The sequence below is a fragment of the Macaca nemestrina genome, chromosome 2 (genome assembly GCF_043159975.1).
Source record: "Macaca nemestrina isolate mMacNem1 chromosome 2, mMacNem.hap1, whole genome shotgun sequence".
Taxonomy (NCBI): Eukaryota; Metazoa; Chordata; class Mammalia; order Primates; family Cercopithecidae; genus Macaca; species Macaca nemestrina.
Genome location: NC_092126.1, coordinates 111,642,173 through 111,883,592, shown reverse-complemented (window position 1 = coordinate 111,883,592; position 241,420 = coordinate 111,642,173). Strand labels below are relative to the sequence as shown.

The window sequence follows — 241,420 nt, the reverse complement described above, 5'->3', positions numbered from 1 at the left end:
TTGCGTTTGACTCGAGCCAGGCAGCATTCAGGGATGTGGTCTCCGTGACCTCGTTTTCGTTCTCCCGCCAGACCTACTTCCTACAAGCCCCGAGGCTTTCTTGAGGAGAGTGTAATTTGTTGGATGAGGAGTATGAATAGAGCTGTCGTGTGCAGACATCTTCGGGTATAGTGAATGTTTCACATATGTACATTTGAGGTAGGCTTAGGGAGGAGGAAAGTCCAAGGAGGAGTGATGTTTGGAGCTGTTCCTGTGTGGGAGGGGGTGGGAGCTGCCCAGGCTGTTAACATTCATTCCTCTGAGTGCTGGAGTGTTTTTTTTTTGTAAGCCCTGGTTGCATAGAATAGGGCTCAGGAGGTCAAGGAAGTCCCTCTGTAAATGGCACCTGGGCTGTCCTACAGGTTGAGTCAAGTTAGCAGGATAGAGGGGTAGGAGGCCGGCACATAAGACTAACACGAGAATTCTACATTGAAAGGGAAGCCACAGAAAGGCCAGGTCAGTTACCTGTGGCGAAGACAGAGGTAAAGCTTCACAAAGGAGCAGCAATTTGAGGTGGGCTTGCGTGCCTGACACATTTTATTGGGCAGCTGTGGTGTGCAGAACAGCGGCAATAGAGAACTGGCAATGGAGAGTAACAGGAGCAAGACCCTTTCAGCCTTACCTGCTCAGTGCCAAACTTCACCTGTGAGTGTCCCAGGAGTTTGTGAAGGCATTAAATAAAAAGATTAAATGAAAAAGAGAGTGCTATCAGGGCCTTCAGTGTCTAAGGAGTTGAAAAGTTTTTTGGAGTAACTGGTAGTCTCCCTCAGATAGCTGCCCAAATGTTGCATGCTTAATTGCTGCAGGACTCTGGTCCTGGAAAGAGACAGGATTGTTCATTTGTTAAAGGGGGATAGGTTCCACCAAGTAACTTGCTTTCACGAACAGTGTCAATCACTGGTGCTCAGGCTTGTTTTAGCAGCATACGGCTGGGTGCCAGCTGGCAAGGCCCCATAGGGAATGCCTGAAGCCTAGAGAAGGGTGCTCCTGGCTGTGCAACTTTCTGGAGAGGACCAACACAGGCTTCCCCCCGCCCCCCCATCCTGCGTTAATATCTAGTACATTAATCATGAAAGTTTTAAATATTCTAAAACCTAGTTTTGATTTAGCAAAGCCCCATAATGGTTCCAGAGCTCTCTTTGTGCTTCTGAATTTTTTTTAAAAATATAGGGTCTTGTTCTGTCTCCCAGGATGGAGTGCAGTGGTGTGATCTTGGCTCACTGCAGCCTCAAACTCCTGGGCTCAAGTGATCTTCCCACCTCAGCCTCCCAAATAGCTGGGACTACAGAAGTGCACCCCCACACCCAGCTAAGCGTTTTAATACATATTTAGCATACATTATGGTCTCACCCCCAACCCCTTGCCTGGCACTAGCACCGGCACCCCCTCCATCCACCAGCAAGTGGGCTGGGGCTTCCTGCAGCTGCTGCCCTGGACCTGTTTGGTGGGCATGGGGACTTCACCACCAGCAACTTGGAGGATCATATCATTTGCCCTGCCCTGCCTCTTCCACAGTAGAGAAGTTCCTTGACAACAGGAACTGTTCCCTGGTACGTACCCCAGTGCCTGCATATAGCACACGCCTTACATGAACAGATGAACAAGTCTCACCAAAACATTCGGCAATCTGGATGTCACAACATAAAGATGGGTTTTAAAAGCACAAATGCTGGTCAGGCACAGTGGCTCATGCCTGTAATCCCAGCACTTTGGGAGGCTGAAGCAGGCAGATCACTTGAGGTCAGGAGTTTGAGACCAGCCTGGCCAACATGGTGAAACCCCCCTCTACTAATACAAAAAATCAGCCAGGCATGGTGGCAGGTGCCTGTAACCACAGCTACTTGGGAGGCCGAAGCAGGAGAACACCTTGAACCCGGGAGGTGGAGGTTGCATTGAGCAGAGATCATGCCACTGCACTCCACCCCCTCCCCCGCCAAGAAAAAAACGTGCAAATTCTTCCACTAACCTCATGTAAGGTATTGTCAGGCATACAACCACACGAGGAGGACATCCTTTCAAACAAACGAGTTGGTTTAATTTCAGGTGATACAAAGTTTAGGGTAGAACAAAGACCAAAGAGCAGACTCTGGCAAGGTTCTGAGCTGGTTTTACTTTAAATTCACAGTTATGGTAGGAATGACTTAGTGAAAACAACTAAAGAGATGATGAACCACTGTAATTTTTTTTTTTTTTTACAAAAGTTTATTCTTAAATGTACAACAGCTCCAAGACAACACTTAATTCCAGCTTTAGGTGGCAAAAGATGTTATGGCAGGGAATATAGACGTTTAAATAAGGATGAAATAAAGGGTCACCATCTCCTCAGGCACAAGGAACAGCTTACTTTTTGCCAGATTTCTTAATTCCACCTGTGGCTGCAAAAGAAAAATAGTCACAATTAGGGAAAAATATAGTTCTTACGGTAGAAGCCCCATGGACCTGCTGTGGACCTTAGTAAAGCCTGGCTTTTGTACTGGGCATTCGTTTTAACACAAGCATGGATAACAGCTTCACTGATATTGTCTGTTCTAGGTAAAGGTAAAATGAGGATAAGATGGAGTTTACAAGCAGTGGCTGGCTGCGCACTGGTCTAGATCTACACTCCTGTATACTTCACAGATTGGCTTATTTAATCCTCATGCCCTATCAACCCATTTTACAGAAAAAGAAGTTTTTTTTTTTTTTTTTTGAGACAGAGTCTTGCTGTGTCGCCCAGGCTGGAGTGCAGTGGCACGATCTCGGCTCACTGCAACCCCCGCCTCCTGGGTTCAAGCAATTTTCCCGTCTCAGCCTCCCGAGCAGCTGGGACTACAAGCCCCAGCTAATTTTTGTATTTTTAGTAGATGGGGCTTCACCATATTGGTCAGGCTGGTCTCGAACTCCTGACCTCAGGTGATCCGCCTGCCTCGACCTCCCAAAATGCAGGGATTACAAGTGTGAGCCACCGAGCCCAGCCTTTTTTTTGGGACAGAGTCTTGTTTTGTCACCTAGGCTGGACTACAGTGGTGCAATTTTGGCTCACTGCAGCCTCCGCCTCCCGGGTTCAAGCGATTGTTTATGCATCAGCCTCCCGAGTAGCTGGGACTACAGGCACACGCCACCACATCCGGCTAATTTTGGTATTTTTAGTAGAGGTGGGGTTTCACCATGTTGGCCAGGCAGGTCTCGAACTCCTCACCTCAAGTGGTCCACCCACCTCAGCTCCCAAAGTGCTGGGATTACAGGCGTGAGCCACTGTGCCCAGCCAAAAAAGAAGTATTATTGTTAGGTGTTGTTCAAGGTATGTGACAAGCCAGGATTCCAACCTGAGTTGTCTGACTTCAAAGTCCACATTCTTAACTGCCACGTTACACTGCCTTCCATATTATGATCCTGGCACCTGGTATACTCTACTAATTTACAAATCATCATATATGTGGAACCCAGTAGGCGATTTAAGAAACAGTGTAGGATTGGGCCAGGCGCAGTGGCTCACGCCTGTAATCCCAGCACATTAGGAGGCTGAGGTGGGCAGATCACAAGGTCAGGAGATCGAGACCATCCTAGCCAACATGGTGAAACCCTGTCTCTACTAAAAATACAAAAATTAGCCAGGAATGGCGGTGTGCACCTGTAATCCCAGCTACTCAGGAGGCTGAGGCAGGAGAATCACTTGAACCCAGAAGGCGGAGGTTGCAGTGAGCTGAGATCGCGCCACTGCACTCCAGCCTGGGCGACAGAGTGAGACTCCATCTTAAAAAAAAAAAAAAAAAAGAAAAAAGAAACAGTGTAGGGTTATATATGCCTAATACAGGAAAGAAGATCCAAAGGGGCCTGACAAAATAAACCTTAAAAAAAAAATATTAGATGATGCTCAATGACAAACAACTAGCATAGAGTTACACTAAGGACTGATCTTTTCCCTATACACAATCACAGATTAAAAGAGGGTGCAAGATACCTTTTTTTTTTTTTTTTTTTGAGATAGGATCTCACTCTGTCTCCCAGGCTGGAATACAGTGGCGTGATCCCAGCTCACTGCAGCCTGAACTCCTGTGCTCAAATAATCCTCTTACCTTTAACTCCTGTGCTTAAATGAGGCTGCCTCAGCCTTTTAAATAGCTGGGATTACAGGAAATGAGCCACCACCACCACGCTCAGCTAATTTTAAAATTTTTCTGTAGACAGGGTCTCCCTTTGATGCTGTGAACTCCTAGCCTTAAACAATCCTCCTGCTTAGGCCTCCCAAAGCACTAGGATTATGGTCGTCAGCCACTGTGCCTGGCCCCTTACACCATTCTGAAAAGGAATCTCAAGAACTAGAATCTCAGTGCTGGGTAGGTAAAGAATAATGGATCAAACCCACTGGGAGAGAGGTCTTGAGAAGCCCCGGATGACACTCCCACCATCCTTGTCTCCATCATGCCTAGTGTGGCTCACAGTGCTCAAATAGGGCATAAACAACTGTGGAGAAAATAATCACTAGTTGGATGAATGTAAAATAATGCTTAAGATGCACATAAAGTACTAGAACTGCTAGGCCTGAAAAATCTTTTGAAATGTAATGAATTCCTCCTACATAAAAGATGTAAAGGCCGGGCGCGGTGGCTCAAGCCTGTAATCCCAGCACTTTGGGAGGCCGAGACGGGTGGATCACGAGGTCAGGAGATCGAGACCATCCTGGCGAACACGGTGAAACCCCGTCTCTACTAAAAAAAAAAAATACAAAAAACTAGCCGGGCGAGATGGCGGGCGCCTGTAGTCCCAGTTACTTGGGAGGCTGAGGCAGGAGAATGGAGTAAACCCGGGAGGCGGAGCTTGCAGTGAGCTGAGATCCGGCCACTGCACTCCAGCCCGGGCGACAGAGCGAGACTCCGCCTCAAAAAAAAAAAAAAAAAAAGATGTAAAAAGGTGGAGGATTCAGTTAGAAAAGCATATGGAGCAACAGCACACTGAAGAGCCTGGACTTTATCTTTTAGTCTAGGCACACCCAGAAGTAAAAAGACTCAGAAAGCAAAAGTATAGAGATAATATGAGTACCAAAAAAAAAGGGTGGCCGGGCGCTTTGGCTCAGGTTTGTAATCCGAGCACTTTGGGAAGCCCAGGCGGGTGGATCACCTGAGGTCAGGAGTTGAGACCAGCTTGGCCAACATGGTGAAACTCCGTCTCTACAATAAATACGAAAAAAATTAGGCGCGGTGGTTCACGCCTGCAATCCCAGCATTTGGGAGGCCGAGGCGGGTGGATCACGAAGTCAGGAGTTCAAGACCAGCCTGGCCAAGATGGTGAAACCCTCTCTCTACTAAAAGTACAAAAATTAGCCGAACTCCGTCTCAAAAAAAAAAAAAAAAAAAAAAGAAAAGAAAAATTAGCCAGACGTGGTGGCAGCCGCCTGTACGCCCAGCTACTTGGGAGGATGAGGTAGGAGAATCGCTTGAACCAGGAAGGCGGAGGCTGCAGTGAGCCGCGATCGCGCCGCTGCATTCCAACCTGGGAGACAGAGTGAGCCTCTGTCTCAAAAAAACAAAACAAAACAAAAAACACACAGAAAAACTTCGAAGTCACAGAAAAACTTCGAAGTCAAGTAACGTTCAAACACTAAGAAGGCAGTAAAATACGAATTTGGGGCAAGAGATTGCGGAAGACACTGAGAAACTTAACTGTATGAATCTGCGTCTGAGGTAAATACATTTCAATGTTTCCGTTTCTGCATTCCCTAAGGAATGGAAGTCCAGACTGCCTGGGAGGCAGGAGACTTCGTTTCCAGCTCCCGGCCCTTACTGCTGCTGCAAATCCGAGACTGGCTAAGGACCATCCGCTACAGCGGACGTCGGAAAACGAGACCTCGCAGTTCAGTAGGCAGGAAAAAGGCATGTCCGCGCCCTCATCCCAACAGACGCTCATAGCGTTTGGCCAGCTTGAGCTACATTCAGCCCCCACTTACCCAAGGGCCCCTTCCCCGCGGCCTTCGCTTTTAGCTCCTCGAGTTTCTTCTGCTCCTCTTTTTGTTTCTGCTTGAAAGCCTTATCTTCCTGGGGAGAGGCAAAGGGGGTTCAACTCAGGCCTGTTTCCCAGGCCCTCCGCACCCGCCCGTGTCTCCGCGCCCGCCCTCACCTCGTCCATCTCCTTGGCCTGCTTCTTAGGCTGTTTCAGTGGCTTCTTCTTGCCCCCTGTGGGCGACACGAACACGTTCGGCCTGCCCCTGCCGCCCGGTCCCCGCCCCGCCGTCCCCGCAGTCCTCACAGTCCTCACCGTCCCGCAACACTTACCTTCGCGGCCGGACATCGCGCCTAGCGCCCCTTCCCCAGACCCTGCCACCGGAAACGGCGCGTCTTCCCCCACCCTCTGTCGTAGACAGCGGGGCGGCCCCCCTGATTGGCTCCTAGTCAGGAAGTTGAACTCTCGCTACCGGATGCGGCGCTCCAGGGGCGGGGACTAACAGGTCAGAGGTCAACTGAGTGGCAGACGCTAGGTCCGGCCGCGCCAGGTACGAGGAACTAGGGTCGTCCTGCCAGGGTAGAATCCGGAACCGTAAGAGGGGTACTTAATCGGAAGGCCCCCCAGGCCTGTGGCCGTGCGCGGGAAGAGCACTTCAGGTACACAGCAGGGCATGTGCATGTGCAAAGGCCTTGAAGCTCGGCGCGTTCCTGGAACCGAGGAAAGCACAGCTTGGGTGGAGGTAGAGTAGGCTGGGAGATGGCAGAAGTGGGAGGGAGTTATATCACATGGTCCTATAGCTTTGAAAACCCCTGTAAGGAGTTTGTTTTATAATATAGTCAGGGGTGCAGCAGTTTGCGAATTCTGTTTATTCATCTATGAAAATGGTCTAAAAAATTTATTTTGGTCATGGCCATACAACTCTGTGAATATGCTAAAACCACTGAATTGTACACATTGCGTGAATTATATGGTATGCAAGTTGTTGCGTGAATTATATGGTATGCAAGTTATATATCAATAAAGCTTTTTTTTCCCCCCCGAGATGGAGCCTTGCTCTTGTCGCCCAGGCTGGAGTGCAATGGCACGATCTTGGCTCACTTCAACCTCTGCTTCCTGGGTTCAAGCGATTCTCCTGTCTCAGCCTCCCCAGTAGCTGGGATTACAGGTGCCTACCACCATGCCCGGAAAATTTTTGTATTTTTAGTAGAGACGGGGTTTCGCCTCCCCAGTAGCTGGGATTACAGATGCCCGCCACCATGCCTGGAAAATTTGTGGTAGAGACGGGGTTTTGCCATATTGGCCAGGCTGGTCTCGAACTCCTGACCTCATGATCCTCCTGCCTCAGCCTCCCAAAGTGTTAGGATTACAGGCGTGAGCCACCGCGCCTGGCCAAAGCTCTTAATTTTTTAAGTAACGGTGCTGAGTGCTGGGATGCTACAGTGTCCAAAGATTAGGCAGATGAATACATTTTTTGCTGGGTATGTACTATATGTAGGTACCAAGCTGAAATTCTAGTGAGTGAGACAGACTATAACCAAAGCAAATAAATGAGATACATATTGTAGGTCATGTGATAGGTGCATGGAAAAAATAAAGTGTAGACAGTGGGTCAGGAGTGCTAGGGTGGGAGTGGGATCGCCATATCTGATAGGGTGTGTGTAGACCTCCCAAGGGGCTACTAGTTGAGCAGGACTTGAAGAAGGTGAGGGAGCAAGCAGCACTGATAGCAGCTGTCATGAAGGCCCTGAGCTGGGGACAACCTGGTGCGCTCCAGCAACTTCAAGAAGATCCATGTGCTTGGAGTGGAGTGAGGAAAGGGAGACTAGTGGGAGATGAGGTCAGAGGAATGAGAGCCAGTGGGTAGGTTCCCTGTAGGCCATGGAAAAGACAGGCTTTTACCTTGAGAGAAGTGGGGAACCGTTGTAGGGGTTGAGCAGAGAGACATGGTCCCACCTGTGTTTGGAAAGGAACATTGACTCTGCTGACAATAAATTGCAGTGACTGGAATAGAAGCAGGGTGATGTCTGTCAGGAGGCTCTTGGGATAGTCCAGGCTAGAGATGTGATGTAGGTCATTGGGACCATTTGGTAGCAGTGGCAGAGGTGAGAAGAGGAGGGATCCTGGATTTGGAAAGCCAGTGGCATTTGCTGATAGATGGATGTGAGGTGGGAGAGAAATGAGGAATCAGGGGTGATGCGAGGTTGTTGGTCTGAATACTTGAACCTGGTATTGCTGTCATCCATGTTGGAGAAGGCTATGGGAAAAACAGGTTTGGGAGGGGAAGATGAGATCTCCATTAGATTTTCAGGCAGACGGGCCGGGCGTGGTGACTCCTGCCTGTAATCCCAGCACTTTGGGAGGCTGAGGTGGGTGGATCACGAGGTCAGGGATTCGAGACCAGCCTGACCAACATGGTGAAACCCCGTCTCTACTAAAAATATAAAAATTAGCTGGGCATGGTGGGGTGCCTGTAATCCCAGCTACTCAGGAGGCTGAGGCAGGAGAATTGCTTGAACCCGGGAGGTGGAGGTTGCAGTGAGCCGAGATTGCGCCACTGCACTCCAGCCTGGGCGACAGAGAAGACTCTGTCTCAAAAAAAAAAAAAAAAAAAAAAAAAAAGATTTTCAGGCAGAGATACAGGTTGGGAAGTTTGATAAATGAGCCAAGAACCCTGTGGAGAGAGGTATGGGCTGGAGAAGTCAAGAGTATAATTTTTTTTTTTTTAAAACAACTTTATTCATGTATAACTTGCATACCATACAATTCATGCAATGTGTGCAATTCAGTGGTTTTATTATATTCACAGAGTTGTATGGCCTTCACCAAAATAAATTTTTTAGACCATTTTCATAGATGATTTTTAAAACCACAGGACTGGATAAGAGAGGAGTCTGAGTGCTGAGCGCTGGGGTGCTGCATATTCCAGAGGTTAGGCAGATGAGTGGGCACTGGAAACCAAGTGAAACGGCATGTGAAGGAGGAGGGGGTGAAGGCCAGATCAGAGGGAGATGGATGGAATCAGAGAAGAGGAACAGAAACAGTGAATTCAGGCAGTCTGTCAAGGAGTTTGGTTATAAAGGGAACCAGAGAAATGGGGCAGTTGCTGGTGGGGGTGTCAGATCAATTACTGAGCAGTGTCTCAGGAAGAGAGAGGATTTGGGCCCTGGGGCACAGGTTGGTCTTCCCTAGAAGCATGGGTTTTTTTATCCTGAGGATCAAGAGAGGAGGTGGAAATGGGGCAGTTACTGGTGATTGGGAGTTTGTGGAAGTTCTCTTCCAACTTTTTATTATTTTCTTGGTGGAAAATGAAGCAAGCAGACTATCAGGCTGGAAGTGAAGATGAGGAACATGATAGAGGCTTGAGGAAGGGGCAGTTGGTAGGAGACAGCCATCTACATAGATGGGAGAATGGATCTGAAGGGGCAGGATTCTGAACTTGACCCTCAGGGCCCTGCTTCACCTGTCCAGCTTCTCCATCCATTCATCTCTGCTTTTGCTTTCCAGTTGCACTGACTGCCTTTCAGGTTTTGAGCAATCTCAAGCACTTTCCACCTTTTCTCTTTGCCAGGAACATTCTTCCCCTTGGTGGTTGGGGGGCCTGTGAAACATCTAAGTGGTGACATCCTGGGGGCTGAGAAATGGGGCCTGGGGTTGGGGGCTGGTGGGGTGGTGGAGAGCCTGAGGGGAGGGACTGGAGTGGAGAAACAACTTGGGGATTATTGCCACATTCCCTTATGAAGTCTCTGTTGTCACCCAGCTTAGGTTCTAGTGAGAGAATAGGCAACACATAAGGAAATGTGTCCATCAGGAGAAAAATAAAGCAGAGAAGCTAGCTGGGGAGGGAGTGGTCAAGGAAGCCTTACTAAGAGGTGATATTTGGGCAAAGATGAAGATGTCAGGGTGAGCTGAGTGGACTTGTGAAGGAAGAGTCATCCAGCTGGAGGAGGTGGCAGAGCACAGAGCAGCACAGTGGCTGGAGCAGAGTATGGCAGTAGAAGGAAGAGGATAAGGGCTGAGAGGTCTCAGGGCTTCTTGGCCACCGCCAGGTGAAATGGGAGCTTTTAGGGGATTTTGATCAGAGGAATGTAATCTGATTTTTGTGTTACGGAGCCTTGGGCTGCCATATGCAGAACGTGGGGGTGGGGGAGGGGAGGGAAGAAAGCGAAGATTGCACAAGAGACAGTAGAGTAGTTGTCATCTCTGCCAGGAATGGGTGACCTTCCTGGGGTCTAAAAGTGGGCAGCTAGTAGAGGCGGTGCTGGGAAAGGAGGCTGAGAAGGTTGGAGGAAGCCAAGAGGGGCAGTGATGTTGGGAAGAGAGGGTGTTGAAAAGTGGTGCCAGCCATGGTGGACACTGCATGCTTTGTTCGATGAAGGATACACCTGCAGGGGTGTTATAGAGTCCCAGCCTGTGCGTCGTGGGTGCTGGCCTTGAGGCCTGGGAGTCTGACTGGCTGCTGGGGCCTGGATGGTATGCACCCTCATGGCTATGGAACCCAGCCTTATGAAGGGGGCCCAGGGGTTTGGATGTGGCACGAGCTTGGGACCACTGTCACAGTGATGTTCCCTTCTGTGGCTCTCAGCTCAGGCCCACTTTGCCCAGAAGACATGTTTCTACCCTACCAGCTGTGTTTTCAAAGCCCCTGAGCTTCTCCAAAGACAGCTCTTAGCACAGCATGATGGAGAGGAGGCTAGGGTGCTGTGGGGGGCCTCTGTCTCACATCACCTTCCATCAGGAAGCCCCTTTCTATTCTGTATCTGGAGCTCCTTCAGTTTCTTCCTGTCTGCAGCTCTCTTTGCTTTTCTCTCTCTGGCCTGGTCTGTTGGCCACCAGGTGTCGCTCTCACAGCCAGGATCAGCGCTTAGGGACTTTGAGGTGTGGTTTGGCCAGAGGAGGGTGCTGTTGGCTCAGCTTTTTCTGAGAAAACGGGTCACCTGGCCACCTCTTTGTGGTCCTCAGAGTCACTGGCACTCTTGGGCTCAGGTGAGGCCTGATTCTGGATAACAGGAGACTCCCTGCTGTTCAGGTAATGAGAAGCAGGCCCAAATATCAAAGCAAGATGGAAGAGGGAAAGATGAGAGAAACCTAACCCGTTGAGCAATGGCAGGTTGGAGAGGAAAGAGAAAGTTTATGGAAGTCAAGAAGTGTGAGACTGAGAGTTGGTGGCCTGGAAAGTCTGGGGGCGAAGACGGATGGCGTGAACCTAAGAAAAGTCCTCTGTGGCAAAAACAGTTTTGTTTTGTTTTGCCCTTGGAATTGTCTTAGAGGAGAGCTAAGAGTTTTCTGTCTTGGGTCACAAATGGCCTGTGTCCTTAGGCCCTTGCACAGAATTGAAACTCTGCTTCCCTTGTGCTGAGGCAGTCCTTAGAGAGTCTGGGGAGTTGGTTTTGAGGCTGTTTAACAGAAATGATCCCGGATCTTAGTCTTCCTGAATTCCCCTGAGTTCTACAACATTGCAGGGAGTATTTATGCATCTTTGTGGGGCTTTGTCAGCATGTATACAACTCTGGTTTCAAAACTGTCTTTGATATCAGAAACCTGGACATCAGGATTCTCATTCAAGTCACAGCAGAGAGACCTGGGGGATGTAGGGAAGTGGGTAGCAGGGAAGGGCCCGCTTTGTGTGGCATGGTGGCAGGCACTGGAAGGAATGGTATCCTAGAGGCTCTTCCCCAACTGCGTTCCATTGCCCAAGAGCACCCAGGGGAGAGCCTGACCATCCTCTTGCCACAGGGGCCGCAGTCTCTGGGCCCAACAGGGTGGTGCTCAGTTTAGATGATTTTAGTGAGGATTAGTCTGTTCAGAACTGTCCCTAGGCCTCAGAACGGACTTATGTCCAGCCTTTCTCAGCTGTGAGCTGACCTGTCTGGCGTCCCCCTCACAGATCTCCTGATGGCGGGGCGCAGCCCTGGGTTTGCCATGCAGCACATCGTGGGTGTGCCCCGCATACTGGTCCGGAGGGGCCTCCTTGGAAGGGACCTCTTTATGACCAGGACTCTCTGCAGCCCAGGCCCAAGCCAACCCAGAGAGAAAAGACCTGAGGAAGTGGCCCTCGGGCTGCATCACCGCCTCCCAGCACTGGGAAGAGCCCTGGGGCACAGCATTCAGCAACGAGCGACCTCCACAGCCAAGACTTGGTGGGATAGATATGAAGAGTTTGTTGGACTCAATGAGGTTCGAGAGGCCCAGGGAAAGGTGACAGAGGTGAGGAGGGGAGCTGGGGTGGCTGGCCCTGCCCTCTGACTTGGGAAATGTGCCAAACCAGTCACGTGGTGCTGGGTAGCCACATCCAGACTTGTGTTTGGCCTCATTTCTCATGTGGAAACCTGGGCTTGATGCTTCTGGGGTGAAGGTCTCCATGTAACTGTGCCACCTACTTTCTCTAAAAACAGTTACTGTGTACTAATAAGTCCCTGGCCACTAACATCCAGTCTGTGAGGCCAGCAAATACTTCCTTTGTGGACTGTTTGGGGATTGATGGTGAAAGTTACCTGGGGCTTGCTGCAGTACTGTTACTGTGTGTAATTACAACATCTTTTGCGAAGGTAGAGGGCAGTAGGAAATGTCACACTGTGAGTGGAAAGAGCGAGTTGTGGTTGTCAAGTCCTTTGTGGTGGCAGAAAAGCACTCTGTCATCTTTGTTCCCACTCCTGCTTAGGCATGGAGTAGTGTAGCAAGGTGGGAAGAACCTGGGGTTCAGCGGGGGCTTTGAGACAAACAGTGCCATTTCTTTCCTTGGAGATTTTGAGCTTGGCTGAGCTGGTGTTTCCAGGTCTATAAACTGTAGGCTGCAGCAGTGCCTTTCATGGCATTGTTATGAGGCATATATAAGGCAACACACGGGAAACAGCCTACCAACACACAAGCCTACCAACACAGGTTTGATGGACACAAATTGTGTGCATTGTTAGCTGTTTTCAAGTTTTTTCAGGGGCATGTTATTTCTGCTTGAATGGCTGAATCTCGTGATTCTGATGGGTGTGGCCCAAGGCTGCACTTTGAACACCACTGGGTGAGCCAGGATTAGTGTCTAAGGAATTCCATTTCCACCCTTTGCAGCTCACACCCCAGTGACCTCTTCTTAGCCACAGCCTCGCTGGGAATGCAGCTGAGCCTGTGTGGGTGTGGAGAGAAGGTGCAGATGGCCTCCGGTTTTCTCTTTGCAGGCTGAGAAAGTGTTCATGGTGGCCCGAGGGCTTGTCCGAGAGGCTCGGGAGGACTTGGAAGTTCACCAGGCCAAGCTGAAGGAGGTGAGGGACCGCTTGGACCGTGTCTCCAGGGAGGACAGTCAGTACTTGGAACTGGCTACTCTCGAGCACAGGATGCTGCAGGTAGGCACCTCAGGAGGCAATCCTTTCACACCTGGACAGTGACCCTCGCCTGGCAGATCATGGAGGGGCCAGGTGGGAACCCTGACTGGTCCTTAATCAGAGGCCTGGTACAGAGGTGAACCAGAAGCTCCTACGGAGGGACAGAACCCCAAGCTTCCAGAGCCTGTCCATCTACTTTCTTCTGGAGTGCAGGGGCCAACTGTTCAGAGCAGTGTAGCCTGGGACCCAGAATGCTGAGGAAGGAGAACCATGGAGGGGCTGGCCCAGGAAGTGCTGGACACTTCCCTTCGTGTAGACATAAGTACACCTCTGGTCAAACCCAGGACTGCTCAGGTGGGACGATCATGTAACTCACTTTGCTCACTCCCAATTCCTTTGCCCCTCTGACCCAGCCGGGTTCGTGCTACCTTCATTCATTCAGCAGGGGTCTATGGAACATGTACTCTGCCAGGCACAAGGTAGTGAGCCATCTGTTGGTGGCTATAGCTGCAGGGCCACCTTGTCCCCATGTAACCCAGTAACATGGCTTTGCTTCTGCAGGAGGAGAAGAGACTTCGCACAGCCTATCTGCGTGCAGAAGACTCTGAGCGCGAGAAATTCTCCCTCTTCTCTGCAGCTGTGCGGGAAAGTCATGAGAAGGAGCGCACAAGGGCGGAGAGGACCAAGAACTGGTCCCTCATTGGCTCAGTCCTGGGGGCCCTGATTGGTGTGGCTGGCTCCACCTATGTGAACCGTGTCCGGCTACAGGAGCTGAAGGCCTTACTCCTGGAGGCACAGAAGGGGCCTGTGAGTCTCCAGGAGGCCATTCGAGAACAGGCGTCTAGCTACTCCCTCCAGCAGAGGGACCTCCACAATCTCATGGTGGACTTGAGAGGCCTGGTACATGCTGTTGGGCCGGGGCAGAGCTCTGGGTCACAGGCAGGTACTCCCCCTACCAGAGACAGAGATGTAGACGTCCTTTCAGCTGCCTTGAAAGAGCAGCTCAGTCATTCCAGGCAAGTCCATTCATGTCTAGAAGGCTTACGAGAGCAGCTTGATGGACTAGAAAAGACTTGTAGCCAAATGGCTGGGGTGGTTCAGCTTGTAAAGGCTGCAGCACACCCAGGCCTGGCGGAACCAGCAGACGGGGCTATGCCCAGCTCCTTGCTAGAGCAGGGGAGTATGATCTTGGCACTGTCGGACACGGAGCAGAGACTAGAAGCCCAAGTCAACAGGAACACCATCTACAGCACCCTGGTCACCTGTGTGACATTTGTGGCCACACTACCTGTGCTCTACATGCTATTCAGAGCCAGCTAACCCCTGGCCCCTCCTCCAGAGGGTCTGAGGCAATATCTGTAAATGTGGATTTAGTTAGAGACTTGTAGCAATGAAGTGAGCCTTTGGGGGTGTGTATAACCTCAATCTGAAGGAGCAGCATCTGTGTCACTCACCAGCAGGCACACTTCACTTTGCAGACAAGGTTCATTTACATTAATTATCAAAACTTTGTGCTAATGTCCAATTAAAATATCCTGAGTTTTATTATTTAAAACAATCAGACTGAGTTTTTTTCATTGAGAATCAAGATCCAAGACTTGAAGGTTGGGCCTGGAGTTGGGGTAGTCACCCCCTTTAGTTCCTCTCTCATCTCCTGTCTGTCCTCTTTTCTGAACTGTTATGGATGCACTCCTGAGGCCTAGATTTTCATTTTGAATTTCCTGGCCTGCCCTCCACTTACCTGACTGTCCGATGTCAGATGGCCTGGGAGTTCCAGCGAGTGGAACCTAGCCAGCTGCCTACTCATTGGTGACCACGGTTACTTCCCATCTCCTGGATCACTTTCTCTACCATGTGGGGGAGAACTTCCTGGTTCTAGTACTGGAGGAGTGATCAGAGGAAAGCAGGGAAGAAAGACTGGGGGAATGGTTGATAAATGTTGCTGGGGACATAAGTATAGGAATTGATGGCCAATCTGGATCCCTGGTATAGAGAGTGCTTTGGGCAGCACTGGTGTGCCACTGGGGCTGGGTGCACCTCCACACAGCCCGGGGAAATCTTCCACAGGCATAGGCAGAGCTCAGGACACCAGGAGTGTGCATGGAGAGGCAGTGATAGGGAAGAGGGGGTCTCCCACGGGTGGGAGGTGCAGTGGGGGCATGTGTATGATCTCTTTTCAGAGGGGAACAGTGACCCATGACCTCCTGGACTAAATGGCCATGGGTGGCCTTGTGTGCCCTGAGTAAACAGGAGCTTTGGGCTAGTATTCAGTCCTGGTGTTGGAGTATTGGAAGTCAGGCACGTTCCAGAGAACCCACTCCCCTTTGAGAGCGCAGGGTAGCTGTATGCAGGGGCTGCAGGTGGGGGCTTGTTCACTGGTGTCTGTGCAGAGCTGTCAGAGCCTGTGGAGCCAGGAGTGTTTCCCATAAGGCATACTTTCTTCTTGGAGCCTGTGTTCAGTCTTGGGCAGTGAGTATGGCCCAAATGCCCCCCACCTCAGGTTCTCAGCACCTGGTCCCTCAGTCACTCTATCCTTGGCGAGTAATGGCTCCCCAGAATGGCATGGGATGGAAAGACCCTGCGCTTAGAGTGTTCACATTCCTCATAGGGCAGTAGGTATCGTATCTGTGTACAGATGAAGGGGGTTGTGGGGTTTGGAAGACCCAGTTTCCTCTGAGGTGAGATAGGTCCTGAAGGGTGTGTGCTTGGATGAACGGATTTGGGGAGGGAGGGATTCTGTGCATGTGAAGGGGGCTCCTGCAAGCTACATAGGCAGGAAAGCCAAAGTGGGTGAGGGACTGGGGCAGACTGTCCTGGCTGGGGTGGTGATGAGTGTGGGGGAGTTGCGCAGCATGAAGTCAGAGGCCCGGGGTACCAGGTTGGCAGTCTGAGGTGAGAGGCTAAGGGTGAGGGATCCAGGGAGGGATTGCTATGCTGCTGCAGAAAAGGTGCTAAGCACCTGGACTCAGATGCTGGAAGTGGGAGTGGAGGAAAAGGGGTGACCTGACGGGAGACCCTTGATAGCTGGCGGGAGGTGGGAAGAGGGTGTCTGTAGCTCTAGGGCAGTAGCCAGTGTGGATGACCTGAATCTCTTGATTGAGGTTCACCTAGCCTGTGGAGGCCTTGGAGGCTTTCAGATGATGCGTGTGACATTTTTGCCTCCCAGGAAGCTGTGCCAATGGCTTTTAGCCAAAGTCCTCCAAAAGTCCTAATGGGATGGGCCAGATTCTGGCTCCTGAGTTAGCCGTGGGCGTGCCAGGGTGTGAATGGCCCTGCACAGGGGACAAATGGTCCCCAGGAGAGAACCCTTCTGCCAGTGTTTCCTCCCGCAGAAGGCCCAGGTGTTTGCCAGTGAGAGAGCCCAGACTTGCTCAATGCTTCTCAGCTTGGGGTGGGTCCAGGTCTGGGTCCTGGGCTGGGAAGAAAGGAAGGAAGTGAGCCCTTGCTTGTGCGCCTCTGCAGCCCAGGTGCCCTGCCTTCACAGCCCCGCTAGAGGTGGTATCACCCCCACTTGCTGGTGAGCAAATAGGCTGGGGGGGTTGGTGTCAGGTTACATGGCTTAGTTGATGGCGCAAGCCCAGGTCCAAAGCCCATGTTCTCAAACAGCCAGAGGTGGGGCCAGAAGGAGGGACTGGCTGTTGGGGAGTACTGGGAGCAGGGGCGGTGGGCAGGGCCAGGTGCGCAGGGGAGAAACAAGGCGCTTCGGAGTTCAGGTAAAGAAAGTTGGGGAGGCCGGGCGCGGTGGCTCACGCCTGTAATCCCAGCACTTTGGGAGGCCGAGGCGGGCGGATCACGAGGTCAGGAGATCGAGACCATCCTGGCTAACACGGTGAAACCCCGTCTCTACTAAAAATGCAAAAAATTAGCCGGGAGAGGCGGCGGGCGCCTGTAGTCCCAGCTACTCGGGAGGCTGAGGCAGGAGAATGGCGTGAACCCGGGAGGCGGAGCTTGCAGTGAGCCGAGATCGCGCCATTGCACTCCAGCCTGGGCGACTAAGCGAGACTCTGTCTCAAAAAAAAAAAAAAAAAAAAAAAAAAAGAAAGTTGGGGAGGATGACCACCGGAGCCGGGTAAGGAGCTCCGGGCGCGGGGCGAGGCCGGGCGCTGGCAGGAGAACGGGTCGGGCAGGTGAGGGACCCGGGTGCGACCCGGCTCTGGACGGGCGGGAAGAGGCCAGGGCGCTGTTCCACCAGCACCTGCGGGTGCCGAGCGCGACCCTCCGCCTCGGCCCCTAGTAACCGGGAAAGTTCCCAGTTCCGGTTCCAAGGCGGCGCGCAGGTGAGGCCGACGGGGCGGGGCGGCTTTGGCTCCCGGGGTTCACTCCTCACCCCTCTGGGCTACCGGCGTTGCCATGGCGACCGCCGCTGTGCAACCCGCCCCCGCCCTCCCGCGTGCGGGAGGGGTCGGATCCCCAGCCCTCGGCCGACGCTGAGCCCGCGGGGTTGGAATGCGGGGTCCCGGGCGGCTCGGGGCCGCGCGCCCGGCTCTCCGGGCTGCTTCCGGCCTGGCTCGGGCGGCGGGCGGGGGGAGGGCAGCCCGGCAGGCGAGGGGGAAGGAGCGGAGCCGGGCCCGGCCGACGCGGCTTTGTCTCCTTTGTTCCCGGCGGTGGCAGCGTCGCGCGGGAGGGGCGGGCAGCGGGCGCAGTTTTCCGCCCCTCGGTCTCCGGGTAACAGCTGCGGCTCCGCCAGACCCGGGGGGAGGCCGCTGCGCGCGGAGCCCGAGCGCGGAGCGGCCGGCGCCCGCCTAGGCGCGCACATCCCGTGGGGCCTGGCCGGGTGGTGAGTGCGGGGCTCGGGGCCGGGGCGGCGAGGACCGGGGCTCCAGAGGTGGAACGGGTCGGGGCCTCTATCCTGCCGGGCAGGGGCGGCCTGGGTGAGTGGTGGGCGACTTTGGTTTTGAGAGTTGGGACCACACTTCTCCGCGCGAAGGGAAACTCTGGCGGCTCCGCCTGGAACGCGATTGGGAGACTGAGGAGGTGGAGCTGCTCCTCCGCGCCCCCTCCTCGCCGCCGCCACCGGGGACCGGCCGGCCCCTTCCCCGCCCTCCCAGGGCCACTGATGGGGTCCTCGCCTCGGGGTCCGGGGGTTGGGGAGGGTCAAGGACGAGCCGAGTGGGGAGGTCGGGGCTTCCCCTCAGTAGTAACAGCCCTTTCTGGCTGCTCCCGGTGGGACTGACAAAGGCGGACCTCGAGCCTGCTGACCCCCAGAGGGGGGCCCTCCTCTCCACACACAGACATATTCAGTGGGTGATCGATCAGCGCCTGGGGTCATCGCAGGTGCCTGGTAAATGGTGGATCTCCCCACCCCTCCTCAACACACAGAAAACAGGGCGAGCAGCGGGGACTGCTGCACTGTCAATGAATAACTCACCTCTGTAGTGGACCCTGGAAGCTGAGCAGGAGGTTGAAACGGGAAGGCCGGCTTCCCACTAATTGGAAAGCAAGGCAAATGTGGGCTGTCCTATGGCCCCTCTGCAGGTGCGGAATGGCGGGGTTTGTGAGCCCCTTTTGTTGTCGAGGACAGCTCCACGGGGGTCCGGGAGGTGCTTGCTCTGCAGACAAAAGTTGGGCAGTCTTGGGCCCCCTGAAAAGGTTCAGAGTAGGGTGGGCCCAGAAGAGACTCCAGGCAGGCCTGGGCACAGGCAGAATTAGGCTTTGGCTGTGAGCCTGAACAGGGCCTCAGATGTTGGGAGTGGGCAGGAGATCCAGGCTGTGTAAGTTGGGGATGTGAGGTCTGGTTCTAGATCAGCCTTTTCAGTCTGCCCTGGCCTGGTCATTAACAAAAGTGGGGCCAACGTCTTCCCTTTGAGAGACCAAGTGGCTTGGAGGGATTGTGGGCCTTCTATCTCCCCTATTTGTTGGGTTTTCTTGGCTGTGAAATGGGGGTACGTTCACCATGCAGGGAGCATCTGGTCTGTGCTGAAGTCTGTGCAAGTTGCCGGGGCCTCTGAATCGAAAGCATACTCCCTGCCTTCAAGGAGCTTCAAGTCCAGAGTAGGAGGGTGGAACTGGGAGAAAAGTGACCCTGGCTGGCATCACTAATGCCAGGCACATGCTGTATCATGTTTACTGGTCAGAGCAATCCTTCTTCCCATTGTACAGCTAGGAAATCTGAGGCTCGGAGAGCCTGAGGCCGAGCAGCCGTGCCTGTCAGAGTGTTGGCTAGGTGCGTCCATTCTGTCCACTGCATGCAGTGGCCTCCTCAGAAGCCTGGGAGGACAGGGGAGGCTCCCCAGTTAGAAGATGGTTGGTGTAGGAGTTAATGGGATAGCGAGGGAGTGGGCATTCCAGGCAGCGGCAAGAGCCTGTGCGGCAGCTGGAGGAGCGAGGCAGCCTGCAGTTCAGGCTGGCAGGAACGAAGGGCATTTGTGGGGGAGCACTGGCATGGATCGGGTGGGAGAGGTGTGGACTGGAGGGGTAGGCCTTTATCCCTCCTGCTCTGGGGTGCCCCAGAGGCTTTTGGGGGAGGGGTGTACTCCAATTCTACTCAAGTAAAGCCCCAAGAAGTTGGGAGTTGGGAGGCTAGATTGGAGGGGCTGGGAGCTGCTCAGTGGCCTGTGGCAGAGATAAAGTGAAATCCATGTGCCTGAAATGGAAGAGAAAAACGCACTGCTCTTCTTTCTCTCCTCCTTCAGCTACCCATGGTATGTGTGGAGGGGCAAGGGGTGCTAGGTCCTGATTCACAGGGAGACTGATTGCAGAAGCCTGACCACTTTCCCTGGAGTGGGTCAGCGGCCGATCTCCTCGGTGGCCTGGCCAGGAGCTGTTCTGATCCCACCCATTTCTTCCTGTTGTCTCCTCATCCAGTGTTTTTTTTTTTTTTTAATTAATTATTATTATTACTATTTTTTCATCTCCCAATGCTCTGTCATCCATCAATCCAGTTTTGATATCACATATGGGGAGTGGTTTTGTTGCTGCCCCTTGAGGGCTGGAGAACTTTGGCATGCAGTAGGCTCTGAGCAAATATTTGTAAACATGTAGGAGTGAGTATTGGTCTAACTATGGGACCCTGTGCCCAAGGCCCATCCCTGGCATGTGGTGGCAGGAGAATTGAACAGTAGCCCCGTGCAAGAGATGACCTCTGCCCATCCTCAGGTGGACTCTGTCTTCCCATGGGAAGAAACTTTCTTTCCTCATCCCTTGGAAACTAGGTGGGGGGCTCCTGGGCAGCCTGGTCTTGCCACAGTCCTGGGATCCTGGCCGGGTTCAAGACTTTCCCTGCTGCCCCCTTCCCCCCCGCCCCCTTGGGTGGCAAACAGAGGCAGCCTTGTTCCTGCTCCCATAGAGCTGCCCTGTTTTCTGCACACTAAAAATGGAAACCCCCAAGCTATTTCGGGAGCAGTGCCCAGCCAGGCTGTGACCACGGCCCCCCTGCTCCCACCGGGCTGTGGCCACAGTGTCCCAGCTTCCACCAGGCTGCTGGACCCTCCCCTGAGCCTTGTGCCCAGCCCTGTTCACTTTGGGGCAGCCTCAGGAGTACGCTGCTCAGGCCTCAGCTAGGATGAGCCGACCTGGGAGAAGCAAGCGCTTGATATTTTGCGCAGGCAGCTTGGCAGCTGGGTGATGGGAGGGGCTGGGCAACGTGGCCTGGGCACAGGCAAGTAGGGGAAGTGTCTCCCAGTCTGAGATGCATTGTCTGTCCCAGCACTTCACCAACCTTGGTGCTCTTGGCTGGGGACCACTGTTGAAGGTGGTGTTGCCATAGTTTCTTGGTTCAGGGACTCAGGAGCCTCAGCTGGGGCCCAAGAAGGGGTCTGTGTAGAGAGCAGGCACCCAAAGTCTGGGGAGGTCCTGGTGATGGGCCTGGGAACAGCCAGGCATGGCACCTTCCTCCAGGACACACTCCACTTAGCCCACATCTTGGGTCCTGGCACTACTCTGAAGTGCAGGAGAGGAAATAGCAAGAGATGGCCTAGCTTCTACAGCTCTCTATATGTAGGGCTCCAACTAAGTACTCTTGAACGAGGGGAGTGTGCATGAATGTGTGTGTGTGTCTAAATGTGAGTGGTGGTCTGAATGTCTCAGGTGAGTGTGACGTGTGTGTGTTCCTGTGTGTCGATATGGATATGTCTTCATGTGGTGTTTGAACATGGGTGGCTGTGTCTGTGTGTGTCACTGTGCTGTGTGTATAGATGGCATCTGCATCTCTGTGTGTGTGTGTGTGTGTGTGTGTGTGTGTGTGTTGTAGGCGTACACATGCAGGGTGGGTGGTGTGTATGCATCTTGCTGTGCGAGTGCCTGTCTGCTGAAGCGCTGGTAGCCCTTTGGGCTGGGACAGCCCCTGGCCGTGTAGAGGGTGTATACCTGGGTTCCTTTACAAGGTGAAGTTTGAGCAGAGAGAGGGACCTCACAGGGAGAGGGCCATGCTGGGGGCCTGGCTGGACCCTGCCAGCCGTGGGGCTCCTTCCTAGCTGACCTTTCCCAGGCCCCTCGGGTGCCTGGCTCTGCCGCCCTCCCCCTCCTCGTGTGGGCTCCGAGGAGGCGTCCTCTGTGGAATGTGTTTGGTGGCCAGGGGCCAGGCTGGGCCCAGCTCCACCAGCAGGCTGGGCGGTGGGGAGGGGGTGCTTCTGTGCTGCCTCCCCAGTGGGGAGCCCAGGGCTTCCATGTGCCTGCAGCCCAGGCCCCAGCTTCACACTCGGCTTTCCCCTCTTCTAGGTGACTCCCACACGGGTCATGCTGTTGTCTCCTGATCCAGCCAGCCCTGCCAGGTGAGCCTGACCTCACACTAGATATCTAGGAACAGCATGACTCCTACCTATTCTGAGGGCTCTCGGAGGTGGGGTGCAGCCCTTCAGGCCCCACCCCTCCGAGCTGGAGCCTCCTCACATCTCTCAGGCCTCTTGGTTCTGTGGTTATTACCCTTCTGGATTCCTGGCCTGAAAGGCCCTGCCCCCAACTCTTGTCTTGCTCTAACATTCTGCTGGCTCAGGAGACCTCCCTCTCCTTCCTCCTTCTGCCTGGGAAACCCTCCATGTAGAGCCTCTCCTTTCTTGGGGTCTGGGCCCCTCCTTCCCATCACCTGCTCTCCTGCCCCATCCAGACCCTGCTTCCTGGGCATGGCCTCTCCAGCCCCTCACCCTCTGATCTGGGGGGATGGTGAGTGGGGTGCAGGTCTCCTTAGAGAATCGTGCCTGCCAAGAATGGGCAGTGTTGTCTAGGAAGTATCTCCTATTTCTGACCTCGTTCTAGTGTGTGGTCCTGAGGTCATCCTGGACATAGTGCCTGTCTAAGAAGCCTGGTCCTCCTCTGCTCACCCCCTAGGTTAGGAGGGGCATCTTGGCAATGCCACAGTCCTATCCCTTACCAGTGGCCCCAGGGTGCTCTGGCAGCCACATGAGCCCCACTCTCTCGACCTGTCTCCCTGCCAGGTGACCATGCCTGCCCTGGGCCCAGCTCTTCTCCAGGCTCTCTGGGCTGGGTGGGTCCTCACCCTCCAGCCCCTTCCACCAGCTGCTTTCACTCCCAATGGCACGTATCTGCAGCACCTGGCAAGAGACCCCACCTCAGGCACCCTCTACCTGGGGGCCACCAACTTCCTGTTCCAGCTGAGCCCTGGGCTGCAGCTGGAGGCCTCAGTGTCCACCGGCCCTGTGCTAGACAGCAGGGACTGCCTGCCACCTGTGATGCCTGATGAGTGCCCCCAGGCCCAGCCTACCAACAACCCGAACCAGCTGCTCCTGGTGAGCCCAGGGGCCCTGGTGGTGTGCGGGAGTGTGCACCAGGGGGTCTGTGAGCAGCGGCGCCTGGGGCAGCTTGAGCAGCTCCTGCTGCGGCCAGAGCGGCCTGGGGACACCCAGTATGTGGCTGCCAATGATCCTGCGGTCAGCACGGTGGGGCTGGTAGCCCAGGGCTTGGCAGGGGAGCCCCTCCTGTTTGTGGGGCGAGGATACACCAGCAGGGGTGTGGGGGGTGGCATTCCACCCATCACAACCCGGGCCCTGTGGCCGCCGGACCCCCAAGCTGCCTTCTCCTATGAGGAGACAGCCAAGCTGGCAGTGGGCCGCCTCTCTGAGTACAGCCACCACTTCGTGAGTGCCTTTGCACGTGGGGCCAGCGCCTACTTCCTGTTCCTGCGGCGGGACCTGCAGGCTCAGTCTAGAGCCTTTCGTGCCTATGTGTCTCGAGTGTGCCTCCGGGACCAGCACTACTATTCCTATGTGGAGTTGCCTCTGGCCTGCCAAGGTGGCCGCTACGGGCTGATCCAGGCTGCAGCTGTGGCCACGTCCAGGGAGGTGGCGCATGGGGAGGTGCTCTTTGCAGCCTTCTCCTCGGCTGCACCCCCCACTGTGGGCCGACCCCCATTGGTGGCTGCTGGGGCATCTGGAGCCTCTGCCCTCTGTGCCTTCCCCCTGGATGAGGTGGACCGGCTTGCTAATCGCACGCGAGATGCCTGCTACACCCGGGAGGGCCGTGCTGAGGATGGGACCGAGGTGGCCTACATCGAGTATGATGTCAATTCTGACTGTGCACAGCTGCCAGTGGTGAGTTCCAGTGTTGCCCTGCTTTTCCCCCTCTCTGAGGCCACTGGCCAAGTATTTGCAGCCAAGGAGCTGCCCAGAGTGTCCGAGGGCAGCTGGTGGTAGCACGAGGATGATCAGATCAGCAGATATTAAGTGCTTCCTGTGTTTCCTGGGCAGTGGTACCTTACCACAAACCTGGCATGCGGGTGGCAGCAGTGTCTAGATGGGCTTGGACTAGGATGCTGGAGGGGTGGCCCTAGTGTAGGTGGATTGGGAGGATGTTTGGGGGTTCTTGGGTAGGGACAGGGACCTATAATGGAATGAGACCTTTGGCTCTTGAGCAGGAGAGGAAGGTGAGGTCGGGATTGATGAGCTGTAGCCTCAGGATGGATAAAAAAGGGAAGAAACTGCACACAGGGTTGAGTCAGTCAGAGGCAGGAGAGGGCCCCGGTGAGTGGACTTGGAGCAGAAAAGCAGGCTGTGAGAGGTTTTGGAGAAGTGGTCCAGGAGCAAGGTGACCACAGAAACTGGAGGAAGCACTCCAGGCCAGGGATGGGAGAAGGTGGGGCCACAGGCAGCGGTGGGGATCAAAAGAGGGGGAAGGAGCCACTGGAAACTGCCCAAGGACTGGAGCAGAACTGGAGATCAGTCCACTGCGATAGGGCTAAGGATGTACCTGGGGGGATATTGTCCAGGGAAGGGTTGTTAGGGAGGGCCCAGAGAGACTGGGGACAGGGATGGGGTTGTCCCAGGAGGGCCAGCAGAGAAGACACTGTTGTATAGGGAGAGCTACCAGAGCGGCTGCGGGAGGGAATGAGGTTGGCCAGGGAGGATGTGGCCAAGGAGGTTATCCAGGGAGGGCCTTCCTGATGCTTCTTGCTGCCTATAGGACACCCTGGATGCTTATCCCTGTGGCTCAGACCATACGCCCAGCCCCATGGCGAGCCGGGTCCCACTGGAAGCCACACCAATTCTGGAGTGGCCAGGGATTCAGCTAACAGCTGTGGCAGTCACCGTGGAAGATGGACACACCATTGCTTTCCTGGGTGATAGTCAAGGGCAGCTGCACAGGGTGAGCCCACAGGAAGTACTGGCCCCTGTCCCAGAGTCTGGAGGGAACAGGTTGCTGGGGACCCAGCCTGGTTTAAGCTATCCCTGTGACCCGTGGGCCAGGAGAGATGACCTGAGCTGCTCTCCCAGGACTGGGTGGTGTTTACCTGTGATTTTCCTCCATCCCTGCTAGGCTGGTTGGTATGACCTGTGACTGCCCAGGAGGAAATTCTGTCTGTAAATTACTTCGATTGGGTGGAGGAGGGGAGGGCTTTGGGCCTCTGCCCATGGACTTGGATCCCAGACCCTGTGGTCTCTGATCCCAGGTCTACTTGGGCCCAGGGAGCGATGGCCACTCGTACTCCACACAGAGCATCCATCAGGGGTCTGCAGTTAGCAGAGACCTCACCTTTGATGGGAACTTTGAGCACCTGTATGTCATGACCCAGAGCACAGTGAGTGCCAGGCATAAACAAGGGCATGGCTGCTGGGAGGGGCCTCTGGGTGGGGCCAGAGACCCATTTGTGGGTGAGCCACTGGTGTTTGGATTGCTGGCCTCAGGTCCTCTTTGCTGTCACAGCTTCTGAAGGTTCCTGTGGCCTCCTGTGCTCAGCACCTGGACTGTGCATCTTGCCTTGCTCACAGGGACCCATACTGTGGGTGGTGTGTGCTCCTTGGCAGGTCAGATTCCTACCCCATCCCAGTCTCAGCCTCAAGCCCACAATGCTCCTGCATAATTGTCCTTCCAGAATTCCTGAACCTTAGTGCTTGACTCTCAACCCCTGATCCCCAGACACCCTGATTCCCCACCCCCATCCTCTGCACTGGGCATCAGTGCCCTGCCAGGGCAGACACAGGAACCTGTATCATACCCACTCTAGGGCCCTGCCCAGGTCCTCCAGATTGTAGGAGTCCCTACCCTATGAACTCCCAGTGGCCTGTGAGGGTCACAGATAGACACTGGTCATTCTTGCTCAGGTGCAGTCGCAGTTCTGAGTGCTCAAGGGGCCAGGGCCCAGAGCAGTGGCTATGGAGCTTCCAGTCTGAGCTGGGCTGTCTGCGAGTGGCAGCCATGAGTCCTGCCAACATCAGCCGAGAGGAAACGAGGGAGGTGAATGATCAGATAGGGAGGGCCCTGGTGGGGAGGGCTCTGGGCATCAAGGTCTGGGTAGAGATCTTAGATCCTGGTGTCAGACATGTCAGATACCACATGGCCTCACACAAGTCACTTCTTTTAGGAGCTCAGTTTGCCCATGTATTTCTAACTCAGGCCAGAGGGCGTTTGGGGAGGCCTGAGGTCTGTTAACTGCTGGTGCCTATCCACATTGGGTGCCCCATAAATGTGAGCCCTGGTCTGCTGCCCACTAGCCCCAACAGTGTGTCTGTCCTTGGCTCTCTTGGCAGGTTTTCCTATCAGTGCCAGACCTGCCACCCCTGTGGCCAGGGGAGTCATATTCCTGCCACTTTGGGGAACATCAGAGTCCTGCCCTGCTGACTGGTTCTGGTGTGATGTGCCCCTCCCCAGACCCTAATGAGGCCCCAGTGCTGCCAAGAGGAGCCGGTGGGTGAGAGAATGGGCCAGCCTTGGGGGAGGCCAGCCCCTGCTCCAGGGGATGCGGTGGGGTTAAGGTGTGAATCCAGGCAAAGAGCCATGAATGAATGCCTTTCTCTGAGTCCTCCCACTCCCCAACCACCTGAAGCCTCCATTCTGTGCCCTTGGACTGTATTCCCTCACCCCGGGTGGTCTTCCCCATTCAAGGGCTCAGGATATCGGCTCTGGGTCTGAGTGCACCTCCTTGCTGCTTAACCCTGGCCCTCTCCCCTTCTGCAGACCACGTCTCCGTGAGCGTGGAGCTCAGGTTTGGCGCCGTTGTGATCGCCAAAACTTCTCTCTCCTTCTATGACTGTGTGGCGGTCGCTGAACTCCGCCCATCTGCGCAGTGAGTTCCTCGCCCTGTCCCCAGGCCTGGGCTTCCCTGAGGCGACCCCTGCCCCATGGCTGTGCTCTGTGCAGGTGCCAGGCCTGTGTGAGCAGCCGCTGGGGGTGTAACTGGTGTGTCTGGCAGCACCTGTGCACACACAAGGCCTCGTGTGATACCGGGCCCATGGTTGCAAGCCATCAGGTGAGTGTGACCTTGGGCTGGGCCATACGGGGGTGGGTTGGGGGTCCCAGTGTGAGACTTTTTCTTATGGCCTGGGGTCTGTCTGCCTATGTGAGGCTCTGTCCTGAGCACCAGAGCCGCTGTGTGTAACGGACTCCCTGGAGAACAGCCGCCGATACATCCCGCCTGTTTTGGGAGAGGGCGTTTGTAGCTGAGAGGCAGGGGAGGTCTGGCCTTCATGCCCCACCTCGGCACAGACACCCCTGGAGCCTTCCCCCACAGTTTTCTCCTGTGGAGAATTAATGGGCTGTTTTTATTTCTCTTTTCCTTGGTCTCCTTTCCTCTTAACATACACTGTGCCTGCCTGCATCCTGTCCCGCGCCTGCCTGCTGAGTGGCCCTTCCTGTCTTCCTCTGCCTCCCCCTTCAGAGCCCCCTTGTCTCCCCAGCCCATCCTGCAAGAGACGGACCCAGCCCCTCCCCACCCACAGCCCCCAAAGCCCTAGTCACCCCTGCTCCTAATACCCTTCCTGTGGAGCCTGGGGCTCCGTCCACAGCCACAACTTTGGACATCTCACCTGGGGCCAGTCCTTCCCTGCTCAGCCCCTGGGGGCCGTGGGCAGGTTCTGGCCCCATATCTTCCCTCAGCTCCACAGAGTCGCCTCTCCATGAGGAGCCCTCCCCTCCCAACCCCCCAAATGGACCTGGAACCACTGTCCCTGCCCCCACTGACTTCAGACCCACAGCCACACCTGAGGACCTCTTGGCCTCCCCGCTGTCACCCTCAGAGGTAGCAGCAGTGCCCCCTGCAGACCCTGGCCCTGAGGCCCTTCCTCCCACAGTGCCCCTGGACCTGCCCCCTGCCACTGTTCCTGCCACCACTTTCCCAGGGGCCATGGGCTCCGTGAAGCCCGCCCTGGACTGGCTGACGAGAGAAGGCAGCGAGCTGCCCGAGGCGGACGAGTGGACGGGGGGTGACGCACCCGCCTTCTCCACTTCCACCCTCCTCTCAGGTGATGGAGACTCAGCAGAGCTTGAGGGCCCTCCCGCCCCCCTCATCCTCCCGTCCAGCCTCGACTACCAGTATGACACCCCCGGGCTCTGGGAGCTGGTGAGGCCCAGCCCAGGAAGGAGGCCTCAGGGGAGGGGATGTGGGGAAGATGCTACCCCTAGCTTGCCTTGTGATTCTGCACTGGGAGGGGGCGAGGGGCAGGGTGGAGTCTGCAGCCCCACACAGGCCTTGCCTCTGGAATCTGGCAAGGCAGAGGGCTGAGCTGGGCAGGGTGGGCTCCATAGACTGCCTTGCCCTTGGTGCCTGCAGGAAGAGGTGACCTCGGGGGCAAGCTCCTGCCCCTGTGTAGAGAGCGTTCAGGGCTCCACGTTGATGCCGGTCCACGTGGAGCGGGAAATCCGGCTGCTAGGCAGGAACCTTCACCTTTTCCAGGTCAGTGTGTCCTGCCTGCCGCTGTCCTTGCAGCCTCCTTAGCTTTGACAAACTCTGCACAAGCCCTGGGGAGCAGGAAGAGGGCAGAGTCCGAGGGCTCAACTCCAACCCAGAGGCTGTGCTGGGGGATCTGTTGGGCGACCTACAGGACTCCCTGGACCCAGCTCCTGAAACTGCCCAAACAGCTGTGTTCTCTGCCCTCAGGACGGCCCAGGAGAAAATGAGTGTGTGATGGAGCTGGAGGGCCTTGAGGTGGTGGTTGAGGCCCGGGTCGAGTGTGAGCCACCTCCAGATACCCAGTGCCATGTCACCTGCCAGCAGCACCAGGTGCACACCATGAGCGCCTGTCGCCCTGAGGGAGTCTGCACACCCATTTCCGACCTCTGACCATATGCCCCATAGAGTCCTTGCATCCCAGCTCTGACCTGTAACTTGAGGCCCCATGGGGTCCCCATACTCCATTTCTGGCTCTGCCCTCCAACCTGTGGCCCCATGGGGTCCCTCTGACCCTATGCTCCTAACTGGTCATTTTAGTCCTTTCTCTGACTACCCCCTCCCCAGGCCTGACGCTTCCCCCAGTGCTTGACTCTGAACCCACTCCAATTTCTCCAGCTCAGCTATGAGGCTCTGCAGCCAGAGCTCCGTGTGGGGCTGTTTCTGCGTCGGGCCGGCCGTCTGCGTGTGGACAGTGCTGAGGGGCTGCATGGTGAGCCACCTGCGGGCTGCTGGGATGGCGGCGGTAGCAGGGCTCTCCCAGGCCTGCCTCTCACGTGCGTCTCTGCCACCCCCAGTGGTACTGTATGACTGTTCCGTGGGACATGGAGACTGCAGCCGCTGCCAAACCGCCATGCCCCAGTATGGCTGTGTGTGGTGTGAGGGGGAGCGTCCACGTTGTGTGACCCGGGAGGCCTGTGGTGAGGCTGAGGCTGTGGCCACCCAGTGCCCAGCGCCCCTCATCCACTCGGTTTGTTGAAAGGCTGGCCATCCCTTCCTCAGTGCTGCCCTTAGAGGGAGGGTGTGGGGGCCCAAAGGTGGGAGGTTGGGGCTGCCTTTCCAGTTGAGTAGAGGTGAGCAGTCCTTGTCCTGGAACAGGTGGAGCCACTGACTGGGCCTGTAGACGGAGGCACCCGTGTCACCATCAGGGGCTCCAACCTGGGCCAGCATGTGCAGGATGTGCTGGGCATGGTCACGGTGGCTGGAGTGCCCTGTGCTGTGGTTGCCCAGGAGTACGAGGTCTCTAGCAGGTGAGCTGGCTGCACCCAGCTGGAGCGTGGCACAGCCTGGGGCCTCCACGGTTGGCTTTTCTGCTTGGGGCCTCCATCCCCCGCTCATCTGCCCCACTGTCTCCCTGTTCCTTGATTCTGGCCACAATGCCTGAGTGCCAGGGTTGCCACTGAAGACCCTGGGCGCCCACCAGACCTGTAAGTTCCTGGCATGGGCTTCTGGGGAATCCTTCCTGGGCCTGTCACTGCCCAGAGCTGACTGGTGGCTCTGCTTCCTACTCTGCTCACCTGGTCTTCTGAGGGACTGTGGATATATTAATAGCTGTGGCAGCAGGACCCTGAGATCAGACAGATAAACTCAGGGGCTGGCCTTCTCACCAGCTCACTCTTCCCCAGGCATTGTCCTGGGCTGCCAGGCTCCTCAGGAAGGTAGACTTGGAAGGCACACCTCAGAAAGGCACACCTGCCGAGGGCCAGACTCCACTGTCGTCTCTCGGGATCCCTGCTGCCTTCCTGGGGCTCCTGGGTTATGGTAACCTGGCCAGCGGTTGCAGGCCCCAAAGGTACATGTGCAGGACATTCCTAAGGAGATGTCCGCAAGCAGCAGGGCCCAAACCTGGCTGAATATCAGGGTAATCTGCAGACCCTGTCCCAAACCAACACAGAGCAGATCCTTAACTGCCCCTCAGACATCTGGGTTCAGGAGGCCCATGGTGGGGCCCCAGAATCTGTATTTGAAATAAAGAACCACTCTGCTAGAGCATGGAGTGTCCCCTGAATGTGTTATGACTGAGAACTTACAGTGACTATCTAGACTGTTAGTGTTTCAGACCATAAGACTTTGTGATTTATGAAGCAATTGGCATATATTCTGTCTGGAGCCTCCCCTGCGTGACTCACATGTCACTTGTGTCTTCCTAGAGTGTTTGCAACAACTGTGACAATGTCACTGAGTTGAGCCACTGCAGGCTTAACACTCTGGAAGTTAATTTGCCCAAGCTTCTGTTTTCTGGCTAAGAACCAGCATTTTCTTAGACGGTTCACTTTCCCTTCACATGTATTCCTCTGTCTGACTAGAGGCTTTCAGGGACTCTTTTTCCTGAATAAATCAAGTTTCTACCATGCTTTGAGTGGGTACTGTGCATGTGACGTGGCAGAGGACATGGGCGGCTAGCTGTGCCCACTCTTTTGCTCAGCAGCTCACCCCACAACCAGGCTAACAGGGCCCCTTTGTAAAGTTATGCCACAGATAAATTCTTCCTTGTTGGGGGCCTCTGGGGTTGAACTTAAATGATTGAAACCACAAATATTAATTCTCAGATACCAAGGCCTTCTGATGTGTCATAAAGAATTCCCTCCAAAGTGAGAGAGGGTCTCTGTCAATCTTGTGGAGGATGGGAAGGGGAAGACCACCTGATAGTGGGGCAGGGAGAGGGGCTGCCAGGTAAGCTTGAGGGGCCGTCGATGCAGCCTGGCACCCCCTAGCCTGCTGTGTGCCTACAGCCTCGTGTGCATCACCGGGGCCAGTGGGGAGGAGGTGGCCGGCGCCGCAGCGGTGGAGGTGCTGGGAAGAGGACGTGGCGTTTCAGAGCACAACTTTGCCTACCAGGTACCTGACTGCTGAGCCACCCCCAGCTGCCAGCGGGCCACCCCCTCTGGTGACTCCTCTCAACCTATCTGGTTTTGCCTTGGTGGGGCTGCCAGTCCTGGACCATCCTGTTTCTCAGGCTGTCCCCGCCTCCCTGTGTCTGGTCTGATGCTTATCTCTCTCCCTGTCCTCCTTCCCACAGGACCCGAAGGTCCATTCCATCTTCCCAACCCGCGGCCCCAGAGCTGGGGGCACCCATCTCACCCTGAATGGCTCCAAGCTCCTGACTGGGCGGCTGGAGGACATCCGAGTGGTGGTTGGAGACCAGCCTTGTCACTTGTGAGGGGCACTTCCTCATCCTGCAAAAATCCATGTGCTCCAGGGGAAAGATGGAGGGGTCTGGGATCCTGGGGAGAGCAGAAAGGGGAAGAGGGCCAGTCTGCTTCTTCAGAGAGTGGCTGGACCCTCCCTAGCCGGCTGTGGTGGGAGTGCACCTCCAGGGACACCTGGTGGAGACTGTAGTCAGCACTAGAGGGAAGCCAGCTGGGGCCTGAGTGGTCCAAGTTTCCCCTGCCTGCGCCCCTCCATTCATTCCCACCTCCCCTCCCAGGCTGCCGGGGCAGCAGTCAGAACAGCTGCGGTGTGAGACCAGCCCATGCCCCGCACCTGCCACGCTCCCTGTGGCTGTGTGGTTTGGGGCCACGGAGCGGAGGCTTCAACGTGGACAGTTCAAGTACACCTTCGACCCCAACATCACCTCTGCTGGCCCCACCAAGAGCTTCCTCAGGTGTTGGGCCAAGGGTGTGGCTGCATGGCAGGTGGCAGGGAGATCTTTGCAGCTCCACTATGTGGGGGTTTGTAGGGCTTTATGTTGGGGCACTGAGAATCCCATGCTGCTGGTAGGGGCAGGGGGTCATGTGGTTTGGGGCTGGGGCTGAGCTGACCTAGCTGGGACTGGGCTGTGCTTTAGGTCCAGGTAACATAAGCCATCTTACGTTACGTAAGCTCATGGTCTGTTTCAGTGGAGGACGTGAGATATCGGTCCGTGGCCAGAATCTGGACGTGGTACAGACACCAAGAATCCGGGTGACCGTGGTCTCGAGAATGCTGCAGCCCAGCCAGGGGCTTGGACGGAGGCGTCGCGTGGTCCCGGAGACGGCGTGTTCTCTTGGACCCTCCTGCAGTGGCCAGCATGCAGGACACCCTTGGGTACCCCACACTCTCCCCTCGCCCCATACCACACCCTGGGGATAGCTAGAGCAGGTGCCAGAGGAGGCTCTTCCCATTTTTGCTTGGCCCCCCGTCAACCTGCCTGTCTTCCTTCCAGTTTGAGGAACTATGCCATGTCAACTCCTCCCAGCTCATCACATGCCGCACACCTGCCCTCCCAGGCCTGCCCGAGGACCCCTGGGTCCGGGTGGAATTTATCCTTGACAACCTGATCTTTGACTTTGCAACACTGAACCCCACACCTTTCTCCTACGAGGCTGACCCCACCCTGCAGCCACTCAACCCTGAGGACCCCACCATGCCATTCCGGCACAAGCCTGGGAGTGTGTTCTCTGTGGAGGTACAGCTCCTACTTGGACCTGGCAGGGCCCCGAGACCCTTCCCTTGGCTGGACATCTCTACTGTGTGTGGTAGAGAGGCCGAGACAGTAGAGCAAGGGCCGGTGGATGGACATGGCTCCTCATCTTTGCTGTGTCGGGGGCAGAGGGGGCTGGTGGGGGGTGCCTAGCCCAGGATCTGGCATGGGCTTGACTGCTTGGCTGGTGGCCTGGGTCCTGATGCACTCCATGGCAGGCTCTGGAATGACTGCATTTGTATGTTTGGCCTGTGCAGTAGCTGGGTGGCGTGGTCCACATAGGCCATCGGGCTAATCCCCGAGTTGGCAGCCTGGCTCACATAGACATGCACTAGGCATGTGTCTTGGACATACACAGTGGGCAGCTGATGGGCATGCGGGCAGACCACAGGTCGATATGCCATCATCACCCACCTGGTGAGTCATCAGACACAGAGTGGGGGCTCCGGCTTTGTTAGGTAACTGGGCAGGGTTTGGGAGACAGCTTTATGTTCTCCATATTTTTCGTTCTGGAGAAGAAAGATAGGAAAGGGCAGCCAAGGGTGATGAGGAGCAGCTTGGAGGACACCTTGTGACTGGCCTGCACGCAGGGGACGGGTGCTGAGAGGCTGTCAGCCCTGCTGCTGGGAGTGGGTCTCAGGGTCCTTCCCACATTTGGGGAGGACAGGATCTGAGGGAAGGGTCCTGAGTGATTGATCGGTGACCCTCTGTTCCAGGGAGAGAACCTGGACCTTGCAATGTCCAAGGAGGAGGTGGTGGCTATGATAGGGGACGGCCCCTGTGTAGTGAAGACACTGACCCGGCACCACCTGTACTGCGAGCCCCCTGTGGAGCAGCCCCTGCCACAGCACCATGCCCTCCGAGAGGCACTTGACTCTTTGCCTGAGTTCACGGTCAGTGGGCAGGTCCCTGGCCGGGCTGGGCATTGACCTGGGCTGAACCCTTGCTTACAGGCGGCTCCCGACACAGGTGCAGATGGGAAACTTGCGCTTCTCCCTGGGTCACGTGCAGTATGATGGCGAGAGCCCTGGGGCTTTTCCTGTGGCAGCCCAGGTGGGCTTGGGGGTGGGCACCTCTCTTCTGGCTCTGGGTGTCATCATCATTGTCCTCATGTACAGGTGGGTGCAGCCAGATGTGGCTGGGCTGGGGCAGGTCGTGGGATCTGGCTGGACTGGGAAGGGACAGACTGGGCCAGGAGTCAGGAAACATTCTCTGTAAATGGCCAGAGAGTAAATATTTTAGGCTTTGCAGGCCAAGTGGTCTCTGCTCAACAACTCAACTTTGCCACTGTGGCACAAAAGCAGCCAGGGACGACATGAAAACACATGAGTGTGGCTCTGTTCTAACAAATCTTTATTTATAAAAATAGGTTGTGGGATGGATTTGGCCTGGTTGTGGTTGACTGATCTCTAGGCTAAACTGTGCTGGGCTAGACGGGGCACGGGTGTTTGTGACTTGCTTGGGAGGGGAAAGGCTGAATTGTACTGGGCTAGGCTTGAGCTTGGCTGGCATGGCTGGGTTGGACTGTGGTGGATGAGGCCAGGGTGTGCCTCGGGATAGGTCAGGCAGGCCTGGGCCAGTAGGACTCATCCGGCCGTCCCCTTCTGACCCTGGTGCTGAGCAGGAGGAAGAGCAAGCAGGCCCTGAGGGACTATAAGAAGGTTCAGATCCAGCTGGAGAATCTGGAGAGCAGCGTGCGGGACCGCTGCAAGAAGGAATTCACAGGTGTGCCCAGGAGAACGGGCCCTGCCCTCCAGGGCTCTGCCCAAACCCACTCCCATCACATGGGATTGGTGCCCAAACCTGGCTTCTTCTGCTCAACAGACCTCATGACCGAGATGACCGATCTCACCAGTGACCTCCTGGGCAGTGGCATCCCCTTCCTCGACTACAAGGTGTATGCGGAGAGGATCTTCTTCCCCGGGCACCGCGAGTCGCCCTTGCACCGGGACCTGGGTGTGCCTGAGAGCAGACGGCCCACCGTGGAGCAAGGGCTGGGGCAGCTCTCTAACCTGCTCAACAGCAAGCTCTTCCTCACCAAGGTGCCCCCACCTGCATCTTCCTGGCCTGCCCCTGGCCCTGCCCCTTCTCCAGGGCATGGTTTCTGAGCCCGCCCTTCTGTCCCCCAACCCCCTTCTCCCACCCCCTCTCTTTGGCTGCAGTTCATCCACACGCTGGAGAGCCAGCGCACCTTCTCAGCTCGGGACCGTGCCTACGTGGCGTCTCTGCTCACTGTGGCACTGCATGGGAAGCTTGAGTATTTCACTGACATCCTCCGCACTCTGCTCAGTGACCTGGTTGCCCAGTATGTGGCCAAGAACCCCAAGCTGATGCTGCGGAGGTCTGTGTGGCTGTTGGGGCTGGGTGGCCCTGGATAGCTGGAGCTGGGGTGGGGCCTCAGGCTGGGGGGTCTGCAGGATAGAGAGGCCCGCAGCCCCGCCTGCTGACCCTGGCATTCCCCTTTCCCATCATCTCAGGACAGAGACTGTGGTGGAGAAGCTGCTCACCAACTGGATGTCCATCTGTCTGTACACCTTCGTGAGGGTGAGGGGGCAGAGCTGGACAGGGCTCCTGTCTAGGGAGGGTCAGGCCCTCTAAACTGCTAAGCTCTCAGCCACCATGCAGCTCGGACACTTGTGCCAGAGCAGAGACTCCTGCTCAGCCTGTCCTCAGTCCCCTTAAGCCCGTGTCCTGTCCCCTTTCCCAGTGTGCGTCATGTCCCATACACCTCTGCCACCTGCCGGGAGGGCCCTAACTGCCTGTGCTCTCCTAGGACTCTGTAGGGGAGCCTCTGTACATGCTCTTTCGAGGAATTAAGCATCAAGTGGATAAGGGGCCAGTGGACAGTGTGACAGGCAAGGCCAAATACACCTTGAATGACAACCGCCTACTTAGAGAGGATGTGGAGTACCGTCCCCTGGTGAGGGTGTGCAAGTGTGTGGCCTGCAGTCTGAGTGCGGTGAGGGCGAGGGTGGAGAGTGTGTGGGTGTGTGGGCTCTGGACACTAGCTTCTGATGTGGGTACCTGGATGTAGAGCGGGGTGACCTCTGGCTGGTTGCTGGTGAGAGCCCATCAGACTAGTTTAGCAGGATGGCAGTTTAGAGCAGACCTTGATGATAAGGCCTCCAGGTGCCCCAGACTAGGGATGGAACCAGGGTAGCCACAACCAGGGTTTAGGAGGAGCCAGCCCTACCTTGGACCATGGGCTTGAGCTGTGCCAGGGCCTGACCTGTCGGCCTGGCCCTCCTACCAGGGATGCGGCCTTGCCCACCAAGCCAGCCCCACTCTGGCAGGTCTTCTCTCTGGGTTGCTTTCCCCTTAGTTACGCACAAGGGTTCCTGCGGGAAACCCCCATTAAGGCCTGCTGAACCCCTCCCCTGTTGGATGGGTGGGAATATTTGCTCATGCAGGCTTCCCGAAGCTCCTTCAGCCTGGCCCATTCAGCCAGGAACCTGGGGATCTGAGTAATGAGGGACTTGTGCTCACTCCTTTTTTTCTGCCATTTACCCTGTAGTCATTTACAAGTGCTCTGCGCTAGGTGCTGGGGTCACAATGGGGAGGAAGCTGCTGTCCCTGGGGAAGGCAGGCAGGTGAAGAGACGAGAGTTAGGGAATGTGTGGTGCATGGGGGTCAGAGGCAGCAGCCCCTCATGAGTTGTCCCTGCCCTTGATCTGTGTCTTGGTCATCCTGAGTGTACACGAACCCTGACGACTCCTGTGTGTCCTGCATAGACTTTGAATGCACTGTTGGCTGTGGGGCCTGAGGCAGGAGAGGCCCAGGGTGTGCCCGTGAAGGTTCTGGACTGTGACACCATCTCCCAGGCCAAGGAGAAGATGCTGGACCAGCTTTATAAAGGAGTGTCTCTCACCCAGCGGCCAGACCCTCGCACCCTTGATGTTGGTAAGGGCGTGGAGAGCCCCTGGGGACCTGAGCCAGTGTTGGGCCTGGGCTGGCCCCAGACCAGCTCTGCAGGGACAGCTCATCACTCAGGGTGGGGAGGATGCTGGGAGGTGGGCAGAAGCCGGCTTTGGAACATCTTTGTTGGACAGCCTCTCATCTGGGGAGGGGTCCTGCTCTTGGTCTTTGGAGAGGTTGAGGTTGAGTATGACTGCCCCGTGATGGAGGGGCTGGTGTCCCCGTGGAGGAGGAGATGGGCTCTACTGTGGGAAGGGTATCCTCCAGCCCTGCACCCAGTTCTGCCTTGCCCTTGCAGAGTGGCGGTCTGGGGTGGCTGGACACCTCATTCTTTCTGATGAGGATGTCACTTCTGAGGTCCAGGGTCTATGGAGGCGCCTGAACACACTGCAGCATTACAAGGTAGGAGGGGTGGGAGCTGGAGGAGGGCATGGTGAGCTGGGGCTGGTGGAGGGATTACCAGCTGTGCTCAGCAGGTCCCGGATGGAGCAACTGTGGCCCTCGTCCCCTGCCTCACCAAGCATGTGCTCCGGGAAAACCAGGATTATGTCCCTGGAGAGCGTGAGTACTGCCCCCAACACGGCCCTCTGTCCCTGCTGTGCTCAGCCCAGGGTCATGGGGAAGGTCCTCTGGGCCTCAGGGCAGGCTTGTGCCTATTTCCTTTCTGCCCAGGGAAGCTCTCAACCAGGTGCCCCCACCCCTGGGAGAGCTGTCAAGAACCAGGGGGCCTGGGGAGGTGGCACCTGGGGAAGGGTGACAGCTGTGGGCTCTTGGCACAGGGACCCCAATGCTGGAGGATGTAGATGAGGGGGGCATCCGGCCCTGGCACCTGGTGAAACCAAGTGATGAGCCGGAGCCACCCAGGCCTCGGAGGGGCAGCCTTCGGGGCGGGGAGCGTGAGCGTGCCAAGGCCATCCCTGAGATCTACCTGACCCGCCTGCTGTCCATGAAGGTGGGGTGGGGCTTGCCAAGGTGGTGGGGCCTGGGCTGAGGGGGAGCATGGCCACTCGTGGGATTTGGGGGTGCTGTGGGGTTTGTGCAGGTACAGTGCCGGGGGGTGTCTGAGGCTGGGCTGCTGCTGAGGGCCCTTTGCTGACCACACCTCTCTGCTTCCCCCTTCCCACAGGGCACCCTGCAGAAGTTTGTGGACGACCTGTTCCAGGTGATTCTCAGCACCAGCCGCCCCGTGCCACTCGCTGTGAAGTACTTCTTTGACCTGCTGGATGAGCAGGCCCAGCAGCATGGCATCTCCGACCAGGACACCATCCACATCTGGAAGACCAACAGGTAGGGTGGTGCTGGGTGGGCTCTGGGTGTGTGTGGGGGGTCTTCTCTTGTGCCTCCCCAGCACATTCATTGGCCATGCCTGCCCCACCCGCAGCTTGCCTCTGAGGTTCTGGATCAATATAATAAAAAACCCGCAGTTTGTGTTCGACGTGCAAACATCTGATAACATGGATGCGGTGCTCCTTGTCATTGCACAGACCTTCATGGACGCCTGCACCCTGGCCGACCACAAGCTGGGCCGGGTGAGCAAGTCTGGGATGGATGTGGAGGGGGATGGGTGAGGGTGGACAGTGCTGTGTGTGCACTCAGATTCTAGGCTTTTCTGAGAACTTCAAGGAGGACTTCGGGGAGACCTCTGACCTTCCAAGCCAAGGCTTCATCCCAGGGCCGCCTCCGTTTTAAGGGATGAGCAAGAGGTTGGGGCATTGTGTGCCAATTCACAGCTGAAGTTGTGGGCAGCAAGTGCAGCCTGGTGTGGCTGGGGCATAGAGTGCTGGCCAGGCGTGGAAGTAGGCCAGGGCCAGTTGGTCAGGACTCACTCCTGTGGCAGTGGGAACCACAGAAAGTCTGGGAACAGGGAAGTGGTGTGACCAGACCTGAGAGTTTGTGGAACATTGTGGCTGCTGTGCATGGATGAGCTGAGTGAGGGAGTCCCACGAGGGCGCTGTGCTGTCCTTCTGACAAGCAGCGGCTGGGTTCAAGCTGGGCAGGAGGGTGCAGGGCAGGCAGAAGCTGAAGGTTGGATGTGGGGGATGAGGAAGAAGGAGGGGGGGTCACACGTGATCCCTGGGCCTCTGGCTATGGTAAGCTCAGACTTGGAGGAGGTGAGTCTGGTGTTTGTGGGGTTTCCAGGTAGAGACATGGATTGTTCAATCCCAGAGCAGCCCTGGGCTGCTGGGTGGATTTGGTTCCTTAGGGTGCTGGAGGTGTCTGCCTGCCAGTAGGGCAGTAGGGAAGAGAGTCCAGGGGGTGTCACGGTTTGAGGGATGTGTGAGGAGGAGAGCTGGGAAGTACAGGAGACTGAGTCGTCGGAGCTGTCCGGGAGCACAGAGGTTGGGAGTCTGTTGTCACAGCAGTCAAAGCCGGGAGTTCCCTGACATATGAGGTCCCCAAGGTGTCTGCTCAGGCATCCAGTGGGCAGGGCCCTCGTGTAATTCTGCAGGTCCATGAGTGGGGCTCTGCTTAGCCTTTACCCCCAGGTCTCAGTCAGCGAGGGACCTCTTGAGAGATACTTCCCTACACCTCTGGGAAAAATCAAAATTAGCTGAGCACGGTGGCTCACACCTAGAATCCCAGCACTTTGGGAGGCTGCGGTGGGCAGATCGCCTGAGGAGCTCAGGAGTTTGAGACCAGCCTGGGCAACATGGCAAAACCCCGTCTCTACAAAAAATACAAAAATTAGCCAGGAGTGGTGGTGTGCGCCTGTGGTCCCAGCTACGAGGGAGGGTGAGGTGGGAGGATTGCTTGAGCCTGGGAGGTTGAAGCTGCAGTGAGCCATGACTGCGCTGTTTGCTACACTTCAGCCTGGGTAACAGAGCGAGACCATCTGAAAACAAAAAAACAGAAAGTTCTGTTCAAAATTGTAGCACTGTCTTTTGGGAGCCATTTTTGATCCAGATGCTGTCATCATGCCTATAATGAGCTAAGAACCAAAGGGCCACACCAGGACCCGCAGGGCCACCTCCAGGGTAGACCCTATGTGGTGGCTGGGATTTTTACCAGATCTTCCCAGTACCTACCCTTCCCAGCAGAACAGCAGATGGTTCCTGGGTAGCTCAGGAGTAGCCCCAACCAGGAATGCCAAGGGTTCCCCCATGGGGAGTTGTCGAGAAGGTGCGAATCCTGACTCAGGTTGACAAGAGGAGCTGGCCTTGGGTCCCTGCTCACGGTGGGCAGTGCCACCTTGAGATATTTCTCACCTTCCCAGCAGCTGTAAGATGAGGAGAGGTCCTGAGAACAGAAGTATGCTGCCCAGAGCCCATGGCTGCTGGGACTTGAACCCAGTTCAGTGGTAGAGGCTGTGTCTAGGTGTGTTAAAGGGGTGGAAAGTGACTGGACAGACCTGCTTCAAATCCTAGCTCAGCCACTGGGGAGTGAAGTGGTCTGTGGCCGCTTAGGTAATGTTCTGGGTCTCAGTTCACTCACTTTTATTTTTTATTTATTTATTTTTTTAATTATTATTATTTTTTTTTGAGACGGAGTCTCACGCTGTTGCCCAGGCTGGAGTGCAGTGGCGCGATCTCGGCTCACTGCAAGCTCCGCCTCCCGGGTTCCCGCCATTCTCCTGCCTCAGCCTCCTGAGTAGCTGGGACTACAGGCGCCTGCCACCGCGCCCGGCTAATTTTTTGTATTTTTAGTAGAGACGGGGTTTCACTGTGGTCTCGATCTCCTGACCTTGTGATCCGCCCGCCTCGGCCTCCCAAAGTGCTGGGATTACAGGCTTGAGCCACCGCGCCTGGCCAGTTCACTCACTTTTAAAATGATGACCCTGGGAGTGAACAGCAGCTTCGTGCCCTGCATACCGGGCTCTTGCTGGATCTAGATGGAGGCATGTGGAGCCGAGAAATTATTTCTGATGACATCAGAGGCTGGACGTTGGTGGAGGGGAGGGAGCAGTGGAGGCTTCTGCGGAAGGAAGTATGCTAGGGTGACCACCTGAGCTGGTTTTCTGGGACTCAGGGGCTTCCTGGGATGTGAGACTTTCTTTTCAAAACTGAAGCAGTGCTGGGAAACCCAGGACACTTGATCACTCGAACAGGTGATCATCCTTCCTTCCTTCCTCTTTTCTGTCCTCCTGCTATGTCCAGGACTCCCCGATCAACAAACTTCTGTATGCACGGGACATCCCCCGGTACAAGCAGATGGTGGAAAGGTATTGGAGGGTGCGGTGGGTAGAGGTTGGAGGGTGTGTGCAGCTGAGACTTGGGGGGTGGGCTCTGGTGGGGAGCGGGGGAGTGGGCTTGTTTACCCAGCAGCTGCTGTGCCCTGTCTCTCTGGCAGGTACTATGCAGACATCAGACAGGCTGTCCCAGCCAGCGACCAAGAGATGAACTCTGTCCTGGCTGAGCTGTCTTGGGTAAGGCCTCCCTCTGCTTCTTGGGTTGGGCATAGGCCTCCTGCCACAACGGTCCTGTCCACTTCACACTGCCCCTTTGCAAGGAAGCCCTTGGGAACCTCAGTAGCCCTGTGAGCTGGTTGGGGCAGGAAACATAAGTACAGAATGTTCCAACTGCCACTGAAAGACCAGAGCTCCCACCATCTCATCACAGAACAAGCAGGGGTCTTGTCCTGGCAGCTGCCATATACCCTGATTCAGCCAGGCACTTGTAAGGTAGCTGGGATTCAGCCTCAGGCCTGCCTGGGTCTGCCTGTGTGCGTCTTCCCACTGCTGTGCCTCCCTTGGTGGCACAGGTGTCCCCTCCACTTCCCCCATTCCTCAAACAGCCCTAAAATGTAACTCCAGGGAGTTATGAACAATGTTTCTGAAATGTTGATGGTGATGACAGCCACAACCACAACACTAATAGCAGCTGTAATTTTGGGGTGTTGTGTGTGAAGCCCTTCATGGGGTGCTTTGATTGTCTTACTTGATCCTCACAAGAACTCCACAAGTTAAGTGACACTGACTCCATCATCCAGGTGAGGAAGTTGAGGCTCAGAGATGTCCCCATGGAGGGGCCTGAGAGTGACCTCAGGAAATACTTGAGTTAGGCCAGAGCAGAATCATGCTGGGCTGTCAGCCTGCAAGTGACATCAGTGCCACTTGGCTGTGGAGTCACCTGGGTGGCAGAGGGTCTGGGCTAGAACCTTAAGGGATTGAGAGAGGCAGGGCTCCAGTGGAAACCCCAGACCTTGCTGAAGCAGTTAGACCTGAGCTGTCTTCCTACCACGGAGACCCTCTTGGCGCTGCCCTGTTCTGTCACCATCTGGCACGCCTGGCCTGGGGTCCCTGGGCCATGGAGGGGACTCTGCTTCCCACTGTAGTGCCCATCCCATTCCCTACCTCTCAGGTCCCCTTCTCCCCCAACCCTTCCCTGGGGTCCTGGGCCACCTCCTGTGGCTGTCTGTACCCCTCATCTCTCTCACCTTTCATTTGGCCTCTTTCCTAGAACTACTCTGGAGACCTCGGGGCGCGAGTGGCCCTGCATGAACTCTACAAGTACATCAACAAGTACTATGACCAGGTGGGCAGGCCCTGGGCCCCAACTGGGAGGCTGACCCAAGGCATCCCAGGAGACTTAAGGGGCTCTGACCCTGTGACTCATGGTGGGGGCTTTGGTCTTCCCCAGGAACAGCATAGTGGGGGACCGGGCCCCTGGGCGGCTTGGGAAGTGTTCTCCAGGCGGGTTTCCTGGCATTGACTGTACTCTCACTTGTCCCACCACTCCCCATTCCAGCTCCCCAGCAGGATGGCGAGGCACAGTGCTGGTGGTTGTGGGGGCCAAGGGGTCTACCAGGGCCTGGAGGTGGTATGCATTTGCTGAGTTGGCAGCATGTTGGGCATGGCCAACATGCAGGTGCAGGCCTGGCTTGGCTGCATGAGCTGAGAAGAGGAGAGTCCAGGCACATGGGCTGGGGTGTGAGGGTACACTGGAGCTGGTGAATCTTTTTGGACGATCCCTGGGCTGGGCCTGAAGAGCTGAGCACCTGCCAGTCAACCTGCTGGGTGCCTGATGGAATAGTCCACTTAGATGTTTGTGTGGCACCAGTGAAGTGACTGTTGCTGCTCAGAGATGAGGAACCTGCCTCATGGCCCACAGTCTTCCTGGGCATGGTATGGGCCATGGCATGGGGCATGGGGGAGGCAGAGTGTAATGCAGGCATGTCCCCTCGTGGAGACATAGTGGGCAGTGGCTGTTTTCCAAAGTGCTGCTGCCCTCCGGTTCCTACTGGCTCCCTTGGTGGCAGCCCCCAATTTGTGGTTGGTGTTTGATCAGTGTCTGTTTTCTCAGCACATGTGTCTGGTCATTCTTGGGTCTCTGCCCCTTGTCTGGCACTAGGCAGATAGGAACTTGGGAAATGCTGTTGCCGGGCGGGTGGGTGAGCCAGGATGGCTGCATCAGGGCTTCTGAGGGGCTCGGTACTGAGTCAGGTCCTTCATTTCCTACCTTATTCGTCCAGAAACGGTGGCTTTGATGTTATTACCCCTCCTGCTGGCGAGGCCCTGAGGTCACAGAAAGTACGTGAAGTGACTGGCTGGGTTTCTTGGCCTCCTATCCCACTTGTGCCACAGCGTCTTAGGAGGGCTGTTGAATTTTGCAGCAAACACGTTGGCCAAAGAAGTCTCCCCTGATGGCATCGGTCTCTGTTTCAGATCATCACTGCCCTGGAGGAGGATGGCACGGCCCAGAAAATGCAGCTGGGCTATCGGCTCCAGCAGATTGCAGCTGCTGTGGAAAACAAGGTCACAGATCTATAGGGACCCAGGAGCCACGGCCTGCTATTGCTTCAGCCCGGCCTGGGCAGCCCTGGAAGCTCGGGGGGAGAGGCCACCTTCTTAGGTGCCTGTAGTGACTGACAAGCAGTTAGTGGAAGGTGACTCACAGTCTCCTGGTGGCTCTGGCCTCGGCCCTGCTGGACCCACCTCCTAGGCCAGGGGCCTCAAGGCTCATGGGGTAGGACCTAGCCTGCTTCCTGAGTCCAGGGACCCTATGACACCGGTCTGCAGGGAGTTGGGGACTGAGGGCTTCCAGAGAGTGGCCGGAAGAGCCTCCAGGCCCCTGGGGAGACTGTGCTGTTCCTGAACACTGGCCTTGGCTGCACTGGGATTCGGAGAGGAAGGAGGAGAGCCCCATACTTCCTGTCTGCCTCCTCCACCATTCCTGACCTCAGTTGAGCTGCCTCTGGCCTCGTTGCTGCTGCCACATCCTAGGTCTAAGAGTTGAATGCCTCTCCTAGGCCACTGCAGACTGACCCCTCAGCAGGGCTGGCTGTCACAGGGCCACCCTGCCTCACAGGGAGCCATGGTGAGGGCCATCTGCTGCAGGGGGGTCTTGGGGAGAGTGGTGGCTCAGTTGACCCAGCTCTTCATTAAAGGATAACACACTGCACTGAGTCTGATGTGTGAGCCTGGCCCAGCCCCCGGCTACTAGGAGGATGGCAGCTATGCCTGACAGGTACCAGGGGGATGTAGTATCTGCGCCCTGGGGAAGTCTCATGGTCCCCCATCATATCCCAGACTGCAGGGCTGGCTGAGGCTCTCCTTGACTCCTGGGCAGGGCCTGGTGGGGTGAAGGCTTCCATGAAGGAAGTAAGAACCCCATCTGGGGCAGAGCTGGTGACTGAGATAGAGGGGTCTGCAGTCTTTTCAGGGGGGCCTGCTTTATCTGCAGTTTGCTTATTCTCACTTCTCCACTCATGTTTTATTTATCTTGAAAGGGACTAGGAAAGGATGACATAATTACAGGCAACTCTAGGCAGAGGGGGTCTCGAGGGCTCTTTTCCATGGTCCTATTCCTGGACTTAGGGTTTCTGTGTTGCTTTCCAAATCAGGGCATCCTAGGGCCGGCTCCTAAACTGTCTGCCTCCATGAAGTCCGCCTTATATGGTTCTTCCTGATTTGTAGCTGGAGGTGAGCTTGGAGACTGTCTTACCTGCTCTCATGTTGCTAGTTGGGTCTGTAGGGCAGGGGATTGATGCCCCTCTTGACTGAGACCACCCTCGGCCTTAGCAGAAGGCCAGCCCCCCATGGAACAGAAGAGATAGGGTGGCAGCTATGCCTGGCAGATGAGAGGAGGGCCCTTCTGCCTTGAGGCCTTCAGAGGGCTCATCCCTTTGGCCCTCTGCTTACCCTTCATAACCCAGTGACCCTTAGCATTTCCTCTCATTTGGCACAGAGACCCATCCTCCCCTCAGGGTCTTCATTGAGTGTTTGGAGATATAGAGACTGATAGAACTCCAGGAGGACTCCTATTCCCTGCCTCTTTTTGGCCCTAAATAAAGCCATCCACAAAGTCCTTGTCCCTAAGGAGCCATGTTGGTCTTGTCTGTGCCAGGGGTAGTCATAGCTGCTATTCTTTGCAGTGGCTTCATCGTCCCTTCTTTCCCATTTCTGCTGGATGTGGGGAGCACAGTCAGGTCAGCAGCCAGGTGCCATCATTTGGGAGCATGTGAGCTTGGATGTTCTGGCCAGGTTTTTGTAGCCACCCAGAATGGTCCTGACTCTCCCCCATTGGCTGCTCTGGCCAAACTGTGGAATGGGTCTCCATCTTGACCATCTCCAGGAGCAGGGTGAATGGGAAATCCACTTGGGGTGGACTTCAAGCAGGCACAGAGGGAAACAGCCTTGGTCAGCATCACAGACCTCGACAGAGCCGTGCTTCTGTTACAGAGGCCTCTCTGTTCCAGGTTCAGGCCCATGCAGGTTTTAGGGGCAGGTGAAGGCTCCCAGGAGAGGGGGGCCATGTGCCTGCACGCCTGGGTGCATGCCCGCGGGAGGGGTGAGTACTGAACGTGCTCTGAGTCACTCACTGAGTCATGGCTCGGCTGCCACAGAACATTGTTATATAGACATAGAGAAGAAAAACCTGGCACAAGAAGATAGGAAATTCTGTCTTCGCTCCAAACCATGACCAAGAATGGAGATTCCAACACCAGCAAGAATTTGTGATCACTTAACTTGGGTTATGGCCACAATTGCTGCATAGAACATTTGTAATTCAGTTTGATCAATTTTTTCCTAATTTTTTCTTAAGACTGCAACGAAAGTGTGCCCTCATTATTACATTTTTCACAAACCTGTTAGCATATAAAGGGCCTTTGTTTCTCATTACCACCCGGGGCTCCTTAAGGCATTTTATGGAGTGATTTGCTTTATTAAAAAGAGCTTTCACCAACTTAAAAATTGGAATAATTGTCCAAATGGTTACATGACTCAGGAGTTCTATATTTTTACTAATTTTCTGATACTGAAAGAGTCATGTGCTAATTAAGATAACAACTGAATTTATGCTCATGAATGTTGGAATTCTTAGAAGCCACCTGAAACCTTCCCAATGGTCAGGACTCTGGATCCCATTGGCCAGTGCCAACAGGTGGCTCTGGGCTGTGCTGGGGGATACAGGGAACCCAGCTGTGTTCTGCTGAGCACCAATGGCTGCTGATGCATGTGTTTCCTCCACCGGGTTCCCTAAGGATGGCACATTGAACAACAAATACACCCAAACCACCTAGGTCAGCTGACTGGTGATGTTTTATGGATCTCTCTTTAAAAGTGTTCTGTTGGCCAGGCGCAGTGGCTCACGCCTGTATTCCCAACACTTTGGGAGGCCAAGGCAGGTGGATCATCTGAGGTCAGGAGTTCGAGACCAGCCTGCCCAATGTGGCAAAACCCCGTCTCTACTAAAAATACAAAAAATTAGCCGGGTGTGGTGGCGGGCACCTCTAATCCCAGCTACTCTGGAGGCCGAGGCAGGAGAATCGCTTGAACCCGGGAGGCGGAGGTTGCAGTGAGTCGAGGTTGTGCCACTGCACTCCAGCCTGGGCAACAAGAGCGAAACTGCATCTCAAAAAAAAAAAAAAAAAAAAAAAGAGCAAGTGTTCTGTCTTAATTAAGGATGATGGTTTATCCAATTCCAAATGTTTACCAAAAATCTAAGATAAGGATATCACCATGATGTTTGAAAGAGAATTTATGCCCTGGTTGTGATGTTGGGGTTTTATTGATAAGAGTTTCAGTTATCTGGATGATATGTGCACGTGTAAGGAAACAGAATGGTTTGCCAGTTGTCCAGGTGGCCATGAAGAGAACCTCTGCAGGTCTAGGAATGTGAAGCTCAGATTTTGGAAACGGTCCGGTGTCCTGGACCACAGGTGAGTGGCTGAAGCTGGTGGTTTGCTGCCATCTTCTGGCCATAGTGTGGCATTTATCAGAAGCAGCTACCAATGAGGGTGTCTGGAGCACTATAAATTGCAAGCCTGGGCAAGATAGCCAGACCCTATCTTTTAAAAAAATCTTTAAAAATTAGCTGGGCATGGTAGCACACACTTGTCTCAGCTATTTAGGAGGTTGAGGTGGGAGGATTGCTGGACCCCAGGAGTTTGAGGCTGCCGTGAAAGATTATGCCACTCCACTCCAGACTGGGTGAGAGTGAGACTCCGTCTCTTCAAAAAAAAAAAAAAAAAAAAAGAGAGAGAAATCACAACAGTGGAATTCAGTAGTGCTGGAGCGTAGTGAATAATTTTACCTTGTCTTTAACGTGAATTCTGGTTTTAGAGTGAGCTATGTTTTAGGACGTAGTTGAGATAGAAGCTGATAAGGGGGTGGTGAAGCACAGCTATTATTAGTCCTGGGCTAACAGATATCAGTGAGTGACTAGTCAAGAAAATAGCCGGGCACAGTGGCTCATGCCTGTAATCCCAGCACTTTGGGTGGCCGAGGCGGGTGGATCACCTGAGGTCAGGAGTTCGGGACCACCCTGGCCAAGATGGTGAAACCTCATCTCTACTAAAAATGCAAAAATTAAGCTGGGTGTGATGGTGTGCACCTGTAATCCCAGTTACTGGGGAAGCTGAGGCAGGAGAATCACTTGAACCTGGGAGGCAAAGGTTTCAGTGAGCCGAGATCACGTCACCTCACTCCAGCCTGAGCAGCAGAACCAGACTCTGTCTCAAAAAGAAAAAAAAAAAAAAAAGAAAACAGAAACCACTCTACGTGTTTCCAATGGAAGGAATTTAAATATAAGGGATTGATTATGAAAGTGTGTGAAGGACAAAAAGGGTAGTAGTTATCCAGCGGTGAGTGACTATAGAAGCCTCTGTCACCTATAAGCTGGCAAAGGGGACAGCAGTGTTACCCACAGCCCCTGACTGCTGACTCAGTGGCGCCCATGGGAAGCCAGGAGCTGCATGCTCACTGACGCTGCAGGTGCCTGGGAACCTGATATCTTGGCCCCTCCACCCACACTGGTGAGTCGGTGTTGCTGGGGCACCTGCTGCCCTAGTGAATGGGTGTCACCAGAAAGAGGATTCAAGCCTCTCTTGCTCAAGACCTCCTCCACCACCAGACTTGTCTCAAGATCTCAGGCCCAAGAAGCCCCAGGGAGTGGAGTGACAGGAGCCTTGCTCTGGGAGGCAGGAGACCTGGATTCTAATTCCTCCTCCTCTCACTGACTGGGCCTCTGGAGAGAAGGGTGGGGACATTCTGGCATGTGGCAGGAGCCACCCTGTGTCATGGAGTTGGATCCCAAGCTGACACCTGGCAGGATTTAATGAAGAAACATTTGTCAACTGCTGGATCAGTCCAGCTCCCGGCAGGAAACTGACAGCATGTACCAGGAAAGATGCAGCTGGAAGAGAGTTTAATGAGGGGACTACTTACAGAGCTGCGGGCTCTGGGAAGCTGATAAGGGGCGGTGAAGCACAGCTGTTATCAGTCCTGGGCTCCAGGGGTAGGGACAGAGTAGTAATCAGGACCAGTGGGGCTATGGCTAAAAGTGGAAGCTTTGGAGGGAGGATGCTGGGGGAATAATTACCCTGGCCTCTTGCTCCTCCCCACTGTCCAGACTCCTGTCAGCCTGTCCCGTTGGCCAAGCCACCTGAAAGCCAGAGAGGGGAGCCCAAATGGTAGGGCAGCCTCTGGACTGCTGAGTAGTGAAGAAGTGGGCAGAAAACTGCCTCTGACCCGAGGACTTGCTGCCCTGCGAGGCACCTAGCAGGTGCTTTGTCATTCAGCGCCACAAGGTCATGGCCATAGCAGGACTTGGTTTCCAGCCCCCTGGCTTGCAGAATTTTCCACCACACTCCATGCCCTAGTGCTCCTTGGGCGGTGCTGCACTGTCCACCTGAAGGATCTTGGAAACATCAAATTTTGGGCATTCTTCACTTTCTCTTCACTTTCTCTCCAGGTTGGGTGGGATGCTGGGTGTGCAAATAGAGACCCAAGGAAGACTCCACGCTACAGTCTGTGTCTACAGCTTCATCTCAGGGCAGAAGTCAGCAGGGCCAGGCACAGACCCATCCAGAGTTGAGGGGGGGCCAGGGCGCCTGGTTACCCACACCCAATGAAATGTGTGTGGGGCACTCCCAAGCCCCCATGCAGAGACAACCCCTCGCGCCTGTGCCCAGCCTAGGTTGCTGACTGGAGTGGGGGCAGCAGAACTGTGTGTGTGTGTGTGTGTGTGCGCGCGTGCACGTATATTTGATGTATATGTTTGATGTGTGTGTGTGGCATTGGGGACAGGCAGAGGCTGTGCTCACTGAGGAATGATGTTCTGGTGGAACACTCCATGGACTTACAGCTTGAGAAGTGGGTTTTGGCCAGGCCCTGGCACTGACCACCTAGGAACAGTCATCTCTTCCAAGCCTCTGGTTCCTCTTCTGTAAGCTGTGAGTCCCTAACCATCTTTCCAAAGGGAGCATCCTGTGCAAACTGTCACAGGAGGCGGAAGGACCCTGGTCTCCCTCAGAGCCTCTAGAGCCTGTGGGCAAGAGCTGGCCCTCAATGCCGAGGTGCCAGGTCTGACGCTGGTGAAGAGTGACCCAACTGGGCGACTGCCTGAGGCCTCGGAGGAGGACAAGGAGGAAGCAGCAGGGTACATACCTTGCCCTGGCCTCTCCTAGGGTAGAGGACGGTGTGAGCCCACAGAGGCCGTCATCTAGCCTGAGAGGTTTCTTGCCTCTTCCTCCCATGCCCAGGGTTCTCCCTGGGTTCTCCCAGACTGCAGAGCAAGATCCAGGCTCCCCACGATGCCAGAGGCCCTGCCTCTATCCTCTGTCTGACCAGCACCCCTATTGCTAACCCCACACATGAAGGATACTGTTTTGGCATCATCATTTGTGAGGGCCAGGCTGGGGAAGGGTGAAGAGAGCCTCCTTCCCCAGGGAGGCTGAACCCAGGGAGATGGAGTGACATGCCCCAAAAACACAGCAAGCGGGACTAGAACCCATGTCTCCAGATGGAACCCCAGGCTTCCACTGCTCCATGCTGTGCAGGTTCCACCTCCCACCCTGCTGCTGTCGCCGGGGGGCCTCAGTCCATGATTGGACTGGGGGTCCCTGGGTCCCCTGGAGGACTAGCCAAGCACAGGTCCTTCTTTGCTTCTTACTCCCCACCCCAGTCTCCTTGTTCTTCAGTCTTTTGCTTTCTCACTGGCTGCCTTCTCACACCTCCCACGGCTATGCCCATTTCTCCTTTTAACTCTGTCAACTTTTGGATCCTATATGCCTGTAATCCCAGCACTTTGAGAGGCTGTGGTGGGAGAATTTCTTGAGCCCAGGAGTTCAAGACCAGCCTGGGAAGCATGGTGAAACCCTGACTTTACAAAAAGTACAAAAATTAGCCAGGGGTGGTGGTGCATGCCTGTAATCCCAGTTACCTAGTCACTCAGGAGACTGAGGTGGGAGGATCACATGAGCCTGGAAGGTTGAGGCAGCGAGCCAAGATTGCACCACTGCACTCCAGCTTGGGTGACAGAGTGAGACCCTGTCTCAAAAAAAAAAAAAAAAAAAAAAAAAAAAAAAATTATTGAGGGCAGGCGTGGTGGCACCTGCCTGTAATCCCAGCACTTTGGGAGGCTGAGGCAGGAGGATTGCTTGAGCTCAGGAGGTTGAGGCTACAATGAGACATGTTTGTACCACTGTACTCCAGCTTGGGTGACAGAGCTAGACCCTGTCTCAAAAAAAGAAAAAAAGGAGAAGCTACTGAGTTGCCATAAAACCATGTGCTTCTGATTGAGTGTGTGTGTGTGTGTGCTTTTATAAGGGGATAAAGTATTTACTTGTAACCCAGGAAAATATATTAGTTTCCAGATTAACATATTTTGCTGCTTTTCAAATTATGGTTTCTAAATATTTCATTTTTTTCAAGTTTATGCCAAAATAATTTGAGGTATTGCTAATCTTTCAAATGTGAGATTTCCAACAATCACAAAGGAAAGTATTCTCCTGAAAGCAGCATTTTGGTAATCATATTATATGAATTTATTTGAATTATTTTATTTCCCCTTTTTATTGAGATGGAGTTTCACTCTTGTGGCCCAGGCTGGAGTGCAATGGCGCGATCTCGGGTCGCTACAGTCTCCGCCTCCTTGGTTCAAGCAATTCTCCTGCCTCAACCTTCCAAGTAGCTGGGATTACAGGCGCCTGCCACCATGCCCAGCTAATTTTGGTATTTTCAGTAGAGATGGGGTTTCACCATGTTGGCCAGGCTGGCCTTGAACTCCTGACCTCAGGTGATCCACTCTCTTTGGCTTCTCAAAGTTCTGGGATTACAGGCATGAGCCACCACACCTGGCCTCTTACTGAGTTTCGAGAGCTCTTTATATATTTGGGATACAGATCTGTAGGGGTTTGAGGGACCTGGGAGCTGATCAAAGAAAAATATGTGACCATGGGAGGCAGCAAACTTTACTGAGTGGGGCTTGGGTAGGGTCGTGTGAGAGCATGAGACCGTCTAGAGGCTTGAGGTGCAGGAGCCACCATCCAGAAGGGGAGGAGAGCAAGGGAACACTTGGAGAGGAGATGGGAGTGGGGACCTTTGTGTCTAGGTGATGTTGCTCAGCAGCAGGGGCGTGGGAGCAGATGGGAATCTCTGGGTCAGAGAGCTCTGAATGGCTGTAGCAGCCTAGGGTGTTATAACCAGAAGGCACTATCTTACCAAAGGGCAATAGCTGTCAGATGAGGTCTGTGGGGGAGGGATGGCATGGGAGATAGCATGCAAAGCAGGCAGGCTCTAAAGGACTAAAAATCTGCTTGTTTGGGCCATTTAAAAAATAATTACGTAGGTAAAAATTTGAGTTTGTCCCCAGAATCTTGGGCTAATGGGTCTCAGCCTGCATCAGACAGTCCAGGGCCAGGCGTGGTGTCTCATGTCTGTAATCCCAGCACTTTGGGAGGCCGAGGCAGGCGGATCACGAGGTCACGAGATCAAGACCATCCTGCCCAACATGGTGAAACCCCGTCTCTACTAAAAAATACAAAAATTAGCTGGGCTTGGTGGCATACGCCTGTAGTCCCAGCTACTCAGGAGGCTGAGGCAGGAGAATCGCTTGAACCTGGGAGGCGGAGGTTGCAGTGAGCTGAGATTGTGCCACATACTCCAGCCTGGTGACAGAGCAAGACTCCGTCTAAAAAATAAATAAAAAATAAACAGTCCCGGAGTCAATACTTGGAGGCTGTCTTTGGCTCATTTTTAACAATTGATCCCATGATCTGAGATTCTTTCAAAATTGTGGCCAGCACTGTGGCTCACGCCTGTAATCCTAGCACTCTGGAAGGCTGAGACAGGATGGCTTGAGCCCAGGAGTTTGAGGCCAGCCTGGGTGGCATAGTGAGATCTTGTCTTGATCTCTTTAATAATCATAATCATAATCTACATGGTATGTTATTTTGTAATGCCTGGGCTTGGAGTCAGTGAAAGCATCTTTAGGACCCAGAATACTGCAAGGGTACAAACTACAATTTCAAAGCCTATTCACAGCCAGTCTATGTATTTAGTGGGAAGAGCCAGGCAAAGGAGAAGATTTTGATATATCTGTTTAGCAGAATGATATATTCTGGCCCTTGGCTGTATGTCCCTGGGTATCTATAAAGCTTGCTGTAGACATCCACATACAGTGAAATGTGCTTACAAGCACATAGACCCCTCTTTTAGCAGCCAGAAGGTAATGTCGGACTAGGTACAGTCAACACCAGTGAGGGTAAGAACTTCTCAGGTAAGGAAGAGGCACAGCAGCAGAGGAGGGGTTAAAATCATAGGCCATCTGAAACCAGCAGCAGAGGATCCATTTTTCTCCCAAGTGTCACCCAACGTTGCTACCTGGTCCAGGGGCAATTAGAATTTTATCTCCTGGGCATCAGAAGCAGGTCTAGGTTTGTCCCAAGTGCTTTCCATGGAACACATATGTGGGTGGTGATAGGGATGCTTCCATCTCCTGTGAAATTTTTACTGAATAGAACATGTCAGTCAAATCTGTAAACCATTCCCATGTTATCTTGAATGTCATCCATTAAAGTGATGCCATCTGGTAGAGGTGCTCTCATAAAGGGAATGGCCTTGTGTAATTCTCTGGAGTCTAGAGTTAGCTAACCTCCACTCAGCAGTAGTGACTAAGCTCAGGCCATACTGGGAAATGGAAGAGGCGAGATGGTAAAATTCAACACCCCTTCTTTATGCCAGCTACAACCAGCCATTATCCTTCAGTGCCTTGCTGTGCCCTAGTGACCTATTTATCACCCTCACTGGTAGGGGATGGTTAGCTAGTTCCCACTGGATGATGCCTACCAAGTAGTGCTTCCCGTGTCTGAGGAAGAAAGAAAATCAAACCTGGATTACTAAGTCAGAAGTGGGTGGCCATACCCACCTAAAACCAGAGGGATGGCCACTAAAGAGGTGTTAGAATAACACTAGATTATTTCTGTGGCTTCTCTTAACTTTTTCATTCCCAATTAATCTTTTTTTTTTTTTTTTGAGAGGGAGTATTGCTCTGTCACCCAGGCTGGAGTGCAGTGGCGTGATCTCGGCTCACTGTAAGTTACGCCTCCCAGGTTCATGCCATTCTCCTGCCTCAGCCTCCCGAACAGCTGGGGCTACAGGTGCCCGCCACCATGCCTGGCTTTTTTTTTTTTTTTTTTTTTTGTATTTTTAGTAGAGACGGGATTTCACTGTGTTAGCCAGGATGGTCTCGATCTCCTGACCTTGTGATCCGCCTGCCTTGGCCTCCCAAAGTGCTGGGATTACAGGCATGAGCCACTGCGCCGGCTTTTTTTTTTTTTTTTTTTTTTACAGATGCCTAAACCCTCTTTTATTTCACACAGCTATGCAAATTGTGAGGCCAAGGATATGACTGCAAACAATTAAAATTTAATTTACATGAATAAGCTTTCTTCCCCATGAAAATACTATGTGTTGCTTCACACTTGGTCTAACACACACACAAAATCCCCACCCTATCTGACACCGACACACTCAACATCCAATATTAAGTACAGTTTCTATTTTATTTTTCTCCAGAGAATATTCTTCAGTCTTGAAGGACTCAGCTGTTTACGTGGGCTTTGGTGGGGGTCATGGGGCAGCACCCGCAGGTCTAAATCTGGGTGGGGGTTTTCGGTCTTTGTGGCCTTCATGAGATTGATTCCTGACTACTTTGCTGTGAATTGCACAACTCACACAGTATTAATGGCTTCACATACAGCTTGGGAAGCACACAGGCATCGAAGACGCTTGCGTCAGTACTGTCCCTGACTGCTGTGGCCTCCACTATGTTTTGAATGACGAATTTCTTTTTTTTTTTTTTTTTGGGACAGAGTCTTGGCTGGAGTGCAGTGGCGCGATCTCGGCTCACTGCAAGCTCCGCCTCCCGGGTTCACGCCATTCTCCTGCCTCAGCCTCCTGAGTAGCTGCGACTACAGGCGCCCGCCACCGCGCCCGGCTAATTTTTTGTATTTTTAGTAGAGACGGGGTTTCACCGTGGTCTCGATCTCCTGACCTTGTGATCCGCCCACCTCGGCCTCCCAAAGTGCTGGGATTACATGCGTGAGCCACCGCGCCCGGCCCGAATGACGAATTTCTTAATGGCCTTGTCACTGGGCACGCATCAGGCACAGTTCATGCAGCCAATAGGCTGCACGTGGTCATGGCCCTTTTTGGCATGACTGTTGTTCCTTTTCTTCGTCATCTTGGAGGCACAGACTGGAGAGAGCCAATTCATCTACTCAAAAAAAAAAACAAAACAAAAAACTGTGCCCCAAATTATAATAGCCCCTTTATTAAACCTTCCTCAAATTACCTTAATTTATATGTGACATCTTTATCATCCTGGGACCTTGACTGATATAAATCCCAAATGTGAGTTTTTTGTTATGGTTAGGAATTCTCTGAAGATAATTGTTTTTCTATCCTGGTTTCACCCATCTCTGAAGCTGAGGGAGGTAGCTGTTCACCCTTCTCTAATGAATAGATTTTCCTTCAGTTTACCTACAAGGAGTGTTACTTTTCTGAGGGTCCCGGATCTTGTAGATTTCTGATCTCACCACCAATTTGGTGGAGGCCTGTATTTCATCATGTAGCCTTTGGAATTCTATGAAATAAGACATTAACTTCAGCATTTATTGAATTTTCTGGATTTTTTTCATTCTCCAATTTTGGAAGTTTGTATTCTATTCCAGCCATCTAACCATGGATTTTTTTAGTTTTGTTTTGTGTTTGTAGTTTTTTTTTTTTTTTTGAGACAGAGTCTCGCTGTGTTGCCCAGGCTGGAGTGCAGTGACGCGATCTCGGCTTACTGCAAGCTCTGCCTCCTGGGTTCATGCCATTCTCCTGCCTCAGCCTCCTGAGTAGCTGGGACTACAGGTGCCCATCACCATGCCCGGCTAATTTTTTGTATTTTTAGTAGAGATGGGGTTTCACCATGTTAGCCAAGATGGTCTCGGTCTCCTGACCTCATGATCCACCCACCTCGGCCTCCCAAAGTGCTGGGATTATAGGAGTGAGCCACCGCGCCCGGCCTTGTAGTTTTGAACAATGCTGAGGTGCTATACATGCTTTGCTCTGGGCCACCATGTTTCTGGAAAATGAAAGCCCAACAGCAATTCAATTTTACCCACCTTTTAACCTAAGTTATCTGGGAATTGCAGATCCTTGTGGGATCCTACTTATTCCTGTTTCCTTTGGCAAGTGACATTCTTTGTACATGATTCTACACATTTCTCTCCCTCTGTCTTATCTTCTACCTTGGTCTCCACTGCCCATGTATTACCTTATAGAATTTGTTATCTCTTACAATCAAGAAAATGGTTTAACTAGATCTCTTCAGCCATGTCATATGACCACTTCCATTGTTCTTTAATTTTCATTTTCTTCTAAGGGTCTCACTCTGTTGCCCAGGCTGGAGTGCAATGGCACAATCACAGCTCATTGCAGCCTCAAACTCCTGGGCTCAAAGGATCCTCCCACCTCAGCCTCCCAAGTAGCAGGGACTACAGCCATGTGCCACCACTTCAGGCCACAACATCTAAATTTCACTAAAATAATCATTCTGGGCTTGCAAACGAATTCTCTTTACTACATTGCAGAAGATGATGCAAGGTCAATTTTGTTAGTTTCCATATTACGTGTTCAAAGAATACATCACCAGCATGCTGTATTCACTTACTGTCACTGTAAGTACTATGCTTGCATTATCACACATCACACTGGAGATGCAGCTGTCAATGGAAAAATAAGATCATCAGTGAACAAAAGAAAAAGTAGGTATATCCATTGTTAATACTGAATTGGAACTTGACTAAGATATCAATATTCTTTCCAGGGAAAGTTACACTGATTATTATTTGCAGGAATAGCAATCTCAACCTGCTCTCAAATATTATTGCCAGAATTGTCAGTATCTGATTTGACAGATTATCTGGTTTAATGATGATTGGAGAGGTTTTTTTTTTGTTTTTTTTTTTTTTGATACAGGGCCTCGCTGTGCTGCCCAGGCTGCAGTGCAGTGGCACCATGTCAGTTCACTGCAACCTCCATCTCCTGGGTTCAAATGATCCTTCCAACTCAGTCTCCCAAGTACTTGTGACTACAGGCACACGCCACCATGCCCAGCTAATTTTTAAAAATATTATCTTGTAGGCCAGGCATGGTGGCTCATGCCTGTAATCCCAGCACTTTGGGAGGCCGAGGTGGGTGGATCACGAGGTCAGGAGATCAAGACCATTCTGGTTAACACGGTGAAACCCCGTCTCTACTTAAACTACAAAAAATTAGCCAGCGTGGTGGTGCATGCCTGTAGTCCCAGCTACTTGGGAGGCTAAGGCAGGAGAATTGCTTGAACCCGGGAGGTGGAGGTTGTGGTGAGCCGAGATCACGCTACTGCACTCCGGCCTGGGCGACACAGTGAGATTCCATCTCAAAAAAAAATGTATATAATATATATATTTTATATTATATATATAAAATTATATATATATTAGATGTATATGTATATATATTTTTTCTTGTAGAGATGGGGTCTCAGCATGTTGCCCAGGCTGGTCTCAAACTCCTGCACCCAAGCGATCTGCCTGCCTTAGCCTTCCAAAGTGCTGGGATTATAGGCATGAGCCATTGTGCCCAGCCCTAGATTTTTATTTTAAAATAGAATTCTGTTCCCTTTTGAGTATACCTGTTCTACTCCAATAGAATATCATAAGAGATGCCATGCTTCCCTCCCCACTGTGTGATGAGGGAATGGTGGGAGCATAGCTCTGTTGTCGATTCTTATTCTGCATTAATGAAGTGACAGTTTTACCCCTCTCCACCAGGAGCCCAGAAACTGTAGGGTTAGTACCCTGTTGACCACTCCTGCCTTGCACTAACTCAAGTAAAGGTGACACTTCTCCCCCTCCCCACCAGGCCCTGAAGACACAGAGATGGAATCCTGTCGACTATCTCCCCGAGTGCACTGACGTGAGTAGAAATGGTACCCCAGACCAGGTGTGGTGGCTGACTTCTGTAATCCCAGCACTTTGGGAGGCCAAAGTGGGTGGATTACCTCAGGTCAGGAGTTCTAGACCAGCCTGACCAACATGGCGAAACCCCATCTCTACTAAAAATACAAAAATTAGCTGAGCACAGTGGTGCATGCCTGTAGTCCCAGCTACTTGGGAGGCTGAGGCAGAAGAATTGCTTGAAACCAGGAGGTGGAGGTTGCAGTGAGCCGAGATCATGCCACTGGCACTCTAGCCTGGGCAAAAGAGTGAGACTTCGTCTCAAAAAAAAAAAAAAAAAAAAAATGGTACCCCTTCCTCTGCCCACAAAGCACTGCAGAGATAATAGCTGAAAACATCCCCAAATTCATAGACCTATAGATTCAAAAAGTTAATCAAACCCAAACAGGTTAAACCCAAAGAATTTCATACCAGACATATCCTAATCAAATTTCTGAGAATTAAAAACAAAGGAAATAACCTGTACTCAACCAGAGCAAAATGACACATTATCTAGAGAGATACAAAGATTTGAATGACAATGAATTTCTCATCAGACATCATGGAAGCCAGAAGGAAGAGGCAAAACATTTTTCAAATGCTAAAAGAAGTTAATACGCCAATTAAAACAGAGTATCCCTGGTCAGCAGCAGAATGTTATAAACAAACAACAAATAAAGCATACAGAGTGTAGAAGGACCCCAAATAGCCAAAGCCATCTTGAGCAAACCTCATTACCACATTTGCTGGAGGCATCACATTACCAGATTTTAAAATACATCACAAAACTATAGTAATCAAAACATCCTGGTTGTGGTGTTTTTGTTTTTTTTTTGTTTGTTTGTTTGTTTTTTGAGACTGAGTCTTGCTCTGTCACCCAGGCAGGAGTGCAGTGGCATGATCTCGGCTCACTGCAAGCTCTGCCTCCTGGGTTCACACCATTCTCCCACCTCAGCCTCCCAAGTAGCTGGGACTACAGGTGCCCGCCACCACGCCCAGCTAATTTTTTTTTGTATTTTTAGTAGAGACAGGGTTTCACCATGTTAGCCAGGATGGTCTTGATCTTCTGACCTCGTGATCTGCCCACCTCGGCCTCCCAAAGTGCTGGGATTACAGGCGTGAGCCACCACGCCTGGCCGGTTCTTGTGTTTTCATCCCCAGAGACAAACTGTAAACAAACAAAAATCCAGCGTGGTACTGACATACATACAGATACATTGTCCAGTGGAATGGGATAGAAGGCCAGAAATAAACCCTCACATTTAAGGTCAATTGATTTTTGTTTTAAACAAAAGTACCAAGAACAGTCAATGGAGAAAGGACAGTCTCTTCAATACATGGTATTGGCAATGAAAAAGGAAAACTACAGACTAATATCCCTGATGAACACAGACGTGAAAATCCTCTAGAAAACAGTAGCAAACTGAATCCAACAGCAAATCAAAAAGCTAATTCACCATGATCAAGTGACGTCTTCATTCCCGGGAGCAAGGTTGGTTCAACACATGCAAGTCAATAAACATGATTCCCCACATAAACAGAATTAAAAACAAAAAACCATATGATCATCTCGATAGACACAGAAAAAGCTTTCAATAAAATGCAGTATCCCTTTGTGACAAAAACCCTCAAGAAACTAGGCATTGAAGGAGCATACCTTGAAATAAGAGCCATCAATGACAAATCCACAGGCAATGTCATAATGAATGGGCAAAAACTGGAAATATTCCCTTTGAGAACTGGAACAAGACAAGGATGCCTACTCTCACCACTCCTAGTAAACATAGTAGTGACTAGTAGTGATAGTAGTGATAGCTCTAGCTAGGAAGCCCTAGCTAGAGCAGTCAGCCAAGAGAAAGAAAGAAAGGGCATCCAAATAGAAAAAGAGGAAGTAAAACTATCTCTTTGTGGACAATATGACAATATGATTGATTTTGTGTGTGTGTCTGTGTGTGTGTGTCTGTGTGTATAGATATATATAATATGTATTTTTTTAAATCTCCCCAGAGAGGGTCTTGTTGTGTCACTCGGTCTGGAGTGCAGTGGCACAATCATGGCCCATTGCAGCCTCAACCTCTGGGCTCAAGTGATCTTCACACCTCAGCTTCTTGTGTAGCTGGGACCACCAGTGCACACCACCATGCCTGGCTAATTTTTTTTTTTTGTAGAGACAGGGTCTCTGTATGTTGCCAAGGCTTGTCTTGAACTCCGGGGCTCAAGTGATCATCTTGCCTCAGCCTCCCAAAGTGCTGGGAATACATGCATGAGATGCATGAGCCACTATGCTCCATGACAATATGATTCTATACAAAGAAAACCCTAAAGACTCTGCCAAAATGCTCTGGGAACTGAAACCAACTTCAATAAGTTTTCAAGATACAAAAATCAATGTACAAAAATCAGTAGTATTTCCATATACTGATACTGTTTAAGCTGAGAGCCAAATCAAGAATGAAACCTCATTTACAACAGCACCCCACAAAATAAATTACCTAGGAATACATCTACCCAAGGAGGTAAAAGATCTCTGTAAGGAGAACTACGAAACACTACTAGAAGCAATCATAGGCCAGATGTGGTGGCTCACGCCTGTAATCCCAGCACTTTGGGAGGCTGAGGCGGGCAGATCACTTGAGGTCAGGAGTTTGAGACCAGCCTGGCCAACATGGCCAAACCCTATCTCTACTAAAAATACAAGAATTGGCCAGGTGTGGTGGCACGTGCCTCTGGTCCCAGCTACTTGGGAGGCTGACGCAGCGGAATCTCTTGAACCCGGGAGGTGGAGGTTGTAATGAGCCGAGACTGCACCACTGCACTCCAGCCTGGGCAACAGAATAAGACTCTGTCTCAAAAAAAAAAAAAAAAAAAGTAAATCCTAGGTGACATAAAAAAAAAATGCAAAAACATTTCATGCTCATGGAGAAGAAGCAGCAGTATCATTAAAATGGCCACAATCAACAGATTCAGTGTTATTCCTATCAAACTACCAATGTCATTTTTCACAGAACTAGAAAAAAACTATTCTAAAATTTATATGGTATCAGTTGAATAGCCAAAGCAATCTGGAGGAAAAAGAAGAAAGCCAGAGACATCAGTTTTCTGACTTCAAACTATACTATAATGCTATAATAACCAAATTAACATGGTATTGGCACAAAAACAGAATAAAGATTCAAGGAACAGAATAGAGAACCCAGAAATGAAGCCATACACCCACAGCCAACTGATCATCAACAAAAGTTGACAAAAAAACAATGGAGTAAAGACTCTCTATTCAATAAATGGTGCTGGGATAACTGACTAGCCAAATGTAGAAGAGTGAAACTGGACCCCTACCTTTCACCATACACAAAAATTAATTCAAGATGGATTAAAGGTTTAGATGTAAGACCCCAAACTATAGGAGTCCTAGAAGAAAACCTAAGGAAACACTATTCTAGACAACAGTGTTGGCTTCGGGAAAGAATTTATGACTCAGTCCTCAAAAGCAATTGCAATGAAAACAAAAATTGATAAGTGGGACCTAATTAAACAAAAGAGCTTCTGCACAGGCTGTACACGGTGGCTCACACCTGTAATCGCAACACTTCGGGAGGCTGAGGCAGACAGATCACTTGAGGTCAGGAGCTTGAGACCAGCCTGGCCAACATGGTGAAACCCTGTCTCTACTAAAAATACAATTAGTTAGGTGTGGTGGCGCATACCTGTAATCCCAGCTACTCAGGAGCTGAGGCAGGAGAATCACTTGAACCCAGGAGACGGAGGTTGCAGTGAGCCCAGAGCCCAGATTGTGCCACTGCACTCCAGCCTACGTGACAGAATGAGACTCCATCTAAAAAACAAAACAAAACAAAAAAGGTTTTGCACAGTAAAAGAAACTATCAACAGAGTAAACAGATAACCTATAGAATGGTAGAAAATATTCACAAATCGAGCATCTGACAAAGGTCTAATATTCAGAACCTCTAAGGAACTTAAACAAGTCAAGTAAAAAACAAACCCATTAAAAAATGGGCAAACATGGACAGCTCAATGCAGCCTTGAACTCCTAGGCTCAAGCAATCCCCCAACCTTGGCCTCTCAGAGTGGTGGGATTACAGGCGTGAGCCACCATGCCTGATGATCTCACTTATACATGGAATCTAAATAAGTTAGACTCGGCCGGGCGTGGTGGCTCAAGCCTGTAATCCCAGCACTTTGGGAGGCCGAGACGGGCGGATCACAAGGTCAGGAGGTCGAGACCATCCTGGCTAAACCGGTGAAACCCCGTCTCTACTAAAAAGTACAAAAAACCAGCCGGGCGAGGTGGCCGGCGCCTGTAGTCCCAGCTACTCGGCAGGCTGAGGCAGGAGAATGGCGTAAACCCGGGAGGCGGAGCTTGTAGTGAGCTGAGATCCGGCCACTGCACTCCAGCCTGGGCGACAGAGCGAGACTCCGTCTCAAAAAAAAAAAAAAAAAAAAAAAAAGTTAGACTCATAGATGTAAAAGATAAAATGGTGTTTACCAGAGGCTAGGCAGGGTCAGAGCAGAGGGTTAGACAGGGAACAGGGAGGTGTTGGTCAAAGGGTACAAAGTTTCAGTTCGTCAAGAGGAATAAATTCTGGTGAGCATGGTGGCTATAGTTAATAATAACATATTGTATGTTTCAGAATAGCTCAAAGAAATTTTAAATGTTTTCACCACAAATAAATGATAAATATTTGAAGGGATGGATAATTAGCCCAATTTGATCATTTCAGTGTATACATGCGAGAAAACATCATATTGTACCCCATAAATATATACAAGTATTCTTTGTCCATTAAACTTTTGTATTTAAACTTAAAGGACAGATTAGCATAATGGATAAAAAGTGTGACCCAACCAGATTCTATCTACAAGAAACTCACTTCAAATATAATGATATAAGTAGGTTGGAAGTAAAAGAATGAAAAACAATATAACATGCAAATATTAACCAAAATAAAGCAGGAGTAGTTAAATTAGTATTCGATAAAGTAGACTTCAGGGCAAAGAAGATTATCAGGGACAAGGAGAGACATTACACAAAAACAAAAGGGCCAATTAACCTAGAAGATATATTAATCCAAAATGTGTATGCAGCAAGTTACAGAACTGCAAAATACATGAAAACTAATAGAACAAAGAGGAAAAATAATCCATAATAGGAAATTCAACAGTCTCTCAATTGATAGAATCACTATACTGAAAATCAGAAAGGATAGAAAAGAACTAAAGAAGATCAACCAAGGTGATCTAATTGTCATTTATAAAACATTGTGCCCAACAGGAGAAGAATACACATTCTTTTCAAGCTCACATGGAAACATGGAACATTCACCAAGATAGAGCATATCCTGGGTCACAAAACAAATTTTAACAAATATAAAAGAATGAAGAAAATATGGAGGATGCTCTCTGGCCATAACAGCTTTAAATTAGAAAATCATGATCAAAAAGATCACAATAAAATCTCCAATCTTAGAAATTAAACATATTTTAGAATAGTCCATGACTCAAAGAGGAAAAGGGAAATAAATATATGGAACTCAATGAAAATAAAAATAAAAATATGAGGATTGCAGCTAAAACAGTGTTTAGTGGAGAATTTAGAACACCAAATGCTTATATTTCAAAAAGAGGTCAGAAATCAATGATCTAAGCATCCACCTTAAGAAACTAGAAAAGGTCAGGCACAGTGACTTATGCCTGAAATTCCAGAACTTTGGGAGGCTGAGATAGGCAGATTGCTTGAGCCCAGGAATTCAAGAGCAGCCTGGGCAAACTGGCAAAACCCCATCTCCACCCAAAAAAAAAAAAAAAAAAAAAAAAAAAATTAATTAATTAAAAAATAGCCTAGTATGTAGGTGCACCCCTGTAATCCAAGCTACTCTGGGAGGTTGAGGTGGGAGGATCACTTGAGCCCAGAAGGCAGAGGTTGCAGTGAGCTGACATAACACCCCATTGCACTCCAGCCTAACAGGTTCAGGTCGTGTCTAAAAACAAACAAACTAGAAAAAATAGAAAAATAAAAGTAACCAGAAGCAAGAAAATAAAATTTAAGAGCTGACATAGACAAATCCAGAACAGCAAAATAGAGGTTAAAAAAATAAAATAAAAAGAGACCAAAAGCTGTTTCTTTGAAAAAATAATTAAAATTAATAAGCCTCTAATAAGGTTGACCAAAAAACAAAACCAAAACAAAAAACACAGAAATGGCACAAATTACCAATATTATAAATTAAGGAGTTCATATTACAAATTTTTTTTTTTTTTTTTTTTTTTGAGATGGTGTCTCGCTGTGGCCCAGGCTGGAGTGCAATGGCCGGATCTCAGCTCACTACAAGCTCCGCCTCCCGGGTTCACGCCATTCTCCTGACTCAGCCTCCCGAGTAGCTGGGACTACAGGTGCCCACCACCTCGCCCGGCTAGTTTTTTGTATTTTTTTTTTAGTAGAGACGGGGTTTCACCATGTTAGCCAGGATGGTCTCTATCTCCTGACCTCGTGATCTGCCCGTCTCGGCCTCCCAAAGTGCTGGGATTACAGGCTTGAGCCACCGCGCCCGGCCTCATATTACAAATTTTACAGGCATTAAGAGGATTAAAAGAAACAAATCTACACACATTTCACAAGTTAGATAAAATGACTGATTGCTGGAAATTCAAACTATAAAAACTCACCCATCATAAAATAGATAATCTGAGTTGTACTATAACTATTAAGGAATGTATAGTTAAAAGCTTTTCAAAAAAGTCATCTCCAGGCCCAGATTATTCTACTGAAGTTTACTAAACATTTAAGGGAGAAATAACACCCTGAGGCAGGAGAATCACTTGAACCCAGGAGGTGGAGGTTACAGTGAGCCAAGATCGTGCCATCACACTCCAGCCTGGGGGACAAGAGCAAGACTTCATTTCAAAAAGAAACAAAAAGGAAAAAAAAACTACAAACCAATATCCTTCAGAAACACAGAAGCCAACAATCATTAAACTCAATTCAGCAATATGTAAAAAGAGTAATAAAAAATGAGTAAGTGGGGTTTAGTCTAGGAATGCAAGGCTGATTTAATGTTCAGAAATTCCATATATCCAATAAAATAAATGAAGAAAATCCACTTACAACAGCACCCAAAATTGAAATACTTGAGTAAATTGAACCAAGGAGGTAAAAGATGTGTATACTGAAAACTATAAAACACTGATAAAAGAAACAGAAGACATAAATAAATGGAAAGCTATCCCATGTTCATAGATTGGAAGAATTAATATTGTTAAAATGTCCATATTCCCCAAGATGATCTACAGATTCAATGCAATTCCTATCAAAATTTCAATGACCTTTTCCACAGAAATAGAAAAAGCAATCCTAAAATGAATATGGAACCACAGAAGACCCCAAATACTCAAAGCAATCTTGAGAAGGAATAAAGCTGGAGGCATCATATTATCTGATTTCAAAACATATTATAAAGCTACAGTTATCAAAACAGCATATTGGCATAAAATCAGGCACATTGACCACCAGCTCAGAATAAATGATCCCAGAAATAAACCTGCACATTTATAGTCAATTGTTTTTCAACAAAGGTGCCAGGAACACATGATGGAGAAAGGACAAGCTCTTCAATAAATGGCATTGGGAAAACTGGATATTCACATGAAAAGAAAATAAGTTCGGGCTTTTTCTCACATCACATACAAAACTCAAAATAGATTAAAGACTTAAATATAAAACCTGAACTACAAGAAGAAAGTTCTGGGGAAAAGCTCTGTGACATTGATCTGGGCAATGATTTTTCGGATATGACCCCAAATGCACAGACAACAAAAGCAAAAATAGGTAAATGGGATTGCATCAACCTAAAAAGTTTCTGCACAGGAAATAAAACAGATCAAAAAGACAACCTATGGAATGGGAGAAAATATTTGCAAATTATACATATAAGGGTTAATATCCAAAATATATAAGAACTCGACTGGGCGCAGTGGCTCAAGCCTGTAATCCCAGCACTTTGGGAGGCCGAGACGGGCGGATCACGAGGTCAGGAGGTCGAGAGCATCCTGGCTAACACGGTGAAAACCCGTCTCTACTAAAAAAAATACAAAAAACTAGCCGGGCGAGGTGGCGGGCGCCTGTAGTCCCAGCTACTCGGGAGGCTGAGGCAGGAGAATGGCGTAAACCTGGGAGGCGGAGCTTGCAGTGAGCTGAGATCCGGCCACTGCACTCCAGCCTGGGCGACAGAGTGAGACTCCGTCTCAAAAAAAAAACCAAAAAACCAAAAAACCAAAAAAACAAAAAAACAAAATATATAAGAACTCAATAGCAAGAAAACCACCATATTAAAATGGGCAAAGGTTCTTCATTGCCAACAAAATGGCCAACAAATATGTGAAAAAATGCTCAACATTATGAATTATCAGGGAAATGCAAATTAAAAATGCAATGAGATACCACCTCATTAGAGGTGTTAGAATGGTTATGGTCAAAAAGACGAAAGATAAACAAGTGTTGGTGAGGATATGAAGAAAAGGGAACCCATGTATGTTGTAGGTGGGAATGTAAATTAGTACAGCCTTATGGAAAACAACATGAAAGTTCCTCGAAACACTAAAAATAGGATTATCATATGATACAGCAATCCCACTTCTGGGTATACATCAAAAGGAATTGAAATCGGTATGTTGAAGAAACGTTTGTACTCTCATTACTCCCATGTTCACTTCAGCACTATTCACAATAACCAAGATATGGAATCAACCTAAGTGTACATCAATGGATGAATGGATAAAGAAAATGTGGTATATGTATACATACATATATATATACACACACACACACACACACAATGGAACACCATTTAGCCTTAGAAAAGGGAATCTTGTCATGTGCAACAGCATGGATGAATCTGGAGTTCATTATGTTCAGTGAACTAAGCCAAGCACAGAAAGACAAATACTGCATCATCTCACTTATGTGTGACAACTTAAAAAAAAAAATCGAACTCACAGAAGCAGAGAGTGGAATGGTGGTTAACAGAGGCTGGGAGAGAGGGGGAATGAGGAGATGTTGGTCAAAGGGCCCAGCGTTTCCGTTAGGCAGGAGGAATAAGTTTCAGAGATCTGTGGCATGGTGACTGTAGTTCATAATAGTGTATCATATTGACAAATTTGCTGAGAGTAGATTTTAAGTATTTTTTTTTTACCACAAAAATACTGTATGAAGTGATTGATATATTAGCTTGATATAATCATTCTATAATATATACATCTATGAAATCACATTGTACCCATAAATATGTAATTGTTATTTGTTAATTAAAAACTAATAAGATACTCTGTCCTGACCACTAACAAAAAAAGAAAATCAATATAATTCACCTTACTAAGAATCTAAAAAAGAAAAATTATATGCTCATATCAATTTATGCAGAAAATGCCTTTGAGAAAATTCAACATCTATTCATGATAGTAAAAACCTCTCAGCCATCTAGGACTAGAAGAGAATGTTTTCAACCCAGTAAGGGGCATCTACAAAAACATACAGTGAATATAATAATAATAATGGTGAAAGACCAAACACTTTTCATCCAATGCAAGGATGTTGGCTCTCCACTCTAGTGCCACACAGGAGGTTATAGCCAGTGCAAAAAGGGAAGAACAACAAGGCATACATTTGAAAAGAAAGAAAGAAAGCTGTTTGACAAATGACATGATTGTCTACATAGAGAAAGCACAAAGTCTCTACCAATCTATGAATAAAAGCTTTTAGAATAAATGAGTTTAGCAAGGTTGTGGGATACAAAATCAGTATACAAAAGTCAGTCATATTTCTATATACTAGTAATGAAAAATGGAAATTGAAATAAGACAGTACTCTTTATAATAGCATCAAAACAATGAAATATTTAGGTATAAGTTTTACAAATATGTGCAAAATCTTTGTCCTAAAAACTACAAAAACACTGATAAAATAAATTAAAGATGGCCTAAAACAGTAAGAGACATTCAGGTTCAAGTATTGAAAGAGCCAAAATAGTAAAGATGCCAATTCCCCCTAATTAATCTCTAGATCTACAAATTCCAATATAAATCTCAGCAGAATTTTTGTTAAAATTTACAAACCAATTCTAAAATTCACTTGGAAAACAAGGGAACCAGAATAGTCTGAATAATTCTGCAAAAGAACAAATTAGTGGACTCATATTATCTGATTGCGAAGTCTCTATAAAGTTACATTTTCAACATAGTGTGTTATTTGATAAGATACATATATAGATGATTGGAACAAAAGAGAAAGTCTCAAAATTAACCCATGTAAATATGGTTGATTTTGGACAAAGGTACACAGGCAATTCAATGGAGAAAAAAGAGTTTTTTCAACAAATGGTGCTGAATCATTAAACATTCATATGCAAAAAAAATACACCTTGATCTTTATCTTTCCCTTATAAGGTTTAACTCAAAATACATCAGAGACCTAAATGTAAAACCCCAAACTGTAAAACTTTTAGAGGAAATCTTAGAACATCTCTGTGATCTTGGGTTAGGCAAAGATTTCGTAGGTACAATGCCCCAAGCCCAGTCATTTTAGAAGAAAAATTGTACTTCACAGTTAACACTTGCTCTTTGAAAGACACCGTGAAGAGAGTAGAAAGACGAAGCAGAGTGGGAGAAAGTATTTGCAAACCCTTATCTGATAAAAGACGTGTATTCCAAATATATAAAGGACTATCAACACTCAATATTAAGAAACTCAATATTAACAACCCAATTAAAAAATGGTCAAAAGATTTGAAAAAATGTGTCAAAGAAGATATGTGGATGGCAAATAAATTGCTCAATGTCACTGGGAAAATGCACAATAAATATCACAATGAGGTATCACTATACATCCATTCAAATGTAAGACAGAAAACAAATCCCGGGAAAGTATTTCAAGTTATTGAAAGGAAATAAGTATTTATGATTGGTGTAGGCTAAAATTTATTAGATACAGAGAGCAAAAACCATGAAAGTCTGCTAAGCACGATCACAGATATTCAAAGTATTTTTGCCTCAAAACACTGGAAAATAATTATCTGAACGTAGACATTTTCCTATTCTTGTAAAAAAGTTAATAACAGCAGCATGATACTTCCTAGTGTGGACATACGACGGTAATTTAAACAATGTCTTATGTTTGGGCACTTAGGGAGTTTCCAGCTCTTGACTATCACAACTGCTGTAACAAACAGCCAATGTACTTGAATGATTGGAGGTATAGCTTCACAGTAAATTCTTTTTAGTGGTGTTGGCAGTGCAAAGGATATATGTATTTTCTTAGATGTCGCCAAAAAAGCACTATAAGCAGTATAATGACTAGCAATAATCTGGAAGAAATGTCTGCAAAGACTTAGGAGTCAAGACTTCTACGTGTATTACGTAAAATCTCAAGAAAAACAATTTAAAGGCAAGCAAACCAGGGGAAAAATCAACAAAATGGAGGGAAAGGCAGCTCACTGAAGCAGCCACCAAGTGGCTAATGAACTCACAAAAGGCACAACTTAGCAAGAAAACACAGGGTATTGAGGACATAATCTATCCACTGCTCGTGGGAATATAGATTGAGAGCCACTTTGGGAAGACTTTTAACATCTATTGCAAGTGCCGTGACTTCAAGAACTAGTGATTCTCTTTTCAGGCATGAGTTTATTGATATCTATCCTCAAAGAATCTTAAAAAAAAAAAAATCCCTGTTCTCCCTTCATTCATCTTGATGTAGAAATTAGAAGTTTTTGGCCGGGTACGGTGGCTCACGCCGTAATCCCAGCACTTTGGGAGGTCGAGGCAGGCGGATCACGAGGTAGGAGATCGAGATGTCAGGAGATCGAGATCATCCTGGCCAACATGGTGAAATCCCTTCTCTACTAAAAATACAAAAATTAGCCAGGTGTGGTGGCACCATGCCTTTAATCCCAGCTAGTTGGGAGGCTGAGGCAGGAGAATTGCTAGAACCCGGGAGTCGGAGGTTGCAGTGAGCTGAGATCACGCCACTGCACTCCAGCCTGGTGACAAAGGGAGATTCCGTCTCAAAAAAAAAAAAAAAAAAAGTGTTCAGGGAATGTTTAGGTCACAAAACAGAGCTTACTCATCTGTTGTGGGATCATGCCATATGTTTTCCAGGCGATAGCAGCTCCTGAGGTATGGATGGCGGCCTCCTTCTTCCCACATGTACACGTGCACAGAGTTCTTGGACCTGGTGAGCACATAGCGAGGATCCTTCCAAGGATAGCCAGAGTGAGTGGCCAAGGAGTCAAAGTCAGATCAAAAAGCAGTGGAGCAGAATCATACATACCACCCAGAAGTTGTCGATGGCTGCCTGGTGGTCCTCAAATCGTTGCAGCAGGAAGCCAGTGATGCTGAAGAGTAACAAGTATGGCCCATTGGTAAAGACACTCGTATATCCATCATTGGCTCCCATCCAAACAGGGGACTCCAGATGAGCTGCCAACTGGAAACTTGCAATCTTATGTACTGTTTTCATGTAAAACACACATATATACACACACATAAGGAAGTAAATATCAGATCATTGAATAAGAACAATATCCTCACACTGAATAAAAAAGCATAGTCCCCACTTCCACAGACTTCATTCCAGGGAGGAAAATGAAGGGTAGTCCAGTGGCCTGACAAATACATATCACTGACTGTGGTTAACAGGTGCTAGGACACACGAACAGAAGTTTGTGGAAAATAAACAATCCCCTGGGCATTGAGGCAAAACCTGTAATGGGAAGGAACATTGGAATGCAGGCCCTAAAACATGATGGAAATCTATATGTGTTCACCCAAGAGGGCAGGGTCGGGGTAGAGATCAGCATGGGTATTAGAGCCAAACTGGGGAGGGTTCACCCCCAGCTAAAGAAATCCCCTACTCCTGGCCGGGCGCGGTGGCTCACACCTGTAATCCCAGCACTTTGGGAGGTTGAGGCAGGCTGATCATGAGGTCAGGAGATAGAGACCATCCTGGCTAACATGGTGAAACCCTGTCTCTACTAAAAACACAAAAAATTAGCCGGGTGTGCTGGCGGGCGCCTGTAGTCCCAGCTACTTGGGAGGCTGAGGCAGGAGAATGGTGTGAACCCAGGAGGTGGAGCTTGCAGTGAGCTGAGATTGCGCCACTGCACTCCAGCCTGGGCGACAGAGCGAGACTCCATTTCAAAAAAAAAAAAAAAAAGAAAAAAAAGAAATCTCCTGCTCCCTTTTTACAGACTGACCCATTTATTATAGCTAAACATGAATGACTGTGTAATGAGGAAGAGAAACAAGCATTTCTAATGTGGCATAGCCTACCTTGGATGACTGTTTGGCCTCCAGTCCTCTTGGTTGTTAGATCAAAGGTGACAAATTCTGTCTTTTTTTCAGGGTTACTTTGGGACATCAGTGTCAGCCTGTTTTTCACCTTTGGGGTCCAGCAGGCACTGACACATAATTTATGTGGGAGAGAGGTAGATAGAGGAGCACTGCCTTCTGATGGTCTCAGTAAGGACTCTGTGAGGAATACCTAAAGAGAGTATCGCGTGCGCGATCAGGGGAAGGGAACTTATAGCCTCTCAGTACAGGAGTGACTCCAGAAGAGCCTTCTTAGAAATTCTCATCTTGTGGCTAAAGCTTTGTTCAACATCTCAGGAGTGATGAGGGGTCACTGCTTACCACTCCAGCCTACAAGGAACTCACTGTCTTCCTATCCTTCCTGTCCCATTCACAGAACAGTGTCCCCGAAGCATGCCAAGGGGTTACAAAACCATCTCACCATGTTGAACCCTTGGTCAAGTTGAGGTTGGCTAAGCAGATTTTCCCTTCTTGGGGAACAAGTCAAGGACTGTGTGGCTTTTACTACCTGCCTTCTGAACTCCTCCCTTTTTGGTGCCCAGTCCACTAGTGCCCCCCTACAAAAGGCCTGCTCAAAGGCCAAAGCCTTCCTCAGAGTGATATTCAGAGGCTGTTGCATATTCAATTACTTTTGGACTTCTCTATACTTTCCAGCCAACATAGATAAAAGTAAAGAAGGCAAAAGAGAACAAGGTCAAAGATATTTTTGTAAAAAACAAATTTTTTTTTCTTTTAAGAGGTAGGGTCTCGCCATGTTGCCCAGGTGGGAGTGCAGTGGCTATTCACAGGAGCAATCCCACTACTGATCAGCATGAGAGTTTAGACCTGTTCTGTTTCTGACCTGGGCCAGTTGACCCCTCCTTAGGCAACCTGGTGGTCCCCTGCTTCCAGGAGGTAAACGTATTGATGCCAGACTTAGTGTGGACACCCTATCAGCATAGTACTCTATGGCCTGGAACTCCTGGGCTCAAGCGATCCTCCCGCTTCAGCCTTCTGAGTAGGTGGGACTATAGGTGCACGCCACCATGCCCAGCAATCCCTATTTCTTGACACCTGTCTCACCCTCCTCCATTTCTTTGGCAAATTCGGGCTTCATGAATGAGTTTTCGTTAACATTTGCCACATCAACTGGATGTTGTTGCTTCAAAGAACATTGTTTCCTGATCATCACAATGGATTCCCCTTGTGATATGGTCTGAGAGAGGGAGCAGTGTGCCTGGTCCTCACTGAGCTCTGCAGTTTCTCTGCATGCTTCCTAACTTGACATTCCCATCCTGAAGTTCAAATACACAGAACAGCACCTACCTGTGGCAAGGTACGACGATATGTCCCACATGCAAATATCCATTTCTTGTCAGGAGAGCAGTGTAGAAATACAATACCATATTGAGATGCAGTAACTTTAGAAACATCCCTTAACCCAGGCAGTGTAAATGTGTAGATGTTACCTGCAGCATCACCAACCTGAAACCAAAACATCCCCACCACATCAATAGGAAGATATGTGAAATCCTAAAGTACAGAGGAGGCAGCACTGTCAGCTGCAAGATATGCCACCGTTTATTCAATCACATAATGGAGATCAAAACCTCTGACCAGTCTAGGTTGAGACACTGTTGGGATAATCCCATGGAATAAAACTTTCCAAGCCCCAAAGCATTCTTCTCAAGGACAGTTATTCATTAGCACATCAACACTATGCTTTTTCTCAATGTCACCCAAAGCCATCTCTCTCCCTCGACTATCCCCAACCAAGTTCATGGACTGGACAATAACACACACTGGAAAGAGGCACATATAAAGTAATTCAGAAAGTTTTTGGCTTTTTGTTTTTAGAAGAATGGCTAAAAACCATTCTCTTTACTTGAGGCAAGTCAAGGGCCAAGATAGCATGGAGGTTTGTATAACATTCATTGATATATTGTGATTGACTCACAGGGTATGTGGAAGGGATGACTACAAGAGAAATAGGCTGGGTGTGGTGGCTTATACCTGTAATCCCAGCACTTGGGAGGCTGAGGTAGGCAGATCATGAGGTCAGGAGTTCAAGACCAGCCTGGTCAGCATGGTGAAACCCTGTTTCTACTAAAAATACAAAAAATTAGCCAGGCATGGTGGCGTGTGCCTGTAGTCCCAGCTACTCAGGAGGCTGAGGCAGGAGAATTGCTTGAACCCAGCAGGCAGAGGTTGCAGTGAGCAAAGATCACACCACCGCACTCGAGCCTGGGCAACAGAGTGAGACTCCATCTCAAAAAAAAAAAAAAAAAAAAAAATAGGGATAGGACAGTAATGTGACACGGATGCCTGACAAAACAGCAGGCATTTGATTTTTTGGTCCCCTCTAAATTCAGGGCTCACTTACCGTCAGGAATGGGCCATCCTTTGTGAGATAGGCTTCCATGCCATAACAGGACTCCGGCATGCGGAGAATGGCCAGAGCATCCCTGTCCTGACAGTTCCACACTTTGATAGTTTTTTTCTGATCCATAGTGATGGCAAGATGCATCTGAGGAAGGGTTACCAGATTTAAGAAATAGAACTCCTGGACTGGGCTTGACCAGATCATGGTGCCCTAGAGAACAAGAGTAATACAATCTATGTTGAAGGAACTCTTACATCTACTGTGCTTTCATTCTGTCCATGTTTATTTGGAAGTCTCTTCCAAATCAGATCTTCTTGCTTCTGGCAAAAGATATGAAAATTCTCCACATCTCAATATTTTGGAGGAGTGAACACAAAAACAGGAACTACACACTATGCTCAGAGACAAGAACTTGGTACATAACAGGTGCAAAGAATGATCAGACTTCCTGAGTTCAAATCACTTCTGCCTCCTACTAACAGTACAGCTTCAGCAAGTTGCTTTCTATCATGCCTTCTAATGAGGCTGTCATTACGTTTCACAACTCATGAAACATACTTAGAATTTTGCCTAGGACACAGTAGGAACCCAGAACGCATTAACTATCATTAAAATTGTTATTCATTCATCAACCTTGTACATTACATATAAGATAGAATAGTTCTTTCTAGATGATTCTTTAGCCTTTAAAAAAATTGTGAAGTATATCATACAAGAAAAGAGCATGAAGTTTAATAAATTATCACAAGTGAATGCTAATGTACCACTTCTAAGCCCTCCCAAAATCCCCTTTGCATGTGCTCTATTTCACAACTCCCCCATGGCTCCCCACACTCAAATGTAATCACTATTTTGATTCCTCACACTACAACAAGTTGCCTATGCAGTAATATCTATGGCCACATAACCAAGCATCCCAAAATTTAGTGGCTTGAAACAGGCTTTTGCTAACTCAGTTTCTTTTGATCAGAAATTCAGGGGCAGCTTGACTGGGTAGTTCTGGCTGTAGGTCTCTTGAGGGTGAAGTCAAGTTTCACTTCCAAGATGGCTTCTCATATAGCTGTGTAAGTTGATGTTGGCTACTGGCAGGGGTCCTCAGTCCCTCACCACACAGATCTTCTCTGGAGGGCTGCTTGAGAGCTCTCATAACACTGTGACTGGATTTCTAAGAGCTAATGACCCATGAGTGAAGAATTGTCTTCTGTGACATAGCTTCAGAAATTATACATCATAATTTCCACAATATTCTATTGGTTCCACAGGTCAGCCCTATTCACTGCGGCAGTGGACTACACAAGATTGATCGTGATTATTGTTGGGCAAAGATATTTGGGCCATCTCAAGAGACTGGCAGCCGTAGCCTGCCCCATAGCCTCCAGTGATTCACTTTCCCCTACATGAAAATATATCCACCATCTCCCAATGCTCTCAAATGTCTCATACCATGATAGTATCATTGCAGAATCTAGGATCTCATTGTTTCTAGGTCCAGGTATAGATGAAGCTCTGTAGATTCAGTTTATCTTGATGTGAAAATCTTTAAACTAAATATACAAGTTATCTGTCCCTCACCATCCCCAAAGTACAAGTGTGGGGTAAGCACAGGATAACAGTCGCTGTCATTCAGAAAAGGTGAAAACGGAAAAATAGGAATCACTGCTACAAGAAATTTTGAAATCCAATAGAAAACATGCTGGCAATTTGTTGATTAGGACGCAAGGCCCAAGAAAGATTTTTGATGACTCTTGGTTCTACTCTCTAGGTTCTTGATTCTGTCTGAGTCATCCTTTACTTTCTATATATGGTGGCCCAATTTTTCAGCTAAATTGTTTTGGTAGTCTGCTTCCTGCCAAAGTTCTGAAATCCAAAAAGCCTCTTTTCCTTTTGTGTGTTTTGGCCCCTTTAAATCCAAGCTGGCAGTGTTTCTGCCAATGTAATTCTCTTTAACAAAAACTTTGTCGGTCTAAGAACCTCACTGCAGTTTATACAATTAGACAAAAGCCACACTCAATTTTGAGATAAATCCTTTGTGCGCCTTGGAGATCATCTGAGCTAGAGACTACTTTCTGAAAAAACCAATATAACAAATGCCAATTATTGACAAAGAGGCAATAGAATAGGTAATAAACATGCACAAAGCCCAAACATTATTTCACAAATGCACTCCATGTTATTGATAGAAAATAAGACCTTACACAAATTTATAGATAGAAACACAAATTAAAAAGTAAATTCTCAGCCAAGCGCAGTGGCTCACGCTTGTAATCAAAGCACTTTGGGAGGCCGAGGTAGGCGGATCACGAGGTCAGGAGATTGAGACCATCCTGGCTAACACGGTGAAACCCCATCTCTACAAAAATACAAAAAAATTAGCTGGGCGTGGTGATGGGCACGTGTAGTCCCAGCTACTTGGGAGGCTGAGGCAGGAGAATGGCGTGAACCTGGGAGGCGGAGCTTGCAGTGAGCCGAGATTGCACCATTGCACTCCAGCCTGGGCAACAGAGTGAGACTCCATCTCAAAAAACAAACAACAAACAAACAAAAACAACAACAACAAAAGTGTATTCTATGTGTGTCTATGGTCCAAATGAAAAGGTCACAAATTACATGATAGAAAACCTGATTTGACACTTTGTTTTTGTTACCACTTCCGAGTATTTTCCTCTCAGCACTTCCGTTTCACATACAGAACAGGATGGATGCAATGCAGTACTTTTGCTACATATTGGCCAGACTCACCTCTTGCACATCCCAGGCGCAAAGCTCTTGCTTGGGAGATACACCACAAATGATTGATTTCTCCTGTTCATCCATTGTCAGGCTATTTCCTGAGAGATAAGCCAACTCCATGTCATATGCTAGAAGGAAACACAGAAGACTTGGTCACCAGATAGTTAAGGGATGATCCAAACCAAAAGAAGATAATTTAAAATATTTCTGTACCCTCTTAGGAAGGTTTGGGTAACAATATGGAGAAGATAGAAATTGGGCTCCAGAGTCATCCAAACACAGGTTCCCATGGCAGACTGGCCATTTGGGAGATGTTGGCCAGCTTGCTTTTCCTTTTAATCCTCAGTTTCCAAAGATATAAAAGGCATATTAAAATATCTCCATCAGAGAACTTTTCTGAATTTTAAAAGCGTTATCAAGTCCAGGCACAGTGGTTCACGCCTGTAATCAGAGCATTTTGGGAAGCTGAGGTGGGCGGATCACTTGAGGCCAGGAGTTCGAGACTGGTCTGGCCAACATGTTGAAACCCTGTCTCTACTAAAAATACAAAAATTAGCATGGTGGCAGGTGCCTGTAACCCCAGCTACTTGGGAGGCTGAGGCATGAGAATTGCCTGAACCCAGGAGGTGGAGGTTGCAGTAAGCCAAGATCACGCCACTGCACTCCAGCCTGGGTGACAAAATGAGACTCTGTCTTAAAAAAAAAAAAAAAAAAAAAAGTTATCAGGATTAGGTCAGGTACAATGGCTCATGCCTGGGAGGCCAAGGTTGGAGGATCGCTTGAGCTCAGGAGTTCAAGACCTGCCTGGGTAACAAAGTAAGACCTAATCTGTACCAAAAAATTAAAAAATTATGGCTGGGCACGGTGGCTTATGCCTGGAATCCCAGCAATTTGGGAGGCCAAGGCAGGTGGATCACTTGAGGTCAGGAGTTCAAGACCAGCCTGGCTAATATGGTGAAAACCTATCTGTACTAAAAATACAAAAATTAGCTAGGCATAGTGGTAAATGCCTGTAATCCCAGCTAGGAGGCTAAGGCAGGAGAATCACTCGAACCCAGGAGACAGAGGCTGCAGTGAGCTGAGATCGTGTCATTGCCCTCCAGCCTAGATGACAGAGCAAGACTCAACCTCAAAAAAAAAAAAAAAAAAAGTTAGCTGGTTGTGGTGGGGCACCCCTGTAGTCCCAGTTACACAGGAGGCTGAGGCAGGAGGATCTCTTGAGCCCAGGAGGTTGAGGCTTTATCTCTATAAAAAATTTTTAAAATTAGCCTGGGTGACAGGGCCAGACCCTGTCTCTAAATAAATGCATACGTAGGCTCTACTGCTACAGCCTCAACCTCCTGGGCTCAAGAGATCCTCCTGTTTTTTAAAGTTTCCCATTAATTTTTTATTTTGATCCTGGGAGGGATGAGAAGCCTTAGGAAAAAGGGAGTAACAGGACCTGATTTTATGTTGTGAAAAAAATCACTCTAGTTTGTTCATTCAGCACAGATGGCGGGGACAAGAGGAAGCAGGGAGACATCGCATGGTATCACGGCAAACCAGTCTGGTTCAATTTTAATTCCTTTTCCCTTCACTGAATGAGAACACACAACTGCACACAGCAAAAATCAAATAGAGTGGACCTCTGAAAACAAGTTTCTCATGTTCCTCTAGGGCACCTGTCCCCATACCAATGTTCTTCGTGACTTTGTAGATAAAGTTATGCGGCTGTGCCAATGCCAACCGAAGCTCCTTGCTTCTTTGATGCAGGAAAAATTTCTTCCATGTGTGTGTGCCCAGGTGTTGATTGGTGAAGTTGCTGCAGTCCCATCTCTGCAGAGATAGCGACCTGGAAACAGAGTCACAGTCCCATCAGGCTGTTCTCAGTCAGTTCACCTCCTCAGAGCTCTGGTTATATCACAACCCCCTACTCACACTAACTTTCTGTGTATATCTCACAACACAGCCACACACAGGCCTCGGTACACAGCACGGGTGCGCAGTCAGATGATCTCCTCTCCCCTTCCCTCCTTACCCTTTCCCTTTCCTTACCTCCACAGGAAATCGCTCTCTGCAATCCTATTCCAATGCTATGGGAGAAAGGAAGAGACAAGCAGGCAATCAGGTACATCAGAGAGCAGGGGCAATCCTCTGCTATTATTTGTTCTGGGAGCTGGGCCGGCACAGGTTAATCAGCTGGGATTCCAGTTGTCAAAGCACTCCCCAGTGCGGGGAGATAAGGAAATGGTAACAACAGAGACCTGTCACTGCTCATACAAGCGCTGGGTATTCCCATGAGTTCACAGGAAGACGTTCTGATTTCCTAGGGCTTGAAATGGGAGCCTCAAGGACTGTTTAGTCAGCACAACTCTTGGATGTCAGCTTGTCCTTTCCGTTTAACAGAATATGAGGCCTTCAGAGTGAAGGATGCTAACCCCCAAAGCCTCAATGTAGCCCTCTGCTATTCTGCAAAGTGGTGCTCAAACTGGTCGAGAGAAGCAGCTGGCATGGGGGCAGTGGGAGGTGGAAGGCCTTTACCTTGTTCACCTGGGAAGCCTGCAGCAAGCCAAACAGGTCCAGGAAAGAGAAGATTTGCTTCAAAGCTAAGTCAGGCAATTGGATCTCCATTTCACACAGCCTGAACCCACATCCACTTTCCTTTCTCCTCTCTGGGCTGCTCTGAATTTAAAGGCTTTGCTAAAGTCTGCAGCACTTGTAAAGATTTTCACCCCTGCCCATCTGTGTGCAGTAGAAACAAGCTGCAGGTGTGCAGACTCCCGGGCTGACCTCCACCCCGGCCTCTCCCCTGGGGCCTCATCCACACAGCTGGTGGCATCCCTACCTAAACCCACGTGTTAGTGCTTACAGGAGCACTAACTGTTCATTGTTTACAGGAGCTCAGCAACACCTGTGCACTGTGAGCTGGAGGTGCAGAACCTGGGGCAGCCCCAGCTGCAGATGAAGTTGTCAGGACCCTCTAGGAAATGTCATCGAATGCACTCACTTTGATCAGATCCCAGTGTCTCTATGACTCTATTTAAGTTCCAAACTCCTGGAATTGGAGTCAGCTTGCCCCGTGTCTGTGCCTATCATAGGATCTTGAATCTGGTGAGTGGGGCTCATCTCTCAGCGCCAGCACGGCCTCTGGGTTTCTACCTTCTCACATTTAACTTTGCAGTGGAGGAGAAAGAACGTGCCAAGGCAGCTTCTCCACAGAGGTCCGCGCAAAGGGAGCAGGCCTTGCCGGGGATGGCTCTCCCAGCCGGTGGCTTTCCCTGGGATGTGACGCTTTCCCACAGTTACAGATCTCCCAAGAACCTGACAACTCATTCTGGGATTGTCTAAAGACCGTGTCATAGCCTGAGTGTTTGTGTCCTCTCAAAATTCCTATGTTGAAATTCTAACCCTCAGTGTGATTGGAGGTGGGGGGCCTTTGGGAGGTAAGTGGGTCACAGGCAGTGAGTCCTTATGATGGGACCAGTGCCCTAATAAAAGGGACCCCAGAACACTCTCTAGCCCTGTTTATGTCATATGAGGACATGAGAAGGTGTCAGCTGCAACCTGGAAGAAGGCCCACACCAGAACCTGACCATGCCAACAGGTGAATCTTGGACTTCTCACCTCCAAAATTTTGAGAAATAAATTTGTTGTTTGTAAGCCACCCAGTCTATGGTACTTCGCTGCAGGATAAGACGGGGGTCCCTCTGTGAGGCTCAGCGGCCAATCCTTCTTAAAACTGCTGCCTCCAGGCAGACACACGGGAGTGGTTGTTGGGAGGCCCATTTATGACACAGTAGTAAGAGAGAGGAAAATTACAAATTGATATGGTGGGGAATTAAAAAGGAAAAGCAAAGATCAAGAAGCACCTAAAGGGGCATGGGGAAAGGCGAGACAAGGGATGTGTGGAGAGAAGTGAGAGAAATACAAGGGGAAAAGATTTGTATTTCATTAAAAGGAAATAATGCAGAGAGCCAGGGCCGTGGAAGGACACAGGAGGAGAGAAAGCTTGGAACAGACTCGACTGTAGAGGAACAGAATTAATGCAAAGATATAGAGGTCTGAGAAATAAAACACTTTAAAATATGACAAGGGAAGAGAAGAAACAGTAAAATAAAGGATATTTTAAAAGTATTAAAACACAAATATTATAAAACATACAGATAGGAAATATAAGTTTAAGTGAACTGTGAGACAAGACAGAGGAGGAATAAAATGGAAAAGAAGACAGATGAGAAAGAAGGCAAATGTAAGGAAACTGAAGCAAATTGCCGAATGGTGAATGAATGAATTTGAAATAGAGGAACGGGGGCCAGGTGTGGTGGCTCACGCCTGTAATCCCAGCACTTTGGGAGGCCGAGGCGGGTGGATCACCAGGTCAGGAGCTTGGCCAACATAGTGAAACCCTGTCTCTACTAAAAATACAAAAAATTAGCTGAGCATGGTGGCAGGCGCCTGTAATCCCAGCTACTTGGGAGGCTGAGGCAGGAGAATTGCTTGAAGCTGGGAGGTGGAGGTTGCAGTGAGCTGAGATCGTGCCACTGCACTCCAGCCTAGGCGACAGTGCGAGACACCATCTCAAAAAAAAAAAAAAAAAAAAAAGAGAAACGGGAAGGTGTGTTGGGGGGTGGTGGGGTGGGGTGCTACCAGAAAAGGGCAGAGAAAGACACATTGCAACAATAAAGACAAATCTAAATGTCACAGGAATTAAGAGATGTAAAATTTTAGAGAAGTGAAATGGTAACTCCGTAATAGTCTAAGCACAAGATAAGATGTAGGTGAGAGAATGGCCCGGACATTGTCTGGGAGAATGTAGATTAAAGCAGGCAGCTGGGGAAACCTGAGAAGAAGGATTGATAAGGAGTCGGGCAGCCTGAGAGTAGGACAGAGAGGGAGGGACGGCACAGCACAGGAAGTAAAGGGGGCATAGCAGGGGAGAAGTAACAGCAAACCTTTCATGGTGCCTTCTGCAGGCGAGGCACCTGTCTAAACAATTTACATGGGCTCATCTGTTTAATCCTCACAACGACTAGACGAGGTAAGTCCTATTACTGGCCACCTTGCAAGGTGCTCCGTGTTCTCTTAGATTCTGAATTTGTCTGGCATCCATTCGTCACAGGGCCAGTTGTATTCTCTCTATATTTTTAATTTTCTGTATTCTTGATGCTCTGGCATTTGTGATCTTGCTAAATGGGGAGAGACTCCCCATCCCAACCCTAGCCAGATAGCAAAGGGGAGTGCCTTTTAAGCAAACGAACCAAGCTAGAGCCCACACCCCCAATCATCTCCTTTACCAAAGTCTCACACAGCAAGTTAATATTCCTCCTGCCCTAAATCAACCCAGGGCCAGGTACCAGACAACTAGGGACAGCCCCTATGCCTCAAAGCCAGCCAGAACCATTTAAACTAGCCCATTCTAAAAGGCTCACCCTATTCTGCCCTCTGCCTTTCTTACAGAAAACACAATAAAGGCTCAAGCCTATGCTGCCCCGCCCCTTCTGCCTCCTGACTGCCCTTGGTGCTCTCCATGTGGCCCTGCATGGGGAACCAGGCCTCTTGTTTATAGGGATCCGTGAGTATAAACTTCTTCCTTCGTGACAATCATTGCTGTGTCTGCACGCTTTGCCACACCTGATTAAAACCAATCCCAGGCACCAGTTTTAGAACACATAGGTGGGGGCCAACACATACAGAAGTTAGGTGACTTGCCCACAGTGACACCCCTGGGAAGTGGCACCGGGTTTGAACCCCAGCAGTCAGCCCCAGAGCCAGCGCTCTTAGCTGTTATGTTCTAATGGCTCAAAGAGAAGAGGGAATTGGGAAAACTTGGAATGATTAGGAGAAGAATGAAAGTGGATATATTTTTAGCCTTGAGTTTAAAATGCTAAACAACTGAACAAAACATGGTCCAGTAGTCCCAGCCACTCAGGAGGCTGAAGCATGAGAACTGCTTGAGCCCAGGAGGTGGAGGCTGCTGTGAGCCATGATCACGCCACTGCACTCCAGCCTGGCAACAGAATTAGACCCTGTCTCAAAAAAAGAAAAAAAAAAAAAAAAAAGATACAAAATGTGTTCAAAGAAATGAAGTAAAGAGAATGCTGACTAAACAGGAAAGAACACAGAAGATACATTTTTTAAAGATGGTGACAAAGGGAAACACCAAAGAGAGGAAACATGAGAGAGATTTTTAAGAGAAATAAGGAAGGACCACATAAGTCAGCCGGTTGTCCCTGGCTCAGCCTGGGGAACTCAACTGTCCCCAGTGCAAGCAGGGCGTGACTGACTTCTGTCTGGCTCCAGAGGTATGGGGCTCAGGTGGGCAATCTCAACCCACATTGGGGCACAATTATTGCGTCACATCCACTGGCCCTGATACATTCCCTGATGGGAGTCACTGGAGAGAGTGCAAAAGGGTAACAAATTATGCTTCCACTACAAAATAGCTTTGGGACAAATTTATGGTTCCATTTATACAGAGAAGCAAAATGATAGACTTGGTACCCTGACTCTTCCAGAGGCACGTTTTGTGTTCATGGGAACCTCAAGGATGTAAGAAGCCAGGGATGGGGACTGAGCGCTGTAAGCTGTATAGTGACTCTGCAGAGCCTATCAGTTAATTTGTAAATGTGAGACATCGAACTTTGTGAAATATGAGGAAACTTTTAAAAATCATGATTGGGAACCCATGTGAAATTTAAAATGTAAAATTTACAGTTAAATGCTATCAAGTAGATCCTAAATTGGTATTTTAAATTTGCTCACAATTATTTAAGTAAATATTCATGCACATGGATAATGATGGAGGAGAATATATTAAAATGAATATATTCCTGCTATGGGTTCATGATTCTGTTTATCTAAAACTTCCTTTTAATATTTTATTTTTGAACTGGAAAGGATAACAGACAAATCTTGATACAAATAAACATATATAATTCTGTCTCCAGAATGCTAGGCTAAGGGGATTTTTTCTTTCCTTCTGTGGTTGCTGGGCCTAATGTAAAGAAATAGAGGCAACTTTGATTAAGATTCATGCAACTGATAACTTGTTATAATGGAAATAAAAATCATAATTTTAAAAGGTTGTGCAAATGGTCTCATAGGAGACTAACATGTTTACAGGGATGACACTGGCTTCCAGTTCAAGGGAGTCCATGGGTAAGCCACCCACAGTCCCTGAGAGAAGGAAGCACAGCCATTCATGTGAAAGAACAATTTTTCCCGATTCTCAATTCTTAAAGCAGGTTTTTTTTTTGTATGTGAAATATTAAAAATCACTCCTACCATGGCTACCACTGTAGCTTTACTGAGAGTGGGGCTTAAAACACACCCCAGCCTCTCCCAAAACTGAGCTCACTTCCTCCAAGCGGGGCAAGGAAGGTTTCCTTTCAAATGTGGGTGTTGTAGTTGAGGTGCATGATTCAGGTGTGAGTTTTGTTCACTGCCACTTACACAGGTTTGCTCAGTCATGGTGAGGAGGCCCTGCTCTAAGGGGTCCCTGCAGGGGGAAGGAGCTAGGCTTGCCCATCAGAGGACGGTGGGAGTTCAGCCCAGCTGTGCCTCTCTCTGGGTGGGAGTCTCTGAGAAGATCACGTAATTTCAATGTATCTTGGCTCTTTATCTGAAGAATGGAACTCAAGTGGGTTTGCTGAAAGGAGTAACTTTAAAAAGAAATGTCTAGCATGGTTCTGGCCTTATGGTAGACGCTAAAGTCTGTGAAATCCATATCTCTGAGCCAGGTGGAATTTGGGGAACACTTTCCCAGAAAGTCTGGTCACCAGTCCTTCAGGTCCACCAATGTACTCCCTATAATAACTCTGAGGGGGCGGTGACACAGGGCAGTTATCACCTGGCCAAAGGCACACAGCTGTTGGTGGCAGTGTCAGGAATCCCACCAGGCTATTTCACTCCAGAGCCATGCTCCTAACCACTAGGCAATCCTGCCTCTGCAATCCCCTCAGTTACCAAGAAACAATGGTTTTCCCAGGAAGCAGGGGCATGTGTGCAGCCCTCCCAGTGCCTGTGCCACTGGGAACCCAGCCAGGCCTCCTGGCCTTTTGCTGCTGTGGGTGGGGCCTATCATGGTCACTTGGCCCTGAGCTCTATCACTGAAGAAGAGATGGCTGAGCTAAAGAGAGCAGCACAGCACCCGCAGAACCGATGGTGGGACCGTTCTGTGGACCCCACTCTGTTACCACTCAGCTCAGATATCTGTGTTTATAATTCCACGTCCTCAGGGAAACATTGCTTTCCATTGGTTTGAATGGGAAAAAGCTTAGGAAATTTTTCATCTCAAATGTCTACAGTTAATTTTTTTTAACTTTTTAATTTTAAGATAATTATATAGTCATAGGAAGTTATAAAAATAGTACTGGCTGGGCGTGGTGGCTCACACCTGTAATTCCAGCACTTTGGGAGGCCGAGGCGGGTAGATCACAAGGTCAGGAGTTCAAGACCAGCCTGGCCAAGATAGTGAAACCCGGTCTCTACTAAAAAAAATACAAAAATTAGCCGGGCGTGGTGGCAGGCGCCTGTAATCCCAGCTACTCAGGAGGCTGAGGCAGGGAATCGTTTGAACCCAGGAGGTGGAGGTTGCAGTGAGTTGAGATTGCACCACTGTGCTCCAGCCTGGGCAGCACAGTAAGACTCTGTCTCAAAAAAAATAGTACTGAGAAGCCCCATATAGCCATTACCCAATTTACCTCAATGGTTACATCATACGTAACGATAGCATATGATTGGTGCACTGTGTCTGTATAGTTCTATGCCAGTTCATCAGACACATGAATATCTGTAACAACCATCATAATCAAGACACAAAACTATTCCATTACCACATCCAACACACAGCTGTTCATTGTCACATGAACTCCCTTCTCCCTACCACCCCTAACCCCTGGTCACCACTCATCTGTGCTCTATAATTTTGTCATTTGGAGAATGCTATATAAATGGAACTCTATGGTATTTGACTGGATTTTGTTTCACTGAGTGTAATGTCCTTGAGGTCCATCCTAACTGTAGTGTGTATCAATAGTTAGTTCATTTTTATTTTTATTGCTGTGTAGTATTCCATGGTATGCCTGTACTACAGTGGATTTAACTATTCACCTATTGAAGGACATTTTCGTTGTCTCCACTTTTTGGTTATTGCAAATAAAGTTGCTCTGAATAGTTGTATACATGTTTGTGTGTGGACACAGCTTTCCTTTTTCTCGGATAGACATCAAGGAGTTCAGTAAGTTCTATGACAAGTTATGTTTAATTTGTGAAGAAATCGACAAACTATTTTCCAGATTGATTTTACCATTTTACATTCCCACCAACATAGTTTCTCCACATCTTTGGTACTTAGTACTGTCAGCATTTGGTATTGTCATTAAAATTTCAAAACATACAATTTACCATTTCAGCCATTTCTAAGCATACAGGTCCGTGGCATTATTTTCACTCTTTTGTGCAACCGTCACCACTACCCATTCTTCAGAACGTTTTCATCATCCCAACTGAAACGTGTACCCATTAAACAATAATTCCCTGTAACCCCTTCCCCCCAGGCCCTGTTAACCACTACTGTTTTTTTAATTTAGCAGTCCAATAGGAGTGCAGTGATATCTCACCACGGTCTGGATTTATACTTTTATAATGATTAAGGATGATGAATGTCTTTTCTTCCCCTTCTCCCTGCCCCTCCTCCTCTTCTTTTTGCTTATGCCAATTTTTAGAGAACCATTTGTTGAGAAAGCTCCCTTTCCTTTGTTGAATTGTTCTTATACCTTTCTAAGGATGCAGCTGGCATATTTGTGGGAGTTTATTTCTGGATTTTGTATTTTCTTCCAGGTGATCCACCTGCCTTGGGCTCCCAAAGTGCTAGGATTACAGGCGTGAGCCTCCGCACCTGGCCATAAATTTTAGAATAAACTTGTCTACGTTAACAAAAAGAATCCTGGATTTTTGATAAAAATTGCATTAAATCTATACAGTGTAGCAGTTTGAGGGAGAATTGACATCTTTATGATGTTGAGTTTCTAATGAATTAACATGGTCTGTCCATTATATAGGTCTTTGATTTCTTTCATCAGCATATGTTCACTTCAGCATGCTGGTTCTGTCATGTTTTGTTAGACCCATTCCTAAATATTTCAATTTTGGAAGCAGTTGTAATAGTCTGTGTTTTTAATTTCAATTTCCATGTGTTCATTGTTAGTATATAGAAATATGATTTATTTTAATATATTGATCTTGCATCCCATGACCTTACTGATCTTACTTATTAGTTCTGGGAGTTAATTTTGAATATTCCTTGAAATTTTCTACATAGAACATTTTTATCATGTCACTGGCAAATGACAATTTTATTTTTTCTTTTCTGATCTATATGACTTCCATTTTCTTTTCTTGCCTTATCATGCTGGGTAAGACTTCTAGTACTGTGATGAGACACAGTGGTAAGAGCCAACATCTTTATTTTCTTCCTGATTTTAGGGAGATCTTGGCTGTAGGTTTTTTACAGATATTGAATAAATTCTTCTATACCTAGTTTGCTCAGGGTTTTCTTTTTTTCTTGTTTATCATAAATGGGTGTTGGATTTTCTCAAATGCTTTCTCTGTATCAATTGATATAATCATGTCACTTTCTTTAACCTGCTAATATAGTGGGTTACATCAATTTTTTTCAAATATTGAACAAGGTTTGCATTCCTGGTATTCCACTTGATCATGATGTGTCATTATTTTAACACTTTGTTAGATTCAATTTGCTATTAACTTGTTGAGTGTTTTTGTGTCTAAATTCATGAAAGATATTAGTCTGTAGTTTTCTTTCTTTTTTGTACTGTTTGGTTTTGGTATTAGGGTAATACTGGTTTATTAGTCTCTTTGCACACTGCTTTAAAGAAATACTCGAGACTAGGTAATTTATAAAGAATACAGATTTTTTTTTTTTTTTGGGACGGAGTCTCACTCTGTCCCCCAGGCTGGAGGGCAGTGGTGCGATCTTGGCTCACTGCAAGCTCCACCTCCCGGGTTCACTCCATTCTCCTACCTCAGCCTCCTGAGTAGCTGGGACTACAGGGGCCCGCCACCATGCCCGGCTAATTTTTTGTATTTTTAGTAGAGACGGGGTTTCACCAGCCAGGCTGGTCTCAATCTCCTGACCTCTTTATCTGCCAGTCTCGGCCTCCCAAAGTGCTGGGATTACAGGCTTGAGCCACCGCACGCAGCCTCAAGAATATAGGTTTAATTGGCTCACATTTCTGCAGGCTGTGCAGGAAGCATGATGTTTCATCTGCTCGGCTTCTGGGAAGACCTCAGGAAACTTACGATCACGGTGGAAGGCGAAGTGGGAGTAGGCCTGTCACATGGCCAAAGTAGGAGTGAGAGAGAGGGGAGAGGTGCTACACACTTTTAAACAACCAGATCTCATGAAAACTCCCTCACTGTCACAAGGACAGACCAAGTGAATGGTACTAAACCTTTCATTCGTGAGAAATTTGCCTCCATGATCAAATCACCTCCCACCAGGCCCCACCTCCAATTTTGGAGATTACAATGGGACATGAGATTTGGGCAGAGAAACAGGTCAAACCATATCAACTGGCCTTATAAAATGAGTTGGGAGATGTTGTCTCCCATTTTCTGGAAAAGATAGTGTATAATTGGTGTTAATTATTCTTTAAATGCTTGGTAGAATTCTACAGTGATACTATTTGGACCTGAAGATTTCTTTTTTAGAATTTTAAAGTTATAAATTCAGTATCTTTAATAGTAATAAGGCTACTCAGATTATCTATTTCATATTGAGGAAATGGTAGTAAGTTTGTGATTGTCAATAAGTCTTTCCATTTAATCTGAGTTATCAAATTTGTGTGTGAAGAGTTGATCATAATATTCCTTTATTATTATTTTGATGTCTACAAGGTCTATGGTTGGTATTCTGCTTTATTATTGATATTGAGTTTGTGTCTTGTCTCTTTTTTCTTTGTCAGTCTTGGTAGGGATGGTCAATTTTATTTATCTTATTTAAAAAGCAGCTTTTTATTTCATTTATATTTCATTTTTCTGTTTTTAATTTTTGTCATTTTTGTATTTTCTTAAGACTAGAACTTAGATTATTGACTTGAGACTTACCCTCTTTTCTGAAGTAAAATATTTGCTATTTATTTTCCTCTCAGCATTGATTAGGCTGCATCCCACAAATTTTGATATGTTGGATTTTCTTCTTCTTCTCCTTCCTCTTCTCCTCTTTCTCCTCTTTCTCCTCCTCCTCCTCCTTCTTCTTCTTCTTCCTTCTTCTCCTTCTTCTTCTTCTCCTTCTCCTTCTCCTTCTTCTTCCTTCTTCCTTCTTCCTTCTTCTTTCTTCTTTTTGACATGGAGTCTGGCTCTATAACCCAGGCTGGAGTGTGGTGGCACAATCTCGATTCACTGCAACCTCTGCCTCCTGGGTTCAAGCAATTCTTGTACCTCAGCCTCCCAAGAAGCCAGGATTACAGGTGTGAGCCATGACGCCTGGCTAATTTTTGTATTTTTAGTAGAGACAGGATTTTGCCATGTTGGCCAGGCTGGTCTCAAGCTCCTGGCCTCAAGCAATCTGCCCACCTTGGCCTCCCAAAGTGCTGGGATTATAGGCATGAACCACTGTGCCTGGCCTAAATTTAGTTTTAAAAATTTCTCTTGAGACTTCTTTTTGGCTCATGAGATATTTAAAAGTATGTTGTTTAGTTTTTATGTAGTTCTTAGTTTTTATGTAGTTTATGTAGTTTGTAGATTTTATTGGTATCTTTTTGTTATTGATTTCTAGTTTGACTTCATTGTGGTCAGAGTACATACTCTTGATAATTTCAATGCTTTTTTTTTTTTCCAAGATAGGGTCTCAGTCTGTTACCCAGGCTGGAGTACAGTGGTGTAATCGCAACTCACTGCTGCCTTGACCATGGGGCTCAGGTGATCCTCCCACCTCAGCCTCCTGAGTAGCTGGGACTATAGGTGCGTGCCACAATGCCCAGCCATTTTTCATATTTTATTTATTTATTTTTTTGTAGAGATGGGGTTTTGCTATGTTGCCCAGGCTAGTTTCAAACTCCTGAGCTCAAGGGATTCACCCACCTTAGCCTCCTAAAGTGCTGGGATTACAGGGATGAGCCACCATGCCCAGTCTATAATTTCAATTCTTTTTAATTTGTTGAAGTTTGTTATGCGGCCCAGGATATGGTCCATCTTGGTAAATGTTCCATGGGAGCTTGAAAAGAATGTATATTCTACTGTTGTTGGACAGAGTGTTCTATAACTGTTGATTAGATTATGTTGGTTGATAATGTTGTTGAACTCTTCTGTATACTTGTTGATATTCTGTCTAGTTATTCTGTCAATTGTTGAGAAAGCAGTGTTGAAATTTCAACTATAATTGTAGATTTGTCTATTTTTCCTTGCAGCTCTATCCATTTTTGCTTCATGTATTTTCCAGCCCTGATATTTGGTATATATACATTTCGAATTATGTCTTGGTTAATGACCCTTTTACTATTAGGTAATGTTTCTCTTTGTCCCTGGTAATTTTCTTGCTCTGAAATCTAATTTACCTGATGTCAATATAACTACTACTGTTTTCTTTTGATTATTGCTTGCACAGTATATTGTTTTCCATCCTTTTACTTCCAATCTACCTGTACAATTATATTTGAGGTGAGTTTCATGTATACAGTACATAGCTGGGTCATTTTAAAAATACAATGTGCCAGGTCTTTCAATTGATGTATTTGTACCATTTACATTTAGTGGAATTATTGATATTTTAGGTCTTAACACTGTCATTTTATTTATTTTTAAGTTTTCTATGTGTTCTTTTTCATTTCTTTGCCCTCTTTTCCTTGCCTTCCTGTGGGTTGCATGAATATTTTTTAGAATTCTACTTTGATTTTTTTAATAATGTTTGTGAGTGTATTTCTTTACATAGATTTTTAAAATGATAGTACTATGTATTACATTATATGTATATAACTTATCACAATCTACTGAGGCCCACATTTTATAAGTTTGAGTGATGTTTAGAGACCATATATCCCTTTAAGTCTATTTATTCTCTTCTGTTTATAATATAATTGTCTTAAATATTTCCTGTGTATCTATCTAGAACAATATCAATGTTATAATTTTTGCTTCATCTGTTCAAAGAGAAGAAAAATATATTTACCCATAATTTTACTCTTTCTGTTATTATTTCTTCCTTCCTGATGTTCCAAGATTCCACATGAAGTAGGATCATGCTGTATTTTTCTTTGTGCCTGGCTTATTTCCTTTACATACTGTTCTCTAGGTGCATCCATGTTGTTGCAAATGACAGGATTTCCTTCTTTTTAAAGGCTGAACAGCATTCCCTTTTCTTTATCCATTCAGCTGCTGATGGACCCTGTGGTTGTTTCCATATCTTGGCTATTGTGAATAATACTGCCGTGAATATAGGAGAGCAGATACCCCTTGGACATAACTGATTTCAGTTCCTTTGGATATATACTCAGAAATGAGACTGCTGAATCTATGGTAGTCTTGTTTTCAATTTATTGAGGAACTTCTATACTGTTTTCCGTAATGGCTGTACCAATTTACATTCCCACCAGCAGTGTACAAGAGTTCATTTTTCTCCATATCCTCATTAATACTTTCTATTTTTTGTCTTTTTGATAATCAAATAGCCATCCTCACAGGTGTACGGTTATATCTCACTGTGGGTTTAATTTGCATTTCCTTAATGGTTATTGATTTTGAGCATTTTTTCCATATACCTCATGGCCATTTGTATGTCTTCTTTGGAAAAATATCTATTCAGGTCTTTTGTTGATATTTAAATCAGGTTATTTTTTTCTCACTAGCGAGCTGTTTGAGTAGTACCTTATATATTTTTTATATTAACCATTTAGATGTGTCATTTGCAAATATTTTCTCCTATTCCATAGGTTGTCTCTTCACTCTATTGATTGATTTCTTTGCTCTGCAGAAACTTTTAGTTTGATGCAATCCCATTTGTCTATTTTTGCTTTTGTTGCGTGTGCTTTTGGGGTCATATCAAAAAAAAAATCATTGCTCAGGCCGGGCGCGGTGGCTCACGCTTGTAATCTCAGCACTTTGGGAGGCCAAGGCGGGCGGATCGTGAGGTCATGAGATCAAGACCATCCTGGCTAACACAGTGAAACCCCGTCTCTACTGCAAATACAAAAAATTAGCCGGGCGTGGCGGTGGGCGCCTGTAGTCCCAGCTACTCGGGAGGCTGAGGCAGGAGAATGGCGTGAACCCAGGAGGCAGAGCTTGCAGTGAGCCGAGATCGCGCCACTGCACTCCAGCCTGTGAGACAGAGCGAGACTCCGCCTCAAAAAAAAAAAAAAAAATAAAATAAAAAAAAAATCATTGCCCAGACTAATGTCATGGAGGTTCCTCCAATTCTCTTCTCTTATAGTTTTCCAGTTTGAAGTCTTAAATTTAAATCTTTAATCCATTTTGAGTTGATTTTTGTATATTGTATGAGATGATGGTATGATTTTGTTCTTCTGTCTGTACATATCCAGTTTTCCAACACTCCACTCAACCTCATATGACACACACACGCCAGGGTTGGGGATGCAGTTAGTTGTTACTGCTCCCCACTGACAATGTGGAGCAGAGGACATGTTTGTTACTGTTTGGCAGTGATCAAAATTCTGCTTTCCATTAGGTGTCTTCTGATAGCACCCCAATAGGGATGAGGAGAGGTGTGTCACTACCACCAGGTAGGGGTGAAAATCCAGAACCCCCATGTGGTTTCCAGTAATACCATGGGGAAGATCTCATTACTGCTGGGCAGGGATAAAAAGTTCTGGTTCTTCACTCAACCTTCTGTGACATCCTTTTTGGAAGAGCACCTTGTTTCACCTTGGTGAAGGTGGAAGTCTAGGTTCCCCATTAAATTTTTGCTGGCATGGAGAGGGGTGAGGCCACAGCTTTTTTTCCATAGTGTTTGGCTGCAGTAGAGCTGTTATTGTGTAAATGTTTACTGTCTTGGTAGAGATGGTAGCAGTGGTCCATCTAGAGTAGCTACTGCCAAGACACTGGCTGAAGCAGGGAGGTGGACTGGGGCCTCTAATTCCACATAGGAGGCAGGAGCTCTGCCCTCCCGCCCCCCACCCCGCCATGCTCTACAGGGCTTCCAGCTCCATGGAGCAGGCAGTAGCCCTGTCCTTCCAGGCACAGCTGCAGCAGCCCAAACCGCACTGCAGACCTAGGCCTCCCACTCCACAGAGCAGGCAGGAGCCCCCTCCTCCCGAGTGGGGCTGCAGCTATCTAAGTCATGGCTGCTGCTGCCCAACTCATGGCTGTTGATCAAGCCTCCCTGTGTCTTGCAGATCTGGAAGCAGGCAGGAGGCCTGCTCTCCTGGGTGCAGCTGTAGCTGTTCAAACCCTGGCTGTAGACTCAGGCATTCTTACACTCTTAGGGGCCCAGGAAGGCCCCCCTACCCTCACAGGCTCACAAGTGCCTGCTCCTACTGCCTGGTCTCTTCCCGCTCCCAGCACCAGCTCTGATCTTGGAGCAAAGTCAAGGCCAAGCCCGGGTGCCATGAATAGTAGCAAGAGGCAGACAGGTTCCTGGGTGGAAGGGGGCAGGTTCCCAGGTAGGGCCTGAAGGGTGGGGGCTGAGCTGCCAGTCCCACCGACCAGAGTGGGAAACTGTGGTGCCTTGTCTGGGCCTGCCCATGGCCACCCATGGACCAACTGGCATGCACTTCTTCCCCTCTGAGGCCCATACAAGCCCTGGGGAGATGACAGGATGACCAGCTGCAGAGAGGAGCTACCCTCTTTGCTGAGAATTTCAGAGACCTGCAGAGGCATCAGGACTACCAGCTACAGAGAGGAGCGACCCACTTCAGTGCCTCCTCTCAGCTAGGAGCTGGGCGGGCATCAGGATGACTAGCTGCAGATTGGAGCTACCCTCTCCAGGACCTCCTCTCTGCTGAAAGCTACAGATGACAGGACGACTTGCCAGCAGAGAGGAGCCACCCATACCAGGGCCTCCTCTCTGCAGAGAGCTGAACACTCGATGGGACAACCTGTCTGCAGAGAGGAGGTACCCACTGTGGGTCTCCTCTGAGCTGTTCTAACACTCAATAAAACTCCTCTTTGTCTTGCTCACCCTCCACTTTCTGCATACCTCATTCTTCCTGGATGCAGGACAAGAACCCAGGCAAAGGCATCACCAGATACAGAAGTTTCCAGCCAGAAAAGCAACACCCCAAAGATCCTGTAACACCGGGCTGCCCCTTTCTTAGTTACTTGGCTGAAGGAGGCTTTTCCAGGAGCTTTTTTTCTGCATGCCTCTTGGTGTTTTGGGGTTGCCAGCTTCTCCAGCACACAATCCAGAAGATATGAGGCAAAAAGAAAATCCAGAGAACTCACAGCTGTGTTGTTCCTCAGGTCCTGAGGTCACTAGCTGGCCTGACTTCTTCTTCCCACCTTTCAGAGTTGTCTTATATTTGTTTTATAAACAATGTTCAGAGTTAGTGCAGGAGTATAGGGCTGAGTGTCTCTTCTCTGTCTGGTCCCTACGGTTAATTTTAATTGTTGATGTTTAGAGAGGTGAACATTAAATTCTATGAGTGCTGTATACATTGAGATTTACACATTCACTTTCTATGCTCCTGAGAAACAAAAGCAGAAGCAAGTCCCCTGTTCTCTCAAACCTTCAATTTCCTCAGTCTCTCCTGTGCCTCCAAACTGCATCCCTCTGGTCACAAATTCAGCTCTGTAATTTATCATCTATTCAGCAAATACTTAGTGTGTACCTACTCTTTGTATTTCCTTATATAAGCCCTGGGGCTCACCAGAGAAAGAATTCAGGCTTTACTTTTCCTGTTCTGTCTGACTAGCTCAGAAGATTCCAAGGAAGCAAAAGAGCACAGGTAATGCTAGGTTGGCAAGCTCGAGGGAGGCGAGGCAGTTTCTCTGCCAATCCCTGTTGAGTTCCCAGCCTCTTGCAGTTTCCTCTGACCAGTCCACAGACCTGGCCCAGTGACTGGCACATAGTAGGTATTTAGTTAATATTTGTTGAATGTGTAACTGATTGAGTAGATGAATGAATATCTATATGAGAGAGAAAAGTTTGGAAAGATGAAGAAGAAATAAAAGGACAAACAGAGACTATGAAAGATAAAAATAATGGCAGAGACAGAAACTTGGAAGCAAGACAAAGCGATCCAGGAGCCTGACCCAGGCTCCTCTGCTCACTGTTCTCAGTTGTAGGGATCTAGGCAGAGTGGGAAGAAAATTCTGTTCCACCAAAGTGCAGTTGGTTGGTTTTGAAGCCACCAGATAATCCTGAGCATCTCTGCCCCAAGATGCTTGGAGGAGACCTATCCATCCTGAGTGTCAGGAAGAAGGACCACACAAGTACTTGCCTGGGCCTGGCTGAGGGTCCCACCCCTGTTCATTGTACCACACGGTGGCACTTATGAACTACCACTCTTAGTATTCAGGGAAGGCTGAAGAAGGGGACGATGACAGTACAATGGAAATTTGTATGAGTGGGCAGCCACCTACAACTCATGCCAGCCTGTAGGGCTGTCTGTGGGTATCAGGAAGGCTTGGAGACCCAGGGCTAACAAGGAGCCCTGCCTCTACCCAGTCATGTCCTGGGGAGGCCACACAACCTGAGAGTCTCCTCCTTATCCATGTGAGGCATCTGGGGCTGTTTCATGCCAGAAGGGGTCTTAGCACGTCCACAGCCAGCACACTCAGGCCATGAGTGTCACTACTTCCCTCCTCCCGTCTCTCCACACCCCATCCCAGGGACCATGACTTGGTCCTTGTACTCTGCCATAATGAGCCCTGAGCACCCCATGGTCTTCCTCCACCCTGCTCTCTGCCTGGGCATGGGATGAAAGTGTTCTCCCATAATGAATTTCAATTTACAGGATGGGCATGGATCTGCCAAGGCCACACAGGAGCCAGAGGAGACAATGTAAAGGGCAGGCCCAATGGGCAGAAATGAGAGCATCTGGAAATGTGGAATGGGAGAGAAGTCTGGCCAGGAGGTCTTGAAAGCTGCACTGCCAAGTGGAGTCATGAGGGTCCTGAGCAGTAAATAAAATCATGTGGCCAGAGGGTTTGGGAGGGCCCTCAAATGATCCTGTGGGACATAGAGTTGCTGTGGACCAAGGCAAGAGCATTGGGAATAGAGCGTGAGGTTGGGACCAAGAGTCTCAGCAGAGAGGGAAAGGGATTTATAGGTTCCAGTGCTTTCATGCAGGACATGGGGGCCACAGAGAGGTCCATGGAAAGAGGTGTCTAGGCTGGGCAGATAGAAGGCAAGGTGATGAGACATTCTTGAAGACCAGGAACCCAGCAGAAAACATGAGTCTGTGGGGAGAGGAGGACATCGCTTTGCATGCATTGAATTTAGAAGCTGCCTGAAGGGCTGTGAAAATGGAACTTCATGTGCTCATTGAATAACCATGTGTTTGGCGCCCTCAGGTGCACTCAGAAGGTACATGGCTAGAACAGGTCTTCACAGATTCAGAGCCATTGTCTTGGGTGAGGTGACAGGCACATGGGAAGGAGATAGTTCGTATGGCATCTGCCATGCACACTGGGGCACTCGATACAAACCCAGGTGGTAAGGGAAGCACCAGAGCCATGGCAGTCTGACAGCAGAACTGCAGGCCAGGCACAGTGGCTCATGCCTGTAATTCCAGCACTTTGGGAGGCTGAGGCGGGTGGATCATGAGGTCAGGAGTTCGAGACCAGCCTGGCCAATATGGTGAAATCCCATCTCTACTAAAAATACACAAAGTAGCTGGGTGTGGTGGCACACGCCTGTAGTCCCAGCTACTTGGGAGGCTGAGGCAGGAGAATCGTTTGGACCCAGGAGGTAGAGGTTGCAGGGAGCTGAGGTTGTGCTACTGTACTCCAGCCTGAGCAACAGAGCGAGACTCTGTCTCAAAAAAAAAAAAAAAAAAAAAAACCAAAAAAAACAGTAGGCCGGGCGCAGTAGCTCAAGACTGTAATCCCAGCACTTTGGGAGGCCGAGACAGGCGGATCACGAGGTCAGGAGATTGAGACCATCCTGGCTAACACGGTGAAACCCCGTCTCTACTAAAAAAAATACAAAAAAGTAGCCGGGCGAGGTGGCGGGCACCTGTAGTCCCAGCTACTCGGGAGGCTGAGGCAGGAGAATGGCGTGAACCCGGGAGGCGGAGCTTGGAGTGAGCTGAGATCCGGCCACTGCACTCCAGCCTGGGTGACAGAGCGAAACTCCGTCTCAAAAAAAAAAAAAGTGGAGCTGTGGGCCCATGGCGGGGCCAGAGCTTTCCCTGGACCTACACAAAGAAAGAGAACTCATCGCTCATGGCTTGTTCCTTTCTTTACCCACCAGATGTCCAGGAACTTTACCATACTTTGGACACTTCCTACCTTACTGCCATTGTTCCAAGTACTAAATCCTCAAAGTTACCAATGAAGACATTTCTATTCTGTTTCCCTCCTAAAAGAAGAAAACTCTAAGGCCCAGAGAACTGCGACACACTGAATATTCAACTTCCAGTCTTGCTGGCACATGTTGAACAGGCCCTGTAGTTCCTTTGTGGTATAATTCCTCTCCTCCCTGAATATGGCCAGTATTTCTCTGGTGGAGAATATTGTGAATTAACCTAGTTAACCCTACAGTTGTGTAATGACACCATAATTGAGGTATAGAACACTTCCATTTCCCACCTCTCCTCCCAAATTCCCCTGTACTCCTCTGTGGTGGCTTTTGATAAATTGAAGTTATTTTACAAAATCCAATATATCAATTTTGTTCTTTAATGGACTGTGTTTCCTTTTTCAGATACATTTGCCCACCACAAAGTCACTTATTACTTGAATCTTTATTCTTTTCACATTTCATATGTAAACCTGTGATTACTGTGAATGACTTTTTCCGTAGGGATAGCCAATGGACATGGCACTATGTGTTGAAAAGATCATTCTTCTTTTTTTTTTCTTTTCTCATCCTCTGACTCTCAAGACTGTTCTTTATTATATTTCTCTGACCTCTTTGCTTAAAATCAAGTGATTGTATATATGTTGATCTGTTTCTGGATTCTCCATTATGCTCCACTGATCTATGTAAGTGATTAATTTATTCACTTCTTTATCAAGACTGGGGTAAAATTATGTTAATCAGACAAGGCACTGAGATGACAGGAGACCAATTTGCAGCATTTTAAGATGGCATTTTTTTTTTTTTTTTTTGAGACAGGGTCTCGCTATGTCACCCAGACTGGATTGCCGTAGTGCAATCTCGGCTCACTGCAACCTCTGCCTCCTGGGTTCAAGCGATTCTCCTGCCTCAGCCTCCTGAGTAGCTGGGATTACAGGTGCCTGCCACCATGCCCAGCTAATTTTTGTAATTTTAGTAGAGATGAGGTTTCACCATATTGGTCGGGCTGGTCTTGAACTCCTGACGTCAAGGGATCCACCTGCCTTGGCCTCCCAAAGTGCTGAGAGCTGAGATTACAGGCGTGAACCACCATGCCCAGCCAAGATTGCGCTACATTTAAGATCTACTTCTGGATCGCCTTGATGTTACCTCAGGTGTGCACCTTGAGGTCACCCAGCCCAAAGCGTCGTGTATTTACTAAGGGGGCCCTTGACTTGGTTGGGCCTTGAAATTCAGTGTTTTCCTTTTTAGCCAGGAGAGACTGGGACATATGTTAGGGGCTTTCTGCCTACCTTCTTATTCCCCTACTCAATGCAGTCCAAGAATCTGACAAATGCCTGAAATGGAAGGAAAAACCAAACCAGGTGTTAGGGTCTCATCCTTCTACCTCCTTTCCCTGGGATATTGGCCACCCACATCCTGACTGCTTGCCGTCGTGCATTCTAATTTTGCCACTTTGTTTTGTTCACCTCTTGGTCTCTTAGCAGCAACTCCGCCTAGACCTCCTTGTGCCTGGGTTTTCAGGCTCCTTCGTGCTATTAACAGCCAAACGCCCATAGGCAAAAATCAGATAACGAATTCTGGCTCACCACACCAGTTCACTTCCTTTTGCCATCTGCCCACTCAAATCCATGTTGCCTAGGCAGCTCTCTGAAGGTTTCATACAGATTAATTTTTAAAAATCTTATTTCCTTCTTAATCTGTTTTTCATGGGAGCACGAGTTTTCCACAAACCACTCCAACAGCCAGAAAAGGAAGTCTGGATCCCTGGTTTCAATGAGGTCTATGTACTGATGACTCCCATTATCTGTATACCCTTCCCTCTCTCACACTACATGTGAGTTAAAAACTGTACAACTAGTTGTCTTCTTAGCATCTGTACTTTTGTGTTTAAAAGGCAGCTGAGAGTTTGCATGTTTGAAACAGAATTATCTCCGCTTCAATAAACATACATTCTCCCTGTGTTCCCACTCACAGTAAAGGCCGCTAACATTTATTCCCTTGTTCAGGCCAGAAATCTCAGTGTTTTTTTGGATTTCTCTTTGCTAATGAAGCTAACTGCCCTCATCGTCTCTGTAGTCCTTCATCACCCCCTTCACGGCTCAGCTCAAACACCATCGCCACATAAAGTTCTTCCTAAAATAACACTTCTCATCCAGCTTGGTCCTTCATGCTACTTTATTTGTCATTACCCTCAACAGCCCCTGTAATTAGATTGTAAATAAATTATTAAGTAAATTTATTTATTTATTTGCTTATTGTCTGTTTCCTTCTGCGGAATATAATTTCTTTGATGAAAGGAATCTGCCTCTCTGATTCACTTCTGAATAAACATAGTCCAGGCTTGTTCTGGTGCATGTGATTTAATTATAACCTGATGAATGATGGGATGGATGAATAAATTCTAAGCTGATGAGAATTACGAGTACTCTAAACATGGTCACTAGCAACCATGGTTAACACAGAAGAACTCTTGCTTGATGCAAGGGCAAACACAAATTTAAAATGAGGCTTACTTCTGGTTGAAAAAAAGGGAAGAAATTTCCCTCCCTTCCCTTTTCTTGGAGTATTTACTTTAGAAAATTTGTCACTGTAAGTTCTTTTTCTGTCTCAAAATGCATGTAGGCTGAGTACGGTGGCTCACACCTATAATCCCAGCACTTTGGGAGACTGAGGCAGGCGGATCGCTTGAGCCCAGGAGTTTGAGACCAGCCTGGGCAACAGGGAGACTCTGTCTCTACAAAAAATGCAAAAATTAGCTGGGTGTGGTGGTGCACACCTGTAGTCCCAGCTACTCAGGTGGCTGAGGCAGAAGGATCCATTGAGCTTGGGAGGTCAAGGATGCAGTAAGTCATGCTCGTGCCACTGCACTCCAGCCTAGGTGACACAGTGAGACCCTGCCTCAAAAAAAAAAAAAAAAAACAAAAAACAGAAACAAAACAAAACAAAACAACAACAACAACAGCTTTTAAGAAGCTAAATAAGCTTCTTGCCAACTTTATGACCCAGGGATGTCTTTCTCAAAGACCTAGGAGCCATAGGGGCACTGTCTCCCTTGATGTTTACATTTCATTGAAACATAAGAGCGCCCCTATCTCCCAGTTTCCATCGGGGTAGGAGTCTAACTCCACTGGGTGCCTTGCTCTCAGTTGCAAAACTACTTCCTGTCATAAAGATCAAAGTTTATTTTACTTTTGTATGAAACCATTACTAACACAGATGGATACCCCAATTACCAGGTGAATTTAGGCTGAACTATGTGCAATAAATGGTGCTATCAAGTTATCTTACTTGAAGACTAATTAAGGACTAATTTACTGTTTATTTTTGAGAACATGTATGTAACAGATCGTATCTGCTTGGCTATATGAAAGGGTGAGGTTTCTTTCTGTCTCTGCATTCTCTTAGTGGATCGCCTGTGATGCACATTACATTCTAGTTGAGTGCTTATTAAAACTATTTTATTTCTCAGCCGGGTGTTGGGGCTCACGGTGGTAATTCCAGCACTTTGGGAGGCTGAGGTAGGAGGCTTGCTTGAGGCCAAGAGTTTGAAACCAGCCTGGCCAACGTGGCAAAACCCTCTCTGTACTAAAGAACACAAAACAGCCGGGTCTGGTGGTGCGTGCCTGTAATCCCAGCTACTTGGGAGTCTGAGGCACGAGAATTGCCTGAATCCAGGAGGTGAATGTTGCAGTGAGCCAAGATCGTGCCATTGTACTCCAACCTGGGTGACAGAGTGAGACCCTGTCTCACAAAATTAAATTAAAAATAAAAATGGGCCGGGCGCGGTGGCTCAAGCCTGTAATCCCAGCACTTTGGGAGGCCGAGGCGGGCGGATCACAAGGTCAGGAGATGGAGACCACAGTGAAACCCCGTCTCTACTAAAAATACAAAAAATTAGCCGGGCGCGGTGGCGGGTGCCTGTAGTCCCAGCTACTCAGGAGGCTGAGGCAGGAGAATGGCGGGAACCCGGGAGGCGGAGCTTGCAGTGAGCCGAGATCGCGCCACTGCACTCCAGCCTGGGCAACAGCGTGAGACTCCGTCTCAAAAAAAAAAATAAATAAAAAAAAAAAAAAATAAAAAAATAAATAAATAAATAAATAAAAATGAAACTATTTTATTTCTTTTACCTTTGTGAAGAGGTTTTCTGAGTTGGGAGAATATTTTGTTTTTAATTATATATTTCCACAACACTGGCAAAGATAGAAAAAAAAATATTTGTCTTGAGATTACATAAATTTCAGACGTATTCTAAACATGCTCATTTGTCCCCAAAGCAATATTCCAAAGGGCTAGATAAACATGAGTCATATCCAACATAAATGAAGATGAAGTCACAATCAAAGATCTAGCTACATGAGCTGGAAGAGGGTTAGTTGTGTTTTATATTTTCCCACCCTTTTATGAGGAAAAATATAGTAGAATTACAGAATTAGTTTTCTCAATAGAAAGAAACACAATATAAAAAAATACATAATATGTATTGCTGGACAATCCCAAACTGCCACCTGCCTTTTTCTGAACAGAGTTAGGTTTTTCAGGTACATGTTTGATAGACCCATGGAGTTACAGATGAGGCCCCCAAGGGGCTTTCTCAAGTGACAATTGACACTGAATATCTTGATAAAGAGAATAGATTTTTCTTGTTCTGGGGGAAGATATGCAAATTAGGAGAGGGCTTAATTATAGACGATTGATACAAATTTGAATGCTCATGGGTAGTTGTTTCTAGGGAGAGAAAGAGAAAAATCTAGACTTGGAGTAGTTGCAAAAATGGGTACAATTTCCCATGCCTCCTGGTGTGTGTGGTCCTTTACAATGAGACTTTGTAGCTCCTCCCAAGATGAGTCCTACTTCTCTACCTCTTGAATCAGGTCTGGCTTTGTGACTTCCTTTGCCCAATACAGAGCCCCCAAAATGTCACTGTGTCATCTCAGAGCCTATGCTTCAAGAGGACAGGCATGATTCCCCCTCTCTGTCTGGGAACCATGCCCATGCCAAGCAATCCTCGGCTAGCCTGTTGGATGGCAGAGATGCACAGCCTCATTACTCCTGTCATAGAGTGGACCATCATCATCCTCCAGCCACGTAAGTGATGCCACTCAAGACAAGCAGCACCTGAGTGACCTGCTGCTTGGCTGCAGATGTGTGCATGAGCCCAGCTGAGATGCAGCTAAGTCAGAAACGGATTAGAAGAACAGCCTGACTGAGCCAGGCCCACAAAAGAATGAGCTAAAAAAATGGTTTATTTAAAGCAGCAAAGTTTTAGGGGTGGTTTGTATGTAGCAATATAACTAATAAAACAATGCATAGTCAAATACTTTTGACATCAGGATGCCTCTTGAATAAACTTCATATTCAAATTTATTTTCTAGCTGTCTTCATGATTTTGAAAGAGCTGTATTTCTTTTTTTTTCTTTTTTTTTGCTGGAAGAGCTGTATTTCAAAAACCCATTCTGTTTACATGGAAAATTTAAACATTGCCGAAGATTTGCAGATACGTAATTTAAGAAAAGAGAAAATGTATTCTGCTGACTAGATCATGACGATAAATATAAACCTGCAAAATAACAGAAAAAAATCACATCACAGCTCAGGCACAATCATTCCAGTCTAATATGAAGAAATCTGATGTTTCCCTTGCTCTCTTCTACACATGGGGATCACAAGGACCTTACTGAATCTCTGCCAAAGTCATATCCCAAGAGCCATTATTTAGGTTGAAGGTTGATATTTTTCATATCAATGAAGGTTATTCCAGTTTCTGGAACAGTAAGCACCACAATTTTTCAGTGAAATAAATTGCCTGAATCCAGAGATAACACGTGAAGTTTATCTGCCACTGGCACAGGAGTCTGATGTGGCTCCACCATCCTGTGTGGCCTCAGAGCCCACTATATGCAGGTGGGATGAAAAACAGTGGAGACACAACCATGCCTTAACCACCCCGGCCTAGCAGTCACCCACAGGACTTGGTGTCTGGCAAGTGTGGCAGCCCATGGGTAGTGAGTCCTCAAAAGACCCCATCCAGATGCAAAGAGGATTGACACCTCTACGTGAAGGACAAACACATGTTTTTTGCCACATTCCACCAAATAGCATGTATTCATCTAAGTTTAATTTCACTATTTTTCTCGTGGAAAATTCTTCCCATTCATTGTAAATTGGTATTTAAATTTTTCTTTGTAAGTACCCTGATTATATAAAAATATCAGCCTTTGAAAAAGTGTATTTCAGGCCGGGTGCGGTGTCTCACGCCTGTAATCCCAGCATTTTGGGAGGCCGAGGTGGGCGGATCACTTGAGGTCAGGAGTTCGAGACCAGCCTGACCACCATGGTGAAGCCCCGTCTCAACTAAAAATACAAAAATTAGCCGGGCATGGTGGCGGGCACCTGTAATCCCAGCTACTCGGGAGGCTGAGGCAGGAGAATCGCTTGAACCCAGGAGGCAGAGGTTGCAGTGAGCCACAATGGTGCCACTGTACTCCAGCCTGGGTGACAGAGTGAGATTCCGTCTCAAAAAAAAAAAAAAAAGTCTTTCTTCTTCATGACTATTTTCTGTCATTTAGGAAAATCCATAATTTCTCCCCACAATTAGGTGTCTCAGTGGCTCTCAATTTGGTTAGCCACATCCTCCTAGTGAGAGTAAATCAGCAACTCTCAGACCACATGAGTGTAGGATGTCCATGGCTGATATTTATAATCTTGAAATCTTAAAGACCCCTGTTAAATGTCTTCTAATGAGAAAATGTCTTTTCCTGAAATGAATAAGGATTTAGAGAAAATATGATTCTCTGAACTTGCTCTGCACTTTGAACATGTTTATAAGCAATTTGGCAAGTTTCTCAGGTCCTCAATGAAGAGGAATAGAGTGGTTCCACTGATTGTCCTGGGGATGGAAGCTCTGATTCATTCACTAGATTGCACTGAGATGTATGTCAGACACTGCTGGTGCTCCCTTGGCCCACCTGAGTTCATCTGCAGCCGTAGGGCAGGATAGCTTCCTGTGTGCTATCATCTTCATAATATCTCACATCTGGGCATCTCTTCTCTGCCTGAGGCTTTCTCTGGTATCGCGTGAGCTTACTTGTTCGAACACAGGCAGGTACCAAGGCTGTGGGGGTAAAAGTCAAACACTGGGGCATGGGAGCTGATGGACAAATGTTGCAGCTTTACATACTCAACCGGGAGGATTCCAAGTTTGTTTCACAGCATTTCTCAGCGATTCCCCAAGTGGGAGTGAGCAGAAACCTCACCTTGGATGGCTTTTCTACCTTCCTTGTCTCATTTCCCCACTTCCATACTTTTATTTTTCAGGACCATCTTCCAAGTAAAGGCTGGCTTTGCAAACTGGGGGGCCTTGATCCAGAAGGATTTGTGGCAAAAGGCAAATAGGTCTTCTTGTTCCTAGGGATGAGATTGGATGGGCAGCCAGTGATGATACTGCTCAGCTTCTATGACCAGAAATGACAAAGATCAGGCGTACAGAAGATTCATGTCAGCCACCAAGCAGAAAATGATGACCCTTCCCACAATTTTGATATCCAAACGAGTTCTTACACATAGGGCCCATTGTTTGAATGGGGACCTGGGTGTCATTGAGAATGCAAGCAACAGAACCTCTGCAAATACAGAAAACTTGTATCTGCCTAGTCTTTGCAGTGGGACTTCTGGCCATGGACCCAAGTAATAAACACTAGGGAAGGGAATATGCCTAGATTTATTGAGGACTGTTGGATATAGATAATGAGCTCACCCTGATACTAGGATGATAAAAATGTTAAACTGGGGCATGTGGGCACCAGAGGATACATGGCCTAAGTCTATCTTTTTTTTTTTTTTTTTTTGAGACAGGGTCTTGCTCTGTCGCCCAGGCTGGAGTGCAGTGGTGTGATCTCGGCTCACTGCAACCTCCGCCTCCCGGGTTCAAGCCATTCTCCTGCTTCAGCCTCCCAGGTAGCTGGGACTATAGGCATGTGCCACCACACCTGGCTAATTTTTTTGTATCTTTAGTAGAGATGGGTTTCACCATGCTGGCCAGGCTGGCCTTGAGCTCCTGACCTCAAGTGATCCGCCTGCCTCAGCCTCCCAAAGTGCTGGGATTACAGGTATGAGCCACCACGCCCAGCCCCAAGTCCATCTTCTGTTGGATCCAGTGGTTCTGCAAACTTACCCTATTGTCAGCTCCCTGGTCTATAATTATAAAATTACGATGGCAGCTGGCAGAGCACACATACTGGTTTTATGACCCATAAAGTAAAATTCATTACAGTAAGTAGAAGTAAGTGATTATTCCCAAAACTACCTTGACTGATCAAAATATTGTAAAGCAGAGTCATACTTCACTCAGGTAGAATTGCAGCCATGAAGATAAAGGGGATATAGGACCCATCATAGCCCAAGAATGGCTACTGCAAAAACAAGATGGATCAGGGCAGATGAGAGTCAACTACCCTAACCCTGTGGTTGTTTCATAAGCAGCTGCGGTGCATATTGTGTTAACCTTACAGGACTAGATCAACAGGCTCTGGCAGGTGTGGCATGTGCCTATTTATCTGGAGAATGTGTTCTTTGTCATCTTTATCAGCAAAGATGATCAAAAACGATTTTCATTTACCTAGATAAGAAAGCAGTTCATGTTTCTCTCTTTCCACAGATGATGGCAACTTTTCTGTACTATGTCACAATGTATCTGAAGTGATCCTGATCATTTTGACATTTTACTATACTGAGAACATCATGCTAATTGAATCTCATGGATAGGAAGTAGAAGGTTCTCTGGGTGACATGGTATGACATATGTGTATCAGAGGATATGATAAATGCTAAAAATCCTTCCTCTTTTCACTTTTAAAAGATTTAATAGAGTTTCTCACATAACAATGTTTGCCTCCACTTCCTAGACTTCTCCAAAACCACAGTTTAAATGAGGCTGCTATAACATCAATCCCTCAAAAACTTCCTTCATGCTTAATTCAGGAGTTACTCCTATAGTGTTACATTAAAGTCTCTCTTAATAGTTTTGGACAAAATCAGCATTTCCTCTTTGTTGAGATGGCATTGGTGGGAGAAAAAAAATGGTCTTTATGTATTTCTATCTCCTTGGCAGTTCCACTCATTTTAAAATATATATCTAATTTTGTTAGTAAGAATCTTCACTGGGAACTTCCACTCTTTCTTGTGTTTCTATTTCACTATTTCTATCATAAATGTCTGAGTATTTAATATTTGTGAGGAAGTATGTGGAATCACACATTCAGGGAAATTTATCCCTCAAAGGAACCATAAGTCTATCTGGAAAGTAGAATTCAATTCTCTACACTCATTTATTGCATCTGAGGATATCTGCTTCCCATCACTCTGGAAATTGCTGGAAAGTTTCTCTTCTAATTACTTTTGACAGTCTCTTTGGGTATTTTCATTAACCACTAGTAGTTGTTTACAACAATTAATACCTTGGATGAAATGTTTTTAGAGAATTAGCATGATGTCCCTTTAGCCACTGTCATTACTGCTGCAGATGACATAATAATCACAGCTCTGGAAAGAAATGAGGTCAGAGGTTCCCAAAGTTCTAACCCAGAGTTTAGCTGCTCCTGACCACACAGAGAGAGACTGTCATCCCTGAGCCACAGTCCTAGCAGCAGAGGTCAGTTAGATGAGTATTCATATATTTCAGGCAAGAGGAAATGTTGGAAGAGATGCCAACTTGGCTCTCCAGTGAAGACAAAGAGTTCTTTCCTGGAATTGCAGTTCTGATCAAGGCGCTTCCTCTTGATCAGCCTTAGCTATATCGCTTCCTAAGTCTTCCAGCCAAAGTGCTGTCTGAATTTATCTACCTATTCTTGCTGATAAAAGAACTTTTATCATCTTAATCTGCAAAATAAACATTATAGCACACACATCTCAAGATATTTTAATACTGTCATACACGGCATAACGTTTCAGTCCACAATGAACCACATATATGACAGTGGTCCCATAATATTATAATGGAGCTGAAAACTCCTTTTGCTAAGTGACATCTTAATGATGCTGACCCCATATAGGCCTAAGCTAATGTGCTTATGTCTCAGTTTGTTTTTGTTTTTGTTTTTGTTTTTGTTTTGAGACAGAGTTTAACTCTGTTGCCCAGGCTGGAGTGCAGTGGTGCGATCTCAGTTCTCCGCAGCCTCCACCTCATGGGTTCAAACAATTCTCCTGCCTCAGCCTCCAGAGTAGCTGGGATTACAGGTACTCCTGCACCATGCCTGGCTGATTTTTGTATTTTTAGTAGAGATGGGGTTTCACCATGTTGGTCAGGCTGGTCTCAAATTCCTAACCTCAGGTGATCCGCCCACCTTGGCTTCCCAAAGTGCTGGGATTACAGGCGTGGGCCACTGTGTCTGGTCTGGTGTCTTAGATTTTAACAAAAGTTTAAAAAGTGAAAAAAAAGAAAAAGAAAAAAAAGAAAAAAGCTTATATATAAGGATATCAAGAATATATTTTTGTACAGTCATATAATGTGTTTGTGTTTTAAGCTTTCTGTTATTACAAGGTAGACTTTTTTAAAAGTTTATAAAGTAAAAAGTTAAAGTAAGTTAAGGTTACTTTATCATTGAAGAAAAAAACTTTTAAATTAGTGTAGCCTCAGTGTTCAGTGTTAAATTTACAAGAGTGTGCAGTAATGTCCTCAGCCTTCACATTCACCCACCACTCACTCACTGACTCACCCAGAGCAACTTCCAGTCCTGCAAGCTCTATTCATGATAAGTGCCCTATACAAGTGGTACCATTTTTGTCTTTTATACCATATTTATGGTATACCTTTTTTATGTTTAGATATGTTTAGGGTACAGAAATGCTTACCACATGTCACAATTGCCTACAGTACTCAGTACAGTAACATGCTATACAGGTTTGTAGTCTAAGAGCCATACACTATACCATAGTAGGCTGTACCATTTCGGGTTGTGTAAGTACACTCTATGATGTTCACACAACGATGAAATCGCCTAATGACGCATTTCTCAGAATGTATCCCCATCATTAAGCGATGCATGACTATAGTTAGATGAGATCATCAAAGCAATTATCACATGAATTATATTTAATACATGTTCATCTACCACCTTCCCTCTGGGCTCTGGCTGGATGAGCCTGATATATTTTTTTCATTGAGAAAATGATTCACTTGAATGCTCATGAACAGGCTTACAGTCCCATTTGTATCGTCTTCAGTTAAGCATTAGTGGGCCTGAGAAAGCGTCCGTCAGTGTGGAGTCTGAGCCTATCACTGTATGTTGAATATCATGAAATCACTGGCTTAAAAGAAGAAAGCAGCGGCTTAAGAGAAGTTCTTAAGAGAAGAAAGCAAACTAAACACTTGCCAGTAACATTGGAGTTACTGGATTTATTTTCATATAGAATATAAAGCTGAGACATTTCCCCTCATACTTGACTTTTATGATCACCTTTATCCCATCACACATCCAAAATGTGACCTTGTCATCTTCTCTAAGCTCTAAGAGACTCTAAAACATTGCAACATGAAAAGTGCCATGTTAGTAGTAATGCCAAAGTGGCAGTGCTGCGTTGCTTGTGCAAAAAAAATTGTCAAAGTTTGGAGAGTGAGAGTGTACATGGATTTTAGGGAGACTGTCTCCTCAATTTTTAATCAAGTCCAGAGGCCAATGGATGATAATAAATCCATCCAAGCTTCTTCTGAGCTGTATTTATACTGCATTGTGCTTTTCCTCTTAAGCAATCTACTCTTTTTAATAATCTCAGCTCATATCTGTGTTCAAAGACCTACTGTTTTAGAGAAGTACATGTTTTATATAACATGTATGCATTGTATATAATTGACATATGTATATATGATACATATTATATATATATATATATATATATATATATATATATATATATATATATATCATTTTTTGAAGCACCTAAGCATTCCAAATCAATCCCTTTGGAAATTAAGCTTATATAGTGAGTCGTTATCTTTCAGTTAATGATTATTGCCTATTTTGTTAGTCTTCAGCTTTTCTGTTTCAGATTCCTGCCCACTTTTATTGTTTGTTTACTTTCCTTAACTCCTTTTCTCTTATTTATTTGAGTGCTGTTATCCTGGCTTCTATCTTTATCATAGACCCTTCTGTAGATTTTAAAAATACTTTTTAAATACTATTTTCATTTGTCATTTTTCATTATTTAGTCTTTAATGTTAGTCAAGCATTGATTCACTGACGGAAAAAATCCTTCAATAGAAACATATAATCAAACATCACTCTTACCTTTATAAAAAAATAAAACTTCAAGGCCTGGCACGGTGGCTCATGCCTGTAATCCCAGGACTTTGAGAGGCCAAGGGGGGCAGATCACAAGGTCAGGAGTTTGAGACCAGCCTGACCAACTGGTGAAACCCTGTCTCTACTAAAAATACAAAAATTAGCTGGGCGTGGTGGCAGGTACCTGTAGACCCAGCTACTCGGGAGGCTGAGGCAGAAGAATTGCTTGCACCTGGGAGGCGGAGGTTACAGTGAGCTGAGATGGTGCCATTGCACTCCAGCCTGGGCAACAGAGCGAGACTCCATCTCAAAAAAATAAGTAAATAAACAAAAACAAAACAAAAAACAAAACAAAACTTCATATTTCATCTCTACTATTACTATTCTGTGGCACTCTAACTCCATTTGCTCACTTCTTTTCTCTCTCTCTCTTCCCTTCTTTCCCCAACTGCTCATCTGCTTATGTTTCTCTCTTTCTTTCTTTTCTTTCTTTCTCTCTCTCTCTCTCTCTCTTTCTCTCTCTTTCTTTCGTCTTACTCTGTCACCCAGGCTGGAGTGCAGTGGTGCATCTCGGCTCACTGAAACCTCTGCCTCCCTGGTTCAAGAGATTCTCCTGCCCCAGCCTTTGGAGTAGCTAGGATTACAGACACGTGCCACCATGCCTGGCTAATTTTTGTATTTTTAGTAGAGACGGGGTTTCACCATGTTGGTCAGGTTGGTCTCAAACTCCTGACCTCAGGAGATCCACCCTCCTCAGCCTCCCAAAGTGCTGAGATTACAGGCATGAGCCACCGCGCCCAGCACGCTTGTCTTTAAATATCTTAAAAATATACTGGCTTTCTATAATATGGCAAAATCTAGGTTGCTTGATTCCATGCCTTTGTGTTCTATGTCTCAAACTTAAATGATTTTCTAATTCGGACTCTCTTGTCATATTAAATATTCCATTATATGTGTACTTTGAAACTGGGATAATTTTCTTTTCATAAATGCACACATTTAGCATTTTATATCTTACCACTTTCTGAGAACTTGGAATGGAATATTCTGCAGTATGGGTTAGATTTGGAAAGGGCTCAGATATTCTCAACCTTTCTGTCCCTAACTACTTAGATTTCATTTAGGATAATCTTCTAAGAATACCCATTTGCTGTTTAACACTGACTCTAATTAAAGTTGATTTTTAAAGTGTTTTATTTTATTTTATTTGGAGATGGAGTCTTGCTCTGTCACTCATGCTAGAGTGCAGTGGCACCATCTTGGCTCACTGCAAACTCTGCCTCCTGTGCTCAAGCAGTTCTCCTGCCTCAGCCTCCTGCGTAGTGGGATTACAGGCCCACGCCACCATGCCCGGCTAATTTTCATATTTTTAGTAGAAACAGGGTTTCACCATGTTGGCCAGACTGGTCTTGAACTCCTGACCTCAAGTGATCCGCCCACCTTGGCCTCCCAAAGTGCTGGGATTACAGGCGTGAGCCACCACACCCAGCCAAAGTGTTTTAGAATTCTAAATGTTCCTGTGCCATCTTCCATAAAATGTTATTTCACATACAAATACTACGAACAATATTAAAATTTTTCTATTTATGTGTGACCATGTAGTCCTCTACCAACGTCCTATTTCTTTTGAGAGAGTCTCATACTGTTGCCCAGGCTGGAGTGTAGTGGCACCATCTTGGCTCACTACAACCTCCATCTCCTGGGTTCAAGCAATTCTCCTGCGTCAGCCTCCCAAGTAGCTGAGATTACAGGCGTGTGCCACCATGCCCAGCTAATTTTTGTAATTTTAGTAGAGATGGGGTTTCACCATATTAGCCAAGCTGATATTGAACTCCTGGCCTCAAGTGATGTCCCCGACTTGGCCTCCCAAAGTGCTGGGATTATAAGCATAAGCCACTGTGCCCGGCCTAACGTCCGATTTCTAAGAGATGAATTCAGAGTTTTCCCTGGAGAGTCTAAGTATTAGCACAGAGATGATTCTTAACCACATCTGTTTAGGTGAGATTCTGAAGCGTGGCCCGCACTATCTTAAGTCCTAACCTGGAGGTGCCTACCATGCCAAATGAAGATAAATTAAGATTTTTCTACGATTCATTGAAAGCTGTCCACCTGTAAGGGAAAATTAGTCTTTTTTTTTTTTTTTGAGACAGAGTCTCGCTCTGTCGCCCAGGCTGGAGTGCAGTGGCCGGATCTCAGCTCACTGCAAGCTCCGCCTCCCGGGTTTACGCCATTCTCCTGCCTCAGCCTCCTGAGTAGCTGGGACTACAGGCGCCCGCCACCTCACCCGGCTAGTTTTTTTTGTATTTTTTAGTAGAGAGGGGGTTTCACCGTGTTAGCCAGGATGGTCTCCATCTCCTGACCTCGTGATCCGCCTGTCTCGGCCTCCCAAAGGAAAATTAGTCTTAATATTTTCTTTCCAGTGCCCCATCAGTAGAGCCTCACTTTGTTTTTATGTGTCAAATGACTGGTTTGGATTAGATTTCAGCAACCTTCAGGGTCTGACATTCTCGATTCTCAGTGATTAGTATTTGGGGAATTTAAAGTGATTGTTTAAAATATTAAATTTTAGTAATAATTTCATGCATCATGTTAAATATTGTTAAAATATATGTATGCATACAAAATATATGTGCTTTGCATGCATATATTTTGTATACATACATATATTTTAATAAAATTTAACATGAATATATATATATATTTTTTTTGAGACAAGGTCATTCTCTGACACCCAGGCTGGAGTGCAGTGGTGTGAGCTCAGCTTACTGCAGCCTCAAACTTGTGGGCTCAAGCAATCCTCCAACCTCAGCCTCCCTGAGTAGCTGGGACTACAAGCACACGCCACCACACCTGGCTAATTTTTTAATTTTTTTGTAGAGACAGGGGTATTATTATGTTGCCGAGGCTGGTCTTGAACTCCTGGCCTCAAGTGATCTTCCTGTCTTGGCCTCCCAAAGCCCTGGGATTACAAGCACGAGCCACTGTGCCTGGCTTAAAAAATATTTAAATATATATGATACATATAAACATTTACGATACCGTGCCCATTCCAGAGTAGGCACTGAATAAATGTTTTCTTCAACTCTCTATATACTGCCTTTGTTATTATAATTATTATTATTATTTGTAATTTAATAAGCTAAGTAAGCTCTTGACTATATCATTCATTTGGAAAACCAGTCAGGCAGCACTGACTAAATTGCCTGTAAACTGAGGCAAGCATTGTCTTTCTGGGCTTCTACCTGCTTGCCTGTTTCATTGGATATCCAGATAAAAGGGAAACTGTGCTAAGAACTTTTCTTAAAAGGACCTTACCTGGTTTTGAGGAATCCACAAGCATTCAACAAAGCACAAGTAAAATATGTGCTGAGTTGGGTAAGGATGCACACAAATTTGAACATGTTTCAGAAGGGTAAGAATTAGGGCATGAATCCTCTACCATTGCCACAGTTCACCTATAGGTCACCAAACTTTTGGTGTCCTAATTTCAAACCTCAAGAGAAGATGCCCAGTAACAACAGAGTTTACTCCTTTCCAGAGCTTACCATTCATCTAAAGGTGGAAATAATCACTCGATGAATAAATGCATTCCAGATAACATTTTTGATGGAGATCATGAAATGGAGATCTATAAAGCAAGACAAGGGAATCAAATAATGGAATAAAATATGTATTAAGTCAGGGAGAGTTTCACTGAAGAGGTTAACTCAGCAGAGAACACTTCTTACTTCCTCATGTGATGATCTGTCCTGGAGAATGGTCCATGTGTGGTTAGGAACATGTATTCTGCAGTTGTTGAATGGAATATTCTATAAATGTCTGTTAGGTCCATTTGGTCTATGGTGTAGTTTCAGCCCAGTGTTTCTTTGTTGACTTTCTGTCTGGATATTTCAACTGTTGTGGTTGAGGAAGTGGGCTGGCTATCTGCCATGGGCAAGAAGACTAGGTGAGTGCCTGTGACAGATGCTCTCTGGTGGTTCAGGGCCACCTCCAGACCAGCTGTCAATCCTGGAGTGGGTGCTTGGGGCCCAATGGCTACAGGGGCCTCCCTGCAGTGTAGGTCAGCCAGTGTCCCTGGGCGATAGGGTGCCTTGTGGGTTTGGGCTCAGGATCCCAGTCATTCCTTTGGACCTACACTCCAGGCATCCAGGGTTTTGGTGCTGTAGGTACCCATGTGAATTTAGTGGAATTATGGCAGGACCTCAGGGATGGAGGGGTTTTGCGGCTACTGGTCCCCAGGTAGGCCTCACTACAGATATGGGTCCTGTTTCAAGATGGCCCCATGCTAGCCGTTAAGGTCATGAGGATTGAGGATGTCAAGGGGGTTCCTGCTTTGGGATAATGTAGCCAGGCAGACTCCTGGCAACTGTTCACATTGAACTCTGCTCCGTGAGGACAGGGGCAGTTGGGGGATGCTCCTGTAGCAATGACTTCTGGCATCTGTGGTGGTGTTGGGGACAGCCAAGGGTCTTCAGCTTACCTTTTTCCTGGAAGAAGTCCTCCCGGGCTCTCATCCAATCCTGGCAGGGGAGACGGTGTGCAGAGGCAGATGCCTCACTCCCCACCCTATGGCACTATCCTGGGCTCCTGTGCTCTGCGAGAGTTTTGCTCTTCTCCTCGTGCTCTCCCTTGCACTTCTCAGCCACTCTAGACAAAATATAGTTGGTTATTTATCGTTTTGCTTCCTTTTTTGGGGCGGGAAGTAGGGGAGGAACAAGAGCCAGGCAACTCTAGTGTAAGCCATCTTGCTGACCTCACTCGCCTATCACAATGTTATTTCTGGTATAAAATTTGGAAGAACTTCCAAGACTTAAGTGACACTGCTATATAAAACTCTTTCAATTCCCATCTACTTACTTATTGTAAACATGATTTTTCAGTGTCTGGAAAACAAAGAATAAATGTAGAACTGATGTTGAATCCTGAGTCATTCTAGCAACAAGTAATATTCAAGGGTAGAAATTTAAACTAACTGAAAGGCATTAGCAAGCATCAACCATGTATTAGTCTGTTCTGGCACTGCTTTAAAGAAATACGTGCGGCCAGGCACGATGACTCACGCCTGTAATCCCAGCTTTTGGGAGGCCAAGTGGGTGGATCCCTTGAGGTCAGGAGTTCAAGACCAGCTTGGCCAACATGGTGAAATGCTGTCTCTACTAAAAATACAAAAATTTGCTGGGTGTTGTGGTGCATGCCTGTAATCCCAGCTACTTGGGAGGCCGAGGCACGAGAATCACTTGAACCCAGGAGGTAGCAGTGGCACTGAGCCAAGATTACGCCACTACACTCCAGCTTGGGTGACATGGTGAGACTCTGTCTCAAGAAAATAGAAAGAAAGAAAGTAAGGAAGAAAGAAAGGAAGGGAGGGAGGAAGGGAGGGAGGGAGGGAGGGAGGGAGGGAGGGAGGGAGGGAGGAAGGAAGGAAGGAAGGAAGGAAGGAAGGAAGGAAGGAAGGAAGGAAGGAGGCCGAACGCGGTGGCTCAAGCCTGTAATCCCAGCACTTTGGGAGGCCAAGACGGGCGGATCACAAGGTCAGGAGATCGAGACCATTCTGGCTAACACGGTGAAACCCCGTCTCTACTAAAAAATACAAAAAACTAGCTGGGCGAGGTGGCAGGCGCCTGTAGTCCCAGCTACTCGGGAGGCTGAGGCAGGAGAATGGCGTAAACCTGGGAGACGGAGCTTGCAGTGAGCTGAGATCCAGCCACTGCACTCCAGCCTGGGTGACAGAGCAAGACTCCGTCTCAAAAAAAAAAGAAAGAAAGAAAGAAAGAAAGAAAAAGAAAGAAAGAAAGAAAGAAAGAAAGAAAGAAAGAAAGAAAGAAAGAAAGAAAGAAAGAAAGAAAGAAAGAAAGAAAGAAAGAAAGAAAGAAAGACGTGAAACTAGGTAATTTGTAAAGAGCAGAGGTTTAATTGGCTCATGGTTCCACAGGCTGTATAGACTTCTACGTTTGGGGAGGCCTCAGGAAACTTACAATCATGGCAGAAGGCAAAGCAGGAAGGAGGCATCTTACATGGCCAGAGCAGGAGGAAGAGAGAGAATGGGGAGGTGCAACACACCTTTAAACAACCAGTTATTGCAAGAACTTGCTATCAGGAGAACAGCATCAAGGGAGATGGTGTTAAACTATGAGAAACCACCACCATGATCTAATCACCTCCCACCAGGCCCCACCTCCAACACTGGGGATTACAATGTGACATGAGATTTGGTGGGGACACAGATCCAAACCAAATTAATCCATCACATTAAGAAATGTATAATTAGGCTGGGTACAGTTGCTCATGCCTGTAATCCCAGCACTTTGGGAGGCTAAGGCAGGTGGATCACGAGGTCAGGAGTTCAAGACCAACCTGGTCAACATGGTGAAACCCTGTCTCTACTAAAAATACAAAAATTAGCTGGGCACGGTGGCATGCGCCTGTAATCCAGCCACTCAGGAGGCTGAGGCAGGAGAATCACTTGAATCCGGGAGGTGGAGGTTGCAATAAGCCAAGATTGCACCACTGCACTCCAGCCTTGGGGACAGAGTGAGACTCCATCTCAAAAAAAAAGAAATGTACCTCTATATTAAACAACTATCGAATTTCATAGTATACCTATGTTTTGATCAACATGTACTACTAACTGTGATAATAACTCAGTTTAAGAGAAACAGATTAAAACTTTATATCCTATCATCCCAGGAAATTTGAAAAATCCATTTATTTGCATATTTCTGCTGATGAAAAGTAGAAAAGCATGATCAGTAATGCACCATCAAGCATAACATTGAAATAAAAGTTATGTGGAGAAAGCAGAATGAAACGTTCATTCAAGGAGAAAAAGAAATGATGTAAATTTCTAACTGAGTTCATCTATGTGGTTTTCAGATATACAATGTGAAATCAAATTGCCATAGAATGTAAATTCCATGGGATATATCTAAAATAATGATTTTTTAAAAAAATAGTAATATTTAAACTAGGCCAGTAATTGAGTTATTTGTAACTATTTAAACTTTTTTTTTTAAAGACAGTTTTACAGGCTTTGGGTCCCCTCCCTTTGTATAGGAGCTCTGTTTTCACTCTATTAAATCTTGCAACTGCACACTCTTCTGGGCTGTGTTTGTTCCAGCTCGAACTGAGCTTTCACTCACTGTCCACCACTGCTGAAAGCCACCATCGTAGACCCGCCATTGACTTCCACCCCTCCAGATTGGGCAGGGTGTCCGCTATGCTTCTGATCCAGCAAGGCGCCCATTGCCGCTCCCAGTCAGGCTAGAGGCTTGCCATTGTTCCTGCGCAGCTAAGTGCCTGGGTTCATCCTAATCGAACTGAACACTAGTTGCTGGGTTCCAGGGTTCTCTTCTGTGACCCACGGCTTCTAGTAGAGCTATAACACTCACCACATAGCCCAAGGTTCCATTCCTTGGGATCCATGAGGCCAAGAACCCCAGGTCAGAGAACAAAAGGCTTGTCGCCATCTTGGGAGTGGCCAGCCACCATCTTGGGAGCTCTAAGAACAAAGACCTGCCTGGTAACATCTGGTGGCCTGTATGGGGATTCTCCAAAGTGGTTAGTAATATTGGACCACTTTTGCTTGCTATCCTGTCCCATCCTTCCTTAGAATCAGAGGAAATACCGGGCATCTGTCAGCCATTTAAAAACGATTAGCATAGCCACCGGACTTAAGACTCAACTGTGAGGCTTTCAGGGAAAAGGCTTTCTGACAACCCCCAACCCTTCTGGGTTGGGAGCATTGGTCTGCCTGGAACCAGCTTCTGCTTTCACAATTTCCTGGGGGATACCAAGGGCCGACTAGAGGCAGAAAGCTGTCACCCTGAACTCCCGGCATTGGCCAGTCAAGATCATGGTGCAGCCAGAAGTCTCTACTCAACAGTCGCCCATGTGTGTGCCCCTACTTTTCCTTCTGACCCATACCTCCTGGGTCCTGACCATGACTTTCTTGAAAGTGTAGCCTCCAAAATTCTCCTTACCTCTGAATCTACTTCCTCCAATCCCTGCCTCCTAGGTACTAATGCTTGACTTTCATTTCCTCTCCCAAGTATTAGAGCAAGTTGTATCTCCAAAGGGATCTAAGGAAGCTCTATGCTGCGGCCTTAGGTACCTAGGCTATGAACCCAGGGAGTCTTGCCCCTGGTGTCCCTCCCAATTTAGGCATACAGCTATTGACATGGGCAGTTATGTGGGACCCGTTCCCCACCACCCTTGCCAGGGCCTCAAGTTTGTAAATGGCTAGGAGGATTGCTCTCCCATTGTGTAAGATGCTCTCCTCCCCTAGTTTCTACCCAGCTTAATCCTCACTGCAATACAATCTCCAAGCCTTGGCTCCTTGGCCAGGACCTTAGAACTGATAACCCAGTATTTTAACAACTGGAACTGGGTCTACAACAACAAAATAGATCAGGATGAAAACGAATTGAGTAAATTAAAGGGAGGCACATGTTCCTACAGTAGCAAATGGGGGCAATGAGCAAACATCCTTCTGCTGTGTTTCCAAAATCCACCTAAAAAAAGAAAGAAAGAGAGAGGAAGAGACAGAAAGTCAAAGAGAGGGAGAAAGAAAAACGGGAAAGAGAGAGGTAGTAAAGAAAAAACAGTGTACCCTATTCATTTAAAAGCCAAGGTAAATTTAAACCTATAATTGATAATTAAAGATCTTCTCCATGACCCTATAGCACTCCAATACTACTTTGTTGTCAGTGTAAACAAGGGCAGAGCCCAAAAACACTGAGACCACTAACAACCCGTAGCCTTCCTATCAAAAATCCTTAACCGAGTAACCTGCAGATGGCCCAAATGCATTCAATCTGTAGCAGCAACTGCTTTGCTAACAGAAGAAAGTAGAAAAAAAACCTTTAGAGGAAATCTCATTGTGAACACACTTCACCAGTTCAGAACAATCCTAAGTTTAAAAAAAAAAAAAAAAAAGTAGCTTACTAACCCAAAAATCTTGAAGTATGGGGCTACTCTGTTAGAAAAAGGTGATTTAACACTAACCACTGATAATTCCCTTAACCCAGCAGATTTCCTAACAGGGGATTTAAATCTTAATCACCATATAAATGTCCAACCAGACCTAGGAGGAACTCCCTTCAGGACAGGACGATAGATGGTTCCTCCCAGGTGATTGAGGAAAAAACCACAGTGGGTATTCAGTAATTGATAAGGAGACTCTTGTGGAAGCAGAGTTAGAATTACCTAATAATTGCTCTGCTCAAACATGCGAGCTGTTCGCACTCAGCCAAGCCTTAAAGTACTTACAAAACCAGCAAGCCCATCTTTTCCTCCTCGCTCTCTTTCTCATAGGAAAAAGGCACATAGGATAAACAGGATCCATCTCTCATGTTTCATACCCAAAAGGACTTAATCCGGGGCAACAAAAAGCTTAAGATCGATAATTAAGGCATATTCCTACAAAGGAAAAGAAAGACAAAGGCCCTAGTGGGCAAAAACTCTATCTCAATCCTGACTCAAAATGTTACCTACACCCTCTCTGAAACAAATTTGCATAAGAACTGTTGTTTATGAAAATGCATCTTGGCAAGGCGCAGTGGTTCACACTGTAATCCCAACACTTTGGGAGGCCGAGGCGGGTGGATCACGAGGTCAGGAGATCAAGACCATCCCGGCTAACGTGGTGAAACTCCGTCTCTACTAAAAATACAAAAAATTAGCTAGTCATGGTGGCGGGTGCCTGTAGTTCCAGCTACTCGGGAGGCTGAGGCAGGAGAATGGTGTGAACCCAGGAGGCAGAGCTTGCAGTGAGTCAAGATCGCGCTACTGCACCCCAGCCTAGGCAACAGAGCAAGACTCCATCTCAACAACAACAACAAAAAAATGCATCTTGATGGGGCAACTGGGTTATGAAATACTCAGAAACCCAGCCGAGCTCTAGAACTCACCCCTGAGTGCAAACGAAATGTTGGGCAGCTTGGTAAAGGACCACTAGAATCCAGCAGCCCGGACCCCTTTCTTTGTGGTCCAGAAAGGCAGGAAAACAGGTGCAGGGCTGCTACATTGGTGAGTGTAACTAATCCAGTAAGCAGAGGTCCGTGGGTGGTTACTCACCCTGGAAAGGAATAAGCATTAGGATCATAGACGATGCTCTAGGACTAATGCTCATCGGAAAATGACCAGGGGTGCTGGCATCCCTATGTTCTTTTTAAACATTCCCCGCCAGGCAAAAACGCCCATAAGATGTATTCTGGAGAATTAGGACCAATTTAACCCTCAGACACTAAGAAAGAAACGACTTATATTCTTCTGCAGTACCCCTGGCCACAATATCCTTTTCAAGAGGGAGAAACCTGCCCTCCAAGGGAAGTATAAATTTTCTTTTTTTGAGTCGGAGTCTTGCTCTGTCGCCCAGGCTGGAGTGCAGTGGTGCGATCTCGGTTCACTGCACGTTCCGCCTCCCAGGTTCGCCATTCTCCTGCCTCAGCCTCCCGAGTAGCTGGGACTACAGGCGCCCGCCACCACGCCTGGCTAATTTTTTGTATTTTTAGTAGAGATGAGGTTTCACCGTGTTAGCCAAGATGGTCTCGATCTCCTGACCTCACGATCCGCCCACCTCGGCCTCCCAAAGCTCTGAGATTACAGGCGTGAGCCCCCGCGCCTGGCCTATAACATCATCTTACAGCTAGACCTCTTTTGTAGAAAATAGGGCAAATGGAATGAAGTGCCATATGTGCAAACTTTCTTTTCATTAAGAGACAACTTGTGATTATGTTAAAAGTGTAATTTATGCCCTACGGGAAGCCCTCAGAGTCTACCTCCCTGCCCCAGCGTTCCCCCAGCTCCTTCTCCAACTAATAAGGACCCCCCTCCAACCCAAACAGTCCAAAAGGAGATAGAGAAAGGGGTAAACAATGAACCAAAGAGTGCCAGTATTCCCCGATTATGCCCCCTCCAAGTGGTGCGAGGAGGAGAATTTGGCCCAGCCAGAGTGCATGTACCTTTTTCCCTCTTGGACTTGAAGCAAATTAAAATAGACCTAAGTAAATTCTCAGATAACCCTGATGGCTATATTGATGTTTTACAAGGGTTAGGATAATCCTTTGATCTGACATGGAGAGATATAATGTTACTGCTAAAACAGACACTAACCCCAAATGAGAGAAGTGCCGCCATAACTGCAGCCTGAGAGTTTGGCTATCTCTGGTATCTCAGTCAGGTCAGTTATAGGATGACAACAGAGGAAAAAGAACAATTTCCCAAGGGGCAGCAGGCAGTTCCCAGTGTAGACCCTCATTAGGATGCAGAATCAGAACGTGGAGATTGGTGCCGCAGACATTAACTAACTTGCGTGCTAGAAAAACTAGGAAGAACCTATAAATTATTCAATGATGTCCACTATAACACAGGGAAAGGAAGAAAATTCTACTGCCTTTCTGGAGAGACTAAGGGAGGCATTGAGGAAGCATACCTCCCTGTCACCTGACTCTATTGAAGGTCAACTAATCTTAAAGGATAAGTTTATCACTCAGTCAGCTACAGATGTTAGAAAAAAACTTCAAAAGTCCACCTTAGGCCTGGAGCAAAACTTAGAACCCTAATGAACTTGGCAACTTAGGTTTTTTTTAAAATAGAGATCAGGAGGAGCAGACAGAATGGGACAAACGGGATAAAAAGAAGGCCACCGCTTTATTCATGGCCCTCAGGCAAGCGGACTTTGGAGGCTCTGGAAAAGGGAAAGACTGGGCAAATCGAATGCCTAATAGGGCTTGCTTCCAGTGTGGTCTACAACGACACTTTAAAAAGATTGTCCAAATAGAAATAAGCCGCCCCCTCATCCATGCCCCTTATGTCAAGGGAATCACTGGAAGGCCCACTGCCCCAGGAGACGAAGGTCCTCTGAGTCAGAAGCCACTAACCAGATGATCCAAGAGCAGGACTGAGGGTGCCCAGGGTAAGCGCCAGCCCATGCCATCACCCTCACAGAGCCCCAGGTATGCTTGACCATTGAGGGCCAGGAGGTTAACTGTCTCCTGGACACTGGCACGGCCTTCTCAGTCTTACTCTCCTGTCCCAGATAACTGTCCTCCAGATCTGTCACTATCCGAGGGGTCCTAGGACAGGCAGTCACTAGACACTTCTCCCAGCCACTAAGTGGTGACTAGGGAACTTTACTCTTTTCACATGCCTTTCTAATTATGCCTGAAAGCCCCACTTCCTTGTTAGGGAGAGACATTCCAGCAAAAGCAGGGGCCATTATACACTAGAATTAGGAGAAGGAAAAAGGGTAAATACAGACTCTAAGTACGCTTACCTAGTCCTCCATGCCCACGCAGCAATATGGAGAGAAAGGGAATTCCCAACTTCCGAGGGAACACCTATCAAACATCAGGAAGCCATTAGGAGATTATTATTGGCTGTACAGAAATCTAAAGAGGTGGCAGTCTTACACTGCCGGGGTCATCAGAAAGGAAAGGAAAGGGAAATAGAAGGGAACTGCCAAGCAGATATTGAAGCCAAAAGAGCCACAAGGCAGGACCTTCCACTAGAAATGCTTATAGAAGGACCCCTAGTATAGGGCAATACCTTCCATGCCGCTGTAATACTAGTAGCTCCCCTTACCAAGAGCTTCTGTGGAGAATGCGGCTTCCCAGAAATATTGAAGCCTCATTGTATAGGAGTTTTTCTAAAGGAAACCCCACTTTCATCCCCACACTCATATGCCCCTGCACTTCAGGCCATACATTTCAATCCCTGTATCTTTAACCTCCTTGTTAAGTTTGTCTCTTCCAGAACCAAAGCTGTAAAACTACAAATGGGCCGCGCACGGTGGCTCAAGCCTGTAATCCCAGCACTTTGGGAGGCCGAGACGGGCGGATCACGAGGTCAGGAGATCGAGACCATCCTGGCTAACATGGTGAAACCCCGTCTCTACTAAAAATACAAAAAAAAAAAAAAACTAGCCGGGCGAGGTGGCGGGCGCCTGTAGTCCCAGCTACTCGGGAGGCTGAGGCAGGAGAATGGCGTAAACCCAGGAGGCGGAGCTTGCAGTAAGCTGAGATCCGGCCACTGCACTCCAGCCTGGGTGACAGAGCGAGACTCCGTCTCAAAAAAAAAAAAAAAAAAAAAAAAAACTACAAATGGTTCTTCAAATAGAGCCCCAGATGCAGTCCATGACTAAGACCTACTGCGTACCCCTGGACCAGCCTGCTAGCCTATGCTCTGATGTTGATGACAGAAGCCACCCCTCCAGAGGAAATCTCAACTGCACGACCCCTGCTACACCCGAATTCAGCAGGAAGCAGTTAGAGCAGTTGTCAGCCAACCTCCCAAACAGCACTTGGGTTTTCCTGTTGAGAGGGGGAGCTGAGAGACAGGACTAGCTGGAATTGCTAGGTTGGCAAAGAATTCCTAAGCCTAGCTGGGGAAGGTGACTGCACCCACCTTTAAACACAGGGCTTGTAACTCAGCTCAAGCCCGACCAATCAGGTAGTAAAGAGGGCTCACTAAAATATAAATTAGGCTAAAGGCAGGAGGTAAAGAAATAGTCTAATCATATATCACCTGAGAACACAGGGGGAGGGACAATGATCGGGATATAAACCCAGGCATTCCAGCAGGGAGTGGCAACCCCCTTTGGGTCCCCTCCCTTTGTATGGGAGCTCTGTTTCCACTCTATTAAATCTTGCAACTGCACAACAACAACAACAAAAAAGACAGTTTTGCTCTGTCACCCAGGCTAGAGTGCAGTGATGCGATCTCAGCTTACTGCAACCTCCGCCTCTTAGGTTCAAGCCATTCTCGTGCCTCAGCCTGATGAGTAGCTGGGATTACAGGCACATGCAACCATGCCCAGTTTTTTATTTTTTGCATTTTTAGTAGAGACAGGGTCTCACCATGTTGGCCAAGCTGGTCTCGAACTCCTGGCCTCAAGTGATCCGCCTGCCTCAGCCTCCCAAAGTGCTGAGATTACAAGCTTGAGCCACGGTACTCAGCCTATTAAAATTTCTGATGAAAAATTTTACATGTCACTTAAAAAAAAAAAAAATATATAGGCCGGGCGCGGTGGCTCAAGCCTGTAATCCCAGCACTTTGGGAGGCCGAGACGGGCGGATCACGAGGCCAGGATATCGAGAGACGATCCCGGCTAACACGGTGAAACCCCGTCTCTACTAAAAAATACAAAAAAACTAGCCGGGCGAGGTGGCGGGCGCCTGTAGTCCCAGCTACTCGGGAGGCTGAGGCAGGAGAACGGCGTAAACCCGGGAGGCGGAGCTTGCAGTGAGCTGAGATCCGGCCACTGCACTCCAGCCTGGGTGACAGAGCAAGACTCCGTCTCAAAAAAAAAAAAAAATATATATATATATATATATATATGTGTGTGTGTATATATATATATATATATATATATATATGTAAAAGCAGGCACCAAATTTAGAGGGATTAAAAGCAAAAATTTTGAAGACCACCATGGTAGACACTGTGGTTGATCAGAGCAGTGCTGAGAAAATACACTTGACCTCCCAGAACTATGTGGCATGTCCCCAGTTAAGGCCATTCATTTAGGACTTAGACCTAAGGAATTTATGATACCCAATAGCTTCTGAACTTCCACTTTAAAAAATGTTAGCGTTTTGAGAAATTTTTATTCAAATGGTCAAACAGGCTATCATTTAAGGGAATGAGCACTCTATCTCCAGATTTCTCAACTCTGCTAAATAAGAATGAACTTGGAGGATTCCATATAAGGTAATTTTCTACTTTAAAACCCTGTGAGTCAGGCCAGATTAGTGGCTCACACCTGTAATCTCACTGCTTTGGGAGGCCAAGCAAGACGGTCACTTGAGGCTAGGAGTTCAAGGCTGCAGTGAGCTGTGATCATGCCACTGTACTTCAGCCTGGGCAACAGAGCAAGACCTTGTCTCTAAAGAAATAAAAATAAATAGAACTTCTATGAGACAATACAGAAATAATCAAAAGTAGATGTTTCAATAAAGTGAATACTTTTGACTTGATAAAATAACTGCACATGCAGATGTGGTAATTTATAGTATTGTGTCAATATCTGAAGCCATCTTGAATGTAATAATTATAATGCAGGAATTCAAAAATTGTGTATGACATCTATCTAAAATGGTGGGTTCAGCTTTGGCAAGAACAGCTAGATTTTGGCGTAGTACTGGACAGTACATACCACCCTCAGAAATTTGAAATATGAACTCACAAGATTTAGGCATTATAGAATTTAGAGTTGAAAGAAATAGATTTGAATCATATCTATACTTCCTAATTTCAAAGCTCACTCTCTTCTACTGCCAGGCATTGGAACCTTGAAAAGACAAATAAGCTTTGCCTCTCTTCCTTGTTCATTATGAACAAACTATCAACAAAAACCATCCTGTTCAGCCAGTTTCTCAGAGCAACCGTGGGAGTCACAGCAGGTAAAGTGGACTTCTAAATTTGCAAACTTTAAAGGGTTGTATTATTTATTACTTGTTTTTTTCTCAGGGGAGGTCTTGGGTAGAAATTACCCAGATATAGAATGAAAAATGTTTGCCTGGAAAATGTGTAGGATGAAGAGAATAGAAGCTACACCAAAGTAACAACACTAGGGAAGATTACAAGTATAGGAGTGAGGTTTTGGTGTTTTGTCCCTTCCTGTTTCTTACTGTCTGTTGACTTACACATGTTGTTGAGTGACTGCCCTTCAGAGATGGGGTCCTACTATGTTGCCCAGGCCGGTCTCGAACTCCTGGGCTCAAGTGATCCTCCTGCCTTGGCCTCCCAAAATGCTGGGATTTCAGGCATGAGCCACCATGCCCAGCTACTTTTTTTTTTTTTGAGATGGAGTCTCGCTGTCACCCAGGCTGGAGTGCAGTGGCGCAATCTCAGCTCACTGCAAACTCTGCCTTGTGGGTTCACACCATTCTTCTGCCTCAGCCTCCTGAGTAGCTGGGACTACAGTCACCCGCCACCACACCCAGCTAACTTTTTGTATTTTTAGTAGAGACAGGGTTTCACCGTGTTAGCCAGGATGGTCTCGATCTCCTGACCTCGTGATCCACCCACCTCAACCTCCCAAAGGTCTGGGATTACAGGCATGAGTCACCACGCCTGGCACACCCGGCTACTTTTAAATATTTTATTGAAAAACTCTAGGTGTTTATTCTTTCCCTTGCAAGTATTCTTTACTAACTCTTTTTCTGGCATCTTCTAAAATTCTTTTTTTAACTTTTTTTCCCCAAATGTCCAATGATTTTAGGGAAATGAATTAAACAATTGAGTTGCATCAGACACAATTCATTCCAAATGACCTGAGGAAAGGACAAAGTATTTAGACTTCATTTCCTGGTCAGTGAGGGATCTCTGTGAGAACTTGTACTTCGCATAGATGTTTGTCCTACATAAAAAGTTGCATATTTCCACAGTTCCTCTGTCACCATGAAGGGGACCTGCTCAGATGCCATCCTTATTCTAGCTACCTCCATGTGGATGGCCTTTGCAATTGGTGAGTTATGTGTCCTTGCTCTGCCCACATTTTCTGCAGTAAATCTAGAATCATGAGAAAATTAGAGATGGAAGTGGAAGTGCTGTTCAGTTTTATTTAATCCTAATTTATCATGTTACAAAAGTAGACATTAAAACCCAGAGAAAGGATTCACACAATGTTGTTAGTATCAAAGCTAGGAGTCGAATCCAAACCATCGAAGTCCAGGAACATTGAACTTTCCAAAATGCCAGGTTACTACCTAAGGTATTTAAACCTCAGAAATGTACATTTCTAGAGTTTGTATATTTACATATCTCAAATCAAAAAAAGAACCTCATTAGGCTATGTGGAAATAGACTCAGATATTATTCTGGTTAATGGTGGGTTTTAGCAAAAGTTGTGCTTATAGTTAAGTGTAGGGAATCTCTGAAGGCCTCAACATGTCATTTTTCTATTCGGTTTCTGCAACTCTTTCCTACTTGTCTTCAATCTCTTACTTTCCATTGGTACTGTGTCTCACTTAAAACATTTTTTTCAAGCCTCTCACATCTTAGGAGAGTTCTGTAACAGGCTGAAAACTGTTTTTCATAACTCTCATATCTTACATAAAAAAACAAATAGGCCTGGTCCCTCTCCTCCCCTTCCCTCTCCAATTTAATCATCTGTTGACAAATTTAGGTATATTTCTACACTTCCTCACCTTTCATTCAATCCTCACCCCCACTGCTACTGAACGTATCAGTCATTGGCATCGGCCTCCCTGCAAGCCTGCTGTGTTCCCTTCTGGCTGAGTCTCATCCTCTGTTGGGAACACATCATAACTCAACCAAGGTGGACCACTCCATCTTTCTTGCAAATCACCCTTTCCTTGTTCTCGTAGTTGTATGGCCTCATATTGTTTCCTCAAACCTATTTCTCCACTGTATGCCCATAACCTGTGACTAAGTTCCATTGATAGAACACTTCATATATCATGTAAATTTGTGCATTTTCCACATTTCCACAACAGTGACTTCCTCAGTGAAGGTTCTCATCATTTCATGAAAATGTTTTTATATTCTCCTTAACCATTCCCTTTGCCTCTAACTTGACTTACTCTCACCCATGTACCACTGCTACAATAGTTGTCATTTTTAGTGCAAATCTTATCTTACTTCTGCTGTAATGAACACAAAAGCCTTTGTGATGTGGCCCTTAACTACTATGCTGGGTTTCCCAGCACCCATTTATTTACACATCCAATAAATACATACTGTGCATTGACCTTATGCCAGTAACTGGGCTAGACACTGGTTATGTGGCAGGAATGGTACCTGAACACACCAGTGGTGGAAGGTGTATAGATATCATGGTTCATTCCAAATACGAACGCACTTTTTTTTTTTTTTTTGAGACAGAGTCTTGCTTTTACCCAGGCTGGAGTGCAGTGGTGTGATCTCGGCTCACTGCAACCTCCACCTCCTGGGTTCAAGCAAGTCTCCCACCTCAGCCCCCAAAGTGGCTGGAACTATAGGCATGTGCCACCATGCCTGGCTAAACTTTTTGTATTTTTAGTAGAGATGGGGTTTGACCATGTTGGCCAGGGTGGTCTCGAACATCTGACCTCAAGTGATCCATCGGCTTGTCCTCCTAAAGTGCTGAGATTAAGGCATGAGTCACCTCACCCAGCCACACTTTTTTTTTTTTTTTTGAGATGTAGTCTCCCTTAGCCGCCCGGGCTGGAGTTCAGTGGCGCCATTTTGGCTCACTGCAACCACTGTCTCCCAGGTTCAAGTGATTCTCCCATCTCAGCCTTCTGAGTAGCTGGGATTACAGGCACCCACCATCATGCCTGGCTAATTTTTGTATTTTAGTAGACAGGGTTTCACCATGTTGGTCAGGCTGGTCTTGAACTCCTGACCTAAGGTGATCCACCTGCCTTGGCCTCCTAAAGTGCTGGGATTACAGGCATGAGCCACTACACCCAACCCGGCCACACATTTTTTTTTTTTTTTTTTTTTTGAGACAGAGTCTTGCTCTGTCGCCCAGGCTGGGGTGCAGTGGCCGGATCTCAGCTCACTGCAAGCTCCGCCTCCCGGGTTTAGACCATTCTCCTGCCTCAGCCTCCCGAGTAGCTGGGACTACAGGTGCCCACCACCTCGCCCGGCTAGTTTTTTGTATTTTTTAGTAGAGACGGGGTTTCACCGTGTTAGCCAGGATGGTCTCGATCTCCTGACCTCGTGATCCGCCCGTCTCGGCCTCCCAAAGTGCTGGGATTACAGGCTTGAGCCACCGCGCCCGGCCCTGGCCACACATTTTGATAAGTGTCTCAAAAGGTAGGAACAGTGAGAATGTGTAGAACTTAAGCCACTGCCTATCTTTCCCCTCCCCTTCCCAGCGCAATGTGATGGAAGATCTACTCTGGACAGATACGGCCAAGATGAGTTTTTCTTCTCTCCCTAAGCTTACAGGGGACAATGGTATATCTCCCTGGGAAGGACACGTCATCAACATTTTTCATTCCCCCATACCTCTGTGTTGCTGAGGCTAAATTCCAGGAGAATGAGTCCAAGAGGCAGAGTCCTGTCTTTTCCCACCCATCTGCTACTTGTGAGACTGAGGCTCTATCCCAGGTGAGGCAGACTGAGAGTAGTGGGGCCATGATTGCCCTCACCCTAGCTTAGTGTATTAGTCCATTTTCACACTGCTATAAAGATACTACCTGAGACTGGGTAACTTATAAACAAAAGAGGTTTAATTGACTCACAGTTCAGTATGGTTGGGGAGGGCTCAGGAAACTTACAATCATGCTGGAAGGCAAAGGGGAAGCAAGGCACATCTTACTATGGTGAGGCAGGAGACTTAGAGAGTGAGAGAGCAAGGAAGTGCCATACTTTAAAACTCTCAGCTCTCGTGAGAACTCACTCACTATCACAAAAACAGCATGGGGGGAACCACCCCTGTGATTCAAACACCTCCCACTAGGCCCCTCCCTTAACAGGTGACACAGGTGGGGATTACAATTTGAGATGAGATTTGGCTGGGGACACACACAAATCATATCACTTAGCTTGTAGGTGGGAGGTTCCATGCTGGAAGAAACAAACTGAGAAGATTCGAGGCTATCACAAGAACAGCATTCTTACCATTATTACACAGTGTTCTGCTTGTAAAGCAGGTTATTGCTCTGAAATAAGCAGGCTACTGTCCAGAGCAATGACACAGATATTTTGCCCAGGGAGAAAGGCAGGTCATAAGAATAGAGATCTCCAGAGATTTCTGAAAATCAACCAACCAAATAAAGAAAAACACTTTCTGACCATATTTGTGTGGTGAAGTTTAAGCCTAAGGACACTGTTTTGGTCCATTTTGTCCTGCTATAACAGAATACCTAAGACTGAGTAATTGATAAAGAACAGAGGTTTATTTCTTACAGTTCTGGAACGTGAAAAGCCCAAAGTTGAGGAGCCCACATCTTGCAAGTCCTTCTTGATGTGTCATGCATGACAGAAGGTGGAGGGGCAAGAGAACACGCACATGTGTGCACACACACAAGAGGAATGAATTCATCTGTTTATCAGGAACCATTCTTGCAATAACATCATTAATCCATTCATGAGGGCAGAGCCCTCATGACCTAATTGCTTCCCAAAGACTTCATCTCTCAACACTGTTGTGTTGGGGATTATGTTTCTAATACGTGAACTTTGGGAGACACATTCAAACCATAGCAGGCACTCTCAAAAACAAGAGAGATTTTGATGGGCAGCAATTAAGAGAAGGCAGGTGGCTCCATGAAAACAATAAGCTAAGCCATAGATCAACTAGTCTACCAGAAAGAATCAGGAAAAAGACTGCTAAAAAGAGCCCCCCCTGGGGGTAGAGGGGTCAGGGCAAACCTCAGAGGCTGGTCTCAGAACGATCGTGTAGAGGGATCCAAATTTAATTGGATCAGACTGTGGAAGAATTTATGCCTCAGAGAATTGTTGAAAGCAATAGAGCAATCATGTAGCAATTAGCAGAATGTAACATCTGGTGTGATACCAATAGAGGCAACATCTTAACAGAGAAATCAGAGAAAGAGATAGTCAAACTTAGCCCTGCTAAAACCACTGTCACCCCAAGATGACTGGGCACATGGCCAAAGCTGTATCCTCTGAAGAGTGACATCAGGCCGGGCACAGTGGCTCACACCTGTAATCTCAACATTTTGGGAGGCTGAGGCAGGCAGATCACCTGAGGTCAGGAGTTTGTGACCAGCCTGGTCAACATGGTAAAACCCTGTCTCTACTAAAAATGCAAAAATTAGCCAGGCAAGGTGGCTCATGCCTGCAATCCAAGCTACTTGGGAGGATGAGGCAGGAGAATCGGTTGAACCTGGGAGGCAGCAGTTGCAGTGAGCCAAGATCACACCACTGCACTCCAGCCTGGGCAACAGAGTGAGACTCTGTCTCAAAAATAAAGAAAGAAAGAAAAGAAAAGAAAAGAAAAGGGTGACATCAGAGGCTTCACACTGCAGGGGAAATAGATTTCACTAAAACATTCCAGCAACGTCATTAAACAAATTACAAGCAAACAACAACAAATCCTGATAATGGAGAGAAGTCAGTATCCAGAGTTGCTATAATACACTATCTGAATATCTAGTTTTCATAAAAAATTATGAGACAAGAAAAAAAAAAGCATGAAATCCATACAAAGGAGGAAAAAGGCAAGCAACAGAGACTACCTGTGAGAGGGTCCAGACAAAACCATCAAAGGAACTAATATAAATATTTACAAAAACTGAAGGAACTCATGCTTCCAGAAGTGAAGGAAGATAAAATGATGATGTCTTATCAATAAGGAGAGACAAATTCAATTTTTAAAAAGAATGGAAACTCTGGGGTTGAAAACTATAATAAATAAAAACATTCACTTGAAAGCACAACAGTAGATTGTTCTTCTAGCAGAAGAAAGAATCAGTAAACTTGAAGACAAAACAACTGAGATTATGGTATCTTAAGAACAGAGAGAAAAAAATACTGAAAAAAAGAGCAGTCTCTTAGAAATGCGGGACACCATTAAGAATATGAACATACACATAATGAAAGAAGCAGAGGAGAAAAAGAGAAAAAGAAGAGAATGAAAATACTTGAAGAGATAATGGCTGAAAAATTCCAAATTCTGATGAAAAACCTTAATCTGTGCATCCAAGAAGTTCAATGAACTTCTGGTAGGACAAACACAAAAACATTCATATGTAGACACATCATTATCAAACTACCTAAAGACAAAGACCAAGAGAAAATCTTGAAAGCAGCAAAAGAAGCAAAACTTCTTTGCAAGTGATTTTTCAGTAGGATTAACAACTGATTTCACATTAGGAACCATAAGCCGGGCGCAGTGGCTCACACCTATAATCCCAGCACTTTGGGAGGCTGGGTTGGGCGGATCACCTCAGGTTGGGAGTTTGAGACCAGCCTGACCAACATGGAGAAATGCCATCTCTACTAAAAATACACAATTAGCCGGGCATGGTGGTGCATGCCTGTAATCCCAAGTATTCGGGAGGCTGAGGCAGGAGAATCGCTTGAACCCAGGAGGCGGAGGTTGCAGTGAGCCGATATTATGCCATTGTACTCCAGCCTGGGCAACAAGAGCAAAACTCTGTCTCAAAAAAAAAAAAAAAAAAAAAAAAAAATGAAGGTCAGAAGGCAGTGGTATAACATATTCAAAGTGCTAAAAGGAAGAAAGCTATCATCCAAGAATCTTATATGCAGCAAAGTGACATTTCCAAAAAAAAAAAAAAGGTGGAATTAAGACATTCCCAGATAAACAAGAACTGAGAGAACTTTTTTCTAGCAGAATTACCTTACTAAAAATACCAAAGGAGGTTCTTCAGGCTGAAAGCAAGAGGCAGACAAAAATTCAAATCTACATAAACAACACACAGCAAGGTAAAGATAAGTAATTATAAAAGGATAAATGCACATTTCTTCTCCTTTCTTATTTTAACTGAGTTTAAAATCATTGTATAATTAGTAGGGCATGATGGAGGGTGCCTGTAATCCTAGCTACTTGGAAGGCTGAGGCATGAGAATCACTTCAACGCGGGAGGTGGAGGTTGCAGTGAGCCGAGATCATGCCATTGCACTCTAGCCTGGGTGATAGAGCAAGACGCAGTCTCAAAAAAAAAAAAAAAAAAATTATTGTATAAAATCATATATGTGGGCCAGCATGGTGTCTCGTGTCTATAATCCTAATACTTTGGGAAGCCAAGATGGGAGGATTGTTTGAGCCCAGGAGTTTGAGGCCAGCTTGGGCAACATAGTAAGATACCATCTTTTAAAAGATAAATTACTAAAAACTTTTAGACCATATGTATGCAATTATATCTGCCTACAGCATATAGAAATGTAATGTATTTGACAATAAAAGCACAAAAGAGATGAGTGGGAACAAAGCAGGATTGATGCAAAGAAATGACACCAGATGGTAACTTAAATCTATAGGAACAAATGAAGAGAACAAAAAATGGCGAATAAGAAGGTTAATATAAGAAAGGATGGGTCAGGCATGGTGGCTCATGCCTGTAATCCCAGCACTCTGGGAGGCCAAGGCGGGTGGATCACGAGGTCAGGAGTTTGAGACCATCCTGGCCAGCATCGTGAAACCCCATCTTTAATAAAAATACAAAAAATTAGCAGAGCGTGGCAGCATGTGCCTGTAGTCCTAGGTACTCAGAAGGCTGAGGCAGGAGAATCGCTTGAACCTGGCAGGTGGAGGTTGCAGTGAGCCAAGGTTGTGCCACTGTACTCCAGTCTGGGCAACAGAGTGAGACGGCATCTAAAAAAAAAAAAAAAAAAAAAAGGAAGGATGTCCGAGCCTGGCGGCTCACACCTGTAATCCCAGCACTTTGGGAGGCCAAGGTGGGCAGATCACCTGAGGTCGGGAGTTTGAGACCAACCTGACCAACATGGAGAAACCCCATCTCTACTGAAAATACAAAATTAGGCATGGTGGTGCAGACCTGTAGTCCCAGCTACTGGGGAGGCTGAGGCAGGAGACTCTCTTGAACTAGGAAGGTGGAAGTTGCAGTGAACCAAGAATGTGTCAGTGCACTCCAGCCTGGGCAACAGAGTGAACAGCTGTCTCAAAAAAACAAAAATTACAACATTACATTAAAAAATACTTACTTATGCAACATAAACCAGTGAAGGAGGACTTGAGAAAAAAGGAGACATATACAAAACAAAAAGTAAAATGGCAGGTATAAGTCAATTCAACTATACCAATAAAAATGTTAAATGTGAATGAATTACACAATCCAATCGAAAGGCAGAAACTGTCAGACTGAACAGAAAAAAAACCAACATCCAACTATATGCTTTCTATGGAGATACTCCTTAGATTCAAAAACACGAATAAGCTGAAAGTAAAATGATGAGAAAAATACATCATGCAAACTGCAACCATAAACAGCTGGAATGGTTATACTAATATCAGACAAAATAGACTTCAAAACAAAAATGTTACTACAAATGAAGAGAGACATTCTATGATAAAGGGTCAGTCTATCAGGAAGATAAAACAATTATGAACATATATGTACCTAAAAATAAAGCCCCAAATATATGAAGCAAACTAAGAATTGAAGGGAGAAATTGATAATACAACAATAATAGTTGGAGACATCACCTCACACTTTTAATAATGGCTAAAACATAGGCCAGGTGTGGTGGCTTACGCCTGTAATCCCAACACTTTGGGAGGCCGAGGCAGACAGATCACCTGAGGTCAGGAGTTCGAGACCAGCCTGACCAACATGGAGAAATCCTGTCTCTAATAAAAATACAAAAATCAGCCAGGCATGGTGGCACATGCCTGTAATGCTAGCTACTTGAGAGGCTGAGGCAAGAGAATCACTTGAACCCAGGAGGCAGAGGTTGTGGTGAGCTGAGATTGCACCATTGCACTCCAGCCTGGGCAACAAGAGTGAAACTCCATCTCAAAAAATAAAAAATAAAAATAATAATGGCTAAAATAGCTAGACAGAAGACCAATAAGGAAATAGAAGACTAGAACAACACTATTAAACAACTAGATCTAACAGACATCTACAGACTACACCATCTGACAACATCAGAATACACATACTGCTCAGGTGCACATGCAATGTTCTCCAGTATAGGCTATATCCTAGATCATAAAACAAGCCTCAATAAATCTAAAAGGATTGAAATCCTTTTAGTAAAGTAAAGTAAAGTACTTTTTCTACTATATAGAAATATTTCTTTGAATGTATTTCTGTATGTTCTCTATATAGAAATGTAATATATTTGACAATAACAGCACAAAGGAGGTGAGTAGAAGCAACATTGCTCTCACCACTACTATTTAACATTGTACTGGAGGTTCTAGACAGGGTAATTAGGCAAGATAAAATGAATAAAAGTTATCCAGATAGGATTGGAAGAAGTAAAATGATCTCTATTTGTAGATGACATAATTCTGTGAATAGAAAGTCCTAAGGAATACTCTAAAAACTGTTAGGGTTAATAGCAAGTTTGCAGAATACAGGAGCAATATACAAAAATCATTTGTATTTCTACACACTACTAATGAACATCCTGAAAATGAAATTAAGAAACCAATTTCACTTACAGTAGCATCAAAAATAATAAAATACCTAAGGATAATTTACCAAAGGAGGTGAAAGACTTGTACCTGAAAACTATAAAACATTGATGAAAGAAATTCAAGAAGACCTAAACCAACATAAAAATATCCCATCTTCATGGATTGGAAGACTTAACATTGTTAAGATGTCAATACTCTAGAAATCAATCTACAGATTCCATGCAAATCCTATCACAGTCCCAGCTGGCTTTTTCACAGAAATGGAAAAGCTGATCCTAAAATTCATATGGAAAAGCAAAAGACTAACAATAGACAAAACAATCTTGAAAAAAAAACAAAGTTGAAGTACTCACACTTTTCAATTTCAAAGCTTACTACAAAGTTACAGACATCAAGACAGTTTGGTACTAGCATGAGAATAGAAATACAGGTCAATGTTTGAGTCATACGTTTTATGAAAAAGAAAAAGAAATACAGATCAATAAAATATAAGAATCCAGGGGGAAAACACCTTACATTTGGAGTGAATTGATTTTAACAAGGTCTTAAGACAATTCAGTGGACAATAATCTTTTTTTTTTTTTTTTTTTTTTTTTTTGAGACGGAGTCTCGCTCTGTCGCCCGGGCTGGAGTGCAGTGGCCGGATCTCAGCTCACTGCAAGCTCCGCCTCCCGAGTTTACGCCATTCTCCTGCCTCAGCCTCCCGAGTAGCTGGGACTACAGGCGCCCGCCACCTCGCCCGGCTAGTTTTTTTTTTTTTTTTTTTTTGTATTTTTTGGTAGAGACGGGGTTTCACCGTGTTAGCCAGGATGGTCTCGATCTCCTGACCTCGTGATCCGCCCGTCTCGGCCTCCCAAAGTGCTGGGATTACAGGCTTGAGCCACCGCGCCCGGCCTATAATCTTTTTAAACAAATGCTGCTAGGACAACTGGATATCTATATACAAAAGAATAAATTTGGACCTTTTCCTCACACCATGGACACAAATTATAATGCCCTAACATGGATCACAGAACTAAATGTAAGAGCTAAAATTATAAAACTATTAGAAGAAAACAATATGAGTGAATTTTGTGACCTTGAATTAGGCAAAGCCTTCTTAATGATGGCACCAAAGGCAGAAAGGAACAACAAAAACAAAAAGATCAATTGGACTTTAAAAAACTTTTGTGATTCAAACAATACCAATAAAGATACCAATATGGCCAGGAGTGGTGGCTCACGCCTGTAATCCCAGCACTTCAGGAGGCTGAGGCAGGCAGATCACCTGAGGTACTGAAAATACAAAAATTAGCTAGGCGTGGTAGTGCACACCTGTAATCCCAGCTACTCAGGTGGCTGAGGCACGAAAATTGCTTGAACCTGGGAGGTGGAGGTTGCAGTAAGCAGAGATCACGCCACTGCACTCCAACCTGTGTGACAGAACGAGACTCTGTTTCAAAAAACAAAACCAAACCAACCAAACAAACAAAAACAACAGAGATACCACTTCACACCTACTAGGATGGCTATAAGCAAAAAGAGAGATAGTAACAAGTGCTAGCAAGGATGTGAAGAAATTGAAGCCATCGTGCATTGCTGGTGGGAATGTAAAATGCAGCTGCTTTGGAAAATAGCCTGGCAACTCCTTAAAAGGTTTAAATATGACTGGCAATTCCACACTTTGTATATACTCAAGGGAAGTAAAAACACATGCCCACACCAAAATGTGTGCATAAATATTCATAGCAGCTTTATTCATAACAGCAAAAAAGTGAAAGCAACTCAAATGTCCATTAACTGATTAATGGATAAATGTGGAATATACATAAATTGAATATTATTTAGCTATAAAAAGGAATGAAGTACTGAAACAAGCTACAATATAGTTAAAACATTAAAACACAGACACAAAAAACCACATACTTCCTTGCATGACTCCACTTACATGAAATGTCCAGAGAAGCAAATCTATAGAAACTGAAAGTAGAGGCTGGGCTTGGTAGCTCACATCTGTAACCCCAGAACTTTGAGAGGCTGAGGTGGGCAGATCACCTGAGGTCAGGAGTTCGAGACCAGCCTGGCCAACACAGTGAAACCCCATCTCTACTAAAAATACAAAAATTAGCCAGGTGTGGTGGCATGCACCTGTAATCCCAGCTACTTTGAAGGCTGAGACAGAATAATCACTTAAACCCAGGAGGCGGAGGTTGCAGTGAGCCGAGATCGTGCCACTGCATTCCAGCTTAGGTGACAGAGTGAGATTCTGTCCAAAAAAAAAAAAAAGAAAGTGGATTATTGTTCTTCAGGGGCGAGGGTGGGGCAGGAGGGGAAATTGTTGGGAGAGGGGCATGATAAACCACTGCTAATGGTTACAGGTTTTATTTTTGGGGTGATGGTGGCATAACTGTCAATATACTAAGAACCGTCAAACTGTACACTTTTGGTGAATCATTTAAAAAGAAAAAAAAATTCTCTATATGATGGTAAACACCAGTAAATTCGGCTGGGCACGGTGGCTCACATTTGTAATCCCAGCACTTTAGGAGGCTGAGTGGGAGAATTGCTTAAGCCCAGCAGTTCAAGACCAGCCTGTACAACATAGTGAGACCTCAGCTCCACCAAAAAAAATAAAGAAAATGAGTCGGGCATGGTGGTGCATGCCTGTAGTCCCAGTCACTTGGGAGGCTAAGGTAGGGGGATTACTTGAGTCCAGGTAGTTAAGGCTTCAGTGAGCTGATATCCTGTCAATGCACTCCAGCCTGGGTGACAGAGCAAGACTCTGTCTCAAAACATTTTTCTTTTTTAGACGAAGTCTTGCTGTTTCACCCAGGCTGGAGTGTAATGGCGCAATCTTGGCTCACTGCAACCTCCACCTCCTGGGTTCAAGCCATTCTCCTGCCTCAGCATCCCAAGTAGCTGGGACTACAGGCATGCACCACCACGCCTGGCTAATTTTTGTCTTTTTAGTAGAGACAGGGTTTCACCATGTTGGCCAGGCTGATCAAAACATTTTTTTTTAATCTGGTAAAGTTCTATGATATGTGAATTATACTCCAGAAAGCTTATATATATGAGAGTTGATAACATATCATACATATTATATACTATTATATCATATGATTATAATATATACTTATATAAAATTTTATATACTATGTAATTGCAAAGATTGCTTTGGATTGAATATGTAAACCTTAATGAAACGCAGCATCTTTTAGGGCATCTCAATATAATGAATTCATGGTAATTTGTAACTTAGAGCATGTTTACTAAAAATAACTGACAAGGATTATAGAAGTTGTTACTTATGAAATGGAAGGGCTAGAATTAAACTCTCCATTTTACAAGAAGGTAAAGGCAGGTTTTCCTGATTCTTCACTCCTTTAGAGGGCAGCTTGCATCAAAGAGGATCCCAGTCTCTTCTAATGGGGTTTGATGCTTCCTGTGTGCCAACTAGGGTTCCCCTCGTCTTACCTTTTTCCCTGACGGCAGAAGACAGAGAAGCAACTTTTCTGTACGTGCTTTTGTCTTCCAGACTTCCCCCTTCCTATGGCCTCTGAAAGCGGTCAGCTAGGAGAAACAAAAGTGAGTACTGCTTCCTTGGTTCCCAAGAACAGGAATGGGGAGAGAGCCAGTTTCCCCAAAAGCCCCAGCTCTTTCTTCTGGGAGGTGGGCAGTGGAAGGGGCATGCATGGGAATAACAGAACAATAAAAGCTGAGTCACCAAGTATGTGTAGCACATTTTATGTGTTCCTGAGCCCTCTTCTCAAGGGTTCTCCCCATCAGTTTACATAACTCACCTGTGGGGTAGAAAGCAAGTATTTTGCACCAATAAATGGATGAGGATGTCGTGGCACAAATTCAGGTAGGTCCTATGCTGCAGTGGACACTCCTTCCACTGTGATATGCCAGGCATACCCCCTGCCTCCCTCATACCAAGGCCCTATGTGGTATTTTCTACATCTCCTTCCTTCGGTGCCTTCAACCTGCTGTGACAAGTTTGAGCCCCTGCCATCTGAGACACCACATATGGTAATGTTCATCAGATTTTTTTTTTTTTTTTTTCCTGAGACGGAGTCTCACTCTGTTGCCCAGGCTGGAGTGCAGTGGCACGATCTCAGCTCACTGCAACCTCCACTTCTCAGGTTCAAGCGATTCTTCTGCCTCAGCCTCCCGAGTAGCTTGGACTACAGGTGCCTGCCACCATGCCCGGCTAATTTTTGTATTTTTAGTAGAGATGGGGTTTCACCATGTTGGCCAGGCTGGTCTCAAACTCCTGACCTCATGGTCTGCCCACCTTGGCCTCCCAAAGTGCTGGGATTACAGGCATGAGCCACCATGCCTGGCCATTCATTAGAAATTTTAACCTGGAAAGACATTTCCCTAATTTTGTTCTCTGTAACCTAACAACCATATTTTGTGGTTGGTTCAAAAATATGATTGTTATGTTACAGAGGGCAGGTATTTTTATCTTTTTTTTTTTTTTTTTTTGAGACGGAGTCTTGCTCTGTCACCCAGGCTGGAGTGCAGTGGCCAGATCTCAGCTCACTGCAAGCTCCGCTTCCTGGGTTTACGCCATTCTCCTGCCTCAGCCTCCCAAGTAGCTGGGACTACAGGCGCCCGCCACCGCGCCCGGCTAGTTTTTTTTGTATTTTTTAGTAGAGACGGGGTTTCACCATGTTAGCCAGGATGGTCTCGATCTCCTGACCTCATGATCCGCCCTTCTCGGCCTCCCAAAGTGCCAGGATTACAGGCTTGAGCCACCGCGCCAGGCCGGTATTTTTTTCTTAATAAAGAATTTATGGGAGACTGGAGAGTACACAGATTTTATATTATTTTACAATTATATACATATTGTGGGTGGTAACTGTTGGGGTCTAACACTGAGGCTTCTGAATTCTGTTCTCTGAACTCCTGGTCTGGTGCTCATATTCCATCCACCTCCCAAGCTACACATCGTAATGGCCAAAGGACCTGGATGAAAGTGTCTGAAGCAGCTGTGTGTGTCTCACCTTCAGGTTGAATGCCTCAAGAATATAAATAACTGCTGGTTTTTGTCCTACATCAAGCCCAGTGAACCTATTTGTGGCAGTGACAAGGTTACCTACAGTAGTGAGTGCCATCTCTGCTCCAAAATTCTGTAAGTCCTAATTTTGTTCTCCCTTTCTTTCAAATCAAGAGGCTAAGGGTGGTCAAAAGAGGGTGATGACCTCAGCCCACTTCCTACATCATCCAATGAGATCTTCTCTCCAGACATTCCTCCAGTATTTGTTCCTCCCTTTCTTCCATCCCTCTCTGTGACCTCAAAAGGTACATGTGATCCTATTCAGACAATGCAGAAACAGAAATCCACAAGGTGAGGGCACTGTGTGTGACCTGTTCAAGCCTCAGGTGGAGGCACTCAGAAACAAGCAGCCACAGCATTTAGATCATGTGACCTTACATGAAGGTCATCCTCATGCCCCCTCAGGCCAAAGAACAGAAACAAAGAACAAAAAGAAGAGAAAGAGGAAGCTGGGTGAAGAATCTTCCCAGCTAAGAGTTTATTGGTCCTAAAATGGATATTATTTTCCAAAACAACTTTCTTTAGCTTTCAACTTAGTATGTGGTTTTGCCTCTGCACCTATCACATGTTAGAAGCTTTGAGTAACACACAAGTGAAATGCCCAATTGTTGAGCCCAAGGGGAATAGCAAGGAGGAGGGGTTTGCATTAAGGAAACTCCTATAGAGATAGGAGGAGGATTCTCTGACATCTGCTTTCTCCTTTAAGGAGAAAAGCTACACCCTTGTCTAACTACGGCTTACAGGTTGAGTGCAGTATCTTAAGAGAGAAAAGTAAAAACACAAGAGTAGATCACAGTTAGTTCTCTCTCTCCTTCCTCTTCTTAGCTTCTCCTCCAGAGAAGGAATAAGAATCTTCTTGATCAGGATGAGAGATATTTGGCTGGGCAGGATCGGACTTTCTTGTATTCTTGGCTGAATAAACACTAAAGCTTACGCTAGAACCCATAAAAGAGTTGTAAGGTAAACAACTTTGGTGTCAGCCTCAATCACTGGCACAGACACCAACACCTGACCATCAGAAAGCATCAGCTGGGGAATGCGCAGCATCACAGGGTCAAACGATGCTGGAACCAGGAGACATCTGAGAGATGGCCTCCAAAGAGCTCCCTTTCAGTGTATCTTAGAAATTATTCTGGGCCGGGCGCGGTGGCTCACGCCTGTAATCCCAGCACTTTGGGAGGCCGAGACGGGCGGATCACAAGGTCAGGAGATCGAGACCATCCTGGCTAACACGGTGAAACCCCGTCTCTACTAAAAAATACAAAAAACTAGCCGGGCGAGGTGGCGGACGCCTGTAGTCCCAGCTACTCGGGAGGCTGAGGCAGGAGAATGGCGTGAACCCGGGAGGTGGAGCTTGCAGTGAGCTGAGATCCGGCCACTGCACTCCAGCTTGGGTGACAGAGCGAGACTCCATCTCAAAAAAAAAAAAAAAAAAAGAAAGAAATTATTCTGGCTGGCTGCGGTGGCTCATGCCTGTAATCCCAGCACTTTGGGAGGCCGAGGTGGGAGGATCACCTGAGGTCAGGAGTTCGAGACCAGCCTGGCCAACATGACGAAACCCGGTCTCTACTAAAAATACAAAAATTAACCAAGTGTGGTGGTGCATGCCTGTAATCCCAGCTACTCAGGAGGATGAGGCAGAAGAATCCCTTGAACCCAGGAGGCGGAGGTTGCAGTGAGCTGAGATTGCACCACTGCACTCCAGCCTGGGAGATAAAGCAAGTCTCTGTCTAAAAAAAAAAAGAAAAGAAAAGAAAGAAATTATTCTCTTAGCAGTTGCACTGGAGATTACAAGTTAAATTTTAATTTATACCAATCTAATTTGGATCAATACCAACTTAATTACAAAAATCTTTAAAAATATTTTTGCCTAGAGGGGTGGCTCAAGCCTGTAATCCCAACACTTTGGGAAGCCAAGGCAAAAGAATTGCTTGAGCCTAGGGATTTGAGACATGAGCAACATAACGAGATCCTGTCTCTACAAAAAAATTAAAAACTTAGCCAGGCATGGTGGCACATGCCTATAGTCCTAGCTACTTGGAAGTCTGAGGCAGGATGATTGCTTGAGCCCAGGAGTTCAAGGCTGCAGTGAGCCATGCTCATGCCACTGCACTCTAGCCTGGGCAACGGAGCAAAATTCTTTCGAGACAGGCAGATCACGAGGTCAGGAGATTGAGACCATCCTGGCTAACATGGTGAAACCCCCTCTCTACTAAAAATACAAAAAATTAGGCGGGCATGGTGGCGGGCACCTGTAGTCCCAGCTATTCAGGAGGCTGAGGCAGGAGAACGGCATGAACCCGGGAGGTGGAGCTTGCAGTGAGCCGCGATCACACCACTGCACTCCAGCCTGGGTGACAGAGCAAGACTCTGTCTCAAATAAATAAATAAATAAATGCTTTTTTTTCTTTTTTCTTTTTTTTTTTTTGAGACTTAGTTTCACTCTTGTTGCCCATGTTGGAGTGCAATGCCATGGTCTCAACTCACTGCAACCTCTGCCTCCTGGGTTCAAGTGATTCTCCTGCCTCAGCTTCTCAAGTAGGTGGGATTACAGGCACACAGCAACAAGCCCAGCTAATTTTTGTGTTTTGTAGAGATGGGGTTTCACCATGTTGGCCAGGCTGGTCTCAAACTCCTGACCTCAGGTGATCTGCCCACCTCGGCCTCCTGAAGAGCTGGGATTACAGGTGTTCCAACACCAGTCTTCTCCCTCCAGGTGCTACCAGGCTGCTGGTTTTCACCATGATTGTGGGTGGTTGTTTTTCATTACTACCATGGAACTGGGGATGCTGCAAATGGGTTCAGAGCAAGATAAAATGCCACGAAGCTCACTATTCTTACTGAGATGCAGCAATTTTTCTTGAATAGATGTTCCTTGGATTGCTGCATGGTTTGATTTGTTTTTTAATTCCCAGAATTCTTGAAAACTTGATTCTGACCTTTTTTGTCAGTGTTCTTGTTGCTTTTGTGGAGGAGAGAATTTTTAAAGGTTCTTCTCCATTTTCACTGTCCATGCCAAAGGGCTCACTTTTGAATGAAGACACCGAGACCTGAGGGGAGCAACTTATCAAAGTTCTTATAACTATAAATGGGTGCAAATGCATATTTTTAAAGATTGAGGTAAAATTCATATGACATAAAATGAACCATTTTAAAGTGAACAAATTGGTAGCATTTAGTACATTTACAATGTTATAAAACTGCCACTTTTATTACTTTCAAAACATTTTTGTCACTCTAGAATAAAACCTCATGTCCATTAAGCAATTAACTTCGCATTCCCTCCTCCCCACAGTCCCTGGCAACTAGCAATAGACTTTCTGTTTTTACGGATTTACTATTCTGTGTATTTCACATAACTGGAATTATACAACATATGATCTTTGTGTCTGGCTTCTTTCACTTACATAATCATTTTGAGGTTCATCCACATTGTGGCATATGTCTTCATTTGTTTTTGTATTACTGAATAGTTTTCCATTATGTGTATATACCACAATTTTTTTTTAATTTATTCATTGATGGAAATTTGGGTTGTTTCCACATTTAACTATTGTGAATAGTGCTGTTACAGACATTTGTGTACAAGTATTTATTTGAGTACCTGTTTTCAGGCTTCTGGTTATACACCTAGGGGTGGAATTTGCTGAGTCATATGGTAATCGTGTGTTTAACTTTTTGAGGAACCATCAAACTTTTCCATAGGGGCTAACCATTTTACATTCTTCCGGAAATATGAGAGTTCCAATTTCTTCACATCCTTGCTACTACTTTTTAAAAATATTATGATGTCCATCCTTGTGGGTATGAAATGGTATCTCATCAGGTTTTCATTTACATTTCTCTAATGACTAATGAGGTTGGACATCTTTTCATGTACTTTTTGGCTATCCATATATCTTTTTTGAAGAAACATCTACTCAAGTCCTTTGCCCATTTTAAAAAATTGTGTTGTCTTTTTATTTTTCAGTTGTTAAGAATTCTTTATATATTCTGAATACTAAATACTATGATTTTCAAATATTCCCCCCATTCTATAGGTTGCCTTTTACTTTCATGATAATGTTCTTTGATGCACAAAGTTTTTAATTTTTATGAAGTCAATTTGTCTATTTTTTCTTTTGTTGCTCCTGCATTTGATATTACACCCAAGAAACCACTGTAAAATACAAAGGCATAAAGATTTTCTTATAATTTTTCTTCTAAGAGTTTAGTAGTTTTAGCCCATTGATCCATTTTTGAATTAAATTTTATAAATGGTGTGACATAGAGGTCTAACTTTTTTTTTTTTTTTTCTTTTTGAGACAGGGTCTCGCTCTGTCATCCAGGCTGGAGTGCAAGTGGCACAATCTCAGCTCACTGCAACCTCCGCCTCCTGGGTTCAAGCAATTCTCCTGCCTCAGCATCCCCAGTGGCTGGGATTACAGGTGCCCACCACCAACCCTGGGTAATTTTTGTATTTTTAATAGAGATGGGGTTTCACCATGTTGGTCAGGCTGGTCTCAATTCCTGACGTCAGGTGATCTGCCCGACTTGGCCTCCCAAAGTGCTGGGATTACAGGCGTGAGCCACCATGCCCTTCCTGTCTAATGTTATTATTTTGCATGTGGTTATCCAGTTGTCCCAGCTTTATTTGTTGAAGAAACTATCCTTTCCCCCCATTGAATGGCCTTGGCACCCTTGTTGAAAATCAACTGGCCATAGATATATGAGTTTATTTTTGGATCCTTGATTCTTTTCTTTTGTTCTGTGTTTATAGCCTAATACCAGTACCAGTACCACTGATTATTGTATATTTATTTATTTATTTATTTTTGGAGACAGGGTCTTACTGTGTCTCCCAAGTTGGAGAGCAGTGGTATGATCATGGCTCGCTGCAGTCTTGAGCTCCTGGGCCCACACAATCCTCCTGCCTCAGCCTCCCAAGTAGCTGAGACTGCAAGATTATTGTAGTGTTGTAGTAAGTTTTTGAAACTGGACATTCGGAGTTTTCCAATTTTGTTTCTTTTTCAAGATGATTTTGGCTACTCAGGGCCCTTTGCAATTCTGTATGAATTTCAAGATTGACTTTTCCTTTTCCACAAAATATAAACGCCACTGGAATTTTGATAGGGATTGCATTAAATCTGTAGATTGCTTTGGGAAGTATTGTCATCTTAAATTAATTCTTCCAATCAGTGAGAATGGGACATCATTCATTTATTTAGGCCTTCTTTATTTATTTTCAGCAGTTTCCGTTTTGTGGTTTTCAGTGTACAAGTCTTTCACCTCCAGGATTATTACTAAGTATTTTCTTTTTGGATGCTGTTGTAAACTGAATTGTTTTCTTAATTTTATTTTCAAATTGTTCATTGCTGATTTATAGTTATAGAAATACAACTGATTTTTGTGTGTTAATCTTGTGCTCTGCAACTTGCTGAATTTGTTAGCTTTAGTCATTTTTTATATTAGTTCTTTGGGATTTTCTACATATAGAATCATATCATCTTTGAATAGAGATCATTTTACTTCTTCCTTTCCAATTTGGATGCCTTTTATTTCTTTTTCTTGCCTAATTGCTCTGCCTAGAATTTCCAGTCCAATATTGAATCTCAGTGGTGAAAGCAGGTATTCATGTCTTGTTCCTGATCTTAGACAGGTCTTTCAGTCTTTCACCATTGAGTATGATGTTAGCTATGGGTTTTTCATAAGTGTTCTTTATCATGTTGAAGAAGTTCTCTTCTATTCCTAGTTTTCTGGGTGTTTTATTATGAAATGATGTTGGATTTTGTTGAATATTATGTGTGTATATTCTGAATCAATTGATATTATCATGGGATATTTTTCTGTCATTCTATTAATGTGATATTATTAAATTGGCTGATTTTTTTTTTTTTGAACCACTCTAAATTCTTGGGACAAAGCCCATTCTGTCATGGTATATAATCCTTTTGATATGTGGTTGGATTCAATTTGTTGGTATTTTTCTGAGAATCTTTGCATCTATTTTCATAAAGGATATTGGTCTATAGTTTTCTTTTATGTGATGTCTTTGCCTGTCTTTGATAACATGGTAATGCTGGCCTCTATGAGGAGGTAATGCTCCCAGTGTTCCCTCCTCTTTTATTATTTGGAAGAGTTTAAGAAAGATTGGTATTAAATCTTTTAAAAATATTTGGTAGGCCAGGCGCAGTGGCTCATGCCTGTAATCCCTGCATTCTGGGAGGCCGAAGCGGGTGGATCACCTGAGGTCAGGAGTTCCAGACCAGCCTGGCCAACATGATGAAACCCAGTCTCTACTAAAAACACAAAAAATTAGCTGGGCCTGGTAGCACATGCCTGTAATCCCAGCTACTTGGGAGGCTGAGGCAGGAGAATAGCTTGAACCCAGGAGGCGGAGGTTGTAGTGAGCCGAGATCACGCCACTGCACTCCATCCTGGGCAACAAGAGCAAAATTACTTCTCAAAAAAAACAAAAACAAAAAAAACCAAAAAACAAAAACCGGTAGAATTCAGTAGTAAAGCCATCTGGTCTTTGTCGGGACATTTATTACTGATTCAGTATCTTTACTTGTCATAGGTTGGTTGAGATTTTTTTATTTCTTATTGAGTAAGTTTGATAATTTGTGTGTTTCTAGGAATTTGTTCATTTCATTCAGAATATCTAATCTGTTGACATACAATTGTTCATAGTATTCTCTTATAATCCTTTGTGTTTCTGTAAGGTCGGTGGCGAAGTTTCAGCTTTCATCAAATGCATGTTTTAACTTTAAGACACATTCTTTTTCTAATCCTCTGTATTTCTATTTGAATTTTCAAAGGCTATTTTGAACTTCTGTATTTTATTGTACGCTGAGTATGTTTTACATATTCAATCTCTTTGACAAATAATAATTCATATAGTAGAATTTTTTAATATTTGTTAAGAATTCATTATTAGCAGAATGTTTATTTCCCAAACTTAGCCAAAGATTATCAAGTAAAATGTAGTCACAATTTATGATATACCATACAGCAAAAGTAATTTCAAAATATAATTTCTTTCAGATTTGAAGGGCTTAACATAACTAAATTGTATGATGGACAATGTGTAAGTAAAGACACTTTTATTTTTTATTTTCAGAAGTAAACTAGATAAGAGCTCACTGTTTTAGAGGGTTTTAAATGTTTTGTTATGAAAAGTTTCAAACATACATAAGAGACAATAATAGATCCCATAAGCCTATCATGTGTATTCAATAAATTATAATGTTTTGCCACATTTCCTCCCTCTATTCTTTTATTTCTCTTTTTTCTTTGATGAAGTATATTAACACAGGTCTCAGACATCATGTCATTCACTCCTACATACTTCAGAGTTCCTCTCTAATAAGTTTGGGCATTTCCTTACATACTCAAAATGTCGTATTACAACTAATTATTTCATTGTCATCTTCTAATACATACTTCATATTTGAATCTCCCCACCCAAAAATAATACCTTCTGGAGGAAGAAATGTAATTTAGCCTGATAATTCAGCTGTAAGGAACATCTATTTCACCCTTGCTCTTCCCTCTCATGTCCAATATCTAGGATATTAATGAAAGACACTAATTGAAATGTGAACAGTTATTCTGAGAGTGAATGGGCCAGGACTTGTCTGAGCCCCAGGTCTAGAGATTCTGTCCCTGACTTCAGGGTTATATTCCAAAGCAAGAACTCAGCCAAAGACATAGAGATCATTATTGCATTATGAGGCATGACAACAAGACTGGGAGAAATCAATGTAGAAGAGAAAATAAAGAGGGTGGGAGGTAAAGCAGGTAAAACAGGACAATTATATAATTTAGTAATAATTTTACAACAAGGTCTTCTGACACCATCTCCATGACAAACTCACAGGGCTCATCTGATTTACAGATGAGCACACATACTACTCACCTAGTGATGGTCCATTACCTGAATGTTCTCCAGTTCCACTAAAAAGAAATCACAAGAACTTTTAGACACTTTCATGATTTGGGGTAACTATGAAAAGATCTCACATGATTTCTACTTCTGTCAGATTCTTGCTGAGCTGGGCTCACTCATTTAAAATCCTGCTAAATCCCTCCTTTTATACCCAGACCATACCTCAGTCTATGACTCTTGTCAAATAACTCTCTGGTCTTATATCCATTTTAAACTTTTAATATCAAAGAGGTGGTTTTAAACTTAAGGATATCTATAGAATGGTGTTCAAAGTGTTCTAAGAATCACTTATGCGCCAAAATAAAGACTAGTATTTAATAGGGGAGAAGAGTTTTAGTGACATGTAGAAAGAGCGATTGGTGGCCGGGCACGGTGGCTCAAGCCTGTATTCCCAGCACTTTGAGAGGCCGAGATGGGCGGATCACAAGGTCAGGAGATCGAGACCATCCTGGCTAACACGGTGAAACCCCGTCTCTACTAAAAAATACAAAAAACTAGCCAGGCGAGGTGGCGGGCGCCTGTAGTCCCAGCTACTCCGGAGGCTGAGGCAGGAGAATGGCATAAACCCGGGAGGTGGAGCTTGCAGTGAGCTGAGATCCGGCCACTGCACTCCAGCCTGGGCAACAGAGTGAGACTCCGTTTCAAAAAAAAAAAAAAAAAAAAAAGAAAGAGCGATTGGTAAGGAAGATATCAAGATATCACATCAGTATAAAATGATAGAATTTTCCCTAAATCAGAATGATCTAGAAAAGAATTGTGTGGCATCCACATACAGTGAGCTTCCTTTCATCACATTTGGACTAGAAAATCCTAAATCTTCTAGGGGAGATCCCTATATCATGTTGGGACCTCAACCGTCTATTTAAGACAAAGATGCATTTTATTCATTTATTTCAAATGCAAACATTAATTGTGCCATGGATGAAAAGTTAACTATAGGAGACCACCTGAAAATTTTACTGCAGAGCACAATTCTCTCTCTCTACCAAGGCTCTGATGAAATTGTTCATATAATTAATATTGCTTTTACAAAGTAATTCAGAAAGCTCGGATGCCAAGGATTTGCAGAGATTAAGAATGCAGACTGAAGTCAGAACTCATTGCACAAACTAAGTGATCTAGAGCTAGTACCACTGACAGCTTCAGTTATTCTTATGTATAGGTAGTGAACCCAGTTACCCCAAGTACAGAATGTGATGTCTGGGGAAGAGCATTGAAGAAAAAGTCACAAGTTTTTCAGTTAATACCTCTATGACTCAGCTAGAACTCTCTGGGTTATCATGAAACTCAAATGAGATGTACACTTGAATGAACTCAAATGAGATGTAGGCTTAATAAAGATATGTACTCATATATATGAATATATAATTGCATTAAGAGCCAACCATAATGATGAACTACAATGAGCTATTGGCACCTTCCCCTAAATCAGTCCTTAGAGGATCAATTGGAGTTTGAGGAAACTAATAATTCCAGAAGAGGTGGGGAGTAGGGGGATGGAGAGGGAGAGAAAGAGTAGGAAGAGAAAGCAGAAAAGAAGATATGAAAATGGAGGAAGGAGATGGAGGAAGAGGAAGTGGAAAAAAGAAGGAAGAGAGGAAAAGAAGGAAGGAAGGAAAATGAAGGAAGGAAGGAAGGAAAATAGAAGGAAGGAAGGAAGGACGGAAGGAAGGAAGGAAGGGGAAAGAGAAGGGAAAGGAAAGGAAAAAGAGGGGAAGGGGAAGGGAAACCTGAGACACTCTTTGGGAGATGCAAAGCTGTCTTGAACTGACCCATGCTTGGTGGAGGAGGATGGCCCCCTTGAGGGAGGGTGACCAGAGGTATCAATACAATGGAGGCCTGGAGGATAGGGTGCTGCCTATCCAGCACCTGCAGGATTGGGTGCTACCCTTGCCTTGGTTCATGCAGCCTGGGAGTGTTTTTTTGTTTTTGTTTTTGTTTTTGTTTTTGTTTGAGATGGAGTCTTGCTCATCGCCCAGGCTGGAGTGCAGTGGCGCGATCTCGGCTCACTGCAAGCTCCGCCTCCCGGGTTCACGCCATTCTCCTGTCTCAGCCTCCCGAGTAGCTGGGACTACAGGCGCCCGGGAGTGTTAATTATTGACCCTTCACTATAGAAAATGGCAGCAACAACCCTGAGAGCAGGGCCATTTCTGAGGAATAATGTCATGGCAGTGTCAAAGCCTCGCTGGGGCAAAGAACTGATGAAAAGAGGTGGGGACTGGCCAGTTATCCTTGGCATTTACCCCTCCTTTCTCCTCCTCCAAACCACCAAGGCTGGTAGGTTACATACTAGAGAGACTGCCTTCTAAATGATACGGAGATATGGAAAGCAAAGAGATATGAAGAATAAGCTACTTGTGCCAAAATCTATGTAAGGAGTCCCAGAAGATAATGAAAATAAAAACAGAATAAATATTTGAATAAATAATAGTAAATATTCTAGAAATAAAACTATGAAGGACCTCAGTTTGAAAGGGCTCAGTAGAGTGGCCAAGTGGAAAGATGCCTTCACATGGATGCATTATAATAAAATTATAAATATCAAAGATAAAGAGAAATTATAAAAACTTCTAGAGAAAAGATTCCCTCTAAAGAAAAAAAAACAGACTGGCATCAGATTTCACACAACACTGGATGCAAGCAGACAAGGAAGGCCGGGCATGGTGACTCACTCCTGTAATCCCAGCACTTTGGGAGGCTGAGGAGGGCAGATCGCCTGAGGTCAGGAATTCGAGATCATCCTAGCCAACAGTGTGAACCCATCTCTACTAAAAATACAAAAATTAGCCAGGCGTGGTGGCAGGCACTTGTCATCCCAGTTACTCGGGAGGCTGAGGCAGGAGGATCACTTGAACCCAGGAGGCAGAAGTTGCAGTGAGCCGAGATCGCACCACTGTGCTCCAGCCTTGGCAACAGAGCAAGGCTCCATCATAAAAAAAAAAAAAAATCAAGAAACAGGCCAGGTGCGGTGGCTCTTGCCTGTAATCCCAGCACTTTGGGAGGCCGAGGTGGGCAGATCATGAGGTCAGGAGTTCGAGACCAGCCTGACCAATATGGTGAAACCCCGTCTCTACTAAAAATACAAAAATTAGCCAGGTGTGGTGGCACACTCCTGTAATCCCAGCTACAGGGGAGGCTGAGGCAAGAGAATCGTTTGAACTCGGGAGGCAGAGGCTGCAGTGAACTGAGATCTTACCACTGCACTCCAGCCTGAGCGACAGAGCAAGGCTCCATCTCAAAACAAAAAAACAAACAAAAAACAAGACAAGGAATATGTGTGTACATGTAATGTGTGTATATAATCCTTAGAAGTTAAAAGGGAAAAAATATATATCTTAATCTGTTTTGTGCTGCTATAACAGAACACCTCAAACTGGGTAATTTATAAACAATAGAAACTTATTGCTTGTGGTGCTGGAGGCTGGGAAGTCCACTATCAAGATGCCAGCATCTTGTGAGGGACTTCCTGCTGTGTTGTCCCATGGCAAAAGGCGGAAGGGTCAGAAAGCATGTACTCGTGCACACATGCACATGTGTGTGTGAGAGAGAGAGTAGAAGGGATCCAAACTCATCATTTTATCAGAAACCTGCTCCCACAATAACTAACCCATTCCTGTGATAAGGGCATCAATCCATTCATGAGGGCAGAGCCCTCAAGACATAATAAGTAATTAAAGGTTCCACCTCTCAACACTGTTGCATTGGGGATTATTTTTCCAAGACATGAACTTTGGGGGACACGTTCAAACCATAGCAATATATATCACAGAATGTTATATCCAGCCAAGTTTTCCTTCTTTCTTTCTCGCCTTCCTTCTTTCTTTCCTTCCTTCTGTTTCTCTTTCTTTTCTTCTCCCTTCCTTTCATTTTTCTTCACTTTCCTTTCCTTTATTTTTTCCGTTCCTCTTGCCTTGCCTTGCCTTTACCTTCACCCTTGTCTTTTTGTCTTTGCCTTGTCCTGCCCCAGGCTTTGCCCCTTGCCCTGGCCTTGCCCCTGGTTCTGTCTCTCACATCTAGCCTTGCCCAGCCACATGCCTTGTCCCTTGCCCTGCCTCATACCTCTTGCCCTGCCCCATGACTTGCCCCTTGCCCTGTCCCCTGCCCTGCCCCTTGCCCTGCCCCCTTGACCTGCCCCATAACCTGGCCCTTGCCCTGCCCCTGGCCTTGCCCCATACCCTGCCTTATGTCTTTCCTTGCCCTGTCCCATGCCTTGGCACTTGCCCCTCATTCCTTGCCTTACCACTTGTCCCACCCCTCACCTTGCTTTTCCCTGCTCCTTGCCTTTCTTTGTCCCTTTCCCCTTCCCCATTTCCCCTTCCTCCTTTCCCCTTGCCCCTTTCCTTACTCCTTGCCTTGCCTTGCCTCACTCTGTCATGCAGGCTGAAGTGCAGCGGTGCAATCACAGCCCATGTAGGCTCAACCTCCTGTGCTCAACCGATCCTCCCACGTACCTGGGACTACGAGCACACAACACTGCACTGGGCTAATTTTTGAATTTTTTGTAGAGATGGCATCTCACTATTTTTCCCAGGTAGGTCTCGAACTCCTGGACTCAAGCAGTCTTCCCATCTAGGCCTCCCACAGTGCTGGGATTACAGGCATGAGCCACCATACCCAACCCCAAATTATCTTTCAAATGTTCAAACATAGGCCGGGCGCGGTGGCTCAAGCCTGTAATCCCAGCACTTTGGGAGGCCGAGACGGGCGGATCACGAGGTCAGGAGATCGAGACCATCCTGGCTGACACAGTGAAACCCCATCTCTACTAAAAAATACAAAAAAACTAGCCGGGCGAGGTGGCGGGCGCCTGTAGTCCCAGCTACTCGGGAGGCTGAGGCAGGAGAATGGCGTGAACCCGGGAGGCGGAGCTTGCAGTGAGCTGAGATCCGGCCACTGCACTCCAGCCTGGGCGGCAGAGCGAGACTCTGTCTCAAAAAAAAAAAAAAAAAAAAAAAAAAAAAAAAAAAAAATGTTCAAACATAATAAAAAGTTATATTCTTAAGAATATAATTAATGGCTGGGTGTGGTGGCTCACGCCTGTAATTCCAGCACTTTGGGAGGCCAAGGTCTGTAGACAACCTGAGGTCAGGGGTTCAAGACCAGCCTGATCAACATGACAAAACCTCATCTATAATAAAAAATACAAAAATTAGCCAGACATGGTGGTGCACACCTGTAGTCCCAGCTACTCAGGAGGCAGAGGCAGGAGGATCGCTTGAATCAAGGAGGCAGAGGTTGCAGTGAGCCAAGATCGTGCCACCACACTCCAGCCTGAGCAACAGAGTGAGACTCCATCTCAAAAAAAAAGAGGCCAGGTGTAATCCCAGCACTTTGGGAGGCTGAGGCGGGTGGATCATGAGATCAGGAGATTGAGACCATCCTAGCTAACACGGTGAAACCCCATCTCTACTAAAAATACAAAACCTTAGCCAGGTGTGGTGGCACGCACCTGTAGTCCCAGCTACTTGGGAGGCTGAGGCAGGAGAATGGCATGAACCCGGGAGGCGGAGCTTGCAGTGAGCCAAGATCACACCACTGCACTCCAGCCTGGGTGACAGAGTGAGACTCCATCTCAAAAAAAAAAAAAAAAAAAAAGAAAGAAAAGAAAATTTTAAATGGGAGTGAGCAAGAGAGAGATGAAAGAGGAAAATACTAAATGAAAAAAATCCTAATATAACAGTAATTACAGTAAATATGAATAGGTTATACTCAGTGAATCAAAAGACAGATATTCTCAGACTGGATAACTGGATAAAGAAAAAGAAGATCCAACAAAATGTTGCCTACAAAGACATACTTGATTTTTAGAGGACACAGAAAAACAGAAAATAAATATATGCACCCAAGCATGAGAATCAGTTATAAGCTAAAAGAAAGCTGAAGCTACAAACCTATCTGACAAAACAGAAATTTGAGATTCCTTCCCTTTGAGTTTAGACACAAGTCATGAACACTTGTTTAACACAATACCAGAGAGCCTGAGCTACTATATATATATATAGTATATATATATATATATATATATGTAAAATATTTGCAAAGTGTAGAAGAGATTGCTAACTATCCACCCTAATATAATATGCAGGGTGCACCAGCAGACTCGGGGCCCAGGGAAGAGCTGACTTTGCGGTTCAGGTCTGAAGGTTATCTTCTGGTAGAATTACTTGTTGTTCGGGGTGGGAGGTTGGGTGGGAGTAGCTCTTTTTGTTCTATTAATGCCTTAAACTGATTGGATGGGGCCTACCCACATTATGAAGGGCAATCTGCTTTACCCAAAGTCCACTAATTTAAATGTTAATCTCATCCAAAAACACCCTCACCAAAATATCTAGAACAATGTTCGACCAAGTATCTGGGCACTGTGACCCAGCCAAGGTGACAAATAAAAGTAACCATCACAAAGCCTATCACTAAATCCCTTCTTGGAAGATGGCTGCACTCCAAGGCAAAGCACCTCCCCAGAGACTGCTACATGAGCATTGTTATTTTCCTTGAGTCTTTCCGTTTTTGTGTCTGTTTGCTAAATGACACTTTGACAAGAACAATGATATGATAATCATCAATTCTGGCGTGGGCTGAATCACAAATATTAACACTATTAAGGGGGTTCTGGGCCAGGCGGTAGCTCACGCATGTAATCCCAGCACTTTAGGAGGCCAAGGCAGGTGGATCACCTGAAGTCAGGGGTTCGAGAGCACCCTGACCAATATGATGAAACCTGTCTCTACTAAAAATGCAAAAATTAGCCAGGCATGGTGGCGCATGCCTGTAATCTCAGCTACTCAGGAGGCTCGGGCAAGAGAATCGCCTAAACCCGGGAGGCAGAGGTTGCAGTAAGCCGAGATCACACCATTGCACTCCAGCCTGGGCAACAAGAGTGAAACTATCTCAAAAAACAAAACAAAACGGTGGGGGCGTTCTGAAATTCTGCTGGATGTATGAGCAAACTCAAAGGAGAAAACTTTAAAACTTGACCAAAGGATATTTAAGATCATATGAATAAATGGAGAGACAGTCTATGCTCCAGATTATAACTTAAGTATTATGACTATGTTAGTTTTCTCTATTCTAAAATTTCATTTCATTCCCAATCAATAACCAGTTGAATTTAAGATCGCTGATAAATGAAAAACACTATGGATAAGTGAGTAAACAGCTCACAGAACTAGAGGAGCTATTGCAATAAGCTAGAAAATAGAATATACATGCAAATAAGCAACAAGAAAACCGACAGCCGCAAAGGCTATGGTTTTATTATAGAAGAATAAAGACAAAAGGCTAATTATATAAAGGATATTCAAAAGCTTATAAATAATCAGGGGCAAATTCAAATTGAAATATAATGAGATGCCTATTTGCCTATCATACTAGAAAAAATCAGAAGGCTGGGTACGTCCAGTGTTGGTTGGACCTGGAGATATCTGTACTCTCATGATCTATGGTGACAGTGAAGACGGTTACAGACACTTTGGGAAGCAATCTGCCATTTTTAGGCAAAGTAAGAAATTAAATATATTCATATCTCATGGTCCAGCATTTCCAACCCTAGGAAATCACAAAAAGATTCCCTCATCGCTTCGTGAAATGACATGTATGTCTATTGCAGGGTTATTCAATGTGGCAGGTGGCAGGTATGGGGACAGCCTGAGTGAGACTAGTCAAGAAATCAATAGGTAAACTGTGGAAGGTAGTCCTTACAGATTTCAATGCAGCTTTCAGAAGAAATGAGATGTGCCATTAGCAGTATGGATAGATCTTAAAATACCACACTGAGAGGAAAAGCAAGGGACGGAATAATACAAGTAACATGACAGCATTATATAAACTAAAAATAAACACTATATATATTTGGCACAAACATAAAAAGACACACACTGAACTCATTGAAATCATTGGCTCTGGTGTGAGGAGAAAGGGAATGAATGAATTAGTGAATGAATGAATGAATGAATAGTGGCTCCTCCCTACAGCCCTTCAGCAAAGCAGCATAGAAACTGTTTTTGATAGGATCTCACACACATACAAAAAAGAGATCTGTAACAGGAAGACTAGTGATATCACTGATTGCCAGCCATGTGCCCTGCACCGCATCATATGCTTTGCCTGTATCTCCACTCCTGTGTTCCTCACAGCCCTGCCATGAGGAAAGCATTGCTATTAGCTACATTTCATATTCAAAGGAGCAGAGGTCTAGAGAGTCCATGTGACTTGCCCAAACCCACAGAGCTAGGAACTGGCAGGGCTGGGCCTTGAATCCAGTGGGTCAACCTCTAGATTCTGTTCTTTAACACCATCTTCTATGCCTCCCATATCCCCCAACAGGCCTCTGCCAGGATCCTGCTTCATGTCAACTCCACTGCCTCTACCCGCTTGGGAGTTTCCAGAGGCTCTCCTGGGGTCCAAAGGCTCACCCAGACATCCCCATCCTTTGCCTTCCTCTTTTCTACCCACTTCCACTCTGCTTTTTTCTTCTCCAGTGAAATTAGAATGTCTCTAACCTGCCTTAACTCAGAGAATAATTGTTTAGCATTTCCCCTGCTGGACTATGGTTGTGGCTACCAATGTGGTGGCTTTTCTCTTAACTTCCTCAAATTTGATTTCTCTAAGCAGATACTTCTCTTGCAGGAAAACTCTTGAACGTACCACAAAGAATTAGAAACCTACTGAATCTCCACATGGCCAAGTGAAACACAATGGTTGCCTCTTCAAATACATCCCCTTTAATTACTAATGGTTGGATCAAACTCGTTGATTTCTGTCTTCAATAAATGGTTCTCAGCAGAAAACCTGGCTGGCAAACATTTCTCTTGGTTAATAAGAATCTTTAAAAAATATCAGATATTCTATTTTCTCATCCCAAATCTACATGACTCATGCCATGGGTTCCCTCTGTTCTTACACAGATTGTGAGCAAATGACCACAGAAATCTAAAATCTTAGTAAGAAGAGCAAGTTTTGTGGTGTTTTTAACTTGCCTTATACCCATTCTCCCTACCCCAACTCTGCTGTAGGCTTAAATTAAACCAACCCTGATATCATGGTGGAAACCAGCTCCTAAAAGACACGAAAGGGGGAAGAACAGGTTTGGAGGTCCCCAAAATTCCAGAAAATGATCATTATTTGATTTGCCTGGCAGTTCCCTAGAGACCTCCTCTAGCAGGCTTGCCTTTGACTTTTTGTTTTGTTTTGTTTTAACCTGAGAGTTCTGTCACCGAGAACTTTTTCCCTGAGGCATCTGTCAAAAACAGCCTCAATTTTTAAAATTTGCAAAAACCTTAAGCAGTGATAACATTTGGGACAAACAAATAACCTAAAATTAAAAAAAAAATCTTATAAGAAAAAGCTGAGAATAGAATGTCCACGGAGCTTTTGAAAAGCTCTGGCATATTTCTGGGAATCTAGAAGACCATGGGCATGAGCAGGTCTGTAATATGTCTAGGAGAATCTTTAGAAGGCCCTATATGCTCACCTTGGCTGACTTTAATGCTCTGAATAGCAAGAAATGAAGTCTAAAGCAGAGTTGTAATCTGCCTGCCTGACCACTGAAGGCATGGCTCAATACATACGGAACACCTCAGCAAAGGCAGAAAGACTTATTGATTCCAAGTATTTAAAAACACTATGTCCAATCATTAGATGACCACTAAACTAATGGAACAGAGTCTTCAATGGTTACATACTACCAAGAATACATACTTTAAAAAATTAGTTGATAAAAATCACTAAACAAATTAATAGCAACAACAAACCCAGGGGAAGGAGAGAATCTGATTTCCAAAGTTGCCACATTATGTTATTTAAAACATCCAGTTTTCAACGAAATATTATGACACAAACAAAGAAACAAGAAAGACTGGCCCATACACAAGAAAAAAAATCAGTCAATAGAAATTGTTGCCAAGAAAGCTCCAATGTTGGACTTACTAGACGAAGACTTTAAATCAGCCCAGACAGGTGACTCATGGCTATAATTCCAACACTTTGGGGGCCTGAGGTGAAAGGATCACTTCAGGCCAGGAGTTCAAGACCAGCCTGGACAACATAGCAAGACCCTATCTCTACAAAAAATAAAAAATTACCAGGCATGCTGGCATGTGCCTGTAGTCCTAGCTACTCAGGAAGCTGAGGTGGGAGGATTGCTTGAGCCCAGGAGGTTTAGGCTATAGTGAGCTATGATTGTGCCACTGCATTCTAGCCTGGGTGACAGCAAGGCCTTATTAAAAACAATACACATACATACATGTATACATATTTTTTCAAAGAGATAAACTATGTCTAAAGAAATAAAGTATAAGAATGATGTGTGAACAAGTAGAGAACATCATAAAGAAATTATTTTTTAAAAATATAACTTTCCTGAGGTGATAAGTACAATAGCTAAAATGACAAATTCACTAGAGAGGCTTCATAGCAAAGTTGAACAGGCCCAGAAGAAAGAACAAGTGAATTTGAAGAAAGATTGACATTATCCAGTGTGAGGAGCAGAAAGAAAAAGGAACAGAGCCCTGGAAGCCTGTGGGATATAATCAAACAAGACAACATGAAGATAATAGTAGTCCAGGAAGGAGAATGGAAGAAAGAAAAGGGCAGAAAGATATTTGAAGAAATAATGGCTGAAAATATCTCAAATTTTTCAAAGAATGTTAACATGCACATCCAAGCAACTCAGCAAACTCCAAGTAGGACGACCTCAAAGAAATCCACACCTATACACATCATAATCTCCGTCAAAAGCCAAAGACCAAGAGAGAATTTTGAAATAGCAAAAGAGAAGTAAATCATTAAGTACAAATGATCCTCAGTAAGATTAACATCTAGTTTCTCATCAGAAACCATGGAGGCCAGAAAGCAGTAAGATAATATATTCAAAGTGCTAACAGAAAAAAATATCAGCCAAGAATTCTATATCCATAAAGAAAATCCTTCAGAAATGAAAGAGAGCGGTGGCTCACACCTGTAATCCCAGCACTCAGGGAGGCTGAGGCAGGTGGATCATATGAGATCAGAATTTCAAGACCAGCCTGGCCAACATAGTGAAACCCTCTCTACTAAAAACACAAAATTAGCTGGGTACAGTGTTGCATGCCTGTAATCCCAGCTGCTTGGGAGGCTGAGGCAGGAGAATTGCTTGAACCTAGAAGGCAGAGGTTGCAGTGAGCCAGGATTGCACCATTGCACTCCAGCATGGGCAACAAGAGCAAAACTCCATCTCAAAAAAAAAAAAAAAAGAAAGAAAAGAAAAGAAAGGAAAAAAAAAGAAAGAAAAGAAAAGAAAAAAAAGAAATGAAGGAGAAAGTAAGATAGACCAACAACACTAATAAAAACTGAAATAATTTGTGTCCAGCAGATCCACCCTACAGGAAATACTAAAGGGAATACTTTAGGCTGAAATGAAAGGACACTTAAATCAACATGGGGAAATAGAACTGGTAGAGGTAACTACACAGGTAAAGACAGTATAAATATATGGTTTTGTTTGTAAATCTTTTATACCCTATATGACTTAAAAGACAACTGCATAAAGCAAGAGCTAATAATAAATAATAACAGCCAGGCGCAGTGGCTCACGCCTGTAATCCCAAAACTTTGGGAGGACAAGGCGGGCAATCCATCACCTGAGGTTGGGAGTTCAAAACCAGTCTGGCCAGCACGGTGAAACTCCGTCTCTACTAAAAATACAAAAATTAGCTGGGCGTGGTGGCAGGCGCCTGTAATTCCAGCTACTCGGGAAGCTGAGGCAGGAGAATCGCTTGAACCCAGGAGGCGGAGGCTGCAGTGAGCCGAGATCGCACCATTGCACTCCAGCCTGGGCAACCGAGCGAGACTCCGCCTCAAAAAAAATAATAACGCGGTGGCTCACGCCTTTAATCCCAGCACTTTGGGAGACGGAGACGAACGGATCACGAGGTCAGGAGATTGAGACCATCCTGGCTAACACGGTGAAACCCCGTCTCTACTAAAACACACAAAAAAATTAGCCAGGGGTGGTGGCGGGCGCCTGTAGTCCCAGCTACTCAGGAGGCTGAAGCAGGAGAATGGTGTGAACCCGGGAGGCAGAGCTTGCAGTGAGGAGAGATCGGCCACTGCACTCCAGCCTGGGCGACAGAGCGAGACTCCATCTCAAAAATAATAACAACAACAATATTATATGCTTGATGATGTGCCACAGGTTTCTGAGGCTCTGTTCCTCTTTTTCCAACTTGTTGAGATGGAGGCTTATTGAATTTCCAGTCCTTCTTCTTTTCTAATATATGTATTTTAGGCTACAAATTTCCATCTAAGCAAGGCTTTAGCAGTATCAATTTTTTTAAAAATTATATCTAAGTACAGTATACATACAGAATTCACATAAGCGTAGCATCAAATGAGGCACCTGGTCAGTACTGTTTCTCAGTGTTTAGTAAATGTTTTTTTTATTACTACTGTGAATTGTCCTTTGTCTCTTATGCCATAGCATCCTGGCAATGGGGAGGGGTTTGAGGGTGGGATGGTAAAGGGATTCTGGGATTCCATTTTACTGGAGCATTTTTTTCCCCTTACTTCTCATAAGGTGACTGTTGGGGAGAGATCTGTGTCACTTATTGCAGTTTGTTACATGCTGGAATGCTGCAGATTTTGGAATGCCATCTATATCAGTTGTCTGGAATCTGGCTTCACATAGGGTTCTTGTCTTCTGTTCAGCTGGATTGCTACTGGTTTGCTGGGACTTCTGGAGTCCTGATGATCATTCTGCAAAGGAAGACTCAGGGATGGCGATATTGGCTGTGGCCCTCATCTGCTGGGCCATAGTGGTTATTGTGTTATTTTGCTGTGTCCTAGAACAGGGGCTTTACTGAACCACCCATGTCCTCTGTCTGAGAGCTTTGCGACTTACAAGGACTGTTCTCTTCCTTCAGGGGCTGGGATGACTTGCTGATTTAAGCCCCTTTGTTGAGATACAGAGGCGTAGTCATAATGACTGGGATTTTTGTTGCTCATCTTCGAGGAAGATTTGTTTAGGCTTGCTGTTATCCACCGTATCTTGTATTTATAGTAGTTTGCTGGCTAACTCACTGGGTCCTTTGGCCTACTGCAGTTTCAGTTGCTACAACTCCCTCTGTCTGTGACTCAGGGTAGGGAGAAGTACTGGGTTGCCATTTTTGGAGTCAGGGTTGGGGGCCTGGGTTTGAGAATCAGAGGTCATGGGTTGAGGTTTAGGGATTAGAGGTTGGGATTAGGAGGTTAGAAGATAAGCATCAAGGCCTCAGGATCTAGAGACCAGGTCTAGGATTAAAGGGTTATAAATTTAGGGACTAGGGCTTGGGTTAGGATTGGAACTGAGTATCAGAGGAGTTAAGGTTAGAGTAGGGGGTGGTGGTCAGGGGTCAAAACAAAAAGAGAAGAAATGCAAGGCTCTCTGGAGAGACTGGAAAAACTTTCCTCAGAAGTTCCCAAAGGTGACTGGGTATCAGGAAACTAATGGGAAGTGACTTCTTATTGCTGCAGAGAGAGAAGCCATGAGGAGTTGGGGACAAACCTTCCAAGAGGGCAATACCTTGTGTAGGCAGACACTGAAGTCACTTAAATGTGCAAGTTAAGTCTTTAAATTGATGACAGTTATCGTTTATTTTCACTCTTCTCATTCTCAGTGATTTCCCTCAAAAAAACTCCAAGAAACCAAAACACATTTTTTTTTACCACCTTTATTAAGCCTGTCACCAAGTTTCTCCTCACACCTGCCACAGGTGACCCCCGATCCATTCTCCCTGTCCCCATCCTCTCCATACATCCAAGTACACACCAGGAACACCCCCAGTTCTAATCTCCTCACCCTGGGCTGCTTCAATAGACTCAAGTAACGCAACCACCAACCTGCTGCCCAGATTCCTAATTACACGTGAAAGGCCGTTATGACTTGCTTCCCTCAGGCCCTATGCACACCTGGGCTCCAGCCAAGGATTCTCCTTCATCAACCCCCATATTAGCTACGATCCTTCGTGCCAATGTATCGCTCCCAGCTCAAAAGACTTTGAAGGGCTGCCTGTGCCCCTGCGATCCAGCGCTGAAGTTCTCTGCCCTCCGCGTACTTCTGACAAATACTGGGCATCAACCATGTTCCAGGAACTACCCTAGGCATAGAAAATAACAAGGTGGGCAAGGTTCCCGTCGGTGTCCCTCTTGGCCGGCAGCGCCCCCGCCGGCCCGCCACCCTGAACGGGCCCGTACGGTCCTCTGGCTTCCGCCACTCTGCGTAGCACTGAGTCGGCATCCGGCCCGGCACTCCCTCCCGCCGAGGGCGCCCATGCCGGCTTCCGAGGGGCGGTTCCCACAAGCCAGTTCCACCGCCCAGGACGGCTTCATCCTCTACTCGCATCATGGCAAGTGCACCCGCCTAGGAAACCCGCTACCCGCTAGGGTTCCTCACACCTCGCTTCACCCCGCGGCTTAACCGGACGAGGACCCCGAGCAGGGCTGCCCAACAAGCGCCTGAAGGACCCCGGGAGGGCCGCAGGCTATCCCAGGCGCTTGTTGGGCAGCCACTGCCTGCCGGGTCCTCCGTCCGGAGACAAGACCGCGGGAGTCGAACTCCGCGCACTGGGGCTCCGAGGAACCTAGACTGGCGCGTAGCCCCGGGTACGAGGGCTGCGCGGTTGTAGGCCTAGAGAAGTAGGGGGCTGGGTCGAGAGTTGAAGCCGTGAGCCCGGGGGGCTGGAGGGCGGGGCCACAGGGGTAGCGGCGCAGATCCGGGCCGCGCGTGGGTGGACTAGGACTGGGCCGCCGCCCTCCAGGAAGCCGAGTGGTGGCCCGCTCGCGTGCTGGGGGGCAATGTACCGATAGCTTTACTTTTTTTTGGAGACGGAGTCTGGCTCTGTCGCCAGGCTGGAGTGCAATGGCGCGATCTTGGCTCACTGCAGCCTCCGCCTCCAGAGTTCAAGCAATACTCCTGCTTCAGCCTCCCTAGTAGCTGTGAGTATAGGTGCGCGCCGTCACGCGTGGCTAGTGTGTGTGTGTGTGTGTGTGTATTTTTAGTAGAGACGGGGTTTCACCATGTTGGCCAGGATGGTCTTGATCTCCTGACCTCGTGATCCGCTCGCCTCGGTCTTTCAAAGTGCTGGGATTACAGGCGTGAGACACCAAGCCCTGCCTAAAATTTTTAATTCTCTGATGGAGTCACCTTTAAGTCGAACAGGATTCTCGACGTGTCATTTTGTTGTAAACCAAGAGTGAAGACCGCCACAACTTAGCTGCATTAATAAAGGAACCATGTTCTCCCTACAGGCCGCGTGTTCTTGCTACGAGAACCCCTAGCAGCCTGGCCTTGGAATAGCTGGATCAGATGCATTCATTGGTTCTTTCAGATACTTTTAAGACCCAGCTGTGTGCTAGGTACTTCTTACACCTTCTGGTGAGGAAGATGGAACTGAAGGGAATTTGCAAGGAGCTGTGAGAAAGTACAACGGGAAGTGAGCTAAGATCATTAAGGTGAGCAGGAGGCAACCAGAGAAAGCACATTCAGGACTGTGAAAACTCACACAAAGGCTGTCAAGCCAGAAGGTCTTTCGAAACTGAAAGGCCCATGAGGTTGGAGCTAGAGAAACTTACGGAGTGTGGGGTTCCAGATGAGGCTAGAGAGGTACGTGTGGAACCACAAGATCATGCAGAGCCTGGGAGGCTGTGATAAGGATTTTGGTTTTTATTCTAAGAGCAGGGTGCCCTTTAAAGGGTTAAGGAGGGGAACCATATGATTAGATTTGCATGTTTGGTTCACTTTGGCTGCTGTGTGGAGATTGTAGAGGTTGGCAGGACAGAAACTGGGAGACCAAAGAGGAGGCTGTCAAGATGTCCAGAGAGGAATGATGATGTCTTAGAGTTATGGTGATAGTAGTTGAGGGTTGGAGAATGGTATGGGTTTTGAGATATATTAGGTAGGGAAAATTGCCCGAAGTTAGTGATTGTGTGGATATGAAGAGTGAGGGAGGGGATGTCTCTGTAGACAACTGCTGAAAATGACATGTTACCACCTGTGGCATTAGGGAGAGTGGGTTGGCTGATCTTGTGCTGGTTAGATTGGGCGTGGCTTTATGGTTTGAGTGGAAAATCAGGTTGAAAGCTGTAGAAAGGACATGAATAGAAGAGACCATGACATAATTGCTTGAGCCAAATTCTAATACCACCTTTAACATGATTGACAGGCTTTAGGATAAAATAAATGAGAATGTTGTTTAGACTTTGTCCCTGCCTGTGTTCATGGAAGACTTCTCTGTCTTTGTTGACAAATGAGAGATTTTATACACACACACACACACACACACACACACACACACACACATATATAGTAGAGTCAGGGTCTTGCTTTATTGCCCAGGTCAAACTCCTGGCCTCAAGTACTGATATTACAAGTGTGAGCACTACACATGGCCAAATGAGAGATAATATTGAGATAAGATTTTGAGACAAAGTCTTTACTCCTGCAGAGGTGATCAGTTTCTCACATATAACTCGGATTTCACAGTTGGAAAAGACCTCAAAATTCCCGTTAGTCCAGTTTATAAAATGCTTTTATGTCCATTATATCATTTCTACAATGTTGAGCTCTTACACCATGCTAGACGCTAGGAATACAAAGATGAATAGAAATAAGACTATATAGGTTTATTTAGTAAATAAAATTGATCAAGCACCTTTGTGCCAGGCACTGTTTCAAATGCAAAATGGTTATGACTTGTTCCTGACATTGGAGTTGCATGTTGACAGGTCTTGCCACTGAGGACAGCTGAGTGTATTAACAGGTTTGATTTGGGCACAGGAGATCCTGATCTCTCCATAATATTAGAATAGAGATGGTGTTTATCCAGCAGACTTTTTGGTATCCTGGCAGCACCTCAGTTCCTGTCCATCAATATTCCAATTCTAGATTTGATAGGAGAGCACTATGGGATGGAACATTTTAAGAGATTATACCCTTGTGGATAGGCTGTTGAGGAGTATAAGTTGCAAATCCTCTGTAAAATACAAAAGGAAGTTAGGAAGGGATATTGGCAGAGACAGGTAGTATTTAAACTTGAGTTTCTTTTGAATGGGTAATTCCTTCGTAGGCTTACAGTTGCACCAGATTGTATACTCCACGGGGAAACTTGAATGCTCCCTCTACCACTCCCCTCCCTTGATCCCATGACCCCAAATGGGCAATTAAATAAAATAATGTATATGGCCTTAAGATGAAACTGTCAGGTTCTTTATGAGTGTCAGGAGTGAGAGCACTCGTTGGCTTGCAAGGCTACATGGCTTCAATGTAGGGAAGGCTGGGAGTGCAGTCCTGAAGGGTTCCTAATACAGCTTTCTAATGGCAGGAGTGAGATGGCCTCAATCTTGCGAAGCCCTCAGGCTCTCCAGCTCACTCTAGCCCTGATCAAGCCTGATGCAGTCGCCCATCCGCTGATTCTGGAGGTAAGAATGAATCCTAAGCCTCTACCACATGCCCTGGGAATTGCCACTGCTTCAGGTGCCATCAGGCCACTTATGGTGACTGACAACACAGACTTGTGCTGGATGCTGTGGAGGCAAAGCTAGAAGCCGTGAACTCTGACCTGCGGAGGCTAAGTATCTATTGGAGACTTGAGGCAGATCTAAAATATAAGAAAGGACCCAAAGCAATAATAGAACCAAATCTCAAGACAATGTATATGTGTTCATTTCTATTGCTACATAACACATGACTCCAGACTTGAGAGCTTAAAACAACACTCATTTGTTACTTCACAGTTCAATAGTTTAGAGGTCCATAGACTTGGCTGAGTTGTTTGCTTAACGTCTCAAAAGGCCAAAGTCAAGGTATTGGCTGACCAGGCCCTTATCTGGAGGGTCTGGGGGAAGAATTCACTTCCAAACTCATTCAGGTTGTTGGCAGAGTTGATTTCTTATGATGGAAGGACTGAGGCTGCCATTTCTCTGTTGGCCTTCAGGCAGGAACTCCTTTCAGTTTCTAGAGACCACTCACATCCCTCATCACATGGCCCACTCTATCTTCAAGACAGCTACAGTGCATCGAATCCTTCGCATGCTTTGAATCTGACTTCCTCAGCCTCTAGCCAGAGAAAATGCCTGGCATTGAGAAGCCTTCACAATTCTAATCCCACAGGGCTCACGTGATTAGGCCCACCTGGATAATCTCCCTTTTGATTACAGCAGAATCAACTGATGAGTAACAATTATACCTCTAAAATCCCTATTGTTATGTAATGTAACATAATCATATTGCATCATATTCACAGTCCTGGAGATTCAGGTGGGAAATCTTGGTGGGGCTTGGGGTCATTTTCACATTCTGCATACCACAGTTTAATAAATACTAACAGAGTAGCACTGCTAAGTAACCCCACTATGGTGCAGAGGAAGATCCAAGCAGTCAGGAATGAGAGCCTGGAAGTGGCAGGACTCAACTGGGCCTCATAGGAATGGTAAATTTTGGTTAGTGCCAGGAGAAGGACAGGTGTTGCACAGAAGGGAGATGCTGAGAAAAGAATGCATGTGATGGGTCTGAGGGCCGCAGGCAGCCTGGATTGGTGAGACTAGAGAATTGGTACAGAGCAAGGAAAGTATAACCTTGAGCACTGGGCTAAAGTGGTTGCACTTCATTCCTTGAATAACAGGAACTACTTAACACCTGACCAGAGTGTGACATGTAAATTACAGAGTTTCTCATCTATCAAGTGTGATGGTTTGGTGGGAGTGAGAGAAACTCAAGGCAGGACCACTAATAAGACTTTTATGGTGGTCTAAGTGGGGGGTCCTGTGGTCTTGAGCTCAAGGGGTTACACGTATAGAAGAGCAGAGACACTGCATCCTATCCCCTTTCACCCAAGGTGCACACTGTAGCTGTGTGACTGAAGGTCTTGACCTCACCCCACCTCATCTTCTCACCCTCCAATGGGACAAACCCTCAAGTCCTGAGCAACAAGTGGTCCTCATGGTTTCTTTTGGTCAGTTTCAGTCTCTTGATTGATTTTTATTTTGGGGGTGGTCTTTATTCAGGCTGTTCATCAGCAGATTCTAAGCAACAAGTTCCTGATTGTACGAATGAGAGAACTACTGTGGAGGAAGGAAGACTGCCAGAGGTTTTACCGAGAGCACGAAGGTAGGATCAGTAGTCCTCTGAACGGAAGGTGCCTCAATCCAAAGAGGCCCGTAAGAGAGATTTTACCTGGAACACAATGGCAGGCTCTCTGACCTACCAACCGTGTACAGTTGCAGCCAGTTTTCTAAAATCTTGGTTTAAAACACACACTTTTCATGATTATCCATCTTTTTTTCCCAAGGAGGGTTCTACCTTGTAGTCCCAACCAGAAACTTAGTTTTATGTCCTGATGTCAGTAGTTAACATATAGTGAATGAATGTTCACCGTCAGACATCGTCCTCATGCTCATTTTTTCATTCAGTTTTCCCAACAACTCTAAAAAGTAGGTGTTCTTGCATTCCTCGTACACAGATTAGGAAGCCAAGTTTTGGAGGTTAATGATTTACCCAAAACTACGCAGGTTGTAAGTGGCAGACCTTAGATTCAGACCCAGGTTTGTCAGACTCCAAGGTGCTTGTTCTTTTCTCTAAAACAATTTTTATTCTAGGTAAGGAGGTAGAAGTACAGAAAGTTGCCTTGGGCACCAGGATGAAGGTATCTTGATGAAGGTCCTCTCTCTTTGCAGGGCGTTTTTTCTATCAGCGGCTGGTGGAATTCATGGCCAGGTACTTCTAATTTGGTTCCAGCATCTTTATCCACTGAGGTGAATCTCCCCTGCCCTTAAATGGATTTGTTCATTTCACTGCCATTCTTTAAAGTTGTAATCAGGCCAGGCACAGTGGCTCATGCCTGTAATCCCAGCACTTTGGGAGGCCAAGGCGGGTAGATCACTTGAAGTCAGGAGTTTGAGACCAGCCTGGCCAACATGGTGAAACCCCGTCTCTACTAAAAGTACAAAAACTTAGCCCAGCATGGTGGCAGGCGCCTGTAATCTCAGCTACTCAGGAGGCTGAGGCAGGAGAATCGCTTGAACCCGGGAGGCGGAGGTTGAAGTGAACCAAGATCGTGGTACTGCACTCCAGCCTGGGCAACAAGAGTGAAACTTTGTCTCAAAAAAAAAAACAAAAAAGACAAAAAAATTAGCCAGGCATGGTGGTGGGTGCCTGTAATCCCAGCTACTCGGGAGGCTGCGACAGGACAATCACTTGAATTCGGGAAGTAGAGGTTGCAGTGAGCCAAGATTGCCCCATCATACTCCAGCCTGGGCAACAGAGTGAGATTCCATCTCAAAAAATAAAGTTGTAATCAATGTCAAGTCTGAAGAAACATAGGTCTGGGCTGTCACTGAGCCAATGCTGACCTGTTAGGCGCCTGTCCTGTGGTGGTTTAGGAAAGTCGCGTTGAATGCTCCATAACCACCCTGCTGATCTCTTCAGGCTCTATGTACACCAGCAGGGGCTCTGTATCTCCTATTTGAAGCAGCATTGGTACTCAGCTGGAAAGGCAGGAAAACTCTTATAGAGTGTGTGTTTATTCAGGCCCTGCTCACAGCACACCCTCTTAGTCTAGATGGCCAGATTCCTCACATTTGCTTGTTTTGTTCACAGCGGGCCAATCCGAGCCTACATCCTTGCCCACAAGGATGCCATCCAGCTCTGGAGGACGCTCATGGGACCCACCAGAGTGTTCCGAGCACGCCATGTGGCCCCAGATTCCATTCGTGGGAGTTTCGGCCTCACCGACACCCGCAACACCACCCACGGTTCGGGTGAGTCCCCTGTCCGTAGCCATAGGATATTTTGGGGTTAGCAGGCAGGCTGTGTGATAGAGTTGACAGCCAGGTCCCTCCAATGAGCTTTCTTCCATTTGTGTTTCTGGTCTTTGTAGCCATGTTGGCAGATGTGGCCTGTGGACTTTCTTTACATGCCCCAGGACTGAAGGGGCAGGCAGAGTAGAGGCTCAGGATTCTCAACCTGATTATGACTGCCTCTTGCTTCTACCATGTGAGGACCCCTTCTCTGTCATCTCCCCTTACAGACTCTGTGGTTTCAGCCAGCAGAGAGATTGCAGCCTTCTTCCCTGACTTCAGTGAACAGCGCTGGTATGAGGAGGAAGAGCCCCAGTTGCGCTGTGGCCCTGTGCGCTATAGCCCAGAGGGAGGTGTCCACTATGTAGCTGGAACAGGAGACCTAGGACCAGCCTGATGCAGGTCTGTGAAGACAGTGCCCAGACTTTTCTCCTAGACGTCTAGTCTAAAACATTCTTCTAGGACCAGGGAAGCCTGGGCTCATACTGCCATTTCTGCTGGGCACCACCACCTGCCTGAGAGCCTAGCTCACTGCAGCACATCCTCCAGAATCTAGCTTTCTATCTACCTCTTCTCTGGAATGTTCATGGTGGTTCAGAAGAATGATGACTCCTCTTTGCTGAGAACTGTTCATCCTTTCTCAAGAAGCAGCTTGCCAGGCCAGGTGCGGTAGCTCATGCCTGTAATCCCAGCACTTTGGGAGGCTGAGGCAGGCAGATCATGAGGTCAGGAGTTCGAGACCAGCCTGACCAACATGGTGAAACCCCATCTCTACTAAAAATACAAAAATTAGCTGGGCGTGGTGGCTCATGCCTGTAATCCCAGCTACTCAGAGGCTGAGGCAGGAGAATTGCTTGAACCCAGGAGGCAGAGGGTGCAGTGAGCCGAGATTGTGTCATTGCACTCCAGCCTGGGCGACAGAGCAAGACTGTCTCAAAAAAAAAAAAAAAAAAAAAAAAAAAAAAAAAAAAAAGCTTGTCTAATTGACTTGCCTAAAAAATGCAGTGACTCCAAACAACATTTGGCCTGTCTTCCTCAATAAAAGTCAGTGTTCTAAAAAAAAAAAAAAAAGTCAGTGTTCTCCTGAATCCTTTATGCTGCCACATTTAGGGAACCTTTTCAGGCTTCATCATTCTGACTTCTCAGCAGCATTCAGTATTGCTTCATTCTTCAGAAACACTCTCTTCTCTTGGATTTTCTGATCCCACACTGTTGGTTTTCTCCTCCGTGTTTTTCTTCATCTCCTTTATCAGCTTATGCAAACATTTATTTTCATAAATTCTCTATTCAAGACATGCTGAAAAATGCAAAGATGGTTAAGACATGATTGGGTTCTCAAGTTGCTAATTATGAATTTCGGTAGTCAGCCAACATGTGGCAGAGATGGAGAAGTGCCCTAACAGGTATAAACTCCTGTGGGAGAACAGAGGAAAGAAGGTTTCCTTTGGCTGGGTGAGGAGGTGAAGGAGATAGGATGGAAAGGCTTTTATAAAAGATGTAGCTGGCTTTGGAACTAAGCCTCAGGGTCAAATAGGGTACCTGGGGCACTAGACAGTCTGTTTATTTTCAGGAATATATGGGTGAGTTTGGTATGTGTGTGACCTAAGAAACCTGTGATACTTCTTATGACTTTTCTTTCTCAGTACATGTGTATTTTTCTTTTTGGTGGCCTTGAAACCTTTGAGTTGAAAATTCCCTTCACCATCTACCACTTTCACTAATGGTAGACCAGGAAATTTGGACCCACTGAACATAGAGAACAGCTAGAAAAGCTGTGCAAAATATAAACAGCATCTGTCTAAAACATCAGCTGGCAATATAGAACCAAAATTCCGGACAAGAAGGAAACTCAGAGAAGTGAGCCTGGGACTTAGAGCCACTCTTCCCATAAGGGCACCTGCTGATTCTGGAAGAGGCAGCTGAGAGGCTAAGAAGCTGAGCAGAACTTTCAAGAACTTCTTGTGTTAGGGAGCCGGCTTCATGAATGCTGGCAGAAAACACAAGATTACTTGGGCAGAGACTACTGCTCAGGGCACAGCAGGCAGTGTGTTAGCCTTGGTCCCACTTGCCCTCCAAGTCCCACAGGGCAACACTGGCAGGCCCAGGCAAGTGTTACACACAGCAGGTTTGCATCACTGCTAAGGAACCACAATCTTGGGGAGATACTGTCTCTGTCTTCTAAGGCCATTTGCTATACAAAAATCCTTGAAACAGCTGGGCACAGTGGCTCACGCCTATAATCCTAGCACTTTGGGAGGCCGAGGTGGGCAGATCACCTGAGGTTGGGAGCTCAAGAACAACCTGACCAACATGGAGAAACCCTGTCTCTACTAAAAATACAAAAATTAGCTAAGCATGTTGGCGCATGCCTATAATCCCAGTTACTCGGGAGGCTGAGGCAGGAGAATCGTTTGAATCCGGGAGGCGGAGGTTGCGGTGAGCCAAGATCACGCCATTGCACTCCAGCCTGGGCAACAAGAGTGAAACTCCATCTCAAAAAAAAAAAAAAAATCCTTGAAATAGTCTGGAACAAAATCTGTCAACATCTCAGCCCACAAGACACCCAGAAGCACGAGAGACATGGAATTATCTCCCAATATAGTTGTCTCATAAAAACCTGGCTCCCATAAATATGGAAAGGGAGAAAACTAGAATAAACCGTGTGGTGTCAAATTGGAGATATCAGTGTGAACTCGTTTTTCAATCTATAGAGATAGATGTAAATGTTTCTGTATGTATGTAGGTACGTATAGTCCCTTGCACTGACATGAGAGCAATGACACTCCAACAGTAATGACCACACCCAGCACCCAGGTCCACCAAAAAACAAAAGTCTATGGACGGAATTATATCCCCCTAAAATTCATATGTTGAAGTCCTAACCCCCAATGTGATGACATTTGGAAATGGGACATTTGGGAGATAGTTAAGTTTAGATGGCCAGATGCAGTGGCTCACGCCTGTAATCCCAGCACTTTGAGAGGCTGAGGCAGGCGAATCATGAGGTCAGGAGATTGAGACCATCCTGGCTAACACAGTGAAACCCCATCTCTACTAAAAATACAAAAAATTAGCCCAGCGTGGTGGCAGGCGCCTGTAGTTCCAGCTACTTGGGAGGCTGAGGCAGGAGAATGGTGTGAACCCAGGAGGCGGAGTTTGCAGTGAGCCGAGATTGCGCCACTGCACTCCAGCCTGGGTGACGGAGTGAGACTCTGTCTCAAAAAATAAATAAAAATAAAAACAAAAAAACAAAAAACCATTCCCTGTAGCAAACCAATTGCAGCCTGGGCAACATAGTGAGACCCTGTCTCTATAAAAAGTAAAAATAGGCTGGGCGCGGTGGCTCATGCCTGTAATTTCAACACTTTGGGAGGCTGAGGTGGGAGGATCACTGAAGTCCAGGAGTTTGAGACCCCTGGGCAATATGGTGAGACCCCTGTGTCTACAAAAATAAAAATAAAAAAATTAGCTGGGTGTGGTGGTGCATGCTTGTGTCCCAGCTATTTGGGAGGCAAAGTGGGAGGATTGCTTGAGCCTGAGAAGTCGAGGCTTCACTGCAGTTTGAGCCACTGCACTCCAGCCTGGGTGACAGAGTGAGACCCTGTCTTAAAAAAATAAACGAGAGTATGACATGAGCATGGGAGAGCAAAAGAAAACAAGGAAGTCTGACCAGGAAGCGAATGCTTAGTCTCTGATATCACAGGCTTAAATAAAATGATAAAGACCTAAAAAGAAAAGAAATATCCCAGCATGCTGAAGGAAAGAAAAGTTCCCCAATACCCTTCCTGCTTATTTTTCCAATATATTACACAGCTGGGTCTACTTTACCACATCCTGTTTGATTCCAGTGTTACCAACTTTTCCATTAGAGCCAAACTAGACATACTGCAGTCAGTGATGAACTGTCTATATGCCAGGTGTATCCCTTGTATAACTCATTGTGTAATGGCTGAAACTGAGAAAATGGGGCAGAAATATCAAGTGGCTTAAAGGATCACCAAGGATCCGAAATTTGAACGATTACCAAATACCATGCACAGGAGGGAATCTATGCAGATGACTGCTTAGCACAGAGAGTAACTCGGCATAAATGCTGTAGCCACAAACCTGGGACCTTGAAAGAAGAACCCTAAGATTCCTGGAGTTCCTATCACGTACATTTCTAACCACAGAGAGAACATGGGAACTGATGTCAGATGATTGTGGAGCCCCTCAGTTCTAATTCTTGCCCAAGTTCCTCTGCCTTTCTTCCACCAGCTTTCTCTTGTTGCCAGTTCATTAAACATGCAATAGAATGTTATTCTGTTCCACTCATTTGCCCTATTATAAGCTGAGTATGGTTAAACACACTCAATTTTTCATGCTGTTTTGAAATTGATATTTTATTGCATTTAAAAAATTTAAATGATGGTCAAAGAGTACAAAATCTCCAACGGGAAGAATACATTTTATAATTTCTTTGAGTTTTGTTGCACAGTGTGGTGAATATAGTTAGTAGAGTATTACACATTTCAAAATTGCTTACAGTAAATTTCAAATGTTTTCACTACAAAATGCTAAGTATTTGAAGTGATAGATATGTTAACTAGCTTGATTTAATTATTCCACATTGTAGCCACAGATTATGACATCATTTTGTAACCCATAAATTTATACAATTATAAATTGTCATTTACAGTAAGAAGTAATTTGTTGCATCTTTTTAGAAAAATAAAATAATTTTTTACATCTGTGTAGTTCAGGTAAAAAATAATAATATTTAAATTTTTAATAAAATTTAAAATAAAAATGGTGGCACATGCCTGTAGTCATAGCTACTTGGGAGGCTGAAGTAGGAGGATCACTTGAGCCTGGAAGGTGGAGGCTGCAGTGAGCTGTGATTGTGCCAGTGCCCTCCAGCCTGGGTGACAGCGAGATCCTGTCTCAAAAAAAAAAAAAAAAAAAAAAAAAAAATCCATTGTATTTGTTTCTGGTTTACCCTTCTTACATTTCTTTTTGAAAAAATGTATGTGTTTCCCCTTCCTCCTCACACAAAATATAACATCCTTCATAATACTCTTTTGCACTTTGTTTTTTCTTTAACCCTAAAATATCATCTAGAAGTCACTTCATATAATCTCATAACGGTCTTCTTTATTCTGTGTTTTACAGCTGTGTAATACTCCATGTGTGGGCATACCATAATCTGTTCAATAACAGGCATTTAAATGGTCTCCAAAATTTTGCTATTACAATTAATGTCACATTGAACAATTGTGAACATGTGTTGGTTTTACCCCCATCTTTACCTGTGCACACTAGTTACCTATTGCTACAGTATTGCTGTGTAACCACTCCAAAATTTAGACTTAATAATCTTTTCTCACAGGTTTTCAGATGAAGACTGTAGGTGTGGGGCATCTGTGAGCTCAGGCGGGAACAGTAAGGGAGGAGCAGCTAGGAGGAAAGAGGGAGGGAAACACTGAGTCCTGCACCTACGTCTGAAATCATTCTCAGATGTGTGTGGTGTGCTGCTCTCCACATCCGCTGCTCTCCACATCCACTGCTCCATCCTGGCCCAAGCGACCTTCATCTCTTGCTGGTTCTCAAGCTTCCCAACTTGTCTCTTCCACTTATCCATCCCCTCTCTCAATCTACCTCTCCACATGCATTAAAAAAGTATTATTTTTTAGGCCAGGTGTGGTGGCTCACACGTGTAATCCCAGCACTTTGGGAGGCCGAGGTTGGCAGCCTGACCAGCATGGTGAAACCCTGTCTCTACTAAAAATACAAAATTATCCGGGCATGGTGGTGCATGCCTACAATCCCAGCTACTCAGGATGCTGAGGCAAAAGAATCGCTTGAACCCAGGAGGCGGAGGTTGCAGTGAGCTGAGATCACGCCATTGCACTCCAGCCTGGGCAACAAGAGCAAAACTCCGTCTCAAAAAAAAAAAAATTATTTTTTAATGTCTATCTCTTCAGGTCATCCCCATTTAAAACTCTCCACTGCACACTGAATAAAGACCAGAACTTCCCCACAGCCTTCAGTGTCCTCTCACCACTCACCTACTCCTAGTGCTGAGGCTTGATGGACATTCTCTACCTGCTAAGGTCATTACCCATGAGGTCCCTCCACTTCCTGCCTGGCTCATTTCCTGTTTCTCCTTCAGGTCCCAACTTAAATGTACTTTCCATAGGAAGGCCTTCCTACATCCTGCAGTCCAGCTAGGTTCTCCCAGTTCTGTACTCTGTCATGCAGTGTATCATGCTCTTCCTAACATGTACCACCATTGTAATTAAGTCAAAATTCCTATCTTTTTTTTTTTTTAAAGACTAGTCAAGTGCAGTAGTGAGAAGGGGGAAAGAGTAGAACAAGGCGTTCAACCTGTAACTGACTGTGAACAATTGAGATAATTCACTACCTTCAGACCAGCCTCATAGCTTATTTGTCTAAAATCTGGCCTTCTGCCTGGAGAACAAATTTCATTAATGCAAAGGCTGTTTTCTTCATGCCTGTATCCCTGTCACCCCAGCACAGTACCAGGCATACTGGTCCTTTATTAATGGTAATGAATAGTATCCATACTCTAATATTTGACATTATTAGAATTCCTCCATCTCTAAATTCTGTTTTTTGTTTTTTTTTTTTTTTTTTTTTGAGACAGGGTCTCACTCTGTCACCTAGGCTGGAATGCAGTGGTGTGATCTTGGCTCACTGCCACCTCTGCCTCCTGGACTCAGGTGATCCTCCCACCTGAGCCTCCCAGGTAGCTGGGATTACAGGCATGCTCCATCATGCTGGACGAATTTTTGTATTTTTTGTAGACATGGGGTTTTGCCATGTTGCCCAGGCTAGTCTTGAACTCCTGGGCTCAAGCGATTCACCAGTCTCGGCCTCTCAAAGTGCTAGGATTACAGGCATGAGCCACCACACTCTTACTTTTAAGCTAAAAAAGAAAATCTTAAATCACTAAATCTTACCCCTTCTACATCCCTCTCTCATGTCTCCCATGTCTTCCTAGACCATCCATTCCTCCACTTTCCTAGATATATTCATGTATTCTCCCTTCTCTTCAAACCTCCAACACTTCCTCCCCGTTCCTCACTCTCCAGCTGTTGACCTTACTTCCTATTTCAGGAGGGTAACAAAAACAGCCAGAAGAGAAACTTTCCAGACTCCTAAGACCACATTGAGCCACCTATCTGCATCTGTGCTTATGTACTCTGCTTCCTTCTTGTTAGGATGAACAACGGGCAAACCTTCCCAGTTCCTATTTAAAGCTACCCCAATCTGTGCAGAAGATCCTGTCTCCTCCCACCTACTCAAGGCATTACTCTGGCAATTATTTCCTCTCTTTCTTGGATCATCAAGAGACAGATCTTACAAACATGCTGTATTTTCTCTTATTTATTTTTATTTTTATTTTTTTATTGAGATGGAGTCTCACTCTGTCCTCCAGGCTGGAGTGGAGTGGTACAATCTCAGCTCACTGCAACCTCTGCCTCCTGGGCCCAAGAGATCCTCCTGCCTCAGCCTCCTGAGTACCTGGGACTGCAGGTGCATGCCACCAAGCCTGGCTAATTCTTTTATTTTTTGTAGAGCCAGGTTTTCATCACGTTCCCCAGGCTGGTCTCGAATTCCTGAGCTCAAGTGATCCACCTGCCTCAGCCTCCCAAAGTGCTGGGATTACATGTGTGAGCCACTGCGCCTGGCCCACAGTCTACATTTGAGGCTCATGTTCAAGGTTGAGTTACAGGGCCCAAAGTCCACTTCCAAAGTCCAGGCTCAGGCACAGAAGTCCAAGGTCTAATTTTAGGTCCACTTCTAGATCTTAAATCATCCCAAGGCCCAGATTAAATCCATGTCTGAAGTCCAATGTTAATATCCAGTACCAGGTCAAGTTTCAGCTCTAAGATCCAGATCTAAGTTCTAAGTCCAAGGTTATGCATAATTCATTCTGAGTTATAGGACTGAGGACCAGGAATTAGGTTCAACTCTAAGGTCTGATGGTCACGTCTAAGGTCCAAATCCATGACTGAAGCTTAGGTCCAAAGAATACAGGTCCAGGAGCAAAGGAAAATTTCATTACCAAAACTTGCAAGTGAGGTCCAAATCTTATCCCTAGGTCGAGGTCCAAGTCAAAGGTCCAAATCCAGGTACAATTTCCATGTTTAAGGTGAGATCCATGGCCCAGTAAAAAGCAAGGTCTGAGATCCAGGTCCAAGATCCAGGTAGAGATTGAATTTCCAGTTATAAAGTCAAATACAAGAAATAAAGATCACCTCCAGATTTAAATTTCAGATCCAAGGTCCAAGATACAGTTCCAAGGACTCAGTGTTGGTCCATGTGCAAGGACCAAGTCCATGTTCCAAATCAAATCAAGGCCTGCATCTAGGTCTAACATCTAAGACCAGGTCCAGATCCAGATCCAAAGATGAGGTCCACAGCCATGGACAAATTCTAGTCCAAGGTCCAAGTCCAAAGTCCAAGTCAGCTTACAAGATTCAGATCATGGTCCTAAGTCCAAGATACAGATGGAGGAATGAGTCCCATGTCCAAGACCCAAGAATGATTCAGATCCATTTCATGACCAAGGTTCAGGTCTAAGGTGAGTTCCAAAATGCAGAACAAATCCAAGTAAGAGGTTTAGTTCCAAGGTGCAGGTTCAATGTTCATATCCACATACAAGGTCCAACATCAAAGCCAAAGATCCAGGTTCATGTTCATGTCCAGGTGCAGGAGCCCTGATCTTAGACTTCCCAGTCTAAGAAATTTCTGCTGGGTACAGTGGCATATGCCTGGAGTCCCAGCTGTCAGGAGGCTGAGACAAGATGATTGCTTGAGCCCTGGAGTTTGAGGCCAGCCTGAGTAACATAGCAAGAACCTGTCTCTGTAAATTACCCAGTCTCGGGTATTTTGTTACAGCAGCACCCCCGTAGAGGAGTATTTTGTTACTCTTACCCTCCACCCCAGGGAACGTAGACCACAGCCACAGCACCATAGCCAAAGTACACCATTGCTGTTTTATAAGACTGACTGTAATATTAGACTAGCAGAAAGGGAAACTTTGAGTCATCAAATCCCCTAATAAAATAGGTTCTTTAGGCTGGGTGCCATGGCTCACACCTATAATCCCAGTGCTTTGGGAGGCTGAAGCAAAAGGATGCTCAAGGCCAGCAGTTTGAGATCAACCTGGGCAACATAGTGAGACCCTGTCTCTATCAAAAAAAAAAAAAAAAAATTAACCAGGTGTAGTGGTGTATACCTGTAGTCCTAGCTACTCAGAAGGCTGAAGTAGGAGGATTGTTTGAGCCCAGGAGTTTTAGGCTATAGTGAGCTATGCTCATGCCCCTGCACTCCAGCCTGCATAACAGAGTGAAACCCTATTTCTAAAAAATGACAATAGGTCCTTGACAGCTCAGATGGAAAGCCCAGCTCAATAGTGTGCACAGCTACAATATGGGATTAGAGGCTCAAGATTGCCTGAGTCTCTCAGAGTGAGAAGCCTGGGACTAAGGAGAATTTCCAAAGGGGCAGAGGGCAGGGTAAGGCAGGGAGGGTGTGTGGCTCAATAGAGTTGGGGCTGGAGGCTTGAGTCAAACCAAGAATGATTAAAATTGAGAAATTCCAACAGTTCCCCCACCCCCAAAAGTAGAGGCCAGAATTCTCATGCAATTGAGTCAGAGAATTCTGGCATTGGGAGTGAGAAGGGTAAGATATAATCTCTCTGAAAAGCATTTCAGTCATTTATAAACCTCTGTGATTCAAAGTTTTCTCATTATAAATGGGGATGTCAGTCTCTTCCTAAAGCTTTACACTTCTTATTTTAGGTCCTGGGAGAGCAGATAGCTCCTCCCATCCCTCTTTGAGCATTTTACAGAAGCAGGTAGTTTGGGTTAGTTTGTCTTCTGGTTAGCCATTGAAGATTTGTAACTCATGGGCCTGGGAACTGTGGGCCAAGACCGGAATTTTAGGTTTCCTGTAGGTTTGCCTGTCCCTACAAAGGTAATACAGATGCTCCTTGGTTTAACAATGAGGTTACATCCGGATAAACCCATCTTAAATTGAAAATATTGTAAGACAAAAATGCATTTAATACATCTAACCTACTGGACATCATAGCTTAGCCTCACCTACCTAAATGTGCTTAGAACACTTACATTAGGCCAGGCGTGGTGGCTCGTGCCTATAATCCCAGCACTCTGGGAAGTTGAGGTGGGGGGATCACTTGAGGCCAGGAGTTTAAGACCAGCCTGGGCAACATGGTGAGACCCTGTCTCTACCAAAAATAAAATAAAATAAAAAATATTAGCTGGCTGTGGTGGCACGTTCCTGTAGTCTCAGCTACTTGGGAGGCTGAGGTGGGAGGATTGCTTCAGCCCTGGAGGATAAGGTTGTAGTGAACCAAGATTGCACCATCGCACTCCAGCCTGAGTGATAGAGTAAGACACTGCCACAAAAGCAAACAAAACACTTACATTAGTTTATGGTTGGGCAAAATTATCAGTCAGCACAGTGAACTGTAGTGTCCGTTGTTTACCCTGGTGATGTGTGGCTGCCTGGGAACTATGGCTCACTGCCACTGCCCAGCATCATGAGAGTATCATATTGCATGTTGCTAGCCTGGGAAAAGATCAAAATTCAAAATTCTAAGTACAGTTTCTACTGAGTGCATAAAGCTGAAAAATGGAAGTCAAACCATTGTAAGTGGGGGACTTTCTGTGCTATGGATGACTGGGTGGTAACCGGGTCTCTGGCAGTGCAACCACAGTTGAGTGGCTTTTTTCTCTCTCCCAAAATAACATCTCTTCCCAGACACTAGACATGTTTTTCCTACATAGTCTCAATCTGGGACGTTTGTATCTTATCCATGGCTCTAACCCCCAACTCTTTCCCATCTTTGGATGCTCCAGGTGGGGTTTCCCTACAAATTTCCAATATAAAGAAACCTCACCCACAAATTTTAGATGATCCTGTAAGTGAAAAATTGCAAGAAAATGGAGAACTTGGATTTAAGGAAACAAGGACAATGAGTATATACTGTTTCCTTAAGTTTGATTGTGACTTAAGGAGAAATATATCAAGTTTAGGGAAATTTGGCAGCTTATGGACATTTTGAAGGACTGGTAAAACATAAATTGATGTATAGGCTCTAGTTCTTTGCCAAAAGAGAGGAACAGAGGATACAGGAGAGTAAGAAGACAACTGAGATTATGAGTTCCCACAGAATATACATTTGAAAGGGAACCCTCCCAACACAAATTATAATTCAGGTGAGAGCTCTTCCTCTGGTTTAGTGGTCCCAGGAGTCACAGGCTTACACTTGTCTCTTTAATAGCTCTTGTGTCTATGTGATATGGTTTGGCTGTGTCCCCACCCAAATCTCATCTTGAATTGTAGCTCCCATAATTCCTACATGTTGTGGGAGGGACCTGGTGGGAGGTTATTGAATCTGGAGTTGGGTCTTTCCTGTGCTATTCTTGTGATAGTGAGTAAGTCTCATGAGACCTGATGGTTTTATAAACGGAAGCTCCCCTACACAAGCTGTCTTGCCTGCCACCATGTAAGACATGACTTTGCTCCTCATTTGCCTTCAGCCATGACTGTGAGGCCTCCCCAGCCATGTGAACTGTGAGTCAGTTCAACTTCTTTTCTTTATAAATTGCCCAGTCTCGGGTATGCTTTCCTAGCAGCATGAGAACAGACTAATACACTATGCTTCAGGGCCTCCCAAAAGCAGAGCATGAGATGGCAACTTGTGTACAGGTAGTTTATTTTAGGAAGGGAAATCAGAAAACAGGCATCGGGACACTAAAAGAATAAAAGAAAGGAGAAGGGAGAAGGGAAGGCCATCCCAAGCATAGGGTATTGAGCTGGTTACCACTGTGGACACTGGGCTTCAATCTAGTTGGTGATCCTCTATCTGCCACCAAAGCCTAGGAGGCTGGTTGTTTGCCCATTGGTTTCCATCATCCGTTGTCAGTGATTTGCCAGGGAGACCTAACCCATTTGCAGTCCCAGACTTGCCTACTGCCAGAAAGGCTGAGGGGCTCTTGCAGGCTTCCCACACTGCATCAGCAGAGAAGCTCCTTCAAGGAGCAAGAGAGAAACGGTGAGGAGGTCTTTGATTTCACCTGAGTGCAGCTATGCTCAGGGTAGGAATGTGAGCCAAAAGGACGTGAGATGGGGCCTAAAAGTTGTCCAGTGCCATCCTCCCCTGCCTGTGTTTGAGTCTGCCCGTGTGCCAGCTCTGCATGTAGCTCAGCATATCACAGAGCCAGGCAAGAACCCAGTGAGCCACGAGCTCTACTTAAGACTCAATGTAAGTGGATTAGTGGTAAAGATAACATTTCCCATCATTACAACTGGGCCTGAAGCCATAATTGATTCTTATTACCTCCCTCCTTTACCAATCATATTATAGTTCCTGCCCCCAGAGCCAGCCTTTACAGGTCAAAGATGCTTACCTCCTAGGAAAACGCAGACTTTCACTTCCAAGAGGTCAGATGCCTTAGCTGACTTACCCTGATAGAGAGCTGTGATTGCTGCAAGTGCCCACTGATGGTTATGCCTGGGTATGGAAGCATTCACAGAACCTCCTGGGTTCAAATAAACTTGAGTAGCAACATCACCAATGCATGATAATCAGGGTCAATGACCTATGTAAGTATAATGGCTCCTCCCTTTTCCTGCCAGCCTACCATCATGGGAAAGCCAGAACGGCCAAGTTAGTAACAGCATTAGTTTAGCAGACACTTCCTGTGCTCTTTGGTAGAAACAGCTCCCCACTCTGTCCCCAGTAACAAGGAATTCTAAGCTGGAAGGATCCAATGTTCTAGGGATAAGAAGTACAAATGTTCACCAGGTACTGTTTCTGCAGTGCCTTATCATAGAGGTTTCCAGCTTGGAAAATGTCAATAGGCCACGTTGGAATCTCACATAAGAGGTCCCTGGAGATGGGTCTGGGGTAGCAGACACCTAAATCTTGCTTGTATCAGAATTCGACTTTTTTTTTGAGACGGAGTCCCACTCTGTCGCCAAGGCTGGAGTGCAATGGTGTGATCTCTGCTCACTGCAACCTCTGCCTCCCGGGTTCAAATGATTCTTCTGCCTCAGCCTCCTGAGTAGCTGGGATTACAGGTGCCAGCCACCTCGCCTGGCTAATTTTTGTATTTTTAGTAGAGATGGAGTTTCACTATGTTGGGTCAGGCTGGTCTCAAACTCCTGATCTTAGGTGATCCACCCACCTCGGCCTCCCAAAGTGCTGGGATTACAGGTGTGAGCCACTACGCCCGGCCAGAATTAGTCAGATTTTAGGAGACCAGAGGAATTTGAAGGACCAGGCTGCCTGGGGGCAAGGAATTGAACAGAACAACCCCTCAGACCCAAACTCCAGATGTTTCCAGAATCCCAGGCTAAACCCAAGTACCATTACTAATTAGCTGTGTGAACATGGCCAAGTTATCTACATTTGTTTTTATTTGCTCATCTATAAGACAGGCATGCTATTGTTACCAACATCATATATTTGGTAGTCTCTCTTCTTTGCTTGGGAACAGATCAGATGGTAGAGATGGGGTTTCACTGTGTTGGCCAGGCTGGTCTCGAACTCCTGACCTCAAGTGATCTGCCAGCCTCAGCCTCCCAAAGTGCTGGGATTACAGATGTGAGCCACTGTGCCTGGCCCAGATATACCAGATTTTTTAAATCTTCAATATAGATTCAGCTTGAGAACAAGAGGTAATGTAGAAATCCATAAAAGCTTGGATATTTCAAAAGACAGATACCTCTTCCCAGTATCTATTAGAACATTTCACAGATTTTCTCATTTGTCAGTCTCCCACCACACAAAATTCTCCCCCATGGAATTGGAATCTCCAAGTTTAAACCTTCATCTAACCATCTCCCCACACATTCATCATTCCACAATCTCTCCTTTGGGCTTCTTCTTCTTCTTTTTTTTTTTTTTTTTTTTGAGACGGAGTCTCGCTCTATCGCCCAGGCTGGAGTGCAGTGGCCGGATCTCAGCTCACTGCAAGCTCCGCCTCCCGGGTTTACGCCATTCTCCCGCCTCAGCCTCCCGAGTAGCTGGGACTACAGGCGCCCGCCACCTCGCCCGGCTAGTTTTTTGTATTTTTTTAGTAGAGACGGGGTTTCACTGTGTTAGCCAGGATGGTCTCGATCTCCTGACCTCGTGATCCGCCCATCTCGGCCTCCCAAAGTGCTGGGATTACAGGCGTGAGCCACCGCGCCCGGCCCTTTTTTTTTTTTTTGAAACTGAGTCTCACGCTATCACCCAGGCACAATCTCGGCTCACTGCAAGCTCCGCCTCCCGGGTTCAGGCCATTCTCTTCCTCAGCCTCCCGAGTAGCTAGGACTACAGGCGCCCGCCACCACGCCCGGCTAATTTTTTGTATTTTTAGTAGAGATGGGGTTTCACTGTGTTAGCCAGGATGGTCTCAATCTCCTGACCTTGTGGTCCGCCCGCCTTGGCCTCCCAAAGTGCTGGGATTACAGGCATGAGCCACTGTACCTGGCCGGGCTTACTCTTCTTAATCAAACACGGTCCTGGGGAATCAGGGCCCTTGAATCACCCAAGTCAGGGTGAACAGTGAGATTCATTTCCCCCAATGGCAAGCAGCCCCAGATTCCTAATCTGAGCCCAGCGTTATCTCAGTTCTCCAGGAGTTATGCAGGATTCACAAGTCCTGAGTTCTAAGGTTCTGAGAGCCCATGATCCCTTGAAGACTCATTATAAATACCCAAGTCTCACTCCACCCTTGCCGGTTCCTTTCTTGGAGAGGTTTACCATGGAACCCAGCACTCCTGAATCACAGGAGTCAGTTGTGGAGATCTTGATTCTCACCTCACTCCGAGGCCTAAAAAGAGGAATTCCTAAGGCCAAGACATGAAGGGACCCTTCTAGATGGGAAAGGAGGGTTAACAAGGCAGGGGAGAGAAGGGAGTGATGTTGGAAAGGAACAGCTGCAGAAAACCAAGACCCCTGGGATTGCACTGAGCAAGCACTCCCACAGAGGCTTATGGGAAAGTGGCCTCTAAATGCAGACCATTAAGATGCTAAAATTGGCAAAGTGAGGTGGAGCCATTCCTCAGAGAGGGAGGAGGTAGGGGATCAGTGACAGCTGGAACCGACCTTGGGAAGTCCTATCCTCATTCCCCAAATGTTGGGCAAGCAGCAGAGGTGGCAAGTAGCCCCTCCAGAGCCCTCTGTGGCTCCTCCCAAAGCACTCTTCCCCATCATCCTACCCTGCAGGCACCACTGCAATAAAATTTGGGAAACAAACGGAGAATTCAGTGCTGAAGAATAAGTCCGCAGGGAGGGATAAAGAGTAGTCCCTAGGTGTGTGCTGAGGGAGAAGTTGCACTGAGGGACAAAGCTCAAGGAAATGGGTTGAAGGATTTGGAGGACCAAATACAACAACCAAAAAATGGGCAGAGCCAGGGAACCTTAGGGTGGGGTTGAAGGATGAAGTTGGCAGTGAGACAGGCTGCCTTGATCTCAGTTTGACTTACTGAGCCTTGAGGTCATTTGAATGAGGCCTCCTATTAAGCGAGGAGAGGAGACCACCCCTCATATTGTCTTATGCCCAACTTCTGCCTCCAAAAAAAGAAAAATTAAAAAATAAAAGGCAGAAATGAAATCCACAAGCAGACAGCCTGGCGCCACACCTGGGCCTGGTCGTTAAAGATCGACCCCTGACTTAATTGGTTATGTTATCTATAGATTACAGACATTGTATAGAAAAGCGCTGTGAAAATCCCTATCCTGTTCTGTTCTGATCTAATCACTGGTGCATGCAGCCCCCAGTCACATACCCACTGCTTGCTCAATCGATCATGACCCTCTCACGAGCACCCCCTTAGAGTTGTGAGCCCTTAAAAGGGACAGGAATTGCTCATTTGGGGAGCTCAGCTCTTGAGACAGGAGTCTTGCCGATGCCCCTGACCAAATAAACTCCTTCCTTCTTTAACTCGGTGTCTGAGGAGTTTTGTCTGCGGCTCATCCTGCTACACTATCATCCTTCAGAAATGAGCTGTCAGCCCCTACACCAGAGACTCAGCTACTCCTTTCCCCACCCCCTCCTTCCCCTGCAAACCTTTATTGCGAAGATCTCACAACATCTCGAGCTTGTTACTGCAGAGATGAGGCCATTACAGCCCTGGTTTCCTCCTCTTTTCAAAGAGACAAAGGAAGGGGTGATTCTTGACTAGAAGGCACCCAAAGCCATTGGCCCTGGCCTGGACAGAGGTCCCCTCTGCATCTTGTTGGATATAAAATGCTCTAGGGATAAATGCTCGATGCCACGAAGTAAAACCAGCACTCAGGTAAATTTTCTCAGCAAGGCAATTTACTTCTGCAAAAGGGTGCCACGTGTGTCAATCAAGATCACGAGCACACAGAACAAGGGAAACCAAGGGAGTTTTTGTCTTTAACACAGTCCCTATCTCTGTGTCACTCCCCCATGGGCTGTGGCCGGACTGGTCTGAGCTGACCCAATTGGCTACTTGTACATATTTTCCTAAATATAAAAGGGGAGGGGGACGTGAGGTACAGAGGTGGAGCGTGTGAGACGTGCAGTTTCAGGGAAATAAAGGATACAGGTAACCAAGGGAACAGATGTGAGTTATTGAATAGAGTTGATGGGAAGGCGGGTAGGCTGTTTACAGTAACTAAGGGCAAGGAAGAACAAGAAAGTTGAGTTTGAGAACAAGGATAAGGAAGTTAACAGGCTAAACCCTTTGAAGAGAAAATCAGAAAGATTTATTGCATCTTACAATTCCTCCCTTTTAATTTTCTTACAGTCCTTTCTCCTCAAACTTTTTAAACATGTCTTGGCTTTGCCATTTGATTTGATCTAAAAGGAAAAGCTTACTTGAATAAGGTAGAGGAGAACCAATGGAGGCTTTAGTAAGTGCTGTTTGTACAGTTCTTTGTATTAGCCCACGGATGCATGGTATGACACAAAACCCAATGAGAATGAGGACACCTACTACAACTGCAAGGGAAATAAGAATTGAGACCATGATTCCTTTCCATTTACCAAACCACTTTCCTAGTCATCCTCAAATGGGGTCATTGACTCCAGAATTTTTAGCTAATTCATTGGATAAAGCGGTAAGTCTCTGCAAGGCCTTTGTTATGCTCCCATCGGGGGCAGTGCTGTTTGGGATGAAGGTACAACATTGGGTTTTAATCATAACACAGACTCTACCTTTTTCAGCTAATAACATGTCTAGAGCTATTCTGTTTTCCCAAGCCATTTGGCTAGTAGGCCCTAATTGGTCAGCTATTCCTTTGATAGCATCCCTGGTGTAATTAATAAACCACTGCTGGTTATAATAGATGTAATTTATCCAAGCTAAATTTTTATTAATAGTTACCCATGGAAATATGGATTCAAATCCTGCAGCTATTTGGTCTCGGGCTTTGAACCTGTCAGGCACTCCCTGTGGGACTCCAATGACATCTATGTAAACTTGAGAGTCAAAAGACCTTCTCTTATTTTTCGGTGTTGTGGTTTTTCTTTCTCTGGATGATGAAATGACAGGGTGAAAGGGATAGCCAATTGGACAAGAGCATAAGTACTGCTCCAGTTACTTGGCAGTGTCCAGTAAGGGTCCACCACAATACCACCATACATCCACTGGAGGATGACTAAGGCCAGACTGATGGGTAAGCTCTTGGAAGGGCTTAAGCTCACTGCATCCCGTTAAGCTTCCAAGGAATGCCAAATTCTCCCCCTGTTGTGAAAGACACAAAGTGAAACTGACATTGGGAGACGGAAGCTGGATGGTCCTCAGGGGCTGACCCACAGGGTGTTGGACTTTGGGATATAGCAGAGAGAGCGCTTGGCATGATTTGTTGCCCCAGGCTGTGGAATCCTGGAAAAAAAAAAAAGTACCACACAGCCCATGCCTGGTCGATCGAAGTGGACCTAGTGGAAAGGGGACAATCTGGGTCTCTGGTCTGCAGTGCGCACAAGCATAACAATTGCTTTTGTTTAACATGCGGACAGAATATTGAATGCATTCCAACCAGGCATTTACATCTTGATATCCTGTTTCAGTTGTTAGGCTTTGTCTTAAATCTTTTACTTCTACAAAATTTACTTTGGCATTGTTTTTAGGTAGAGTAGAAGTTTCGGATAAAGAAGAAGAAGGGGGTCAACAAAGCGTATTTTAAAGAAGCCTATGTGGTCATATCCATTGGCCTCCACTCCTAATCCATACAAGCGTTCTAAAGGGGGCACAGGATTGGTGGAGGTAGGGGCATTAATAGAGATTGTTACTGAGTTACAGTGGTCAAGTTGACAACTAGAGGGGGTGATTCCTTTGGTAAGGCGGAGGTAAGATTTTAGGTCGGTACAGATTTCTGGGGAGGTCCCGCCATATTCTCTGGTAGTTAGGATGACATCTGCCCACTGAGAACATATCTCCCAACTTGGGGTGTCTTGGTACCCCCGCCATGAGCAAGGCACGGGGTCAATGGCTTCTCTGAAGGGGCAGAGGTTTTTTTTTTTTTTTTTGAGATGGAGTCTCGCTCTGTTGCCCAGGCTGCAGTGCAGTGGCGTGATCTTGGCTCACTGCAAGCTCCGCCTCCCAGGTTCACGCCATTCTCCTGCCTCAGCCTCCCAAGTAGCTGGCTACAGGCTAAAAAATTAGCCACCACCATGCCTGGCTAATTTTTCGTATTTTTAGTAGAGACGGGGTTTCACCGTGTTAGCCAGGATGGTCTCGATCTCGTGACCTCGTGATCCACTCGCCTCAGCCTCCCAAAGTGCTGGGATTACAGGCGTGAGCCACCGCACCCAGCTGGGGCAGAGGTATTTTTCTAAAGTAGAGACATATCTTTCCCAGTATTCATCCTTTTGACAAGGCATGACAAGGCAAGCATCAAAGGTAATGATTTGGGGTGAGTCTGACCTAGTTACATTGATAACAAGGTCAGCAAGAGAATGAGGAAAGAAGAAAGGGGAATAGAATAGATAAGAGTGTTAAACTTTTCTTAACCTTAGGTTTGAGGGGGTTTTTTTCCCTTGGATAATGGGATAATTCCACGACTTCAGGAATGGCGGTGCTTTCTTGACTCAGGTGCGATCGGTCCATCTTTTCTTGCTGTTTGGACTGCAGTTTCAGTGGTTAGAGGCACTAGGCCAGCTCCTCAGGCTGGTGTCGAGGTACTGGAAACTCTAGGGGTGGCGCCTGTACTGGAAAATTGTGAGTTCTGAGAGAAGAGAAAGTGGAAGTATAAACCAAGTATGTAGGAATGTTGGATTGCTTTGAGAGGTAGTTTGGATTCTTAGTAGGGTAATAGGAAGTCAGAAGACATTTGATTTATGGCAACCAAGTCTCTAGAATTGTTTGGCTAAGGGTATAAATTCCTATACACATATAAACTTTGACTGTGCTATACACAGCTTGGGGTCTTTAATGGGTCCTGTAATGTAGGTGGAGATAAGACTTCCTTCATAAGAGGTTTGAATAACATTTCTCTGAGTTCCCTTTAGCGCCTACAGGAGAAACGCTCCTGCAGCATTATCTGATTTGCTAGGTTATTTTCTGGCTTACCTGATTTGCTAGGTTATTTTCTGGCTTACCTGATTTGCTAGGTTATTTTCTTGACTCTTGAAAGACAGGCTTTTTGGTGCCTGGGGACATGGACAATAGCTGTTTTTTTCTTTTCTGGTAACTGAAGGTTACTTAACACTTTGGTGATTAACGCCTCATAAACAAGGCTTTAACTTTTACTATTAATTCCGTCTGAAATTTTCTAAATGTATGAGCCACCGTAAAAGCATATTTAGAATTAGTATAGATGGATCCTTCTGGGTCCTGCAGGGACTTTAAAGCTTGACTAAGTGCAGACAGCTTATAAATTTGAATAGACAAATTATTAAACACTTTGATTTTCTCTCGAACTTTTATTAATCACTGAACACTTGTTGCATTCTTTTTCCCTTAATCACTTTTGAAGGAGGTTTCTCTTGTTTGGCCAGACGTGTGTATGGTAATCAGTTAAATCTAAACATGCGTGCTTTCTTTTTAGATTTGCATCTCTCATTAAGAAACTTGCTAGGTTACACGAATTATCAGTAATGTTAAACCATCCTTTTTAACAGGATAGCTTCACACTTATTTATACACATGTAATTCTTTTCTGGTAGCATATTTTAATATAAGTGACTTTAAGAGGCCGGACGCGGTGGCTCACGCCTGTAATCCCAGCACTTTGGGAGGCCGAGGCGGGTGGATCACAAGGTCAGGAAATCGAGACCATCCTGGCTAACGTGGTGAAACCCCGTCTCTACTAAAAAATACAAAAAAATTAGCCAGGTGTGGTGGCGGGTGCCTGTAGTCCCAGCTACTTGGGAGGCTGAGGCAGAAGAATGGCGTGAACCTGGGAGGCAGAGCATGCAGTGAGCCGAGATCACACCACTGCACTCCAGCCTGGGCGACAGAGCAAGACTCCATCTCAAAAAAAAAAAAAAAAAGTGACTTTAAAGAACCAAAATTCTTTTCTAGTGGATATTTTTACTTTTAACACTGACCTGACCACAATAAATGCTAGTGGATATATCTGCTGAAAGATTATTTACTACTTGCTTAGGAGACTTAGCTGCAGGGATACCTAGCTGCTTGGAGCTGCACCTTAGGCCCCGTATTACTTGACCTTGGCAAAAGTAAGGCAGGTGTCCCATACTGTAATCTGCTCGGGGCATAGGCTGGGGCCTGGCCCATATGTCTTGCAGAGCCGCTGTCAATATGGTGCTGGGAACTTGGACCAGCCAGGGGGCAGGAGCATGGGCTTTGCCTGCCACTGGGGCGTACTATGGGTGGGGCGATGCCGACAAGTTGCAGTGGATCCTTGATGTTACTAGCTCAGCAAAAGCTACCTGGCGAATTAGGAGCTTGGAGTTCTTTTTGGGAGGGGGACTTAGGCTGGGCCTGAGGGGAAGGATTGGGTGTATTAGGAGGGGGACTAGGGGTATTAGGTGGAGGATGGTCTAGGGGATACCATGTGCTGTTCTCTTTGCCAGGATCCCCCCTTCTCTCACTGGTTCTACAGTAGGGGCAGGTGCATAAGGGAAAAGGGAGGACAGGTCTTCACTTCCAACAAAGAGCATAGTCCAGTTCTTCTTGAGAAACTGGGCTTTTATTACTTACATGTTTAATTAAAAGTTGATATAGTATACCCTTAGTCAATCCAAACTTTGGCCAGAAGATTGAGGGACTGAGGATAGGTCTTTGAGACCAAATAGAACAGCAATTATTTTATCATGTTCCTTTGTCTTATGTTTAGTTCTCTTGTTATCTTTCCAACCTTTTAGCATGAGACCTAAGGGGCTATCAGGTGGTATATCTTTGAGACCTAGGGGACTATCAGGCAGTGTATCTTTGTTGCTAACTTTATATTTTTTGCTTGTATTATTTACCATACTGGGTCCGGGCTAGGCTCTATCTCTCATATTAGGAATCTCTTGCCTAGCGGGGGCTTGCTGTGGCTCAACCCCTCATATTAGGGGTCTCTTGCCTGTCCTTCACTGAAAGCTTTGCTAATTCACCTATCCTTTAGCTCCACCTGCTGGAGGTTCCTTGCACCCTTCTTTCACTGTCCACTCTGGCCGAACATTCCCTTGAGGGAATGTTCCAGGTCACTCTTAGCATTGATGGCGGGTCAGTATAAACCCCAGACAGGACCCCCAAAGGGCCACCCTAAGCCATATGAGATGACCATGGAACCGCAGATTGGACTCATTCCGCACAGCAGTAGTGCTTGTTACCATTCATGCACTTTCAACCTCCAGAATGCCCTGACACCCGCAAAACCACTAGAGAAATATTTTGTCACCCCTGCGATGTTTTCTACCTTGGTCTGTGCAGTCTACCTGGTCACCGCTGTATTGCAAGTCTTTCTTCCCCGCGTTGTTGAGAGTCCGTCCAGGTTTATTCGTCACAACAGGTGGGTCTCAATCTCCCGTCCCTGAGGCCACCAACAGGGCAGTGGGTTGTGTCTCCCCTGGGTAGGTTGACTGAAGACCCCTTCCCAAAGGAGAATGGGGATCCTGGACGAGCCCCTAGAATTGCTGGATATAAAATGCCCCAGGAATAAATGCTGGGTGCCATGAAGTAAAACCAGCACTCAGGCAAAAGTTTAATTCTCTAAGCAAGGTAATTTACTTCTACAGAAGGGTGCCACCTGTGTCAATTAAGATCACATGAGCACACAGAAAAAGAGAGACCAGGATTTTTTTTATCCTTAACATAGTCCCTATCTCTGTGTCACTCCCCCCATGGGCTGTGGTTGGACTGCACAATCTGAGCTGACCCAATTGGCCACTTGTACATATTTTCCTAAATATAGAAGGGGAGGGGGACATGAGGTACAGAGGTGTAGTGTGTAGTTTCAGAGGAACAATGGGTACAGGTAACCAAGGGAACAGATGTGAGTTATTGACTAGAGCTGATGGGAAGGGGGTAGGCTGTTTACGGTAACTAGAGGCAAGGAAGAACAAGAAAGTTGAGTTTGAGAACAAGGATAAGGAAGTTAACGGGCTAAACCCTTTGAAGAGAAATTCAGACTTATTGCATCTTACAATCTCTTCCTGTGACTGCCTGGACCTGACAGTCCTCTTGCCGGACCAGACCTGTGCGGTGTCTCCACAGTGCCCACATGGATTTTAATAGAAAATGAACACTTTTTTCTCCCCCTCATATTTAAAGTAGTTGTTTGATCATTAATTTTTCCACTTTTGTTTTTCTATGGGAGAAGTAACTTCGAGGTCTTGTGGAATGATGGTGTCCCACCCTTCCCCTGCACAGCAACCCCTACACACACACATACGCACACTTTCTGTGGCTTTTAGCTCAGGCCATGGACACTTCCTATGGCTTTTAGCTCAGGCCATGGGAAATGGGCAGCATTAGGGTGGTAGACCAGGCAGTGGGGAGATCCTACATTCCAGGTACCCCCAGCCCTTCCCCTAACCAGGCTAACCTTGGGGATTCCCTGGAGATCAACCACTTCCAGTGAGAGTGAGTGGACAAAAGCCTCTGGATCAGCCATTCCTTCTCTCTCTCCAAGTCCTTCTTCCTCTCCAGCATCAAAACCAAGCCTAAGTATTTTGAGGTTACACAAACATCTCTCCCCTTCTTTTCTGTGGCAGTCTCTTAGCAAATAAAGGCACTGGGGCCTGAGTGGACAGCTCTCCAAGGTACACTCATTGACATAGGGTGTCAGGTAGGGCCAGCCCCAGGCCAAGGGAGTAAGGTAAACTGTCAGAACCTGGGCCATATGGGCCCTGGGAGTGTGAGGAGAGACAAATGGCTAAAGGCCCTAGCACTATTCCTGGATGTAATTTAGCCACCCAAGCATGGCTAAAACACTGGGTACTGAGATTGGATGATTTAAGAGGAGCTGTGTTTAAAAACTTTTTTTTTTTTTTTGAGACGGAGTCTCACTCTGTCACCCAGGCTGGAGTGCAGTGGCGCGATTTCGGCTCACTGCAAGCTCCGCCTCCCGGGTTCACGCCATTCTCCCGCCTCAGCCTCCGAGTAGCTGGGACTACAGGCGCCCGCCACCACACCCGGCTAGTTTTTTGTATTTTTAGTAGAGACAGGGTTTCACCGTGTTAGCCAGGATGGTCTCGATCTCCTGACCTCGTGATCCACCCGTCTCGGCCTCCCAAAGTGCTGGGATTACAGGCTTGAGCCACCGCGCCCGGCCTTAAAAACTCTTAAATCTGGTATTGGAAGGTCAATGATGTGGCATTGCTAGATCCCTGTCATTGAAGGCCAAGGTGGTGTGGCTATGATATTTAAGTCCTGAGTCTGAAGAACTTTTAGAGTATGGTTAAAGAATCTTGGATTTGGGCCTGGAGGGTTAGGAAGGGGACCTGGTTAAGGAGTCCCTCAGATTGTAGAGTTGGAAACTGAACTCTGAGTAAAATCTAAAGGTGGGGTAGGAGAGGACACAGCAAAGGCTAGAGATGTATAAAAAAATAAAGCAGGAGAGTGTCATAGAAGCCAATGGAAGAACACAGTTGCAGGAGGAAGTAGTCAGATGCAAAGACCATTCCTCTAAGGGGACTGTCACTTGACAGCTCTGCCCTCAGAAGTTAGATCTCTGCCATCTTCACATCTGTAGGAATATAAGTGGTCAGAAGACTCTCCCTAAAGCCCTTAGAACGAGAGTGGGGTGGGTGTACAGTGGATAGATTTGACTCCCAGTATCTCTTAAGGGGCCACTTCCAGCCAACACTTTACTCTCACTCCATGAAGAAGGCTTCTCCCGAGTGTGTCCTCTGACATGTGACAAGGAATGATGTCCACGTACAGCTCTGTCCACATTACCTTACAAACAAGGCTTCTCCCTGAGCATTTCTGCTGGTGCGGCTGATGGCTGACTTGCGAAAATCACATCCTCACTCCTTGCACCTCTAAAGTTTTTCCCCAAATGTGTCTTCTGGTGTATGTTGAGCTGTGACTTCCTCCTAAAGCCTCGCCCACACTCCGTGCAAGCATAAGGCTTCTCCCCCGAGTGTATCCTCTGATGTAAGCTGAGAGTGGACTTGTGGCTAAAGTTTCGCCCACACTCCATGCACGCGTAAGGCTTCTCTCCTGTGTGTGTCCTCCAGTGTCTGCTGAGGAGTATCTTCCGGCCAAATCCCCGCCCACATTCCCCACACACATAAGGCTTCTCCCCTGAATGTGTCTGCTCGTGTGCGAGGAGAGTTGATTTATCACGAAAGCCTCGCCCACACTGGCTGCACACATAAGGTTTCTCCCCGGAGTGTGTACTCCGGTGGTAGTGGAGGGTTGACTGAGCGATAAAGCCTCACCCACACTCTCCGCAGACATAAGGCTTTTCTCTTGTGTGTGTCCTCTGGTGTCTGATGAGCTGTGATTTTGTGATAAAGCCGCGCCCACACTCCGCGCACGCATAAGGCTTCTCCCCAGAGTGTATCCTCTGATGTACACTAAGAGCGGACTTGAGGCTAAAGTTTCGCCCACACTCAAAGCACGTGTAAGGCTTCTCTCCCGTGTGTGTCCTCCAGTGTCCACTGAGGAATATCCTCCGGCTAAATCCCCGCCCACATTCCCCACACACATAAGGCTTCTCTCCTGAGTGTGTTCTCCGATGTGATTTGAGCGTCGACTTCTGGCTAAATCCATGCCCACACTCCTCACACACATGAGGTTTCACCTCTGAATGTGTCCACTGGTGTAGGAGGAGAGTCGATTTAGCACGAAAGCCTCGCCCACACTCTCTGCAAACAAAAGGCTTCTCATCTGAATGTATCCTCTGGTGTGTGTTGAGACATGATCTCCTTACAAAGCCTCGGCCACAGTCCCTGCACACGTAAGGCTTATCCCCTGTGTGAATTCTCTGGTGCTTAATGAGTTCTGACTTTTCACGAAAGCCTCGCCCACACACTGTGCACATAAATGACTTCTCCCTTGTGTGTGTCCTCTGATGTCTGATGAGGTATGGCTTGCAGCTAAAGCCTCGCCCACACTGGCTGCACACATAAGGTTTCTCCCCAGAGTGTGTACTCAGGTGGTTGCGGAGGACTGACTCAACTATAAAGCCTCGCCCACACTCTCCGCAGACATAAGGCTTTTCTCCTGTGTGTGTCCTCTGGTGTATGATGAGCTGTGACTTCCTGCTAAAGCCGCGCCCACACTCCCTGCACACCTGTGACTGCCTTTTGTCTGAAGATTTTTCTGCTGTGACTGCCTTCTGTCTGAACAGGTTTGACTTCTGGTTAAAAGCTAGTGCACACTCTCCAAACCTGACTGCTCCAAACCCTGGGGTTTCTGCCCTCTTGGAAATTCTGTCTACTTCCTCAGAGCTTGCATTCTGGGCTGGACTGAGCTGTATCTCTAATATTCTGTTGCCTCCCTGAGAGCTTATTGGTGGTCTCTGGAACAGGCTAGAGAAACCCACTAAAGTCCCCCTCTCATTTGTACTCCAAAACAAGGGTCTGACGCCTCCTTCCACTCGTTGATCTTCTGCTTCAGCCCCCCTGTGATTTTTATCAGAAGGACATTGTGGCTGTGGCTGATCCCCTGGGCAGGGGTTTCCTGGGTGGAGTTGATTTCCTGCATGGAAACCTGGAATGGGATGATTGTGTAGCTCATCTTGGCTGAGGAATTGCTGACTGCCAAAAGCCAGAGGGCAAGAAGGGCAGGTGTGGACTTCTGGCTTTGATTCTGCTGAAGACAGAAAGTTTCCAGTCAGAAAAGTCACAGGAAGGGCTGACTGGGCTCCTGTTTTATGGTAAGACCTGGCCCATTAATCATTCTAAATGATTAAAGTCTTTCTCCCCAAGATGTGCTATGCAGGACCTGTATTTCCATTCAACTTCTTCAAACTTTTGATTTGGAAATCATTTCAAATAGACAGAAAAGCTGCAAGAATATGAATAATACAAAGGGCCAGGTACAGTGGATCATGCCTGTTAATCCCAGCACTTTGGGAGGACAAGGTGGGCGGATTGCCTGAGCTCAGGACTTGAAGACTAGCCTGGGCAACACGGTGAACGCCGTCACAAAAAAAGTTCCTGATGTTTCCCATGATTAGATTCAGATTATACATTGCACTCCATTTTTACCTATTACATGTTTTACTTTAATCCAAAAAAACCCACAGCCGAATCTATTCTATATATTATCCCAACAGAAAATCTTCCAAGTAGGCATCTGAGACATCCTCAGCTCTGTAAATATCTACAGTTATACTAAAATTATCTTCTACCATAATCACATAATGCCACAAGCATTTGTTTCCACTGAGAGAGAACAGTCTTTGTGACCTATATGGGAATGCTCTTTATGACTTTTCCTTTGAGAAGGATGGATTGAGATAGGAGTCACTTAGTCTCGATGTCCGCCAATGTAGAATGCAGTACAGAATAGTAGTTGAAGAATGTGCATAGGAAGCCTTCATTTGAGTTTCCCCACTTATCAGTAGATATTTATTAGAGGAAGATTACATGCCAGGTTCTACAGAAGTAAGGATTCATCAGTGGAGAAGACAGGCACAACTGACTTAAAGGAGGCTGGCTCTTGGTCCTCCAATCCAAGACCTGCTCTTCCCTGTTTTCCACAAGTCAGCAAATACAGCAATGTTACCATTGAGCTGTACTTTCCTAAGAAATATCAAAATTAAATTGCAACTGTTTCTAACCAGCTGAAAATAACAACCATGAACCTTTTGTAATCCAGGCCAGACCCTTTATCAGCCTAACTGAAGACCCTTGCCTAACTAATAAATAGGATTTTTTTTTTTTTGAGACAGAGTCTCACTCTGTCGCCAGGCTCGAGTGCAGTGGCACGATCTCGGCTCACTGCAACCTCTACCTCCCGGGTTCAAGTGATTCTCTCGCCTCAGCCTCCCAAGTAGCTGGGACTACAGGCGCCCATCACTCCACCCAGCTAATTTCTGTATTTTTAGTAGAGACGGGGTTTCACCATGTTGGGCAAGATGGTCTCAATCTCTTGACCTTGTGATCCACCCACCTCGCGGCCTCCCAAAGTGCTGGGATTATAGGTGTGAGTCACCGCCTGGCCTTTTTTTTTTTTTTTTTTGGAGACAGTTTCACTCTTGTCGCCCAGCCTGGAGTGTAATGGTGGGATCTCCGCTCACTGCAACTTCCACCTCCTGGGTTCGAGCAATTCTCCTGCCTCAGCCTCCTGAGTGGTTGGGATTACAGGCGCGCGCCACCATAAACGGCTAATTTTTGTATTTTTAGTAGAGACGCGGTTTCACCATGTTGGCCAGGCTGGTTTCGAACTCCTGATCTCAGGTGATCCCACCCTCCTCAGCCTCCCAAAGTGCTGGGATTACAAGTGTGAGCCACTGCGCTGGCCAGGAGAATTGTTTTAACCAAACATGTATAGACCCATGGATTCATTCCATCCTATGCAGAGTCCTGGTCTTTCATATTTAATTAGCACAAATGCCATAAAACTGCCTTCCTACTATTTAGTAGTCCTCTCTGTGAACTATTCAGTAAGGTTTCTTTACTATTCATTCCCTTGCCTGACAATTAAATAAACTCCAAATTTTTATTTATTTATTCACTTGTATAAAGTTCCGATGGTCTTTATTACCTGAATTTGGATTGTAAGCTCTATTACCATTATTATTATCCTTAATAATAATAGACCCCATAATAAACATCACTTACTATGGGCCCAGCATTGTGTTTTGTGCTATGCAGGGCTTTACATAAAGACCAAATTTAATCCTGGTATTATCATTTCATAGATCGGGAAATTGAAGTTTAGAAGGATTAGTAACTTTGTGTCCACAGTCATAAAGTAAGAAAGGACAAGACAGGGTTCAGGATGCCAAAATATGTGTTCCTAAATACTCTCAATACACCACGAATCACTCTGAGCTGTTTAAAGGCCTATGTTCTATAAATAATGAGATCCTTGCTTCTTTGACTAGGCCTTTGAAGAAAAGAAGCCAGTGAGAATTAAGCCCCCTGACATAGATGCAATACCTCTTGGGAAAGCTAACCAACTTTGGCCTTTGAACTACATCTAGGGGCCAGGAGTGTTCCAGGCTTTGACTACTCTAGGCTTGCAAAGCTGCCATCCAGACATCCTGATGATCAGATTCCCAGACACCCAGACCAACTGCTCCAACTCTCTCAGGACAGGAAGAGGGATGAGGACTACCTAAGCTACACTGCTCCAGAGGAGTCACTGAAACCAGGACCCCTCTCCATCCAGAAGAAATGAAGCCCTGGAGCCACAGAGTGCTGCCCTAGAATCAGGAATCGAAGAATGTGGTGGTGGGAGCGGGTGACTAAAGCCAAATGGGGCAGGGCACCGTGGCTCATGCTTGTAATCCTAACACTTAGGGAGGCCGAGGCGGGTGGATCACTTGAAGTCAGGAGTTCAAGACCAGCCTGGCAAACATGGTGAAATCTCATCTCTATTCAAGATACAAAAATTAGCCGGACATGATGGCAGGCGCCTGTAATCCCAGCTACTCGGGAGGTTGAGGCAGGAGAATCACTTGAACGCAGGAGGCGGAGGTCGCTGTGAGCCAGGATCGCACCATCGTACTCCAGCCTGGGTGACAGAACAAGACTCTGTCTCAGACAAATAAATAATAAAGCCAACTGGACCCCCATCCATCCAAAAGAAATTAAGCCCTGGAGCCACAGAGTTCTGTCCTAGAAGAAGGAACAGAAGAATGGAATGGGAGTGGGTGACTAAAGCCAATTCTTCCTCTTATTTTATTTTATTTTATTTTTTTGAGACAGAGTCTCTGTTGCCCAGGCTGCAGTGCAATGGTGTGATCCTGGCTCACTGCAACCTCCGCTTCCCAGGTTCAAGCAATTCTCTTGCCTCAGCCTCCCAAGTAGCTGGGACTACAGGGGTGTGCCACTGTGCCCAGCTAACTTTTGTATTTTTAATAGTGACGGGGTTTCACCATGTTGCCCAGGCTGGTCTCGAACTCCTGAGCTTTGAACTCAGCCTCCCAAAGAGCAAGGATTACAGGTGTGAGCCACCGCGCCTGGCCTTTTTATTTTTATTTATTTATTTATTTATTTATTTTTGGGATGGAGTCTCGCTCTGTCACCCAGGCTGGAGTGCAGTGGCGTGATCTCGACTCACTGCAACCTCCGCCTCCCGGATTCAAGCGATTCTCCTGCCTCAGCCTCCTGAATAGCTGGGATTACAGGCACATGCCACCTCGCCCAGCTAATAGTTTTAGTAGAGACAGGGTTTCACCATGTTGGTCATGCTGGTCTCGAACTCCTGACCTCATGATCCGCCCGCCTCGGCCTCCCAATGTGCTGGGATTAGAAGCGTGAGCCACTGCACCTGGCCTCTTCCTTCTTTTTTCTACATTTCTAATAAACAAGACCCTTCAACTTAAAAAAAAGGAAGTCCATAATGTTCAGAGTAAAAGCCAAGCTGCTCAGAGGGCCCACTGGGTTCCACCTACTGCTTCTTTGACTCAAGCCTATTCTCCAGCCTTCATTTGTTCCATCTGAGCCACACTATCCTCCCATCCAGATGACTTACACTGTCTGGTTTCTATGTCTACAGCACCCTTCTCCCATACATATCACTGGTATAGTCTAAGAATGCAGAACTAGACCCGGGGTTTAATAGTCAATACATACTTTTGAGTAAATGAGTGACAGGAGCCAAGTTAATTAAAAAAGGACTAGAGGGTTAGGCAGAAGATGTTCTCAATACTGTCAGAACAAAAGCCTCCTTTTTATAACTTATGTTTCGTAACACCTCACTTACTGTCCTGAAATAAAATTCATATTTAATTAAATGTACTCATATGCAGAATGTTTTGTGTTTTTTTTCTCTCCAAGATGGAGTCTTGCTCTGTCGCCCAGGCTGAAGTGCAGTGGTGCAATCTTGGCTCACTGCAACCTCCGCCTCCCAGGTTCAAGTGATTCTCCTGCCTCAGCCTCCTGCATAGCTGGGATTACAGGTGCACATCACCATGCCTGGCTGATTTTTTTTTTTTTTTCTATTTTTAGTAGAGGTGGGGTTACACCGTGTTGGCCTAGACTGTTCTCAAACTCCTGACCTCGTGATCCGCCGGCCTCAGCCTCCCAAAGTGCTGGGATTACAGGCATGAGCCACCACGCCTGGCCGCAGAATGTTTTAATAATTTAATAATGTTTAATAATGTTTTAATAATGTTTAATAATGTAAAACATTACAAAGAAAGGAACTGGGCGTGGCAGCTCACACCTGTAATCCCAACACTTTGGGAGGCTGAGGCAGGCAGATCATCTGAGGTCAGTAGTTTGAGACCAGCCTGACCAACATGGTGAAATCCTGTCTCCACTAAAAATACAAAAATTAGCCGGGCATGGCGGCACATGCCTGTAATCCCAGCTACTCAGGAGGCTGAGGCAGGACAATTGCATGAACTGGGGAGGCAGAGGTTGCCATGAGCCGAGATTGCACCACTGCACTCCAGCCTGGGGGACAAGAGCAAAGTTCAGTCTCAAAAAAAAAAGAAAAAAAGAAAAAAAGAAAGTAATTTACAATAAAAATATTCATTTCAATATGTAATCTCTTGACAGGGCTACATTATGAGACATACCAGAGCAATCAGGTGCTTATAGGACAAGACAAGTGCTTATACTGTAGACAAGACAGCTACAAATGCAGACACACGTGGATGTGCCTTATTGATGACTATGTGTGTTCTAGTAGTGACAGACCTAAGTGTGCTATGCAAGCGGTTACTCAAACACCACAACCAGCACTGCCATGAGTGATGTGATTTTTTTTTCATATTGGTGAACACCTCTTGGTAAAGCTCAAAAACTATTTTCTCTTGATTTACAATCTACCATGCAAAAATTACTTTATGATACTATTTAACATAGATTTATATTCTAGATTCAGAACATTACAAACAGATCCGTGGGCTACAGGGGAAAAAAAAAAGGAGACAGAGAAGGAGCTGATATAAATTAAGAGAATTTTTTAGAAGATGGAATGTGTGGATCTCATCTGAATCCCGATTCAATTTTGCAAAAAAACTTGAGATGATCTAGGTGTTGGATGATACTGAAGCATTCCTGGTAACTTCTGAGTTCTGATCATGACACTGTGGTTATATAAGAAAATATTAGGCCGGGCACAGTGGCTCATGCCTGTAATCCCAGCACTTTGGGAGGCTGAGGCAGGTGGATCATCTGAGGTCAGGAGTTCGAGACCAGCCTGGCTAACATGGTGAAACCCCGTTTCTACTAAAAATACAAAAAAATTAGCGGGGTGTGGTGGTGCGTGCCTGTAATCCCAGCTACTCGGGAGGCTGAGGCAGGAGAATTGCTTGAACCCGGAAGGTGGAGGTTGCAGTGAGCCAAGATCGCGCCACTGCATTCCAGCTTGGGCGACAAGAGTGAAACTCCATCTCAAAAAAAATAAATAAATAAAATAAAATATCCTTATTTATTGGAGTTGCACTGTGATATAACATGAGTGGTATGTCATGATATTTGAGATTTGCTTTAAATAATTCAGCAATAAGAGAAAAAGTGATGTAGAGAGAAAGGGAAAGATGGATCAAGAACAAAAACAGTTTAACACCTGAAATGGATCCAATGAGATCCAAAGTTTCAGGGTCAAGATTAATTTGAATCAGATTATTTTAAGACAATTTTAACATATTCTTCAGAATCAACAAAATGTATGAGCATAAAGATAGAGTAACAAGACCAGATGAAATGAGACCAGATCAGATTGGCCAATTGAAAGCTAACTTAAATGGATGAATCTGCACTGAAATAGAAATAAGCAAAACTAGGATTGAAATGAGGCCAATTCAAATGAGATTAAAGCAGTGCAAAATAGGTCTAAACAGATGCAAAGAGAATAAATCAGAACTATTTAATTCATAGCTATGCCAGATGAAGACAAACCTTGAGAAAGCTGCTGAGAGAAATGTGAGGAACTTTGAAAATCTGACTCTCATCAATAACTCAAGAATATCCAGAATGATTTTGTTATTTGCTAACCTAGTAATCAGTTTTAGTTTTCAAATAAGTGAATAAAAACATGATGTATGATATCCAGTAATCTTTAAAACATCAAACTGACAGACTTATACCTTAAACCTCAAACATTTCCAACTTCTAGGTCATAGAAGGCATCTCTTACTATTCTCCTCCTCGTTCTCTGTACTCCAAACACCTTGGCCTCTTTGCTTTTCCTCCAAAGGACTAGATATGCTCCTGCCTCCAGAGCCGTGGCACTGCTTTCCTCTTGTCTGGAGCAGTTTCCCACCTGACCCACATACCCAACCTCCTTACCTCCTTCAAGCCTTTGTTCAAATGTACTTCCTCAGAGAGGCCTACCCTGATCACGCAATTTAAAAGTTCAGCCAGTTGCCTCCACACCCAGGCACTTCAGATCTCCCTTAATCTGCTCTACTTATATTTATATATATCTTATACATTTTTTAACTATGTAGCACTTATTATCCTTTGACATATATAATTTACCTATATATGCTGCTTATTGTACATTGTCAGTCTACCTATACTAGAATGTAAGCTCCATGAGAGAAGAAATGCTTTATTATTCTATTCATCGATATGTTCTAAGAGATTAAAACATTGGCTGGCACACTGAATATGGTCAGTAAATACTTAAATGGAAAAATGAAGGAAGAGAACATATCCTCACCCAACGAGACCAGATTCCTGAGATTTTCCAGCATCACTTCTTTGAATAGGTTCCTCTGCTCAAGGTTCAGTCTCTTCCACTCTGCCTCAGTGAAAAGCACAGCCACATCCTCGAAAGTCACTGGTCCCTAAATCAACCAATAAATTCATATTCATCAAGTCACAATTAAGATTCACAGGGAGAATGGAACTGGTGGTCTTGGAGAATCTAGCTACATAAGAAATGGATCTAGGCCAGGCACGGTGGCTCACACCTACAATCCCAGCACTTTGGGAGGCCAAGGTGGGAGGTTACCTTGAGGTCAGGAGTTCAAGACCAGCCTGGCTAATATGTTAAAACACTGTCTCCAGTAAAAATACAAAAATTAGCTGGGCGTGGTGGCACACACCTGTAGTCCCAGTTACTCGGGAGGCTGAGGCAGGAGAATCGCTTGAACCCTAGAGGCAGAGGTTGCAGTAAACCAAGATCACTCCACTGCACTCCAGTGTGGGTGACAGAGGGAGACTCTGCCTCAAAAAAAAAAAAAAAAAAAAAAAAAAAGAGAGAAAGAAATGGATTTGCTACTTGGGAGGCTGAGGTGGGAGGATTGCTTGAGCCCAGGAGTTCAAGACTAGCTTGGGCAACACAGTGAGACCCTGTCTCTATGAAAAATAAACAAAAATTAGCCAGGTATGGGGGTGTACACCTGTAGTTCCAGCTATTCAGGAGGCTGAGGTAGGAGGATTGCCTGATCCTAGCAGGTCGGGGCTACAGTGAGCTGAGATTGCACCATTGCACTCTGGCCTGGGTGACCAGAGCGAGACCGTCTCAAAAAAACCTACACCATATGCTTTTTCATCTTCAAGTCTCTTCTCTTCAAAATGAGTATTCAGTGGTGTTTTCTCTTTAGTTATACTTGAAAGTTGGCATTGCCCTCAGATACCAAGGGAGCCACCAATCAACTTACTTCTACTGAATTCAAGCATTATTTGCTCAGTGACCAACTGCTTCAGCCTGTGGGTATTTCATGACACTCCTAACTTGCCCTAGATTTTTTTTTTTTTTTTTTTTGAGACAAGTCTTACTCTGTCGTCCAGGCTGGAGTGCAGTGGCGTGATCTTGGCTCACTGCAGCCCCTGCCTCCCGGGTTCAAGTGATTCTCCTGCCTCAGCCTCCCAAGTAGCTAGGACTACAAGTGCATATCACCACGCCTGGCTAATATTTTGGGGGTTTTTTTTGTTTTTTTTGTTTTTTTTTTTAGTAGAGATGGGGTTTCACCATGTTGGCCAGGCTAGTCTCTAATTCCTGACCTCAAGTGATCTGCCTGCCTTGGACATGCTTTAGATTTTTAACTTTACTCTGCAGACTTCGGGGAACAGTTGCACATTATTCCCAGCTGCTTCTGATCGTCCTGAGCATCTCTTCTCTGACTCAGCTTCTTCCTCCTATTCTCAGGTATTCATCAGTCTTCTTGTCCACCTTCCAGTGGTCCTTGGCACTTCAGGAGTTGGGAATATATATTCCAGGTTCTAAAGCGAAACTAACTAAGCTTCTATGAAATCAAAGATGACAGTAGGGGCTGGGGAAAGCACACTGCAAGGCTACCAAGCCAGAGCTTCTTAGCATCCTCCCCTGAGAGCTGGACTATAAAAGAGATTTAATAAAACCCAGCACAGAAGAGCAGAAGCAGTAGAGAATAATAATGACGCTGAGGCCGGGCGCGGTGGCTCAAGCCTGTAATCCCAGCACTTTGGGAGGCCGAGACGGGTGGATCACGAGGTCAGGAGATCGAGACCATCCTGGCTAACACGGTGAAACCCCCGTCTCTACTAAAAAATACAAAAAAACTAGCCGGACGAGGTGGCGGGCGCCTGTAGTCCCAGCTACTTGGGAGGCTGAGGCAGGAGAATGGCGTGACCCGGGAGGCAGAGCTTGCAGTGAGCTGAGATCCGGCCACTGCATTCCAGCCTGGGCGACAGAGCAAGACTCCGTCTCAAAAAAAAAATAAAAATAAAAATAAAAAATAATGACGCTGAGCTAAGAGTAGGAAACTAGGTGTAGATACTGAAATCCTTGAGTGTGTGAGAAGTTTTGGGAGGGATGTCACATCTATAGCCAGCAGCCCAGGCAGTCAGGCTGCATGGCATAGTGTAGGAGGGAGGACAGAAAGTCTAGACAGCAGGCCAGGACCCAGGATTAGGCAGCCAAGGCCTGAGCGGGCAGTGGTGTGGGCTGCTGTCCCTTACATGCTTTCCATGACCTGCTGCTTCAGGCATATCCTGGTTCTCATATTCTCAGTGATCTTTCCACTTGTCTTTTTATATCCCGGGTCTCATAATTTCTCTTGTTCAAGCCTTGTGTCTCTCATGTTCCAACATCCTCTCCATTTCTCTCTTGACTCCTCTTCCCCCTCTAGTTCTTCCACTGAAGCATAAAACAGGCTCAGCTACAATGGAAGCTAGGCTTTTTGCACAGTGGATGTAGTAGGAGCCCAATCTATGGAGCCCGACCACATAAGTCCAAATCCCAACTTTGCCACTTATACAATACATGACCTTTGGAAACTTACATAACCTCTCTGTGTCTTAGTTTCCACATCTATAAAATGGGCTTGATAATGACACCTACTATCTTAATAAAGATAAAGCACTGACATCAATGCCTGACATGCAGTAAACACTTGCTATTACTATTTGCTATAATTAAGCAATGGAATGTTTTATATTTAAATGAAAACTGGTTTTTAAAATAAGTAAATAATTTTTGGTTCTCAAAAAATAATCAAACATTCTGTCCAGTACAAGGCAAGAAGAGGAAGTAAAAAGCATAGAGACTGGTAAGGAAGAAATAAAATTACCCCATTTGCCAAGGACATGGTTTTCTATGCAGGAAATGCAAAGGAATCTATAAAAATGATCATATAACTAGTAAGTGAGTCCAGGAGGATTGAAAGATACAAGATGAACACATAAACATCCATCATATTCCTATAGATTAGCAACAACCATGTGAAACTGAAATTAAAAACATAATACCATTTACAATCACTCCCCCCAAAAAGAGGTGCCTAACATAAACCCAACAAAACAAGTATAACATCTGTACACTGAAAACTACAAAATGCCAATGGAAAAAAAAAATCAAAGAAGATCTAGCTAAATGGGGAGACAAAGCATGTTCATGAGTTGGAAGGCTCAACAAAGACGTCAATCTTCCCCAAAATGATCTATAGATTTAACACAATTCCTATCAAAATCCCAAACAGATTTTTTTGTAGATTTATAGACAACTTATCCTATTATATATATAAGGTAAAGAAACTAGAAGAACAAAGTAAGAGGGATCACTCTACCTCATATTAAACTTACTACTATTTGGTCACTGCAATACTTGAGACAGGGTATTGATGGAAGAATAGACACACAGATCAATAGAAGAGAACCGAGAACCAAGAACCCAAAAAGAGATCAACACAAATGCCCCAAATTGCTAAAAGTAATTCAATGAAGAATAGATTTTGCAACAAACGGTGCTGGGCCAACTGGACATTCACAGACAAAAAAATTAACCTGAACCTAAAACCTCACACCGTATACAAAAAAAAAAAAAAAAAAAAAATCAAAAAGAATCACTAATTTAAATATAAAAATATAAAAATGTTAGAAAAAAATACAGGAGAAGATCTGTATTGGGACCTAGTGCTTGGTAAAGAGTTCTTAGACATGACACCAAAACCACAATCCATAAAAGAAAAACACAATAAAACAGACTTCACCGAAATTAAAACTTTTTTCAGTGGCTCACGTCTGTAATCCTAGCACTTCACTTTGGGAGGCTGAGGCAGGCGGATCTCCTGAGGTCAGGAGTTTGAGACCAGCCTGGCCAACATGGTGAAACCCCATCTCTACTGGAACATAGAAGCAGACGGAACATTTCCTAACCCATCCTATGAATCCAGCATTACCCTAATAGCAAATCTAGATAAAGACATTAGAAATTAAAACTATAGATCAACAGATCTCACAGAGACACAATACCCCCCTCCCAAAATATAAGAAAATCAAATCCAGAAAAGTATAAGAATTACACACCACACTTGGGTTTATTATAGTTCTGCAAAGCTGGTTCAACATTTGAAAATCAATCATTGTAGAGGTCAGGGTTGGTTTTTCAAGACGGCTGCCTTCGAGGCTCTGGGGTCCGGCTGTGGGCAGCTTCCCCATGGGCTCCTAGCAGGCCCAGCAGCGACCAGCTGGTCTCAGCTTCCAGCTCGCCGGTTCAGGGCAGTGGTGGAGATCCAAGAAGGAAAGACAACTATAATTGAAGGCCGTATCACAGCGACTCCCAAGGAGAGTCCAAATCCTCCAAACCCCTCTGGTCAGTGCCCCATTTGCCATTGGAACCTGAACCACAAGTAAAACTATGACAATGTTTTGCTGCTTAGCCAGTTCATCCAGCCTCATGGAGGCACGCTGCCCTAAAAGATGACAGGCCTATGCCGGGAAGAGCACTGCAAGATGGAGGAGTGTGTGAAGATGGCCTACCAAGCAGGTCTGTTACCAAATCATAGGCCTCAGCTTCCTGAAGGAGTTGTTCCAAAGAGCAAACCCCAACTCAACCAGTATCTGATGCGCTGGGCTCCCCACTCTCTCAGGCCCATCTACATAAAAGGCCTCCCCTGGAACAGGGTGCTCATGGCCTTGGGGTCCCCCCTCCTGAGGGACAATGTCTGCTACTCAAGAACACCTTGGAAGCTGTATCACTGACAGACAGCAGAGCTTCTAGAGTTCCTCCTGCACTATGGAGTAGGAGGCCCACTCACAAGCCCTCGGTTACAACTATAGTCCTGCCCCAACCGCCCCATGACGGCCTGGCCCCTCTGACATGTATGGACAGGTGACAGTGGGACGAACTTCAGTACCCTTGGCCTCCCCAGTAGCAATGCTGGGAGCTAGAGGCAGGCAGGGCAGTTGGGTCCCTCGGCAGCTGCTGTGGGGCTTGGGCCATACTCAGTGCTGGGAACAGAAGATTTTGCCCAATGGAATGTCATAAACTAGGCTCGTGGGCTTAAAGAAAAGAAAAGAAAATCAATCATTGTAATCCACCATGTTAATAGGCTAAAGAAACAAAATCAGATGATCATATCATTTGATGCAGAAAACACACTTGACAAAACCCAACATCTAGTGACTATAAAAATTCTCAGTTGCCAGGCGTGGCGGCTCATGCCTGTAATCCCAACAGTTTGGGAGTTTAAAGCAGGATTGCTTGAGCTCAGGAGTTTGAGATCAGCCTGGGCAACATGGCAAGACCCCGTCTCTGGCCAGCCATGGTGACTCTTGCCTGTAATCCCAGCACTTTGGGGCACTAAGGCAGGCAGATCACCTGAGGTTACAAGTTCGAGACCAGCCTGGCCAACATGGCAAAACCCTGTCTCTACTAAAAATAAACAAACTAGCCAGGCATGGTGGTGAGCACCTGTAATACCAGCTACTCGGGAGGCTGAGGCAGGAGAATCACCTGAACCTGGGAAGCGGAGGTTGCAGTGAGCCAAGATCATGCCACTGCACTCCAACCTGGAGACAGAGCAAGACTTTGTCTCAACAACAACAAAAAAAGGTAAAAAACTCTCAGCTAGGCATGGTGGCTCAGTACTTTGGGAGGCTAAGGTAAGCAGATCACTTGAGGTCAGGAGCTTGAAACCAGCCTGGCCAACATGGTGAAACCCCGTCTCCACTAAAAATACAAAAATTAGCTGGGCGTGGTGGTGCACACCTGTAATCCCAGCTACTTGGGAGGCTGAGGCATGAGAATTGCTTGAACCCAAGAGGCAGAAGTTGCAGTGCAACGAGATGGCACTTCTGCACTCCAGTCTGGCAGATAGAGTGAGACTGTCTCAAAAAAATAAAAAACAAAAATAAAAAGTAATAGCTCTCAGCAAACTAGAAATATAGCAGAACTTCCTCAATTGACAAAGAACATCTACAAAAAACCTACAACAAACATCCTGCTTTATAGCGAGAGACTAGATGGTTTTCCTAGATAACTGGAAACAAAGCAAGGATGCCTTCTCTCACCACTCCTGTTCAACATTGTACTGAAAGTCCTAGCTACTGCAATGAGACAAGAAAAAGAACATGTACACATATTTGAAAAGAAGTAAAGCTGTCTTTGTTCACAGATGACATGACTGTCTACATAGGAAATCCCAGAGAATCTACAAAAATAAGTAAATAAATAAATAAAAATCTTGGAACTAATAAACAAGCATAGAAAGGCTGCAGGATATAAGATCATCTGCTTTCCTATATGTCAACTGCTTTCCTATATACCAGGAATGAACAATTAGAATTTTAAATTTTACACACACACATACACACAGAGTATCAAAAAATTAAAGCAATTGGGGTTCAAGCAATTCTCCTGAGATTACAGGCATCAGCCACCGCGCCTGGCTTGTTTTGTTTTGTTTTGTTTTGAGACGGAGTCTTGCTCTGTCGCCCAGGCTGGAGTGCAGTGGCCAGATCTCAGCTCACTGCAAGCTCCGACTCCCGGGTTTATGCCATTCTCCTGCCTCAGCCTCCCGAGTAGCTGGGACTACAGGCGCCCGCCACCTCACCCGGCTAGTTTTTTGTATTTTTTAGTAGAGACAGGGTTTCACCGTGATAGCCAAGATGGTCTCGATCTCCTGACCTCGTGATCCGCCCGTCTCAGCCTCCCAAAGTGCTGGGATTACAGGCTTGAGCCACCGCGCCTGGCCTTGTTTTGTTTTTTAAGAGATAAGGTCTCACTCTGTCGCCCAGGCTGGAGTACAGTGGCATAATCATAGCTCAATGCAGTCTTAAACTCCTGAGCTCAAGTGATCCTCCCACGGCAGCCTCCCAAGTAGCTAGGACTACAGGTACATGCCACCAATCCCAGTGAATCTCTTTTTTAATTTTTTAGAGATGGGTTCTTGCTGTGTTGCCCAGACTAGTCTTGAACTGCTGGGCTCAAGTGATACTGTCACTTGAGGAAAACGTCAAACGAATCCCAAGTAAGGGACATTCTACAAAATATCTGACTAGTACTTCCTTGGAGACATGACAACTAAGTGTAATATGATAACCTGGATGGGATCTTGGAACAGAAAACGGTCATTAAAGAAATCCGAATAAAGTATGGACTTTAGTTAATAACCACCACTATTATTGATTCATTAATACTAACGGTGACAGCCGGGCATGGTGGCCACACCTGCAGTCCAAACACTTTGGGAAGCCAAGGATTACTTGAGGTCAGGAGTTTGGGACCAGCCTGGCCAACATGGCGAAAGCCCATCTACTGAAAATACAAAAAACAGCCATGTGTGGTGGTGCACGCCTGTAATCCCAGCTACTCAGGAGGCTGAGGCAAGAGAATCACTTGAACCGAGGAAGCAGAGGCTGTAGTGAGCTGAGATTGCACAACTGCACTCCAGCCTGGGAAACAGAGGGATCTTCTGTCTCAAAAAAAAAAAAAAAAGAAAAAAGAAAAAGCCCAGATTATTAAGATAAAGATCTACATAAATGAGGAAAAAATTGTCTAAATAAATGGAGAGACACTGTGCTGATGGACCAGAACACTCAATAATGTTAAGATGTTATTTTCCCCCAAACTAATATGAAAATTCAAAGCAATTCAATCAAAATCTCATTGTAGAAACTGATACAATTTCAATTTCAAATTGATAGATTTCAATATTTATATAAAAATGCAAAAGACTTAGAATATGCAAAGCAACCTCAAAAAAATAATAAAATTAGCCAGGTGCGGTGGCTCATGCCTGTAATCCCAGCACTTTAGGAGGCAGAGGCGGGCAGATCAGGAGGTCAGGAGATTGAGACCATCCTGGCTAACACGGTGAAACCCCGTCTCTACTAAAAATACAAAAAATTAGCCATGCATGGCGGTACACGCCTGTAGTCCTAGCTACTAAAGAGTCTGAGGCAGGAGAATCACTTGAACCTGGGAGGTAGAGGTTGCAATAAGCCAAGATCATGCCACTGCACTCCAGCCGGGGAGACAGAGGTGAGACTCTGTCTCAAAATAATAATAATAATAAAATTAAGGACTTATATATAAAAAATTAAGGACTTATACTACCTGATTTTTAAGACTTACCATAAAGCTACATTAGTGAGGAGCACAATACAAATGTGAGAAGAGTTCAAAGGAGCAGAACAGAGCACCCAGAAAACAGACCCACAACTGATTTTTCTTTTTTTTTGAGACAGGGTCTCACTCCATCACCCAGGCTGGAGTGCAGCGGTGCGAATATGGTTCACTGCAGCCTCAACCTGCCAGGCTCAAGTGATCCTCCCACCTCAGCCTCCCACATAGCTGGGACTACAGGCAAACAACTCCAGCTAATTTTTTGTACTTTTTGTAAAGATGAGGTTTCGCCATGTTGCCCAGGCTGGTCTCGAACTCCTGGGCTCAAGCGATCCACCTGTCTTGACCTCCCAGAGTGCTAGGATTACAGGTATGAGCCACTGTGCCTTGCCCTACAATTGATTTTTAACAAAAGTATCAAAGGAATTCAATGAAAGAAGGAAAGTCTTTTCAAAAACAGTGTTGGAAGAACGGAATGCCCAAATTTAAAAACAAAGAACACCAATCCCTATCTCATACCATTCCAAAAAAACCTAAAAATCACCTCAACTTAAAAGTTCATTTTTTTTTTTAAGGTTTTTTTTTTTTTTTTTTTTGAAACGAAGTCTCGCTCTGTCACCCAGGCTGGAGTGCAGTGGCGCTATCTCGGCTCACTGCAAGCTCCGCCTCCCGGGTTTACGCCATTCTCCTGCCTCAGCCTCCCGAGTAGCTGGGACTACAGGCGCCCGCCACCTCGCCCGGCTAATTTTTTTGTATTTTTAGTAGAGACGGGGTTTCATTGTGTTAGCCAGGATGGTCTCGATCTCCTGACCTCGTGATCCACCCGTCTCGGCCTCCCAAAGTGCTGGGATTACAGGCTTGAGCCACCGCGCCCGGCCTAAAGTTTCTTTTTTTTTGAGATGGAGTTTCACTCTGTTGCCCAGGCTGGAGTACGTTGGTGCAATCTTGGCTCACTGAAACCTCTGCCTCCCAGGTTCAAGTGATTCTCCTGCCTCAGTCTCCCAAGCAGCTGGGATTACAGGCGCGCATCACCACGCCCAGCTAATTTTTTTTTTCTTTTTTTGAGACGGAGTCTTACTCCGTCGCCCAGGCTGGAGTGCAGTGGCGTGACCTCAGCTCACTGCAACCTCCACCTCCCAGGTTCAAGTGATTCTCCTATCTCAGCCTCCCAAGTAGCTGGAACCATAGGCGCGTGCCACCACGCCCAGCTAATTTTTAGTAGAGTCGGGATTTCACCACGCTGGCCAGGCAGGCCTCGAACTCCTGACCTCAGGTGATCCGCCCCTCTCGGCCTCCCAAAGTTCCAGGATTACTTGCATCAGCCATGGCGCCCGGCTGAATTTTTGTATTTTTAGTAGAGATGGAATTTCACCATGTTGGCCAGGCTGGTCTCAAACTCCTGACCTCAAGCAATCCACCCACCTCGGCCTCCCAAAGCTAGGATTGTGGGCATGAGCCACCGCCCCCAGCCAAAATTATACAGTTTCTAGAAAAAAATCTTCACAACTTGGAGATAAGCGAAGATTTCTTTGACAGCATACAGACAGCAAAAAACATAAAACAGAAAAGTTGACCAAATTTCATATTTAAAAAACCATTTTATAGTTTTAACAAACTTCATCAAAATTTTAAAACTCCTGCTCATCAAAAGACATTAAGAAAACGAATAGGTAGGCTCTAGGCTAGAACAAAATATTCATGAAACAAATACATGACAAAAGACGAGCCAGGCACCGTGGCTCACGCCTGTAATCCCAGCATTTCAGGAGGCCGAGGCAGGCGGATCACCTGAGGTCAGGAGTTCGAGATGAAACCACGTCTCTACTAAAAATACAAAAATTAGCCAGGCATGGTGTCGCATGCCTGTAATCCCAGCTTCTCAGGAGGCTAAAGCAGGAAAATCGCTTGAACCCAGGAGACAGAGATTGCAGTGAGCCAAGATCGCATCACTGTACTCCAGCACGGGCAACAGAGGGAGATTCTATCTCAAAAGAAAAAGAAAACAAGTCGTTCTCAAAGAAGTAGAGAGTAGGCCAAGTGCAATGGCTCACACCTGTAATCCCAGCACTTTGAGAGTCCAAGGTGGGAGGACTGCTTGAATCCAGGAGTTCGAGACCAGCCTGGGCAACATAGTGAGACCTCGTCTCTATTTAATTTAAAAAAAAAAAAAGAAAGAAAGAAAGTAAAGAGTAAAATAGTAGTTACCAGAGGATGGAGAGGGGAAGGGAGAGGAAAGCAGGAGAGAGATTGGTCAATAGGTGCAGAACTACATCATACAGAAGGAATAAGTTCTGGTGTTCTATTGCAAAATAGGAAGCTTAACGTTAACAATAATAAATTGTATTTTTTTTGTTTTTTTGAGATGGAGTCTTGCTCTGTTGCCTGGACTGGAGTGCAGTGGCTCGATCTCGGCTCACTGCAACCTCCACCTCCCAAACTCAAGTAATTCTCCTGCCTCAGCCTTCTGAGTAACTGGGATTACAGGTGCCCACTACCACACCCAGCTAATTTTTGTATTTTTAGTAGAGACGGGTTTTCCCCATGTTGGCCAGGCTGGTCTCGAACTACTGACGTCAGGTGATCCGCCCATCTCCGCCTCCCAAAGCGCTGGCATTACAGGTGTGAGCCACCATGCCCAGCCAGAACTGTATATTTCAAAATAGCTAGAAAAGAGGTTTTTGGCCGGGCGCGGTGGCTCAAGCCTGTAATCCCAGCACTTTGGGAGGCCAAGACAGGTGGATCACGAGGTCAGGAGATCGAGACCATCCTGGCTAACACGGTGAAACCCCGTCTCTACTGAAAAAATACAAAAAACTAGCCGGGCGCGGTGGTGGACGCCTGTAGTCCCAGCTACTCCGGAGGCTGAGGCAGGAGAATGGCGTGAACCCGGGAGGGGGAGCTTGCAGTGAGCTGAGATCTGGCCACTGCACTCCAGCCTGGGCGACAGAGCGAGACTCCGTCTCAAACAAAAAAAAAAAAAAAAAAAAGAAAAGAGGTTTTTGAATGTTCTCATCACAAAGAAATGATAAATGTTTAAGGTGATAGATATGCTAATTACCCCAATTTGATCATTACACAATGTATACATGTGTGAAAACATCACATTGTACCCCATTAAAAGGTACAAACATTATATGTCAATCACAAATTGTTTTAAATGTGTCAAAACTTTGAATAGACACATAAAAAAGGAAGCTATGTGAATGGCTAACAAATAGCTGTAGAGTGCTGAACTCAACAAATGGCAAATTCAAAATCTGTGCATTTCGCTGTATGTAAATTTGACCTCAGAAAAAAATCAGAAACAATATTGAATTCTACTTAATGATATGCATGCTGAAGTATTTAGAGGTGAAATGTATTGAGATCTGCAACTTTCTCTGAAGTGCATGAAAACATAAGATGGGCCGGGCACAGTGGCTCATGCCTATAATCCTAGCACTTTGGGAGGCCGAGGCGGGCAGATCACCTGAGGTCAGGACTTCGAGACCAGCCTGGCTAACACGGTGAAACCCCGTTTCTACTAAAAATACAGAAATTAGCCGGGTGTGGTGCCGCGTGCCTGTAATCCCAGCTACTCTGGATCCTGAGGCAGGAGAATCGCTTGAACTCAGGAGGTAGAGGTTGCAGTGAGCCGAGATTGCGCCATTGCACTCCAGCCTGGGCGACAAGAGCGAAACTCCGCCTCAAAAAAAAAAAAAAAAAAAAGGTTGGGGCAGAGGAGGGAATACAGGAAAATAAAGGCAGTTGCTTCCCTGATAATGAAGTAATTTGCTCCCAAGTCACCCTCATCTGTATCAATCAAGCTTGGCCCTTATGGCCTGGAAGCTGCCCCAGAGACCAGCACAAAACCTCCTGAGAAGAATGGTGTGGCTGCTATGTCTCCTATACTCTATCCCTTCATGAAGCTATGTGAATTTAATGCAGGGTTAAAGGACATTGCATACCATGAATTTGATTATCAATCCAAAACTAAGGCCATTCTTCATGGCTGTGCATTGTTTTAACAGCTACAGCCTAACACCTAGTCTTTCCCTGTACTATTTTACAGTTTTAGCTGTCTTCATAATAATTATTACCAGTGTCATTAATTTCCTGTCTCTATGCATCATTTCCCAAAGAATCTTGGATCTTTGAGAATAAGGACAGTGAATTTAACACTCTATTTGGCTAGCTCCCACAATCTCATATAGTCCTCTGCCCAGAAACCAATAAATTAAATTTCTGGTACAGAAAAGACCATAAGGGTTGGGGGACAGGGATACGCAACATCAGAAGAAGGGGGTGAACATTCTATGGGGCTCTTCATCTAAAAACATAACCCCATTTCCTAGAGTTGGAAAATGTGTTCTTTTATCACTGGGTAGTTTTCTAGGACAAAAAAAAACAGTCAAGAAGGCATCACAGAAAATTAATGGTTTGAGATCAGAGAAATCTGGATTTAATTCCTGACTCTACCATTTGGCCATTCGCATGTCCCCGTGCATAAATCATGTAATCCCTCTAAGCCAGATGATCTCATCTTTCAAATGGGGACATCACCACCCATCTCCTACAGCTGTTAATGATTTAAACATAAGACTGAAATATTTATGGATTAAATGGTATGATGCCTTGGATTTTCTTTAATCCAGTAGGAATGGAGATGAAATAAAATTGGCCATGAGTTGATCATTGCTGAAGTGGGATGAGGATACAGAAGAGTTCATTAACTCTTTTTCCACTTTTGCATCTTTGTTTTCTATAATAAAATGTGAAAAAGAGGTCCAATGTACAAGATAAGACTATTAGATACTATTAAAGTGTTATAATTATTTGTGCAAATGTTGACATAGGGAACTTTTAATAGTGCATTTTAGGATCTTAATAACCCAAGGTTTTTATAAAAAGTTACCATTACATTTTAGAATACTCTGAATTAATATTAAACTTGGTCATGTTTTTGTATAAGTTAAAAAAACAGAAAGATTAAACACAAAAACCATTATAATATGCCTAGAACAATGGCTAACACAAGGCATAAACCACTTAATCACTTCCTCCCTTCCCAAGAAAGAGAGATGAGCCCATTCTCTGAGAAATGAGCCAGCATTTCAGAAAAGAGAAAGGTGGGTCCAACTCACCAGATATCTAGGCTTCCCTTCCCAAGGCCAGGCAGAATCCTTGGCAGGCAGAGCTGGGGAAAGAAAGAAGCAGTTTTAAGAAGCCAGCCCTACCAGGCCCATCATGAGGATCCCCAAGAGCCCTCTGAGCCTTGGCTGTGGTCACCTGAGCCTTCTCAGCGGACCCAGACCCCGAGCTCCTTGCACCTACTGCCTTATGCTTGAGTCAACTTCTCTATGCTCTGCACCACTTCCCTATTACATCTTTACAGAAACACTAATCTTAATCAAATGTAGTAAGGTAAACTCGAAGCATTCATCATTTTTCTACCCTAAAAATTAGCAAAACTGTTGAGACAAGGCATCATTTCCCCCATGTGTTATGTGACTCCAGGTAGACATTTTTTTTTCTTTAATTTATGAAAATGGACCGAGCACAGTGGCACGCACCTATAATCCCAGAACTCTGGGAGGCCGAGGTAGGCAGACCACTTGAGGTCAGGAGTTTGAGACCAATCTAACCAACATGGCAAAGAAACCCCATCTCCATTAAAAATACAAAAATTAGCCAGGCATGGTAGTGCACATCTATAATCCCAGTTACTCAGGAAGCTGTGGCAGGAGAATCACTTGAACCCAGGGGACGAAGGTTGCAGTGAGCAGAGATCACACCACCGTACTCCAGCCTGGGCAACAGCAAAACTCCATCTCAAAAATAGTTTATGAAAGAGAAGTCTGTGATTTAATAAAAATGTATTTTTAAAAAATGTGTCAGGCCGGTTTCAGTGGCTCACATCTTTAATCCCAACACTTTGGGAGTCTGAGGTGGGAGGATCACTTGAATCCAGGGCTTCAAGACCAGCCTGGGCGACAATGAGACCCACACCTCTAATAATAAAAATAATCATTGTGGAATTTATTGATTGATTGAGACAGGGTCTCACTGTTGCCCAGGCTAGAATGCAGTGGCGCAATCTCTGCTCACTACAACCTCCACCTCCTGGGCTCAAAGGATCCTCCCACCTCAACTTCCCTGGGATTACAGGCATGCACCACCACACCTGGCTACTTTTTGTATTTTTTGTAGAGACGGGGTTTCACCATGTTGGCCAGGCTGGTCTCAAACTCCTGACCTCAGGTGATCCACCCACCTTAGCCTCCCAAATGCTGGGATTACAGGCATGAGCCACCGCGCCCAGCCTTCCCTGCCATATCTTTGCTGAGGGGAAAGAAGAATGTTTTCCTGATCCTTGAATGTCACTGATTCTGAAAGTTCAGAAAAGGAACTGCGATGTGGTATTTCTAACCTGTGACCTGTGCCTTTGTAGAAGGGACAGAGTCTGGGGAAGGGAGTGCCTCTCGGGGAGGAGGGTCTTAGCAGCAGACCGAAGCTTTCTCCTTGACACTCTTTATTCCAGTGTGAAAGACAGGAACATACTGATAAGGCATACGTGTTTACAAGATATATAGAAGCTGGCCAGGCTCTGCATGGTGCCTCATGCCTGTAATTCGAGCACTTCGGGAGGCCAAGGCAGGCGGTAAGTAGTTCGAGACCAGCCTGGCCAACATGGTGAAACCCCATCTTTACTAAAAACGCAAAAATTAGCCAGGTGTGGTGGCGCATGCCTGTAATCCCAGCTACTTAGGAGGCTGAGGCAGGAGGATCACTTGAACCCACGAGGAGGAGGTTGCAGTGGGCTGAGATCGTGCCACTGCACTCCAGCCTGGGCAACGAGAGTGAAAAACTCCGTCTCAAAGGAAAAAAAAAAGCAGCTTATAATTTGTCTCATCTATTTTTGAGCTCCCCAGAGAGTAATAGTGCAGTTACTATGGGGAATTAGGCTAAGGGTAGCCTTGTCCTTGGGTTTGCAAGAAAAAAAAGCCCTAAATGTGATAATGACATCACCCCTGCTGAAATCATCACCCCTGGAAAAACACTCTAAATAGACCCCAACAACAACTCTGGCTTTTGTACTAAGCTGATGAGAATGTGTCAAGTGATTTAATAAAGACATATATACAATTTCTCCTCTTGCATGCCCTAGAAAACCATCATCCTGGCCCCATAATATGTGCCTAAACTATGTATCTATCCAGAACTGCACATCTTTGTGTAAATGGAGCAGCATTTTAAAATTTTAAAAGTACATAAAATTATAATCTTGTTTGATAACTGTCTTGGGTAATTTTCCAAGTTACTGTTTTCCTCACTAAAGTCAGGAGGGAAAAAAAAGCAATCTTACTATTTCAAGTTCTAAAGTTTTAGAAGTAGAAAAACTGAGTACCATGATTTGGCCACTCCCAGTGGCTACATCTGAGCAAAGCACAAGGCAAGGAGGCAAATCCTTAGAGTTTTCAGCAAAAAAGACCATCTAAGCCTTGCCCTTCCAGAGGGACAGATGGTTCTGATCCCCCTGAGCAGGCGGGAAAAAACTGAGGGACACAGAATAACCTCATACAGCTGAACTAAGGGATCCTACCTCGAGTCCCGGCTCTGCCCTTACTCCTTAGGTGCCTCTCCCCAGCATAAGACCACTCACAGGCAAATCATTCAGGGAGGCAAAGAAGTCCTCCAAGAAGGGAACAGGTGTTGAATGACAGGCACACTCCAGGACCTCAGGAGCAGGTGCATCCGCCCATGTTGGACACATCTGCAAAGCACTTAGGGAAGTCAAAGAACCTTTCTAGCTCTGTGACCACAAATCACCTTCTTTGCCACTCACAAGAGGGAAAAGTTATTCTCCTTCTAAAGTTCAACTTAGTGTTACTGTCTTTACTTTCTTTTTTTTTTTTTTTTTTTTTTGAGACGGACTTCTGCTCTTGGTGCCCAGGCGTACAGTGGCACGCACGATCTCAGCTCACTGCAACCTCCACCTCCACCTCCACCTCCTGGGTTGAATTCTCCTGCCTCAGCCTTCTGAGTTGCTGGGACTACAAGCGCACACCACCAAGCCCGGTTAATTTTTGTATTTTTAGTAGAGACAGAGTTTCACCATGTTGGCCAGGCTGGTCTCGAACCCCTGACCTCAGATGATCCACCCGCCTCAGCCTCCCAAACTGCTGTGATTACAAACGTGAGTCACTGCAATCCGGCCCACCATCTTTACTTTCTTTAGTTTTGCTATCCAATTGAACTGGTCTTGGCACAGTAGGCAGAGACAAAGCCCACCACCCTCAAAGAGTGGATGGAAAGAGGCATAAGGGCTCCCACACAGGACAAACAGCTACATGCTGGACGATGGCTTGGCGAACTACACACAGGCCAAATCCAGCCTGTCACCTGTTGTTATACCACCCAAGGGCTAAGAATAGTCTTTACTTAAGAAAAAAAAAATTTTTAACATAAAGATGATGTCTCACTATGTTGCCCAGGCTGGTCTCAAAATCTGGGCTCAAGTGATCCTAGCCTCAACTTCCCAAAGTGCTGGAATTACAGGTGTAAGCCACCACGCTGGGCCAGTTTTTATATTTTTAAATGGCTGGAAAAAAAAAAATCAAAAAGAATATTTCATAATGAAAAGTATACATGAAATTCAATGTTCTTTTTTTTTTTTTTTTTTTTTAGACAGAGCCTCATTCTGCTACCCAAGCTGGAGTGCAGTGACACGATCTTGGCTCACTGAAACCTCTGCCTCCAAGGTTCAAGCAATTCTTGCGCCTCAGCCTCAGAGTAGCTGGGATTACAGATGTATGGCACCACGCCCAGCTAATTGTTTTTTTTTAAGTAGAGATGGGGTGTTGCCATGTTGACCAGGCTGGTCTTGAACTCCTGGGCTCAAGGGATCCATCCGCCTTGGCATCCCAAAGTGCTGGGATTACAGGCGTGAGCCACTGCACTCAGCCAAAGTTCAAATTTCAAGGTCCATAGAGAAAGTTTTATTGGAACACAGCAATGCTCATTCGTTTACCTATAGTCTTTGCTTTCACACACCAGCAGACCACTAGCTGTGTGGCCTACAAAGCCTGAAATATTTACCACCTGGCCTTTAAAAGAAAATATTTTGGCTCAAGCCTGTAATCCCAGCACTTTGGGAGGCCGAGGCGGGTGGATCACGAGGTCAGGAGATCGAGACTATCCTGGCTAACATGGTGAAACCCCGTCTCTACTAAAAATACAAAAAACTAGCCAGGCGAGGTGGCGGGCGCCTGTAGTCCCAGCTACTTGGGAGGCTGAGGCAGGAGAATGGCGTAAACCTGGGAGGCGGAGCTTGCAGTGAGCCGAGATCGCGCCACTGCACTCCAGCCTGGGTGACAGAGCGAGACTCCGTCTCAAAAAAAAAAAAAAAAAGAAAAAAAAAAGAAAATATTTGCGAGACCAGGTGCAGTGGCTCACGCCTGTAATCCTAGCACTTTGGGAGACCGAGGCGGGAGGATCCCTTGAGCCCAGGAGTTGGGAGACCAGCCTTGGCAACATAGGGAGACACTGTTTATTAAAAAAAACCAAACACAAAAAGTTTGCCCAGCCCTGTTCTAGACTGCTCCTGTTGGAAGTCATTTGGGGCTAGGCACAGTAGCTCACACCAGTAATCCCAACACTTTGGAAGACCGAGGCGGGTGGATTATCCGGGGTTAGGAGTTCGAGATCAGCCTGGCCAACATGGTGAAACCCAGTTTCTACTAAAAATACAAAAAAATAGCTGGGCGTGGTGGCATGTGCCTGTAATTCCAGCCATTTGGGAGGTTGAGGCAGAAGAATCGCTGGAACCTGGGGGAGAAAGGTTGCAGTGCGCAGAGATCGCCTACTGCACTCCAGCCTGGGCTACAAAGCGAGACTCTGTCTACAAAAAAAAAAAAAAAAAAAAAGTGTTTTGGGCCAGGTAGGGGGGCTAACACCTGTAATCCCAACACTGTGTGAGGCCAACGCAGATGGATTGCTTGAGGCCAGGAGTTCGAGACCAGCCTGACAAACATGGCGAAATCCCCTCTCTACTAAAAATACAACAACAGCCGGGGTGGTGAGGCGCCCCCTGTAATTCCAGCTACTCCGGAAGCTGAGGCACGAGAATCACTTGAGCCTGGGAAGCGGAGGCTGCAGTGAGCCGAGATCCCGCCACTGCATTAGGGACGGATTCAAAAAATATAAAAATGCAATATACACCGGGCGCGGTGGCTCACGCCTGTAATCCCAGCACTTTGGGAGGGCGAGGCGGGCGGATCACGAGGCCAGGAGTTCAAAACCAGCCTGGCCAACATGGTGAAACCCTGTCTCTACTAAAAATACAAAAATTAGCCAGGCGTGGTGGAGGGCGCCTGTGATCCCAGCTACTCGGGAGGCTGAGGCAGAGAATTGCTTGAACCCAGGAGACGGAGGCTGCAGTGAACAGAGATCGCGCCACTGCACTCCAGCCTGGGCGACAGAACGAGACTCCGTCTCAAAATAAATGATATAGTAATATAAAATGCTGTTCTTCAGTTGCACTCTGCACATCTCTTTTTTTTTTTTTTTTTTTTTGAGACGGAGTCTGGCTCCGTCGCCCAGGCTGGAGTGCAGTGGCGCGATCTCGGCTCACTGCAAGCGCCGCCTCCCGGGTTTACGCCATTCTCCTGCCTCAGCCTCCCGAGTAGCTGGGACTACAGGCGCCCGCTACCTCGCCCGGCTAGTTTTTCGTATTTTTTAGTAGAGACGGGGTTTCACCGTGTTAGCCAGGATGGTCTCGATCTCCTGACCTCGTGATCCGCCCGTCTCGGCCTCCCAAAGTGCTGGGATTACAGGCTTGAGCCACCGCGCCCAGCCGACTCTGCACATCTTAAATGCTCAACAACCATAAATGGCCAATGACTGCCGGAGTGCAAAAGTGCAGGAGGCCCGGCGAAGAGTCGTGGAGTGAGCACCGTGGAGACTGTACGGGACACCTAGGGAGGAACCTGGCCCTCCAGGGGAGTAAGAGCCGCTGTAGGGGTAGTCAGCGCCTCACACAGCTCGCACCCCGCGTGCAACTCTCGCGGATACGGCCGACGCCTGCGCGGCGCCTGCGGCTGGAGCACGGGGTGGGGGAGGCGGTCTCGCTGTCCGGACTCACCTTCAGTAGCCGAGCCCAGAAGCTGTTCCCGCGGGGCCCACATCTGCGCGCGCACGCACGGACCAAACGAAGTAGCACCACCGTGTCTGAAACGGATTCGAACGCGCACCGCGGGCCACTGGCGGCGCCAGAAGAAGCACAACTGGAGGAAGTGCGTCACCGCGCGGCGCGCAGCCTGCCGGGAAGCGTAGTTCTCGGGGCGGAATGCGACTTGTGCAGGGCGAGAGAAAATGCTGAGGCGCACTTTGACCCTCTAGGTCCCTCTCGGGCGCAGTATTTGAGGTTGTGTTTACCACAGGTACCCATAAGCAAAATATAGTGTTGTTTTCCATGGTTGTAAACATTATGTAAATACACTTACAACGTAAGAACGCCTGCTACTAGCTCTTTTGCACACTTCTATAATGACACGTGTTGACCTGTTCATTGTGTGTTCACTGCTGTGTGGTGTCTAATGTAGAAATAGACCAGGACGGGCCGGGCGCGGTGGCTCAAGCCTGTAATCCCAGCACTTTGGGAGGCCAAGGCGGGCGGATCAAGAGGTCAGGAGATCGAGACCATCCTGGCTAACATGGTGAAACCCTGTCTATACTAAAAAAGATACAAAAAATTAGCCGGGCGTGGTGGCGGGCGCCTGTAGTCCCAGCTACTTGGGAGGCTGAGGCAGGAGAATAGCGTGAACCCGGGAGGCGGAGCTCGCAGTGAGCAGAGACCGTGTGCCACTGCACTCCAGCCTGGGCGACAGAGCAAGACTCCGTCTCAAAAAAAAAAAAAAAGAAAGAAAGAAAGAAATAGACCAGGACTCCAATTGGACAGACTTATGCGTATCCATGGAGACCTTCTCTAGGACAGTGGTTCCCAAACGTTTTGTTGTTGAAATCCTTTTAGACTCTTAAAAATTACTGAAGACCCCAAAGAGCTTTTGAAACAGCCTTTGCAACATTATAACTAAGGAAATTCGGATGTTATAGGAGTTATTAAGAAATTATTTTAGGCAGATAGAGAAGAAAAGGGGGCCTTGGTAAGTTTTTGTTTCTTTTTTTTCTTTTCTTTTTTTTTTTTGAGACGGAGTCTCGCTGTGTCTCCCAGACTGGAGTGCAGTGGCACGATCTCGGCTCACTGCAAGCTCCACCTCCCAGGTTCACGCCATTCTCCTGCCTCAGCCTCCCGAGTAGCTGGGACTACAGGCGCCCGCCACCACGCCCGGCTAATTTTTTGTATTTCTAGTAGAGATGGGGTTTCACCGTGTTAGCCAGGATGGTCTCGATTTCCTGACCTCCTGATCCACCCGCCTCGGCCTCCCAAAGTGCTGGGATTACAGGCGTGAGCCACCGCGCCCGGCTTTTGTTTCTTTTAAAGCAGCTCCAGAAAGGTTTCTTGTCTAGCAGGAAAACCTGGGATCCTAGAGCCGGATGGCAAGCTTTGCTATGCAAACTCAGGCCATTAGAAACTGGGTGCACCCAAACCTGGCGATTCCCGCCCTCCTCTTCTTTGCCCTGACAGATGCCTGGCAACATGGCCACCCCCCACATATTCCCACGTGAGTAGAACTTCAAGGCGCTCTACATTTGCATATTAAAAAGCTAGGGTGGGAGGGCCAGGTTTTTGGCTGCCACGTAAATGACACATCTGATCAAACTAATCCCCTGAGCCCTATGGAAACCAGACACCACCTCCTCCAGCATCCCAAGATAAGCAGCCACTTTTCCGCACACGGTGCTTTTCTCTTTGTTCCAATCTCCGCTCCCTCTGTCTCTACAGAGGAGCTGTTTTCCTCTTCCTTCGTTCTTTCTTGCCTATTAAACTTTTCGCTCCTTGAAACCACTCCACGTGTGTCTGTGTTGTTAATCCTATCAGAGACCAAGGACCCTGGTGTTCCTCTAGTCATCAGAGCCTTATCAATGACAGTAGAAGATATCAGACCTAACCCACCTCATCTTCCTTTCAACCTCTAACCTGTCTTTGTCCACTCCTGGGCATAGGCTGAACTAGCCTTGGAAGGAAATTCAGTTTATAGTTTAAATAATAGCCCTTCCCAAGGGCTAAACTGTTCTTGTAAAATGAATGAAAGGCCACCAGCCACCCAATTAGGATGAGAGGGGCTGGAATTCTAAATATTACCAGCCATTATTCCAGAGGCCCTAAGAAGCACAACTTCCCCAATTTTTATTTTTAGGGGAAGGGAGACGGAGTCTCACTCTCGCCCAGGCTAGAGTGCAGTGGCGCGATCTCGGCTCACTGCAACCTCCCTCTCCTGGGTTCAGGCTAAGGGAGAAGACCACCCCTCATATTGTCTTATGCCCAATTTCTGCCTCCAAAGAAAGAAGAAGTAAAAACTAAAAAGCAGAAATGAAATCCACAGGCAGACAGCCAGGTGCCACACCCTGGGCCTGGCAGTTAAAGATCGACCCCTGACCTAATTGGTTCTGTTATCTATAGATTACAGACATTGTATAGAAATGCACTGCGAAAATTCCTATCTTGTTTTGTTCCAATCTAATTACTGGTGCACGCAGCCCCCAGTCACGTACCCCCTGCTTGCACAATCAATCACGACCCTCTCACATGCACCCCCTTAGAGTTGTGAGCCCTTAAAATGGACAGGAATTGCTCACTCAGGGAGCTCGGCTCTTGAGACAGAAGTCTTGCCGATGCCCCCGGCCGAATAAACCCCTTCCTTCTTTAACTCGGTGTCTGAGGAGTTTTCTCTGCTGCTCATCCTGCTACAAAGCGATTCTCCTGCCTCAGCCTCCTGAGGAGCTGGGATTACAGGCACGCACCACCATACCCAGCTAATATTTTTGGATTTGTTTTTTGTTTGTTTGTTTGCTTTTTTGAGACGGCATTTCACTCTTATTGCCCAGGCTGGAGTGCAATGGCGCTATCTCGGCTCACTGCAACCTCCTCCTCCTGAGTTCAAGCAATTCTCCTGCCTCAGCCTCCCAAGTAGCCGGGATTACAGGCATGCGCCACCATACCCGGCTAATTTTGTATTTTTAGGAGGGACGGGGTTTCTCCATGTTGGTCGGGCTGGTCTTGAACTCCTGACCTCAGGTGATCCTCCCACCTTGGCCTCCCAAAGTAGTAGGATTCCAGGTGTGAGCCACCACCACGCCCAGCCCCCAATTACTCTTGAAGATAATATCACTATTGTGAACCTAAGATTGGCCTTTTGAGATGTCTTTTCAGATTTTTGCATTTCTGACAACTGAATGACCCCATCTGGACCTGCCAACCAGTTCTGCGGCCACCACCTAGGAACTGACTCATCGTAAGAGAACAGCTTCAACTCCTTATGATTTCATCCACGAGCCAACCAATCAGCACCCCCTATTCACTACCCGCCCCCAACTTCCCACCAAATTATCCTTAAAAATTTTGATCTCTGAGTTTTGGGGGAGACTGATTTGAGTAATAATAAAACTCTGGTCTTCCGCATAGCCAGCTCTGCTTGAATTACTCTTTCTCTATTGCAATTTCCCTGTCTTTGATAAATTGGCTCTGTCTAGGCAGCAGGGAAGGTGGACCCATTGGGTGGTTATACTTTTGTTTGTGTGAGCTAAATTCATCACTATTTACCAAACTAGATATTTCAATGCAGAAATTTCATATATGTATATATTCATTTTAAAAACTAATAAACCCATTACTTGTTAACATAAATATTTTTATGAAAATGTTTTCCTTTAAAAAATTTAGTAACAAAAGAGGCATTATTTTACATTTTTGCAAAATTCTTTAATACTCAATAGAAGAAGCTGGCAGGGTGCAGTGGCTCACGCCTGTAATCTCAGCACTTTGGGAGGCTAAGGCAGGTGGATCATCTGAGGTCAGGAGTTTGAGACCAGCCTGGCCAACATGGTGAAACCTCATCTCTACTAAAAGCACAGAAAAATTAGCCAGGCATGGTGGTGTGTGCCTGTAATCCCAGCCACTCAGAAGGCTGAGGCAGCAGAATCGCTTGAACCTGGGAGGCGGAGGTTGCAGTGAGCAAGATTGTGCCATTGCATTTCAACCCGGGCAACAGGAGCTAAAACTCCATCAAAATAAATAAATAAATACATAAGCTGAATTTTCCATCTGCTTCTGCATCCAATCTGTTGTAATAGCTGTTAAGCTGTTGTCATAGCAGGAGAACGAAGCAAACTCCTGACAGATTTGATGGGTTAAGTTACAGTGAACCTTTCTTCAATTTTAACATTTTATTACTCATATAGACAGCAAAAGGAAAAGTGCCAAAGGCGTGAACTCCTTGTGGTCTTTATACTAAGTGACACCAAAACAAAAGGGACCAGATGACTGCGTCACAAATGATAGGACAGTCTGTTGCTGAGGAGCCAATTCTAGACTGCAATTGAGCAACTTTATAGCCTACAGCTGTACCCTGGGGAGCCAGAGCAGAAAGCCACATACCTAATCAAAACCCTCATACGGAGGCTGGGCACGCTGGCTCACGCCTGTAATCCCAGCACTTTGGGAGGCCAAGGCGGGTGGATCACCTGAGGTCAGGAGTTCGAGACCAGCCTGGCCAACATGGTGAAACTTTTTCTCTGCAAAAATATAAAAATTAGGCCGGGCGCGGTGGCTCAAGCCTGTAATCCCAGCACTTTGGGAGGCCGAGACGGGCGGATCACGAGGTCAGGAGATCGAGACCATCCTGGCTAACATAGTGAAACCCCGTCTCTATTAAGAAAGACAAAAAACTAGCCGGGCGAGGTGGCGGGCGCCTGTAGTCCCAGCTACTCGGGAGGCTGAGGCCGGAGAATGGCGTAAACCCGGGAGGCGGAGCTTGCAGTGAGCTGAGATCCGGCCACTGCACTCCAGCCTGGGTGACAGAGCGAGACTCCGTCTCAAAAAAATAAAAAAATAAATAAAAATAAAAATAAAAATAAAAATTAGCCGGGCGTGGTGGCGGGTGCCTGTAATCCCAGCTATTCGAGAGGGGCTGAGGCAGGAGAATCGCTTGAACCCAGGAGAAGGAGGTTGCAGTGAGCCAAGATTGAGCCACTGCACTCCAACCTGGGTGACAAGAGCAAACTTATGTCTCAAAAAAAAAAAAATCTTTATTGGTCATCAAATATTAATCCTGACCCAGCAAGAGCTTGATGACTGCACATACCCTCACCTCAAAAGGCCAGCAAGAAGTCAGGCAATGCAACTTTTTATCACCACTATGGAGAGTTTTGCGTTTTGTTTTGTTTTGTTTTGTTTTGTTTTGTTTTTTTGAGACAGAGTCTCACTCTGTCACCCAGGCTGGAGTGCAGTGGTGCGATCTTGGCTCACTGCAACCTCTGTCTCCTGGATTCAAGCGATTCTCCTGCCTTCGCCTCCCGAGTAACTGGGACTACAGGCACCCACCACTGCACCCAGCTGATTTTTGTATTTTTAGTAGAGATGGGGTTTTGCCATGTTGGTCAGGCTGGTCTCAAACTCCTGACTTCAGGTGTTCCACCCACGTTGGCCTCCCGAAGGGCTGGGATTACAGGTGTTAGCCACAGCTCCCGGCCTCCAGGGTACTTTTTACTGTAAAGGTAGCACCATTGTTGATTAGATGTGTTCAGGGAATCTAAATATATAACATAGTCCATCTAAGAGTCCTCAAATAGTCTGGCCCATGACTACTGTGCAGACAGGGATAGCACCCCTGGTTATGCACCCTGGAGTTCCCTTTGTCACCCAACTGTGTAGCTGGCAGTCAGGCACACTTGCCAGACTTCCTTGGCCTCCCGTGCTGGAATCACTAGGTCTAATTTGGGGGTGCAGTCCTGAGTTGCAGATGGATTACCATGCCTTGTGTGCTGGTATGTCCACGTGGTCATGGTCCTTACTTGGCCAGCACAGGTCTGATTAACTTGTAGATTCCATTGATGTTCATCTTTGAATGGTCGTTTTTCATGGGCAGCCACAGGAGTCATGAACGGGGCTGTGGGTCCAGTGCAGTCTGCTGCCATAATGTTCATCCCTACAAAGACTTCAGTCTTTGAGACTAAATCATCAAGTTGCCCCACTGCCAGGCACTAGACCACATTGCCAGTCCATCGGCTACTGCCCACTAGTCAGTGAAAATGTTAACAAGATGAATTGTAGGAGATATTTTCCAGAGCAAACACCACAACCCAGAGCTCTGCTTTCTCTCTCACTCTTTCTCCCCTTTTCCATTGCAGTTGAAAACAGATTTCCAGCCAGGCGCGGGATCTCACACTTGTAATCCCAGTACTTTGGGAGGTCGAGGCGGGTGGATCACCTGACATCAGGAGTTCAAGACCAGCCTGACCAACATGGTGAAATCCCGTCTCTACTAAAAATACAAAATTAGCCAGGTGTGGTGGTTCATGCCTGTAATCCCAGCTACTCGGGAGGCTGAGGCAGGGGAATTGCTTGAACTCGGGAGGCAGAGGTTGCTGTGAGCCGAGATCATGCCATTGCACTCCAGCCTAGGCAAGAAGAGCGAAACATCGTCTCAAAAAAAAAAAAAAAAAAAAAACCAGATTTCCTTGAGGCTGAACAGCTGCAATGGCCCAGTGCACCCCATCAGCCTTAAACAGAGCGGATGTGTCCCTGAATCAGGCCCAGGCATTTTCAGAAACAGTGGTATACCAAAGCCCCCAAGAAGCTCTGGCACAGACCCCCACATTTGAGACAGCCATATCTAGAAGGTGACTAGCCACTTTTTCCTGCACGTGTTAAACTCTTAAGGGAGGATACCACCCCTCATATTGTCTTATGCCCAATTTCTGCCTCCAAAGAAAAAAGAAGTAAAAACTAAAAGGCAGAAATGAAATCCAAAGGCAGACAGCCTGGCGCCACGCCCTGGGCCTGATAGTTAAAAATCAACCCCTGACCTAACTGCTTGTGTTATCTATAGATTTAGACATTGTATGGAAAAGCATCATGAAAATCCCTGTCCTGTTCTGTTACATTCTGATTACTGGTGCATGCAGCACCCCCCCACCCCCCCACCCCCCCACCCCCCCACCCCCCCACCCCCCACCCCCCCACCTCCCCACCTCCCCCCCTCCCCCATCACCCCGTCATGTACCCGCTGCTGCTCAATCGATCACGACCCTCTCATGTGGACCCCCTTAGAGTTGTGAGCCCTTAAAAGGGACAGGAATTGCTCACTCTGGGAGCTCGGTTTTTTAAGACATATGTCTGCCCAACGCTCTGGCCGAATAAAGCCCTTTCCTTCCTCAACTCAGTGTGAGGTTTTGTCTGACGCTCTTCCTGCCACACTCTTAGTTTATTTCCTTTCTGGGAAAAATCCGTTTTGTTGGTGTTTTCATTTTTGACCCTCTCATGGATGTCAAGGCATAATAACACCTGCTGCTGCTTTGTTAATTTCTCAGTGTCCACTAACAGCCAATAACCAGCCAATAATTTCCTCTCAAAAAGGATATACCTGGTAGTGGCATCAGACAAATGCTTTCTCCAGGTCCACAAGGGGACCATTGCTTAGCGGCTACATCTTTTTGCCACAGGCTCCAGTCTGCATACTTACCAGTCACCTCACCCACACTCTTAATGTTAAGGCTCTTTGGGACTAATTGGCTGAGTGGGAGGGCAGTCCACACAGGGTGTTGGGTTTCCTTTAGCACTTCTGCCTCCCCCGGCTTTTTCGTGGGTAGTGTCCCCCCACCCTCCCAGCCTTGTATTCTATGCTGCTTTACTGCCATCATGTGGCCTGGTGGGCTCCCAGTTGTGTACTTGTCCCACTGCCACTGTCCTAACTATGGCCTTTCCCCATTGGGAGCATCCCTTAAAGTCGGGATAAATATCATTCATACTGAAAGCATCTATTTTCACAATACATTCGGCAGGATCAGTTACTTGGGTCTGTGAAATGTCCATCAAATAAAACATAACAGATTAATTTCAAGGGCCACAGTGGGGCCAGAGTCAGCTGAATGGACTGAAACACTTTAAAACCTGAATAAAGAAAAAACCTGGTAACAAAAGTATAGCCGTTAGCCTGGAGGGGGTGGGGGTCAAAGATCTCTGCAGATGCAGGTGGGGCCAGAGTCCTGTGTAGTGTGGCCTGTTTTTCACTAGAAGATAAATGGGCCTGCTTTCAACAGGAGTTACAAGTTTGGCACGCAGCAGCAGTGTTAGTACTGGGAACATAGAGCTCTTACTTTGTAAGAGGCAGCAATTGTTCTTGTCTGACTGCTGGAGAGATTAGCTTTGTGAATCCACCCATGTTGTTTCAAGAAACTTTAATTGGCAAGCAGTCCTCTGAGTTTTGTTGGGGTTTACCAGTCACGCATGCTGACTGCTGTTAACACAGAAAGTAGACATTTCTGGCTTGCCAATTAACAGAACATCATTTACACAGTGAAAGCATTGGACACCAAAGCAATTTTCTCTAACATTTTATGAGCATTTAAGGTTCAAAGATGTAATACACTGTTAATACCAATTATACATTCTCACACACAATGAATCCACCCAAACCACATAGTTACCTTGACTTTTTTTCTCTGCACTGCAAGTTTTGTCCAAACTCTATCAAGTGCCTTTTTTTTTTTTTTTTTTTTTTTTGAGACGGAGTCTCGCGCTGTCACCCAGGCTGGAGTGCAGTGGCCGGATCTCAGCTCACTGCAAGCTCCGCCTCCCGGGTTCACGCCATTCTCCTGCCTCCGCCTCCCGAGTAGCTGGGACTACAGGCGTCCGCCACCTCGGCCGGCTAGTTTTTTGTATTTTTTAGTAGAGACGGGGTTTCACCGTGTTAACCAGGATGGTCTCGATCTCCTGACCTCGTGATCCGCCCGTCTCGGCCTCTCAAAGTGCTGGGATTACAGGCTTGAGCCACCGCGCCCGGCTTTTTTTTTTTTTTTTTTTTTTTTTTTTGCAAAAACACAGTTTTACATAAGCACTCCAGCTGCCAGGAGACCACCTATCTCCTCAGCTGGGAGTTTAGGGAATGCAGGGCAATGCAGAGGAGGCAGGCCCCCAGGGAAGTTTTTATTCCTTAAAGCAGCTGAGACCTGGAGTGAAAACAATAGAGAGATCAGAGAATATGCATGCACCAGTAGGCATAGTTTTGCACTTACTATTGGTTTTAAGTGTTTGTGATGGTCAGGTGGTTTTATTTTTATTTTAATTATTTATTTATTTATTTTTGAGATGGTATCTCGTTCTGTCACCCAGCCTGGAGTGGAATGGCACGATCTCTGCTCACTGCAACCTCCACCTCCCGGGTTCAAACGATTCTCCTGCCTCAGTCTTTCGAGTAGCTGGGACTAAAGACACGTGACACCATGCCCAGCTAATTTTTGTATTTTTAGCAGAGATGGGGTTCCACCATGTGGGCCAGGCTGGTCTCGAACTCCTGACCTCAAATGATCCGCCCCCCCCTTGGCCTCCCAAAGTGCTAGGATTACAGGCATAAGCCATCGTGCCCGGCCATTTTTGTCTAATTAATTAATTAATTAATTTTTTTTTTTTTTGAGACAGAGTCTTGCTCTGTCTCCCAGGCTGGAGGGCAGTGGCACAATCTCGGCTTACTGCAACCTCTGCCTCCCAGGTTCAAGCAATTCTTCTGCCTCAGCCTCCCGAATAGGTGGGATCACAGGCATGTACCACCATGCCAGGCTTATTTTTGTATTTTTAGTAGAGACGGGGTTTCGCCATGTTGGCAAGGCTGGTTTCGAACTCCTGATCTCAGGTAATCCACCCACCTCGGCCTCCTAAAGTACTGGGATTATAAGCATGAGCCACCATGCCCGGCTGGTTAAGTGGTTTTAGAGTATACAACTAAACCCTAAAGGGCCGAGGCAGAAAGCCACATATCTCACCAGAACCCTCCCAGGAGATACAGGGAGGCAAGTTGGAAGTGGCCTAGGGGAGCACCTCCTCATAAGCTTCTAGGCTCTCATGTCCCAGGAAGGACCACAGGGAATTCTGCCAAGATTCAGATTAACTGTGGTTCAAGCTGGACATGGTGGTTTACGCCTATAATCCCAGCTCTTTGAGAGGCTGAGGTGGGTGGATCACCTGAGGTCAGGGTTCAAGACCAGCCTGGCTTACATAGTGAAACCCTGTCTGTACTAAAGAAAAATCAGCTGGGCGTGGTGGCAGGTGCCTGTAATCCCAGCTACTTGGGAGGCTGAGGCAGGAGAATCACTTGAACCTAGGAGGCGGAGGTTGCAGTGAGCCGAGACCACGCCACAGCACTCCAACCTGGGCAACAGAGCAAAACTCCATCTCAAAAAGAAAAAACAAACAAACAAAAACTGTGGTTCAAAACTTGCCTGCATGGCCTATGTGGACATGTGCAAGGTCACCAGGATGTTGTGTTGAAGTTGTTCCCCAAAGATATCAGATACCACATAGTCTCCAAAACTCCACTTATAAGCTATTTAGAGAGAAAAAAATATACCTTACCTCACAGACCCACTGAAAGTCTCACGTTGCCCCCCAGGGATTCCCCAGACAACACCTGGAGAAAAGCTGCTCTATGCTGTAGACCAAGGGGCAGAATGGCTTGTTCACAGGTGTACATATATTCATATTTATTAGGTACTTCCAAATGGCTCCCCAGGACGGCTCCACCCTCCACAACTTTATCAATGCTCAGGAGTGTCAAGACTTTTCAATGTGTCTTAATTTTTTAAAAAAATTTTTTAGAGATGGGAGTCTCACTATGTTACCCAGGCTGTTCTAAAACTCCTGAGCTCAAGTGATCCTCCTGCCTCAGCCTCCCAAGTAGCTGGGACTACAAATACATATCACCGTGCTTGACATGTGTCTTGATTTTATAATCAGAAAATAAAACAGTATTCAAAAAATATGTCAGGGTTGGGAAATAATTATTTCAATAAAAAGTGCTGGGTCAATTAGATAGCCATATGAAAAAAGAAAAAAAGAAACTCGATCCCTACCTCTCATCATCAACAGAGGTGATCTCACCGACATAATATGAAGAGAGAGAAGCCAGGCAAAAAGAATATGTATCATATCATTCCACTTATTTAAAGCTCAAAATCAAGGCCGGGCACGGTAGTGCAGGCCTGTAATCACAGCACTTTGGGAGGCCAGTGGTTCACCTGAGGTCAGAAGTTCAAGACCAGCCTGACCAACATGGAGAAACCCCGTCTCTACTAAAAATACAAAATTAGGCCGGGAAAGGGTGGCTCACACCTATAATCCCAGCACTTTGGGAGTTCAAGGCAGGTAGATCATGAGGTTGGGAGATCGAGACCATCCTGGCTTATACGAAGAAACCCTGTCTCTACTAAAAATGCAAAAAATTAGCCAGGTGTGATGGCACGCACCTGTAGTCCCAGCTACTCAGGAGACTGAGGCAGAAGAATCGCTTGAACCCGGGAGGCTGAGGTTGCAGTAAGCCCAGACCGTACCACTGTACTCCAGCCTGGGCAACAGAGCGAGACTTTGTCTCAAAAAAATAAAAATAAAAAAAATTAGCCAGTGTAGTGGCACATGCCTGTAATCCTAGCTACTCAGGAGGCTAAGGCAGGAGAATCACTTGAACCCAGGAGGTGGAGGTTGCGGTGGGCCAAGATTGTGCCAGTGCACTCCAGCATGGGCAACAAGAGTGAAACTCCATCTTAAAAAAAAAATAAAAAAAAAATAAAAAATAAAATAAATAAAGTTCAAAATCAGGCAAAATGTCTGCATGCTAAAAATCAAGATACTGGGCCAAGCATGGTAGCTCATGCCTGTAATCCCAGCACTTTGGAAGGCCAAGGTGGGCAGATCATGAGGTCAGGAGTTCAAGGCCAGCCTGGCCAATATGGTGAAACTTGGTCTCTACTAAAAATACAAAAATTAGCTGGGCGTGGTGGCAGGTGCCTGTAGTCCCAGCTACTCAGGAGGCTGAGGCAGAAGAATTGTTTGAACCTGAGAGGCAGAGGTTGCAGTGAGCCGAGATCATTCCACTGCACTCCAGCCTGGGTGACAGAGCAAAGACTCTGTTTCAAAAGAAAAAAAAAAAAAATCTGGATATTGGGCCGGTGGAGTGGCTCATGCCTGTAATCCCAGCACTTTGGGAGGAGGAGGCGAGAGGATTACTTGAGGTCAGGAATTTGAGACCAGCACGGCCAACACGGCAAAACCCTGCCTTTACTAAAAACACAAAAATCAGTCAGGCACGGTGGTGCGCGCCTGTAATCCCAGCTACTCAGGAGGCTGAGGCAGGAGAACTGCTTGAACCCGGGAGGCGGAGGTTGCAGTGAGCTGAGATTGCGCCACTGCACTCCAGCCTAGGTGACAGTGTGAGAATCTCCCTAAAAAAAAAAAAAGGGCCGGGCGCGGTGGCTCACGCCTATAATCCCAGCACTTTGGGAGGCTGAGGCGGGCAGATCACGAGGTCAGGAGATCAAGACCATCCTGGCTAACACAGTGAAACCCCGTCTCTACTAAAAATACAAAAACGTTAGCCAGGCGTGGCGGCGGGCACCTGTAGCCCCAGCTACTCGGGAGGCTGAGGCAGGAGAATGGCGTGAACCCGGGAGGCGGAGCTTGCAGTGAGCCGAGATCACGCCACGGCACTCCAGCCTGGGCGACAGAGCGAGACCCCGTCTCAAAAAAAAAAAAAAAAAAAAAAAAAAAATCAGGATATTGGTAATTTCTGGGAGGACAGAATGGGTAATAATTGTGAGTGGCGTGAGTTGGACCTCTGGGGTACTTGTAATTTATGTTTTTTGATCCCAGCGCTGATTCCACACAGGGGTGTTCAGTTTGTGAAAATGCATCCGTCTGTACCTTTATGAGATGTGCACTTTTTCCGTTTGAATGTTATACTACACAAAAGGGGGTGGGAAGGCAGAAAATTATAAGCCCCCTCAAAAAATCAAATGTGTTGTTTTATGTTAAAGCATCATATATACTCAAAAAATAAAGCTATAGTCTCATATATAGAGAGAGAGGAAAAGAAATATGTGTGTGTGTTTTGAAGTATTCAGACTATATTTTACTAACTAGATCTTTATTTATCCAATAAATAATTACTGAGAAAAGCATGGTGCCAAAAAGCTAGCTTCACAAAGCCTGTAGTCTTATTTTTCTTTTCTTTTCTTTCTTTTTTTTTTTTTTTTTTTTTTTGAGGTGGAGTCTCGCTCTGCCACCCAGGCTGGAGTGCAGTGGTGCCATCTGGTCTCACTGCAACCTTCGCCTCCCGGATTCAAGCGATTCTCCTGCCTCAGCCTCCGGAGTAGCTGAGATTACAGGCATCTGCCACCAGGCCTGGCTAATTTTTGTATTTTAGTAGAGACGGGGTTTCACCATGTTGGTCAAGCTGGCCTAGAGCTCCTGACCTCAGATGATCCGCCCACCTTGGCCTCCCAAAGTGCTGGGATTACAAGTGTGAGCCATTGTGCCTGGCCTTTTAATCTTATTTTTCTTAAAGATGATAAATGAATGATTAACAGCTTTTTTCTGTTCATTCATTAAAACATCTGAGTGCCAATAATATGCCAAACACTGTGCTAGGTAAAGGCATGGAAAACTGAATTTCACTGCATCAATTTCTAAGACAAGAAACTACCCAGCCATGGAATGCACTGACTCACAATAGCAGGCAGTGAGTTTCCTGCCACTGGGGGTGTTTCAGCAGAGAGGGAGAAGAGAAGACCAGCTCTTTGGCACAACAAAGAATCCATCCTTGCGTTGACATGATGCAAAAAGACAAAGAATCTCTAGATTTCTATTATGTGCCCAGCACTTCACACGTGCCATCTATCATCTATCCCCATAGTCATCCTGGAGGAATGAACTGTTATGTTTTCCATTTTACAGGTGAAAATATTGAGACTGAAAGGTCAGATGATGTTCCCAAGGTCAGAGAGCTAGGGTGTGCATGTGGGTATTTGCTTTAGGTGGGTTTTTTGTTTGTTTGTTTGTTTTGTTTTGTTTTTTGAGATGGAGTTTTGCTCTTGTTGCCCAGGCTAGAGTGCAATGGCATGATCTCAGCTCACCACAACCTCTGCCTCCCGGGTTCAAGTGATTCTCCTGCCTTAGCCTTCCGAGTAGCTGGAATTACAGGCATGCACCACCACGCCCAGCTAATTTTGTATTTTTAGTAGAGACGGGGTTTCTCCATGTTGGTCAGGCTGGTCTTGAAATTTCGACCTCAGGTGATCTGCCCACCTTGGCCTCCCAAAGTGCTGGGATTACAAGGCGTGAGCCACCGCCCCTGGCTGGTCTTTGGTTTTTATGAGCCCACTCACCTTTGTTTGTTTAGATAGGGTTTCACCCTGTCACCCAGGCTGGAGAGCAGTGGCGCAATCTCAGCTCACTGCAACCTCTGCCTTCCAAGTTCAAGAAATCCTCCCACCTCAGCCTCCCGAGTAGCTGGGACTACAGGCATGCATCACCACGCCTAGCTAATTTTTGTATTTTTAGTAGAGACAGGCTTTGCCATGTTGCCCAGGCTGGTCTCAAACTCTTGAGCTCAAGTAATCCACCCGCCTGGCTTCCCAAAGTCCTGGGATTACAGGTATGAGACATCATGCCCGACCATATTCTTGTTTCCAACAATCCCTAAACACAAGCCCACAAGTTAAATCTGCTACCTACCTGACGAAACTGTGATGTGTCCCAATGCCAGAGGAAATGCCCGGAGTTATGGGCTTTCCTGAGTTAAGTCTTTTAGGAAGCAGTGGAATTTTATGGGAATTGTACCTGCAGGCAGACCGCACCCAGTTGGCCAGCCACCCATGGGACTGGACCATGCTTCTCTGCATGTTAACAACACGCTTGGCCCCTCTCCCGAATGTCACCTCCCCATGAGCAGGAACAGCTCCACAGCATTCCCCCACCACCACACACAGAGTAGAGCTCCTTAATTCCCCACTGGGGGTTCCACTGAGAATGGGGATGCTCTCTTGGACCTCTTGGCCCTGCTGCCTTACCCTGTGTCCTCCTGGATGGAACACTGCCCTTGCCACCTCTGTATCACATTCACACACACTCACACTTACACGCGGCCTCCCTGAGTTAAGGGCTCGGTAGTGGTGAGAGAGAGGAGGCAAGACAAGTGAGATTGCAGCCTGAGGAAATTGCTCTCATAGTTTATTTCTCAGAGCCCAGAAGCCTGAGCTAGAGTAGGGCACACACTAGGACGCTGTCCTGGGTACAAGATTCCCCAAAAAATCCTTGATTTTCTGGCCAACTTTTTTAAGCCCTCCGCCAATCTTCTCTTTAACTTTCCGGAAGAAATTGCCCAGCCGGGCAAATCTCCTATTATCCTGGTGTTGTATACAGGAAGAAACAGGTTCCTTGTCAGGGGTGTACCCAGGGTCAATCCAAGACACCTCCCCACCTAGATGCCCCTCTTCGTGGGCCCCTGCAGGAACTTTGGGGCCCCAGTTCAACCTCTGACTGTGATCTTTGAAGCATGTGATTGAATCCCTACACCAAGTAAAAAGATGAGAAAACTGAGTCCCGGGGATCGTGAGAGGCTCTGCAGGGTCACACAGCTCAGCCCAGAAACACTGAGATGGGAACACAGGGCTGAGAGCTGAGTACTCTAAGACAGTGGCTCTCAAACTTTACAGGAGCCGGAATCTCCTGGAAAGCTTATCAAAATATGAATTACTGGGCCCTACCCAGCGTCTGTCTGAGTAGATCTGAGTGGGGCCTGAGAATTTGCATGTCTAACGAGTCCCCAGGAAGGGCTACACTTGGAGAGCTACACCTTAGGATTCCAGAGCTGGCCCCAGAGATGGAGCTCAGGTTGGGGGAAGAGCCCTGGGTAGGAGGGGCTTTCTCTGCCCTGGGTTGGGGAGGTAGTTAGTTGACCCATAGGATGGTCCACACTCTATGCTCCCATCAGCCCCTGCAACCCAGAACAGCCCACTCACCTTATCACAACTGATGTCAAAGGAGTCCCTGGCCTGGTTTAGGATCACTGTCCCCACACACCGCTTCACCAGCTGGAAAGGAGAAGCTCAAGGTGAAACTTGAAACCATTTGCCACAACCTCCCAGCCCCATCCCAGTGGGAAATATTCCCCAGGTGCCCCTTGTTCACCTCCTTGGGAGGCACCCACCAACACCCCCAGCCCCAAGCCTCACCCCATCCTCCTTGAAGTCACAATCCTCCGGTGACTTCTGTGTTGTCCTGGGGCACACTGTCTCCTTCACTGTGAAGCTCACAGGCTTTGGGGTGTCTGGGTCCCCATCCTAGTCAGAGGAGGAAATGGGGAGGCCCATACTTGTATTTTCTGATTTGTGTCCATGACCTTCCCACCAAGAGGACAGGCTTTCAACAGTACCCGATGTGCGATGGGCCCTGGGCACTGGGCGCGGCACTGGGGTACTGAGGGGAGGAAGACTGAGCCATTCCTACCCTCCTAGGTGAACAGTGAGTAGGAGCAGACCTCAGATGAGCTCTAACAAGGAGCCCCTCCCACTCTGGGGTGGGGGCAAGGGAAGTCGGGGGGTTTCCTGGGGTACAAGACATACCCACTGGAACCTAAAGTCTGGACAGAGTTCTTCCCTGTGTGGGGTAACGTGGTACAGCAGAGACTTAAAGCAGAGGAGGTCACTGCCCAGAGCCAATGACCCCACTCTAGTGCCTGGAGCTCACAGAAGCCTCTACACCTGCATGGGGTTGGGGTGAGGGTATCTCTGCCACCACAGGAATTCTAAGACAGGAAGCTCTCATGCTGGGAGGAGATACAAGCTCTAGAAGGTTCCCTGGAAAAGACAGGACCACACTTAAAGGGGGAGATGCCCTTTTGGCAGGCAGTGCAGCAGGAGCAGAAGGAACAACAGGTGGCCAAGCCTAGCCAGAGCAGAACAGAACCTCGCCAGAAGCTCACCATCGTGGGCCTCGGGTCCAGGTCCAGGAGGCGGTAGAGGTTGGCATCCGAGGACCGCTGGTTGATGCCATCTATAGCACGAAGCACAGCTTCCTGGTAGCTGAGGACCTGGGCAACGATGGCCAGAGGCATCACTAGGCCCAGCAGCAGCAGCACCAGTGACCACCGCCCCAGGGAGGGGCTATGCCTTTGGGTCTTCATGGTCCCCATGTCTGCCTCCCTCTAGCCCACAGGAGCCTCCTTTATGCTCAACCTGAGCCTGATGCAAAGGCCCAACCAGGAACCTTCCTGACCCACCCATCCCTGGCTGCCTGCCAGGGTGTGGGCTGGGGTTTGCTTCAGCCCCTGGCTATTGCTTCACAGGACTTGCTGGGCAGTGAGTGAGGCCTGCCTCGTGTGCAAGATGAGGAAGTGGTTTCTCCATCTCTCTGACAACCTCCCAGACCCAACAGGAGATTGTCATAGCCATAGCCAGGGTTGCTCAAGAGCATTAAGTCCCTCAAGAGAGGAAGAGAGCCAGGTGCCTATTCTACATCCTTCTACTCCTCAGGAGTCAGGGTGATGGATTTAGTTGTTTACTGCTAAATCTCCAGCTCTAGGCATTGCCTGGCATCCAGTAGGCATCGATTAAGAATTGATTAATGAGGCAGGGCACGGTGGCTCACACCTATAATCCCAGCACTTTAGGAGGCCAAGGTGGGCAGATCACCTGAGATAAGGAGTTCAAGACAAGCCTCACCAACATGGTGAAACCCTATCTCTACTAAAAATACAAAAATTAGCCACGCATGGTGGCTCACACCTGTAGTCCCAGCTACAGGCTGAAGCATGAGAATCGCTTGAACCCGTTGAACCCGGGAAGCAGAAGTTGCAGTTAGCTAAGATCATGCCACTGCATTCCAGCCGGGGTAACAGAGTGAGACTCAGTATGAAAAAATCAAAAAGCAAAAAAAGAACTGGTGAATGAAGACAGTAGCACCCCCAACCTAGAGACTCACCCTTGCAAGGGACAAGTTGCCCTTTCTATTCAAGGCCATACTACCTGCTCTCTGGACCCAGCTGTCAGCCAGACAGAGGCTCTGCTCCATCTATCCCCTTCTGCATCCTTCTTCACTATTTTTCTCAGTCTCAAAATGTTCCCAAGCCCCTCCAGACATGGCCTTTCACCCTGGCTTCTCTCAAGCCAAGTCTTAGGAAAGGTTGTCTACACTTCTTGACCCCATCTTTTCACTCTTCTTCATACTGGAGGCCACTGCAGAATGGCCAACCCACCCCGGGTCCACTGGCCACCCTCAAGCCTGGTGTTTGTCTGCACAGACAGTAGTGAGCCTTCCTTCCTGCTGCCTCAGTTTCCCCAATGCCACTCTCCTGCTGTCCCTCCTGCCTCCCTGGTGGCTCCTTCTTGGTCTCCCCCAAGGACTGTCTTCTTAATATTGAGAGCGTGTGGGGTCACCTCCTGGGCTGCTTCTCTTCCCTGGCCTTGGGTTTCCCTGGGGACACCCTCTCCCAGAACACCAGTTATAATAGGTAGACACCACCCTATCTGTGTCTCTGAGTTCAAGACTCCCATGAACATCCTAGTTGTCCCCACTGGGCCCCCTTGACTGCTCTTCTGCTGAGTGTCTGCTGCCTAAGCCCTGAAGCACCCTCGGCTCCTTCTTTCTGAAAGCACTCCCCTCCGGCCTCCCCCTCCACCCCTGCCTGGCTCCTGCCACCATCTCTCCCATGCAGTGCTGCCCCAGCCTCCAGACTCCACCTTCTCTAGGTTTCAGGCTCTCCTCAGACCATAGTCCACCCTCCACACCATTGTCCAGGGGTTCCTTTAAACCACCGATTTGGCCATTTCAACCCTCTACCTTCAGGAGCCCACATACCCCCTAGTCTGGCATCAGGGCCTGTGGCCTTTTTGTTCCCACTGTCCTCACCCCATCCCTGCACACCCCAAGTGCCAGACTGTCACATAGGCCTCCATCACATAGGCTCATCTGAGCCTCCTACTCTTTCTCCCAGGTCTGCCCCCATCCTTCTGTTGGGCCTGCCCTTTCACCTCATGAAGCTTTCCCTGACCTCCAACCAGGCACAGCAATCTCCTCTTTGCCCCTACAGCTTCCAGGAAGTCTCTCCTGATGCGACCTCAAATGACTCCCTGTTTGGTGCTCTGGCTGAGACACCAAGCTGGGATGCCTGGCTGGTGTTGGGAGAGGGAGAGAGCACAGCCGGGAGAGATAAAGGGCCAAAGTGATAGAGGGGTCCAGCGTCCACGTGGCAAATTCCAGTCCCAGCTCCTCTGTGGACTGGCCATGTGGCCCTGAGGCCTGGGGTACCTCTTGACCTCAGTTGGCCTGTGGGACACTTGGGGGCTTGGACAGCAGGGCTCCTAGAAGGTAGAAGCTTGGATGAAGGCCACTGGTTGCACACCTGGCCTTGAGAGAAGGAAGAAGTGGACTTCTGTGCAACCTGCTTTCACAGCTCAAGTGTTGCCCCAGTGGCCTCTTGGTCAAGCAGAGCTTGCACATCAGGCCCTTTATGGCTGTTGGGAAAGGGCCATCCAGGGATATCAGGCCTCTCAGGACTCTCCTGCTTCCTCCCCGCTTCTGACTGGCTTTAGGATCCCCAAGAAGCCAAACTGGGGGAGAAGCAGATGACAATGTTAGTCCTTAGGTTAGGGCATGAGACCTGCACACTCCTGTGTTCCTCTAGGTCAGATCTGGCATATTCAGAGCCCCTTTCCAACTGCCTCAAGAGGACATTCCACCTCGGCCAGTGCTGGGCACGCCCTCACATGAAATCAGCCAGAGCCCAAGCAGCTTGCATAGGCCCTCTGATACGACTGCAGAAGTCTGGACTCAGGGGCACCTGCTTTCCCTCTCGGGGCCATCGCACAAGGTTCCAGGAGTGAGTCCTGCCCTTGGCACATGCAGGTCGGTGTCTACTACCTGAGGTAGGGAGGCTGACTTTAGACCTTTAGAACCCATGGCTGCTGCCCCTTCCTCCTAGGGAGGGAGAAAGGAGGCTCTCACCAACTCGCCTTTTTCATAATGGCTCACCCCATTAATAGAGTGATCAGAAGATTCTAGGCAAGGCGGAATGAGAAAGAAAAAGTGAGGCTTGGCCGGGCGTGGTGGCTCACGCCACCAGGGAGGCAGGAGGGACAGCAGGAGAGTGGCATTGGGGAAACTGAGGCAGCAGGAAGGAAGGCTCACCACTGTCTGTGCAGACAAACACCAGGCTTGAGGGTGGCCAGTGGACCCGGGGTGGGTTGGCCATTCTGCAGTGGCCTCCAGTATGAAGAAGAGTGAAAAGATGGGGTCAAGAAGTGTAGACAACCTTTCCTAAGACTTGGCTTGAGAGAAGCCAGGGTGAAAGGCCATGTCTGGAGGGGCTTGGGAACATTTTGAGACCCAAGGTAATCCTAGCACTTTGGAAGGCCGAGATGGGTGGATCACGAGGTCAGCAGATTGAGACCATGTTGGCTAACACGGTGAAACCCCGTCTCTAGCTGGGCGGGGTAGCATGCGCCTATAATCCCAGCTCCTCGGGAGGCTGAGCCAGGAGAATCACTTGAACCCGGGAAGTGGAGGTTGCAGTGAGCCAGGATTGCACCACTACACTCCAGCCTGTGTGACAGAGCGAGACTCTGTCTCAAAAAAAAAAAAAAAAAAGTAAAAAGTGAGGCTTTTCCACATCAAGACTTGAGAGCTAGATAAATGTCCCTTCACAAAGGCCTGGGCAGCCCCTGTCCCTCTGTCTCTCTGTCTCTGTCTCTGTCTCTCTCTTTCTCTCTCTCTCTTTCCTCTCTCTCTTTGAATCTCCCACCCCCACTTCTCTAAGTGGCCCCCTCCTCTCCTGCAGACCCAGGAGGCTCCAACTCCTACACAATGTGATCAGGGAACCTGGTGCACTGAGGCTGCTAAAGGCTCTGGGAGACCTTCCACAGATGAGCAGATGCTGGAGCTACCCTATCCCACTCCACAATCCCTCCCCCATTGACGAACAAGACCCTGCTTAGCCCCCACTCTGCGTTTCTTCTCTGGCTCCGTGTCTGCAACCCTGGTTGTCCTGGTGGAAGCATCTACCCCTCAGGCCTGCTTGCCCCTGAGACAACTTTCACCAGTATGGCCAACTTGTCTGAAAAGTAGAGAACCATGCAGGCAGTTTGTTCATCCCGTTGGGGAGCACTGGGGAGGGAGTCCTGGGATGGGAATCCCAGGAACCATATCCGTCCCCAGCCTCTGTCTTTGTGGGCAAGCCACTGTCCCTGTCCCTCCCTGTGCCCATAATCTATAGTCAGCACAGAAAGCCCAGGGCTTCGCAGGCAAACAGCCTGGGTTCCCTCATCAGGTTGACTGGGTTCCTGGCTCAGCCCTGCCACGACCAGCTGTGTATCTGCATACCGATGTGTCTGCTCTGCACCCGCCTCCTCATCTGTAGAACAGGGATGATCATCACAGTGTCTAGTTTGTAGAATTGTGGTGAGAGTCAAATACAACATAGTCTGTGGCCAGTACATGGGAATTGTTTTTGCTGTTATTTATGTGACCTGTTAGGTTAATACTTCAGAAGTAAACATGGTCCTACCGAGATAGTAACATGGTTGGCAAAGCATGGTGCTCACACCTGTAATCACAATGCTTTGGGATTACAAGTAGGAGGATTGCTTCAGGATAGGAGTTCGAGACCAGCCTGGGCAACAGAACGAGGCCCTGTCTCTATAAAAATGTTTTAAAATTAGCTGGGCATGGTGGTGTGTACCTGTGGTCCCAGCTACTTGGGAGGCTGAGGTGGAAGGATTGCTTGAGCCCAGAAGATGGAGGCTACCGTGAGCTGTGATCATGCCACTGTCAGGGCAACGGAGAGAGACCCTGACTCAAAAATAGAAAATTGGGGTGACTC

The 241,420-nt window shown here is 46.6% G+C and overlaps 8 protein-coding genes, 2 long non-coding RNA genes and 2 pseudogenes across 43 annotated transcripts; 6 read left to right on the top strand and 6 right to left on the bottom strand.

The window, feature by feature from the left end:
• Positions 1-2,218: 2,218 nt before the first annotated feature.
• On the bottom strand, positions 2,219-6,403 carry LOC139361960 (translation machinery associated 7 homolog). The gene is made up of 4 exons (XM_071091652.1): positions 6,288-6,403; positions 6,133-6,188; positions 5,963-6,050; positions 2,219-2,414 (listed from the first exon to the last, which is right to left on the bottom strand). The coding sequence occupies exons 1-4, from the start codon at positions 6,301-6,303 to the stop codon at positions 2,380-2,382; spliced, it is 195 nt and encodes a 64-aa protein (XP_070947753.1). The 5' UTR covers positions 6,304-6,403; the 3' UTR covers positions 2,219-2,379.
• Positions 6,404-6,454: 51 nt separating this feature from the next.
• LOC105480404 (coiled-coil domain containing 51) lies at positions 6,455-14,829 on the top strand. 6 transcript variants are annotated; one of them, XM_011739219.2, is made up of 4 exons: positions 6,455-6,505; positions 11,843-12,162; positions 13,125-13,289; positions 13,830-14,829. In XM_011739219.2, exons 2-4 carry the CDS (start codon positions 11,851-11,853, stop codon positions 14,586-14,588), a joined length of 1,236 nt encoding a protein of 411 aa, XP_011737521.1. In that variant the 5' UTR covers positions 6,455-6,505; positions 11,843-11,850; the 3' UTR covers positions 14,589-14,829. The 6 variants fall into 6 exon arrangements, with proteins under 6 accessions (XP_011737521.1, XP_011737523.1, XP_011737520.1 ...); XM_011739218.3 differs by having other exon boundaries at positions 6,473-6,614; XM_011739220.3 differs by having other exon boundaries at positions 6,481-6,614; positions 11,964-12,162.
• Positions 14,830-16,916: 2,087 nt separating this feature from the next.
• Positions 16,917-44,877, top strand: LOC105480403 (plexin B1). Of its 4 annotated transcripts, none has more exons than XM_011739215.3 (38): positions 16,917-16,981; positions 21,924-21,976; positions 22,637-23,749; positions 24,618-24,800; positions 25,105-25,233; positions 25,359-25,459; positions 25,757-25,889; positions 26,183-26,339; positions 26,610-26,718; positions 26,793-26,901; positions 27,310-27,990; positions 28,201-28,323; positions 28,528-28,650; positions 28,936-29,029; positions 29,115-29,287; positions 29,416-29,567; positions 31,050-31,155; positions 31,337-31,473; positions 31,745-31,921; positions 32,157-32,343; positions 32,462-32,704; positions 33,436-33,612; positions 33,689-33,837; positions 34,344-34,444; positions 34,544-34,761; positions 34,882-35,060; positions 35,197-35,263; positions 35,493-35,639; positions 36,451-36,619; positions 36,933-37,036; positions 37,111-37,195; positions 37,414-37,586; positions 37,761-37,921; positions 38,016-38,163; positions 40,729-40,793; positions 40,922-40,997; positions 42,031-42,105; positions 43,236-44,877. In XM_011739215.3, exons 3-38 carry the CDS (start codon positions 22,643-22,645, stop codon positions 43,338-43,340), a joined length of 6,423 nt encoding a protein of 2,140 aa, XP_011737517.2. In that variant the 5' UTR covers positions 16,917-16,981; positions 21,924-21,976; positions 22,637-22,642; the 3' UTR covers positions 43,341-44,877. The 4 variants fall into 4 exon arrangements, with proteins under 4 accessions (XP_011737517.2, XP_011737518.2, XP_011737515.2 ...); XM_011739216.3 differs by lacking the exon at positions 16,917-16,981 and adding an exon at positions 17,902-18,045; XM_011739213.3 differs by lacking the exon at positions 16,917-16,981 and adding an exon at positions 18,361-18,743.
• Positions 44,878-55,876: 10,999 nt separating this feature from the next.
• On the bottom strand, positions 55,877-78,440 carry LOC105480401 (F-box and WD repeat domain containing 12). 15 transcript variants are annotated; one of them, XM_071091635.1, is made up of 11 exons: positions 78,309-78,427; positions 77,823-77,860; positions 77,462-77,619; positions 75,798-75,916; positions 73,059-73,268; positions 72,002-72,160; positions 70,658-70,868; positions 69,657-69,835; positions 69,450-69,580; positions 61,027-61,154; positions 55,923-56,065 (listed from the first exon to the last, which is right to left on the bottom strand). In XM_071091635.1, the coding sequence occupies exons 1-10, from the start codon at positions 78,396-78,398 to the stop codon at positions 61,064-61,066; spliced, it is 1,386 nt and encodes a 461-aa protein (XP_070947736.1). In that variant the 5' UTR covers positions 78,399-78,427; the 3' UTR covers positions 55,923-56,065; positions 61,027-61,063. The 15 variants fall into 15 exon arrangements, 14 of the variants coding, with proteins under 14 accessions (XP_011737512.2, XP_011737508.2, XP_011737509.2 ...); XM_011739206.3 differs by lacking the exon at positions 61,027-61,154 and having other exon boundaries at positions 55,884-56,065; positions 78,309-78,423; XM_011739207.3 differs by lacking the exon at positions 61,027-61,154 and having other exon boundaries at positions 55,884-56,065; positions 73,059-73,202; positions 78,309-78,422.
• Positions 78,441-101,432: 22,992 nt separating this feature from the next.
• On the bottom strand, positions 101,433-137,794 carry LOC105480396 (uncharacterized). 3 transcript variants are annotated; one of them, XR_986449.3, is made up of 4 exons: positions 136,987-137,794; positions 112,960-113,126; positions 112,025-112,107; positions 101,433-103,658 (listed from the first exon to the last, which is right to left on the bottom strand). It is a non-coding gene; the product is annotated as an uncharacterized lncRNA (long non-coding RNA). The 3 variants fall into 3 exon arrangements; XR_986452.2 differs by lacking the exon at positions 136,987-137,794 and adding an exon at positions 120,754-121,539; XR_986450.2 differs by lacking the exon at positions 136,987-137,794 and adding an exon at positions 115,619-120,747.
• On the top strand, positions 105,798-155,271 carry LOC105480397 (serine peptidase inhibitor Kazal type 8 (putative)). The gene is made up of 7 exons (XM_011739192.3): positions 105,798-105,853; positions 123,759-123,880; positions 124,868-124,947; positions 137,048-137,097; positions 138,531-138,652; positions 145,604-145,646; positions 155,133-155,271. The coding sequence occupies exons 3-7, from the start codon at positions 124,881-124,883 to the stop codon at positions 155,142-155,144; spliced, it is 294 nt and encodes a 97-aa protein (XP_011737494.2). The 5' UTR covers positions 105,798-105,853; positions 123,759-123,880; positions 124,868-124,880; the 3' UTR covers positions 155,145-155,271.
• A 5,873-nt stretch (positions 155,272-161,144) lies between these two features.
• On the top strand, positions 161,145-197,632 carry LOC105480398 (NME/NM23 nucleoside diphosphate kinase 6). Of its 10 annotated transcripts, none has more exons than XM_071091624.1 (7): positions 161,150-161,453; positions 161,766-161,969; positions 163,838-163,934; positions 165,519-165,621; positions 166,188-166,227; positions 167,110-167,270; positions 195,871-197,632. In XM_071091624.1, the coding sequence occupies exons 3-7, from the start codon at positions 163,845-163,847 to the stop codon at positions 196,065-196,067; spliced, it is 591 nt and encodes a 196-aa protein (XP_070947725.1). In that variant the 5' UTR covers positions 161,150-161,453; positions 161,766-161,969; positions 163,838-163,844; the 3' UTR covers positions 196,068-197,632. The 10 variants fall into 10 exon arrangements, with proteins under 10 accessions (XP_070947728.1, XP_070947725.1, XP_070947726.1 ...); XM_071091625.1 differs by having other exon boundaries at positions 161,150-161,463; XM_071091629.1 differs by lacking the exon at positions 161,150-161,453 and adding an exon at positions 167,540-167,711 and having other exon boundaries at positions 161,501-161,969; positions 195,772-196,006.
• On the bottom strand, positions 162,821-191,185 carry LOC139361959 (uncharacterized). Its single transcript, XR_011620042.1, has 2 exons — positions 186,324-191,185; positions 162,821-168,606 (listed from the first exon to the last, which is right to left on the bottom strand). It is a non-coding gene; the product is annotated as an uncharacterized lncRNA (long non-coding RNA).
• Positions 168,603-183,283, top strand: LOC139361958 (rRNA-processing protein FCF1 homolog pseudogene; annotated as a pseudogene).
• LOC105480400 (zinc finger protein 589) lies at positions 191,271-220,209 on the bottom strand. Its single transcript, XM_011739204.3, is given in 4 exon segments — positions 191,271-193,529; positions 200,511-200,637; positions 213,746-213,798; positions 219,745-220,209. Coding segments are annotated over 4 exon segments (2,088 nt in total). The 5' UTR covers positions 219,788-220,209; the 3' UTR covers positions 191,271-191,664.
• Positions 203,966-206,109, top strand: LOC105480593 (large ribosomal subunit protein mL66 pseudogene; annotated as a pseudogene).
• Positions 220,210-234,745: 14,536 nt separating the features above from the next.
• Positions 234,746-236,762, bottom strand: CAM (cathelicidin antimicrobial peptide). The gene is made up of 4 exons (XM_011739190.2): positions 236,528-236,762; positions 235,779-235,886; positions 235,566-235,637; positions 234,746-234,950 (listed from the first exon to the last, which is right to left on the bottom strand). The coding sequence occupies exons 1-4, from the start codon at positions 236,735-236,737 to the stop codon at positions 234,819-234,821; spliced, it is 522 nt and encodes a 173-aa protein (XP_011737492.2). The 5' UTR covers positions 236,738-236,762; the 3' UTR covers positions 234,746-234,818.
• Between the last annotated feature and the right edge of the window lie 4,658 nt (positions 236,763-241,420).

What these genes read in the sequence shown, in the direction of transcription:
- LOC105480403 (XM_011739215.3), top strand. Translation starts at nt 22,643, where the DNA reads ATGCCTGCCCTGGGCCCAGCTCTTCTCCAGGCTCTCTGGGCTGGGTGG. An exon ending in GGAGTGTGTTCTCTGTGGAG is followed by an intron (nt 32,705 to 33,435) that starts GTACAGCTCCTA and finishes CCTCTGTTCCAG; the next exon opens with GGAGAGAACCTGGACCTTGC. An exon ending in CACATCTGGAAGACCAACAG is followed by an intron (nt 37,922 to 38,015) that starts GTAGGGTGGTGC and finishes CCCCACCCGCAG; the next exon opens with CTTGCCTCTGAGGTTCTGGA.
- LOC105480404 (XM_011739219.2), top strand. Translation starts at nt 11,851, where the DNA reads ATGGCGGGGCGCAGCCCTGGGTTTGCCATGCAGCACATCGTGGGTGTG. An exon ending in CCCAGGGAAAGGTGACAGAG is followed by an intron (nt 12,163 to 13,124) that starts GTGAGGAGGGGA and finishes TTCTCTTTGCAG; the next exon opens with GCTGAGAAAGTGTTCATGGT. An exon ending in TCGAGCACAGGATGCTGCAG is followed by an intron (nt 13,290 to 13,829) that starts GTAGGCACCTCA and finishes TTGCTTCTGCAG; the next exon opens with GAGGAGAAGAGACTTCGCAC.
- LOC139361960 (XM_071091652.1), bottom strand. An exon ending in AGGCCAAGGAGATGGACGAG is followed by an intron (nt 6,051 to 6,132) that starts GTGAGGGCGGGC and finishes GCCTCTCCCCAG; the next exon opens with GAAGATAAGGCTTTCAAGCA. An exon ending in CGCGGGGAAGGGGCCCTTGG is followed by an intron (nt 2,415 to 5,962) that starts GTAAGTGGGGGC and finishes TTTCTTTTGCAG; the next exon opens with CCACAGGTGGAATTAAGAAA.
- LOC105480398 (XM_071091627.1), top strand. Translation starts at nt 163,845, where the DNA reads ATGGCCTCAATCTTGCGAAGCCCTCAGGCTCTCCAGCTCACTCTAGCC. An exon ending in GTTTTACCGAGAGCACGAAG is followed by an intron (nt 165,622 to 166,187) that starts GTAGGATCAGTA and finishes CTCTCTTTGCAG; the next exon opens with GGCGTTTTTTCTATCAGCGG. An exon ending in CAACACCACCCACGGTTCGG is followed by an intron (nt 167,271 to 195,870) that starts GTGAGTCCCCTG and finishes AACTACATCTAG; the next exon opens with GGGCCAGGAGTGTTCCAGGC.
- LOC105480397 (XM_011739192.3), top strand. Translation starts at nt 124,881, where the DNA reads ATGAAGGGGACCTGCTCAGATGCCATCCTTATTCTAGCTACCTCCATG. An exon ending in GTCAGCTAGGAGAAACAAAA is followed by an intron (nt 137,098 to 138,530) that starts GTGAGTACTGCT and finishes TCTCACCTTCAG; the next exon opens with GTTGAATGCCTCAAGAATAT. An exon ending in CATCTCTGCTCCAAAATTCT is followed by an intron (nt 138,653 to 145,603) that starts GTAAGTCCTAAT and finishes AATTTCTTTCAG; the next exon opens with ATTTGAAGGGCTTAACATAA.
- LOC105480401 (XM_011739206.3), bottom strand. Translation starts at nt 78,398, where the DNA reads ATGGAGATCCAATTGCCTGACTTAGCTTTGAAGCAAATCTTCTCTTTC. An exon ending in AGGATGGCCCATTCCTGACG is followed by an intron (nt 72,161 to 73,058) that starts GTAAGTGAGCCC and finishes TTTTGGTTTCAG; the next exon opens with GTTGGTGATGCTGCAGGTAA. An exon ending in ATCGTCGTACCTTGCCACAG is followed by an intron (nt 70,869 to 72,001) that starts GTAGGTGCTGTT and finishes TACTCTCTTTAG; the next exon opens with GTATTCCTCACAGAGTCCTT.
- CAM (XM_011739190.2), bottom strand. Translation starts at nt 236,737, where the DNA reads ATGGGGACCATGAAGACCCAAAGGCATAGCCCCTCCCTGGGGCGGTGG. An exon ending in TGGACCCGAGGCCCACGATG is followed by an intron (nt 235,887 to 236,527) that starts GTGAGCTTCTGG and finishes TCCTCTGACTAG; the next exon opens with GATGGGGACCCAGACACCCC. An exon ending in GTGACTTCAAGGAGGATGGG is followed by an intron (nt 235,638 to 235,778) that starts GTGAGGCTTGGG and finishes TCTCCTTTCCAG; the next exon opens with CTGGTGAAGCGGTGTGTGGG.